The sequence below is a fragment of the Pinus tabuliformis genome, chromosome 7 (genome assembly GCF_031772625.1).
Source record: "Pinus tabuliformis cultivar Carrire ecotype Pingquan chromosome 7, CPIR1, whole genome shotgun sequence".
In the NCBI taxonomy this organism is placed as follows: Eukaryota; Viridiplantae; Streptophyta; class Pinopsida; order Pinales; family Pinaceae; genus Pinus; species Pinus tabuliformis.
The window spans coordinates 401,565,352-401,853,709 of NC_142293.1; the positions used below are offsets into that span (position 1 = coordinate 401,565,352).

General features: G+C 40.1%; 1 protein-coding gene across 2 annotated transcripts; it reads left to right on the top strand.

Annotated features, from left to right (window-relative positions):
* The first annotated feature begins 97,187 nt into the window (after window positions 1-97,187).
* LOC149247661 (RNA pseudouridine synthase 1-like) lies at window positions 97,188-222,167 on the top strand. Of its 2 annotated transcripts, XM_089458274.1 has the most exons (3): window positions 97,188-97,306; window positions 97,420-97,724; window positions 220,939-222,167. In XM_089458274.1, the coding sequence occupies exons 2-3, from the start codon at window positions 97,427-97,429 to the stop codon at window positions 221,712-221,714; spliced, it is 1,074 nt and encodes a 357-aa protein (XP_089314400.1). In that variant the 5' UTR covers window positions 97,188-97,306; window positions 97,420-97,426; the 3' UTR covers window positions 221,715-222,167. The 2 variants fall into 2 exon arrangements, with proteins under 2 accessions (XP_089314400.1, XP_089314399.1); XM_089458273.1 differs by lacking the exon at window positions 97,188-97,306 and having other exon boundaries at window positions 97,313-97,724.
* The last annotated feature ends 66,191 nt before the right edge of the window (window positions 222,168-288,358 follow it).

Genomic DNA, 288,358 nt, shown 5'->3' on the forward strand with positions numbered 1-288,358 from the left:
CCAGAGGCAGATAATCTAAGTCACGGTGGGGGGTAGTAATAGGTGCAATATTTAGGGCAACGGGGGTTTCCATTCTGGTTCTTGTGGATTCAGATAGGAAACTAGGGTTTTTATGGGAAATTGGTGAAAACAGAGGGTCTGGGGAACTTGAATTTCAAGTGTGGTAACTGAATTATGGTGAATTGGGGTTCTTTTCAATTAATTTGCAGAGAAAGCAAGTATTCAGAGGGTTTCTTGACAGGAATTTGGTAAATACCTGCTTTTAGGGACGGGCAACGGAATGCAGGTACACTGGGTGTGAATGGAGGACTCTGAGCGGCATCAACTGCAAATTTTGAAGTTGGTTGGTAGCTGGGAGCACGAGCTAGTTGACCTCGTCGTTAAGTTTGCATGGATGTATGTGTTCGTAGAATAGAACGACGAAATGATTTCTTTTGTTTTTTATACAAAGTCAAAAATTTGGTGGGTTTCGGGATTTGGACGGGTGGCGTTAGCGGGTGAATGATCTGATGTTTTGTCGCTTAGTGGAAGGCAGTAAGCGGTTTTCATCGCACCGCTAATGGAGGGGAGGCGGTATTTGGGGGGAGCCGCGCGATTCCATAGGATGAGCGACGTGTGGCGGGCTGTGCGATATGCACGACAGTCGTCGGATCTGGGAGGCTTGATCGGATGGCTATCAGGGAGGTGAGGTGGCAGGAGTTTAATGAGGGCGGGCCCAACATAATTAAGGGTTTTTTAATTATATCGGGAGCAGCGGGATTGGTCATTTAAGTTATTAATTAACCATGGGGGTTAATTAATCCTTTTTTAATGTGGTGGGGGTCAGGGTTCTTAATTAGTTACGGATTAACTAATTAATCCCAATTAAAAGTGTATTATGGTTATATTTTAACCGAGGGGTGGGATATATAAGTATTTTGGGGTTTTACATAGTTAAAATAATACGGGAGTGGGTAATTTGCATAGGGGAAATATATATTAACATAAATTAGTAGTTAATATGACCAAATGAATAGAACAAGTGCTAAGTCTAAAACATTTCGATGTGTATATTTAAAACTTAGGCTAAATGAAAAATGAAGGTTTTTAGGGAAAATATTTTAATTTCCCTAAGTAAAATAGAATTTTACTTAGGAAAAACTTTATAAAAGGGATGAATGACTTATGAAAGGGGATGAATGTTGATGAAGGGGTTTTAAGTACTTAGGTATTATAAATTATTGGGCCGAGGGTCTGGTCCCTCCAATAGTCAGAGAAATGCTCTGAGCCCCTCTAACTTGATAAGTACCTTGGCACCTAGGGGAAATTAGTAAAAATTTAGGGGAAATGAGCAAGGAAGTTAATTATTTTTTACTTTGCTTGCTTGATGTGTCTTCCATGTGATACATGCCTTTGCTTTGTGATGAAAGTAAAATATCTACACATTTAAACTCATCATTCACCACACATTTATTCTGCAACCATCATCTACCTACTCTACCTACTTAACCTGGCATTTTCACTTCTTTATTAGGGTGCACTTAGACTGGAAAACCCTTATCAAACATTTTTATTTTACATAGTGATGCCTATCTAAGTCTACACTTATTACATCCAAGGGCTCAAATTAAATTGTTGAGCTCCGTTTTTCACTCTACCTATCTACTTATCTACCAAGATTAAACTGTTTGGTCAAATCTTTTTTCTCTACTTCTAAAACATGAAATTGAAAATATGAACTGGCCAAGCTTAAACTATTTGACTATTCATGAATTGTGGCATATGTGACAAGCTGCACACGATTTTTTATTATACAAAAGTAAAAAGTAGTGGCATTTAGACTTGCACACATTCTTGGTCTTTTCTTTTGGTGGGGTTCTTTTTCTTTCATTTTTTGACCTTTTCTTATTCTTTTCACCCTTTGATTTTTCTTTTAGGATATACCCTCTTTACATTTTTTAAATTTTTTTTATCTTTTCACAAATATGGAAAACCTTTGCAACAAGAAAAGGTATGAACATATTACAAATTTCAACAAGTCAATCATGATATATGTCACCTATTGGTATAGGGGCATAACAGGTTCTATCAAATTTTGTCATGTAAGAGCTACAATATTTGGTTGTTGTATAAGAATTAAGCACAAACTAAGCATTTGTGTTTGCATTCCACATTTTTGGAATATGGCAACAAAAACTACCCGTTCGTATGTCAATTGGTCTTCCTTTTAGTAAAATCATTGTTTGTTTTAAAATGCATTTTATGGCATCAATGTATTCATTCTTGGACAAACCCAAATCTGTCAAGAAGTAGTCAAACATATATGTTTTATTATATGTGGCATGTTCTAGCATTTCGAAAATAAGTTTGGCCCTTTTCTTCGTTTTTTCATATGTGGACTTTTTTGGTTCAAGTATAGTTTTTTTCCCTCATTGTAGGTGGGAAAACTGAACCTACATTGAACATTTTTTGCTACAAGACTTTGTATTATCATGATGATGAATTGTTTTAAGATCATTTGTAAGAACCTGTGAATCACAAGAAAAATATATATCTACAATCTACTCTATCTCAACATTCATACTTCTTCCATAAACTAGTGAATTTTTTGTCCATAACAACGCATGGTCATGTTAACTTCCTCTATTTTGGAATTCTATTACAAAACAAATAGTCTTGCAATTCACCAATTTACTATTTATCATGGGAAACTAGTTGTCGTAGGGCACCTATCCTATTGTTTTAGTAACGTAGACATGTTATTAGATCATTTATTAATAAGCTATGAATTGTTTTTTCTATTATCTCATTGTCAGTAGAAAGGTTGCTTTTGTCCTTGATAACTTGTATTGCATTGACCAATGGTTTCTAACAATGGTCACCATAGCTAAAGGAAACAAAAAAAGTTAGTGGATCCAATTGTCATATCATTGCATAAACATTCCTACATAAACCAAGAAAGTAATATGGAATGTGTGGATTGTTCTTAGATCCATGTAACCAATTTCTTATTTAAGAAGACGATCTAAATTTGGCCTTGCCTTAACATCCTTTGTTAGTAGCTTTCTTCCCTATAGTTGTTTGTTTATTATTCTTACCCAAATATAGTTGAGAACTTGTCTAAGAATAATGTATACTACCTTGCAAAACAAATTTTTGATCACATATGCAAAGTAATGGTCCTTGTCCAATATTTCCCATTGGGAAATTTTTGATATGTAAACTTTTTTGCAATATCATTTGCATGTTTTTCTCCATATAAAAGTGAAGGGAAGCTCATTTCCTTGGAATATTTGTCCTGAAAAATTCACAAAGGCATATAGCCCTCGCTAGGGGCAATGTTCAACTGGTTATTTCGATCATAAATATTATGTAATTACGTGAAATCATGCAACATTGTTTTTGTCACTGGCTCTTCGTTGTTGTCATTGGTATCAGTGTGTACTCCAATATTTGTGTCAATTATACATGTGGCCTCGAGAAAATTTTCCTTCCAATTGTCATTTATGACAATCCTCTCCATCTGATAAAGCATGGTTTTTCATAAATGACACAATGCTTTCATGACAACATGTGGTCAAACACGACCATAAGCATAAGCACTTTTGTAGCAGAGTCTTCTTTTCATCACCACAACAATGGAATCAGTTTCTTTTATTTCACAGGGAAGCACACATCGAATCTGAGACGTGGTAACAAGAATATTGATTATACCTCCAGTTAGGCCCATTTTTTGACCTCTATATTTTTTACCCAGTTTTCGAATTTGCATGAATGGTGAACGCATTAGTACTAGTCGTTCTTCTAACTCAGTTGGTTTGCATACAATGCGGATATGTTTATTGCATTTAATTTCTTGAGGGAATGAAAATATGGGAATCTCATCATAATCCAAGGATTTTTGACAATCCCTGCAAATATATTCATGTTTCAACTACATGTACCTAGCTTCAATATCTTTTGTTTTTTTATTTGTTACAATATCCTTTCCAAAGAAAGTTCGACAACAACATGAGCAATCATGGATAGGCATGTCAAAAAAAAAAAATTCAAACGTTTGTTTAGCTAGGGTGACAATGTTCTGTGATCTATACTTTCTCTTCCTATCATGAACTATAACTATTTTTTATTTTTTATTCATGTTTTCTAAAAAACTTTTTTATTATTCAAATGGAATTGTCTTTTTTTTAAACAAAAATGAGTAGCTTTGGTATTAAGTTTTCACCCAGTCGCAACAAATATGCACGGGATTACATTGTCGATTTTCAATACTGCCCCATAATCAGATTGGCCATAAGCCCTCCACATAGAGAGACACCAGTACAAAAAACTTACAAAACAACAAAAATACCAAAAGAAACATATAGTGATCAATCTTCTTCATGAAAATTAGTCGTTTTCTATCACTGGCATGTTCAGATCAATGTCCCACTTTCCTTGATCCTCTTGGAGCTAGTCTTGATCTATATGGGTATCTCTACTAAGCTTGAGGTCCATTTTTATATCCCAGAGCGCATCCACTTCATCGAGCAGGAATGAGATTTGATGCTAGAAAGCCATAAACTTATTAGTGTGTTCCTCCTGTGAGTGATACAGTTGAGAAAATTTAAATTTCAAGTCATAATCAGCCCTTTGTAAGGCTTCATGAGTAGACAAACAGTGAGAGCATGGGCTTGCTACCGAATAGGTATCAGAATTAGAATTGAGTTGATGAGGATATGCAAACAGAGGCTATGGATGTTGCAAAAGTCATGAGAATACGAGCCATACCTCCCCAAGGTGGCTTTAGATAGGAGATAATCCACTCGAATTGAAAGAGAAAGAGGGTATGCAAATTCGAACTTATTGGGTCTCAAATTGATGATACCACGAGTATATATTGCAAATTGCTAGCCAAATAAGCTTTCAGTCAAACCACCAAAGCAAGAAAAAATCAGATGATAGCCTAAAGACCAAGAATTGACACACTGCCTCTAAACCGAAGGATTCCACAAAACAATGTTGTTGGTTTTATGTCCACCAAATCCTCAAACAAATTTAATAAAGCTGAATTGGAACCTAGAGCATTGAGAAAGGAGCCTACTTCATTGGAGTTTCCATTAAGGCCCTATCGATTTCAGTATACCAAATTAAAAATTGGAAACAAGGGGCTACCTTCATGCAGAAGAGCCCGATCAGTCTAAGAACAACCGAGGAAGGGAGCCCAAGCGTTGTTGGACTGGTTTCAAGACCAGAGAGCTTCGTTCACCAAATTTCCCATGAGCTCGAGTGTTGAACCTGCATGTTGGGTAGGGGTCCCCCAGGTCTAAGATTTGTCCAAGTCATCTAAAGACTCTGCATTTTAAGGAGCAGAGCGTGATTAGTGTATGGTTATAAGAGTCAAAGGGGCTTTAGGGCAAGTCAAAGCCCCTTATCTTGTAAAGGGATGGGATTATCTAGAGTATTTTGAGCTCTACCCATAGTTTGCATACCATGGTATTGTAAGGGTAAAAGAATATATAAAGGGATGTCTTAGAAAGTCTAGAAAAATAAGCTAAGTGGAATGTGATGTCTTTTGTCTGTAATTAGGATATCTTTATGTATTCGGGTGAAGGGGAAGGCTCCTGCAGTTGTGTGCGTGGATACCTTAGTAAGTCTGCAGTTGTGTGCATAGGGTCAGAAAGATTGTATTTGTGAAGACTTGAACTAATAAAGAAGAATTTGAGACAGATCTTTGTATTTCTTATGTTTGCATAGTTTCTGTGTTTTACCCTATTTATTATTTGCTTTTGTACATTTCTTCTACAATTGCATCATGAAGGTTCAAATACTATTGTATATGATGTATAAAATATGTTATATTAGTTACACGCAACTCACAAGTTTGTTAAGTAGGAAACACTTTACGACTGTAACAGTAGGGTTAACAGTTCATGAAGGTTAGATTAAGCCCTAAATTGATATAAACCTTACAACCACATTGCATATTCCCTCTGTATGCAGAAACCTAGTTCTAGCATCCCCCAATATTGCCTTAGGTGAGACTGTGATCTACGCTACGCAGATCATTTTCGAAAGGGCCAGAAGTACAAGGTTTTGTTGGTTAAGGCAGCTAACTATGAACCTGGGTCTAAGCCCCTGAATCCAACAATTGGTTTTGTTGTTGGGACCAGGATCTATCTGAGAGATGTGTGATGTGGCGATCGACTAGAAAATAGATCCAAAATTGGGTAGATCGGAAGTTGCACGAATATGCAGCATAGGAAAGAAGAAATCTGTGTCAGTCGACAGAAAGGTGGTTACAAAGTGTTACACAACATTTTTTCACTGTCCCTGTACTCCCCGTTCCTCGATCTCGAAGGACCTCTATAGTGAACCTTACATGCTTTCCCATCATGAAGAAGACTACCCTTATGTCCTTCTTCATGGGCAGAACATTTCCCTTTTGCATCATTTCCCAAGAATCTTCCTTTTATCCCAGTTTACAAGACCGATGCTAGTGCTCAATTCCTTCCTCGCACCGATTTGTAGAGTTTAAAATCAGGCCTAGCATCATAAGGTGCAAGTGAGCCCTTCATCACTGACACCTATCCTCTTTTGGAAATTTCTTCACTTTTTCATGTGGTTTGTTTTCCACGCGAAGGTAGAATAGTGACCATTGATCAATTATCGTTCATTGGTCACTAGGTGCCTCCTATGCAACCATCGTCCCCTATTGGTTCTTGTTTGCAAGAAGTACCCTCCCCACCACAGGTCAATTATGTAGCTACCCATTCCGTCTCCACATCTGCTGATGATCACATAGATGGTATCATACATTATGTATTAGGGGCATTGGAACCCAATCTGTCATTGGTACAAGTTGACATCTGTTCCTCCCAGAGCATGGTTCTCTCGCCTAGTGAGGACCTGTTGGGAGCCATGTTCTCGTATGGTCCATGAACAAGGGTTGGAGCATAGTTCCTTGTCTTATGTCAATCTCGTTAAAAAATGAAACAAGGGGTCGGAGCATAGTTCCTTGGCTTGTGTCAAGCTCATTAAAAAATGAAACAAGGGGTGAGAGCATAATTCCTTATCTCATGTCAAGCTCATTAAAAATGAAACAAGGAGTTTTGAGGATAGTTATTTTACTATGTTGACCTTGTTAAATATGGTTATCCATAATTCCTTATCTTATGTCAAGCTCATTAAAAAATGAAACAAGGAGTTTTTGAGGATAGTTATTTTACTGTGTTGACCTGTTGGGAGCCATGTTCTCGTATGGTCCATGAACAAGGGTTAGAGCATAGTTCCTTGTCTTATGTCAATCTCGTTAAAAAATGAAATAAGGGGTCGGAGCATAGTTCCTTGGCTTGTGTCAAGCTCATTAAAAAATGAAACAAGGGGTGAGAGCATAATTCCTTATCTTATGTCAAGCTCATTAAAAAATGAAACAAGGATTTTTGAGGATAGTTATTTCTCGTAAAATCCCAGTCGAGTCTTTCCTGGATCTCGAAAGTGAACCTTCATTCCATCCACCTAGCTACATGAAATGAATCTTGGGGGGCACATACCTCAGAAATTGGATAATATTTTTGCCTCTTGTGTAGCGATAGGTGACGGATTATTGATGATGGTACTGGAGTCGTCTTTAAGCTCTTTTCTCAACTCATAAAAACTCAATTGAAAAGATCTCCAAGTATTTTTCCCTTTTTGACTCGTTAAAGAGAATAAAATTTGGGGGTCCGCTTTCAAGATCTTTTTTGAATCTTTAAACATGAAAATATTCTCGAGCTCTTGTCATTTTGAACTCGTTGAAGGCTGTGAAACTTCGTTTACCCAATATATGTTTACCCCTTTTTCGGTCTGGGATAACCTATTTATGAAAAAGGTACTCCTTGACTGACATGGTCAAGTGGTTCTCTCAAGTATTGTTTTCTACCTTTTTAGAATCGAGAGACACAACTATACGAAAAGGGACCATTTGGAGTTTTATTTTCCATGTCTTTTTCAAACTCTCTAAACATGAAAAAGATTATGAGTTTCACCTTTGTCAGACTCGTTAAAAGATTAAACGACACAGGACTTGTCATTATGACGAGACCGAGTTACTCCTTCCTAGGGCTCGTAAAACATACTAGGATGGATCCATCCAAAGATGGAATTATATTACAAGCATATGATATCCCCATCAAGCTTGTGTAAAAATAGCTGGGGTACTTGCCAGAAATGGTGGGGGGAAATTGGAGGTATTTTATCAGTTGTATTCTTCACTTGAGGCAGCATGTCGCTCTTGAACATTGAAACTCATCTGTTGTTTGTGTCAGGTTTTGGGATGGCCTCACTCTATCACTTGCCTCCCTGGGTTTTGGGTTATCCATTTTAAACCTCTCATATGATCTTTGCCACGTCACCATGACCTCTTATCCTATGACGTCAAACGCTGCCAAAATCCGGAGTCATATCATCCACATGTTCAAGAGAAGTCTTCTTACTTATAAATTGTCTAATCATATTTCACCATCTTGGATTACTCTCATTCATTGTGTTTCCCTTTTCATGTCGATGATGAAGAATTCATTATGACATTCTTTCAACATATCACTTCCTGTCAACTTCAGCTCCTTATCCAGGAAGTTGATCTAGAAAATCCCTTCCAGTGTCTTAGAGCTTGCATGCCTCAATGGCAAGTTCTTCACACTCGACGACAGGTTTTCATCATTGGCCCGAGATCAAGTGATTTCACAGGTGTTCGACTTCAACACACTTATTCACATGTTAGAATTTGTACTTTGATCAGGTCGTGTTGGAGCGCAAGACCCTGGCCTCATATTACAAAAGCCCAGGTTGCAAGGCGATGTGACATGATCATGTTGATATACATGTCTCTTTCATATGGATGGATATGACAATACCATGAGTTGTTATATGCAATACTTATTATTGTTGGATGGTTGCGACCATACCTTGGTTTCAATATGATCCTCCTTACAGGATGGTTGCGCCAATGTCTTGGATCCATTTACATGATCATCCTCTAGGTGGTTGCATCCATACCACGATTCATGTATCATTTATCAAAGATTTCAGTGATGTATATGTATATATGCTTGCTTGCAAGTTCTCCGATGACTATCTTCGGTTCCATGCATCTATTTTTAAAGCATTTCACCCCTCACTCTAGTTCAGCCTTCACGATTTAGGGGGCATCTGTTACACAGCATTTTTTCACTGTCCCTGTACTCCCCGTTCCTCAATCTCAGAGGACCTCTACAGTGAACCTTACATGCTTTCCCATCATGAAGAGACTACCCTTATGTCCCTCTTCATGGGCAGAACATTTCCCTTTTGCATCATTTCCCAAGAATCTTCCTTTTATCCCAGTTTACAAGACTGGCGCTAGTGCTCAATTCCTTCCTCGCGCTGATTTGAAAAGTTTAAAACCAAGCCTAGCACTGTACGTCACAAGTGAGCCCTTCATCACTCGCGTCAATCCTCTTTTGGCAAGTTTTTTAAATATGGAGTTGAAGCTTCCAGGTCTAGAAGCTTCGTAACGGAAGTCTGGTAAATGGTTGGGTTGGATAGAGCTGAGGAATTCAGTTTGGGCTCCTTTCCCCTATTGAGATGGAACACACCCAAGAGATAAGACCTCTCCCATAATAAGAGGAACCATCTCCCCTCCATCAAATCTATATAAACTCCTCCTTTTCCAAGCTGAACTAGTCTTTTTTGGAGCTTGAATAACCAGCAAGATATCTATAGCTTTTTGCTTTCTAGTTCATGTGTGTAAAGGGAGAATAGTGTGTTTGGTTTGGTTTGGAACTAAAGGGAAGAAGCCTTAAACTCCCATTGTTGAGGCTAACCATGAGATGTTAGAAGTGGTGTTGGAACCCCAATACATCGGAGGAGACTTGCAACATCAAGGCTTTGGTTGTATCTCTTTCTCAGCTTTACATCAATACAACTAATGATTTATTTCCTTCATTGAGTGCCATATTACATTTAATGGCTTAAGATTCCTTGAATTTTTGAGTAAATTGAATGTGATTGTATGATATTACGTTTTTTGTTGTCTCTTGTGTATTTGTTTCATGTATTTGAAGGAGAAGAGTTCAAAGGAAGCTGGAAAAAATGAGCAAGGTCATCATCAAGTGGAGTAGTGTTCTAAGAGGTAGGCCCTCTTATTAAATTCTAGTTTAAGGAAGTTTTCATTAGGTTGTTTTGTTTGCGGCTAGACCCACTCTAGGCTAGAGGGATCACCTCTATCTGTAGAGGAGATTTACCTACTCCATACAAAGGTATATCTATACAAAACAGCACAAGATCTTTTTCGCATCGTTCGCTAACAAGTTGCACAAGTGGCTTTCAAAGCTAGCAGCAAACGAACCCTGTTGGAAACACGAAAATCCTATTGTGTGGACCCCAGAGCTAATTAAGCGACTTAAGGAGTCTGAAAATAAGGTCGTAAGATTTATTGATTACTAGATAAATAATATCCTTGGAGGCTTCATTACTAAATTCGCAATTGACACAACAGTATCCTACAATGAAGCTGAGCGCAAATTTTTCAAATGTCCACGAGGTAAGTATTTGAATTCCTTAAAGCTCTGGATTAAGATGTTGTTATGTGAAAAGGGTGTTATGCCTATAGATTGATGTTTAAAAGAAGATAGACTGGATCTACGCAAAGCGGAAAAATATGCAGAGTATATCGTCACAAATTTATTGAGGGTGAGTACAATCCATTATTGGGTGAATTAGAAAGCGAAGAAAAAAGGAGAAACCCTAGTACAACTAGAGGTGTGGAACAGTCAGAAACTCAAGGCATTTCTGGGATTCCTCACCCATCTACTCCACCTCCACCTTCGCCTCCACCTCATACACCTACACCTCCACCGCCACCTCCACCATCACCCTTCAACATGGCTAACAGAGTAAAGATGCATATCTTTAAGGGTCAAGGATCAAAGGATCCTGATCAATTTTGGTTTGTCACAAAAGTTGTGTGGAAAGCACAGAAGATCAAAGACGACGATATGAAGAAAGTGCAGCTTGTCACAGCGTTGCAAGATAGAGCGATGTCGTGGCATATCTAGTACAATATGATGAATCTAGCTACTTCATTAGCTGCAATAAAGAACGCACTGTACGCAGAGTTTAAGAAGCCCAAGTCGCAGTCACAGTGTATTACACAAATAAAAGAATTTAAGAAAGCAATTGATGAGACTGGTTGGGATGTAGATCATAGGTTAAAATTTTTGATGGGACAAGCCAACTTCTAGATCTCTGACCAACAGAACAAAGAGCGGTATATAGTTGTGTTATTTCCACACCTCAAATTACTACTATCGAAACAAAAGATTGGGACACAGGGAAAAGCATTAGAAATTGCGATGAAATTAGAAGCTTCGCCATACAAGATACTCACATAGGGGTTCAGTAGATACAATCCCAATTTGAAAGCTTGCATATGGAGATGCAAGACTTGAAGAAAGGAAAATAAGTTTGGTTTAAGATGCGCTCAGAAGTATGGTGTCTAAAGTGTAAAAAGGAAGGTCACTATAAGGACCAATGTCTTGTCTATCCTGATTATTTGGCTAGCGGAGGTCCCAATCCTTTGAAGTCAGAGCCTAGTGTTGGACCAAGTACTAGACCAAGCATATGGTGTAGTATTTGCCGAGTTGCAAGCCAACACTCAACTGATCACTACTATTTGCTATAGAAATATGTGCAAACACAGCAACAATTATTTTGTAAGTTTTTTCAATCAGTAGGACATGATGAGAGCCATTGTCGCAGGTATGACTTCATGGTAGATCGAACTTCGGCATATAGGATGAAAGTTGAAGGCCGGGTGCACGAAGATAATGGTTCACCTGTGGGCCATGGAGGATTTCAAGGTCAAGGACGTGGTCGAGGAAGAGGCGTTGGACGATGACAGGGTCAGATCATATGCTATAATTGTGGTGAAGTTGCACATTATGCATGAGATTGTCAGAATCCTACTCACCCTTCATGTTAGTATTGTAGACAATTTAACCACATGATAGAGGATTGCCCTGTTTAATGGCTAAGATGCAGGAAAAGAAGAAGCAACAGCCTACGCAGAATTTACAAATGATGAGATCTGAACCGCGTGAGGATGATCCAAGCATTAATATAGTGACACGAAGTGGTTCGGTTATAGGCAAAGATGAAGAAGAGGGCAAAAAGCCTGAGGCAAATACATGGGTTAGAAAGGCAGGAGAGACGAATATTGGGTTTGACATGCAGAAGGAAAAGGCAACTTTCATATAGGCAAAGAAGAGTTTCATGGATCCGGGAGCTTCGACATCAAGGATGCAGACGCAACTAGTACCAATGAAGAATGCTCCTAAAGTAGCTATTGCGACGAAGAACCCTGATTCGATCATTCTGAAGTCCTTTCTATAGACATGTATAAATTTGCTAAGGGACTAGAAAGCAATGGAAGGGTTGCAAGAATTGATCGACAATTGTGCCAATAAAGAGAAGTCGTAGCATAAACAACTTGCACTAAAGAATGTAAACAAAAATAAGAAAAGAACTAGCCGAGAAATACGATTAACTGTGTAGATCGGTGAATTTGAAATGGATCAAGTAATTATGGACTTGGGATCGGATGTGAATGTCTTATCGAAGCAGACTTGGGAACGAATGGGGCAACCAATGTTGCAACGGTCACCAATTCAGCTGCGCATGGCCAACCAACAGAAGGTTATCCCAATGGGTTGATTGTAGGGCGTTGTTGTAGACATTGAAGGAGCAAGTGTGATGGAGGATTTTGAAGTTATTGAGATTGTGGATGACAATAATATGTATCCATCTTTACTCAAAATCGATTGGGATTTTGATATGGATGCCATAATCAATCTAAAAAGGTGAAGTATGGTATTTGAAAATAATGTTTCCAGGGTCGTTGTTCCAATAGACCCCTTTGAAGGAGTGTGATATACAGAACCCGTCTGCAAAGAATACAATGATGAAGATATTGACCACATATATAAGTTAACTGTGCAAGACGAGGATTGGATCAATCCCACTGCAAATGGAAGGCTAAGCTTGGAGAAGGATAGCTCATGTCATTCAGACTCAAATGAAGAATTGGAGAATTGACAAAACCGGTTTCTCGGAGTTTCTACTCTGCGTTGTAATAGAATGGCAAAATCTCTTTGTCACATATCAATCGAGGTACGTAATTTACCATATTATGATGGAATAGGTGATATCAGTTTATTCTCGATAAATTTGAAAGGGATGTACCAAAAGAAAAATGATTCCAAACCTTGGATATATCTTTGAGGGCTACGCCTGTGCGCTAGTGGGGCACACATAAGGATAATATAGGAGATTGGAGGGAGTACTGAAGGTTGATGAGGCTCAAGTTTGGTCATGAAAACACAAGGATCATAGAGAAGTACAATGGCAAGGATGATCCTCAAGATCATTTATCTCGTTGGACTAAGGCATGGGGCGAAGAACCTTGACCAAAATGGGTACATGTATTTGTTCACACTTTGGATGTGATACCGATGAATTGGTATCTTGAAACAGAGTTGTGCCATGGCATCGCTGATTGGAATGATATGAAGGAAAGTTTTATATTGACCTTTAGCTTTGAGGATGGTTTTCAGTGTATAGATGATGCCCTTCAAGAAATTAGAGCTGCAATTTTTCAGACACCTAATGAGCCAACGACTTGGGTACAGCCCGATTGGAACGCGCAGTTGCAGCATGCACTGGAATGCTATAATATGACCATTGAGGAGGGCGAGGAAGATCCACGCAGCATTAATATTCCTGATTCAGAAGGACATCGAGAAGTGGCAGGACCTGATGTTGAAATATACGATGTAATATAGCCTGTTAAGACAAGGCAAGTCAACATAGGTTCAGAGACGGAACCCAAGTTTGCACGCATAGGAGATTACTGGGATAAAGATACAGTAGGAAAGGTCGCCGAGTTACTGCATGAGTACCAGAAGTTGTTCCCAATGAAGTTCACAGAGTTAAAAGGCATCATGGGAGACCTGGGCATCATGAAAATCACTTTGAAGCCAAATGTGAAGCCTGTAAAATAACAACATATAGGCTCAACCCAAAATACAAGGAGAAGGTGAAGGAGGAACTTGAGAAGATGGTTGTAGCTGGCATAATTGAACCTGTGGAAGAATCTGACTAGGTGAGTCCAATGGTAGTACAGGAGAAAAAGACCAAGGGAGAAATAAGGATCTGTGTCGATTTAAGGAAGCTGAATGATGCATGCGTACATGATCCATTCCCAACACCATTCACGGATGAAGTTTTGGAAAATGTAGGAGGACAAGAGGCCTACTCCTTTACAGATGGATTTTTTGGGTACCATCAAATTAAGATAGTGTCGGAAGATAGGAGTAAGACCACCTTCACTACTGAATGGGGATCCTTTCAATATACAATCATGTCATTTGGGTTGAAGAATGCACCGACGATATTTTCCAAAGTTGTCGTCATAGCGTTTAAAGAATTCATTCACAAGTTTTTAGAGGTTTACTTTGATGATTGGACAGTCTTTGGATTGTTAAAGAAGCATGTCTCGAGCCTGTGCTTGATGTTGGATATCTACAGGAAGTATCAAATCTCATTAAACCTGAAGAAGTGTATTTTTTGTGTACCTTATGGAATTTTACTAGGACATGTTATCTGTAAGCAAGGGTTGATGGTAGATCCTACAAAAATCGTTGTTATTATTAATTTGGATCCACCAAAGAATGTGAAGCAGCTACGCGCAACTCTTGGACACACTGGATATTATCGAAAATTCATTAAGGTGTACATGCAGATCACTACGCCGATGGAGAAATTACTAAAGAAAGATGCCACCTTATGTTGGGACGATGAGTGTCAGAAGAGCCTTGACATTTTAAAGGAGAAAATAGTCATTGCCACTCTTGGTGTTTCTAGATTAGAAGAAGGAGTTCCACATTCATTTGGATGCATCGTGTATAGCTTTGGGAGTTGTCTTAGCGTAGCCAGGAGAGGGGGATCTTGATCACCTAATTTCATTTGCGAGTCGAAAAATTTTTAAGGCGGAGAAGAATCATTCCATGATGGAACGGGAGGGCTTGGATATGGTGTAGGTGCTACAGAAGTTCAGGCAATACTTGTTGGGTGCACACTTCAAGATGTTCACAGACCATTCTATGTTGAAATACTTGGTGAACAAGCCTGTGTTGCGGGTGGGGGGAGATTTGCAGATGGCTATTGTTTTTCCAAGAATATGATTTTGAAGTAATAGTCAAGCCAGGATGACTGAACGTTGGGCCGGATCATTTGTCTAGAATTGAGACCGGCGAAGAACTGACCAACATTGAAGAAGGATTGCTTGATGTGCAACTCTTCGCAATAAGGGTTGCTGATGAACATTTTGTAGATATTATTTACTTTTTGACTACCAAAGTAGGCCCTGCGGACTATACAATACAAAAGAAGAAAGAACTAGTAGTCAGAGTGGCAGATGTTTCTCTGATTTCTGGGCATCTGTATAAAATGAGCCCTGATGCAATATTGCACAGATATTTCCTTGAGCATAAAAGACACAGTATTTTGGTAGAAGCGCATGGTGGTGTCGCGGAAGGGCACTACGCAGGGAAAGAAACCACGCAAAAAATTTTGAGGGCAGGACTATGGTGGTCCACAGTGCATAAGGATTCTAAGAACTATTATAGTGCTTGCGATGTTTGCCAGAGGACCGGAAGACCATCGTAGAGAGATGGATTTTAAATCCATAAGTTACTTTGCAAGCTTTTGATAAGTGGGTGATTGATTTTGTGGGGCCAATCAATCCGCATGGCAAGAAGACCGGTGCACAATATATTATTACTACAATGGATTATCTTACCAAGTTGGCTAAGGCACAACTGATAAAGTATTGTAGCGCAAACACTATAGCACACTTCATCTTTGAGTATATATTGTCGAGGTTTGGGTGCCCAAAGATCCTGATGAGCGATAGAGGAACACACTTCCTCAACATCACTATTGAAGTATTAACAGAAGAGTTTCAGGTACATCACTAAAAGATCACATCTTATCATCATGGGCGAATGGCACAGTTGAGGCTTTTAATAAAATTTTGGAGAACGCTCTAACGAAGGTGTGCAATGTCAACATGAATGATTGGGATGTGCACATACCAACAATTTTATGGGAATACAGAACTACTTGCAAGAAGTTGATTGGGCAGACTCTGTTTAGACTAGTGTATGGACAGGAAGTTTTAATTCCGATGGAATATATAGTACCAAGTGTTAGAATCACAGCAATAACGAATATCACAGACAATGATATTATGGAAGAAATATTGGAACAATTGCTCACGCTAGAAGAAGATCGTTTTCTTGCAGGATTTCACCAACAATTATAGAAAGTCTGGGAAAAGGCATGGCATGATCGACATATTAAGAAGTGAACTTTTAAGAGTGGAGATTTGGTTTTGTTGTACGATAGTAAGTTCACGCAGTTCCCTAGTAATTTCAAGATGCATTGGCTAGGCCTGTGCGTTATCAGGGATATCTCAGATGGTGGCATAGTTCAGCTCGCAAATTTGAATGGAGAATTATTTGATGGGCAAGTAAATGCTAGTAGGTTCAAACTCTACAAGGACGATTTTGTCCCTAGGGTTACATGATGACTATATGAATATAGGAAAGTCTTAGTGCTACAGGTAGTTGGAAAGAAGCGCGGGACCATAAAGTATTATGTCAAAGACGGACTTTGTCACAGAAGGAGGGTTGTGCAACATTCGAGAGTATAACGCAGATGAAGAAAGTAGTGATAAAGAAGGGGTAATTGCGCAACAGGGAGGGCTCTAATGTAGTTTGTCCAAAATATGACCATTGGGATTGCTATAGATGATTTGACAAGGAAATTACCGTTAAAAGGAGCGGAGGAAACGCATTTAAGGAGCATATCTGGGAAAATTTGCCGCCAAATTTGAATTTTTGAAGAGGATCTAGAGGGGATTGAGTGGTTTGAATTTCAAAAAGGTTATAAATGTGGCACCCTGCTCCACATTCAGACACTTTGTTTTTTGAAACTTCACTGTGTGATTTTGCACCTGAGTGTGAGCCGAGCATTTTTTTGCATGTCTGGTTGGAGTTGGAAGGAGCTTGAGCAAGAGTTTCTAAGTCAAGGGATAGAATTCATCATGATCGATTCACAGCCCGCGCATATTACTACACCAAGATCGCCAAGAAATAAGCCTATTACCACAGCAGCAACGGCCAAGAACTAGAAGAAGCCCGAAAGGACCCTTGTTGGACTCCATTTTTGTCTTTGCTCATACACTTTTCTTACTACTTTTTGCCCTGTTTTAACCTACAATTGAACTATTTTCATGTCATTTTCACCTCCTTGTGCCTGGACTATACCAAATTCCCATCCAGGGTAAAAGCATTACAAATGGTGTTGTTTTAGTTATTTTGATGATCAATATTAAGTAATTGAATGTGTGATTGTTTGTTTACTAATCATTATGGGTGATAAATGTGAAGATTTCTCTCACAGGGACCCAAGACTTTTGCATCAAAAGAGAATTTTGCACTCAAAGAAGGAACTATAATTAAGGAAGCAATCCAGAATTGCACTCTAGGAAATTACACTTGAAGATTTGCACTTGAGAATGAGCAAGATGATCAACATGACCTCATTGAATTAGACGAGGAAGATCGATGATTCTTATGCATAGCCAGCTTTCAGCTTCCAAAATAGAATTCGGTCTTATCATTTAGATCTTGTATAGAAAAATGTTGGTTGCTAAGCCTTGATTAGAATGGAAATCAGATAGGCATCTCCATGATTTGATTTTTATTAATTGTAATATGTAAGCTAGATTATAAATCCTGTAGAAAATAATGTGGAAAAGGGGAGATACATGCATACATACTTAGGAATCTAAACTCTTTTGTTTTACTATTGTTCTACTGAGATTTATCAATGGAAATGATCTTTGCCTTAGTTTTGTGTTGAAGAAGAAGTTGTGATTGCAAGAGTTTGTAAATGGTTGATATAGTTATTTGATCCTCTTCATCTTACTCTAATTTTAATACACAGTAGTGGCAAGGGCCCACCACCACTAGGCAATTTAATCCTGTGGCTAGTAGTTGAGTTGTTGCTTTAAGTTTTAATTCATTTCTCTGAATTGTTTTGAAAAGAATTTAAATCTAGTTTCCAGCATTTGACTGATTATGTTAATTTGTTTCTAGAGCATCTGAATACATTTTGTTTATAGAGTAACAATGTTCTAGCATTTTGGCATATCTTGCTTCAATCTCTGAATGAGCTAGTTTTCATAAGGTTGGATTTGGTTATATGACGAATGGGGAGATTAAATAGAATTTAAAGTTGATTGGATTGAGCATCCACTACAGGTTGATCTCAGTAAAAACACATTCCTTTGATTTCCCTTTTCACTTACCAAGAAATAGGCACTCTCTGCTTTCAAAACGAATTAATGGTGAATGTAATGACCTCTATTCACTTTGTCTTCAATCCAACATGTTGATAGCCTTGGTTCTTTGCTTCTGATATAAAACGCATTTCATAACCTCTACTTGGTTGTTTCATCCCTTGTTTTATTACTCTGTCGCGGCTCTATTGGAATAATCCACGTTGTGAGTGGGTCGATTCCGTGAGTGGATGGCATCTCCATGGAAGTTTTGTTACACAGTAGTGTTGCCCAATCGTGGGGATAACCCAAATCACAAGCCTGTACGCATGCCTTTCTGAGTGAATTACACAATGATCATATAAATTCCTCCATAAAAGCCTGATTACAAATACTTATCTGAGCTCGAAGAACACTGAATGAATGTTGTGTGTAAGGTTTATGCAGTAAGAGAATTAGAATTCACATTGTGGAGTATCGACTGATCAATCTCATAATATCATTGAAACTTAACATAAAAATCCCATAACTGTCAATTGAACTTGGTCTTATAATGATAATATAATAATCCTTAGGATAATTGAGTTGTTGAGATAGTTAATTCCACTCTCTATTTTCCATTCATAACTTGCAAACAAGCAGAGCATGTGTTAAGCATTAAAAATTGATTTCCAGAACAAAGTTGAAGAATAGTTAGTTACTGGAGGATTGTTTCTCTCTTTGATTGATTAGATCAGGCAGAAGATTACTCTTAGCTCAAATTTCTATTGTTTTGAAACAGAGTATAGGTTTGGAGTGACATAGGTTCACAAGTTTGAAGACAAGCTTTCATTGGTTTGATAAGAAGAGTTGGCATCTCATTTAGTTAGGTTTTCCTTTCATGATGGTTGAATGCAAGTTTATAGGTTGTATTTTGTTAAGCTAGGGTTTGATAGCAGATTGAAAGTTATTGTATCCTTTTAATTTCAGGCATAGGATTTAGATTTGTATGGTACTTAGTCAAACAAACAAGATGATTGAAATAGGTTTTTAGTTGGAAATTCTTTTGAGTTGCGCCCAAGAGTGAAGCTTATCATAGAGTCCTAAAGATTTAAATTTATCTTTGAAAAGTTTAGTTTCAAGTCTACTTGCCCTTAGAATATGCTTGAAGTAAAACAGAATTGCAACCTTTCATTCAAAAGTAGCATAGGTAACAAAATTAGGGTTTCTTAGGGTTTTTATGGGATTTGAGTTATTTGATAAAGTGTTTTAATAAGAAGTTCTTGCTTAGCATATATTTCGTGATTCGTAAATAATATTGGGATTTCATTTAAGTATAATAGTTTTAAAGTATAGATTCATTAAGAGTTCCAAAGTTAAAATTTGATTATTGATTATGCTTGCTAGAATTTGATGAATTGTGTGCTAGATTCAGCTAAATCATTTTATAAAGGAAACCATTAGAACTATGACCAAGAACTGAATTTAGAAAGAGCAGTATAACTCGTGTTTGTGAGCCCGGATTGACATATAGATGCAGGAGAATTAATACACCCATTAAATCTCCCAACATTTTTGGCGTCGTTGCTGGGGAAGTTGTAATTTCTTAGTCATGTAACTATTATTATCAGAGTTACAGGATCTTGCAGGACTATCAGAGGGCGGAGAGTGTACGGTAAGACGTGAGTGAAGAGCCATGCATCCACTTTGGTGGGGTTGCTCCAAAATCTGACTGATTACTGCTTGTTCTTGAGTTTCTAATTCCTTTATTTTTATGCCTAGGAGTAAAGGTAGACCTAGAGATAGTAAGGGTAGATTTATTTCTAGTTCTAAATTTCTTGCAACCTTTGGATCAGTTAATATACCTCTTATTAATGTTGTTAATCAATATGCAGGACTGAGACAAGAAGGAGAAAGTGTTGATACCAACCTGGTTTCGGATTGAGAATTCTTAGATCAAGGAGAAGAGACCATTCAACAGGTTGTCTTTGACAGCACTGAAGGGATTGAGGTAGAATAACCAGTAGAGTTGCAAGATAATGTGGACGTGAAATCAACCAACATCAATTGTGTTCCAGTACCTCCTATTCACACTATAATCAGCAAACCTCTTCGGGTGCCCATCACAGATATGGACCACCAAGAAAGGGAGAACAGAAACAATGAAGAACACCATGGAGAGGGAGAAGGCCCTCAACGGAATGTTAACTTCTTTGGAGGAAACAACCTAGAAGGACGAAGGGGAGGACCAGAGGAAGAGGACGAGGAAAATACCTTCGGATTCCCTGTTCTAGATGTGACTCATAACATCAAGATGAAAAAAATCCCAATGGCATCTCTTCCGCTATTCTACAGTAAATCATCTGAAGATCCTCATACATTTCTTTTTGAATTCGATATTTTATGTCACAGTTATAATTACTATGAGGATGCACATAAACTTAAATTGTTTCCCGCCACTTTGAAAGATGCAGCCCTTAGATGGTTCATGAGTCTAGGGGAACACACTATATACTCTTGGGATGACATGAAATCAGTCTTCCTTAAAAAGTATCAATATTTTTGTAAGAGTAGGGACATCAATGATATCCTTAGGATGCAACAAACAGAAGACAAAAACCTAGAGGAGTATCTTGAACAATCCCTATATAATTTTCACAATTCTCGTGGGTCAAATGTAGACGAAAAATCTATCAAAAATGTGTTCCTAAAAGGGTTGAGGGATGATTGCATTGAAAAATTAAACCTTCTTAGTGATGGGGACATCTATAAGAAGCCATTTGCTAAAGTAGTTGAGCTTTGTCGTACTTATTCTAGGAGCCAAGCTAAAGTAGGAAAAAAGCTTCGCAAACTTAAAGATAATTCCAGAGATTATGTGCTAAAGAAAACTATGGCTAATGTTGTTATGAGAGTCGAACTTGGAAACTTATTAGAAAACTTTAAAACTAATATACTCAACACAATCAATGACCAGCTAAACACTATGAAAATCAAACAAAAACAAGAGGCCAAAAAAGCAGCCATGGCAGTCTTTTGTCCTAAGTGTAGGCGCAAACATCTAGACAGGGAATGTCCTTTAAATGCCATTGAGATTTGTGGAATTTGTACTCTAGAACACCCAACTAAGAAGTTCCCATCACTTCCTGGCTTACAGGCTATCTACAAAGGGAACGTTGAAACCATTGACCAATCTCAAGCCACCAAAAGACCCATCTGGAGAGGCCAGAGTCAGAATGTGTTTCCAAATCCAAATTCCCAAGGTTATGGTCAGACTCAGCCTTGGACCTTCCAAACATCTTACCCTCCTTGGGTTACTCTACAACCACAAAACACTCCCTGGAACCATAATTGGAGGGCAAACCCCTATACCAATGCATATCAACCCCAAACCCAATTTTATGCACCTTACCCAAACATGCCAAGTACCTCGTATAATCTGACCATGCAACCTTATCAGCAAGGGCATAACCCTAACATGTATCAACAACCCATGCTGCCACCACCTCCTTTGCATCAGTTGTTACCTACACCTTCTAATCCATCATCCTCACAGGCACCTAATACCTTGAACCCATCCTGACCTACATTGTTGCTTGCGCAACCCGTACCTAACCCAAGTCATAATAAGCCACCTCAACCTGTGCAAAGCATTGATATCCGTCTTTTTCCTACATATATGATCATTGCCATTCCTATGAATGAAATCCAATTACGATCAGGAAAGACAGTTAACAAAGGAAAATCAGTTGTTGTTATCCACGAAGAGGTGCCCTCTACATCATCTGAAAACCATTTGAAAAACGAAAAACAACCACAACCATAGAAAGAAGAATCAAATGAACCACCATACCTGGAAAGACTAATTGTAAAGAAAGAAGAGACCCCGCTTGAATATGATTTGGAAAATGAACTAAGGAATGTTTGCATTAAAATTCCACTTTTAGAAGTAATTAGAGACATTTCTATCTACACCAAAATTTGCAAAGATCTTTGCATTAAGAAACCAGGGAGAAAGGGGCATAAGAACCAGAACGTCAAAATCATAAGCCAAATGTCCACTATGATTTCCGACTTGCCTGTGAAGTACAATGACCCTGGGAATCCCATTGTCAGCATAGAGATAAACGTAGTACTTCTACAAATACCCTCGTGGATTTAGGACCAGCAATAAATGCAATGACCTATGAAACAATGACATCTTTACATATACCTGGACTTAAACCCACCCCTATCATTCTAGAAATGGTAGACAAATCTGTCATCAAGCTAATGGGAACCCTAGAGGACATAGTGGTCATTATTGCTTCTTGGAAATATCCCATAGATTTCATTGTCATTTCTCTAAAAATCTCTAGGCCCGGATACCCTGTGATTCTGGGACAACCATGGCTAGCAACTGTTGATGCCGTCATAAGAAGTAGAAACGAAGAAATGATTATTTCTAATAGTCCCCACAACCAAACTCTGTCTATTTTCCCCCCTGCTCAGACAGTTGCTGAAGTATCATTATGGCTTGAGAACCCATATGGAAATGAAGATTGTATGTTCCTTTGTTGTCATTAGATTAGTCTAGAGGTCTCCGGGAGCATTCTGATGAACATGTTTTGCAACAATTTCTATCTGATAATTCTTGTATCGATTATCCTATTTCTTTTAATGGTTATCAGCATGTGTTTAGTGATGAGTTTTAGGAAACTTTCCATCTAGTTGTCTTCGCCTCTTTTGCAACAATGGAGGAAATCCATGAAACCACCACAGAACCTGTAGAAATTTTTGAAGGAAAGATCTTACATATCGGTATAGTATTGATTGCAGAACAAAGGCAACAGTTGATGAGTATCATTCACAAACAATCTGGAGCTTTTTATTGGGATTACTTGGGCATGAGGGGCATACATCCAAACACCTACATCCACCATATCTATACAAATGAAAAATATGGAACCTATTCGGCAACCACAAAGGCGTATGAACCCAACATTAAAAGACATTATCAAAGATGAGCTTCAGAAACTTTTGGCTGCAGATTTCATTTACCCCATTTATGAAAATAGGTAGGTGTCACCTCTGGTAGTGGTTCTGAAGAAGAAAGGCAAGTGGCATATCTGCGTTGACTACAAAGAATTAAACAAGACCACATTGCGTGACTATTTTCCATTGCCCTTCATTGATCAAGTCCTCGACACGCTTTTAGGTAAGAAGTATTTTTCTTTTCTAGATGGGTACAATGGTTATAATCAAATACAAATAGCTGAAGAAGACCAAGAGAAGACTACTTTTACATGCCCTTGGGGTACTTATGCATATAGAGTCCTCCCCTTTGGTCTTTGTAACACCCCTGCCACTTTTTAGAGAGTTGTACTTGCCATTTTCTCTGATTTGATCCATGACTGTGTGGAGGTCTATATGGACGACTTCACAGTTTATGGAGATGACTTTTCACAGGCTTTGGCAAATCTAGAAAAAGTATTGATTTGTTGTCAAGAAGCTAATCTAGCCCTTAGTAGTGATAAATATAATATGATGCAAACTAAGGGGATTGTTCTAGGCCCTCATGTGTCACTAGAAGGAATTCAAGTTGATATAGCAAAGATCGAGGTAAACTCGCATATCCCTATTCCTAGTTCACAAAAAGAGGTAAGAAGCTTTTAGGGCATGCAGGTTATTATCGACAATTTATTGAGAATTTCACTAGAATTGCGATACCATTATTTAAATTGTTAACTAAAGATGCTAACTTTGTATGGAATGTTGATTGTCAATATGATTTTCAGGTACTAAAGGAAAAGTTGTCCACTACTCTAGTATTGAGAGGGCCAAATTGGTCCTTACCTTTTCATATTTGTACAGATGCTTCATATACTGCACTAGGAGTGGTCTTGGGACAGAGGGAGGATAACTTTCCCTATGCTATTTATTTTGTTAGCAAAAATCTCTCTTGCTGAATTAAATTATATAGTTACTGAAAAAGAGTTGTGAGCAGTTGTGCATGCTATAGGAAAGTTTAGGGATTATATTACCAGTTATGAGACATTTGTCCATACCGATCATTCTGCTGTTAGATTTTTAATGAATAAACCTATTAGTAATGGTAGGATAACAAGATGGTTGTTGCTTTTACAAGAATTCAATATAATTGTAATTGATAGGCCTCGAAGTGATAACTTGGCAGCATACTTCTTATCTCGTTTGAACATTGCACAGGGAAGCATGCCAACACCAATGCCTGATGAATTTCCAGATGAAGCATTATTTGCCATTTCTACTATTACTCCTTGGTTTGTTGATGTCACCAATTATCTGGTATCAAGGAAATTACCTCAAAACATGTCAGCCTGAGAAAAACATAATATAGTGCAACGTAGTGCTAATTTCTCTTGGATCGAAGGGGGTCTATTTTATATCAGGCTAGACTTGATTATGAGGTGGTGTGTGCGGGGAGATGAAATGTATGATGTGTTGAGGGCCTGTCACAAAGAGCCTTGTGGTAGCCATTTTTCCGATAAAAGGATTTCATACAAAGTTCTTCGTACTGAATACTATTAGCCTACACTTTTTAAAGACACCAAGAAGTTTGTTTTGAGTTGTGATGTTTGCCAACGGATGGGGATACTAGTTGCCTCTGATGAAATGCCTCTCTAACCACAAATCGCCATTGAACCTGAAGTGAGCATTAGACTTCGTAGGGCCCATCTCCCCAATGTCAAAGAAGAAAAAGTACATCTTGGTATGCACTCACTACGTCACCAAGTGGATGGAGGCTAAAGCATTGTATGCTACCACTAAAAAGGAAATAGTAGAGTTATTGTTCAAGGACATCTTTACAAGATTCGGTGTGCCTCGTGAAATCATCACTAACCATGGTACACAATTTACATCAAAGTTGGTCAAGGCACTCATGGAGCAGTATCAAATTAAGCATCGCAAATCGACTCCTTATCACCCCCAAGCTAACGGGCAAGTGGATTCCACGAACAAAGTTTTGGAATCCATCCTCAAAAAAACTATTCAACTGCATCATATGGATTGGGCAGATAAGTTACTAGAGGCACTATGGGCTTACCGGATCACTTGGAGAAATGTGACAAGACACACACCTTATCAGTTAGTCTATGGTAAACAAGTGCTCTTGCCCATTGAGTTCCAAATAAAAACATTCAAGACTGCCACCCAGTTGGTCATGAATCTAAATGAAGCTTAAGAGCAGAGACTGATGCAATTGAATGAACTTGACGAAATCTGACAAGATGCCTACCATAGAACTGCATTGGTGTAGAGCCAAAGAGCTTGATGGCATGACAAATTTATCAAGAAGAAAGTATTTCATCCAGGTGACTGGGCCTTGTTATATGATAGTAAGTTTAAGCATTTTAAAGGTAAATTTTCTACCAGATGGTTAGGACCGTATGAAGTAAATGAAGTTTTTGATAACGGTTTAGTTCATATTTGTACTATCAATGATGATAAGACTTATTTTGTAGTAAATGGTCATCGGCTTAAAGTTGATCACAAACCACTTTCACGTGATCAGTTTTTGCAGGAAGTACAAAAGGATCTAGGGTTGGAGCTGATTCATGCAAATGACCAACCCCTTGCTAGTTCAGTTGATTAATTTCTTTATATATATATATATATATATATAAACCAGTGGGCTATTATTTTTCATATTTACAGGTGGTTCTCCCCACAGCCCATGTAGAATAAAGGAGGAATTCACCAGGAGCAAGTTTATTCCTTTATCCAGGCCTGGTGGATTACTTATGGAAAAGGAACCTGTGGAGTCTTCTTTGGAGGCCTTTAGACTCTCTAAACATGAAGCTCCCGAGCATTGACTGATCCAGGCTTGCAAAATGATATGGACCAGTATTAGTCTAGGGATTCCTTGAGTATAGAATTGTTCTTTTCCAGGCTCAAGGAAATGTTTACGGAAAGGAAACCCCCTGGAGTCTACTATGGGCAATTCAGACTCTCTAAACATGAATGCCTCGAGCACAAACTACTTTAGGCTCACTAAAACAATAAAGTAGTGGTAGTTTAGGGATCCTTTGGGCATTGAATTATTCTTTTCCGAGCCCAAGGGAATAATTACGGAAAAGAAGCCCCCTTGGAGCTCTCTTTTCGGACATTTCCAGCTCCCTAAATAAGAAATGCCCTAGGCAGTTGTCATCTTAGGCCTGGTAAAAAACCATGAGATGATAGACAGGGTTCTAGTGCTATCCCACAGCATATTTGATGCCAATTTGTCAAAAGAATTATATATCTATGTTCTATTTTCTATGTTTAGCTAGTTTTGTTCTCAAGTACTTAATTTTGGGCTAGAATTTTCCTAAGAATCAGTTGTTTCAAGATTCCAAAATATTTGTAATGATATGAATGTTCAAGTGCTAATCCTGACAGCAGCACCATCAGTCTCTCAAAAATACGTAAACTCTGCTGCTAAAGCACCAAGAAGTCTTCTCAGATGTTGGATCTCTCAGTTCACTGCAAAATCATTGTTCTCTACACAATGAGGAAACATGTTTCAACCGATGGACCTAGAAGGCATTCACACTATCTTCTATACCCAAGATCATTACAGTGACACAGGTATTGCACTTAACTTACCTAATTTGGTCTCGAATAGTTCTAATGCTCACCAAATGTAATTGTATTTTACCTAATTTCCTAAAAATATGGGCTCTATTCCTATTTCCACCCCCACTTCCTAATGTATTCCTGGATTTGATTGAACCACTTCCCATTTTGGCTTCCTCATTATTATGATCTGTATCCTTTGTTGAAAAATGTGCAACAAGAAATGCTAAATTTAGAATGTGCTAAAAGTAGACCTGCTAAAAATAGCAGTTTGGCTAGTGAGGTCATTGGCCACATTGGGTGAGAGGTGAAACTGCTAAAAATAAAAAGTTCTAAAAATAGCATTTCTGGGTCCCTTCCTATTTATAGCAGTCCCTAGTCTATCTATAGGAAGTAAAATTAATCTTGGTCTTAACAGCAGTTTAAAATATTAATTAATTAATCTCCATGAGTTAAGTAGTTAAGGAAAAACAAACTTGAAGTCTATGTGAGGACATGCAACAGTTTATCTATTAATTGATGAATTTATCCATCAGTTAAAGAGATAAGGATGAGTTGAAATTATGAGTTCTAATTAGTTGGCTCAGTTAATTGAGTCAAGTCCAGTTAGATTAATTTAACAAGTTGTTAAATTAATGAGATTCAGTTTGTTAATGCTTGCATGCATGTAACAACTGGTATTTTCAGATAACTGAATATTATAGCTTAAATAACTCATGCATGTCAGTTCAGACAGAGACCCAGTTGAGATCAGAGAAGGGACAGTGTACTATCAGTTGGATGAATATTTTTCCTATAAAGGAAGCTCATCCATGATGAGGATTTATCTCCTTCAGGTTTGTGCAGTTATTTCAGAGGTCAGTGTTGTGTGTGAGGTGAGAATCACATGGGTTGCAGCTGGAGGACCCAGGAAAAACTGTGCATAGAAATAGGAGGCTTGGAGGGCAGAGGATAAGGTTTTTGAGAAGCCTTTGACTGTCTATGAGCAGCAAAGGGATTGTATTGAGAGCTGGATAGCTTCCGAGCTAAGGCTTTGTGTAATTCGGACTATATTTCCACTTGTATGATAATACAGAGATGGGGTTTTAGGGTGGTGCTTTCTCCATGTTATATCTTCTCTGTTATGGTTGATTACTTCTCATTCTCAATTATATCTGTTCATGCTTGATTCTCATGTTCAATTAAGCTTCTGCAAAGTTTATGGTAGATGTAGATCTAGTATTATGCTTTAGTACATTGCATATATCAATTTGATCTACAGGTGAAATTTCTACATGATATCAGTGAGCTAGCTGATTTGTAGAGAAAATTCTACACGGTATCGGAGCACAGGTGATCAAGGAGAGAACAGTATACTGAGAGGAGATTTAAAAGTTTTGAGTTTTGGGTCGAGAGTTTGCAGAGAAGATCTGAAAATTTCTATACAAAATTTTCAGAAAGAAATAGAAGATTTGGATTCCTTGTGGAAAAATATCCAAAATCAAAAAAAAAATCGGCTGAATCGGAGTTCGGATGAGGGAGATATCGCTGATTTAAGATCAGCTCTTTTTCTAGAAAATTTCGTGACAGCTGGAAAGTGGAAACAGATTGATGTGCTAGCCAAGAACGTGTATGCACTTGAGGTACAAGATGCGTGCAAAGCCTTAAGGAGCAAGGCAAAGGTTAGAGACTTGGTGGTTGAGAGGGAGAGTATATTACCTCTCAACATGCAAAGCCAGAAGAAGCCTCAGACAATTATGGAGGAGCCACGATTGGTGCAGCAGCTTCAGGAGGTTGTGGAGCGGCCACAATAGGGGAAGCTGAGAGGAGATCAAGTAGAGACATCTACTCATGCAGAGACCTCCAGTAGGGGGAAACTTCAAGCCAGGTGGGCAGAGGGATCACATGTAGGCATACCTCCAGGTAGGAGATGGGGTGATGTGGATTGATCGTCCCAAGGAGGGGCAGGATCCTTGAGGTACCCAACCTCTTGGATGAGACCTTGCTACAGGAGTCCCAATGTGGAGTAGCAGGAACTGACTGATTGGAGAAAGCCTTTCTTGTTGAGAGGGAGTGTTGAAAAATGTGCAACAAGAAATGTTAAATTTAGAATGTGCTAAAAATAGCATGTCTAAAAATAGCAGTTTGGCCAATGAGCATTTTGGCCACCTTGGGTGAGAGGTGAAACTGCTAAAAAATAGAATCTTCTAAAGATAATATTTCTGGGTCCCTTCCTATTTTTAGTAGTCCCTGGTCTAACAATAGGATGTAAAAACGAATTTGGTCTTAACAAAAGTTTAAAATATTAATTAATTAATCTCCATGAGTTAATTAGTTAAGGAAAAACAAACTTGAAGTCTATGTGAGGACATGCAACAGTTTATCTATTAATTGATGAATTTATCCATCAGTTAAAGAGATAAGGATGAGTTGAAATTATTAGTTCTAATTAGTTGGCTCAGTTAACTAATTCAAGTCCAGTTAGATTAATTTAACAAGTTGTTAAATTAATGAGATTCAGTTTGTTAATGCTTGCATGCATGTAACAACTGGTATTTTCAGATAACTGAATATTATAGCTTAAATAACTCATGCGTGTCAGTTCAGACAGAGACCCAGTTGAGATCAGAGAAGGGACAGTGTACTATCATTTGGATGAATATTTTCCCTATAAAGGAAGCTCATCCATGATGAGGATTTATCTCCTTCAGGTTTGTGCTGCTATTTTAGAGGTCAGTGTTGTGTGTGAGGTGAGAATCACACGGGTTGCAGCTGGAGGACCCAGGAAAAACTGTGCATAGAAATAGGAGACTTGGAGGGCAGAGGATAAGGTTTGTGAGAAGCCTTTGACTGTCTATGAGCAGCAGAGGCATTGCACTGAGAGCTGGATAGCTTCCGAGCTAAGGCTTTGTGTAATCCGGACTATATTTCCACTTGTATGATAATACAAAGATGGGGTTTTACGCTGGTGCTTTCCCCAGGTTATATCTTCTCTGTTATGGTTGGTTACTTCTCATTCTTAGTTATATCTATTCATGCTTAATTCTCATGTTCAATTAAGCTTCTGCAAAGTTTATGGTAGATGTATATCTAGTATTATGCTTTAGTACATTGCATATATCAGTTTGATCTACAGGTGAAATTTCTACATGATATCAGTGAGCTAGCTGATTTGTAGAGAAAATTCTACATCCTTTCCTCACGTATGTTCATAATTCGGGCATGATTTCCTTTGATGGGCACGACATACACCAATCTAAGTACGCACAGGTGTTAGTATGATGTGACGTGAAGTCCTTGGTTGAGGTCGACACTGAGTCTATTACATATCAGCGGTCCTTTGCTGGCTTTTGTTCACATATGATGCCATAATTATGAATGATTGTCACCTCTCTCTCCAGAAGGTGGCCAAAGCATTATTTCTCTCGATGTCTATGACTCCAGCATGAAATACACATTCCTTTCTAAGTGCATTACCTTAAGTTCTATTCTCGAATTTTTAGTTGCTGCATCCTTCCTATTTATTCACAATCACTGCATGTGAATTGTTCTCACTGCAGAGGTGTCTCGTAATTTCGGTGCAACTGATCACTTGTCTGTGCCAGTGAATTTTACAGGTGCACTCAGAATTTGACCATGGGAGCAAATAAGCATGAGCCAACATTTAGACAGTTTTCACGGACCCTTGAGTATCAGTATTGTAAGGTTGTCATCGAAGAGAAAGGATGGATAGTTTTTCTCCAAAACTTTCAGGGGTACAACGATGTAGTTGCTTTGGCCTTTGCCCAAACATTTGACAGGAAGAGAGCCAAAGTTGGAAACTTGCAACTCAAGATCACAAAGCAGTCTCTCAGCGAAGAAATAGGGCTACCTTCAAGTGGGGAGCATTTCTTCAAGGGCGACCAATTACACATTCCCAATTGTGCAGTGTTTCTAAAACTAGCTTATCAGTCACTAAGTTGGGCCAAAGGAGTCTTGCGTACCTGCATTCAGGATCAATGGCATCCCTTGTTAACTATGATCCAGCATTTCTTAACCTGCAAAGGAAGGTACGGCATCATTTTTCTATATCATATCAGGCTCTTGATGCATTTTACAGAGGACTGCTCCATAAATATTCCCCATTTCTTGAAATTAAGCCTCCACAAGATGGCTAGGGGAGTGAAATCTAAGGGTAAGAAACCAGAGACTTCCCTCTACCATCATAACTTGATTAAAATTTTGATTATGGCTAGACTAAGTAAGAGAAAGAAGTCTTAGGAAGACTTTCTCATAGAGAACTTTCCAGGAGAAGAGACACAGGTCAAGCGGAGATAGAGGCCTATTGGTAGAACCTTGAAGTATAGCAGGAAAACCTCTGCACCTACCTCATAAAGTACCCCTACTTCCCCCACTTCTCTTGCCCATTCTATGTCACCTCCTCCCAAGAATTTTAAAATTCATGATCCCTCTTCTAGCCAAGCAGCTGAGCCTTCAAAAATACAGTTAGAAAATAATCAAAAGGAGAAAAGGGGAAGGGAGACCTTGACCTCCACAATGAGTCAGCTGAAATTCCCTCAACAGGTCAACAAAGTCATTAGCCCAAGAACAAGGTTAGGAGAACCTTGTTTCCTTCTTACAAAACTTCAGCTCCTACTATAGAAACTTCTATACAAGGTAGAAGAAGGACTCAAAGCATGAACAAACCTCCTCACACCTCATCTACATTTTGAGCTATCAATCCTCAACAAGCATTTGTAACCTCATCTCCAGAGTTCATTGCTCAATCTCCATTATCTCTCCCTCAGTCGCCTTCACCTCCATTACAGTCCCAAATTCCCGATGACATTGCCCAAGATTTACACACTTCCACTCAGCCTTCAGCCAATCAAAAACAACAATTCTCTTCACCTAAACATAGTGTAAGTCAGATGCCTGGAGGAAGTCCTTCCCAACAATCCACAACTCCAGCAGCTCCAGCAAGGACACCTATTTTTGAAGAAGAAGAGAACCTAAGAATTAAGTTGATCAGACTCCAGAAAAGGATTGGTAAACTCAAAGATCAGGCTCATAAATTTAAGGTATTGTTTCACTATGTTAGAGGAGTGAATAATCAACTGCATGATAGTAACTTGAGATTCTTCGCTCAAAATGATGCTTTGAAGAGAAAGAATAAATAGCTCTTAACATGGAAAGAAACTAGGAATCGTCCTGCAAAAAGAATCAATGCTCAAAAATTAGCAAGGCAATTCACCAAATGTTTAGTGCCAGTGAAAAGAGGACTTGAAGTCTTGGTCAAGGCAGCTGGCCTTTGACCAGACACTTAGGTGATTCAATCTCTTTTGGTTTGAGATGCATGAGGACATGCATCACCTCAAGCGTGGGGGAGATGTTGGACTCCATTTTTGTCTCTGCTCATACACTTTTCATACTACTTTTTGCCCTGTTTTAACCTACAGTTGAACTCTTTTCATGTCATTTTGACCTCCTTGTGCCTGGACTATACCAAATTCCCATCCAAGGTAAAAGCATTACAAATGGTGTTGTTTTAGCTATTTTGATGATAAATATTAAGTAGTTGAATGTGTGCTTGTTTGTTTATTAATCATTATGGGTGATATATGTGAAGATTTCTCTCACAGGGACCCAGGACTTCTGCATCAAAAGAGAATTTTTCACTCAAAGAAGGAATTGTACTTAAGGAAGCAATCCAGAATTGCACTCTAGGAAATTACACTTGAAGATTTGCACTTAAGGATGAGCAAGATGGTCAACATGAGCTCATTGAATTAAATGAGGAATATTGATGCTTCTTATGCATAGCCAACTTTCAGCTTCCGAAATAGAGTTATGTCTATCATTTAGATCTTGTATGGCAAATTGGTGGTTTCTAAGCCTTGATTAAAATGGAAATCAAATTGGCATCTCGATGATTTGATTTTTACTAATTGTAATATGTAAGTTGGATTATAAATCCTGTAGAAAACAATGTGGAAAAGGGGAGATACATGCATACATACTCAGGAATCTAAACTCTTTTGTTTTACTATTGTTCTACTGAGATTTATCAATGGAAATGATCTTTGCCTTGGTTCTGCGTTGAAGAAGAAGTTGTGATTGCAAGAGCTTGTAAATGGTTGATATAGTTATCTGATCCTCTTCATCTTACTGTAAGTTTCATACCCAGTAGTGGCAAGGGCCCACCACCACTGGGCAATTTAATCTTGTAGCTAGTAGTTGATTTGTTGCTTTAAGTTTTAATTCATTTCTCTGAATTGTTTTGAAAAGAATTTAAATCTAGTTTCCAACATTTGATTGATTGTGTTAATTTGTTTCCAGAGCATCTGAATCCATTTTGTTTATAGAGTAACAACATTCTGGCATTTTGGCATATCTTGCTTTGGTCTCTGAATGAGCTAGTTTTCATAAGGTTGGATTTGGTTATATGGCGAATGGGTAGATTAATTAGAATTTATAGTTGATTGGATTGAGCATTCACTACAGGTTGATCTCAGTAAAAACACATTCCTTTGATTTCCCTTTTCACTTACCAAGAAATAGGCACTCTTTGTTTTCAAAACGAATTAATGGTGAATGTAATGACCTCTGTTCACTTTGTCTTTGATCCATCATGTTGATAGCCTCGATTCTTTGCTTCTGATCTAAAATGCATTTCATAACCTCTATGTGATTGTTCCATCCCTTGTTTTATTACCCTATCGCAGCTTTGTTGGCATAATCCACCGTTGTGAGTGGGCCGAGTCTGTGAGTGGTTGACATCTCCATGGAAGTTCTTTTACACAGCAGCGTTTCCCAATCGTGGGGATAACCCAAATCACAAGACTTGCATGCCTTTCTGAGTGAATTACACAACAATCATATAAATTTCTCCATAAAAGCTTGATTACAAATACTTATCTGAGCTCAAAGAACACTGAATGAATGATGTGTGTAAGGTTTATGCAGCAAGAGAATTAGAATTCGCAGTGTGGAGTATCGATCTCATAAGATCATTGAAACTTAACATAAAAATCCCATAATTGTCAATTGAACTTGGTTTTATAATGATAATCTAATAATCCTTGGGATAATTGAGTTGCTGAGATAGTTAATTCCACTCTCTATTTTCCATTCATAACTTGCAAACAAGCAGAGCATGTGTTAAGCATTAAAAATTGATTTCCAGAACAGATTTGAAAAATAGTTAGTTACTCGAGGATTGTTTCTCTCTTTGATTGATTAGATCCGACAGAAGATCACTCTTAGCTCAAATTTCTATTGTTTTGAAACAGAGTATAGGTTTGGAGTGACATAAGTTCACCAGTTTGAAGACAAGCTTTCATTGGTTTGATAAGAAGAGTTGGCATCTCATTTAGTTAGGTTTTCCTTTCATGATGGTTGAATGCAAATTTAGAGGTTGTATTTTTGTTAAGCTAGGGTTTGATAGCAGATTGAAAGTTATTGTATCCTTTTAATTTCAGGCATAGGATTTAGATTTATATGGTACTTAGTCAAACAAACAAGATGATTGAAATAGGTTTTTAGTTGGAAATTCTTCTGAGTTGCGCCCAAGAGTGAAGCTTATTGTAGAGTCCTAAATATTTAAAGTTATATTTGAAAAGTTTAGTTTCAAGTCTACTTTCCCTTAGAATATGCTTGAAGTAAATTAGAATTTGCAACCTTTCATTCAAAAGTAGCATAGGTAACAAAATTAGGGTTTCTTAGGGCTTTTATGGTATTTGAGTTATTTGATCAAGAGTTTTAATAAGAAGTTCTTGCTTAACATATATCTCGTGATTCGTAAATAAGATTGGGATTTCATTTAAGTATAATAGTTTTAAAGTACATATTCATTAAGAGTTTCAAAGTTAAAATTTGATTATTGATTCTGCTTGCTAGAATTTGATGAATTGTGTGCTAGATTCAGCTAAATCATTTTATAAAGGAAACCATTAGAACTCTGACCAAGAAATGAATTTAGAAAGAGTAGTACAACTCGTGTTTATGAGCCCGGATTGACATATAGATGTAGGAGAATTAATACACCCATTAAATATCCCAACAACCCCGGTTAGGAAATCACCAAGGAAAATCCCCCCAAAGCAACGGAGTAAGGAGAGAATGGATACACATAAGCAACCAATGGAGCCCCAAGATCTGGATGAGGAATAAATAGTTGGCGGATTTGAGGATATCAGCGTAGACAAGGTGGAACCAATCTCCAGGTTACCACCCTATATGCCACCGAGGAAGCCAACTTCGAAGGTGACAAAGGACCCAAATTATATCAAATACAAGATATTTACACCCCTGTTACCAAAGGAAGTGCTGATTGAGGGAGATTTGTTGGCTAGGGTGCCACAATTACGCATGGAGGACTGGGATTTCAATGATCGCAGCAAGTATCCCCAATTCGAGCCTAGCAAGTACCTCTAGTTTGTTTATTAAGAAGAAGCTAGAGTGACAAGGTTTGAGTCGATGAAGTGGGTAACAGGGATTCAACACACTAGGTTGTTGAATATGCTTTATGTTCCACACTTTGGGCGCAACAACATAAACACAATTTGTGTGCACCAACTATTGGAATTGGTACATGATGGGTGTTTATGGCTCGGAACGCCAATCCCAATTGACGATATGTTAATCTGAAGGATTACTGCGCTATATTACCAAGGAGCAAACCTTGGCGACGCATTTGTCGGGAAGTCTCAGGAAAAAATCTGGTCGATCAGATGAAGAATGACTTCGGCTTAGTCAAGAAGTCCTCGGGCTATGCTATTATCTTTATTAATTATGAAGCTGTGTATTTTTCTGCATCCATTTTGGCCAGTAATATCATGAGGAAGTGTCAGACAGATGAATTGTTCACCACAATTGTATCCTTGGTTGCGCAATGCAGAAAGCGGGTCCAGTTTAACTGGGTCGGGTATCTATGTCAAGAGTTTTTGGATGACTATCGAGAAGCACATGAACAAGGGAAGCCATTCCACTACGCGTGGCTATTGCTCTTAATTGCATTGGTAGCATTGAGAACGCCAAAGGAGTCACAGTTCACCAATGTGAACCCTTATATGTGTGAGGCTGTGAAGTTTTCCTTGTTGTGGGCATCTAAAGAACTAACACAGGTTATAGAGAACAAAATGTTTTGGGTTCTATTTGAGATGGATCTGTGCACAATCATTAACGAAAGGCTACATATATCACCCACATTATTTCAAAAATATAGCGACATTGTCGCCTTTAAAGCGGATTTTCACGATGTCTTTATCTGTGCCAAGAAATATTTGGAGAAGGTATGGTATGAGCTACCATACTTAGTTTTTGAAGAGGAAATCTTGATGGTCATCGACAAGTGGTCGAGTAATTGGCTCACCCCAGCTGGAACAGAGACAGAGAAGGTGGGTACAACTAAGACCACTAAAGGAATGTAGGCCAAAAAATCAATGGCTAAGAAGGATACAAAGAAGGTGCCTCCAGCAGTCATAATTGACCTCGAGGAAAATACTGCGCAGGAAACCAAGCGCACAATTGAGTAAGAGACTGCCGAGGGGGATCAGGGTGGTGAAGACCCTATTGTGGACACGGAGGATGTTGATTCCCCGTTTATAATAAGGAAGCGGCAGAAGAAGAGCATTGGCAGTGCGCGGAAAAAGCAGAAGTCAGATAAATCCACCAACGTAGAACCATTGGTCCTCAGTGAGGGGGGACTTTGACGAAATTGGATACACCGTCTGAGCTAAGACAGAGGAGATGTGGGGATATATTGAAGATCAATACAGGGCAGTATTGACAAACATTTAGCATGGCCTTAAAGAATTGCAGGTTCAGACGAGCGTGATCCAAGCGAGCGCAACACCTTCGACAACAGAGCTTACCACTGACCTCTTATTAGTACTTTTGTTAGAAGGATCACTACAGAAGAAAGGGACAGCGCACAAAACTTAAAGAATCTGAGCCTCAATCTTGCGGCACCCCCCTTTCAGACATTGCAAAAGCTACATCAGGGCGTCACAGATGAGCTCAAGGTACAGGAGAAGCGAGCTTTGTTGGTCATCAATGAAGTCAAAATCAACAACCAACAGATGTTCAAAGAAAAGAATAAAGCAATGCAGGATTGCGAGGAGGTAGATGCACGCAGCCAGCAGCTGGAAGAGGCCATAACCAAAGTATGTAGTGAGCTTCCAAAGCTCTAGATCCTAGCCGAGGCAGCTTCAGTAGAAAAACTTCAAAAAATAGCAGTAATAGTCAAAGAATCAAAGGAAAAGGTGGGCAAGGTTAGATTTGAACTGCAGATGCAGATTACAAAACTTCAGATGAAGTTGCAGCCTACAACGCCACCGAAAGTTTGAGAGCAGCACGAAGCTGCCATAAAAGGTATTATGGCACAGATAGTGACTGTAGTCAACTTTTTGAAGATACAATGGAAGTGTGGGCCTCATTGCAGGAGGACCCACATGTGCATAATATTGAAGTGGAAACTAGAGACAAGAAACTGCAACTCTATGAGCTTAAAGTAATAGTGCGGGCCTTAGCACCTGTGCAACGGTTCGCCCATCTTCAGGAAGGAACACTTCTATAGGGACAGATTGATGAACTGCGAAGGACAACACAAATCATTTCCACGTAGACGCAACGTTGGGTAGATGAGGCCAGCCAGCTCTCATAGGAATTAGAGGGCAAATTGAAGAGCATGTAGCAAACAAGGAGGAAAATCAAACTCATAGTAGAAGGGCCAACAACAGAGAAGCTTGTGGATGAAGTTCGACAGGCCGTAGTGCAATGCACAACAACACCTCATCCATTGAAGTCTGCATACATAGGCCTGAAAGCAAAGATAGAGGGCGTACTAGTTAAGTGACTGGAGGACGAGTCACATATTTGTGTTGGGGGCCTATTGGGTATGAGTCCCCTAGGTCTAAGTTTTGTCCGAGTCGTGTAAAGACTCTACATTTTGAGGAGTGGAGCGCGATTAGTGCAGGGTTATAAGAGTCAAAGGGGAGTTAGGGCGGGTCAAAGCCCTTCTTTCTAAAGAGATTGGATTATCTAGAGTATTTTGAGCTCTGCCCATGGTTTGCGGACCATGGTATTGTAAGGGTAAAAGAATATATAAAGGGATGTCTTAGCAAGTCTATAAAAGTAAGTTATGTGGAATGTAATTTTTTCGGTCTGTAATTAGGACGTATTTCTGTATTTGGGCGAAGGGGAAGGCTCTTGCAATGGTGTGCATGGAGACCTTGGTAAGTCTGCAGCTACATGTGCAGGGCCCTGTAGCTTTGTGCGCAAGGTCAGAGAGATGGTATTTGTGAAGACTTTAACTAATAAAGAAGAATTTGAGACAGATCTGTGTATTTTCTTATGTTCGCATGGGTTATGTGTTTTGGCCTACTTATGATTCGCTTTTGTACATTTCTTCTACAATTGCATCACCAAGGTTCAAATACTCTTTTATATGATGAATAATACATGTTAGATTAGTTATTGGTAGCTCGCAAGTTTGTTAAGTAGGAAACGCTTTACAACTGTTACAATAGGGTTAACGGTTCACGAAGGTCAGATTAAGCCCTAAACTGATAGAAACCTTATAGCCACACTGCATAATCCCTTTAGATGCAGAAACCTGGTTCTAGCATCCCCCAATATTGCCTCAGGTGAGAATGTGGTATGCGCTACACATCATTTCCGAAAGGGTCGGTAGTATAGGGTTTTTTTGGTCATTGCAACTAACTCTGAACCTGGGTCTAAGCCCATGAAGCCAACACCATGATTGTAATACCTAAAGGAGAAGTATTTGAAATCTGAATCGAAGCTCTTCATAAAGTTGCCTAAAAGATGCATGCCTAGACACCATAGTGAATTTCATAGGCAAGGCATCTACCAAATTAACAAGCCACGAAGCTGGTGGATCAATTTGAGAAACAAACTCAGTCATCAATGGGGCAACAACTAGAAAGAGTCGAATTTATCGCCAATTCCCTTGTCCATCCACACAATCCTCGTCGATTGATCATTATCTTTTCTAGTACAACTTCTGAAGAGAGCCATCATGATTCTGAGTAGAGGGTGATTCCAAGGTCGTGGAAAACGTTTATAGTAATAGCAAGTGTGCGAGATGAAGAGTGCTACATATACATGGTGGAAGTTCTCATGTGATTCCATATCATGGGATATCCATCTCCAAACATATAACCAATACATTGAGCCTTTGTTGGGCAAGGAATCCCCCCAAGGCATATTTTGGGGCTCAAAGCCCAAGTTTCGACTAAATTGTGTTGTAAAGCTCCGCGAATTGCGGGCACGGAAGTATGTTAGAGTCACACGGTTGTTTGCCCTAGTTTTGTAATGTAATGTCGGCCTACGGGATTGTATAAATAGAGAAAGGCTCTAAGTGAAAAAGAGAGTGAGGTAATAAAGAGTAGAGAAGCAAGAGTCTAAGTGACTAAGTGTAACGTGTGTCTTTAGGTCATGAGTAGGAGAAGGCTCTGTAGCTGAGTGCACAGAGGCCTAGTAGTCCGCAGCTGAGTATGCAGACCCTTGCAGCTGAGTGCGTAGGGTGGAGTCGAGTTTGTAACCAAGGAAGGAATTAATAAACAGAAGTTTTATCATAATTCTGTGTATTTGTTCTTGGGTTATTGCATAGTTGATATAATTTGCGAATATACTGTTTAATTATTGCGCGCACCTGTAGGAATGGTTTATATTGTTAAGTATAACTTAAAGCATGCAAGGAGGCTAAGATAATCAACTAACATTGAAACATTAGTAAAGTCTCGGGTAATAACGCAGAAGCACAGCGGTCAGCCCTTGAGTAGGGCTGCGCGAAGGCGGTATCTCAGGCTACGAGGTACGAAAAAGTGCATGAAGCGACTTGTGTCCAGGGTCGAACCGCGGACCACTTAAACTCATCAGACATCTCCAGGGTGTGGAAACCTGGTTCTAGCACCCTCCCATACTACTTCGGGTGAGAACTCAGTCCGCGCTCCGCAGACTGTTGCCAAAAGGGCTAGTAGCACCGGGATTTGTTTGGCTAAATCACCTCTGAACCTGGGTCAGGCCCCAACAAGCCAACAAATGGTTCCGTTTCCGAGACCGGGATCTGCATAAGAGATGTCTGATGCCGTATCACTGGAATCCGACAAAGAAAGGAATTGAAGAGTGGGTGGATAGGGAGATTCATGACTTCGCGGCACAGGAAAACAGGAATCCGTGAGTATAGAAGGAAGAGTGGTTAGAGCGCCACTTATATACGGAAATCCACGAAATTTTCTTTGCATCCTTCCCCTCTGAGTTGTACGAGTGGATCGCAAAGTTAGTAGACAGTCAGGGAAGGTGTAGGCTCGACAAACCTATTATGTGGACTCCAGAGCTGGTGCGCAGACTAGAAGCATCGGAAGATAAAATCATGTGCATTCTGGACCAATGGCTCAATCGGATTATAGGAGGGATTATCACCAAGTTCGCAGTAGATACTTCATTCAACTACAACGAGGTTGAACGACACTTCCTCATAGTACATTAAATCTTTGAGCACTTGGATTAAGATGCTACTGTGTGAAAAGCAGGTTATGCAAATAAATTGATGTTTCGGTCTACACGAAGTGGGAGGGTCTACAAAAATGAAGGTAGCGCAGAATTAGAAACTAGCCCTTTGATTTCACCTCCGCGAGAAAGCGAGGAAGAGCTTGCAAAGGTTTCACCAAGAAGTGCGATCAATTTGATAAGCCAGCAAAGCCAGCAAATTTCGCGCATACCACTTCCACCTCCACCACCGCCAGTTTCACCATCTTCGCCAACACCACCTCTGCCACCACCAGAGTTCAATATGGCAAGCGCAATAAAATTGTCAGTGTTCAAAGGAGTAAGGAATGAAGATCCGAACCAATTTTGGTTCGTGGTAAAGGTTGTACGGGAAGAGCAGGGAGTCACGAATGACAACATAAAGAAAGCAACATTGGTTAGCACTCTGCAGGATTGCACACTGCCGTGGTACATTAAGCATTCTGATGACAATCCAAACGCAGGGATCGTGGATATCCAAGTTGGGCTAAACATGGAATTTAGCAGGCCAAAATCAGAGACAGTCGATTATCGGATTTAAGGAAATCGCGATGCTTCCAGGCGAGACCCCCTGGGAGTTGGATCAAAGACTGAAGGGTATGATTCATGAAGCCAACATGACCTTGATGGATGGGCAACGCCATGCATGGTTTGTAGCATCACTAACGTCGGATCTAAGGACCGCGCTGTCACAGCAGAAGCTATCCACTCAGGTCGAGGCCTTGGAGATCACAATGAGACTGCACAAGACCCTGATACAAGATCTTAACCTGGGAGTCCAACAAATCCACACGCAACTAAAAAACTTGTGTCTTGAGATGCAGAGTTTGAAACAAGACAGGAAAACTCACCCAGAAGCACGCGAGGAAGTATGGTGCATAAAGTGCAAAGGCTAGGGACATGACAAGGACCATTGTCTAGTTTTTGCGAACTACTGAGCGAGAGGAGGGCTAATACCATTGAGACCAGAGGCATAAGCAATACTGATAGCGGTGCCTGCATTATGGTGTGTGATTTGTTAGATAGGAGGGAAGCATGCTACAGATAACTATCATCTATTACAGAAGTATACGCAGACATCCCAGTAGCTGTTCTGTAATTTCTGCAGGTTAGTAGGCCATGATGAGTGTACCAGTAGAAGTTATGAACTGATGATGGATTGGACTCCTACCTACAGAGTTTAGACCGAAACACGAGCTCTCGATCAAAATGCAAGGATGAGGTGCACTAGATTTTAGGGGCGCGGATGAGGTCAAGGTGGAATGGGGCCAGGAAGGGGTCGTAGACAACTGATTTGTTACAATTGCGGAGGGCTAGGGCATTATGCCGGCGATTGTATAAATCCAACGAGAGCATCATGTTTATATTATACCCAGTTTGATCATGAGACAGAGGACTATCCCACGCTGATAACAAGGCTGCTCGATAAAGGAACACTCCAACCTCCCCTGACTTAGAACCTGCAAATGATGAGGTCTAAGCCGCACGAGGAAGACCTGAATGTAGATATCGTTCTTCGAAGTGGTATCATGACAAGAGATGAAAAACAAAAGCAACCCGAAGAGAGTGCCTGGGTTCGTAAGGCTCCAACAAAGGAACCAAAATTTGATTTGGAGCGCGCTAAGGAGACATTCAAAGAAGCTAAGAAGAGCTTCACAGAGGCCTCCACTTCAGGTAGTAAAAACAAAGTGGAATTGGAGATGGACCCATCAATGCTCACTACCTTTCTGGAGACATGCATGAAGCTGTTGTGTGACAGCAAAGCGGTGAAGGGGCTGCAAGAACTCATTACTAGATGTGCTGGATCAGGATAACCGTGCGTAGTTTGGATGCTCGGGAAGCACACAACGCGAATAGGAAGAGAGATGAGATTGACTGTGCAGATCAGGGAATATGAGATGGATCAAGTGATTTTTGATCTAGGATCGGATGTGAATTTCCTGCCAAAGTAGACATGGGAGTGCATGGGCAGGCCCGCATTGCAATGGTCTCCTATTCAATTGCGAATGGCGAACCAACAAAAGATCCTACCGATAGGAAGATTGCATGGAATAATGGTAGATATCGAAGGTGCGAGTGCGCTTGCAGATTTTGAAGTGATAGAGATTGTTGATGACAATAATACCTATTCCGCGCTATTGGGAATAGATTGGGCCACTGTTATAGACAATTTTGTGCCTTACAACAACAAGCATGAATTATCAATAATCCAAGGGATCCAAAGTTCCCTAAACATGATGTTCCTACCCCTAGAGGAACAAGGTCAGCAAACCAACAGCTCTCAGATCAGTTCTCCACCTGAAAACACTCAAAAACAAGCAATCCTGAAATCAAAGCAGGTGCTCCACTAGGTTTCTGCGCTGAAACTCAGTTGCTCCATGGTGTACCTGCGTTGCAAAGCAAGTGGGACAAAGGCCACCTGTGCTGAGCGAGATGGGACAAGTGGCACACTGAGTCATTGCTCTGGAATCTTCCAAAAATGACACTTGGATCAGGTATTTCGCCTTGTGATGAGTCAGAGGCTCTGTTTCTCCAAGTGGAAGCAAGGTTCTCCAAGTGGACTCAAGAACTGAAGATCAACTAAAGATTAACTGAAGAGAGAGAGGACACAAGGCAGCTACACATCAGTTGCAAGCTGACTCATCCTTTCTCAATTCATCTATATATTGAGCTCTCTCCTATGAGCTCAGGAGGCTGGAATTTTGTGCAAAGTAATGATATGTTGTTGGTTTCACTATAGAGCTATTGGGTGATTGTTTGAGAGAGGTGAAGAGGAGAAATTCTTTCTGCTGGGAGGTGTTGCTGGATTGGAGCCTTCAATGGTTGTAATACTCTCAGAACCTTTACTTCTTCATTAATAAAAGCTATTGAGGTTCTTCTATGTGCTCTTGTTTCAATAATATATTGTGATAATTGCATGTTTGGTTTACACTAATCCTTGAACCAGTTATGATTGCATGCCTCTTGTAGTTTCCTTCTTTGTCATTTTGCAGGATCTCATTGTAGCTGGGCCAGCAAAAGAGCAAGGAGCTAGGAGCAAGCGGCCAAAGAGAAGAGTTTGGATTCGACATTAAGCGCAAGGCAACGGTTAGTGCATTTCTCCACTCTCTTTTGCTTTCATAAAGAAGTAAACCTTCAGTAGTTTTCCTTACAGTTGTTGCTAAGGTACTATCACCCTTAGAGTGGGATAGGGTCATCCGAGTCGGATACTTTTCCCTACAACAAACTGGCGACTCCGCTGGGGATCGTATCCGTTTGATTGTGTTTGTAGTATTTTTCTATTCATTTCCTGAACAAGAGAGTACCAAATCGAAAAGCTTTTGACTATATCAAAAGCGAAGTAGAGGGCAGCTACTCTAGCTCATTTCTGAGCAAGTTCATGATTTGAAGAGCTGATCTACAAGGATCCTTGTAAGCTCTTAGTGATAGTTTTTCACCTTCCTTATCATCCCTTTGAGTGTGCTTGACTGATTGCTTCTGATTTGAGCAAAAACTGTGCATTTTTGAGAAAATTATGACCCGGAAACTGTGAAAACGCAACTCTCGTTTTCCAAAGCAGGTAGTACACAGGCTACCTGCTTTGCAACGCAGGTCCCGAAGGGGCTACCTGCGCTGAGAGCCAGATTGGCTGTGCAGCACCTGCGTTGGCCCAAATTTGCCTAGTGCATTTGGGGTTTCCTCACTTTCTCTTGCCTGTTTTCACTTAGATTTTGCTGCTAGGTGTCAGTCTTGTACCTGTTCTGAAACCAATATTACTTGCCATCATTCTGCCTCTGTTATATAACGAAATTGTACTTGTTCTTTGTATTTCTTACTCATTTACAATTTCCCATAACGAAGAGTAAACTAGTCTTGCTTTTGGCCTCTTAGATCTGAACCTGTGTTAGGCATTTTGCTGGTCTAAAGAGTTAGCTTGTTTGCTGTCCATAGCTGATTAGTCATTTTACTTTTGTCATTATGGTTTGATTTCATGTATTTCCAGTGATTAAGCAAGTAAATCTTAAGGTGTCTTTTGATTTTGGACAAGCTTGTTTGTTTTCACTTTAAATCGAAATCAAAGTTATATAACAACTTTCTTTTTGTAAACCATCTACATTAAGAAAGGGAAAAGAAAATACATGCATTGTGCATTTTGCATTTGACTGTTTGCTTGACGATTTAGGAAAAATTTGCATTTAGTGTGTGCTCTATGATCTGTGTGAAAAGATTTGCCTTTCTTTTCCCTCAGTAGTTAAGGTTTTCAAAGTTGAAAGATTGAAAAGTTTGCTTCTCATCTTAGACTGCATTCAGGAATTTGTTATATACATCTCGTGGTGATCCTTAAAGGCAAACTGCTAAGCAAGATCAACATTAAAATAAATCCAATTTACATAACAACGCTTTGTAACATAACGCAAACACATAGAGGTCTAGGTAGAGACGTGTTCCGGCGTCGTTAAACATAGTGACTGTCGATCTCTACGAAGGTGGGTGATTCCTCCTGAGAGTCGGTGGCACTAATACGAACTTGTGCTCCCACGTACCGTCGCGTATATATTGGGAGACCCCTATAGGCAATTATCCTTTATCCATAGGAAGCCGTGTCGGCCGCCCTACTGATCGCGATGCAGTGAACACAGCATTCACGAAGATCGACCACCCGTACCGTAAAACGTATTCTGTGGTTTCGCGAAAAGTTTGGCACACCCTCTGCCTAGAACTCCAGAGAAGTTTCTTTTGGCCTTTTTCAAACTCTATAACTGAAAAAGTCCATCCGAGCATTTGTCACTTCGGGCTCGTTAAAACATCGAAGGCGACTAGAGTCATCTTTAGCTTTTTCTCGACTCTTAAAACATGAAAAAGCAAGTTTGTGTCTAAAAGCGTTGTTAATAAAATTTATTTTAAACGGAACATAATCACCTGTTATTCCCACGTTGATCTTTCAGTTGAAAAGTATGGAGCCCACCAACCAAGGAAGTAACCTTGGTGGAAGTCCAAATCCCTTCTCCTCTTGGGGAGATATTGGTGCGCCTCATATGGCCACATTGTCACTTCCAGGATTGACAATTGGCCTACCTGTATGGCTCTTTTCAACTAATGTAGTCCAGATCGCCACTAATTCTGAGCAGTCGAATCAACAGTCAGAACAGTCTAGAGTTACCCACCAGCCTTCCACTTCTTATAATTCTTCCTCTGATCCTTCATCTTCGCAAGGTAGAGCCGGCAAAAGTCAGCCTCCCATGGAGAAGAAGGAAAAGAAGAAAAGAGAAAAGAAGCAGAAGGGGCCTATGGCAAAGGCGACTGGGGGCAAGCAAAAGACAGCTGACAAAAACCCACACACTGCACCGACCGGGCCTAAATCGCCATGTGTCATTTGCAAAGGGGCCCACTTCCATCGTGATTGTCCTTGTATTCCCTGGATACTAAGGGACTGGTCCCCAAGGTTGCACAATCCGGTAGCATCAACCTCTGGTAGGCATGTTGATTGCAGTCCGTCAACTAGCGAGAGTGAAGGACGAAGAGGGAGACCAAGATCACCCTGTATGTTGTGTGAAGGCGAGCATGCCATCCACCGATGTCCATTCTTAGATGAGGCAAAGAGAGTTTTAGAAGATCGTCCGGTATCACCGTTACGACTTCCTCTTGGATACCAAAAACTCGCGCCTAATCCCTCGGTAGTTGAAAATCCAGCTGACCCGCTGAAGTGTCGGTCATTGAGAATGAACCTACTGAATCCAGACCAGACGAAAGTCTAAAGGTCGAAACGGCAGTTGACCCGGTTCTTCCTTCAGAGGTTTCATCCTCCAATGACTCCGTCATTGAAGACCCATCTTCAAATGACACCCTCACTGAAGAGGATAAGGATGACACCGTCCATATTCTTTTCATCAACACAGACTCTGATGAGCATCAGGGCAATGCGCCCATTCCTTTATCGCAGGAAGGAACATCGTCAGAGTCGTATCCGGCCGTATATTCGGTCCCACCACCAAGCAACCTAGTTGTATCCTTTGATTGGAACCAACTAGGCAGACCCCGGTTACCAGCCAGTATCCCATTCAGAATCATAGTCCAAATCTACAGAATGGTGATGGCTGGAACTATAATTGATGAAGGGGCATCTGTGAGTATCCTTTCCTCTATTGCTTGGAAAGCACTGGGTTGCCCGGCGCTTTTACCTGAGATGAGAAATCTATCAGGTTTTGATAAAGGAACCAGTCACCCGTTAGGGATTCTCCCCAATGTTCCAATTACATTGAAAGGGAAGACAGTTCATATGAACATCATGGTCGTCCAGGGACCCTTGGTTTATAACTTACTCCTTGGACGAGACTATATATATTGCATGGAGGCAATAGTGTCCTCGCTCTTTAGAGTCATGTGTTTTCCGCACGAAGGAAGAATGGTCAAGCTCGTAGACCAACTTTCATTTCCAGGATCACGCATCGCAAATAGTCAAATACCATCCCTTAATGGTTTATTCACTCAAGGAATGCCACCACCCCCGGTTCTACTTCCCGATGAATGCGAGTAATTCGGAAAGAAAGAACTGGGACCCAGGGGGCATGCACCCTGGCCTGCCTTGGGCAGAGAAAACCTTGGGTATAAAGTTAATTTCCGCAGAAGAATGGACTAGTCCGTACCCCGTCCGAAAAAGGAAGAGAGGGTTGTTCTAGGATAAAATTCTTTTGTCAAAGTTATGTGAAGCGGAAGAATCGCTCCCTTTGTCTAAAAAAGTAGGCTCTCCTAAGGAGGAGATCCGCTTGTGGCAGCAAGTAGCCACCATCTTTGAATGTCAAGCCTCACCCATTAAAACAATATGTTTTGAAAGAGAGTAGGGGCAGTCTCCAAAGAAAGAGATGAAATTGCTGAAACAAGTAGTCACCATCCTTAGCAACCTAATGATAGACATCGCCGAAAAGAGAGTTTAGTTTGCGGCAGCGAGCAAAACCATTTTTCGGATAATAAGTAAGAGGACAGAATCTCGAAATTATACTTTATACCTGGGGGCATGCAAACCTTGTGGAGTGCAAGCACGGGACGACTATTTATTTTTTTAAATTTTTAGGTCCTCCCTTTAAACCTGTAGGTCTAACCCGTTAAACTCGTAGGATTAGCCGTTTCCATCTTGCATAAAGAAAGGATGAAAGGCAAAAGTTAAAACCTGCCAAATTGGAGTAATTAGTGAGGTATCGCTCCTTAAATAAGATTACCTCACCTAAGGCATTCCTTGTATTAAGACTGGTATAATCGAGCAGTTTTAGCAATGTTCATGCTCGTTAAAAAATAAACGCAAGAATCGAGCAGTTTTTGTATAGAGTTCATGCTCGTTAAAAAATAAACATAAGTTGTGAGCAATCTTTCCCTAGCAGTTCAAGCTCACCCAGAAAAAATGAACCGGTAAATAATCTTGAGAAATGTAACCTTTGACAGCCATATTAAAAGCCCTTGGTCGTGTTTATATGCCATCACCTCCATCCGTTCATTTGGCCAATCGTTCATCTCCATATGTTTGTTTACCCATTTTGAGGAACAGCTGCGAAGAGTGATTTCACTTAGCCATCCTTGTGACACTGCCGTGATTGGAAAATTCCAACCTGTACCTGGAATCTGCTGCTATCCCTATTTATCACTCGTTCCTCAAAAGACGAGTCTTCTTTGAGCTCTTTTCACTGACTCGTAAAATATGAAAAGTTTGCCGAGTTTTGGCATTCCAGCTCGTTAAAAGGACCGGAAGAGCTATCCCTCCTCTAGATTTTAATCTTTTTGGACCTGAGGGATTATTGCACAAAAATATCGAGCGCTTGTTTTGTTCGGCTCGTTAAAAAAAAAAATCGAAAATTCATCCCTTTTTGTATTGTTTTATACTTTTTCGGACTTAAGGGATTAGATGACGAAAAAGGAATTTTGGAGTTAACTTTCCGTACCTTTTCAGACTCTCTAAAAATGAAAAGGACCGAGTTTTCCTTGTCGTTAGACTCGTTAAAATGATTAAATAGCGACAAACTTGTCTTTAGACGAGAACAAGTTTCCCTATCGCTAGGCTCGTTAAAACATAGCGATGGGCTTGCCCGAAGGGCAGGTTATAGAACAAGCATATGTTATCCTCCTCAAGCTTGACAAAAATAAAGAGGTACTGGTCAGCAATGACTGGGGAAAAATTGGGAGAACCTCACAGCATTAATGGTAGCAAGTCGCTCTTGAACATGACACTTTGTCCTCCGTATCACATCGGGTTGGGTTGTTTCATTCACCGGTCTCATAACCATGGTCCTCGCCACACCATCCACAATTGGGGTAATGCTACCAATCCATCACATCAGTGTCGTTATATGTTCAAGAGATGTGGTTCTGCGAAGAGTCAACCGTGTCCCATCCACTGCCATACATTGTCCTTCATCCATTTCATGACCGCCACCCTGAATCATACATCACAGTTTGTTTTCACCTCATCACAATCACTAGCTCCATTCCGTGTCACTGATGTGGGATTCATTAAGGCCCTCCTTTGACGGATCGCTCGTTGTCGACATCAGCTCATTATCCAAGGAGTTGATCTAGGAACACCCCCTTCAGTACTTTGAAGCTTGCATGCCTCAATGGCAAGTTTCTCACTTTCGGCGACAGGTATACATCAATGACCTTCGACCAGAAGATTTTGCATGGTGGTCGACGCCAAGTCCTTTATTCCCACCATGTGAAGTGTACTGTCGTACCTTGAGGGTCATCATCCTTATCGGTGATTCCTCTCGCGCTTGTTAACGGTTTACATCATTGACCGGTAATCAAGCGATGTCTTTCCATGTTCGACTTCAAAAAATTCTCACATGGATCGACTTGTACATCGAGTGAAGATCGGAAGAGATTGAAGACCCCGGATCTAGTTTCATCCATCCGGGATGCGATATATATTTAGGACATAAAGACATTTGATATGTACATCATTACAGCAGATGATCATCCTTCTCAAAGGATGATAATTTCAGCAGAGAATTATCAGTCTACAATCAGACGATCGTCTGTTCTATGTACCAAAATGTATTTATAAAGCTGAGCATGGGAATGCCCGCCTTAGCTAGATCATGAAAATGTATGAAAAATAATGTATTGTATTGTATCTTATTACAGGACACTTCTCAGCAGATTGAATGAACTTCGGATCCTCTCAATAAAGCATTTCACCCGATAAACGACCTCATACTTTAGGGGGCATCTGTTATAGACAATTTTGTGCCTTACAGCAACAAGCATGAATTGTCAATAATCCAAGGTATCCAAAGTTCCCTAAACATGATGTTCCTACCCCTAGAGGAACAAGGTCAGCAAACCAACAGCTCTCAGATCAGTTCTCCACCTGAAAACACTCAAAAACAAGCAATCCTGAAATCAAAGCAGGTGCTCCACTAGGTTTCTGCGCTGAAACTCAGTTGCTCCATGGTGTACCTGCGTTGCAAAGCAAGTGGGACAAAGGCCACCTGCGCTGAGCGAGATGGGACAAGTGGCACACTGAGTCATTGCTCTGGAATCTTCCAAAAATGACACTTGGATCAGGTATTTCGCCTTGTGATGAGTCAGAGGCTCTGTTTCTCCAAGTGGAAGCAAGGTTCTCCAAGTGGACTCAAGAACTGAAGATCAACTAAAGATTAACTGAAGAGAGAGAGGACACAAGGCAGCTACACATCAGTTGCAAGCTGACTCATCCTTTCTCAATTCATCTATATATTGAGCTCTCTCCTATGAGCTCAGGAGGCTGGAATTTTGTGCAAAGTAATGATATGTTGTTGGTTTCACTATAGAGCTATTGGGTGATTGTTTGAGAGAGGTGAAGAGGAGAAATTCTTTCTGCTGGGAGGTGTTGTTGGATTGGAGCCTTCAATGGTTGTAATACTCTCAGAACCTTTACTTCTTCATTAATAAAAGCTATTGAGGTTCTTCTATGTGCTCTTGTTTCAATAATATATTGTGATAATTGCATGTTTGGTTTACACTAATCCTTGAACCAGTTATGATTGCATGCCTCTTGTAGTTTCCTTCTTTGTCATTTTGCAGGATCTCATTGTAGCTGGGCCAACAAAAGAGCAAGGAGCTAGGAGCAAGCGGCCAAAGAGAAAAGTTTGGATTCGACATTAAGCGCAAGGCAACGGTTAGTGCATTTCTCCACTCTCTTTTGCTTTCATAAAGAAGTAAACCTTCAGTAGTTTTCCTTACAGTTGTTGCTAAGGTACTATCACCCTTAGAGTGGGATAGGGTCATCCGAGTCGGATACTTTTCCCTACAACAGCCACTGACATGAATGGAGTGATAAATCTAAAGAAACGCAACATGATTTTCGAGAAAAAGTCGTTACGCATAGTAGTACCTTTAGACCATGCGGAAGGATCGTGCTACAAAGAGTTGGTGCGCGACTACAAGAGCAATGATGATCTAGACTATATCTACAAGTTAACCACGTGGGAGTAGGACTGGGTGAATCCAACATCAGATGGCGGGATTTCGTGGGAGCGTGAAAGTTCCTGCACCTTAGATTCGGACGAGGAGATAGAACGATGGCAGAACCAGTTACACGAGGTAACCACGCTCAATTGCAACATGATGACAAGATTGCTACACTGCGTGGCAACAGAGGTAAGAGATATGCCTATGTATGATAGGTTAACAACGATGGATGATTTCCTGAAAAAATTTGAAAGAGAAGTGCCAGAACAACAGCGTTTCGATGCTCTAAAATGGGCACTGCGCACAACACCCGCAAGATGGTGGGGTACACATCAAAGGAGTTTTGAGGACTCGCGCGAATGCAAAAGGATGATTCTCGTGCGGTTCAAAAAGCCTCAGATGTGGATGAAAGCTGGGTATGATGGATGAAACAGTCGGTGCACCCACCTCTCCAAATGGGTACAAGCGTATGGTACGCAACCTGCATGAACGCACATTGTCCTCATGATAGGAAACAAGAACAACAAGCAGGAGCAGGCAAGACAAGGACGCAAACAACGAAGTATGATAAGTCCTAGCGCACTGAATATTATCCTCATGGAAGCCTTTGACAAAGTATGCGAAGTGCTAAACACGGTCCACCATGTGAGACGCACTGACTAGGACCTGCATGTACCAGTGGTTCTATGGGCTTATAGAACCATGTGAAAAAACCTGACCGCGCAGGAACTTTCGACACTGACGTATGAAGTAGATGTTGTAATCCCTATGGAGCATGCAAAGCCTAGTCTGTGCGTAGCAGCACCCATAGATACGACGGTTCGCGAAGCCCAGAAAGAAGGAATCACCCAACCGCAAGAAACAGAACACATGGGACTTGAGGAAGAAATCCAATAGGGAAACCTTTGACTCCACAAACTTGAAAAAGGAAGGGTATGGTTAAGGAAGAAAAGCACTTTGATGGATGCATAGGTCAAGAAGCTGGAGGACGAGATAAAGGAAGAGTTTCTCACTGAAAAAGATAGGATGGTAAGGCAAGGTGCGTATGATCATGCTGACAAATTGGAAAACATTTGCCGTGAATTGGTTAATCTGATGCCTTGGCTTGGACCACATATTGTTAAGCGTAGTGACCAGGGTAGCGCGTTGCAAATAGTGAAGTGCGCGATGCCGACCACAACAATAGAAGATGGGGATTCTCCAAGAACCGTGACGGAGGACAGGATGGAGCTCTACACGAGTGGTGCGACCACTTGACTAGCCAAGGAAAGGATAGTCTTAGCACTCCAGGCAGTTGGAAGGGAGTGGGGGACTATAAACTATCTTGCCCAGGAGTTGTGCGATGTTGGAAATGCGCGCAGAAGCAGAGAGTCACAAGGTTTGCGACTGCGCACGGGGGGCTGCGATGCCGCGCTGGTTGACCAGAAAGTGACCGTTGAAACCAGTATTCATGATCGGATGCTCGATTTGAGGCCAAATGGAGCGAAGGAAAGGCATTTAAGACGCGATTTATGGGAAAGATTTGGGAAAATCTGCGACCAAGAAAGCATTAATGAACCGGAATGGGGGCGAACGCTCGAATTCGAATTCAAAAAGCGCTATAAAACACAAAGGGCTACCCAATAAACAACACTTGGTCATTTGTGAATTAAGCGATTGAGTAGAGCCCTGAGTATTGAGAGCCGAGCATTGATTGAGCCCTTGAATTCACGAGTGACATATTGTAGCATAGCTACAATGACAGAAACTAAGGATGGTCTCGGAATAGAAAAGGTAACCGTCGGTGAGGCCGTGCAAGCCCTAACTATGGAGTATGTTCGAGAAGGTGCCAGGATTGTGGCAGAGATCCCGAAATCATCGCGTACACCAAGACCTAAGAAGGATAAACAAGCAACGGCTCCCATACGCGTGTCCCCACAGAACCCACTGCATAGCAAATTGTCTATGGAAGAGAAGGGGAAAGCTGTCACGATAGAAACAAATAAGGAAGAAGAAGATTTGCAGGCCCTTATCATCACAGAGGAAGAAGACGAAGGCATGGAGGTGGATACTCAGCCTAGGCACTCTGCGACAAAACTACCTGCCTATGTCCCTCCGCAGAAAGGGAAGGCCAAAGTCCCCAAGGACCTAGACGAGACCAAGAGTTCGCTCTAGACCTCGCTCCTCCCAGACGGCATTACGTTTGAAGGCACGCACTTGGGCTGCATGCTGACAATGAAATTTGAAGATTGGGACCTCACTGATCGTGAGAAGTTCCCCCACTTGGAGACTGGAAACCTCATGAAGCAGCACACCGCGGGGGTGGTAACAACATTAGAGTCGCGGAAATGTTGCGCAGTGTGGAAAAGGCAGAGTTGTTGAACCTACTTTGGGTGTCGCTTTTCGACCGCCCCCCAATAACCATTTTCGTCATCAGGCAACTGCTTTGCCTGGTGCATTATGGGTATTTATGGCTGGAGGAGCCCATTCCCATCACGACAGACTTGATTCATCACGTTTCCCGGCTTCCGCACAAAGAAAAGAACCCCACAACCATATCGAAAGGAAAGGGCAGTGATTTGGCCCTCGCGGAGGCCATGAAGACGACGTACAAGTTGGAAAAGAAGAAGAGGGGTTACGCCATCTCTAGCATCAAGGACAAAGTGGTATGCATGGCAACCCAAATTCTAGCTAGCAAAGTTATGCGGAAGTGCCACACAGACGAGGTGCCTGCGCCAATGGTCGCATTGGCCGAGCAGTAAGCGGAGGGGGTCCAGTTTAATTGGTCAAAATTCCTCTGCATATAATTCTTAGAGAATTGTCGCGAAGCCCAGGAGCAGGGTAAAACCTTCCATTATGAATGGCTATTACTGTCCATAAAGCTCGTATCAGGGGAATTACCGGAGGACAGACAATTCCCCACAATTGACAGAGATTTACCGGAGGCCATGAAGTATGCTTCACTTTGGGCCACGAAGGACGCGACAAGGATACGGGACACCAAAATCTTTTGGGTGCTCATGGAGATGACCATCCAAATGTGGATCAACCATAAGTTGCTGTTGTCGCACATGATTTACAACAGTGTACAAAAATTCGCAGAATTCAAGGCAGACATACACAACATCTTTATCAGGGCGTGCAAGGATCCAACGAAGCAGTGGATGAAGCTACCTTTTGTAGCCATTTACGACACCATTTTTATTGTCTTAGAGGCATGCCCTCCAGAATGGAGCACCCCCGACATTGAAAAACTCGAGAGATCAGCAACACAGAAGAAGAAAGATGATGCCAAGCTGCGCATTGCACAGTTGGGTGAGAAAAGGCGGAAGGAAACAGCAGCAGCCGAGTTGCGAGCATCGCGAGAAGCGACACAGAAAGCCACCGAGCAAAAAAAGGCTGCAGAAGCAGTAGCAACAACATAGGAAGCAACTGCAAAGGCGGGCGAGGGCCAAGCAACGCCCTCGCAAGGGAAAGAGGTAGAGGAGGCAGAAACAGAAGAAGGAGGCGCGGACCCACAGACCACGTCCACCTAGCTGAAGTGACAACACTCAGTGGAGTGGGCAGGGCTGCAAAAGAAGGTCAAGGCCTCGAAGTTGTCCATTGAACCAATCACCCTAACTGAGGGTGATTTGCATGACATCGGCGAGACGGTGCGCGATGTCACCAATGAGGCTCTTCAGGATTTCATGCAGGAGCACCAGACTGTGTTGGGGGCCCTCAGAGCGCAGTTGCAGGACTTACAGGTGTGGCCCCCTCAGGTTGGTACCCTTTCAACCAACCTCACAGTTTGATCCATGGCAATAGAGCATACTTTGCGCGTGCAGATGACGAACCCAGTCGTTGTTGTCGGAAGGGGTTCTAGTGGCATCAAATGAGGACGACAAGTTATCGGTTAGCACGATGAAAGGTCTCGGGGTTAATCTCACTGCCCTTCCACGCGAGACATTATATCTATTACAGGATGGGATAACGGTAGAGCTGCGTGCTAGGGAGAGTCACACACTCCAAGTCCTTAGTGAGTAGAAGATAAACATGGAACAACTCAGCTTGCAGTGCGACGAATTGGTGTCACAAAATCAACAGTTGGTGCAGGTGATAGGCGACGCTTGCCGCAGCGTCTCGGAGCTGGCCATCCCAGCAAATGTACCAGCGGAGGTGCAGATCCACAGGTTAGTAGCAGGAGTCCGTGAGGCCAAGGAAGAAATGACAAAGGTTCAGCTAGAGCTGAATCTTCAGATCGTCGAGCTGCGATTACAGGCGCAACCATCCACTCCCCCAGAAGTCAGAGAACAACGCGCTAGCACTATCACAGCGGGATTAGAGGAAATCGGAGGTGCATTGCGAGACTGCACCAACGTGTTGGAAGAATCACTTGAGATCCTCACAACTCTGCAAGAGGACCCCAACATCCAGCGCTTAGAGACAGAGGCACGAGAACTCCAACAACAATATGACAGTGTCCAAGGAACTGCACAAACAATGGTCCTCACCCAGTGGCTTGCGAGGATGCAGCAAGCTAAAGCACTGAAGGAGCAAGTGGACGTAGCACGACATAAGGAGGCAGTTCTCAAAGCGCGCGTCCAGCCTTGGATCAATGAGGCCTTCACCATCACGGCAGACATCAAAGGAAAGCTCACGAACGTACAGGGGATGCACACATTGATGAAGCACTTCAGACACAGAGGTCTCATAATAGCACATGCAGTAGATTCAGCAAGCAGCAGCTCAGTGTTGTACTAACCTCCGCGCAGTTCGAGAACAGTTGGAGGGACTCCGCGCAAAGATTGCCGCACTGACAGAGTGATTCGAGGGCGAGTCACAATGTTTGCTTTGGGGTCCTGTTGGGCATGGAATCCCCCCAAGGCATGTTTTGGGGTTCAAAACCCAAGTTTTGACCGAATTGTGTTGTAAAGCTTCGTGAATTGTGGGCGCGAAAGTATGTTAGAGTCACAGGGTTGTCCACCCTAGTTTTGTAATGTAATGTCGGCCTACCCATGGTACGTGAACCACGGGATTGTATAAATAGAGTGAGGCTCTAAGTGAAAAAGAGAGCGAAGTAATAAAGAGTAGAGAAGCAAGAGTCTAAGTGACTAAGTGTAACATGTGTCTTTGGGTCGTAGAGTAGGAGAAGGCTTTGTAACTGAGTGCACAGAGGCCTAGTAATCCGCAGCTAAGTGCGCAGACCCCTACAGCTGAGTGCGCAGACCCCTACGGCTGAGTGCGCAGACCTTTGCAGCTAAGTGTGCAGGGCGGAGTCGAGTTTGTAACAAAGGAAGGAATTAATAAAGAGAAATTTTATCATAATTTTGTGTATATGTTCTTGGGTTATTGCATGGTTGATATAATTTGCAAATATACTATTTAATTACTGTGTGCACCTAGAGGAATGGTTAATATTGTTAAGTATAACTTAAAGCATGCAAGTAGGTTAAGATAATCAACTAACATTGGAACATCAGTAAAGTCTCAGGTAATGACGCAGAAGCACAGCGGTCAGCCCTTGAGTAGGGCTGCACGAGGGCAGTATCTCAGGCTGGGAGGTATGGGAAAGTGCGCGAAGGGACTTGCACGCAGGGTCGAACCGTGGACCACTTGAACTCATCAAACATCTCCAGGGTGCGGAAACCTGGTTCTAGCACCCTCCCATACTACTTCGGGTGAGACCTCAGTCCGCGCTCCACGGACTGTTGCCACTAAATCACCTCTGAACCTGGGTCAGGCCCCAACAAGCCAACAGCCTTCAAGGAGTCTGTGGACTATATAACGAGCATTACATAGAAAGGGAAGGGGAATAGGAAGGGAATAAGGAGGGGGAGGGAGACCTAAGATAAAATGTAGGGAACATATATTCGAATAAGGAAAGGACCAAGGGGAGAACCATATACTAAGGGTCATATATCCTTCGGGAATTGGGAAGAAATAATTGAAGTCATTGATTTCTAACTTAGTCTCTTCTAGAGAGAAGGCCTTATCTGCTTACAGATCAACATCCATGTTGTTGATTCTAATAATATGGTAGAACTATTTGGAATGAAAGAATGTAACCAATCCCTTAATTCTTTGAAGTACTAGGGCAAGGGAATTCTCCTTTGGACTACTGTACTTAATGAGATAATGGATTATAATCAACGAATCTCCGAGTATAATCATATCTTTGATGCCTTTGTCTTTAACAATGCATAAACCTTATAGGAGACAACACATTTCAGCTTGATTTTTGGTTTTCCTTCCTAGTACCCATGCAAATTTAGTCTCTATTATTCCATTGGGATTGAGTAATATCCCTACCCCCCTACCACCCCTAGATTTCCTTAGTGGTTCCGTCAAATTGAAGAACCTATTTTTGTTGTTGTTTCTTCCAATCAACCAATTCTTCAGGGGATAAGTGAAGCTTCGAGCTAGGAGGGACCATTTTAGAAGACAAGGTAGGAGGAGGTGGGGGAGAAAGGGATCATACCCATTGATCTTCAATCTCATCAAGGGAAGATTATCTAAGGAGAGGGTTGAGTTCAAGACAGATAGAGGGCCTTTAAAGTTGTAGATTTAGTAGAAAGAGGAGTAGATTTAAAGATTACATAATTATGGGAGAGCCACATTTTCCAACATATGAATTTAGGAAGGGCGAGCAAAACAACTTTAAAGGAAGATTTGGTCTAAATGGAGCCCAAATAATGTCTATGTCAGGTTGAAACGAAATCTCGAAGACTAGAAGGCCGACATAGTCTGTGATATAAAGGACTGAGGGTGATAGACCAAACCGCCTTAGCTTAAGGACACTCCAAAAAGAGATGGGAGATAGATTCCTCATGATTTTCACACAAGGGACATCTTGGGGGGCCTTGAATGCCTTTCTTCCTAAGGTTCTCTAAAGTCAAAATATTCATGTGGAAAAGTTGCTAACATAAGATATTAACTTTAGGAAGGGCATTTGGAGTCCAAAGTTTGTTCTAGAGCGAGGTGTTACGCACCACTTGTGAGTAGTATATATAGGAGAAACTTTTTCTCCTATATGGTCCTCAACCAGCAGCAAGTAGCCCCTTGCAGCCACCAGATAGCTCGATGTGCCATTATATCTACCACCTGAGCCAGTAATGTGGTCCCTTGCCCACTTGTTATGATGGTATGTTTGAAGGTGGGCCTCCCAACCCTAACGGGTATGACTTTTCAATGGTGTAGTTCAGTATTTTTCCTTGCTTGTCATGGGAATTTTTGGGCATGGATTGATGGGGGGATTTAGCAAAAAGAGTGGGATAGGTTTGTAATCTTATCTCTGCTGCCTGATTTCGTGGTTAGCCTTGTATCCTAGTCCCAATGGATCTCCTTTACTGGTCATTAGATTTAGGGTTGGCACTACATGGGAAATCCCAATTTTGGTTGTGTGGTCCCACTTCTCCACACCATATACATCACTCACTTCCACTCATTTTAGTCCCATTCATCTCTTTTCCCATCTGGGTCCATATGTGTCCATTGGGTCCACATAGTGTTAGCCTCCCCCTCCCCTTGTCCACACCTTGGGTTGGGCCTAGAATGATGCTCAGAGGTTGGTGCACCTAAAAAGAAAAGAAAAAACATAATTTGGCCACTCTCAATAGGAAATGAATCACAAAATGCAAAATATGGTCGGGACATACAAATTTAGCACATAGGAAAAACCCAAACATGAGCTCTAACCCTTACCCATGGCCATCACCTTGGTTCCTATGGCCCCTAGATGAGCCCCCTCCATCATTAAGGGATCCATGATTGTCACAAACCCTGGTGGGTGATGAACTACCCCACCTTAAGGAGGTGTCCACTGCTATATACCACACAACATGCTCTCATCCCCTGAAACCCCAAGCAATTATGAATAACAATGAATCAAAGGCAAAGGGCATATGAATAAGGGTGGAAAAATAAAGTTCGGGGTAACTCATGTACCATGCTTTTCTCCCTCCTACACTGATATACCCACGTGTGGGCTTCCCTTTTTCATAGCTACCCTTGTACCATAACATGTGGTCTGAATTATTCCCCCGATCTTAACTCCATTCCATCACTTTATCATTTTCCACTTACCACTTGAGGGATGTACCATGGACAAATCACCCCCCTTTAAAGGATGAAACCAACTAATAGGATCCTCAGTTAACCCCCTTATTGAGCTTGGAGGCACTTTTACATGACAAAGTTTTCTATGGAAGGACATGCCACTATGAAGTGCCCTATTGATTCTATGACTTGTAAGCTCTTTTACTTGATTATTCTAATGATTTTTTGTATTGGAGGGTGAGGGGACATGATCCATGTGGATCTTCAGATACAACAGCATGGAAATCAAAGTGATCGGAAGGAAGTCAACTTAGGATTAGAGCAGAGATCTCGTCTTCCTAATTCCAATGGCGCGAATGGTACTTCAATCCGAGTCCGGATGATGAAGTTATCGCACAAAGAAGGATTCTTTGATCCTTAAGAAAATGAGGATTTTCCTTTGAAAATGGGTCTTAAGCCTTTAACAAATCGTAATCGGAGGTCGCATAGAGGCGGACTTAAGCTTTGGGCAAGTGGAACCCCCGATCATCGATCTCCAATCAGATTGGATCGGCAAATCGGAGGTAACCGATCGGAGGACTTACATATATGTATATTGGTGAGCGGGTAGTGCGATCAGCGATAATCAGATTGGTGATCATTATCGGGGCGATATATGAGGGAACGTCGATGCGATCGGCTGAAGCTGATATCGGCTATTGACGATCAGCGGTCAGTTGTTCTCGATAACCAGGACAAGGACACCCATGATAAGCCGATTTGCGACCTCAGCGTGCACGCGATATGGAAAATGCGCCCGATTTTATGTTTTTTGAAGTTCGGTTAATGGTTTTTGACCAGATTTTCAATGTTTTTCAAGATTTTGAGGTCTTATCGCCTCAATGATAATAATAATAATAATAATAATAATAAGACCATTTAAAGAGGTGGTTGTGCCCACCGATCCATCCACGATACATGCCTCCATTATGAGCTAGACAAGCCCCGATTTGAAGGGGATTTTGTCCAAAGAATCCATTATAAAGCCACGATAATTGAAGAGCACGAAGAGGAGGCATTTATGGTTGCAGCATGCTATTTCGCAGGAGGGCGAGAGCACATATTGGTTTGTTTTAGACATTTTACATGACTCCAGCCCCTTTGATTGCTACAGGATGCTTTGGTGTTTTTTACCTCTCCATCTCATGCATCCATTTCACAGGCTATCTTGTATATTGGAGGTATAAGCCTCTTTGTGGACAGTTGATGATTATAATTCTCTTTTCTTTCATGCCATTTAATAAGAAAGGCCTCCCCATTGTTGAGTTGGGCCTGGAGACGTAGTCTAAATTGGACGAACTCCGTTATCAAGCCTTGGTGTCTTCTTTTGTGCCTTTTATGTGTTTACTTCTTCTTATGTGCACATTTTTGTGTTAAGTTGCAATTTTACATGTGATTCTTTTCTATACATCTATAAGCGAAAACATTCTGGATCAAGTGGTATCATAGTAGGGCTTTTCAGATGTGAATTGCATGTTTGTATGCTAACAAGAGGCAGGCTTCAAAGAGGCGAAGGGAATTTAGAACCTTTCAATCCAAAGGCAGGGCATGCACCTCGGAGAAGAAACATGGTTGAAGATGAAGCTCATATTGAAGAGGAGCGCAATTTCAAAAAGACTTTCTATTCAATGGCAGAGAATATCAGTCAGCTGGTTATAAGACTGGAAAAAGCAGAAGAGAGGAATCCAGAAGGACAAGGTTCAGCACATGGGAATGGTGGAGAAGAACCCCCTCCTTCTCCTTCTGGTGGTGAAGGTTCTTCTTTCCCTCACCACCATAATCAGAGAAATCCAAAGGATGCATCTAAGAAACCTTTTTTTTTAATTAGATGTTAAATTTGGTCTTCCTGTGTTTAATGGTGAAAGTAACGCAGAAAAGCTTAACAATTGGATCAAGCAGATTGAGGTTTACTACAGGATTCAGCAAATTGCAAAGGATGAGGGGAAAATCCCGCTGGCCTCTCTACGGCTGGGCAGCACAACTCTCGTTTGGTGGGAGAGCAAATTGCAGAGCAGTAAAAATGTGGGTAAGTTCTTTTCCTCATGGTCTGATTTCACTTCTGCATTAAAGGAACAGTTTTATCCCTTAGGATACAAACATAAAGCTTTGATGAATTGGCAATATTTAAGGCAAGGCAAAGGGCAAGATGTTTAGAGTTTTACAGAAGAATTTAGGAAGCAAACACTGAATTTGGGTATTGTACTTGATACACCTAAAGTTGTAACTAAGTATATTGGCTCACTGCATAGTTATATTAGGCATTCATTGTTGTTGTTTGAACCAACCCCTATTGATTCAGCTAGTGTAAAAGCAATTCATATTGAGAATAGGGGTAAGAATGAAAGATAAAATCAGTCCAGAAAGCCACCGTTCAAGCCTCCTAGTGGCAAATCCAAAGCGAAATGGAAAGGGAAGGAGAAGAAAACAGCAACAGCCAAAGAGGGAGAGCAGCCTTATTGCAATCACTGCAAGAAAGAAGGCCACGATGATGATCATTGTTGGAAGCAGCACCCAGAAAGGTGTCCAAAGAAGTATGGAGGAAAAGGGAAGTAGAAAATAGTGGCAGCGACACAGCAAGACCTTGGATCAGATTCGGGAGATGAAGCACTGGTCACAGCAGCGGGAACAAAAGGTACCCTTACACCTCTTGTTGATTCTAAATCGCATGAAAGCACCAGTTTTGTAGATGAGTCCCTTTCAAATGATAGAAAAAGAATTGAATTATTTCATATCAGAGTTGTAGTAAATCATACCAAGGTTGAAACTCTGTTTGACACTGGGTCCCAAGCAAACTTAATTGCAGAATCCCTGGTAAAGAAGCTTGGCTTAGAGACAAAACCACACCCAAAACCTTACCCGCTGGGATGGATACATGATAAAGCGAAATTGAATGTAACCGAGCAGTGCAAGGTAAAATTTGTGATTGCATCTAAGTTGGTAGATGAAGTAGAGATGGATGATATATCGCTAGATACCTGTGGCATGGTGTTAGGGAGCCCATACCTGTATGACAAAAAAGCAGTCTTTTTCCGCCATGAGAATAAATACCACATCACTAAGGATGGGGTAGAATACATAGTGCGGGCTCATCAAAATAAGATTAATGCCAGCCTCGTAAGCGTTGGGCAGATGAAATGACTGGTGAATTCTAGTAAAACATGCATGCTTATGGTCGTAAGGGAGAAAGAGGCAGAATTTGCTGATGCGTTCCAAGGCTGCGATGGGAAGCATAAACAGGAATTAATGGAATTTATTTTTGATTATAATGAATTGTTTCAAGAGCCAAAGGGACTACCTCCGAAGAGGGAAATCCAACACAAAATCCATCTATTGCATGACACCCCTTTGCCAAATATCGGTATGTACAGGATGTCAGCGATCGAGATGGAGGAGATCAAGTGGAAAGTTCAGGAATTGCTGGACCAAGGCATAATCAGGCCGAGCTCCTCTCCATACAGTTCACCGACTTTTCTAGTGCCAAAGAAAGATGGTAGCTGGAGGATGTGCATGGACTACCACACACTAAACAAGATATCAGTGAAAAATCCCTATCCCCTCCCACGCATAGATGACTTATTGGATCCATTAAAAAGTGTTGTTTATTTCAAAAAATTGGATTTGCGCAGTGGCTATCAGTGGGTCAAAATTGTGGAGCAGGATGTGTGGAAAACTGCTTTCAAAACCAAGCAGGGGTTGTTCGAATGGCTGGTGATACCATTCGGGCTTTGCAATGGTCCAGCCACCTTTATGCGGGTTATGAATAATATATTTCATCCTTTCATTGATGAGTTTGTTCTCGTATATTTAGATGATATACTAGTTTTTAGCAAAAGTTGGTTTGAACATGTGAGTCATGTAAAGAAAGTGCTTGATGTGCTGAAGAAAGAAAAATTCTTTGTAATATTGTCAAAGTGTGAGTTTGGGAAAACCTCTTTGGGTTACCTAGGTCGTATTGTTGGTCATGGTCAATTAAAAACTGATCCCGCTAAAGTTGAAGCAATTGTAAGTTGGCCTAAGCCTACTAGTGTAATTCAGGTCCGTAGCTTTCTTGGTGCAGTCCAGTATTGGAGGAGATTTATTGCTAATTTCTTTGTTATTGCAACACCTTTGCACACATTAACAAGTGTGAAATAGGTCTTCCAATGGGGAGGAAGACAACAGAAGTCCTTCAAAACATTGAACGAAAAAATTAGCACCACGCAAGTCTTAGCCTTACCCGATCTCCAACAACCATCTGAGATCGAAACCGATGCCAGTGGTTGTGCCATGGGAGTTGAACTGATGCAGCAAAAGAAGCCAATTTGTTACCATTTTAAGAAGTTTTGTCAAGTTGTGATAAACTATCCCATCTATGACAAGGAGCTTTATGCCTTGGTGCAGAGTGTGAAAAAGTGGAAACACTACCTGATCGGCAAGGAGACCATCATCCATACAGATCATCAACCCTTGCAGTATCTTCAGTCATAAACCAAGTTGCAGGAATCTCATCATTTCAAGTGGATGGGCTCTCTTCAACAATTTCATCTGGTAATAAAGTATAAGAAGGGCACAAACATTGAAGTGGCTGATATGCTATCTTTCCCTCCTATTTATGCTTCTATTATTTTGCATAATACTTTGTTATCTTTTGAAACTTATGCTAAACAATATGCTAACGATGATGACTTTAAGGAGGCTTATGCAAAACTAATCCATGGTTCACAGGTGTAAAACTATCATTTGTAGGGGAAATTGTTGTATCACCTTGGTAAATTGTGTATTCCCATAGGAGAAAGAGTACATGTAATTCGAGAGGCCCACACCTCTCTTGTGTTTGGAAACTTTGGTGTTGAAAAGACTTTATGTCATGTACAAAGATTTTGTTTTTGGTCTTATATGAAAAACATTGTGACTCGCTATGTAAAGGGTTGTGTGATGTGTTCTATTTCAAAGCCCTCTAATAGAAAACTTGGGCTCTACACACCACTCCCTATTCCGAGTCGTCCATGGGAAAGTGTGTCAATGGACTTTGTAGGAGGTTTACCTTTGTCTAGGAAGAGTCACGACTATTTGTATGTCGCCGTTGACCGTTTTAGCAAAATGTGTATTCTTATGCCTTGTAAAAAGCAGATTACTGCAAAGTAGACTGCTTCTTTTTTCTTCCAGCATTTGGGTCCACTTTGGATTACCCACGTCAATTGTGTCAAATCGGGACTCTTGCTTCCTTGGAGAGTTCTAGACCAGCTTATGGAGGATGATGGACACCAAACTGAAAAGAAGCATGGCATTTCACCCACAGACCGACGGGCAAACAGAGGTTCTTAACCATACCGTGGTACACTTATTACGAGGCTATTGTGGGAAACATCCCAAGTTGTGGGATGAACATCTCCCCTATGTACAACATTCCTACAACCGAGCAGTGCATTCATTGACACAACGTTCACCATTCGAGACATGTTTTGGTTACCTACCAAAGGACCCTTTTGATATGGTCTTTGGAAGGGAGGATGGCTCTAGTGGACGTAATGATAAGGACAAAGCTCAGCAGTTCATTTAGCGAATCCAATTGATTCACCAAGTAATGCAAGAGCAGTTGGAGAAAAGTCAAGCCTATTATAAGGCTCGACATGATAAACACCGAGTCGACCATCAATTCCAAGTGGACGACAAGGTGTGGTTCCACATCAACAAAGACAAGATGAAGGGAGAAGGAAAGAAGTTGCGCTAATCCAGTATGGAATATTCACCATATTGGAGAAGATTGGGAATAATGCCTTTTGTCTTGACTTGCCGATATATATGTATATGTACTCAGTAGTGAATGTAGAGAACCTAAAGTTGTATGAACCACCTTTGATCATGGACACTGATGAGGTGGGCACATTTCCTACCATCGATGATTTTGCACCAGAATATCTCAATCAGTTGCTCGAAGACATCATCCTCGGCAGAAGAACTAGGACTTCATGGCGAGGAGATGTAGAATACCTTTGAGTTGGGTTCAAGGGAATGCATCCCAGCAAGGCCAGATGGCTGGAGAAAGAGAAAGTGAGGGAACAGTTCCCTCACTTGCCAATTGACTAATGAAAAGCTTTTGGCAGTCCAAAAGCTTCTTAATGGGGATGATTGATCCAGGTGGATCTTCAGATACAATTGCATGGAAATCAAAGTGATCGGAAGGAAGTCAACTCAGGATCAAAGCAGAGATCTCGTCTTCTTGATTCCAACGATGCAAATGGTACTTCAATCCGAGTCTGGATGATGAAGTTATCGCACAAAGAAGGATTCTTTGATCCTTAAGAAAATGAGGATTTTCCTTTGAAAATGGGTCTTAAGCCTTTAAGGCCAAATCGCAATCGGAGGTCACATAGAGGCAGACTTAAGCTATGGGCAAGCGGAATCCCCAATCACCGATCTCTGATCAGATCGGATCGGTGAATCAGAGGTAACTGATCAAAGGACTTACATATATGTATATCGGCAAGCGGAGAGTGCGATCAGCGATAATCAGATCGACGATCATTATCGGGGTGATATACGAGGGACGCCGATACGATCGGCCGACGCCAATGCGATCGGCCGAAGCTGATGCGATCGACTGAAACCGATATCATTGATTGGCAATCGATGATCGGTTGTTCCTGATAACCAGGATAGGGACACCCCCAATAGGCCGATTTGCAACCTCAGCGCGGACTCGATATGGAAAATACGCCCGATTTTATGTTTTTTGAAGCCCGGTTCATGGTTTTTTACCGTATTTTCAGTGTTTTTCGAGATTTTGAGGTCTTATCTCCTGAACGATAAAAAGACCATTTAAACAGGTGGTTGTGCCCACCGATCCATCCATGATACAAGCCTCCATTATCCAAACAAGCCCCGATTTGAAGGGGATTATGTGCAAAGAATCCATTATAAAGCCACGATAATTGAAGGCATGAAGAGGAGGCATTTATGGTTCCAGCACGCTATTTCGCAGGAGGCAGAGAGTACATATTGGTCTATTTTAGACAGTTTACATGACTCCAACCCCTTTGATTGTTGCGGGATGCTTTGGTGTTGTTTACCTCTCCATCTCATGCATCCATTTCACAGGCCATCTTACAGATTGGAGGTATGAGTCTCTTTGTGGACAGTTGATGATTGTAATTCACTTTTATTTCATGCCATTTAATAAGAAAGGCCTCCCCATTGTTGAGCTGGGCCCAGAGATGTAGTCCAAATTGGACGAACTCCGTTATCAAGCCTTGGTGTCTTGTTTTGTGCCTTTTATGTGTTTACTTCTTCTTATGTGCACATTTTTGTGTTAAGCTGCAATTTTACATGTGATTATTTTCTATTCATCTATAAGCGAAAACATCCTGGATCATGACACATTTGGATCTTATGCATGATTGTAGGTGGGTCTCCATTTGGGGCTTGGTCTCTCTATATAGGGTCTTAGCCCTCTAGAGGTCCACATTGGCATTTGTAGGGTGAGAGTTGAGAGCCATGGGCCTCCACCATATTAGAGACTACTTCATGGATCCCTAACACTAATTATTGATTGCTCGTGTTCCACCTTTTGGATGAGGATGATGCATCTGGTTCACCATGCCCAGTTGGCTCCACACTTGCACCATACACTTGGCAGATGTTTTGGCGTCTAGAGGATGTCTCCTGCTACAAAAGGAGGGCTTACATCACCATCCTAGCCCTTACAAATGGTCTAGAGGAATTTTCGATCCACATGTAGACCCATGAGGATGTCATGGTGCCCCACACCTACATGGGAGCACCACAGGTTCTTGCTTGGAAAATAAGGGACCAACCTGTTGTCTACAATAATGGGAGTCCATTTTCACATCATGGCACCCCTTGGACTTCATTAGTCCTCTTGCAAGGCGCAATGACTCATTATGTTGATCATTCTGCCCTCTTGAGAGTCTTATCGTTATGTTATTGAGCTATTTGGTGGGCTTATCACCAAAAGTATTGTTATTATGCACATTATTTTATTTTAGGGGCATTATTAGTGCAAATTAGGCCATTCAAATTCATTAGAGATTGTATAAATACAAGTGATGTGATTCATTTTCATCATCATCACTTGGATTGGATCTCCCTCTCTTGTGAGATTTTCGTTATTCCTTTTGGAGAACGAATTTAGATGATATGAATGGATTTTGATGTTTGGACATTCTATTTCTTGTCTTGGAGCTTCACTATTGGCATACTATGATGGTTGGATCTTTTACACATGTAAATGATATTTTTATGTATATTCTTGTTATTTACTTTAATACATTAATGTTGTTGGGATTTTGGCTATACTAGGTTTGAAATTTTATGCTTTTCTTATGCGAAATTTTGGAAATATTGGTCTTCTATAGCTTTGCATCATTTCATGTATCATGTGTGAATAGGCGAATGTTCCTAGAGATTGTTTCTATTGAACACAGATTGATAAGTCATTAATTATTGCACATTGAAGTATAAACTCTTCTAGCAAATGCTCTCATGCCCTTATTACCATGTGAGGTTGTCTAGGAGGTTCCTTGATTGAGTATAGTTCCTCTAAATCACAAATTTGATCTTGAATCCATCTTACCCAAAAAATTAGGAATTGATCCTTCCATAGATGATCATTTTCAAAGAGAATTCCTCTCACCTTCCCCTCCTTTTCTATGTCTAGCCTCCATAGGTCACCTAGGGCATCAATTTTCTCACGATTTATCCATCAAAAGAATTCGATCTCTTGCCCACAACTTTGTTGGTGTGTCCTCAAGAAGCCCTCCAAATTTCATGAGATTTTGACAATTGGTTCTTGAGATATTTCAAGCCCTAGCTTGAAGATCAATTCTTGCCCTTGGTTTCCCATTGGCTAGTAAACTCATTGGGATCATAACAGAAATCATTAAATTACAATTATTTCTTTGATCCTTTTCCTTTCCTTAATTAGTTCAAGTGCATCCTTGATTGATCAACTTTGTATCCTTCACCTAATTTTGGGTCCACTTGGCCCTTTGTGGTCCCACAACTTGTTGACTCCAATTCCACAAAGATCACTTAGAAGCCAAGCATTCATAAGGACCTTTGAGTTTATGGGTTTCCTTGACAAGACATATACTCAAACCCTAACCTCAAAATCCCTCTTAACCCTTCCTAGAGAGCCCATGACCTTACTTCTAAAGCATGCAACCTATTTAGTTGAGTCTCTCTTGCGAATAGGCCTAGGAATCATTTATTTATTTTATCATTGACCATACATTCTCGTGATTCCTCATATACTAGGACTCCTCCCAACGGTGAAAGTCTGTAAAGAGCAGGGAGCCTTAGCTGATGTGACAGTGGGCTATCACTCCATTATTTCGCTCGACCTAGTGGTTGCTCTATAGGAACACCTCCTAGGACCCCTACTACTTGGGGGGTAACATTTTTGGCGCTACTGTTGGGGACATGAGACATGTGCCTTATTTCCCTTACGACATCATTGACAATTATTGTGGCGAATCCATTGGAAGAACAAAGCCCTAGTTCTTCATTGAACTTCAAAGTTAATGCTTGTAGGGTGAAGAAAGCATCTATCAAGGCATTTTAATTCACCTTGGCGACTCCACTTTGATCCTAACATGCAAAATCATGAAAAATGGATTATGTTCAAAGAGAAATTATCCTTGGCTCTCCATTTGCACAACTTCATGATCAATATGTTCAAGAACTACGAAATAATGTGGGCAAATATGCTGAGTTTTATGAAGATTTATTGGAGAACATGGATAAGGAATTCATGCTCGGATTTCATGGGTCAACACAAAAACAACGCTATGTAATGATGTGTGCCTATGAGAAGGATCTTAGTCGTCTCTTTGACTTTGCTAGCCTAATATGTGCTTTTAATATTCTGATTGACCTAATCATTGAAAAATATTATAATCAGTCGCAAAGCCCCACACAATGTAATCTATTAGATGATCGACATAACCTTGAAGAAAATCTGAATGTGGAAGGCAATCATCAAAATGAAGAATATATGGAAGAATGGAACCCATATAAAGAAAATCATAAGATTATAGAGGGGCTTCAAGATGCAATTTTAAGGATTGAGAATGTGCATGACATGAATGAGAGCCCCATCAAAGTCCATGAGGATCAACACAATGAACTAGGGACTTTCATTCAGGAAAAAGCATTTTAATGCATGAATATCGTATATCCCTGTGATGATGACATTTCCAATTTCTTATGCATTAATGAGGGAAAGTGGCATGTGGTAAACCATCATTTTGAATACGACCCTATTTATGATAGTGACACCGAAAATGAGGTTGGAATTGATTCTCCTTTTCCCCAGAGCATTACTCATGATGATATTCCTACTCACATAATCAAAAGGGGGGATCATGGTTTTCCCACGCATGAAGAAGGTTCATTGCAAATGATGGGTCCCGTTTATGACACCAATGATGACACTGAAAAAGGCCTTATTTTTCTTGACCTTCCCTGGGATCTCAATAACATAGCTACATTATCTAGAAACCCTCTCCTTGACCATTCTCACATTATCACAATTATGGATGATCCCTTTTCCTCTCATAGGTATGATGTTAAGGGAGAACTATGTGTCATATGTATCCCTCATTCCCCCTCATACCCTCACGATTGTAAATATTATTATCATGAGAAACCTGCTTGTTGTGTCCCCCCTTGTCATCGGCCTCCATTTCCTCCCAGTCATGACCCTATGGTGATCATAAAGCATGAAATTAATGATGGGGACCGTAATGGGGATGATATGCCCAAGGTTGTTATCCATCGGAGGTTCATGAGCTTAATTGTTGATATCTCTTTCTTTTGGTTAGAAGAAAGGATTGTGTGGAAAATATTGCATCCCTTAGCTCTTTATTTCCCTGTGATACTCCATGCATGGTCACGTCATTTTACTTCCTCCTGCCCTTGTGACCTTCCATATTGTCATTCCTACCCTTACCTTTGGATCCATTGCATGAGTGAGTATAAGGAAGTTTCTTTCATATTGGCTAGATGATATGTTGGTTACATTGGGTCTATAATTACACTTAGTATTTGGGTGATGTAACATGCATGTTAGAGTAGGTTGCATTGCATGCTCAATTTCTCATTAGAACTAAATTCATGTGATATTTTCATAATAGAATAGTTGAATTTAGATTAAAATTGCATTTTTACTTTCTTGTTAAATTATTTTATGGCATACTACTAGGCATGGGTGATCATAAGACGCCACAAAAACATGATGCCCCATGTGCTTGGTCTTTGATATGTGTAGGTAACAGGTCTACGGTACCAAGATATTGCTGGTTTTCTCATGACCTCCTGCCCCTGTAGCTTCATGCACCCCTCCAAGATCTCATGTCCCAGTTGGAGCTAGATGTTACCCACCACCTATGGCTAGTATATATAGGAGATTTTTTTTGTCATAGATGGTCCTCAGCCAGTATCTAGCAGCTCCTTACAGCCACCAGATAGCTCAATGTTCCATTATCTCTGCCACCTGAGCTAACCATGTGGTCCCTCACCCACTTGTTATGATGGTATGTTTGAAGGTGGGCTTCCTGACCCCAAAGGTATGGATTTTCACTGGTGTAGTTAAGTAATTTTCCTTGCTTTTCATGGGCCTTTTGGTCATGGATTGGTGGGGGGATTCGGTGGAAAGAGTGGGCTAGGTTTGTACTCTTGTCTTTGCTTCCCGATTTCCCTGTTAGCCTTATGTCCTAGTCCTGTGGGATCTCCTTTACTGGCCATTAGCTTTATGGTTGGAACTACATGGGAAATACCAATTTTGGTTGCATTTTCCTGCTTCCCAACACCATATACATCACTCCCTTCCACTCATTTTAGACCCATTCATCTCTTTTCCCATTTGGGTCCAAATGTGCCCACTGGGTCCACATAGAGTTAACCTCCCCCTCCCCTTGTTCACACCTTGGGTCAGGCCTGGAACAATGCTCGAAGGTTGATGCAACTAAAAAGAAAAGAAAAAGCATAATTTGGCCACTCTCAACAGGCAATGTACCACATAATGCAAAAAGATGGTCAAGACATACAATTTTAGCACGTGGGCAAAAATCAAAACATGAGCTCTACCCCTTACCCACCGCCATCACGTTGGTTCCTATAGGCCCTAGATGAGAACCCTCCATCATTAAGGAACACATTATTGTCCCAACCCCTAGTGGGCGATGAACTGCTCCACCTTAAGGGGGTATCCACTGGTCTATTCCACACAACATGCTCTCATTCCCTGGAGCCTTGAGTAGTTATGAAGAAAAATAAATTAAAGGCAAAAGGCATATGAATAAGGGCGGAAAAAAAAAATGTCGGGTTAACTCATGTACCATGATTTGTTCCCTCCTACACTCATATACCAAGGTGTGGGCTTCCCTTTATCATAGCTACCCTTATACCATAACATGTTGTCTGGATGATTCCCCTGGTCCTCACTCTATTCCATCACTTTATCATTTGCCAACTACCACTTGAGGGATGTACCATGGACATGTCACGCCATTTAAAGGATGAAACCAACTAATAGGATCCTCAATTAACCGTGTTGTCACTCACTGCTTTACGAGTTGTGATATGTCCATAATGCCTAACAATAATGAATTTGAAGACATTTACAATGCCACAAAATCTATTAGAGATAAATTAGACCCTCTCCATTTCCTAGTGCTCAGAAATAGCTTTCCAACGGTACATGGAAGTCCAAAAATGGACTCCTAGAGCAAAAGTTAGAGCATGTTGAAGTTACCATTGTAAAGCTCAAAAAACAAAGAGAAGTGACCCAAGGATGAAGGCAAATCGACCATCGGAGGGGTCCTAGGCACAGGCTTATGGTTTATCGGCGGGTTATGGTACCGACCACTGCTATCGCAGTCCCACATCTTCGGCACATCAGCATATCGACACATCGACAATCGGTAGGGTCCTAACTTGAAGGCCTCTCGATGTTGCAATTTGCGATATAGTATAACATCACCGGGGGAGGTTGAAAATAGTTTATAAAGGAAATGTGGGAAAAACTAAGGCAGGGCCACCCCATTCTCTCTCATCCATGTGGCGGTACGGCTTATCGACGATCGACGGTGGATAGTCCCGCATATCAGCCATGTCGCATCCCACAGGTCCTACATCCCGCATCCCGCAAGCCCCACGTCCCACATCTCGACGACCCCGCATCTCGCATATCGGCAACCCCGCAGTCCCACAATCTGGTAATCCCATGATCCCATAGTCCCGCGATGGGCCATTCTTAAGGAATTGTGGGGGGTGAAACACGTCGATAGTGCAAATCGCCAATAATTCGGGCCCTCAGTGTTAAAGTTACGAGGGAGGCCTAAATCAGTTTACAAAGGAAATGCCTGTGAAAACACGGTCAGGCAGGCTATTTTCTCTCTCCTCCAAGAGGGCACGTGGTGACATATGATTGGTCCTCAGAGCTGACATGGCAGCTGACGTCATTGCTGACGTGGCAGTACGGATGGACATGTATCACTCAATTCGGTGTTTTCAGGGGTCTTATGGGGCCATTTACGGGTGACACGTGTTACCACTCACAAGGTGACACGTGGCAGTGATGACATCACCCCGCAGATCAGTGATCAATGGTCACACAAAGTGTAAGTTTCTTTCCCCTGCTGATACTCCTCCCCGACTACGATTGCAATAAGGAAAAGGGTCCCCGGATGCGATGTTTCATAGGTTATATTTTATAAGGATTTCGCGTCCGGGATATCGGCCGATGTGGTATAAAGAGTTATCAAAGGCGTTCCATGTTACAAAGGAAAAAGGTCCCCTAGATAGCAGTTGAGAGCCTTGGCCCCCGAGGGCTAAGCACTCGGTCACAACCCACGATCAGGTGATATGAATAAGTAGAAACGAGCTGAAGCAAAGGGGGCCATAGGGGAAATCAAAATGTGCTTGTTTCATGATATTTCAGCGATAGAGGTCCACATCCAAAGGACTTCTTGTTACGTTGTAAACGCAACCCCAAGTGTATCAGAGCATCGAAAGGATTGTGCAGAGCTCTTAAGGCAGATGGGTCGGCAACTATGATATTAAATAGAGTATGGGCAACATTAAACTAGTATGGGAGGCTCATGAAAACTTAATGACTCGGCATGGAGCCTCACTCCTCTACACAGCAAAGGACCTTTGAGACAGGCACTTGGAGCGAACCACTTCCCATTCCAAAGAATTGGTTGTTCACATAGTAAAGGTAGAAAGGATAGAAACCGACCAAGAAACAGGGGATGCGCATCACGGCTGAGATGTGGTTTGACCAGAGACTTTCACAGGGACAACAGGGGGACACCTGCTCCTTCCTCTTTCCATTTTCGTTCTCTGTTTATCAATTTCCATTTATTTCCAAGAAGGGATCGAATCTCAATTGTAATTGTTTTGGGCAATAGCGCCTTACACAGGCCGAGACAACTAGTCTAGTAGACAGTTGGAGCTCTAGCTCAGATATTTTGTAAATTCTGATTCCAGTTCCCCCCCTTCTTAGAAAAAGGGGGAAGCAACACTTGAACAGGCGTCATATGGTTCTGGAATTTCTCACCCACAAGGCCTGAGTTCTGGGAAGCCATTTTGGTTCAATTTGTTTTTATGGGGACTTCATTGATGTTGTGATGAATGTATGGAATGGTTATTTGGACTCTTTAAGATAAATGGAATTTCCCTATTGATTCCAAGCATGATTAATGTGCAACATGTTCCTCTAGGTAATCTCATTTCATTTATATTTTTCCTTCTCTAAAATAATGTAATGAGATTGTTGGTTTCTCCTTTGTTCATGGATTTACCCTGGCTACTAAATAGAGAACAGTGCCTGTGTGTATTATAGATTTACTTGTGTTGTTCAATAGCCTACAATACCTATAGTAACTACAAATTTACTTGTGTTATTAGATTAGCCTGCAATTCATGTATGAGTACAACCTTTCTCACATTGTTTGGTGAGAGAGGTACCCACGTCATAGGCACGAAACCTCAATAAGTACTCCGCTATTTCTATCACTCCACCTCCTCCCTCTCCCATATTTCTATTGGAAAATATTTTCTTATGATTATGTGTTTTTTATAGCCTTATACATCGAATTCCATATTTTTGTTGGAACATTGATGCTTATGATTCGGTTTGTTACAACCTTATGCATCTACTTCCCTCCTTCCTTTTCTCTTCTCCACCATTTCTACAACTTTTAAGCTGTCTCATTGTTGTGTGTCGGCCACCAGAATAAGAGGCCATTTCTCTTTGAGATTGCCCCAAATATACCCCCAACATTTGGATCCATGTTTTGGCTTGAAACTACCTCACTGAAGGCTTATTGAACCAAGCCCATCATATTACCTTTTTACGTGACAATTGGAATGTTGAAAACCCCTCACAGATTATCTCTTAAGCACTTCTCTCTTTAATATGTCCTAGGCACTGGTCTACAATCAACCTGGACATTGTCTCTAGGAGGCTTTCTATCTCCCTTGCAGCCCTTGTGTTGTTGGTGCAATTTGAAGCGACAACATCTTTCTAGTGTCGTTGCAGGGGAATGGATTAGAATATTTTTCCCTAGGTACGACAAAATTTTACATTTCCTCTGTTAGGTGAGCAAGGGAAGTGTGGGTTGAAGATCTCTCACCTTAGCAACTCCACTGTCAATTTCATTATAAACACCCTGGCGACTCCACTATCTGAATATTAATTGTAAAAACTCGGGTGGCTACATTTGTCAAGAAATGGAAGAGATAATGGAACATATGGAAAGCTCAATAAATAAATCGTTATATAGATTGATAAAATTGGAGTTAGAAAATATAAACCTTCGACGACATTATTCCTCTTTCTCTGAAAAAGAATAAGAAGTCAAGACACATGAAGAAGAGGAGGATGAGCTTGATGTAATGCTAAATGATGATGACATAGATGATTGTTGCAAGCAGTTCTTCGATTTCATAATGGCTCAGTTGCACAAGAGAAATTCTCTTTAGTCATCTAAAAAGACATCAATGGGGCATGACCAAAACGAAGGCACTTCCTTTGAAGAGCCTCCTATGTCAGCTGACAAGGGGAAGGGACTTTTAGATCCAAATTGCTTTAAGCCCGAAATCCTCAAAGAAGAGAAGTCACCCTCCCCTTCCTAGCCCATCTGTGAAGAAGGAAAAGAGCCAAGCAGTGTTTGTGGATACCCTGGCCAAGAGGATACTAGTCAGTGGATTACTCATGAAAAAGAGGCAGCTGCAAGCTTTTCTTGTGAATTCCATGACCCTATGGTTGAGTACATGAGCCTATTATTAAGCCAACGATAAACGTTGTATCAACAACATGTATCAAGTTATTTATTTCAAGGCTTTTCATGGTGCATGCTTGTTTTAATTTTTATTTTTCAACGGCGTGAAGGCATAAGGCCCAATACTCTGATGTTGGCCTGGCTCCATTGGAGGGTTGAACTCACTTAAGTGAATTGAGCCATGTGCATAAGTAGGAATGTATATAAATAAGCTCACTAGCTCAACATTTACTTTCCAATTGGTAGGAATTTTTTGTGCATTGTAGATGGATGAGGAAAGCCCCGTGGAGATTTTTTGGTTGCAAAGTTCCATTATTTCTAACTCCATGCCCAATGGTGAAGGATGTTGGTCTGCATGTCCCCAACACCTTGCCAACAAGGCACTATCCCCAATTGGAGCCAATGTTGTCACTCACTACTTTACAAGTTATCAGTTGTCCAGAATGCCTAACAATAGTGAAGTTTAAGCCATTTCCAATGCCACAAAATCTCTCAAAGATAAATCAAACCCTCTCCATTTCCTAGTGCTCGGAAAGAGCTTTCCAACGGTATATGGAAGTCCAAAAATGGACTCCTAGAGCAGAAGTTAGAGCATGTTGAAGTTACCATTGTAAAGCCCAAAAAATAAAGAGAAGTGACCCAAGGATGAAGGAAAATTGACTATTGGAGGGGTCCCGGGCATAGGCTTATGGTTTATCGACGGGTTATGGTACCGATCATCGATATCGTAGTCCCACCCTTGCAGTCAGGCATCATCGGCACATCGACATATTGACGATTAGCAGGGTCCTAACTTGAAAGCCTTGCGGTGTTGCGATTTGCAATATAGTGTAACATTGTCGGGGGAGGCCGAAAAGAGTTTATAAAGGAAATGCAGGAAAAAAATAAGGCAGGGTCGCCCCCTTCTCTCTCCTCCACGTGGTGATACGACTTATCGACAATCGATGGTGGGCAGTTCTGCATATCGGCCATGTTGCATCATGTAGGTACCGCAGGTCCCGCATCCCGCATATCGGCGACCCCGCAGTCCCACAATACCGCGATCCCGCATCCGACAGGTCCCGCATTCCGCATATGGGTGACCCCGAAGAACTCGCAGTCCTGCGATCCCGTAGTCCCATGATGGGCCATTCTTAAGGAATTGCGGGGGGTGAAACACGCTGATAGCGCAAATCACCAATAATTCAGGCCCTCAGTGTTAAAGTGTCGAGGGAGGCCTAAATCAGTTTACAAAGGAAATGCCTACAAAAACAGGGTCAGGCAGGCCATTTTCTCTCTCCTCCAGGGGGCCACGTGGCGGCATATGATTGGTCCTCAAAGATGACATGGCAGCTGACGTCATTGCTAACATGGCAGTACGGGTGGACAGGTGTCACTTAGTTTCGGCATTTTCAGGGGTCTTATAGGGCCATTTATGGGTGACACGTGTCACCACTCACTAAGTGACACGTGGTAGTGATGACATCACCTTGCAGATCAGAAATCGATGGTTGCACAAATTGTAAGTTTCTTTCCCCCGCTGATACTCCTCCTCGGCTACAATTGCGATAAGGAAAAGGGTCCCCGGATGCAATGTTTCATAGGTTATATTTTATAAGGATTTCGCATCTAGGATATCAGCCGATGCAGTATAAAGAGTTATCAAAGGTGTTCCATGTTACAAAGGAAAAAGGTCCCCTGAACAACAGTTGAGAGCCTTAGCCCCTGAGGGCTAAGCGCTCGGTCACAACCCACAGTTAGGTGATATGAATAAGAAGAAAGGGGCTGAAGCAAAGGGGACCCAAGGGGAAATCAGAGCGCACTTGTTTCATGATATTTTAGTGATAGAGGCCCACATCCAAAGGACTGCTTGTTACATCATAAACGCAACCCCAAGTGTATCAGAGCGCTGAAAGGATTGTGCAGAGCTCTTAAGGTGGATGGGTCGACAATTGTGATATTAAATAGAGTATGGGCAACATTAAACCAGTATGGGAGGCTCATGAAAACTTAATGACTTGGCATGGAGCCTCACTCCTCTACACAACAAAGGACCATCAAGATAGGTACTTGTGGCGACCCCCTCCCCATTCCATAGAACTAGTTGTTCACACAGTAAAGGCAAACATGACAGAAACCGACCGAGCAACAGGGGATGTGCATCACAACTGAGATGTGGCTTGACCAGAGACCTTCACAGGGACAGCAGGGGGACACCTACTCCTTCCTCTTTCCATTTTCTTTCTTTGTTTATTAATTTCCATTTATTTCCAAGAAGGGATCGAATCCCAATTGTAATCATTTTGGGAAATAGCGCCTTACATAGGTCGAGACAACTAGTCTAGCAGACAGCTAGAGCTCTAGCTCAGATATTTTGTAAATTGTAATTCCAGCTCCCCCTCTTCTTATAAAAAGGGGGAAGCAACACTTTAATAGGTGTTGGCTGGTTCTGGAATTTCTCACCTGTAGGGCCTGAGTTCTGGGAAGCCATTTTGGTTCAATTTGTTTTTATGGGGGCTTCATTGATATCGTGTTGAATGTATGGACTGGTTATTTGGACTCTTTAAGATAAATGGAATTTCCCTATTGATTCCAAGCATGATTAATGTGCAGCATGTTCCTCTAGGTAATCTCATTTCATTTGTGTTTTTCCTTCTCTGAAATAGTGTAATGAGATTGTTGGTTTCTCCTTGGTTCATGGATTTACCCTGGCTACTAAATAGAGAACAATGCATGTGAGTATTGCATATTTATTTGTGTTGTTCAATAGCCTACAATACTTGTAATAACTATAGATTTACTTGTGTTATTAGATTAGCCTGCAATACCTATATGAGCACAACCTTTCTCACACTATTTGGTGACAAAGGTACCCACGTCATAGGCATGAAACCTCAATAAGTACTCTGTTGTTTCTATCACTCCACCTCCTCCCTCTTCCATATTTCTATTGGAAAATATTTGCTTAGGATTCTGTGTTGTTTACTACCCTATACATCGAATTCCATATTTCTACTGGAACATTGCTGCTTAGGATTCTGTTTGATACAACTCTATCCATCTACTTCCCTCCTTCCCTCCTCTCTACCATTTCTACAACTTCAGTTTTAAGTTTTCTCATTGTTGTGTGTCAGCCAACAAAAGAAGAGACCATTTCTCTTTGAGATTGCCCCAAATATACCCCCATCATTTGGATCCATGTGTTGGCTTGAAACTACCTCAGTGAAGGCTTATTGAACCAAGCCCATCATATTACCTTTTTACGTGACAATTGGAGTGTTGAACCCCTCACAGATTATCTCTTAAGCACTCCTCTCTTCAAAGATGTCCTAGGCACTGGTCTACAATCAACCCAGAGGCTATCTCTAGGAGGCTTGCTTTCTATCTCCCTTGTAGCCTTGTGTTTCTGGTGCGATTTGAAGCGACAACAAGCCCCTTTATTGAGCTTGGATACACTTGTACATGACAAAGCCCATTGTGTAAGGGCATGCCACCATGAAGTTCCCCATTAATTCCATGACTTGTAATATATTTTACTTGATTATTCAAAGGATTTGTTGTATTAGAAGGCGGGGGAATGCATTGGATCTTATGCAGGATTGCAGGTGGGTCTCCATTTGGGGCTTGGTCTCCCTATATAGGGTCCTAGCCCTCTAGAGGGCCACATTGGGACTTCTAGGGTGTGCGTTGTGAGCCATGCATCTCCACCATATAAGAGACTACTTCATGGATCCCCAACACTGATCATTGATTACTCGTGTTCCACCTTTTGGATGAGAATGATGCACCTGGTTCACCATGTCCAACCTGCTCCATACTTGCACCATACACTTGGCAGATGTTTCAGGGTTTACAAGATATCTCCCACTACAAAGGTATGGATTACATCGCCATCCTAGCCCTTACAGATGGTCTACAGGCATTTTTGATCCACTTGGAGACCCATGAGGATGTCTTTGTGTCGCACACTCACTTGGGAGCACCATAAGTTCTTGCTTAGAAAACAAGGGACCAACCGTTTATTTACTATGATGGGAGTCCACTTTCACATCATGGCTCCCCTTGGACTTCATTAGGCCTTTGCAAAGGCCCAACGACTCATTATGTTGATTATTCTGCCCTCTCGAGAGGCTTATCTTTATGTTATTGGGCTATTTGGTGGGCTTGTCACCAAAAGTATTGTTATTATGCACATTATTTTATTTTAGGGGCATTATTAGTCCAAATTAGGCCATTTGAATTCATTAGATATTGTACAAATACAGGTGAGGGGATTCATTTTCATCATCATCACTTGGATTGGGTCTATCTCTCTTGTAAGATTATCACTATTCCTTTTGGAGGACGAATTTGCATGATATGGATGAATTTTGATGTTTGGATCGTCTATCTCTTGTCTTGGAGCTTCACTATTGGCATAATATGATGGTTGGATATCCTCTTTTACACATGTAAGTGATACTTTCATGTATATTCTTGTTATTTACTTTAATACATGAATTTTACTAGGATTTTGGCTATACTAAGTGTTGGATAGCGAAAGCCCCACACAGTGGTCATGGGGCACGAAGCTCACAATTTTGGGTAAAGATTCTGCGAGAAGCACGGAGAGCGATGTGTAATAGGTCAAAGTCAAAGGGTTGTCCGCCCAAAAATAATGTGAAGAAATTTAAGTTGAGTTGGCCCACCCATGGATCATGGTCCATGGAAAGGTATAAATAGAGCGAGGCTCTATGGGTAGAGGTAGCTAAGTTCTGGTGATGATCTTGATGTAATGGGTTTTTGAGAAGAGCAATCGGTAAGCATCTGTAAGTCCGAGTCGAGAGTGTGGGTAGTGGGTAGAGGCTCTACAGTTGTGTGCGCAAAGGCCTGGAAGAGTCCGCAGCTATGTGCGCAGACCCCTGCAGCTGAGTGCACAGGGAAAATCTGGATGTATTGGTGAAGAAAGGAAATAAAGATAAGTTTCTTTGATATAATTTTGTGTTAATCTGAAGTATCACGGATCTAGCTTTTTGAATGATTGATATTATTGTTTGATCTATGCGCATCTGCTTACATTCTGAATACATGTGAATCTATGGTTAATCTAAGTATGCGAACTGAGTAAAGCTAATAAATGTTTGCTTAAAGACCTTTCTAAGTAATACTTCATCACATAAAGTAGATATGTAAACAACGCACTGATAACTAGCAAGGAAGTGTTCTGGGTTTAGATCTGCGCAAAACAGGCCAGCGTGACACTGCGAGAGGTTGCGTGAACCCTCCAGATCACATCTAGACACCCCAAGGGTGCAAAAACTTGGTTCCAGCACCCTCCCCTACTACCTCGGGTGAGACCTCAGTCCGCGCCCCATGGACTGTTGCCGAAAGGGCTGGTAGCTGCGGGATTGCTTGGCTAAATAATTCTTCTGAACCTGGGTTAGGCCCATATAAGCCAACAAATGGTTCTGTTGCCAGGACCGGGATCTGCCTAAAGGGTGTCTGGTGTGAAACGCAAGGACTCAAAGAAATCAGGGACAGTAGTAGTTCAAGGGTAACAATGACGAGCGCGATCTAGGGTATTCAAAGGAGCAGGAGGCGAAGACCCAGAACAATTCTGATTCATATTAACATCAGTATGGGACGCGCAATGAATTACGAATGATAATATCAGAAAGGCTACCTTAGTCAGCGCGCTACAGGACCGATCACTGACATGGTACATAAAATACTCAAGCAATCATCCAACGACGGGGACAGCAAACATCCAGACTGAGTTAAAGAAGGAATTTAGCCAGCCAAAGTCAGAAACACAGTCAATTATAGGGTTCAAAGAGATTGTGATGATGTCTGGTGAAACCCTGTGGGATTTAGACCAAAGACTGAAAAGCACTATTTGCGAGGCTAACATGACATTAATGGATGCGCAACACTGTGCTTAGTTTATGGCATCCTTAACACCACATCTGAGGACGACTTTATCACAATAGAAGATCTCAACCCAGGCCGAAGCACTAGAGACAATGATGAGGTTACATGAAACTCCGTTACAAGACCTGGGGTTGGGAGTTCAGCAAATCCAAGCGCAGATCCAAAACTTGTGTTTAGAATTGATGAAGTTAAAACAAGAACAGGTGCCGCGACTGGAAGTCTGGGAGGAAGTATGGTGTATAAAGTGCAGAAGCCAAAGACATGACAAAGATCACCGCCCAGTCTCAGTGGATTTTGTGACAACAAGAGGACCAACACTGCTGCGACCAGAGGCACAGGCGGGATCAGGCACCGTAGCCCTGCTTTGGTGCGCAATTTGTCAAGTAGGAGGAAAGCACAACACGGATAACTGCCATCTACTACCAAAATACAACCAGACCCCCAGCAGCTATTTTGCAACTTTTGCAGGTCGGTAGGCCACGAGGAAAGAGACTGTCGTAGCTACCAGTTGTTAATGGACCAGTCACCTGCGTACAGAATGCAGACTAAGGCGCGAGGTCAGGATCCAGCCGCAGCGATTGCGCATGGTGGGTTCCAAGGCCGTGGATGAGGACGGGGCGGAATGGGGCCGAGAAGGGGTCGTGGGCAGCTAATCTGCTACAATTGTGGGGGACTAGGACATTATGCACGGGATTGTACCAACCCCACTAGAATTTCATGCAGTTATTGTGAGAAATTCGATCATGAGCTAATAGATTGTCCGACGCTGATAGCACAGATTCGTGAAAAAAAGGCAGCGCAACCACCAACAACCCAAAACATACAAATGATGAGGTTCGAACCCTGTGAGGAAGATCCCAACATCAACATGGTACTGAGAAGTGGCACGACCACAGGAACGGATAGAAGGAACTTAAGTAAGGAAGATGTAGGGGTGGGTAAGGAGGCATATCTGGAAGCTTGGGAAAGCTTCGAGGAAGTCTCTACCCTAAGTAGTAGGGATCAGCCTGAACTTGTCAGGGATCCCTTGATGATAACTACCTTTTTAGAGACGTGTATAAAATTACTTTGTGACAATAGGGTAGTTAAAGGCTTACAGGAACAAAATAAATAGATGTGCAGGATGGAATGAACCTCTCATAGTTCGAAAGATAGGAAGACATGCGTCACGGACCGGGAGGGAACTGTGACTCACAGCGCAGATCGACAAATATAATATGGATCAGTTGCCAACGTACTGCCTAAACAGACTTAGAAACACATGGGTAAGCCTAAGCTACAATGGTCCCCTATCCAAATACGGATGGCAAATCAGCAGAAGGTGCTGCCCATAAGAAGGCTGCAAGGAGTAACGGTCGACCTTGATGGCACAAGTACTCGAACGGACTTTGAAGTTATTGAACTCATGGAGGAAAGAACACCCTATTCTGCATTGTTAGGAATAGATTGGGCCATCGACATGAACGGAGTTATCAATTTAAAGGAGCGAATAATGGTGTTTGAAACAAAGTCACTCTGTGTAGTTATTCCGCTAGATTTGGCTGAAAGACCGCGCTACGTTGAACCTGTAAGAGACAAAGAAAGCGATGACGATGTAAGTTGTAGCTACAGAGTGTCTGCACAAAGGCGAGAAAGGGGCAGGACAACAGAGAATAGACGAATCTTACGAGGCTATGAAGAATCTTGCCCTTCCGAGTCAGAAGATGAGTGGTGGCGCAACAGGTGGAATGGAGTAACTACGCTACGTTGCAACATGGTGACTAAATCTCTGTACTGCGTGAGGATCCAAGATCGCGAAATGCCGACGTATGATGGGCTGACGATAATAGATGACTTCTTGACTAAATTTGAAGTCGCAATACCAGAGCACCAACGGTTTGATGCGTTGAGGTGGGCGTTGCACGCGACGCCTACGCAATGGTGGGGAACACATGAAGGAACTTTCGACGATTGGCACGCCTATAGGTGTATGATGAAGATACGACTTGCACCAATGGTTTGATGCGTTGAGGTGGGCGTTGCACGCGACGCCTACGCGATGGTGGGGAACACATGAAGAAACTTTCGACGATTGGCATGCCTGTAGGCGTATGGTGAAGATACGATTTGGAAAACCAGAAGTACGCGTAACAGAGAAATACGATGGACGTGATGATCCGCGCATGCATCTGACCAGATGGATTAAAGCCTACGGAGAAGAACCTCAGCCAGAATGGGTACACTTATTTTATCACACCCTGGACGTCATTCCCAGAAACTGGTATATGGAAGTGGAGCTCTGACATGACACAAGCGAGTGGGATATCTTGTGCGAAGGGTTTTTGTCAACCTTCCTCTTTGAAGATCAATGGATGGATCCCGTGGATGACGCATTATAGCTGGTAAAGGCTGCCATTTTCAAGATGCCACTAGAACCAAAAGAAACTGTGCAGCCTGATTGGTCGCGACAATTGAGTTAAGCTCTCGAATGCTATAATGTCCAGGTAGAATATGATGAATACGATCCATGAAACATTAATATTATGGAATCAGAAGGGAGCCCTGAGGTGCGCTGACTCGCAATCGAAGATCCAGATATCATGGCGCCGTTGAAAACGAGGCAAGTCAATATTGGAACAGAAGACGAGCCGAAGTATGCAACGCTTGGGGACTATTGGGACGACGCCATAGTGGAGAAGGTTGTTGAATTACTTCGCGAATATCAAGATTTATTCCCAACAAAGATTACGGAGCTAAAAGGGATCCTAGGAGACCTGGGAGTGATGAAGATAACATTGAAGCCTGACGTGAAACCATTAAGCAGCGACCCTACCGATTGAACCCAAAATATAAAGCAAAAGTCTACGAAGAACTGGACAAGATGCTGGCAGCCAGAATCATTGAACCAGTCGAGGAGTCCAATTGGGTAAGTCCAATGGTTGTGTAGGAGAAGAAACAGAAGGGTGAGATTCGTATCTGCGTGGATCTCCGGAAGCTCAATGATGCTTGCGTCAATGATCCATTCCCAACTCCGTTTACAGATGAGGTACTGGAAAATGTGGGGGGGCAGGAAGCCTACTCCTTCACGGATGGGTTCTCAGGATACCACCAGATCAAAATCGCGCCAGAAGACAGGAGCAAAACGACGTTCGCCACTGAATGGGGTTGCTTTCAGTACACAATGATGCCTTTTGGACTGAATAATGCACCGACGATATTTTCACGAATAATGGTCACGACATTCAAAGAATTTATCCACAAGTTCTTAGAAGTCTATCTTAATGATTGGACCGTGTTTGGAATGGTTAAAAAACACGTAGCGAGCTTATGGTTGATGTTGGATACTTGCCGTCAGCACCAGATTGCACTTAACTTAAAGAAGTCTACTTTCCTTAACCCATTTGGGAACCTGCTGGGCCATGTGGTTTGTAAGTAAGGCCTGGTGGTGGATTTAGCAAATATCGCCATCATCCTCAATCTGCAAGTGTTGCAAAGTATAAAGAAACTGCATGCCACACTAGGACACACGGGCTACTATCGCAAGTTCATCAAAAGCTACACCCAGATTACAGCGCCGATGGAACAATTGCTGAAGAAGGATGCTACATATTGTTGGAATGAGGAATGCAACAAAAGTCTGGAGACGCTCAAGGAAAAGATGGCATCAGCTCCTATATTGGTCTTTCCGAAATGGGACGTTGAGTTTCACGTGCATGTCGACGCGTCATGTATCACACTAGGGGCGGTACTTACGCAACCAGGAGCGGAGGGGATTGATCACCTGATTGCGTTCGCAAGTCATCGGTTGTCAAAAGCCGAGAAGAATTACTCCACTACCGAGCGCGAGGGATTAGCAATGGTATATGCGCTTCAAAAATTCCGCCACTATCTACTTGGAGGCCACTTCAAGATGTATACCGATCACTCGGCGTTAAAATACCTAGTGAACAAGCCTATGTTGGGGGGGCGCATTTGTAGATGGTTACTGTTATTCCAGGAATATGACTTTGAGGTCATCGTAAAGCCGGGACGTCTAAACGCAGGACCAGATCACATGTCCTAAATTGAGACTGGCGAAGAACCCACAAATCTAGAGGACGGACTCCCGGATGCACAACTATATGCGGTACGTGTAGCGGATGGTCACTTTGAGGATATAATCCATTTCTTAACTATAGGAACTGCACTACTAGGATATTTCATTCAACAAAAGAAGGAATTGGTAATACGCGCAACAGACTTCACTGTGATTGCAGGCCACCTCTACAAAATGGACAACGATGAAATATTGTGTAGGTATGTCCCGAAATTCGAGCGAGGTCAGATCTTGGCCGAAGCACATGGGGGGGTTGCTGGCGGACATTATGTAGGTCGCGCCACAACCCAGAAGATTCTTCACGTAGGATTATGGTGGCCCACTCTGCACCAAGATTCGAAAGCATACTGTCGAGCCTGTGACGTATGCCAGCGGACGGGGAAACCATTGCGGAGAGATGAAATGCCGCTCCAGCCACAAATGACACTACAACCATTCGAAAAGTGGGCAATTGACTTTGTAGGACCTATCGAGCCACGAGGAAAGACAGGCGCTCGCTATATCATCACCGCGACAGAATATTTGACCCGATGGGCAGAGGCACAACCGGTCAAGGATTGTACGGCTGCAACAACTGCGAAATTTTTGTTCGAAAACATACTGACAAGGTTTGGATGTCCCAAAATTCTCATGAGCGATCGGGGTATGCATTTCCTGAATGAAACAATCAGCGCACTCACTAAGGAATTCCGAATATATCACCAGCAAAGTACACCATATCACCCACAAGCGAATGGGATAGTTGAGGCATTCAACAAAATCTTGGAGACCGCATTGACCAAGGTCTGTAATGACTGGGACTTGCGCATCCCGACTGTGCGATGGGCATACCGCACCACGTGCAATAAGTTGATGGGCCAGACACCGTTTCAGTTAGTCTATGGCAAGGAGGCTGTCATGCCTATGGAATACATTGTGCCTAGTCTACGGATCGCGGCAGTCACAGGTATGGTAGACCGTGCGGCTTTGGAGGAAAGGCTCGCATAGCTAGCCAAACTGGAAGAAGAACAGTTTTTGGCTGGATTCCATCAGCAAGTACAAAAGCAATGCGAGAAAGCGTGGCATGATCACCATATTAAGGTACGCACCTTCAAGGAGAATGATCTAGTGTTGCTATACGACAGTAAGTTCGAGAAATTCCTTGGAAAACTCCGAATGCATTGGTTAGGGCCCTATATCGTCAAAGAAGTTACCGATGGGGGCGCGGTTCAGCTTGCCAAACTCAATGGAGACCTCTTTCAGGGCCGAGTGAATGGCAGTCGCCTGAAGCTCTACACGGGCGACTAGGCCGCCTGACTAACCATTCGAGGGACAATCTCACCGCTCCAACCAGTTGAAAGAGAACGTGGGACGATAAAGCAGTCTGGGGGAAAAAGGCATGAGGAATGGACTACACCCCATTTTGGCTCGTGGTTGCGCAATAAAAAGTGCACTGCTGCATTGATACGAAGCAAGATGACATTTCCTGTCACTGTTCATGACAAGATGTTTGCATTATGGCAAAAAGGAGCGGGCGACAGGCAATTAAGAGAGGAAGTACGAGTCAGATATGAAACACACTGCCATAGATTTTGCACAAGGTCGCTAGAACGAGCGGGAACCAATGAATTTGAAATTCGAATTACTTATAAATCCCCAAGGGGCATCCACCGGGTGACTTACACTTCAGGGGACGACATGAGAAGTATCGACATGGAGCTGTTTATTCTCTTTGCACAAGGAGTAAGCCCGAAGGTAGTGATATGGCCAATGAAGCAGCAGGGCTCTCTGATGCGTATGGTGTTGACAGCTGCGGGTGTTCCACAGAAGACAACACCCACAGTAGGGGATGTACTGGAAAAAGGGAGACACGAAGCAGAATTAGTTCGGAGGTCGTCACCCCACTCAGGGACGGGTCGACCAAACACAATAGAGAGGCGAAAGGATGGACGAACAAAGACCATGGATAGACACAAAGTTCCTAAGTCGCCTTTGAAAGACATTGAGGATTGGGATCTCGCGGACAACAACACAGGTCTTGCAAAATTGCAACACAAGCTGCAACAGATAGTACGACGAGCAGATATGAAGGTTGAAATTGGCTGCAGTGATACAAGGAGGTCCTGGATGGGGCTCGCCCGCTAGAGCTAAAATCCTAGCACAAGGTGTTCTGTGTTGACCGAGTAGAGCAGAATGAGCATTATCGGTCGCAAGGATGGGTCGCAACAACGCAGCAGGAGACGGACGAAGCATCATAGGAGACAATGAAGAAGTAGTAAAGTAACGAGTGTCACTCTGAGGTAGGTGAACCACGAAGCCATGGCAGTGCATCTCGCCGCACCAACGAGTGACTCGGGACGAGTCACGATGATTGTGTTGGGGGACTGTTGGGTAGCGAAAGCCCCGCACAATGGTCATGGGGCACAAAGCCCGCAATTTTGGGTAAAGATTCCGCGAGAAGCGCGGAGCGCGATGTGTAATAGGTCAAAGTCAAAGGGTAGTCCGCCCGAAAATAATGTAAAGAAATGTAAGTTGAGTCTGCTCGCCCATGGATCACAGTCCATGGAAAGGTATAAATAGAGCGAGGCTCTATGGGTATAGGTAGCTAATATTTGGTGATGATCTTGATGTAATGGGTTTTTGAGAAGAGCAATCAATAAGCGTCTGTAAGTCCGAGTCGAGAGTGTGGGTAGTGGGTAGAGGCTCTCCAACTGTGTGCGCAGAGGCCTAGAAGAGTCTGCAGCTGTGTGCTCGGACCCCTGCAGTTGAGTGCACAGGGCAAATCTGGATGTATTAGTGAAGAAAGGAAATAAAGATAAGTTGCTTTGATATAATTATGTGTTAATCTGAAGTATCGCAAATCTAGCTTTTTGAATGATTGATATTACTGTTTGATCTATGCACATCTGCTTATATTCTGAATACATGTGAACCGATGGTTAATCTGAGTATGCGAACTGAGTAAAGCTAATAAATGTTTGCTTAAAGACCTTTCTAAGTAATACTTCATCACATAAAGTAGATCTATCAACAACGCACTGATAACTAGCAAGGAAGTGCTCCGTGCTTAGATTTGCGCGAAACAGGCCAACGCAACGCTGCGAGAGGTTCCATGAACCCTCCAAATCACATCTACACACCCCAAGGGTGCGGAAACCTAGATCCAGCACCCTCCCCTGCTACCTCAAGTGAGACCTCGGTCTGCGCCCCACAAGCTGTTGCTGAAAGGGTCGGTAGCTGTAGGATTTGCTTGGCTAAATAATTCTTCCGAACCTGGGTCAGGCCCATATAAGCCAACACTAAGTCTGGAATTTACTGCTTTTCTTATGCAAAATTATGGAAATATTTGTCTTTTATAGCTTTGTATCATTTCATGTATCATGTGAGAATGTTCTTAGAGATTGTTTCTATTGAACACATCTTGATAAGTCATCTATTATTTCACATTGAAATATAAACTCTTCTAGCAGCTACTCCCATGCGAAGTTGTCTAGGAGGCCCCTTGATTGGGTATAGTTCCTCTAAATCACAAATTTTATTTTGACTCCATCTTCCCTAAAGGATTAGGCACTGATCCTTCTATAGGTGATCATTTTAAAAGATAATTCCTCTCACCTTCCCCTCCTTTTCTAGGTCTAGTCTCCATAGGTCACCTAGGGCATCACTTTTATCATGATTTATCCATCAAAAGAATTCAATCTCTTGTCCACAACTACACTAGTGTGTCCTCAAGAATCCTGCCAATTTTCATGAGATTTCGATGGTGGGATCTTGAGATATTTCAAGCCCTAACTCAAAGATCAATTCTTGCCCTTGGTTTCCCATTGGCTAGTAACCTCATTAAGATCATATCACAAATCATCAAAGAAAAATTCTTTCTTTGATCCTTGTCCTTTCCCCAATTAGTTCAAGTACATCCTTGATTTATCAACTCTGTATTCTTGGCCTACTTTTGGTTCCACTTGGCCCTTTATTGTCCCACGACTCGTTAACTAATTCCACAAAGATCACTTCGAAGCCAAGCATTCATAAGGCCCTTTGAGTTTAGGTGTTTCCTTGACAAGACATATTCTCAAACCCTAACCTCAAAAGCCCTCTTAGCCCTTCCTAGAGAGCCCATCACCTTGCTTCTAAAGTAAGCAACCTATTTAGTTGAGTCTCTCTTGTGAATAGGCCTAGGAATCACTTCTTTATCTTATCATTTACTAGACATTCTTGTGATTCCTCATATACCGGGATTCCTCCCATCAGTGAAAGTTCGTAAAGATTAGGGAGCCTTATCTGAGGTGACAGTGGGTTATCACTCCATTGTTGCCCTCGACCTAGTAGTTTCTCTATAGGAACCCCTCCTAGGACCACTACTAGCTTGAGCGATAATAGGAGGATTTGGGAGGAATTTAGGATTGGAAGAGAAGATCCATGTAGCCCTCCTTGACTAAATATGACGAAGCTTTCCAACCCAATTTGTCTTGCAGACGTTGATTAAGGGAGCCCTTCTGTATTATCTCCTTTTTAAGTCTTCACTAAGGGGCCTGATATGATCAGGGAGATCCCCTGAATTCCAAGCCATCCAAAGACCATCATTATTTCATTAAAAGATTTGAGCCAAAGTATTTATTCCAAAAAGACCGAGATGGACCATTAGGGGTTGTAATTATTCCATATTTTCCAGTAGGTTATCTTGGAGAATATAATCTTCCCATAGTCTGATAATTTCTCAGTTCTTAGGGATATAGTTAAGTTGGGAATTGATAAGAAAGGAAGAAGATTAGAGGAGCTTCCAGATACGAGAACACTATTTGGATTAGTGATCTGCCTCGAGGGATCGATGATATTTTGCCTTTAGGATTTGTACCCACAAAGATTTTTTTTGAATCCTCATTTTCTAATCTAATTTCCCCCCAAATGCAATATTCATCAATTCGGGATCTCTAATGCCTAAACCCCCATGAAGCTTTGGGGCTCAAATTGTGGCCCATTTTGGAAGGTGAATAAACCCCCTTCCCACAACAATTTTCACAGATGAACCCCCAATTGGTGCAGGATATTCTTGGGTGCCAATAGAGCAAAAAATTGGAACAAGGGAATGTCAGACAATATTGTTTTAGTTAGGATTGCTCTGCCGACCTGATTAAGAAAATGAGCTCATGAACAAACATTTGATGTTGTAGTATTATTATTTTTTACTCACAATGTTTAAGATTGCTTTTACAGAGTTTGGAGTAGCACAAGGTTTTTGAGGTTTGTTATTCACCATAACAACAATTTAATGTAAGTAATTTTATGCATTTCAAATTTATTACTTTTCTTCACTTGTGTGCATTCTATTAGATTTGGGACATAAGTCAGTAAATTGGTGCTTCATATTTATTAAGGCAAAAACAAAACACACATTACATAAAAATAGCACGTAGTTACCACTTTGACAACTCTATATTTTTTGTGTGTGTTACTGATGACTTCATAAACTTCAATCTTTGTATATATCTATAATATATATATATATATATAATTCCAGTCACTACAACTTACTTCATATAACAAGCTCCATAACTCTTCGTATAATGTTAATTGATGCATCTAAATTATGTGTGAAAGAAAGCATATAAAATTGTAAGTTCAACTGCTCCACACAAAGTGGCCCAAAAAACAAATATTTATGTTATAATCGTCTTGAAAACTGAGACAAACATTTACATTTGCATATGTGAACCATGGAAAAATATATACAAGGACTTAGATCTTTGATACTGTGTTTGTACAACTTAAACATGCCACTAGGCATGTTTTAAAAGGTGTACTTGAAGAGTCACCAATAGACTATGTTTGAATGGTAGTTAAATAGTACAGTGATTAATTGTCACTTGAAAAGTGCATGTGCACTATTTTTGAAAGCTAAACGTGCTTATATCTTTTGATTTAATAATAACGAAGATATTTTTTTGTTTTGAAAAAAAACTTAGGCATGTCACTAATGTACTTGAGTCATGCATATCTAGTGTTAAAAGGATGTAGTGTTTCCAATTATATGGGTATCAAAGACGAATTATTGTTCAAAATCACTTATTTGCATCATTTAACAAAAAGATTCACATCCCGACGTGCGACTACATATAAGCACTTATGCCTTTATAGTAAGCATCAGGTCACAATCAATGGGAAGTGAGAGACGATAATGGGAAAGCCTTATGATACATAATGGAAAAATTGACACCTTGACACAAAAGTTTAATAAACTATGTTCCTTGGACTCGTGAACTAAGTCTCCCGCTTTGAAAAATCAATGAAGTATAACACAATTACCTAAGAATACGTTTCTCTGTTATACTAGCTAACTTTTGTTAGCAAAGTCTATATGGAAGAAAGATATGCGGAATTGAAATTTGTGCACAACAAAGACGTGCAGAACTAAAGTATATGTGGAAGTGCGACATAAAAGCATAATTTCCACTACTCTACACAAGCTGAACTCAAAGCAAATATTGAATATATAATTGTATTGTAAAAGGCAACCAAATAACTACACTGGGAAAACATACAGAAATGATGCAATCATGAAAAAATACTTGAATAATTCCATATATTAGTTTCAAGTTATTGTCATTCATGCATTCGCACAAGATGAACTAAAACATGTGCAGAAGTATGGACATAAAATGATAAGTTCCACTGCTTCGCACAAGGTGAACCCAAAAGAAAATATTGAATCTACCTACACTTGGAAAACATACAATTATAAGGTTACTTATTTGTAATATATGTATCAGTGTAACTATTATTTATTAGATTGTGATCCACATATTTGTCATGACTTGTCCTTCTTATAATTATATGCATACTACATGATGTTTTTACCCTTATATATATATATATATATATATATAAGTTCCATTGCTTCGCACAAAGTGAACCGAAAAGAAAATATTGAATCTACCTACACTTGGAAAACATACAATTATAAAGTTCTTATTTTGTGATATATGTATCAGTGTAACTATTATTTATTAGATTGTGATCCACATATTTGTCATGACTTGTCCTTCTTATAATTATATACATACTACATGATGTTTTTACCCTTATATATATACATATACATATGTGTGTATATACATATATATGTATATATATACATATATATGTACATACATGTATGTATGTATATATATATATATATATATATATATATATATATATATATATATATATATATATACATATGTATATATGTGTATATATATACATATGTATATATGTGTATATATATACATATCTATGTATATGTATAATTCAATGTTATGAACTTCATTTTTTCTAAATTGATTTAGAACATATCATTTCAAAATTATTCATTAGAAACTAAGCTAAATGCAACACTCGTTTTTGCATACAAAAACAACATTTGAATGTGCGGAAGCAAAAGGTGCAAAGAGAAATGTCTACGAAGGAAAATATGTAGAATAGACACTGAAGCTTCCCTCTGCACATAGTTGCCGCTTCACATGCTTGTCCCACACCACAAATTATAATTATAGTAAGAACAAAGTTGTTTCATAGTTATGACGGTGTTTAATGCCATTCTAATTCTCTTATTCATTTTGAATACGAATCTCAACTAGTGATAATGTTCACCAAAATATCTTGTCATTCATTCACATTAGATAAAATAAGATAATTTTGCCTTGTGTCAATGCCAAGATGCCTTGAATTATAGATTATATAATGTGGTTTGAATACATATATAACCTTGGTTTTTTAACATATGTTTTTTTGAAAAGTTTGCAGACATAAAAATATTGACGGAGCTGCCAAAGTTGGGATGTGTGACACTGTGCTGAAGAAGTTTTATAAACTATGTTCCTTGGACTTGTGAACTAAGTCTCCCACTTCAAAAAATCTTACCAATTCTAATGCAATTACCTAAGAATACATAGATATCTAACATATAATATTATACTAGTTAAATTTTGTTCATAGACAAAGTTTATATGGAAGAAAGACATGTTGAACTGAAATATATGCGCAACAAAGATGTGCAGAACTAAAGTATAAGTGGAAGTGCAACATAAAAGTATAAGTTCCACTGCTCCACACCAGGTGAACTCAAAGAAAATATTGAATCTATAATTATATTGTAAAAGGCAACCCATATACGTACACTTCGAAAAAAATACAATGATAATGCACTCATGAAAACAAACTTGAATAATTTCAGATATTAGTTTATAGTTACTTTAATTCATGTGTAGGCAAACATAAAAGGAAGTTCTACTGCTCCGCATGACGTGTACCCAAAAGCAAATATTGAATCTACCTACACTTGGAAAACATTTCTAAGTGTCGCGAACTTACAATAACCAACAAACAAGAATTTGTCATTTAAGATTTTAATAGAGACTCAAGTCCCATCGTGAGAATGGAAGGACTTAGCCCTTAAACAATAACAAATTTATATACAATGATTTGACTGAAAATAGGTGGCATGTGGCAAAGTTATGAGGTGCCATGTGATACCAGCATGGAATTTGAGTCCACATAACGAGACTAATTCCCTGACACGAATTCATTGTTTAAAATTGTTGGGTGCCACGAACTAACAATATTCAACAAACAAGAATTTGTCATTTAACAGGCACTCAAGTCCTACTTGCAAAAGTGGAAGGACTTAGGCCTTAAACAATAACAAAGTTATATATGTTGATTTGACGGAAAATTGGTGGCATGTGGTAGAGTTATGTGTTGCCACGTGATAACAACACAAAGTTTCAAACCACATCACTCTAGAACTAATTCCCCGACACTAATTCATGGCACATCGTTTAAAATTATTGGATGTTGTGAATTGAAATTCATACACAACAAATATGTGCATGCAGAAGTGCAGACATAAAAGGTAAAATTTTACAACTTCGCACAAGGTGAGTCCAAAAACAAATTTTGAATCTATTATCCATTCTTGTCCTTAAGATTACAATCATGATTATATTACGTATATGAAATGGATAATATATGTGGAACTAAATGTGGTTCATGACTATATGTGGAACTAAAACATGTGCGCAAGTGCGGACATACAATGATAAATTCCACTATTGCGCATAAGGTGAACCCAAAAGAAAATATTGAATCTAAAATCGTATTGTAAAAGTTGAACCAAATACCTAGGCTTGGAAGACATACAACAACAATGTAAACATCAAACAAAGATTAATAATTTCATATATTACTTTTAAGTTATTGTTATTCATGCATTTCAAATTCATAACAAAACTTTTGTGCACAGTTAAAGTCTATACAAAACAAAGAAATGTCGAACCGAAATGCAACAATGACATGTGCCGAAGTGCAGAAATAAAAGCTTAAGTTTCATTACTTTGCACAGGGTAAGTCCAAAAGAAAAAAATAGAATCTGTATTATCCATTTTTGTCCTTAACTTTGTAATCATGACTATATTACTAAATGTGACTCATATACATCAAATGGATAAAACGTGTGCAACTAAATGTGGTTCATGACTATTTGTGGAACTAAAATATGTGAGGAATCGCTGAAATAAAAGGACAAGTTCCATTGCTCTACACAGGGTGAACTAAAAATAAAATATTGAACGTACAAACGCATTGTGAAAGTCAGCGTAGGTACCTAGACTTGGAAAACATACAACAATAATTTCATATATTAGTTTGAAGTTATTGTCATCCATGCATTTCAAATTGATTTCTTGTTAACTTGCCTCAAACAATTTTATGATTGATATCATTCTATAAGTTGAATAGACTCGACTTAGTCCATTTCGGTAGCCTCAACTACCTTACTTCAAGCTGACCAGGTCATTGTCACCTGCTCAGTGACCATGTCCATAGCCACAAATATAAACATAAAACATAAATTTGAAACCAATGAAAGCAATTGTATAAAGTGCCTCCCGTTTCAAAAAATCTTACCAACCCTAACACAATTACCTAAGGAAACATGAATTTCTAACATACAAAAATCGCAAAACACACATATCAAAACGAAGAATAAGACCTACTCCTAAGGTCACTTACACTAGACTATATTGTATTAATGTTAATTGAAGCATTGGTTCATATTTTACACTACTATACTACTGCTAACTAAATTGTTGTTTCATACTCCACCGAAGTAGACTAACAAGCCCACCAAATACATGTAATTTCAAACACATAAACAAATGCACATTATGTAACTTGAAACAAACTAACAAATGCATACAAACAATACATAAACTGTGTCATGCTTCAGAAAATCTTACAAACCCTAACAAAATTATCTAAGAAAACATAAACTTCTAACATACAACAATCAAAAGACATATCAAAAGAACCAAAAACACAACCTATTAGTATGGTCACTTAGACTGTGATTATATTCTATAAATGTCAACTGAATTCCATATAACTTGAAACAAAAACAAACAAATACAGTTATTGATAGAAAAATAAATCATGCTATACACTTCCGTGTACTAGTTAAAGATCCGGCAACAACATAACCAATAATAGAAAAGCCAACTTCTTAATATCGAGTAGATGAATCAAGAAAACATGAATTTGAGAACTATACTTCTATATAAGTAAATGAGAATCAACATATTTCCCCTCAAAGGACCTATCACCAAATAAATGCTATCCAATTCATGTACAATGCAAATTTCTAATCAAGCAACACTAGGTTCCCAACTAACAAACACATGTAAGCAAACGAAAAACAAAGCACAAAAAGACCATCAAAATATGATTCAATTTCAAACACATTCAAAATAAACACTTTGCAAACAAAAAAACATGTACTTACCACTTTCACTCTTCTATATTTTTCTTTTTGCGCTGACGACTTCACAAACTTTAATCTTTGTATTTTTCTTTTACATGTTTTTCTACAACTCTACCCCTGAACAAGTTTCACAACTCTTTGCAAAATGCTACATGACCATGCATGTTGCAAATGCAACTCCACTTCTTAACACTACATTTATATGTTGAATCCCAAAATGTCCACTCTGCAATCAAAGAGATATATTGAATGTTCAAGCTGTGTTAATACCACTGATTTCATCATCATTATTCTTAAATGCATAAAATATAATTTTTCTTAATTAAATTTTGATGTTCACTCCCACACCTCAAGTGAAATGCCACTTAACTTTACTTTAACTAAATACTTTTCACTTAAATTTCTTTAACTAAATGCTGCTTTTAATTAACTCGAGAGAGATTTGATCATGAATGTTCTTCTTGAAACAATAATCTTTATTAGTGTGCCACTTAACTTTACTTTAACTAAACACTACTTTTAATTAATTATGAGAGAGAGATTTGATCATGAATGTTCTTCTTGAAACAATAATCGTTATTAGAATAAACACATATAGTGTGGAAGAAACATGCCAGTGTACTACGATTTCATTTCAAAGTCCTGTAAAACACAAGACCCCTGTTATGCTCTTTATTATTAGTTTCAAATACATTTTAGCACATAAATACTCACCCACTTGTCATATACCACTTAACTTTTTTGTTGTTATATTTTTAAAATAATATATTTTTATCTATATTTTTTTACCAATCACATTTGGCCACATGAAATTAGTCTTTTCAAGTCTTCCCCAGTATAAAAATTGGAATTTCATTTTGCAAAATAAACCAACCATTTTTTTGGATTTTCATTTATGCAAAATAAATAAACCAATTACTTTATTTACAATATTATCATAAATATTACAGGTTAAATAACATTATTTGTAAAAAAAAAACACTAATTACTTTATTTACAATATTTTCCTAAATATTACATTTTACAAAAACAACAATATTACATTTTACAAAAACATAGTATCATAAATATTACGTTTTACAAAAACAAAAACAACAATATTACTGAATTGTTATGTCATATTGTCCACAATGAATTAAGATTTTTTTGTCCGTAAAATTACTTTTTACAGAAACATAGCAAATTTTCCAAATTCAACCAAAGTCAACTAATAAAAAACTAAATTCAACTAATTTATTAGAATGGTTAGCTAAAAAACTAATTTCTATGTTCCCTCGTATGGCAACGACAACAGGGCAACCAGGGTTTAAATGGTAAAGGAGAACTTGCACTCATATATTCAACCCTTCCACGCAATGGTCAGGCTCGTAAATCCCAATAATACCGCTAGTCACACTGTCTTTTTACTTTCGTTGGCTCGTAATCGTTTTGCAATTGCTTCAAAACATATTCCGCATTCCGTTTTCCGCAGGAAATTCATGGAAGAAACTGGGGACGGACAAACTTCAAATAGCCAAATGAAGTCTGAGACAGTCCCGGAGAATGAAGATTTTCCCAAGCCATTGTCACAGGCTCCTCCCGAACTTTCGAGGCAGGTTGAATACGACAGGGCAATGCGCGCAGAAGCGGCTGTTAAAGCAGGTCCTGCTCTATCGAGAAAGGAATTCATATATGAAGATGAATGGATGATCGCGGTCAACAAACCCTCAGGTGTTTACTGTGAGCATGTATTATCGTCAATTCCGGGGCTGCTGGCTTCTTCCCCAAGCTCTGCAGGTTGGTTTTCGTGCTTTTGTGAAGTCATTTTGCTTGGTTTTTCTGTTGTATCTTCGCCAAGTTTAGAGGTTTACTTTTAAACAAGTTGGTCGTATTCAAAAGCCTGGATACATGGCACCAAGTTTCCTTTATAGACAACTTGGGACTAAACGAAAACGAGAGTTTAATAATTCGCCAAGGTATAGACCAACCTGTGTTTGCTTGATGGTAGCTTCGCAGATCTCGGGTTCAATTATAACGCGCCAGACACCAAATATCCCCATGAATTTGAACCATTTGGAAAATGGGGTCTGGAGCGAACACGAGCTGGGAGAGATGGCGGAAGTTTAGGTTTTCTCAATCCTGCTTCAACTCAGAGCTGATTCTAACGTTAAACTTGGATGAAGTACTAAGAAAAGAAATGTACAGCCTTTATAAGCAGCAACACAACCCTGCTCTGATTCTACGTACTAGAGCTTGATGAACTACTTAAAAAGGAGATTGAACATTAATACGATTGGAATTAGCTCACCTAACGTAAGAGTCAAAGTGGGTGGTGAAACGCCCCAAAAACTCCTGTGAAAAAATATGGCAAGAACATTGTTGAAAACAAGCATTGCACTATTGGAATTATTCAATGATGGGCATAAGACAATGAGGCGATGCTTCTACAAGTAGTGTATGCCTTCTCTTAAGGGCATGCAGAGACATACTAATGAACTTTTACCATTTCCCTACTCCCTTCTTTGTTAAGTGGTCTTCTTGGATCATTTTGTGGAGAGGTGAGTTGGATAAGATAATATAAGATAATTTTATTATTGTTCAATAGAATATCACAGAAGTAGGTCAAATGGACTAAAAAAAGTACATTTAATGTTTTTAGTGTTGGTACAAGGTGGAAGTACCAAGGCATCTCTTAGAACATTGCTAAAAATAGAAAGATAATAAGATCCAAAATCTAAGAGTTCACTAGAGACTAGCTGCTAGATGTCTAGCTAAAGAATGATTAAGAAAAAGAGCTAAGAAAGAGTACAAGATGATGCGTTGGGGTAATAGAAGTGCTAGACACTGCGAGGCTTCAAAAATCTTGGTATTGAGCAAAAGAGAGGATCTCAAGCCCTATTGACTTTGGCAGCCAAGGACGAGGAAGGAGATTGAGTGGTAGGCTTGTTGTTGGAGCCGTCAAGCATTGTGGAAGGGCCAATGTAATGGCAATTTATATCCTATAGGGAGTACCCGAGATTGAGTGTGTGATGGCTACCTGATCCATGATGGGCACCATAATGGGTGAGATCAACTCTCCTAATATTTGAGACCGATGGGAAGAATCTATTGATAGACTAAACTTGATGAGTAGTAATAGAGGTATGCTAATGGGGGTGGGGGAGCTTGACACTAGGGCTGTTTGGATTTGATTTATTTTCTAGTATGGTGGTGTATGGGCTAAGATTTGAAGAAGTTGATCAATTCCTTGGGGGGGGGGGATGGGGGCAAGAGGAGATAGAAGATGTCACTAATTTGAGCTTTGAGGTATCTTGTGTCTCTAACTATCCTTTGTTGCTTCTCTTAGAGAGGGCAACCAAAAAGTATGAGGTGATCCTCATAAGAGTCTTTAGGCAAGGTGTGACTTATGAACACTGAGATCTATACTTGAAAACCTTTGTCACAATGAAAGCAAGGAATTGTTGATCAAGGTAATAGAAGAAGGTGGAAACACATCCTCTTGAATCTTGGAATAAGCACTTATATTTATCGATGATCTTGTAATAAAGGGGACGCTAGAAAATAAGATGTATATTTGTCTTAAGTTCATGTAGGTGTCAAAGTTAGTATATCCTTTTAGACCTCTTAGATTGTGATTGCTCTTAACCAAATCTCTTAGAGGTCCCACTTGAAATTGACCTAGAGGAATTTTGAGGGTGTGCATTCACTAGGCATACAATGATGTAGAGAGGTTATCCCTCATGCCCAACACATGCTCCAAATAAAAGGCCATCTTTGAGTTTAAAGGTGCAATCAATGTAGTTTGGTTGTATAGTCTTTATATGTCCTTTCTAATAACTTGATTCAAGTCTTGCTTATATGAGAAGAGTTGTCTTGGTGCCTCTAATGAGTACCTAAAAGGGAGTAGAGGCTTTGCAGAGATGGCCATAGGCTAAAGAAGTTGAGAGACCTCCGAGAACACTTTAGTCTTGCCATGGGGTTTGGCTAGTAGGTTGAGCTCGTGCTTGATTATGATGCGGGATGCTTTCCACATGGTTTTGGTGTTGAACATGTGGTGGATGGATTCATTCAACCTTTTCTTGGAATAGAGAATTTTTTTCAACAAGAGAGCATTTGTTGAAGTCACTATGAATACCTAGCTTCGGTTGTTCTTCATAATTCGTATTATCCTTCCAAAATTGACAAATATAAATTGGCTTCAAGTTCCCTTTAGAATAAGTGGAATTTGAATTTTCAAAAATATGAATTTATGCCTCCAAAATTGTAAATTCAGCTCCAAGTCAGCCCAGCCCAAGGGATGTGTCCGTTTGGGCTCCCTTGATCACTATATATCAAGGCACTTTGACCTCTCTTTTGGACATCCACTTCAGATCATATGAAGCTTATTTCGGATCATCAAGCTTATTTCAGATCATCATAAGGACGAGTTTGAGGCATAATTTAAGGAAAGAAGAGGATGAAATTTGAGGCAGAGAGAAGAGGTTGAAATTTGATGCAGGAGACTGAAACTTCAGGAGGCCGAAATTTCAAGTGGATGAATTTTATCTTTGTTTGATCATTGGTCAATTTGATTTGTTTCACTGTGAAATTCAGATTGTATCTCTTTCTGAATGGACAAATTTCTCTAAGAAAAGGTTGTTGGGTTTTCCCAGGGTAAATTCTGTGTTTCTTGTGTTTGGCTGTCTCTTCATGTTTTTACTGTCATTATTGTTTTAATGTTGAAGAATTCCTATGTATAATTTCTTAATGATGAAGTAACACAAGATAAACAATGAAGAAAATCATTGGAAGTAATTGTTTGTTAAGGAAATCCAAAATTTTCAACAAATCCCACATGGTATAGGCAATTGATGGGGTCGTTGATGTATTTGGTCAACACGAGGCTGAATATTTGTTTTGTTGTGAACACCCTAAGCTAGTTTATGGTGGAGCTTAGGAGGGTACATTAGGTGGCAATGAAATATGTACTCTGGTACTTAAGAGGTACAATGGAGTATGGGCTCAGGTACGTCAGGATTGGTGGAGTGTAGTTGTAAGGCTACACAAATTTAGATTGGGTTGGGAGTGTAGTGGACAGGGAGAATACTTGGGTTACTATTTTAGTTTGGAGTCAACTATGATCTCATGGTTTAGTAGGAAGCAAAATTCCATAACATTTAGCTCAACAGAGGTTGAGTACATGGCTGTGAGTTTGGCGAGTTATGAGGCCATATAGCTTTGCAAAATGCTCATAGGCTTATTTGATCTTGAGATGGGGCCGACCGTGATTTGCTGTGATAATCAAAGTTGCATTAATTTCTTGGAGAATCTAGTGTTTCATGATAGTTCCAAACACATATAGATTAGGTACCATTTCATCAGAGACAGGGTCGAAAGGGGTGTTGTGAGGTTGCATTTCCACAGATAAGCAAGTGGCAGACTTTTGCACCAAGCTCCTAGTGAAGGGGATGTTTGTGTTCTACATGGACAAGTTGGGAGTGGTGGAGAATCCTTTCCTTGCTAGGAGCGAGTGTTGATGTTTGTAGCATCAGAAGGTCTTCGTAGGTTAAGTGTCTAACTTGTAGGCGGGAGTCCTCTTTAGGTGCTTTATCGAGAGGAACAAGTATATGATTTCTTTCCAAAGCCTTAACTTAGGAAAAACACATTAATTAATCTATGGATTAATATTGGTTATTGGGCTAAAGTTTCTATGGATAAATAATGTAATTATTTAAGTGACTTAAATCTAATCTCCACTGTTGATCTAAGTGGGTTAGGATTTAATCCTAGCCCTCTATCACTTTGGAGATTAGGGATTTGGCTCAATGAGAAATTATAAAGGGAGCCTAAGGGAGAGGATGAAGACACAACATTGTAATTGACGGAGAGATTTTCTCAAGGAGTGAGAGGCTCAAGTGACTAAAGAGAAAGAGAAAAGTGTGCATCTGGAGAGGAAAGTTGTGAAGGTTGAGAATTTGAGTGAGAAGGCTGAGATTTAGAGAAAGGGGGGCCAAAAATCTGAGCTAGCAAAAATTGTGAGAGGGGAGGCTGAATTTACTAGGTAGGTCGAGAATTATAAGGTGCAACCAACAGTTAGAAGGAGCCTGAAATTTGTAGGTATAGGCCAAGAATTTACTAGGGCCAAGTTATTCTCCAGAGGTTGATTTTTCTCTAGGCTTAAAAATTGGTGGGCCATTTCTAGGTTCAACAATTGTTGTAATTTCTGTGTATTTTCTTTGTGGGTATAAGCTCTAAATTTTCTAGATAAATTAATGTGAAGGAAGATTTGATTGGGCAAATTTATGTGTTGTTTGTGATTGATTTTTCTGAGTAATTTCCACTACAAATTTATTTCGAAAAGTTAAAATACTAGTGTGTTTATTATCAACAGTTCAACAAATTAATTTACTGGTTAAATTAATTTTTAGATATAAAATAATTGCTATGTGAAATAGATCAGGCCTCATATTTAGAAGCTTTATCGAGAGGAACAAGTATATGATTTCTTTCCAAAGCCTTAACTTAGGAAAAACACATTAATTAATCTATTGATTAATATTGGTTATTGGGCTAAAGTTTCTAAGGATAAATAATGTAATTATTTAAGTGACTTAAATCTAATCTCCACTGTTGATCTAAGTGGGTTAGGATTTAATCCTAGCCCTCTATCACTTTGGAGAGTAGGGATTTGGCTCAATGAGAATTTATAAAGGGAGTCTAAGGGAGAGGATGAAGACAAAATATTGTAATTGACGGAGAGATTTTCTCAAGGAGTGAGAGGCTCAAGTGACTAAAGAGAAAGAGAAAAGTGTGCATCTGGAGAGGAAAGTTGTGAAGGTTGAGAATTTGAGTGAGAAGGCTGAGATTTAGAGAAAGGGGGGCCAAAAATCTGAGCTAGCAAAAATTGTGAGAGGGGAGGCTGAATTTACTAGGTAGGTCGAGAATTATAAGGTGCAACCAACAGTTAGAAGGAGCCTGAAATTTGTAGGTATAGGCCAAGAATTTACTAGGGCCAAGTTGTTCTCCAGAGGTTGATTTTTCTCTAGGCTTAAAAATTAGTGGGCCATTTCTAGGTTCAACAATTGTTGTAATTTCTGTGTATTTTCTTTGTGGGTATAAGCTCTAAATTTTCTGGATAAATTAATGTGAAGGAAGATTTGATTGGGCAAATTTATGTGTTGTTTGTGATTGATTTTTCTGAGTAATTTCCACTACAAATTTATTGTGAAAAGTTAAAATACTAGTGTGTTTATTATCAACAGTTCAACAAATTAATTTACTGGTTAAATCAATTTTTAGATATAAAATAATTGCTATGTGAAATAGATCAGGCCTCATATTTAGAAGTTAACATTCCATACAAGGGTGCCCTTTCTCTAGCAAGAGCAAACCACACATCTTGAATGTTCAACAAATTAAAGAAGAATGAAGAGCTCCCACACCAAGTGCTTATCCAACTAAAGATTAAGGTAGAACAAATTTGGAGCAACAAGGCAAAATTAACACTCTTTGTTAGGAACATGTGCTCCATCAAACCAGGTATCCTTCTTGAACTTCTCCTCTGCTAAGGGCTTTGTTATAATGTTGATCACTTGGGAATCCAAAGGAATGTAAATCAAGATCACTGATTCCTTCTATACTTCAAAATCTTTTCAAAATATTCAAGGTGTACTTCCTTTATTCAAGGACGATTTCATCAACAAACTGCCAAACACCAATGTCCTTCATGTCAAACTCATGGACCAATCTTGTTGTAGGAGCATCCTTGATTTTGAGCAAAATCTCATGCACCAAATACATCTCTCTCTCTCTTACATACATACATACATATGTTTATGTATAAATTTGAGTCTTATGAATGTTGTCAACATAGGACATGTAGCGGCATCCTATTCATTCAAAAGATTAGAGCAACACGCATTTGTTGGGACTGCCTTGGTTTGTATATGCGGTAATCTTGCCTAAGGCTCAATGACACTAGAGGCCTTGCCTTGGTAAATTTGATTTCTTGGAGTTGCTCGAAACTCCATTTTGGTGTATTCTCATGCAAGTCTTAGCATAAGATTGCCTTTATCCTGGGAATATTTTGGAGTTGCCACAACTCCACTAGGGTAACCCTATTGGAAGCTTGACTGCAATAGAGGTTTTTCGTAATAGTTGGAGACTCCTAGGAGTTGTCCACCTCTTCATTTGGGTAATCCCACTCAAGACTGAATTGTACTAGAGGGGTAAACCCATCCTAGGTCGATTTCCTACATTAAGCCAAGGTATTGGACAAATTGAAGGATGACATGTGTTATTTGTCCATGTCATCAAATGGGCTCAAGCTTCACTTGGGAAACAACTTGAAATGCAATGACCAATAAATAATGAGTGTGTGGCATGCATGAAAGGCATGTCATTATGAAGGCTGTTGATTCTTGACCTTTGGCCATGTCAATGAAGGACTTGATCTAGAATTCGAAGGAAAGGAATTTATTGAAGAATATAAAAGGTTGCCAATCAAACTTTCAAGTCAGTTGCACATGATCAAGAGTCTTTATTTATTTATTTATTGCTGCCAATTAGGAGTCTTGTTGTTTAGGGCACGGTGAGGAGATCTATTTTGGACATAGACAACTGTGTTCACAGCTTCTCCTGTTAATTTTAGATAACAATGGTATATACTATGTTCTATGCTTTAGCACAATTTACTTCAATGTTCCTTATCAACCCAATGACAATTTCCAATTATTTCCAGTAGCAATCACATTAACTTAAACACATTGACAGTAAATTCAGATAGAACATAAAAACATGTGCAGAAGACAAGCCAAGACAAGAGGACACAAGATATGACGGATGCCAGGGACAAACCCCAATGTGGGGAAACCTTTTGATCAAATCTTCTTATTATTCTTCAATAGTTTAGCAGAGAGAGAGAGTACAAATATCAGAATTACATGCCAAAAACAGTGTTGTCAAATCAGCAGTCAACTGCAGCCCTAACCAAAAAGTCAACGGTGGTAAAAGTAGCTCCAAAATGTCCTCCAAGTAGCTCAGTCAACAATAGAAAAATGCAGCCTCCAAAGAGGGTCAAATTCAACCCAAAACAAGCTCGGTCAACCCATTCAAACTCTATTGTAATTATGCGATCAAATCAGAAAGTGAATGCAACAGTCAACGCGGTCAAATAGTCCCCAATCACCTCAAATTTCATGCCAAAGAATGTGGCCTGCAAAGATTGAAATTCTGCCCCCAAAACAGAAGTCAACGCAAGGTCAAAGTGCCCAAGTCAATGCTGCCCTAATCTCTGAAATTTTCGGCCTCTAGAAATCTGCCTTCCTTCCACATGTGTGAAGAAGAGAGCCTCCAAGTTGTACGAACTAATCAAGAGAGGAGAGAGAAGATGATTTGAAGAGATGAGTGATGTCCAAATGAGAGAAGGGTCACTCCTATTTATACAATTCGTTGAGGGTGAGGAGACACATGCATTGGGCTTCATGAGCCTGCATTTCGTTGAGGCCGACCTTGATAATTTGACCATGAGAAAGAATAAATTCAAAAATCCCATTTCTACTTGTCAGAATGAGATGATCTTTATATCAAAATTGTACCTCGAAAAGAGGAATCCAATGCAATAATCATCTCCATCATATGAGCTGTCCTAAGGTGGAAGTTGGCTTTAGTTGCCAATTTTAACACTCCCTCTCAACTAGGGAGAATTCCACTTTCCAATCCATCTGACATCATCATGCCAACCTGTCATCCTGTACTGCCTTGCTCTGCTCTGTTGAACCATGAAGTAATAATGAAGAAGTGATTGAGAGTGAGTCATAATATGACATCACTCTCCATTGATAGAAGTCAGTCCTTGATCCCAGATCAAGTTGTTGAACACGATGCATCCTAGTCATAGGGAGTACGACAATACATGGTGCGTCCATCGGTAGTGCTATGGTCCCTAACCATCTTTTCCCAGCTCATTGGCCAGATGAGAGGTACTTCCCATGAGTCCCGGACTCTATGGGTAGGATGTGTGCTGGGCATCAACAGGAGAAGGTGAACCACTCATCCTGCTCATATGCCATAGGAGAAGGTGAACCACTCATCCTATGCATATGTCAAATGTAGGGGAAGGTGAACCACTCACCCTACACAACTGTCAACCATAATGGGGGTATCACAGGGGAAGGTGAACCACTCACCCTATGGTCGCTCATAGCTAGCTCCAAGAAGTACTCCAAGCCCCCAGGAGTTCCCAGAGCTCTGTGTCCAACTCATATGGGATCCTCATAGGAGGGTCGTTCCACGACTCCAAGTCTTTCTCAGAAGGTTAAGAATTTGATCTTCCCCAAAGGCTTCGTGAGAATGTCTGCGACTTGCTCATCTGTTCTAATGTGTTGGAGCCTTATTGCTCCCCGTTGTACCATATCCCGGATAAAGTGGTACCTGATATCAATGTGCTTGGAGCGGTCGTGGAACACAAGATTCTCTGATAGGCGAATCCCACTCTAGTTGTCGCAGAAGATCATGGTGGTATCCAACACGTGCTCAAATAGCTCACTGAAGAGCTTCCTCAACCAAACAACTTCCCAACTGGCCATACTTGCAGCAATGTAATCAGCCTTGGCGGTGCTTAGTGTAACCGATTTCTGCTTCCTGCTCATCCAAGATATAGAAGGAGACCCCAAAGAGAAGCAACAACCAGATGTGCTCTTACGATCCACCACATTGCCTGCCTAGTCAACATCTGAATATCCATGTAGCTTCAAGTTCCTAACAGTGTATCTCAGACCATAGTGGACTGTGCCCTGAGATATCTCAAGAGATTCTTAGCAGCAATCCAATGAATGTGATGAGGCTCAACCATAAATCGACTCAACGTGTTCATGACGAAGCATATGTCAGGACGAGAGTTGACCAAGAACATCAAGGTCCCCACAAGTTGACGATACTCGGTAGGGTTTGCTAATCCAGGCCCAACAGCACTTCCACATAGCTTCTTAAAGTTGAGTTCCATCGGAGTAGTCATGGACTTGCAGTCCACCATCCCATATCTCTCAAGTAGCTTCACAATGTCTTTTCCTTGAGAAAGGGAAATCTCACCTGGCTTTTGCCAGACTTCCAACCCTAGGAAATAATGCATCAGTCCTAGGTCATTCATCTTTAATTTGGAAGGCAACTCCCTCTTGCATTGATGAATGAGAGGGTCATCACCTGTCAGAAAGAGATCATCCACATAAAGGACTAGAATGAAAGGTCTGTCCTTTTCAACCTTGAAGTATCGGGTTAGCATTGCTTCTTGTAAATCCCAACTTCATAAGATAGCTATCGATCCTCTCATACCAAGCCCTAGGGGCTTGCTTCAACCCATAGAGGGCTTTCTTCAACCTGCATACATGTGTCTCACGATCTTGAACCTCAAAGCCCTCGTGTTGTTCCAGACATACTTCCTCCTTAAGCGAACCATGCAAGAAGACATTTTTGACATCCATCTGATGTAGGTTCTATCCTTGCTAGGCAGCAAGGGCTATGATCGAACAGATGGTGGTATATCAAGCAATCAGTGTAAATATCTCATCATAGTCTACTCCTTCCTTTTGAGGGAAGCCTCGAGCTACAAATTTGGCTTTGAATTTCTCAACACTCCCATCAACTCCATGTTTGATATTGTAGAGCCATTTCGAAGTGACCACTGACTTGTTGTTGGGTCTAGGAACCACATCTTAGACATCATTCTTCATGATCGACTCATATTCCTCATTCATCGCATCCTTCCAAAACTGTAGCTTCACGACTTCTTCGAATGTACAAGGCTCAAATTGTACAATGGTACTCATGGTAGCTAAGTACCCTTGGTACCTATTCGACTACTTGCTTTCACGAAATGTCCCCTTGGTGCAATATGTTTCTCAGCATCTTCAAGAGTATCTTTGAGCCACAAAGGTCTTTTTCTTGAAGTAGAGGGCTCACTAGGAGGTGGATCAATGGGATCCATTGAACCTTCAACATCGGGCATCGGTTCATCGGACGAAGGTTCATCCTTCTTTTCTGCATCAACATCATCATTGTCCTTCCTTGGAATAGGAAGATATCAGATCTTTCTAAGAGCAGAATCTTCTTTGAAAGTGACATCATGACTTAATTCCACTTCCCTTTGACCAGGCACATAGATTCTATATGCTTTTGAAGTTTCGCTGTATCCCACAAACATTCCTTTCTTCCCAGATGCATCTAGTTTGTTTCTTTTCTCTTTTGACACATGAAAATATACAGGACAACCAAAAATTCTAAAATGAGAAACATCAGGTTTCTTACTGATGAAAACTTCTTTGGGTGTCTTGAAGTCCAAAGCTTGATGTGGGCATCTGTTTTGGACATACACAACGATGTTGGCAACTTCTCCCCATAAGAACTTTAGAAGACCTTGATCATGTAGCATAGCATGGGTGGCTTCTATGATAGTACGATTCTTCCTTTCGGCAACACCATTTTGTTCAGGAGTATATGTAGTAGTGGTCTCCCTCTTAATGCCAACTTCTCTACAATAGTCTTTGAATTCATTTGACTCGTATTCGGTCCCATTATCGGTCCTCAATATTTTGATCTTCTTATTTGATTATCAACCAAGGCTTTGAAGGAGTGGAACCATTTGAATGCTTCATCCTTCTTCTTTAAGAAATAGATCCATGTTTTGTGAGAGAAGTCATCCACAAAAATAACATAGTACAAATATCCACCCAAAGATGTCATGGGCAACATACCTGATAGATCATAATGGACCAATTGAAGAATATCAGTGGTTTGAGTCACACTTGAGGGGAATGGACCCCTTGTATGTTTTCCAGGTTCACATCCCTGATAAACACCTTCATGATTTAAGTTGAATTCGGGCATCCCTGGGACCATCTTCCTTACATCGGGTAAGGCTTTGAAATGAAGGTGAGCAAATCTTTGGTGCCATAATTCGGATTGAAGAGAAGTATCACAAGGCATTACTCCCAATGGAATTCCTCCAACCTGATAGAGACCTTCAACCTTGAATACAAGAGTGAATGCATCTCTTGGGTTCCTTTGCCAAACACGAACCTTCCCATCAATGAATGTCACCTTAAAACCTTTGTCTTCCATACCAGAAATAAAAACCAAGTTCTTTTTCAGATTTGGTACATATAGCACTTCTTGCAAATGAAGAGTTTGACCTTGATTTAAGTGAATAGTAACAGTCCCAATTCCTTTCACGGGATAAGTGGCATTATCCCCAAGTATAATATCCATATTCGTCTTCTTTTCAACCAAGTTAGAGAGGGCTTCCTTGTACCCAGTGAAGTGCCTTGAGGCACCACTATCAATCAACCAATGGTCCAATGTATCCGAAGGAGAGGCGGTGGAGAGGGCAGAAATAAGATAAAATTCTTTTTTCTTTACAACATTAACTTCATCATACCTGGAGTTTCTCGACTTCTTGGGAGGACGACCACTTCCATTTCGAGCAGCGGGAGCATTCCTCTTTCCTTTGTTATTGAACCTGTTGTTCCTTTGATTGCCATTGCCTTTGAAGTTGTTGTTATTGTTATCATCATCTCTTGGAGTATCCTTCTTGTGAGGACACTCTCTAGCGAAGTGGCCAAACTTGTTACAGTTAAAGCATCTTCCATTTTTTCCTTTTTTGAATCTTGGTTTGAACCCTTGTCCTTGATTCCTTGGACTAGCATTGTTCGCTCTCTTATAATGAGCGGAGAAGGCAATAGGATTGTTTCCATTTGAGTGCTTGTCTCTTTCCATCATCCTTATTTCTTCTTGAGTGCATTTGGCCAATAGTTCATCAAATCTCGGAATCCTGTCATTATTGAGAATGACAGTGTTGAACACATCCCAATCTCTTGTAAGGCCCCCAAGTGCAATAAGAGAGAGCTTCCGGTCACTAGTGACTTAGCCAATAGATAGGAGATCATTCTTGATCTCGGTAATCCTCATGAAGTAGGATTGGATGGATTCTCCTCTATCCATCTTGATATCTTTTAGCTTGTTCTTGAGAAAGAGAATTTGATTTGCATTGTTTACTTTGAACATCCCAACCAACTTTCATACATCTCCTTAGATGTTTCCAAATCAGAAATATAGGCAACCAAAGGCTTATGAATGGAATCAACAATAATCTTCTTAGCTTTTACCTCACCTTTCTTGTACTTGGTTTGTGTAGTAGCGGATGCATTTGAAGGAGGCTCTACTATTCTTCCTTTGCCATAGTCCATGGCATCATTCTCTTCCAAAGTCAAATCCAAAGTCATCTTCCATGCATGATAGTCGGATTTGTCCTTAAGCTTGTCCTCGGATTTGAAGAAGGATGTAGTCGTCATTGGGACTAGTTCCAAGTCCTTGTTCAATAACTTCTCGTAGTGGTTGCTTTGCTTCACTTTTGCTTGGGCTTTGTCTTCACCTGAGCTCTAATACCATGTTAATTTGAGATAATAATGGTAAGTTCTATGCTTTAGCACAATTTGCTTCAATGTTCCTTATTAGTCCAATGACAATTTCCAATTATTTCTAGTAGCAATCACATTAACTTAAACACATTGACAGTACGTGTGGATTGAACATAAAAACATGTGCAGAAGACAAGCCAAGACAAGATGACACAAGATATGGCGGATGCCAGGGACAAACCCCAATGTGGGGAAACCCTTTGATCAAATCTTCTTATTATTCTTCAATATTTCAGCAGAGAGAGGGAGAGTACAAATATTAGAATTACATGCCCAAAACAGTCCTGTCAAATCAACAGTCAACAACAGTCAACTGCAACCCTAACCAGAAAATAAATGGTGTTCAAAGCATCTCCAAAGAGGGTCAAAGTCAACCCAAAACAAGCTCGGTCAACCCAGTCAAGGTTTGCTATAATTCTGCGGTCAAATCAGAAAGTCAACGCAACAATCAACATGGTCAAATAGTCCCCAATCACCTCAAATTTCGTGCCAAAGAGTGTGGCCTACAAAGATCGAAATTCTGCCCCCAAAACAGAAGTCAATGCAAGGTCAAAGTGCCAAGCCAATGCTACCCTAATCTCTGAAATTTTCGGCCTCCAGAAGTTTGCCTTCCTTCCACACATGCGAAGAAGAGAGCCTCCAAGTTGTACGAACTAATCAAGAGAGGAGAGAGAAGATGATGTGAAGAGATGAGTGATGTCCAAATGAGAGAAGGGTCACTCTTATTTATACAATTCGTTGAGGGAGGAGACACGTCCATTGGGCTTCATGAGCCTACATTTGACTGAGGCCGACCTTGATAATTTGATCATGAGAAAAAATAAATTCAAAATCCCATTTCTACTTGTCAGAATGAGATGATCTTTATATCAAAATTGCACCTGTTGGAAAGAGGAATCCAATGCAATAATCATCCCCATCATGTGAGCTGTCATAAGGTGGAAGTTGGCCCTAGTTGCCAATTTTAACATCTCCCCATAGAAACTTTGGCAATTTCTAATCGTGCAACATAACTTTGACCGATTCCATGATAGTTCTATTCTTTCTCTTGGCCACACCATTCTATTATGGGTTATATGTACAATGGTCTCTTTTCTAATTCCAGCTTCTTTGCAGAAGTCAATGAAATCACTGGAAGTGAACTCTCCATTGTTAGATTTGAAAATTTTGATCTACTTTATAGTTTGATTTTCTACTAGAGCTTTGTAATCTTTGAACATGTTAAAAGCTTGATTTTTATTTTTCAGAAATGAAATCCATGTTTTGCGAGAAAAATCATCCACAAAGATAAGATAATACAAGTAACCACCAAGAGAAGTTATAGGCATTGGTCCACATAAATCAAAATGTACAAGATGCAATACCTGACTGGTTTTGCTTTTCCCTGAAGGGAATGGTTCCTTCACATGCTTTTTGCTTGCGCATCCTTGACAAATACCATCATGATTAGATCTGATTTCCGACATTTCAGAAACCATCTTTTTCACGAGGTAATGCTTTGTAATGCGAGTGAGTGAACCTTCGGTGCCAAAGTTCACTTTGATCATTGATGTCATGGATTAGTGCATGAATAGATCTTCCATTGATTTTGTATAGCCTTCAAATCTAGATCCCAGAGTGAGGGCATCTGTCATGTTGGATCTCAATGGCCAAGTGAGAACTTTATCATTTATGAAAGCAACTTTCATTCCTTTATCTTCTAAAGCTGATATGGACACAAGATTCTTCTTTAAACCAGGTACATATAAAACTTCTTAAAGAGTCAAAGTTTTACCTTGATCCAGATGGAAAGAAACGAAACCAAATCCCTTTATGGGATATGTAGAGTTATCTCCAAGAATGATCTTCAAATCTGTCTCTCTCGACCAGATTAGAGAATACTTCTTTGTAACTAGTAAAGTGCCTTGAAGCACCACTATCCAACAACCAACTATCACAAGAATCTGCAAGAGATGAACTAGAAAGAGCAGAAACAAGAAAGTACTTTGATTGAGTCTCAACCACATTATTATCATACCTTTGATTCCTTGAGGAATGATAGTATCCTCTATGAGCAGAAGGAGCATATCTTCTTCTTTTGTAATCAAATTTGTTGGAATTATTGTTGAAGTTGGATTTTGATGCTCTTTTGTCTTCTGAATAGTCACGAGTATAGTGGCCATGCTTGCGACAGTTGTAGCATTGAACGTTTGATAAATCTTTGGTCCATTGAGAGGAGCTGTTGGGAGTAGACTTTCTTGAATAGTGCATTCCTCTTCTTCCTATATTCTTTTTGCCTTGTACAACAAAGGTGGTACGTTCTACCTCCTCATGCTTGGGAATTCTCCCTCTGGCAATCATTTTGGCTTCTTCTTGATTGCACTTTCCCAGGAGCTCGTTAAATGTAGGAAACTTGTCATTATTACTGATGGTAGTAATAAAAGTTTCCCAAGAAGAATGAAGACCTCCAAGCGTAATCAATACTAGTTCTTAATCGAAAACAATTTCACCAGAAGTTGACAACTGATCTTTGATTTTTGATATCCTCATGAATTATGCTTGAATGGCTTCTCCTCTGTTCATCTTAACATCCTTGAGCTAATTCTTTAGAGCAAGAATTTGACTCAAGTCGTTCACTTGATACATTCCAATCAACTTGTCATACATTTCTTTGACTTTCTTCAAATTGGAGACATAAGTGATGAGGTGGTCTCTGTTACCACTCAAACTAGCAGGGGTCCTAGGAGGGAATCCTAAAGGGACAATTGCTAGGTCAAGGGCAACAATGGAGCAATAACCCACTGTCACCTCAGCTAAAGCTCCCTACTCTTTATGGACTTTCACCGATGGGAGGAGACCCAATATGATAAGGATCACAAAGATGAATAGATCAAAGATAGGATGAAGGGTGATCCTAGAAGCCTATTCACAAGAGAGGCTCAAGATTGTGGCTTGCTTGTCTTGGAAGACAAGATGGAAGGCTCTCTAGGAAGGGCTTGGGGAGAATTTCAAGGGTTAGGTTTTGAGTATGTGTCTTATAAAGGAGATCCCTAAGCCCTAGAATTCTTGTGGAAACTTGGGTTCTAGGTGATCTTTGAAGAATTAACCTTGATAATGCATGGGACCACACGGGACCAAGTGGACCCGAGGTTAGGTTAAGAGGATAGGATATACTTGACCTAATTAGGGAAGGGAAAGGGATCAAAGAATGATTTTTCAATGAAAGGAAATGCAAGGATCCCAATGAGGTTTCTAGCCTAAGGGAAACCAAGGGCAAGAATTGGTCTTCGAACTAGGGTTTGCGATATCTCAAGGTTCTACCTTCGGAATCTCATGAAATTTGGAGGGCTTCTTGAGGACACACCAGCGCAGTTGTGGACCAAAAATTGAATTATTTGGATGGCTAGATTGTGAGATAATTGATGCCCTAGGTGACCTATGCAGGCTAGGCCTAGAAAAAGAGGGGAAGGTGAAATAAATAAGCTTTAAAGTGATCACCAGAGGAGGACCAGTGCTTTTTCCTTTGGGAGAGATGGAGTCATGGAAGATTTAGAGTTTGGATTGATTTCCACTTGTTAAGGAGGCCTAAAAGACAACTTTGTTGGGCATTAGGGCTTAATGGAAGTAGCGGGTTTAATGGAAGTAGCTTCAAGGTCATTTATACTTCGTTCAACAATATTTGGTGACTTGTCAAGACAAGGATGTCTCTAGGAACATTCATTCATTCAAACATGGCCCAATCATGATACAACACTATTTAGAGATTTAATTTCCACAATTTCGTTCCAAGAAAAACAACAAATCAAATCTAGAATAACAAAAATCCCAATATCATGAATGCAACAAAATAAAAAATCAAAATAGCATTAACATAGTACTTACATGTAAGAATAATATATCCAATCACCAAGATATGCCAATCATAGAAGCTCCAAGACAAAGAAGAATAACCAAACATCGAAATTCATCCATTCACCCAAAAAGTCTCATCCTCAAAAGATAGCGAAAATCTCACAAGAAGATATGATCCAATCCAGGTGATGATGCTAAAATGAATTCGCATCACTTATATTTATACACTTCTAATGAGTTTGATTTAGCTAATTAGGCCTACATTAGCCCCTATAATAAAATAATGTGCAAAATATTTAACTTTTGGCGACAAGCCCACCAAACTAGCTCATAAACAAAAGAATAAGCCTTTAAAGAGGTCGAATAATGACTAGTGCATGTCGTTTAACCTTGGAGGAGGCCTAATGGAGTCCATATGTGCCATAATGTGTAGTTGAACTCCCAAAAGCAGTGGACAGGGGGTTGACCCCGTGTAATAACCTGTGGTGCTCCACATGTGGGGGCACACAAGTGTCCTCATGGGTCTCCAAACAAATCGAAGATGCCTGTAGATTGCCTGCAAGGGCTAGAACGACGGTTTAGGTGATGCCACATCACTGTGCAAGTCTTGGATCATCTGCCAAGTGTATGGTGCAACTGTAGGGCCAATTGAGCATGATGGATCAGGTGCATCTTCCTCGTCCAATAAGTGAACCACGAGCAATCTTTGAATGGTTGTGGGGATCCATGGAGTGTTGTCTGCTGTTGTGGAGGCCCATGGCTCTCTACACACACCCTACATGTGCCAATGTAGCCCTCTGGGGTTAGGACCCTGTATAGGGAGACCAAACCCAAATGGAAACCACCTGCAATCCTGCATAAGATCTAATGCGTCCTCGTGCCTTCTAGCACACCAAGTCATTAAAAAAATCAAGTAAAAGAGTTTATAAACCATGGATAACAAGTGAGGAGTTCATAATGGCATGCCCTTCCATAGTGGGCTTTGGCAAGTGCTAATGTCTCCGAACTCCAAATAGGGTTAACCAAGCATCCTATTAGGTGGTTTCTACCTCTAAAGGGGGTGGTATGTTCGTGGTACATCCTTCAAATGATGTTGGCATGTGGCATAATGATGGAATGGAGTAGGAAATGAAAGGGGTAAACTTGGATCACATGCCATGGTACAAGGGTAGCTAATAAAAGGGAAGTCCACACTTGGGTTAATAATGTGTAGGAGGGAGAAATCGTGGTGTATGAGTTACCCAGGCCTTGATTTTTCCACCTTTCTTCATATGCGTTTTGCCTTTTATGATTTTCTTTGGTTAACTGCTTGGGGCTCTAGGTAATGAGAGCATGATGCGTAAAGTATAGCAGTGGATGCCCTCTTATAAGCTGCCACAGTTCATCACTCACCGGGGTTGGGACAATCATGGGTTCCTGAATGATAAAGGAGGCTCATCAAGGGCCATGTAGGAACTAGGGTGATGGCCATGGAATGGGGTAGAGCTCATGTCATGGCTTTTTCCCACGTGCTAAATGCTTTTGTCCTGGCCATATTTTGCATTTTGTGGTACAATTTTCTGTTGAATGTGGCCAATTATGCTTTTTCTTTTTCTTTTAACTGCATCAACCTCCAGGGATCGTTCTAGGCCCGACCCAAGATGTGGGGCAAGGGGAGGGGGTGGTTGACCCTATGTGGACCCAATGGAGGAATGTGGACCCAGGTGGGAGGAGAGATGATTAGGGGTGTAATGAGCGGAAGGGGAGTAATATATGCAAATCGGGGAGTGGGACCACGCAACCAAAATTAGGGTTTCCCATGTAGTACCATCCTTAAAACCAATATGTCAGTTAAAGAGATCCCATGGGACCAGGGTGCAAGATTAACATCCCAAAAGAGACCTAGGGGATCAGAGCACAGACCTAGACCACTCTTTCCGCCGAATCTCCCCATTAATCCATGCCCAAAGTTTCCATGATAAATAAACTAGAATACTCAATTACCAAAGAACAAGGCATACCTTTAGTTTTGGGAGGCCCACCTTCAATCATACGATCATAACATATGGGTGAGGGAACACATGGCTGACTCAAGTGGTAGAGAAATGGCACATCGAGCTAGTTGGTGGTTGTGAGGGGCTGCTGGCTGAGGACTATCATGGAGAATTTTTTTCTCCTAGGGATATCATCCACAAAATGGTGGGTAACATCTAGCTCCAACTGGGACATGATCTCTCGAAAAAGTGGGCAAAGCTACTCGAATGGGAGGTCATGAGAACACCAACAATCTCTTGGTTATCGTAGACCTGTTACTTGCACATATCAAAGACTAAACCCATGGGGCAACATGTTTTTATGGTGTCTTATGATCACCCATGCTTAGTGTTAGGCCATAAAATCAACAGAAAAATAAAAATATGCAAATTTTAATCTAAATGCAACTAATCTACCATGAGAAATATCATATGTCATTAGTTCTAATGTGAAAATCAGCATGCAATGCATCCTACCCTAACATGCATATGGTACAAAACTAATACTAAGTGTAATCATAAAGCCAGTGCAACCAACATATCATCAAATCAATATAAATATGTCGACCTATATGATTACTCATGTAGCAAATGCCAAAGCGAATGTGGACATAATCAAATGGATGATAAAGCCGATGGGAGGTAGGAAAATAGAATGACCATACATGGATGATCACGTGAGATGTCAATGATACACTTCTAATGAGTTTGATTTAGCTAATTAGGCCTACATTAGCCCCTCATAAACCCTCTCAAGAGGTCGAATAATGACTAGTGCATGTCAATGGGCCTTTAAGGAGCCCTAATGGAGTCCATGTGTGCCATAATGTGTAGTTGGACTCCCAAAAGCAGTGGACAAGGGGTTGGCCTCTTATAATAACCTGTGGTACTCCAAATGACATGTGGGGGCACACAAGTTTCCTCATGGGTCTCAAAACAAATCAAAGATACCTATAGATCGTTTGCAAGGGCTAGGATGATGGTGTAGGTGATTCCACATCATCATGCAAGTCCTCGATCATCTACTAAGTGTATGGTGCAAATCTGGGGCTAGTTGGGCATAAGGGATTAGGTGCATCTTCCTAGTCCAATAAGTGAACCATGAGCAATCTTTGAATGGCTGTGGGGATCCATGGAGTGTTGTATGTTATTGTGGAGGCGCATGGCTCTCTACACACACCCTACATGTGCTAGTGTAGCACTCTGGGGTTAGGACCCCGTATAGGGAGACCAAACCCAAATGGAAACCACCTGCAATCCTGCGTAAGATCCAGTGCGTCCTCATGCGTTCCAACACACCAAGTCATTAAAGAAATCAAGTAAAAGAGTTTATAAACCATGGATAACAAGTGAACACTTCATAATGGCATGCCCTTCCATAGTGGGCTTTGGCATGTGCTAATGTCTCTGAACTCTAAATAGGGTTAACCAAGCATCCTATTAGGTGGTTTCTACCTTTAAAGGGGGTGGTATGTTTGTGGTACATCCTTCAAATGATGATGGCATGTGGCATAATGATGGAGTGGAGAAGGAAATGAAAGGGGGCAACCTGGATCACATGCCATGGTACAAGGGTAGCTAATAAAAGGGAAGCCCACACTTGGGTAAACAATGTGTAGGAGGGAGCAATCGTGGTGCATGAGTTACCCAGGCCTTGATTATTTTCACCATTCTTCATATGCCTTTTGCCTTTTATGATTTTCTTTGCTTAACTGCTTGGGGCTCTAGTTAATGAGAGCGTGATGCATAAAGTATAGCAGTGGATACCCCCTTATAAGGTGGGGCAGTTCATCGCCCACCGGGGGTTGGGACAATCATGGGTTCCTGAATGATAAAGGAGGCTCATCAAGGGCCATGTAGGAACTAGGGTGATGGCCATGGAATGGAGTAGAGCTCATGTCATGGCTTTTGCCCACATGCTAAATGCTTTTGTCCCGACCATCTTTTGCATTTTGTGGTACAATTTCTTGTTGAATGTGACCAATTATGCCTTTTCTTTTTCTTTTAGTTGCGTCAACCTCCGAGCATCATTCTATGCCCAACCCAAGGTGTGGGGCAAGGGGAGGGGGTGGCTGACCCTATGTGGACGAATGGAGGAATGTGGACCTAGGTGGGAGGAGAGATGATTGGGTGTGTAATGAGCTGAAGGGGAGTAATATATGCGAATCAGGGAGTGGGACCACACAACCAAAATTAGGTTTTCCCATATAGTACCATCCTTGAAACCAACAGGTCAGTTAAAGAGATCCCACGAGACTATGGTGCAAGGTTAACATCCCAAAAGAGACCTAGGGGGGACAAAAGCATAGACCTAGACCACTCTTTCCGCTGAATCCCCCCATTAATCCATGCCTAAATTTTCCATGATAAATAAACTAGAATACTCAATTACCAAATAAGAAGACATACCTTTAGGTTTGGGAGACCCACCTTCAAACATACGATCATGACAAATGGGTGAGGGACCACATGGATGGCTCAGGTAGCAGAGAAATGGCACATCGAGCTAGTTGGTGGTTGCGAGGGGCTATTGGCTGCCAGCTAAGGACCATCATGGGGAAATTTTTTCTTCTAGGGATATCACCCACAAAATGGTGGGTAACAGTCTCCAAGAAATTCAAGGATACTTTTTTTCGCCTTGACTTGTCCTTTCTTGTATCTCGCCTTGATAGCAACATTGGAGTTTTCAGCTGGTTCTGCTAACTCTCCTTCAACGTTTTCTGGAACATCATGTTCCTCAAGAGTAATATCCAATCTGGTCTTCCAAGGGAAGAAGTTTGAAGCATCAATGAACTTTTCTTTATTTTTAAAGTAGGATGAAGACTTCTTGATCAACTCAAAATTTTAGCAGCAAATAGAAAGAGACAACGAGAGATATTTCAGCTGTAAATGAGATATTTCAGCAGCAAAAGGGAAGAGAAATTTCAGTAGAAAATGAACAGCAAGTACAAGGAAAAACAAGAGATATTTAGGTAGAAAGAGAGCTGCAAATGGAGCGGACAACAAGCTATATTTCAGAAGAAAGAGAGCTGAAATTGGAGTGTATAACAAACTATATTTCAGCAGAAAGAGAGTTGCAAATGTAGTGGACAACGACCTATATTTTGGCAGAAAGAGAGCTGCAAATGGAGCTTGTCTTCACCAAAGCTCTGATACCAGGTTGAAATTATGATGTTCTATGCTGTTACAATCACGTAAATCCGGAATTTCTTTATGCTGCAAAATAAGTAAAACAATTGTAGATAGAACATAAACCATATAAACCATATGTACAATGAAAGATAGTTAATAACTCAATGAGACACAAAGATGTTAGGTCAATGACTAGAGAAAAACCCACAAGGGAAAAACCCAACCAAATTCTTTTATTAGAAATCAATTGTTCAACAGAGAAACAAAGTACAATGAGAGAATGAAGAAGTTCACCCAAATTTGAAGAAGATCTCTGATGGCAGTAGTTGATGCAAACATTGAATCACTTTGGCTCTCCAAGATCTGCTTTTGCTCGTCAAGACTCTCTCTTTCTTTAGACTCTCCAACTCTCTCTTTCTCAAGTTTGAATTCTCCTTTGACAAGCACAAGTGTGTCAAGTGAGGATGAGTGACAAATATATAGGAAGAGCAAGGAGGTCGAATTCATGAGGGAGTAACTCCTATGCCTCGAGGAGGAGTTGCATATGCCTAAATAGGAGTGTAATTTATGCCATAAAGGAGAGGAGTGTAACTTAGCATTAAAGAGGCGTAAGAGCAATCTTTTTATGACGAGTCATTAAAGTGTGTAAGAGAGTGTAATAGGTACTTAAAAGCATTAAAGAGGGAGATGAATGAATCCATTAAGAGAGAGAGAGTAACATATGCATTAATTAAAGGTAGTTACATATGACATAATTGAGTCTCATGATTGAGAGACTTGAATTTCTTTTTAATAATAATATAATAATATCATAAAGAGGATAGTAGTAATAATAATATTGATGATTAAGTTAAAATTAAACAATTGAGATTGATTAAGGACAAGTTAAGTGATTTTCCATCATATATATATGATTACAAATTGATGGAAGGTGATTTACTATTTTTGGAAAGTCAAGGTTGCAAAGATAGACATGCCTTTCTATTTTTAGAAAGTCACTTTTAAAAGGTCAGAAATGAAATTTTATTCAATGAAATCCATCCCATAGCTGCCAATTTTCAACACTCCCTCATAGCTAGGGAGGAATTTCTTTCTGATACAAGGATCTTTGCTATCTCTTCTTTGGAACAATGTTGTTACAATCTAATGAAGAAGAATAATCATAGGGGAGATACATCCATCACCCTATACACACTTGGGGGGGGGTCCACTTGTCAACACATGACAAGGATCTCACACATCCAAGGTTCATCACTGCTTGGGGGGATTCACTTGTCAACACATGACAAGGATCTCGCTCATCCAAGGCTCATCATTGCTTGGGGGGATCCATTTGTCAACACATGAGTAGGATCTCGCACATCCAAGGCTCATCACTGCTTGGGGGGATCCACTTGTTAACACATGACAAGGATTTCGCTCATCCAAGGCTCATCATCCAGGAAGGGTCACATCTATCAATCCAAGCCGCTCTGTAAAAACAAAGAACTTTCCTTTCGGCAAAGGCTTGGTAAGAATGTTAGCAATCTGGTCATCAGTTGCTATATGATGAAGTCTTACTGCTCCTCTTTGCACCATATCCTGTATATAGTGATATTTGATGTCAATGTGTTTGGACTTGTCATGAAACACATGATTTCAACAAGTCAAATCCCACTTCTATTGTCACAGTAAATTACTGTAGTATCCAATACTTGCTCAAACAACTCCCAAAAAAGCTTCCTTAGCCATATTGCCTCACAGCTAAGGGCAACATAATTTTTCTTTCTGCTCGTCCAAGATATCATGGCAGATCCTAATTTGAAACAACACTCTGATGTGCTCTTTCTGTCAGAAGAGTTACCAGCCCAATCAACATTAGAGTATCCATGTAGCCTTACATCTTCGACAGTATATCTCAATCCAAGATTGATGGTATCATGCAGGTACCTCAACACATGCTTTGTAGCAACCCAGTGTGCATGAGCAGGGTTAATCATGTATTAACTGCAGAGCATATATCTGGTCTAGTGTTCACTAAGAACATCAGTGTCCCAATCAGTTGACGGTACTCAGAAGGATTAACCAAATCAGGTCCTGCAGCTTTACCACAAAGCTTCTTGAAATTCATTTCCATTGGAGTATTCATGGTCTTACACTCAGTCATGCCAAACCTTTCTAGTAGTTTGACAACATATTTTCCTTGAGAAAGGAAAATCTCACCAGATTTTTGCATACTTCAAGGCCCAGAAAGTAGTGCATCAAACCAAGATCTTTCATTTCAAATTCAGAAACTAACTCCCTCTTACATTGGAGATTAAGAAGTTCACTACTGGTCAAAAATAAATCATCAACATACAATACCAAAATGAAAGGCATACCTTGGAGTAAAGATTTGGATCTACATTGCTTCTGGTAAAACCAAGCTTCAAGAAGAAGCTATATATGCGAGCATACCAAGTTCTTGGATGTTGCTTCTGTTGAAAAATCTAAAGGGCAATGATTAGAGTGATTTCTCTTTCTTTGATAACTGCTTGTGATGTCTTTTTACTTATCTTACTTATTAGCTTCACTTATTATTATTATGTTTGTGTATCATCAAACAACTACCAAAAACAAGAAGAACAAGAACACATAATATAGGCTGCAAGCCAGGGCCAAAACCTCTCCACTTGAGAGGAAAACCCGCAAATCTCTTCTCTTCCTTATAGATTCTTCAATTGACGAATTCCAAGACCTTTAGACCAAGACCAATACCCTCCAAGACTAAGTCCAACTTTTCCGAATGATGTGCTTTCCTTGTCCAAGTCAAACCCAGTCAAATCTCTTCCAGTAGCACAACTTCGACCTCCAACTGTAGAATTTCAGCCTCCACTACAGACTTGAAATTTTCGGCCCTCCTGCAGTTGTTGCTTCCACATGTGTGAGCTTCTTTTAGCCTCCCAAGACTTCCTTAGACCTTCGCATGGATTTTTCTGACTTCTGGAGCTTGAGGATGGCTTCTTGTTACCTTCACTTGACCTTCTTGCCTTCGCTTCTTCAAGATTGAACTTTTAGAGGAAAACCCTAGATATGCGGCAGAAACCCTAACCTTTCTTCGCACGTGTGAGAGAGAAATAGCCCAAAACCAAGTCTTCTTCGTCCTCTTCCCTTCTTCCACTTCTTCCTTTGCTTGAATGTGTGAGAGATGAATGTGCTTCAAGGAGGTTGACTTTCCTCCTTTATATAGTCTTCTCAAAGGTGGATGTGGCTCCTCAAATTACGCTGACTTGCGAGTTGCCAGGTCGACTTGATCTTGGAGGGTATTTTGACACTTTTAAGGACAAAAATAATTTTCTTTTACAAGTTACAATGTGCCGAAAGGGGTCTTCATTGTTCAACTTATGACAATGGCTCTTTTGACTTCTTGACCTAGGACAAACCCTAGAAGCACTCAATAGGTGCTTGACCTATGAAATAAAAGACCTTGAGCATGAAACCCATGCTCCAAATAATAATAATAATTTTATTTTATTTTACAATTTACAAGAATCGGAAGTACATTTCATATTTATGAAGACCGAACCTAATTACACATTTTTCAACACTCCCTCTTAACTAGTGAGGTATTCATAAATGGTACATGGACATTCTCAATCTGAAGAGATCTCATAAGAAGAGTCGGATTGGTAACCCATCCGTTTAGCATCACAACAACCAACATTGTCATAGAGCAAGGCCTTGACTAACAACTCTATCTCTCCATAAGATTAGAGCACAATGCTGGCGAGACCAATGCTTTATAGACACCATCATCATTGTCTCTCAAGGTACATACCCCACTTGGGTGTTCACAGAGTATGACCTTCCTTTGGACTATTCTTATCTTGGATAGCTAGTCCTCAAAGAATATCGGTCCATGACTACTCTTATCTTGGATTCCCTACCTCATCCTCAAAGAGTATTAGATGCCAGATGCTTACCCAATCCTCCATTATGTCTTCCCAAGTGAAGACAAAAATGATGTGCCTATCTCTCCCTCTCAACTAGGGAGGATACATCAACCAAACCAAGCTTGTTTCTCAAATACAAAAGCTTCTTATTAGGAAGAGATTTTGTCAATATGTTAGCTACCTACTCATCAGTGGAGATATATTGTAGCTACAACACACCATCTTGTACTAGCTTCCGAATGTAGTGATACTTGTTGTTGATATGCTTCATCTTTCCATGAAACACTGGGTCTTCATATAATCAAATACAACTAGTGTTATCACAATGTAACGCTGTAGGGTCCATAGGTCCTTCAAATAGGTCAGATAGAAACTTCCTCAACCATACCGCTTCTCTGCTTACTTCACAGGCCTCAACACTACTCAAAGCAACTGTATCTTGTTTTATGCTCATCCATGAGATCATGGAGGATCCCAAACTGAAACATCCTCTTGTAGTGCTCCTTCCATCTTGCTCACTGCCTCCCCAGTCAGAATTTGTATATCTAATCAAGTGGACATCATTCCTCCTATCGTATTTCAGGCAGTAGTGGATGGTTCCTTGCAGATATCTCAGAATATGTTTTGTTTCTATCCAATGATCATGCTTTGGCTCCTCTTGGAATTGACTAAGAACATTTACTACAAAGCATATATTTGGTCGAGTATTCACCAAATACATTAGGGAGCCAATCATTTGTCTATACTTGGAAGGATCCATAGGAATTGATTCAGAACTCCTTAGTCTTTTCAAATTTGTGATCATTGGGGTTGTCATTGGTTTGCAATCCATCATGTCAAACTTCTTCAACATCTTGATCACATACTTTCCTTGACCTAGATAGATCTCATCAGGTCCTTGCCAGACTTCTAGTCCCAAATAGTAGTGCATCAACCCTAGATCCTTCATGTCAAATTCTACTGCTAGTTGCTTCTTACATTCTTCAATTCGACCTTCCACACCTGTCAAGAGAAGGTCATCCACATATAGAAGAATGATTACCGACTCTCCCTTCACCACCTTAATATAAATGTTTGGATCAGCAGAAGTGTTTGTGAAGCCTAATCTCTGAAGTTACGCATCCATCTGTTATAGACATTTTTGTGCCTCGCAGCATGGAGCATGAAATGTCAATAATTACAGGGATCCTCAGTCCCTAAACATGTTGTTCTTACCCCTAGAAGAACAAGGTCAGCAAACCACAACACTTCCCATCAGTTCTCCATCTGAAAACACTTAAAAACAGGCTATTTTTGGATCATGTCAGCTGCTCCACTGAGCAACTGCGCTGAATGTCAACTGCTCCTCCTTGTACCTGCGCTGAAAGTCAACTCCAATGAAGGCTACCTGCGCTGGGCGAGATTGGCCAAGTGGCACAGTCATTCTGCAAGGTGTCAATTGCCCATGAAGCTTCCAAACTGACACTTGGTTCAAGGGATTCGCCCTGTGATGAGTAAGAGGTACTTGATCTCCATGTGTAAGCAAGGATCTCCAAGTGGACTCAAGAACTGAAGTTTAACTGAAGAAGGAGAGGACACAAGGCAGCTTTATGTCAGTCTCAAGCTGACTCATCCTCTCTTCTTCTCTCCTATATATAGAGCTCTTCTATGAGGTCTAAGGGGGCTGGAATTTTGTGCAAAGCAAGGAAGTGCTGTTGGTTTACAGTTAGAGCTATTGGGTGATTGCTTTTTAGAGGTGAAGAGGAGATTTCTTGCTGCTGGGGAGGTGCTGCTGGATTGGAGCCATTGATGGTTGTAACCTTCTCAGAACCTTTTACTTCTATCAATAAAGCTTTGAATGTTCTCCTATATACTTGTATTGCATTGATGTATTGTATTTACTTGTATATCTGATTCACTCTAATCCATGCATCAGTTATGAGTACATGTTTCTTGTAGTTTCCCTCTCTTGTTTGTGCAGGATCTTTGTGTAGCTGGGCCGGCAAGGGAACAAGGAGCTGGGAGCAAGGGACGAAGAGAGAAGACAAGATCGACAAAAGCGAAGGATATCGGTTGGTCAATCTTTTCTTCCTTCTCTGTACTTTCATAAAGGAAAATATCAAAGCTTTACTTTCAGTTGTTGCTAAGGAACTATCGCCCTTAGAGTAGGGATAGGGTCATTCCGAGTCGGATACTTTTCCCCACAACAAACTGGCGACTCCGCTGGGGAGCGTATCCGTTTGATTTGTGTTTGTAGTATCTTTGCTATTCATTTCCTGAAGAAAAGAGTACCAAATCGAAAAGCTTTTGACTATATCAAAAGCGAAGTAGAGGGGCTGCTACTCTTGCTCATTTTCTGAGCAGATTCATGATTTGAAGAGCTGATCTACAAAAGACTCTTGTGCTCTTTGTGATAGCTTTTTATCCTCTTGATCATCCCTTAGCTTGTACTTGACCTATAGCTTTTTATTTCAGCAAAAACAGTGAATTTTTGAGCTTTTTATGACTCGGAAATCCTTGTAAACGCAACTCTCGTGTCTCAGTGCAGGCTGTCCACAGGCAGTCTGCATTTCAGCTCAGGTACTCCCTTCGGGAACTGTGCTGAGAGTCAATTTGACAGACCAGAGCCTGCGCTGATCCAGTTAGGCTATGTCCTCCTGAGGTTTCCCACTGTGTCTTAGCCCTGTTTTCACTGTTGTTTTGCTGCTGATTGCTTGTCATTGTACTTGCTGTAAACAAACTTTCCTTTACATTATTCCGCCTCAGTTGTGTGATGAAACTGTGATTGTTCTTTCAGTATTTCTTACTTCAGTTACAGTTTCCCATTGTGAAAAGTAAACCAGTATAGCTGTGGCCTCTTAGATCCTGAACTGTATAAGTGTCGTTGTGATCTTAAGAGCTAGTTTTATTACTGTTCATGGCTGTTTGAGTTTGTTTGTTTTTCATTTTATGGTTTGAATCTATACATTTCCAGTGTCTAAACAAGTCGATCTTAAGGTGTCTTTTGATTTTGGACAAGCTTGTTTATTCTCGCTTGAAATTAGATTCAAAGTTATACAACAGTTTCCTTTTTGTCTTACATCAACATTAAGGATAAAGAAAAGAAATATCTGCATTGTGCATGTGCATTATTGACAGTTTGTTGATTTAGGAAAAAAGTGCATTTAGTGTGTGTTCTATGATCTGTGAGAAAAGTTGATCTCTTTCTTTTCCCTCAGTAGATTAAGGTTTTCAAAGTTGAAAGATTGAAAAGTTTTGCTTCTCATCTTAGATTGCATTTAGGAAGTTGTATATATACATCTCGTGGTGATCCTTAAAGGCAAACTGCTAAGCAAGATCAACATTAAAATAAATCCAATTTACATAGCAACGCTTTGTAACATAACGCAAACATCTAGAGGTCTAGGTAGAGACGTGTTCCGGCATCGTTAAACATAGTGACTGTCGATCTCTACGAAGGTGGGTGATTCCTCCTGAGAGTCGGTGGCACTAATACGGACTTGTGCTCCCACGTACCGTCGAGTATATATTGGGAGACCCCTATAGGCAATTATCCTTTATCCATAGGAAGCCGTGTCGACCGCCCTACTGATCGCGATGCAGTGAACACAGCATTCACGAAGATCGACCACCCGTACCGTAAAACGTATTCTGTGGTTTCGCGAAAGGTTTGGCACACCCTCTGCCTAGATCTCCAGAGCAGTTTCTTTTGGCCTTTTTCAAACTCTATAACTGAAAAAGTCCAACCGAGCATTTGTCACTTCGGGCTCGTTAATACATCGAAAGCGACTAGAGTCATCTTTAGCTTTTTCTCGACTCTTAAAACATGAAAAAGCAAGTTTGTGTCTAAAAGCGTCGTTAATAAAATTTATTTTAAGCGGAACAAAATCATCTATTATTCCCACGTTGATCTTTCAGTTGAAAAGTATGGAGCCCACCAACCAAGGAGGCAACCTTGGCGGAAGTCCAAATCCCTTCTCCTCTTGGGGAGATGTTGGTGCGCCTCATATGGCGACATTGTCACTTCCAGGATTGACAATTGGCCTACCTGTATGGCTCTTTTCAACTAATGTAGTCCAGATCGCCACTAATCCTGAGCAGTCGAATCAACAGTCAGAACAGTCTAGAACTACCCACCAGCCTTCCACTTCTTACAATACTTCCTCTGATCCTTCATCTTCGCAAGGTAGAGCTGGCAAAAGTCAACCTCCCAAGGAGAAGAAGGAAAAGAAGAAGAAAGAAAAGAAGCAGAAGGAGCCTATGGCGAAGGCAGCTGGGGGCAAGCAAAAGACAGCTGACAAAAACCCACACACTGCACCGACCGGGCCTAAATCGCCATGTGTCATTTGCAAAGGGACCCACTTCCATCGTGATTGTCCTTGTATTCCCCGGATACTAAGGGACTGGTCCCCGAGGTTGCACAATCCGGTAGCATCAACCTCTGATAGTCATGTTGATTGCAGTCCGTCAACTAGCGAGAGTGAAGGACGAAGAGGGAGACCAAGATCACCCTGTGTATTGTGTGAAGGCAAGCATGCCATCCACAAATGTCCATTCTTAGATGAGGCCAAGAGAGTTTTGGAAGATCGTCCGGTTTCACCGTTACGACTTCCTCCTGGATACCAAAAACTCGCGCCTAATCCCTTGATAGTTGAAAATCCAGTTGACCTGCCCAAGTGGTCAGCTGAAGTGTCGGTCATTGAGAATGAACCTGCTGAATCCAGACCAGACGAGAGTCTAAAGGTCGAAACGGCAGTTGACCCGGTTCTTCCTTCAGAGGTTTCATCGTCCAATGACTCTGTCATTGAAGACCCATCTTCAAATGACACCGTCGCCGAAGAGTCATCTTCATGCGACACCCTCACTGAAGAGAATAAGGATGACACCATCCAGGTTCTTTTCATTAGCACCGACTCTGATGAGCGTCAGGGCAATGCGCCCATTCCTTTATCGCAGGAAGGAACATCATCAGGGTCATACCCGGCCGTATATTCGGTCCCACCACCAAGCAACCTGGTTGTATCCTTTGATTGGAATCAACTAGGCAGACCCCGGTTACCAGCCAGTATACCATTCAGAATCATTGTCCAGATCTATAGAATGGTTATGGCTGGTACTATCATTGATGAGGGGGCGTCTGTGAGTATCCTTTCCTCTGTTGCTTGGAAAGCACTGGGTTCTCCGGCGCTTTTACCTGAGTTAAGAAATCTCTCAGGTTTTGATAAAGGAACCAGTCGACCATTAGGAATCCTCCCCAATGTGCCTGTTACATTGAAAGGGAAGACCGTCAATTTGAACGTGATGGTCGTCCAGGGACCCTTGGATTATAACCTACTCCTTGGACGTGACTATATTTATTGCATGGGAGCGATAGTCTCCTCACTCTTTAGAGTAATGTGTTTTCCACACGAAGGAAGGGTGGTCAAGCTCGTAGACCAACTTTCGTTTCCGGGATCTCGCATCGCAAATAGTCAAATACCATTCCTAAATGGTCTGTTCACTCAAGATTCGCCTCCACCCCCAGTCCTCCTTCCCGATGAGTGCGAGTGATTCGGAAAGAAAGACTGGAACCCAGGGGGCATGCACCCTGGTCTGCTTCGGGCAGAAGAAACCCTGGGTATAAGGTAGAATCTCCGCAGAAGAATATGACTAGTCCGTACCCCGTCCGGCGGTGGAAGAGGGGTTGTTCTGGAATAATATTCTTTTGTTAAAGTTATGTGTTTGGCAAAAGAGTCATTCACCTTTGTCTAAATAGGTGGGCACTGCCCAAGTAGGAATTCCCTTATTGCAACAAGTAGTAACCATCTTTGGGGAAAAGCAAGCCTCACCCATTAAAACAAATGTTTTGAAGGATAAGTAGGGGCAGCCTCCAAAGAAGGAGATTATATTGTTGTGACAGAGGGTAACCATCTTTGAGTAAGTCCCAATGATAGACATCGCCGAAGAAAGAGATTGATTTGCGGCAGCAAATAGAACCCTCTTCGGATAATAAGTAAGAGATGGCGGTATCTCGAAATTATACTTTATACCTGGGGGCATGCAAACTTTTGGAATGTGAGCGAGGGACGACTATTTATTTTTTAAATTTTTAGGTCCTCCCTTTAAACCTGTAGGTCTAACCCTTTAAACTCGTAGGATTAGCCGTTTCCGACCTTGCATGAAGAAAGTCTGTGGGGCAAAGGTAAAAACTTGCCAAAATTGGAGCATAGCTTCGTGAGGTAAAGCTCCTTAAAAAATAGCTATCTCACAGGAGGCGTTCTTATTCGATGACTGGTATATCGAGCAGTTTTAGCACATAGTTCATGCTCGTTAAAAAATAAACGCAAGATCCGAGCAGTTTTAGCGCATAGTTCATGCTCGTTAAAAAATAAACATAAGTTTATGAGCAGGCTTCCCTTCAGAGTTCAAGCTCATTCAGAAAAAATGAACTGGTAAATAACCTTTTGAGATCGTAAATTCATCAGCCATAAAAGCCTTGGTCGTGTTTGTGCACCGTCACCTCCACTTTTCATTTGGCCGATCATTCACCTCCATTTGTGTGTTTACCTCTTTTGAGAAACAGCTGCGAAGAGTGATTTCACCTAGCCATCCTTGTGACACTGCCGTGATTGGAAAATTGCAACCTGTACCTGGAATCAGTTGCTATCCCTGTTTATCACTCGTTCCTCAAAAGACGAGTCTTCTTTGAGCTCTTTTCACTGACTCGTAAAATATGAAAAGTTTGCCGAGTTTTGGCCTTCCAGCTCGTTAAACGACCGGAAGAGCTATCCCTCCTCTAAATTTTAATCTTTTTGGACCTGAGGGATTATTGCACAAAAAGATCGAGCGCTTGTCTTGTTCGGCTCGTTAAAAGTACCGAACACCCATCCCTTCTGTATTGTTTTATACTTTTTCGGACTTAAGGGATTAGATGACGAAAAAGGAATTCTGGAGTTGACTTTATGTACCTTTTCAGACTCTCTAAAAATGAAAAGGACCGAGTTATCCTTGTCGTTAGACTCGTTAAATTCATTAAATAGCGACAAACTTGTCTTTAGACGAGAACGAGTTTCCCTATCGCTAAGCTCGTTAAATCATAGCGATGGGCTTGCCCGAAGGGCAGGTTATAGAACAAGCATATGTTATCCTCCTCAAGCTTGACAAAAATAAAGAGGTACTGGTCAGAAATGACTGGGGAAAAATTGGGAGAACATCAAAGTTTAATGGTAGCAAGTCGCTCTTGAACATGACACTTTTCCTCCGTACCACATCGGGTTGGGTTGTTTCATTCACCGGTCTCATCACCATGGTCCTCGCCAAACCATCCACATTTGGGGTAATGCTACCGATCCATCGCATCAGTGTCGTTATATGTTCAAGAGAGGTCATTCTGAAAGTGTCAACCGTGTCTCATCCACTACCATATATTATCCTTCATCCATTCATGATCGCCACCCTGAATCATATGTCACAGTTTGTTTTCACCTCCACTAAAATCATTAGCTCCGTTCCGTGTCATTGATGTGGGATTCATTAAGGCCCTCCTTTGACGGATCGCTTCTTGTCGACTTCAGCTCATTATCCAAGAAGTTGATCTAGGAACACCCCCATCAGTACTTTGAAGCTTGCATGCCTCAATGGCAAGTTTCTCACTTCCGGCGACAGGTATACATCAATGACCTTCGACCAGAAGATTTTGCGTGGCGTTCGACGCCAAGTCCTTTATTCACGCCACGTGAATTGTACTGCAGTACCTTGAGGGTCATTATCATTATCGGTGATTCCTCTCGCGCTTGTTAACGGTTTCCATCATTGACCGGTAATCAAGCGATGTCTTTCCATGTTCGACTTCAGCGCAATTCTCACATGGATCGACTTGTACTTAGAGTGAAGATCGAACGAGTTTGAAGACCCCGGATCTAGTTTCATCCATCCGGGCTGCGATATATATTCAGGAAATATAAAAGCATTTGTCATGTACATCATTGCAGCAGATGATCATCCTATTCAAAGGATGATAATTTCAGCAGAGAATTATCAGTCTACTATCAGACGATCGTCTGTTCTATGTACCAAAATGTATTTATAAAGCTGAGCATGGGAATGCCCGCCTCAGCTAGATCATGAAAACAGAATGAAAAATAATGTATTGTATTGTATTGTATTACAGGGCGCCTCCTCAGCACTGGAATGAACTTCGGACCCTCTAGATAAAGCATTTCACCCGATAAACGGCCTCATACTTTAGGGGGCAACTGTTATAGACATTTTTGTGCCTCGCAGCATGGAGCATGAAATGTCAATAATTACAGGGATCCTCAGTCCCTAAACATGTTTTTCTTACCCCTAGAAGAACAAGGTCAGCAAACCACAGCACTTCCCATCAGTTCTCCACCTGAAAACACTTAAAAACAGGCTATTTTTGGATCATGTCAGCTGCTCCACTGAGCAACTGCGCTGAATGTCAACTGCTCCTCCTTGTACCTGCGCTGAAAGTCAACTCCAATGAAGGCTACCTGCGCTGGGCGAGATTGGCCAAGTGGCACAGTCATTCTGCAAGGTGTCAACTGCCCAGGAAGCTTCCAAACTGACACTTGGTTCAAGGGATTCGCCCTGTGATGAGTAAGAGGTACTTGATCTCCATGTGTAAGCAAGGATCTCCAAGTGGACTCAAGAACTGAAGTTTAACTGAAGAAGGAGAGGACACAAGGCAGCTTTATGTCAGTCTCAAGCTGACTCATCCTCTCTTCTTCTCTCCTATATATAGAGCTCTTCTATGAGGTCTAAGGGGGCTGGAATTTTGTGCAAAGCAAGGAAGTGCTGTTGGTTTACAGTTAGAGCTATTGGGTGATTGCTTTTTAGAGGTGAAGAGGAGATTTCTTGCTGCTGGGGAGGTGCTGCTGGATTGGAGCCATTGATGGTTGTAACCTTCTCAGAACCTTTTACTTCTATCAATAAAGCTTTGAATGTTCTCCTATATACTTGTATTGCATTGATGTATTGTATTTACTTGTATATCTGATTCACTCTAATCCATGCATCAGTTATGAGTACATGTTTCTTGTAGTTTCCCTCTCTTGTTTGTGCAGGATCTTTGTGTAGCTGGGCCGGCAAGGGAACAAGGAGCTGGGAGCAAGGGACGAAGAGAGAAGACAAGATCGACAAAAGCGAAGGATATCGGTTGGTCAATCTTTTCTTCCTTCTCTGTACTTTCATAAAGGAAAATATCAAAGCTTTACTTTCAGTTGTTGCTAAGGAACTATCGCCCTTAGAGTAGGGATAGGGTCATTCCGAGTCGGATACTTTTCCCCACAACACCATCCTAGCATACCATGCCCTTGGTGCTTGCTTGAGGTCATATAATGCCTTCTTCAATCTGCACACATATGCCTTTCTATCTTTAACTTAAATCCCAAGGGTTGTTCTATATAGGATTCCTCATCAATTGTGTCATTCAGGAATGCAGTCTTGACATCCATTTGGTAGATGCTCCATCCCATCGATGTTGCCAAAGAGACAACGAATGTATAGTTGTATACCTTGCTGTTGGAGCAAATGTCTCTTCATAGTAGATGACTTCTTGTTGAGAGAAGCCCCTAGCCACAAATCTTGCCTTATATTTATCAATGCTTCCATCTGCGGCATGTTTGATAGATCCATTTGGAAATTACCACAAGTTTGTCTTTAGGCCTAGTTACGATCTCCCAAACTCCATTCTTCATTATAGATTGATATTCTTCATTCATGGCATCCTTCCATTCTTGGTGATTGACAACTTCTTTGAAATTGGATGGCTCTGCTTCTGTTAGTTTTGTCATGTAAGCTACATACCCAGATTATTGTTTGGGTTTCTTTCTCTTTCTGAATGCGCCTTGCGCTGCTCCATGACCTTCTGCATCAAGTAGTGTAGACTTCAACCAGTTAGGTCTCTTTCTAGTTTTAGGGATAACTGTTGAGAAATCAATGCAAGTAGATTAGGGTTTGATTCCTCTTTCTTGATAATTACTTGTGAGTTATGTTGGCTTCTTTTACTTCTTTATTATCTTATCTTTCATCAAGCAATTACCATATTATGTGTGTATGAAGATCACAAAACAAAAGACACAAGATGTAGGCACTATGCTAGGGCAAAACCCCCCTCGAGGGGAAAACCCAGTCAAAAATTCTCTTCCTTCAATAGTATTCTTTGAGACTCTTCAACCTAGACAAAGACCAAACCTTCCCTCCACACCAAGTCAGCCTTCCAGATCTTCGACCCCTTTGCAACAACACTTCCATCCCAACAACTTTGACTATGCAACAACTTACAACATCAGGCAGCAATAACACTTGGAAGACTTCGATCTCCCAAACTAGGGCACGAAACAGAGAGAGTAGCTCCAAAACTTCGTTTTCTTCCTTCTCCTTAGACTTGACCTAACTCACACTTTAGGCTTCTTTGATGTACTTCACAATTCTCCAGCTTCCTTAGAGATAACGAACTTGCTTGAGATGAGATACTCCATATGAATTCGACTTCCTTCTATTTATAGGCTCCAAGTGAGGTCGAATTGGTGTCCTTAGGCTGACTTGATCTCCTTTAGGCCGACTTGGTGTGGAGGTTACATAAATTACATTTGACTTGATAATAAACCTTTTTACATGATTCAAAAGCCCAAGAAGGGTCTCTTTAAATGTACAATGACTCGATTGACTCAATATTAATCCTAGGAGTCCACAATGGGGACTTTGACTAATATAATGATGAGCCAAAGAGTCATCTTCATGCGACACCCTCACTGAAGAGAATAAGGATGACACCATCCAGGTTCTTTTCATTAGCACCGACTCTGATGAGCGTCAGGGCAATGCGCCCATTCCTTTATCGCAGGAAGGAACATCATCAGGGTCATACCCGGCCGTATATTCGGTCCCACCACCAAGCAACCTGGTTGTATCCTTTGATTGGAATCAACTAGGCAGACCCCGGTTACCAGCCAGTATACCATTCAGAATCATTGTCCAGATCTATAGAATGGTTATGGCTGGTACTATCATTGATGAGGGGGCGTCTGTGAGTATCCTTTCCTCTGTTGCTTGGAAAGCACTGGGTTCTCCGGCGCTTTTACCTGAGTTAAGAAATCTCTCAGGTTTTGATAAAGGAACCAGTCGACCATTAGGAATCCTCCCCAATGTGCCTGTTACATTGAAAGGGAAGACCGTCAATTTGAACGTGATGGTCGTCCAGGGACCCTTGGATTATAACCTACTCCTTGGACGTGACTATATTTATTGCATGGGAGCGATAGTCTCCTCACTCTTTAGAGTAATGTGTTTTCCACACGAAGGAAGGGTGGTCAAGCTCGTAGACCAACTTTCGTTTCCGGGATCTCGCATCGCAAATAGTCAAATACCATTCCTAAATGGTCTGTTCACTCAAGATTCGCCTCCACCCCCAGTCCTCCTTCCCGATGAGTGCGAGTGATTCGGAAAGAAAGACTGGAACCCAGGGGGCATGCACCCTGGTCTGCTTCGGGCAGAAGAAACCCTGGGTATAAGGTAGAATCTCCGCAGAAGAATATGACTAGTCCGTACCCCGTCCGGCGGTGGAAGAGGGGTTGTTCTGGAATAATATTCTTTTGTTAAAGTTATGTGTTTGGCAAAAGAGTCATTCACCTTTGTCTAAATAGGTGGGCACTGCCCAAGTAGGAATTCCCTTATTGCAACAAGTAGTAACCATCTTTGGGGAAAAGCAAGCCTCACCCATTAAAACAAATGTTTTGAAGGATAAGTAGGGGCAGCCTCCAAAGAAGGAGATTATATTGTTGTGACAGAGGGTAACCATCTTTGAGTAAGTCCCAATGATAGACATCGCCGAAGAAAGAGATTGATTTGCGGCAGCAAATAGAACCCTCTTCGGATAATAAGTAAGAGATGGCGGTATCTCGAAATTATACTTTATACCTGGGGGCATGCAAACTTTTGGAATGTGAGCGAGGGACGACTATTTATTTTTTAAATTTTTAGGTCCTCCCTTTAAACCTGTAGGTCTAACCCTTTAAACTCGTAGGATTAGCCGTTTCCGACCTTGCATGAAGAAAGTCTGTGGGGCAAAGGTAAAAACTTGCCAAAATTGGAGCATAGCTTCGTGAGGTAAAGCTCCTTAAAAAATAGCTATCTCACAGGAGGCGTTCTTATTCGATGACTGGTATATCGAGCAGTTTTAGCACATAGTTCATGCTCGTTAAAAAATAAACGCAAGATCCGAGCAGTTTTAGCGCATAGTTCATGCTCGTTAAAAAATAAACATAAGTTTATGAGCAGGCTTCCCTTCAGAGTTCAAGCTCATTCAGAAAAAATGAACTGGTAAATAACCTTTTGAGATCGTAAATTCATCAGCCATAAAAGCCTTGGTCGTGTTTGTGCACCGTCACCTCCACTTTTCATTTGGCCGATCATTCACCTCCATTTGTGTGTTTACCTCTTTTGAGAAACAGCTGCGAAGAGTGATTTCACCTAGCCATCCTTGTGACACTGCCGTGATTGGAAAATTGCAACCTGTACCTGGAATCAGTTGCTATCCCTGTTTATCACTCGTTCCTCAAAAGACGAGTCTTCTTTGAGCTCTTTTCACTGACTCGTAAAATATGAAAAGTTTGCCGAGTTTTGGCCTTCCAGCTCGTTAAACGACCGGAAGAGCTATCCCTCCTCTAAATTTTAATCTTTTTGGACCTGAGGGATTATTGCACAAAAAGATCGAGCGCTTGTCTTGTTCGGCTCGTTAAAAGTACCGAACACCCATCCCTTCTGTATTGTTTTATACTTTTTCGGACTTAAGGGATTAGATGACGAAAAAGGAATTCTGGAGTTGACTTTATGTACCTTTTCAGACTCTCTAAAAATGAAAAGGACCGAGTTATCCTTGTCGTTAGACTCGTTAAATTCATTAAATAGCGACAAACTTGTCTTTAGACGAGAACGAGTTTCCCTATCGCTAAGCTCGTTAAATCATAGCGATGGGCTTGCCCGAAGGGCAGGTTATAGAACAAGCATATGTTATCCTCCTCAAGCTTGACAAAAATAAAGAGGTACTGGTCAGAAATGACTGGGGAAAAATTGGGAGAACATCAAAGTTTAATGGTAGCAAGTCGCTCTTGAACATGACACTTTTCCTCCGTACCACATCGGGTTGGGTTGTTTCATTCACCGGTCTCATCACCATGGTCCTCGCCAAACCATCCACATTTGGGGTAATGCTACCGATCCATCGCATCAGTGTCGTTATATGTTCAAGAGAGGTCATTCTGAAAGTGTCAACCGTGTCTCATCCACTACCATATATTATCCTTCATCCATTCATGATCGCCACCCTGAATCATATGTCACAGTTTGTTTTCACCTCCACTAAAATCATTAGCTCCGTTCCGTGTCATTGATGTGGGATTCATTAAGGCCCTCCTTTGACGGATCGCTTCTTGTCGACTTCAGCTCATTATCCAAGAAGTTGATCTAGGAACACCCCCATCAGTACTTTGAAGCTTGCATGCCTCAATGGCAAGTTTCTCACTTCCGGCGACAGGTATACATCAATGACCTTCGACCAGAAGATTTTGCGTGGCGTTCGACGCCAAGTCCTTTATTCACGCCACGTGAATTGTACTGCAGTACCTTGAGGGTCATTATCATTATCGGTGATTCCTCTCGCGCTTGTTAACGGTTTCCATCATTGACCGGTAATCAAGCGATGTCTTTCCATGTTCGACTTCAGCGCAATTCTCACATGGATCGACTTGTACTTAGAGTGAAGATCGAACGAGTTTGAAGACCCCGGATCTAGTTTCATCCATCCGGGCTGCGATATATATTCAGGAAATATAAAAGCATTTGTCATGTACATCATTGCAGCAGATGATCATCCTATTCAAAGGATGATAATTTCAGCAGAGAATTATCAGTCTACTATCAGACGATCGTCTGTTCTATGTACCAAAATGTATTTATAAAGCTGAGCATGGGAATGCCCGCCTCAGCTAGATCATGAAAACAGAATGAAAAATAATGTATTGTATTGTATTGTATTACAGGGCGCCTCCTCAGCACTGGAATGAACTTCGGACCCTCTAGATAAAGCATTTCACCCGATAAACGGCCTCATACTTTAGGGGGCAACTGTTATAGACATTTTTGTGCCTCGCAGCATGGAGCATGAAATGTCAATAATTACAGGGATCCTCAGTCCCTAAACATGTTTTTCTTACCCCTAGAAGAACAAGGTCAGCAAACCACAGCACTTCCCATCAGTTCTCCACCTGAAAACACTTAAAAACAGGCTATTTTTGGATCATGTCAGCTGCTCCACTGAGCAACTGCGCTGAATGTCAACTGCTCCTCCTTGTACCTGCGCTGAAAGTCAACTCCAATGAAGGCTACCTGCGCTGGGCGAGATTGGCCAAGTGGCACAGTCATTCTGCAAGGTGTCAACTGCCCAGGAAGCTTCCAAACTGACACTTGGTTCAAGGGATTCGCCCTGTGATGAGTAAGAGGTACTTGATCTCCATGTGTAAGCAAGGATCTCCAAGTGGACTCAAGAACTGAAGTTTAACTGAAGAAGGAGAGGACACAAGGCAGCTTTATGTCAGTCTCAAGCTGACTCATCCTCTCTTCTTCTCTCCTATATATAGAGCTCTTCTATGAGGTCTAAGGGGGCTGGAATTTTGTGCAAAGCAAGGAAGTGCTGTTGGTTTACAGTTAGAGCTATTGGGTGATTGCTTTTTAGAGGTGAAGAGGAGATTTCTTGCTGCTGGGGAGGTGCTGCTGGATTGGAGCCATTGATGGTTGTAACCTTCTCAGAACCTTTTACTTCTATCAATAAAGCTTTGAATGTTCTCCTATATACTTGTATTGCATTGATGTATTGTATTTACTTGTATATCTGATTCACTCTAATCCATGCATCAGTTATGAGTACATGTTTCTTGTAGTTTCCCTCTCTTGTTTGTGCAGGATCTTTGTGTAGCTGGGCCGGCAAGGGAACAAGGAGCTGGGAGCAAGGGACGAAGAGAGAAGACAAGATCGACAAAAGCGAAGGATATCGGTTGGTCAATCTTTTCTTCCTTCTCTGTACTTTCATAAAGGAAAATATCAAAGCTTTACTTTCAGTTGTTGCTAAGGAACTATCGCCCTTAGAGTAGGGATAGGGTCATTCCGAGTCGGATACTTTTCCCCACAACACCATCCTAGCATACCATGCCCTTGGTGCTTGCTTGAGGTCATATAATGCCTTCTTCAATCTGCACACATATGCCTTTCTATCTTTAACTTAAATCCCAAGGGTTGTTCTATATAGGATTCCTCATCAATTGTGTCATTCAGGAATGCAGTCTTGACATCCATTTGGTAGATGCTCCATCCCATCGATGTTGCCAAAGAGACAACGAATGTATAGTTGTATACCTTGCTGTTGGAGCAAATGTCTCTTCATAGTAGATGACTTCTTGTTGAGAGAAGCCCCTAGCCACAAATCTTGCCTTATATTTATCAATGCTTCCATCTGCGGCATGTTTGATAGATCCATTTGGAAATTACCACAAGTTTGTCTTTAGGCCTAGTTACGATCTCCCAAACTCCATTCTTCATTATAGATTGATATTCTTCATTCATGGCATCCTTCCATTCTTGGTGATTGACAACTTCTTTGAAATTGGATGGCTCTGCTTCTGTTAGTTTTGTCATGTAAGCTACATACCCAGATTATTGTTTGGGTTTCTTTCTCTTTCTGAATGCGCCTTGCGCTGCTCCATGACCTTCTGCATCAAGTAGTGTAGACTTCAACCAGTTAGGTCTCTTTCTAGTTTTAGGGATAACTGTTGAGAAATCAATGCAAGTAGATTAGGGTTTGATTCCTCTTTCTTGATAATTACTTGTGAGTTATGTTGGCTTCTTTTACTTCTTTATTATCTTATCTTTCATCAAGCAATTACCATATTATGTGTGTATGAAGATCACAAAACAAAAGACACAAGATGTAGGCACTATGCTAGGGCAAAACCCCCCTCGAGGGGAAAACCCAGTCAAAAATTCTCTTCCTTCAATAGTATTCTTTGAGACTCTTCAACCTAGACAAAGACCAAACCTTCCCTCCACACCAAGTCAGCCTTCCAGATCTTCGACCCCTTTGCAACAACACTTCCATCCCAACAACTTTGACTATGCAACAACTTACAACATCAGGCAGCAATAACACTTGGAAGACTTCGATCTCCCAAACTAGGGCACGAAACAGAGAGAGTAGCTCCAAAACTTCGTTTTCTTCCTTCTCCTTAGACTTGACCTAACTCACACTTTAGGCTTCTTTGATGTACTTCACAATTCTCCAGCTTCCTTAGAGATAACGAACTTGCTTGAGATGAGATACTCCATATGAATTCGACTTCCTTCTATTTATAGGCTCCAAGTGAGGTCGAATTGGTGTCCTTAGGCTGACTTGATCTCCTTTAGGCCGACTTGGTGTGGAGGTTACATAAATTACATTTGACTTGATAATAAACCTTTTTACATGATTCAAAAGCCCAAGAAGGGTCTCTTTAAATGTACAATGACTCGATTGACTCAATATTAATCCTAGGAGTCCACAATGGGGACTTTGACTAATATAATGATGAGCCAAGCATGAAACCCATGCTTTAATAAGTCATTGATACAATAATAAAAATTCTTTTCTTTATTCTTTTGACAAGTACATTTTACTCAAATACATTAATGAAAACCGAACCTAATTACATTTTCCAACACTCCCTCTTAACTAAGGAGGTATTCATAATATACAAATACAATGTAAGATCTAAAACTATATGAATAATGAAGAGTTTAGGCACTGCAATGCCATGGACTAGATTCCTGACTAGGACAATCTATCCATTAGTCTCTCAACAGTTTAGGCACCGCAATGCCACGGACTAAATTCCTGACCAAGGCAATCTATCCAAGTGGGAATAAGGTGAACTCAAGCTTTTAGCCTCTCTAGGTACCATCAGGCTTATTTGCTAACCACCAACCTAGGGACCTAGGTGCGTATCCATGGTTAGAGCTCTACGACCCATGCCACCCACCCTGCTTTGGGACCTGGACATCAACACAAAGTGCCGGCTAGATGTCCTCCCAGGCAATGATTCACTCGCAAAGCCTCAACAAATCTCTTCCAATCTCTTATCATCAATACAATCAACAATATTTTCTAAACCAAGCATGCTTCTCAAATATTCAAACTTCTTATTAGGAAGAGACTTTGTTAGTATGTCTGCTACCTGTTCATCTGTTGAGACATACTCCAACTTCACGATCCCATCCTGCACCAAGTTCCTAATAAAATGGAACTTATTGTTGATATGCTTCGTTCTAGCATGAAACACGGGATCTCCAGACATCTTGATAGAACTTTGATTGTCACAATTAATCACAGTAGGGCCTAGAGACTTCTCGAACAAATCTGTCAGAAGCTTCCTTAACCAAACAACCTCCTTTCCTACTTCACATGCAGCCACATATTCTGCCTCAACACTACTTAAAGCAACGAGATCTTGTTTCCTACTCATCCATGAGATCATTGTAGCTCTTAGACTAAAACATCCTTCGGTAGTGATCCTTCCATCGGTCTCACTGCCACCCTAATTAGAATCTATATAACCAATTAGCTTGACCTCCTTACCGTCATACTTTAGACAGTGATGTATAGTGTCACGAAGATACCTCAATATGGAAACTATCTAGTGATCATGACGAGGCTCCAACTGAAACTGACTAAGAATCTTTACTACAAAGCATATATCTGGCCTAGTATTTACTAGATACATTAGGGAGCCCACCCACTCACGATAGGAGGTAGGATCCACGAGACTAGAGTCAGAGCCCCTCAACTTCTTGAGATTGGTGATCATAGGAGTAGTCATCGTCTTGGAATCCATCATTCCAAATTTTTTCAACAACTTGATAATGTACTTTCCTTGCCCCAAATATATCTCCTCACATCTTTGCCATACTTTTAGACCCAGGTAATAGTGCATCAATCCTAGATCCTTCATTTCAAATTCAGCTGCCAACATCTTCTTGCATTCTTAAATTCTCTGCTCCATACCTGTAATGAATAGATCATCCACATATAGTAGAATAATGACAAGCTCATTATTCACGACCTTGATGTAGAGATTTGGATCAACAAAACTCTTTACGAACCCAATTCTAAGTAGATATGCATCCATCCTTGCATACCATGCCCTAGGTGCTTGCTTCAAACCATTTAGGGCCTTCTTAAGTTTGCAAACATGAGAGTCCCTGCTATTAACTTCAAAGCCTTCGGGTTGTTCGATATACACTTCCTCATCGATGGTCCCATTCAGAAATGCAATCTTCACATCCATTTGATGGATATTCCAACCCATTATAGCAACCATTGAAACCAAAGATCTAATGGTAGTGTACATTGCTGTGGATGCAAAGGTTCCTTCATAATCAATGCCTTCCTTTTGAGAGAAACCCCTTGCAACGAATCTACCTTTATACTTGTCTATACTTCAATCAACAACATGTTTGATCTTATAGATCCATTTGGAGGTGACAATTGATTTGTCACTAGGTCTAGGAACGATTTCCTAAACCCCATTCTTCATAATGGATTGATATTCTTCCTGCATCGCCTTCTTCCAAACCTCTTGATGAGAAGCTTCCTTGAATGTAGATGGTTCGGCTTCAATTAACTTCGTCATATATGCAGCATAACCAGAATATCTTTTCGGTCTCTTACTTTCCCTGAAGGTTCCTTTCGCAGCTTCATGTCCTTCAACATCTTCTAATGTAGCTTTTAACCAATTTGGCCTTTTCCTTGTGGTTGGGATGACCACAGATTGAATAGGCTCACTTGGTCCTTCTTCTTCTTGATTTGTAGTAGGGTTTTCATGATGATCTTCTTCTTCTTCAAATATTGGAACTTCTTCATCATCAGAATCAATAGGAATATCCTTTGATTTCTTGTAGGCTTGATTTTCATCGAATATGACATCCCTGCTTACTTCGATATGTCTTCCTTCCTTAATGTAGATTCTATATGCTTTTGAGGAGAGACTATATCCAATGAATATTCCCTTGATACTTGTAGAATCCAACTTCTTTTGCTTTGTCCTTTGGAATATGGATGTATGCTGGACTTCCAAAAATTCAGAGGTAATCCACACTCGGCTTCTTTCCTGTGAATACTTCTTTGGGTGTTATATTATTAAGACTTTTATGAGGACTTCTATTTTGAATGTACACAACTGCCATTGCTGCTTCTCCCCATAAGAATTTTTGTAGGTCTTGATCAAGGAGCATTGTTCGAATGCCTTCTTCAATTGACCTATTCCTCCTTTTGGCCACTCCATTTTGTTCGGGATAATAGGGAACAATGAGCTCCCTCTTAATTCCTACATCCTTACAATATGCAATCAATTCCTTAGAAGTGTATTCCCCACCATTATCAGACCTTAGAGTTTTTATCTTTCTTTCGGTTAGGGTTTTTACTTTAGATCTAAGCTCCTTGAACTTTTCAAATACTTCATCTTTTGTTTTGAGAGGGTAGAGCCATGTCTTTATAGAATGGTCATCAATGAATGTTACATAGTAGAGATGACTTCCAAGTGATTTGTCAGACATGGGCCCACATACATCAGAGTGAATGAGTTCTAATATCTCTTTAGATCTAGTTTCACTAGTCAGAAATGTCTTTCTAGTATGCTTTCCCAAAGAGTATCCCTTGCACACACCTTCATGATCTAACTTCATGTTGGGGATGCCATGAACCAATTGACTAAGAGTAGGGATGACCTTATAATGTTGATGGCCATACCGCCTATGCCATAGCTCAATGGGAATGATTTACATGTGAACCAAAGCTTGAGGAGGTGGTGTAATAACTCTATAAAGGCTTCCTTCACGAACTCCAATAACCCAAGCTTTATCAATGCTAGAATCTTTCCCCCAAACCAATACTTTTCCATCAACAAAAGCAACTCTATCCCCTTTATCTTCTAAACAAGAAATAGAAAGAATTTTTTTTTTCAAACCTGGAACATATAGAATGTTGTTGAGGTGCAACTTCGATCTATTTCTAGCTTCAACGATGTTGATCCCAGGCCTCTAACAACATAGATTTTGTTGTCACCCAATTCCACTGCATGAGAAGATGGATCCTTTGATAATGTATGAAGTTGTTTACTTTCTCTTGTCATGTGTCTTGATGCTCCTTTATCAATGATCCATGCATTGTCATCACTAAGAGAACTTGTAAGAGTAGCGGAGAATCCTTGACTTTTGACCTTGTTGAATAAGTAGTAGATGACCTTTTTGATCCAACTTCTAGTAGTGTTGATACCCATTCTCATGTAGTTTATCAAAGAGGGAGAGTCCATGCCAACAAAGTTATCTTCACCTTTTCCTGACCTTAGCTCTGATACCATGTTGAGAAATCAACACAAGTAGATTAGGGTTTGATTATTCTTTCTTGATAATTACTTGTGAGTTATCTTGGCTTCTTTTACTTCTTTATTATCTTATCTTTCATCAAGAAATTACCATATTATGTGTGTATGAAGATCACAAAACAAAAGACACAAGATGTAGGCACTATGCCAGGGAAAAACCCCCCTCGAGGGGAAAACCCAGTAAAAAATTATCTTCAATAGTATTCTTTGAGACTCTTCAAGCTAGACAAAGACCAAACCTTCTCTCCACACCAAGTTAGCCTTCCAGATCTTCGATCCCGTTGCAACAACACTTCCACCCCAACAACTTCGACTATGTAACAACTTACGGTATCAGGCAACAACTGGCAGCGACAACACTTGGAAGACTTTGATCTCTTGAACTAGGGCATGAAATAGAGAGAGAGTAGCTCCAAAACTTCTATTTCTTCCTTCTCCTTAGACTTGACCTAACTCGCACTTCCTTTAGGCTTCTTTGACCTACTTCGCACTTCTCCAGCTTCCTTAGAGATATTGAACTTGCTTGAGATAAGATACTCCAAATGAATTCAACTTCCTTTTATTTATAGGCTCCAAGTGAGGTCGAATTGGTGTCCTTATGCCGACTTGATCTCCTTTAGGCCGACTTGGTGTGGAGGTTACATAAATTACATTTGACTCAATAATAAACCTTTTGACATGATTCAAAAGCCTAAGAAGGTTCTCTTTAAATGTACAATGACTCTATTGACTCAATTTTAATCTTAGGAGTCCACAGTGGAGACTTTGACTAATATAATGATGACCCAAGCATGAAACCTATGCTTTAATAAGTCATTGATACAATAATAAAAATTATTTCTTTATTCTTTTGAGAAGTACATTTTATGATGACTCAAATACATTAATGAAGACCGAACCAAGTTACATATTCCAACAATAACCACTGGTTGTATAGGTTCATTGGGACCTTCATCTTCATGATTTTATTGTTCTTCTTCCCTAATAATTTCTTCAAATATTGGAAGTTCTTCATCATCAGAGTCCATAGGGAGATCCTTTGATTTCTTGAATGCAATACTTTCATCAAATATCACATCTCGACTGACTTCTATTTGATGTCCTTCCTTTATGTAGATCCTATAGGCCTTAGAGGAGTTACTATAGCCAACAAATGTTTCCTTCATGCCTGATGGATCTAGCTTCTTTCTTTTGTCCTTAGGTATATAAATATAGATAGGACAACCAAAAATTCGGAGATGATCTACGATAGGTTTCTTCCTAGTGAATACTTCTTTAGGAGTTTTGTTATCTAGTGACCTATGGGTACTTCGATTTTGTATGTATACAACTACCTTTGTAGCTTCACCTCACAAAAATTTCGGTAAGTCTTGATCATGTAACATTGCTTTTACACTTTCTTCATGTTGAAGAATCTAGGGCAATTCATGGCTTAGTGATTCTTCTCAGACTTATTGATAACAATTTGTGTTGTCTTCTTCAATTAACTTTGTTATGTTAGTGTGTTCTTCAATCATCAAACAATTATCAAACTAGAAGATCAACAATAGAACAAGTACACAAGGTGTTGGCTCCAAGCCAGGGCAAAACCTCTCCTCTTGAGAGTAAAACCATTGAATCTCTTCTTATAGATATTTAGATGATGAATACCAAGACCCTTGACAAAATAGACACAAGGTTACTTCCAAGATGTTTGTCACTATCCTCTGATCTATTTGGTCTACAATTGACTGTCTTGATATCATTGTACTCCTTTTTCTTATGTCTTCACTTGTCCAGTCACTATCTTCGACACCTTCTTCGCTCAGCTACCACAGTTCTTCGATTATGTCATTCCCTACAACAGTGATAAGATAGGCCACCACCAAGAGTGCAATTACTGTGTATATATATTTGCACAGTTGTTCAATGAGTTTCAATATATGTCATAGTTGATGGCTTTACGGACTTCCGAGATCTATCATAGTGGATAACTTACAGACATCCGAGATATATCACCATAGATGGCTTACAGAATTCCGGGATATATGAACGAGGATGGCTTACGAACTTCCAGGATATATCACCGAGGATGGCTTACGGACTTTCGAGAACTTGACACGCTGTCTATGTATCCCGAGAATAGACTTCTGAGAACTTGACACTTCCGAGATATTACCTTGCTCACTGTGTCTTCGTTTCCTTCTCTGTTGACGTAATATATGAACTGATCCAAAGACTTCTCTCAGTTGACTCCACATTACTCCTTATATATGTGGGTTAACGATGGTGTATTGAGCCGACAGGAGTGCCTTAAATCTAGGCCGACATATCAACAAGGAGATTACTTCATTTTCGTAGAGCAGATTTGCATGAGGATAGTGACACTTGTCTTGGAGTGTTAGCCTTTGACCTTATGACTTTCATAATACTTATGATGTAACATAAAATCCTAAAGACATCAAGAAGAAGTCTTTGACCTATGGTAAACACATCTTGCTCATGAAACCCATGATGCAAGGAATAACAATTTTTCTTCATAATATTATAATTACAAGTCATAATGAAAACCGAACGTTGTTACATTCCCTCAACACTCCCTCTTAACTAGGGAGTTATTACTATTCATTAAATGGTACAAGGCTATTCAACACTAAAGAGATCTCATAAAAAGAGTCGGACTAGTAATCCATTTGTATAGCATCATTATAACCAACATTGTCACATATCAAGGCCTTGACTAACAACTCTATCTCCTAATAGATCGGAGCACAATGTTTGCGACACCAATGATGATAGACACCTACATCATTGTCTCTCAAGGTACATACCCACCCGGGAGTTCACTGAGTACGACCTTCTAAGACTATCCTTATCTTGGGTCTCCGTGTTGGGAAAAATACTTGGGGGGGAGGGTGAATTAGTATTTTAAAAACTCACAATAATAATTTTCTTTTCTGAAATATGTACGCGAATTTATTGAACCCAACTCATGTATGTACGCCACTGTTCTAAAAGAAACTAGCGTATGCTTAGTAAACTTGTCAAACAACTAATTCTTTATCTGTTAAACTTAAACCAGAATATAAGATATTTATCAAGCATTAGGTGCAATAAGAGCAGGATAAAGTATCACACATAGGCAACACACATGAACACCAGGATTTAAGGCGGAAACCTAATGTGGGAGAAAACCATCGCTGTTGTCGTCTCAGTCTTCAAATTTTCTAATATCAAAAACTTCTTACATTTTTGTACTGGTGCAGACTCATGCCAGTACACAGGCACCCACCTGCTAAAGGCTACAACCTTCACTCGTTCTCTAGCTCCTACTGGAAGGGAGCTCCAACCCCCCGATCTGATTACCAACTACTACTAGAAGGAAGTTTCGACTTCTTCACTGAAGGCTCCAACCCTCAGCAACATCCATGGACCACGTTTCATAAATTTTCACGCTAGATCCACCTACTTTAATACATCACAACTTGTAGATCAATTGAAGCAAACACCAACTTAATTCAAACAAAACAGTGAGATCACTATAACCAGAACACAGAACTGAACTTAGAATACTGCATCAACACACATAATCAACTGCAAACCTGATCATTCATATGCCAACATGTATATGCTACTTCACTTAAGACAATCCACGTGTATACGTGCTTTTCTGTACAACAATCTCCGTATAAATCTCAATATACTAAAAAACTTGCAATTCTGAATCAAACACAGATTTGATTAGAGTTATTTTGAAATATTCTGTTAGGTTACAGAACCCTCATACAGTTAACAACATCATTAATCTTTTCAACCAGTCAACATGTAACCAAATTCAATTTCATCATTCAATTAGTTCTACTTCAAACATAATCACTCAACCCAGATCAACATGAGGACATCATTGACAGACAACAAAGATACAACACTGATTAGGTTGATCAATGATTTATGAACAAAAACCCTTCCTTTATGTACGTGACTTTGAAGAAATGAACTCGCGTGTATACGCGACTTAACCGAGACCAACTTGCGTACAAATATGTGAATGTTGACCTAAAATTGCGCAACTCTTTAGAACATCAGAAAGACCCAGATCATAATATTCAGAGAAAAAAACATGCGTCAATACTTAGATCTAGTCAATCCATGAGAAGATCATACAATGGAAAGTCATTTCAGGTATCATGATCTTGATCTATCATTGTATTCATCGATGCATAATTATTTCAGATCCATGTGTCAACTATGGTCCTTACAATGCAAATATATTTCAGATTGAAGTATTCATCAAAAACCCTTTCACATGCACACTTAGCACTTTGATCTTCACCTCCTTATATAGATAGAGCCTTAGCCAATACCACGAGTCAAAACTACACTAGTGCCGGTGGTAATCTTGGATGGATCAAGTAACCATTACTGCGCTTAATATTGTGGGCTAATACCATGGTAAGGACCTTTGGTATTTTTAAATTAGTGTGTCAGCATGTATGTGACTTTGCTTCTTTGTACCTGCATGTATACGCGACTTGGCCTTGACGAACCCACATATTGATCTTCAAATATTCACTTTTATCAAACTTCTGAATCTGATCTGTAAACCTTTGTCTCATCACTCTGTCACCTCTGAATTGACCTGTGGATTCATCTAGTTACCATATATTTGTTCTGTTACAAGTGAGTTGCCATCAAAGACAACACATGCATCATAATGTCAACAATCTCTCCCTTTGGACTTGATGGCAACCATGTTGGTGTTGATCACCTCAACCTGTAGAAACCTGTTAGATAGATCAAATAACCGTTATTCAAACACCAAGATACTCTCCCCCTTTGACATCGAGGGCAAAGGGCGGACCAAAGCTCCCCTTAGATCTGATTTGCACTATACTATCCATGCTCCCCTTAAGCACATGGTGAATCTTCAGAAATATTTTCAAATGAAGAACATGACTCTATAACTCAACTGAGTATGACCTTCTTATCACTAAGGACTCATACTTACATCAATCACCCAACCAAGTGGGGATACATATTTGACTCAACCACCCAACCAAGTGGGATTACATTTTTGACACTACCACCCAACCAAGTGGGATTACATATTTGACATGACCTCAAAAGTCCATACATGACTGAATATGACAATTATTACATCATAGGTCGCCACATGACCTTCACATCAAATGACAGGTATGACATTAATAACTGAGACCAAAAGATCTTAATAGTAGCATAATTCACCAACCATAATGCCAGCAATGCGTTATATTCTGCAAGGCTAATGCTCCCCTTGAACCTGTGCTACCTGTTCATTGTCAACAACTCATTCATCAAAGCATCTTCATCAATCAAATAAATATCAATTAGAAAAACATAACTCAATACCAGATCAACATACTATACCCATCAACACCAGACCAAGAAAAATCAAATCATAGTTGTCAGTAGCATGTCATAGGTTGATCTTGAGTTTGTCCCACTGTTTTTCTATCAGAGAAAAACATACGCGACTGTCTGCAAAGAAACTCATGTATATACGCGATTATACTTCATGAAACCTGCGTACATAAAGCAACCTTCTGAATTTTCACTTGTAAATTAAGCAGACTAGATTAACAACAAAATGAGGCAGAGACAACTCTCAATTTCTGTCTGAGATATTCAAATGCTTCTCTGGGAAGAGGTTTAGTAAATATATCAACAACTTGTTCTTTGGAGGGAACATACTCCAATTTAACCTTTTGCTCAAGCACTTGTTCTCATAGAAAGTGATACTTAATTGGAATATGCTTGGTCTTGGAGTGCATAACAATATTTTTCGAAATACTAATAGCACTTGTATTATCACATAGGATGGAGATGGGTGGAGAACATTTGATTTGTATATCTTGTAATGTTTGCATCATCCAGAGAAGTTGTGTGCAATAAGATGCAACAACCACATATTCTGCTTCCACTATAGATAAGGCAATGGAACTTTGTTTCTTTCTGAACCAAGATACCAATCGGGGTCCCATGTAAAATGCACCTCCATTAGTGTTTTTTCAGTCATCAACATTTTCAGCCCAATCCAAATTTGTGTATGCATGAAGGGTAAGATCTGCATCTTTAGGATACCATAGACCAAAGTCTTGGGTTCCTTGGAGATATTTGAATATTCTCTTTACTGCCTGAAGATGTGATTCCTTTGGATTGGCTTGGAAACATCCAACAATCCCAACTGCATGCATGATATTTGGTCTGGTACCTGTTAGATAAAGCAGACTTCCAATCATAGACCTGTACTCTGGTTGGTTTACTGCAGGAGAATCATCATTAGAATTGAGGCTACATCCTGTCATCATGGGACTACATACAGGTTTTCAATCTTCCATCCCATACTTCTTCAGAATCTGCTTGAGATATTTTGTTTGTGAGAGAAAGATGCCATCTTTTGATTGTTGCACTTGTAGACCAAGAAAATAGGTTAGTTCCCCAAGTAAAGACATTTCAAATTCTTGCTGCATAACAGAAGCAAAGTTTTGACTCATAGATTCTTCATTACTGTCAAAGATGATATCATCAACATAAACAACAATATTAGCAGTTTGTCATTCTCAATTTTTGTGTACAAGTTGCTGTGTGCGGATCCTTTTGTGAAACCTTGTTGTTGAGGATATTTGTCAAGACGATAATACCATTCCCGCGGAGCTTGTTTTGGCCCATATAAAGCCTTTTTGAGTTTGCATACAAGGTTTTCGTCATTCCCAAAATGAATCCTTCTGGTTGTTCAATATATACTTCTTCTTCTAGATCTCCATTAAGGAAAGCAGATTTTACATCCATTTGATAAACTTTGAAATGTCGAAAACTTGAAAATGCAAGAAACATTCTTATGGCTTCAAGTCTAGCTACTGGTGCAAATGTTTCTTCAAAGTCTATACCTTCTTGTTGAGCATAACCTTTACAAACAAGTCTAGCTTTGTTCCTAATGACCTCTCCATTTTCATTCAACTTATTTTTGAATATCCATTTTGTCCCAATAACATTTTTATCATGAGGCCTTGGAACCAATTCCCAAGTATCATTCTTTTCAATTTGATCAAGTTCTTCATCCATGGTCTTAACCCAACATTCATCTTTACTAGCTTGATTTACATTTTGTGGTTCAATGGTGGATAATAAAGCTAGATAACTAGGAGATCCTACAAGGGTTCTTCTTGTTTGTACCCCAGATTCCTTTTCTCCTAGAATTTGAGTTTTTGGATGATTCTTTTGAACATACCTGGATGGAGCCTTTTCTTTGTCTGATGTGTCTTCTTCTGCTGCTTCATTAGTTTCTTCTTCTATATCATTGCGATTTGATGTGGGAAAGCATTCATCATCATCATCCTCTTTTGCTGATGTTACCTTTTTGGGATCTGTGCATGCTTCATCAATCACAACATCAATGCATTCAACAATTTTCCAAAGTCTCTTATTGTAACATTTGTATCCTTTGCTTCTAGATGAGTAACCAAGAAGTATTCCTTCATCTGCTCTAGCTTCAAACTTACCAAGTTTTTCATCATTATTTTTGATGAAACATTTGCTTCCAAAAACTCTAAAATGCTTTATAGTGGGAGGCTTACCATACCAAAGTTCATACAAAGTTTTATCACTATTCACACAAACATGAGCCTTGTTGAGAATATTTACTGTGGTATGTGTAGCTTCACCCCAGAAGGTGTTAGGAGTTCCAGACTCATCAAGCATAGCACAAGCCATTTGTTGAACAATTCTATTCATTCTTTCTGCCACGTCATTTTGTTGAGGAGTTCTAGCTACAGAAAATTGTCTTTTTATGCCATGTTGTTCACAAAAATCAAAGAATTCATCTGATATGTATTCTCCTCCTTGGTCAGATCTGAGACATTTGATTTTTAGATCTAATTCATTTTCAACTAATGCTTTGAAGACTTTAAATTTATCAAATGCTTCATCTTTGTGTTTCAATAAACCGATCCAGCACATTCTAGAAAAGTCATCAATGAATAAGATATAGTATTGTTCTCCATGAGGTGACTTTTTCCTTACTGGTCCACACAAATCAATATGTATAAGTTCAAGAGGCTTACTTGCTGATCCTTCTTTGGCATTGAATTGAACTCTGGTTTGCTTACCAAATTGACATGACTTACATATGGTACTTTCTGGTAGGGTGATGTTGGGTAGATCACGAACAACTTTGAGCCTGCTTGATTTGCTTATTTGAGAGAAGCTTAGATGTCCCAACCTTCTGTGCCATAACCAATTTTCCTCTGCCTTGCCTAGGTAACATTGTTCTTGGCCACCTTTCAATATATACAGATTGCTCAGGGTTCTTGTTCCTTTTATTATGGTCTTTCCTGTGTCAAGTTCACAAACCACACATTCTTTTGATCAGAATACCACCTCATTTCCTTGGTCACACATTTGGCTAACACTCAACAAGTTATGCTTTAATCCATCAACATACATAACATTACCAGCTTTAACTTTTTCTTTTAGAAAAATAGAACCTTTACCCTTAATGACAGCAGGTGAGTCATTTCCAAAAGTGACATTCTTTTATTTCTCTAAAGCATTGTATGAAATAAGTTTATCTTTATCACCTGTCATGTGTTTTGAGCATCTGCTATCAATGTACCATTGATTTTCTTGTCCTTTCGCAAATGATGCTATGCCACAACTTTCAGACTGTAACTCCTTTTTCCATACCTTAGAATTTGTTGATATTTGCTTGTTTTTGAGATGTTGGCTATAATTTGCTCCTGCATTCAAATTCTTCATGTCCAAAGTTATTGCAAAATGAGCATTCAATTTCATCTTTAAGAGGTGAGAAGTTATTATAAGTGTTTTTCTTAAGTCCTGTTTCATTCCTTTGTTTTCTTGCTTCTCTAGTCATGATGGTTTTCTATGCAACACATTGAGCAGTCTTATGACCAAAATTATGACATGAGAAACATTGTCCATTAAAGAAATTTTTTTTGTGATCATAGAATCTTTTGGTGCTTATGTTGTTGTTCATCCCTGGATTAGGGTGAACATGATTTACCCGTGGAATGCCTTTATTCTTTTGCTGAGGACTGAAGCTTTGCTGATTGGTTTTTGCTGCATTTAGATAACTTTCGGTGGTGGTTGAAGACTTTTCTGTTTGAGATGTTTCTCCATTGTATCCAAGACTTGTCTTCATAAGAGGAGAGCATTGTACCTTGATAATTTCATCTAAGGTTTCAGATCCTTTAGCAAATCTAAGATTCAGAGTTTTTATTTTCTCAAGTTCCTTTCTTAGACTTACTACTTCACATTCTAACTTCTCATTATGCTTTTCCTTTTCTATGAGTTGATGCTTCAATGTATCTATGTTTATTTTGTTTTCTCCCAATCAAATTTTGAGTTGAGTAATTTCTTCAAAGAAATCTTTTTCTTCTAAAGCATCCACAAATTTATCCTCATTCGTATTTTTCTCAAAATCCGTGAGTAATTTTAGATTCTCCTTCACTATTTGACAACCCATCACTATCTTCATGAGTATAATAACTTCTTCTATTGTCAAATCGTCTCCTATTACCTTTTGCAGTGTCCTTCCCTTTGTTATGGTTGTCTTTATGAGGACATTTAGCAGCATAATGACCAACTCTACCACAAGCAAAACATTTGAAGGGAAGCTTACCTTTGAACCTTCTGGTGCCCAGTTGAAGTTTCTTTACAAAGTTCACCTCATCTTCTTCTGATATATATCCTGATTCCTTGTGTTCTTCCTTTTCTTTTCCTTTTGCAGATGCTTTAAATGCAGCTTCTCTGACTTCTGAGGGACCTCCTTTCCTCATTTCAAAAGCAGTCAGGATCCCGTGAAGTTGAACAACAGTAAGAGTCTGCAGATCCTGCTTCTCTTCAATGGCAAACACTTTTGACTCGAATTTAGGAGTTAGAGATCTTAAGATTTTCTCTACTAAAATGGTGTCCTTTATTTCTTCACCTAGATTTTTCATGCAATTTACAATCTCATCTATACGTAGAAAGAAACTAGCAATACTTTCATCATTATGCATTCTGAGAGTTTCATATTGAATTATGAGAGTTTGGAGTTTAACACTTTTTACCTTGGTATTGCCTTCATAGCTTTGAATGATTTTGTCCCATATTTCTTTTGCTATGTTTAACTGCATAACTTTGACAAATTCTGATTCTGTCAGACTTCCCAATAATGCATTGACAGCTTTGGCATTGGTTTCATACGTCTTCTTTTCTGCTGCATCTGTGGGAACTGCGGCTGGATATTGGTAACCTCCTTCCACAATTGCCCAAACATTTGCTCCAAGGGACTGAAGATAGGATCTAGTTCTTGTCTTCCAATATATTAAATTATTTCCGTTGAAGAGTGGTGGTCTGATAGATTCCGTTCCGTCTTGATTGCTCATCTTGGGAGATCTTCCTTCAAGCGATCAAGCTTCTTTTGAAGGACCTGCTCTGATACCAATTGTTGGGAAAAATACTGAGAGGGGGGGTGAATCAGTATTTTAAAAACTCACAATAATAATTTTCTTTTCTGAAATATGTACGCGACTTTACTGAAACCAACTTGCATATGTACGCGATTGTTGTAAAAGAAACTAGCGTATGCTTAGTATTTTAAAAACTCACAATAATAATTTTCTTTTTTGAAATATGTATGCAACTTTACTGAACCCAACTCGCGTATGTACGTGGCTGTTGTAAAAGAAACTAGCGTATTGCTTAGTATCACACATAAGCAACACACATGAACATCAATATTTAAGTTGGAAACCCAGTGTGGGAGAAAACCACCGCTGCTGTTGTCTCAGTCATCAAACTTATTAATATAAAAACTTCTTACATTCTTGTACTGGTGCAGACTCATGCCAGTACATAGGCACCCACTTGCTGAAGGCTACAACCTTCACTCGTTCTCCAACTCCTACTAGAAGGGAGCTCCAACCCCCTGATCTGATTACCAACTACTACTAGTAGGAAGCTTCGACTTCCTCACTGAAGGCTCCAACCCTCAACAACATTTGTGGACCACGTTTCATAAATTTTCACACTGGATCCACCTGCTTTAATACATCACAACTTGTAGATCAACTGAAGCAAAAACCAACTTAATTCAAACAGAACAGTGAGATCACTGTAACCAGAACACAGAACTGAACTCAGAATACTGCATCAACACACAAAATCAATTGCAACCCTGATCATTCATATGCCAACATGTATATGCTACTTCACTTAAGACAACCTGCGTGTATACACACTTTTTTGTGGAGCAACCTGCGTACAGATCTCAATATACTAAAAAACTTGTAATTTTGAATCAAACAAAGAGTTGACCAAAGTTATTCTGAAATATTATGTTAGCTTACAGAACCCTCATACAGTGAGTAGCATCAATAATCTTTTCAACCAATCAACATGTAACCAAATTCAACTTCATCATTCAATCAGTTCTACTTCAAACATAATCACTCAACTCAGATCAACATGAGGACATCATCGACAAACAACAAAGATACAACAACATTGATCAGGTTGATCGGGGATTTATGAACATAAACCCTTCCTTTATGTACGCGACTTTGAAGAAACAAACCTGCGTGTATATGCAACTTAACTGAGACCAACCTGCAAATTTTGACCTAAAATTGGCAGCTCTTCAGAACTTCAAAAAGACACAGATTATAATATTCAGAGATAAAAATTGTCAATACTTAGATCTAGTCAATCCATGAGCAGATCATACAATGGAAAGTCATTTCAGGTCTCATGATCCTGATCCATCATTGTATTCATTGGTGCATAATTATTTTAGATCTATGTGTCAACTATGGCCCTTACAATGCAAATATACTTCAGATTGAAATATTCATCAAAAACCCTTTCACATGCACACTTAGCACTTTGATCTTCACCTCCTTATATAGTTAGAGCCTTAGCCAATACCATGAGTCAAAACTACACTAGTGTCGGTGGTAATCTTGGACGTGATCAAGTAATCGTTACTACGCTCAATATTGTGGGCTAATACCATGGTAAGGACCCTTGTTATTCTTAAATTAGTGTGCCAGCATGTATGCGACTTTGCTTCTTTGTACTTACGTGTATACGCAACTTGGCCTTGACGAACCTGCGTATAGATCTTCAAATATTCACCTTTATCAAACTTCTGATTCTGATCTGTAAACCTTTGTCCCATCATTCTGTTATTCTGTTCCATCACTTTGTCACCTCTGAACTGACTTGTGGATTCATCTAGTTACCATATACTTGCTCTGTTACAAGTGAGTTGCCATCAAGGATAACACGTGCATCATAATGCCAACACCCCATCCCTCAAAGAATATCGGTCCTCTTGCCTACTCTTATATTGGATGCCTACACATCCTCGAAGAGTATCAGATGCGAGATGATTATTCAATCCTTCGTTCTTTCTTCCCAGGTGAAAACAAGAATGTTGTGTCGATCATGTGTCTACATTTCCATTCATGGCCTTCACTAAGACTTACGGCTGTTAGTCCTGGTCTAGTGCATGACACATGAAATGGAAAAACACATCTATCACTCCCTTTTAATCAGGGGTGACTCAATTCAGGCTCCCTCTTAATTAGGGATTCTTCTTTAATCAACAACTTCTTCTTGTGGGTCCTTCAGCTACTTGATCAACTTCTTTCCTTCATGCCATGAAATTCAGTCAAGCTTCTTCCTAGTATGGCAATGACAATCGATCACTTTCCTTCTTATTCCGTCATTTTATTCCTTTCTTCATGGAAAGTGGCCTTCTTAGTATATATCTGGAACCTTCTTCATATAGCTACTTCTTTCTCTTCATGTTTCTTTCAGGAGTTTTCATCCATCGCATGAATGTTGGATGTACTTGTACTTAAATCTTGTTCTAGTAGCCCTGCATGAACTTTATCCAGACATTATTCAAGAAATCAAGACATAGCATTAAATCAAATCGTACCTTTCGAGATGGCTCTTTATCATGACCTCTTTTTAGTAGGTATCAACATCCTGCATACTTGTTGACACATTTCCCAAAGATATACATTGTTAAGGGTTTCCATCTTTTTTAGGCTTTCATCTGAATCTTCATATCTTTTTGGGAGATTTCCTAGTCAACTCTTCTTGGTTCTTTTGGATGTTGATTGCCTTCATCATGGTTGCATAGCTCACGACTCTTCCTTCCTCACTCATTCCATTCTCATGGGTTTCTAATCAGAGTTCTTGTAATCGTAGTCAACCACCTCATACTTTACATGAGAACATATTATGTTGATTTCATCTAGTGCGACTTATGCTTTTCTGCATCTTTTCAGAGGAGGAGACCCTTTTTCTTTTTATCATGCTTCTTAAGATAGAAGTAGTGATCCATGTTACCTGCAATCATACGACTTGACATTATAAAATTAAATACAAGCATACATACCTCATTTTACCTTTAGGTCATATAGGCTTCTTCCAACAACTTGATCTCATGCTGGTCATGTCAACTTCTTTTACTAGCTTCTTTACCAATATGATGTACCTGCACCACTTAGACAACAAGTACAAATGAATTCTGTAGAAGCACAAATTGGTCATAACAAAAACTTTATAGTAGCGGAAGCATTTATAATTTTCATAATCAGCAAAGAGATTACACTCTTAATTACTTAAATCATCTAGACCAGGTTTGATACAAACCCTAAGTCATGTCAACAATTCAATCATGATTAGATAACTTGAGAAACCATATGATAGACTATCTACTAGAGTTTTCGGTAAACCCTAGATTTTCAATCAATTATCAACATATATAAAGAGTTTCTTACTAGGGTTTGAGGTAAACCCTAGATTTTCCATCTATAAATTCTCAACACATAATTTATAGATTCAAATGAATACACATACTAGAGAATTTAATCATTACTAGGATTTAGTTACAAACCCTAGATTTCAATCATCATCCTAGAACTTTCAAACTTTGACTAGGGCTTGACTATCAAACCCTAGATCCCATAATCTTTAGAAAATTTGATCAACACATATTTCTAGGAGATAGCCATCATGTATAGACACATTATATAGTTAGACAATACATTGACCAAGACTAAGCTAGGAAAAGAAACATGTACCTAGGGTTTCATTCCTAGGACTTTTCATGGCACGGATCTTGCTTGTAGACCTAACCAAAACTTAGGGTTTTGATTCATTGTCAAAGCAAATCCTTATTCTATCAAAACTTCAAGGGTTCAAGATTTCAACCTTAATAGGTTAGAGCTTCCATGATCATATCAAAAACTTGAATATGACATTACCAATAAATCAACCAGTATAGGAATTTCTTCATTGATAGCCCTAATTAGGTTTAGGGTTTCACACATCATCAATTTATGTCAATTAGTGTAGCAATTTTTATCATTAATATCCTTAAGAAGGTTTAGGGATTGACATCCTATCAATATGCCCTTAGGTTAGGGTTTCCAAAGAACCTTTCAAGGTTCTTTTCATTCAAACAATTTAGAGATGAATAGGGTGGTAGATTCATCGGATGATGAATTACCTCAAACAAGAATCTTTTACGATTCAAGAGAGCTAAACAAGATGAGCGTTAGTAGTGTAGATAGGATTTGACAAAGAGAATAACAAAACTTTATAATAGAGACATGTGATTTTTGACAAACCTTTGTGATGCCTTCCTTCATACTCCTTGATCTTTTAGCAAGTCCTTCCTTAGAATAGTTAATAGTGGCCTGCAATACATGCTTTCAAGCAAAACGGTGGTACCAAGAATATGCCTTTATTTTTCAAGTTAGATTTCTTCTAGAATATATAGGATCAATTTAATTTATTTCATATCTAAGAATCACATGGACTATCTAAAGGTTACAAATTAAACTAGCTAATCTTAGAGATTCATACATACCTTTGACTTGGTTACTTTAATACTTACTTGGTTACTTTAGATCTTTAGAGGATCATTTCATCTAACTGTGATGACATTGAATCAGTGAGACCTTTCTTACTATGGTAGCTCCAGGTTAGGCAGAGATTGTAGCATCACCATAGGCTAAGACTGGAGCATCATCATGGGCTAAGACTGAAGTATTATCAAAACTATGGTATATTAGAGAAGGAGAGTTCTAAGATATCTGTCATGTTATGACTTAAGTCAAGGTGATGTTTTTGAAGTGGCATTTGTTTGAATTTGCAGTGGCATTCTTTTTATTGACACCACATCCTCGTGACTGCCTCGAGAGTGGACGAGCATTGTGTTTTCATCATACTCAGGATTGTGACATAATGTGATTATTCTGAGACTGTGATATGCCCGAGACCGAGGTTGTGATATAGACATCTCTGTATTGTATATATTTCCTCTGTGATTGTGATATAGACACTTCTTCCGAGACTGTGATATGCCCGAGACCGAGGTTGTGATGTAGACATCTCTGTATTGTAGATATTTTCTCTGTGATTGTGATATAGACACTTCTTCCGAGACAATGTTGATATGATAGTACTAAGACCCTTCTAACTGAGACTGTGATATATAGGCATCATGACCCTTCACTGGGATGAACAATTCTTCACAAGATTTTTCGTGATATAGTTGATCTCCTTCATGCCCTTCATGAACCGTAGCTCCGATTCCATGTTGAAGATTCTAGGGCAATTCATGGCTTAGTGATTCTTCTTAGACTTATTGATAACAATTTGTGTTGTCTTCTTCAATTAACTTTGTTATGTTAGTGTGTTCTTCAATCATCAAACAATTATCAAACTAGAAGATCAACAATAGAACAAGTACACAAGGTGTTGGCTCCAAGCCAGGGCAAAACCTCTCCTCTTGAGAGTAAATCCCTTGAATCTCTTCTTATAGATATTTAGATGATGAATACCAAGACCCTTGACAAAATAGACACATGGTTACTTCCAATATGTTTGTCACTATCCTCTACTCTGTTTGGTCTACAATTCACTATCTTGATATCACTGTACTCCTTCTCCTTATGTCTTCACTTGTCCAATCACTGTCTTCGACACCTTCTTCGCTCAACTGCCACAGTTCTTCGATTATGTCATTCCATACAACAGTGATAAGATAGGCCACCACCGAGAGCGCAGTCACTGTGTATATATATTTTCACAGTTGTTTAATAAATTCTGATATAAGTCACAGTTGATGGCTTTACGGACTTCCAAGAGACTTTTGAGATCTATTATAGTGGATAGCTTACAGACTTCCGAGATATATCACTGTAGATGGCTTACAGACTTTCAGGATATATCACTGAGGATGGCTTACGGACTTCCGGGATGTATCACCGAGGATGGCTTACTGACTTCCGAGAACTTGACACGCTGTCTATGTATCCTGAGAATAGACTTCCGAGAACTTGACACTTCCGAGATATTACATTGCTCACTGTGTCTTCTTTTCCTTCTTCGTTGACTGTAATAAATGAACTGATCCAAAGACTTCTCTCAATTGACTCCATGTTACTCCTTATATATATGGGTCAACGATGGTGTATTGAGCTGACAGGAGTGCCTTAAATCTAGGCCGATATATTAACAAGGAGATTACTTCATTTTCGTAGAGCAGATTTGCATGAGGATAGTGACACTTGTCTTGGAGTGTTAGCCTTTGACCTATGGTAAACATTGGTTGCTCATGAGACCCATGATGCAAGGAATAAGAATTTTTCTTCATATTATTATAATTACAAGTCATAATGAAAACCAAACCTAGTTACATTTCCTTCAACACTTCAATGGATTGGTTCTTTCGTTCTACAACTCCATTTTGTTCGGGATTATATGGGACTATCATCTCCTTCTTAATCCCAGACTCCTTACAGAAAGCTATGATTTCTTTGGATGTATATTCTCCTCCATTATCGGATCTTAATATCTTGATTCTTTTTGTTGTTGTTGTTGTTAATTTTTCTATCTGTAAGTTTCTCTACATCAACTTTGAATTCTTGAAATTTTTTAAATACTTCATCCTTGTAAGTAAACCCAAGTTTTCCTTGAATGATTATCTATAAATGTGACGTAATATAGATGACCTCCAAGTGATTGAGGAGTCATAAGACCACAAACATCGGAATGAATAAGATCCAAGATTTCTTTTGACCATGAAGCACTGCTTCCAAATGGGCTCTTGGTGTTGTTACCCAATGCACATCCTTTGCATACTCCTTTGTGATCTTCTTTTAGTTTGGGGATTCCATCTACTATTGAACTTAGAGTTGGAAGGATTTTGAAATGGAGATGACCAAATCTTCTATGCCAAAGCTCACATGGGCTGATTTCAATGTGAACCAAGCCTTGAGCAAGAGGAGATATCAACTTGTAAAATCTTTCTTCATGAATGACAATCACTCTAGCATTTTCTATGCTTGAGTTTTTACTCCATACTACAACTTTTCCATCAATGAAAGCCACTCTATCACCTTTATCTTCTAGACTTGAAATGGAGAGTAAATTCTTATGCAAACCTGGAACAAATAGGATGTTGTTGAGATGAATATTGCCTCCATTCTCCAGTTCTATCGAGGTTGATCCAATTCCTCTTATGGGGTAGCTCTTATTATCTCCAAGTTCTATGGAGTAAGAAGATTTTCCTTTTGACAATGTCTTTAGTTGCTTGTGATGACCAATCATGTGTCTTGATGCATCACTATCGATCACCCAAATGTTCTCATCTTGAAATGTGCCAGTGAGTGCCGAAAAGAGTCCATCCTTTGTCTTGGTCACTTTCTTCTTTGGAGTAAATAGAAGATTCCATGCTTCCTTGATACCTTTCTTGAGATGGCTTGCTACCTTTGAACACTTCTTGAGAAACTTCTTCAATGTAGTAGAGATCTTCATAATGCCCTTAGCCAACCTTAGCTCTGATACCATGTTGAGAAATCTAAAGGGAAATGATTAGAGTGATTTCTCTTTCTTTGATAATTGCTTGTGATTTCTTTTTACTTATCTTACTTATTAGCTTCACTTATTATTATGTTTGTGTATCATCAAACAACTACCAAAAACAAGAACAAGAACACAGAATATAGGTTGCAAGCCAGGGCCAAAACCTCTCCACTTAAGAGGAAAACCCGCAAATCTCCTCTTCCTTATAGATTCTTCAATTGACGAATTCCAAGACCTTTAGAACAAGACCAATACCCTCCAAGACCAAGTCGAACCTTTCCGGATGACGTGCTTTCCTTGTCCAAGTCAAAACCAGTCAACTCTATTCCAGGAGCACAACTTCGACCTCCAACTACAGAATTTCGGCCTCCACTGCAGACCTGAAATTTTGAGCCCTCTTGCAGTGGTTGTTGCCACACGTGTGAGCTTCTTTTAGCCTCCTAGGATAATTACTTGTGATTCTTTTATCTTTATGTTCTTCTTCTATCTTTTAGTTCATCAAGCAATTACCAAAATGATAACACAAGGACAACAAATATAGGCGGATAGCCAGGGCAAAACCCATATCTAGGGAAAAACCGAGTCAACAATTCTTCCTTCAATAGTTCCTCGAGATAATCCAAGACTCTAGAGCCAGACAAACGCTTCCTTCACACCAAGTCAACCCTCAATCCTACTTGCAAATGATAACCCTTTCAAAGTAATTTTGACCTAGCAGCATCAGTAGCAGCTTCGACCAAACTAGAAAACTTCGATCTCCCTTGGATACACCTCAGAACTGAGTGAGAGTTGTCCCAAAAATTTCAATCTTGAGGTCTTCTATCTCCTTCCAGAAACTCACACTTCTTTCCATTTCCTTTTCTAGCCCTTTACCAACTTCGCATTTTCCAACTTCCAACTTCAAAGATCGAACTATGAGAGAGAGAATGAGATACTCCAAATGAATTCGAATTGCCTTGTATATATAGCCTTCCAGGGAGGTTGAATTACTTGTCTTGAGGCCAACTTGATCTTCTTGAGGTCAACTTGGTGTGGAGGAGACTAAATTCATTTTTGACTCAAAAATAATTCTTTTTACATGATCCGAAAGCCCAAGAAGGGTCTCTTTAAATGTACAATGACTCTAATGACTTAGAATAAATCCTATAAGTCCTCAATGGGGACTTTGACCTAAAACATGATGACCCAAGCATGAAACCATGCTTTAATAGGTCATAGTAATAATAATAAAAATATTTTCTTCAGTCTTTTGATAAGTATATCTCAAATACATTTATGAAGACCAAACCTAGTTACAAATTTCAACACGCTTGGCTTTCTTTGAATTTTGGAGCTTGAGGATGGATTCTTGTGACCTTCGCTTGACCTTCTTGCCTTCTCTTCGTCAAGATCGAACTTATAGAGGAAAACCCTAGATCTACTGCAGAAACCCTAGCCTTTCTTCGCACGTGTGAGAGAGAAATAGCCCAAAACCAAGTCTTCTTCATCCTCTTCCTTCTTCGTTGCCTTCTTCCTCTTCTTTGCTTGAATGAGTGAGAGATGAATGTGCTCCAAGGAGGTCGAGTTTCCTCCTTTATATAGGCTTCTCAAAGGTGGACGTGGCTCCTCGAATTAAACCGACTTGCCAGCTATGAGGCTGACTTGATCTTGGAGGGTGTTTTGGCACTTTTAGGGACAAAAATATTTTTCTTTTACAAGTTACAATGTGCCTGAAGGGATCTTCAACTTATGACAATGACTCTTTTGACTTCTTGATCTAGGACAAACCCTAGAAGCATTCAATGGGTGCTTGACCTATAAAATAAAAGACCTTGAGCATGAAACCCATGCTCCAAATAATAATAATAATTTTATTTTATTTTACAGTTTACAAGAATCAAAAGTACATTTCATATTTATGAAGACCAAACCTAGTTACACATTTCTCAATAGCTTCAAACCATAGAGGGCTTTCTTTAGCCTACACACGAGTTTTTGGATCATGTATTTCAAAGCCTTGTGGTTGCTCCACAAATACTTCTTCTTGAAGGAAGCGATGTAGAAAAACAATCTTCACATCCATTTGGTGAAGAGACCATCCTTGGTTAGCAGCTAGAGCTACAATAGATCGGATGGTGATGTATGTGAAAAATTGGTGACCCGATTCCTACTACAACAAACTGATGATATTTCTCCTCTTTGTCAAATTACTTTGAACAAATTACTTGCAGTTTTCTATTGAAAATATCAAATTACATACATTGTAACCTACACAAAATAAAATACGGTGGAAATGAAATACTGCACTGGAGAGAAAAAAACATAAACACAATTACACTGTTGTTTCTGGACAAACTGTGAAAATTCCTCAACAGGTATCCCTACTGCAGCAACTGATGATATTACTCCTATTTTATAAATTCCTTTAAACGAATTAGTTGCAGTTTCCTATGAAAAATATCGTAATACATACATTGCATCCTTCACTTAATTAAATATTATGCGGAAACAAGAGACCGAGCAAGAAAGAAAATACAACACAAATGACATCATTGTTTTTGGACAAATGTCCTCGGAAAAACCCAATGCGGGAAAACCGGTGCAACAACTCTGAGGGTTTTATATTATTAAGTAGTAGTTTCTGAATACAACTTTGGATGCCCTCACAATAATCCAATTACAGAGAAATATAACTGGTAGAGAAGAATTGTGAGATTACCTCACTCTACTCGACAAATCTCGACTGTTCCGACAACTAAATCAACTGTTCTCGGCTACAACTACGCTGCCCTTGCGTAGTAACTGCGTGGAGCTCTCTGAGGCTTTGCGTTAGCTCAACTGGGAAACGTCTTGCCTTTTGGAGCAGTTTCCAGCCTTGCCGACTCAGAAATGTCAGCGCCTCTGCAAAACTCGGACTTCTGCGAGGGTGACTGAGTTGCCTCTATGTCAGCCCTTCTGGCTTAGCGTCAAGCTCTGCGTGGGCCCTTCTGGCTCAACGTCAACCCCTTTGGTGTCTCTCTGCCTCTCTCTGTTGTGTATCTTGGCTCTGGAGAAGATACTCCAACCCAACTATCCCTGTCCCTCAATTGCAAGAAATCTACTCGATTAGAATTTCATCCTGAGAACTTCTCACTTTAGAAATTCAATCTCTTGATCTCTTGGTGTACTTTCGAAATGACCCTCAAACCCCTTCTTATATCTTCCTGTTGGACAACCAACGACCTAGATTAACTCCTAATCAAAGGCTCAGATCATTTTGACTTTATCTCCGTCTTTTTCTAGAAGTTACACCGACAATTAGATTAATACCCATTAATATTTTGATTTTCCTAACTTTAGACTTAGGAACTCCATTAAAAATATTAATTATTTTAATAAAATCATCTCTGGGTGGAATTTCCCAAAACTGTTTCTGGGTTCTTTGGAATGCATGTGCCCAAACCTCCCTGCAAAATTTGAAGCCTAGATCACATCCGATGCTACCCCAAATCAACACTCCCTTTGAGCGAGGAATGTGCTCTAACAATATACTGCTGCTGCATATTGCGTTGACCCTGAATCATCGTCCTCTGTGTTGTTGATGTCTGATATGCTATCCACCAACCACTGCACTGCGGCTGCAACTGTACTGCTGCCTTTGACACTGCCACTGCCAATGATACATCTGTACTACAACTCCCTCTCAAACGTTGCTTCTGCTATGCTGCTAGCACTGCCACTGCTAACACTGCATATGTACTGCAACTCAGTTGTTGAGAGAAGCAACTGAAAACATCCAAAATTAACGAACTAGCTGTGTTTAGTATGATACCACGTGAATGCTGGAGCCTGATTGCTGCTAGTCTCTACACTGACCCTTTGAATAAATTGCGTCGCTGCTGGCCTCTGCTTTGTGCCATCTGCACTACTGCCAACTCTGCTCTACGTTGCTACTGGCCTTTGCTCTATGCCATTTGCACTATTGCCAACTCTGCTCTACATTGCTCAGACTTTGACTCTCCTAGTCACTGCAACTGTCTCCCCAACACTCCTCGGTACCCTCTGACACTAGTCCATCCTGCTACTGCAAAACTGGGCTCCCGTAGCAAGGTATTGATCCAAGGGGTGGACTCCTCAAGCATCTTGCCCATCTGTAGCTCTTTTGAACTATAGTTCCAAATCAGCCCACCTCCCTCTTGGAGGTATCTCGGCTATCATGGGAAACTCGTCCTATTCGATCTTTGCGGCTGCAACCTTAGGATCATGCTTATCATCCCTATCCTTTTTCTTCAAAGGACACTGGGATGCATAGTGGCCCATTTCGCCACATCTGAAACACTTCACTTTGGAGACATCCTTCTTTTGTCATTGCCCCTGCTGACCCTTCAATGCAAGTGTTGCATTCTCCTCCTCCTGCTTGGGCTTCGACCCACTGTTGCTGCTGCTGCTTCCGTCAAGTTTGACGTCTCTCCTCAGCTCCTCTTGTTTTAGAGCTGCCCACATCTCATCCCAATTAGGCAATGTTGCTCTGCGCTGGGTGATTGAGTTGCCTCTACGTCAACCCTTCTGGCTTAGCGTTAAGCTTTGCGTGGGCCCTTTTGGCTCAGCGTCAACCCCTCTGGTGTCTCTCTACCTCTCTCTGTTATGTATCCTGGGCTCTGGAGAAGATACTCCAACTCAACTATCCTTGCCCCTCAACTGCAAGAAATCTACTCGATCAGAATTTCCTCTTGGGAATTTCTCACTTCAGAAATTCGATCTCTTGATCTCTCGGTGTATTTTCCAAATGACCCTCAAGCCCCTTCTTATATCTTTCTATTGGACAACCAACGGCCTAGATTAACTCCTAATCAAAGGCTCAGATCGTTTTGACTTGATCTCCATCTTTTTCTAGAAGTTACACCCACAATTAGATTAATACCCATTAATATTTTAATTTTCCTAAGTTTAGACTTAGGAACTCCATTAAAAATATTAATTATTTTAGTAAAATAGTCACTGGGTGGAATTTCCCAAAACTGTTTCTGAGTTCTTTGGAATGCATCTGCCCAAGCCTCCTTGCAAAATTTGAGGCCTAGAGCACATCCGATGCTACCCCAAATCAACACAAACATCCCCGGAAAAACCTAATGTAGGAAAATTGGTGCAACAGCTGAGGTTTTTATTATTATGCAATACTAATCTAAGTACAAATCATTAGATGCCCAAACTGGAAATCTGATACAGAGAATAAACTGGCAAAGAGGTAGTGAGAAAAATATGACACTGTCACTAGTGATCCGAATTTGATCCAGGCTCCGGATGGCTAGCCGCACGCCACCTCTGCGTCAGCCTACGGAAATTTGCGTCACAACCTCTAGGGACTGTGTCACCTCCTCCTCTGATCTTTTGCTGGCTGGAAACTTGACCCTTTGGTCCTACGGCCTCACACCCCGGCTTCCGGCACTAGATCTCGATTGCTCCTCAGCAGAATTTCAGACTCCCTCTGAAGCACTGCGTTGCCTTTGCGTGGCACTGCGCTGCCTCTCTGAATGTCATCTAGTGCTGCAACCCACTGAAGCATCACTCTGTCTCTGCACCATCTCCTGCTGCGCTGCTGATGTCTGGCTCTACTGCCCACCAACTACTGTGCAACTCTGACTACTGCATCTGGGCTGCTGTTGGCCCTGCTGAACTGTTGCCAACACTGCATCTGCACTGCAACCCTCTCCAACCGCTGCTGCTGCAACAACTGCAATGGAAAGCATCCAACATACTGAATCAACTGTGTTCAATATGATGCATCTGTCGTTCGAGTTCTGACTGCTGCTAGCCTCTGCGTTGTCACTGAAGCCTCTGCGCTGCTGCTGACTCTGCTTTGTGCCAACTGCACCACTGCCAACTCTGCTCTGCGCTGCTTAGAATCCGACCGCTACTAGCTACTACATCTGTCCATCTGGCACTTGACTGCACCAACTGTCACTGGTTTATCCTGCTACTGCTAACTATGGGCTCCCGTAGCAAGGTCTTGATCCAAGAGGTGGACTCCTCAAGGATCCTGCCCATCTTGTAGCTCTCTGGGGCTACAACTCCATATCACCCCACCTCACCCCTGGAGGCATCTCGACAATCATGGCAAACTCTTCCTCCAATCTGGAGGACAACCTATCGATCTCAACGGATGCAGCCTGCTGATCCTGCTTCTCCTCTTTGTCCTTCTTTCTGAGAGGACATTGAGTGCTGTAGTGGCCCAACTCACCACACTTGAAGCACTTGATCTTCGAAATGTCCTTCTTTCTTCTGTGCTACTCTTGTTGCCCCTTTGATGCAAGGGCCACGTCCTCCTCTTCCTTCACTTGCTTCGTCCCACTGCTGCTGCTGCCATTGATGGTGGCCTTCACCAGATCACGCCTCATCTCCTCCTGCTGCAGATCAATCCACACACATTCCCAATCTGATAATTTTTCTCTGCCGAGGATACTCTGGACGAAAACTTGCCAGTCATCATAAACATTGTTCAGCTAATCGTACAAACTCTGTAGGCTAGGGCGTTGATCCTACTTAAGCTAACTAGTCCCAAACATCTTGAAGCCTAGCAAGGAAGGGGTCTACACACTCCCCTTTTTGCATCTTCGTGCATCTTCCGATGTTCGGAAGATCCTTCGTACAATGTAGCTAGTGCTTCCCACATCTGCTGGGCAGTATCTTTGCCAACTATGTGAGATACCACATGATCTCAAACCCCATTGAGAATAAACCTCTTAGCTCTCGCCATCTTTTTCTTATACTTCTTAAGCGGATCTGCATCTGCGGGTACAACTACCACACTATCGACATAAGTTTTGAGATCATGCTCATCTAGAAGGCAGGAAATTCTAGCCTTCCAGATCACATAGTTGGAGGCTCCATCTAACCGATCTTGATCTCTCAACTCAACTGATGCCATCTCTCTGAAAAATGTCGAACTTCCTCTTCTCCTTTGCGCAGATGCTTCCCAACAATTCACACTCCCTTCTAGAGTGAGAAACCTCGCACACAACTACTGCTGCTCTGCTAGGAAAATTCGAACTTCTTGGCTAGAAGTCCTTTGAGAAAGGAATTCCCTTAGTGTGTGCTCTTCTCTCCTTCTGACGCTATTATGCTAGCAACTGCTGCAAAATAACTGCGTCCCAGCTGAAGATTTGCTCTGCAAGGAAAAATACGTTGCTCCCTTCTGCCTCTGGAAAGCTTTGATCTGGAAAATTGAATTTCTCTATCGACTCACTCAGAGAAATCGATTTTTCCTCAAAACTCGACCTCCTTGGCCCAAGGACTGCGCTACCTCTAGGGTTTTGAACTGTTGCCAAGGCATAAATTTGAACCTCCTTCTTTCTTTCTGCTTTGAGCTCTTCGACTTATGATCTGTCCTCTGATACCATGTGAAAAATCAGTGACCCGATTCCTACTACAACAAACTGATGATATTTCTCCTATTTGTTAAATTACTTTGAACAAATTACTTGCAGTTTTCTATGGAAAATATCGAAATACATACACTGCAACCTACACAGAATAAAATCCTGCGGAAACTAAATATTACAATGGAGAGAAATAAACATACACACAATTACACTGTTATTTTTGGACAAACGTCCCTGAAAAAACCCATTGTGGGAAAACCGGTGCAACAACATAGTTTTTTATTATTATGCAGTAGTAATTTGAGTACAAATCATTAAATGTCCAAACTGGCAATCTGATACAGAGAATAAACTGCGAAATAGGTAGTGAGAAAAATATGACACTGTCACAGGCGATCCGAATCTGATTTGGGCTCTGGATGGCTAGCCCCACGCTGCCTCTACGTCAGCCTACGCAGATCTGCGTCATAGCCTCTAGGGACTGTGTCACCTCCGCTGATCTTTTGCTGGCTGGAAACTTGACCCTCTGGTCCACCGGTCTCACACCCCAGCTTCCTACACTAGATCTCGATTGCTCTTAGCAAAATTTTAGACTCCCTCTGAAGCATTGCGCTGCCTCTGCATGGCACTGCGCTGCCTCTTTGAACCTCTCTCTGCCTTCTCTGCCTTGCACTCCCTAGAACTGGAAAATCTCCTCCGGTCTACTATCCCTGCCCCTCTCTCACTGCTTCAACTTTATTGAGTCACTTCCGACAACTCACAGTTGCTACTTAGGAAATCAACTTCTTAGCGAAATCGAACTGTGCAAGTGTGTTTTCCAAGTGCCCATCGAAGTCTTTCTTATAATTTCTCTTTGGACCACCAACGACCAAGATTAAAACATAATCAACGACTAAGATTAACTAGGAGTTGATCCTTGTCTTTTTCTAGAAGATTCATTCCTGATTTAATTAATACCCTTTAATTAACCAAATTTCTTAAGTTTAGACTTAGGGGACCATTTAAAAAAGTTAATTATTTTAGTTAAACCATCTCTAGGTGGAATTTTCCCAAACGATTTCTGGGTATTGGAGAAAGCATGTGTCTAAGCCTCTCTGCAAAATCTCAAGGCAAGAGCACATCCTATGCTACAAAAATCAACATTGTGATGAGCAACAAGTGCAAAAATTTCGTCATAGTCTATTCCCTCTTTTTGAAAGAAACCTGTAGCCACAAATTTGGCTTTATATTTTTCAATACTGCCATCAACACCATGTTTTATTTTATACAACCATTTAGAAGATACAATAGATTACCTTTGTTAATTTTAGGTATGTTCTATGCTGATAGCAAATTTACTTCAATTTTACATATTAGCTCAGTATCAATTCTAGATTAGCAATCACAATTAGCATGATAGTAAAATGTAGATAGAACATAAACATAAATCGCAGAAGACAAGCCAAGACAAGAGGACACAAGATGTGGCGCCAACCAGGGACAAACCCCAAGGTGGGGAAACCCTTGATCAATTCTTCTTATGTTCTTCAATAGTGCAGCAAAGAGAGAAAGATAGTACATATACATCAGAAGTCAACACTTTGACTTGTCAAAATAAGAGCAAAGATCTTTTCTAAGAAGATGTCACATGAGATAGCTGATCTGAACGTAGGTGATTCCGTCACCTTGCTGTATCTATCACTGTGCTGCACCATGCTGCACATTCATACCATGTCCATCATTAGTGTGCTGCACCATGTTGCACCATCACCATGTCCATCATCACTGTGCTGCACCATGTTGTACCATCACTGAGTTGTACCTCATCATGCTGTACCCAACATGCTGCTCTTCATCATCATGCTGTACTGTTCATCATGCTGCACTATGCATCACTGTGCTGCACCATTGTCACTGTGCACTATGCTGCACCATTCACTGCTGTACCCGACTATACTGCACTATGACTGCTGTACCCTATTACTATGCTGTCCCAACATATCATATTGCTGCACCCTATCACTATGCTATCCCATCATATCATATTGTTGCACCCTATCACTATGCTGTCCCATTGTATCATATTGCTGCACCCTATCACTATGCTGTCAATGCTACAGGATCAGGCCTGTAGTTAGTGCAGCCAGGGCTGCGTATCTTCAGCTGATTAGGCTCATTTCATGACATCATATAGGATTTAGGTTCCATAACAGCGTATAGGAATTAGGCTCATTTCATGACAACATATAGGATTTAGGTTCCATAACAACATATAGGAATTAGGCTCATTTCATGACAGCATATAGGATTTTCTATTAGGACAGTGTAGATGCTTCTCCATGATCTTCCATATACTGCGTTAGGACTTTCATGTTAGGACAACGTAGATGCTTAGGGCACTCATTCTATGGCAGCGTATACTCTTAGTGACTTTTCCTTCCACTAAGACCCAAACGAGTGGAGAGGAAGAGATCACAAGAGAAAATGTATGTTGCTCAAATGACTAACAAGCCACCTCCTTTTATACTAAAACATTGAGCATAAGTGGGGGCAATTTGGTTGCTGGCCGACCTTGATGAATTGTCCCATAACACAAATAAATTCATATCTCCATGAAAACTTATCGGAATCGAATGATCTTTAGATCAATCCTACACCTCTCAATGAGAGGAATCCAAGAAAAATGTCAGCGGTCATGAATAAGATGACCCACATGGAGTTTGGCCCTAGTTGCCAATTCTAACAACCTTGGGGTTTTGGAACCACTTCCCATACATCACTATGACTGATGGATTCATATTCTTCAACCATTACATCTTTCCACAGTCGGGCCTTTACAACTTTTTCAGAAGTGCACAATTTAGCTTGAATAACATAGCTACAACATATCCTTGGAACCGACAAAGATTCTTGCTTTTTCTGAAAGTTCCTCTGGGCGCAGCACGTTTGCCAACATCTTGAAGAGTGTCACGAAGCCATAAAGGTCTCATTTTAGAAGGAGGATCACATGGAGGAGGATCCATGGGCTCCATGGGTTCATCAACAAAATCGATTTTAGCTTCAGGGTCTTCTTGTATTTCAAATACATCATCTTGACTATCAACATTAATTAGGAGGAAGAGGAGTGTCTCTTGCATTTCCAAGAGTTACATCTTCATCAAATGTTACATCCTTGCTAAATTCTGTATTTCTTTGACCATGTATGTATATTCTGTAAGCTTTATAATTCTCACAATAACCAACAAACTTACCTTTCTTACCTGAAGCTTCCAATTTGTTCCTTTTCTCTTTTGGGACATGGAAGAAGACAGGACAACCAAAGATCTTCAGATGCCAAACTTCGGGCTTCTTGCCAGTGAAGACTTCTTCAAGAGTCTTGTTGTTTAGGGCACGGTGAGGAGATCTATTTTGGACATAGACAGTGTGTTCGCAGCTTCTCCCCATAGAAACTCTGACAATTTCTGGTAATAAGTGATGAGGTGGTCTCCAAGAGAGTCCAATATAATTTTTTTAGCCTCGACTTCTCCTTTCTTATATCTGGCCTTGATAACAACATTGGGGTTTTCAGCTGGTTTTGCTACCTCTTCTTCAACATAATCTAGAACATCATATTCCTCAAGAGTAATATCCAATCCGGCTTTCCAAGTGAAGAAGTTTGAACTTTGAAGCATCAACCAACTTCTCTTCATTCTTAAAGTAGGAGGAAGACATCTTGATTTGCTCAGAATTTCAACAACAAATAGAAAAAGACAATAAGAGATATTTCAGCTGTAAATGAGATATTTTAGCAGCAAAAGGGAAGAGAAATTTCCGCAGAAAATGAACAGCAAGTAGAAGAAACAACAAAATATATTTCAATAGAAAGAGAGCTGCAAATGGAGCAAACAACAAGCTATATTTTAGCAGAAAGAATGCTGCAAATGGAGCAGACAACAAACTATATTTCAGTAGAAAGAGAAATGCAAATAGAGTGGACAACAAGCTATATTTCAGTAGAGATACAAAGTACAATGGGAGAATGGAGAAATTCACCCAAATCTGAAGAAGATCTTTGATAGAAGTAACTAATGCAAACACTGAATCACTTTGGCTCTCCAAAATCTGCTCTTGCTCTTCAAGACTTTCTCTCTCTCTCTCAATCTTTCTCTAGACTCTAAGTTCGAATTCTCCTTTCACAAGCAGAAGTAAGTGGGTCAAGTGAGGATGAAAGGCACAAATATATTGGAGAGCAAGGAGGTCGAATTCACGAGGGAGTAACTCCAATGCGTTGAGGAGTTACGTATGCCAAAATAGGAGTGTAACTTATGCCATAAGGAGAAGAGTGTGACTTATGCATTAAAGGGGTGTAAGAGGAGTCTTTTTATGACGAGTCATTAAAGTTTGTAAGAGTGTAAGAGGTGCATAAGAGCATTAAAGAGATAGAAGAATGAATCCCTTAAGAGACAGAGAGAGAGAGTAACATATGCATTAATTGAAGGGAGTTACATATGACATGATTGAGAGACTTGAATTTCTTCTTAATAATAATATAATAATATCATAAAGAGGATAATAGTAATCATAATAATAATATTGATGATTAAGTTAAAAATTAAACAATTGAGATTGATTAAGGACAAGTTAAGTCATTTTCCATCATATATATATGATTAAGAATTGATGGAAGGCGTTTTACTATTTTTGGAAAGTCAAGGTTGCAAAGATAGATACGACTTTCGATTTTTAGAAAGTCACTTTACAAAGGCCAAAAATGAAATTTTATTCAAGGGAATTCATCCCATAGTTGCCAATTTTCAATAAGGGAGGGTATCGGATGGAGCTCCGGTTTAGTGTTGATACCTGGATCCCTGTAAGGGTTGGTGTCATGGCACGAAGGCCTCGATGGTATCTATGTGGGATGGATACCAGGGTTGTACCTTGATGGTACCCATAGAGGCAATTTGCTTAGATGACACCTTAGTCCTTGTTGGGATGCTACCTTGGCAGTGAGGGTATACCAAGCATTGCGTATGCTGTTCTACTCTTCTTAAGAACATTTCAAATTGAGGTCATTTGTACTAGTTGAACAATTATGAATACCTCCCTAGTTAAGAGGGAGTGTTGAGAAATGTAACTAGTGTCAGTCTTCACAACTGTATTTGAGTCATGATGTAGTATATATTGGTCAAAAGAAATAAAAGAAAAGTTTATTTTTCAAGGGTTTCATGCTCTATGTATTTTTGTTTCTAGGTCAAGCCTCCATTGAAGGCTTCTAGGATTGTGTCATTAGTCACTGTCAATGTCTAGACCTTTATTGGGTTCTCTATGTCAAAGAAAGAAAAATATATTTGTATCAAAATGTATCTAATTCATCCTTCACCAAGTCGGCTTGCTCATCAAGCAAGTCGACCCCATTAAAGATGATTCGACCCTACTAAAAGGCTATATGTAAGGGAGATTTAAACCTAGTTTGAAGTCTATCCAAGAAGCTATTCGATCTGCAATTTTAAGGAAGAAAGAAGTGCGGAGGACGTGAAAGAAGAAGGCTTCACTATTGCAAGAAAAGAGAATTATAAGAAAGGAAGAAAAGGAACCAATTTCTGCTCACCTACTACTACACGTGCGAAGAGAGCTGCAATAGAAATGTGAAGGTGCTGGACTTAGAGTGAAGACCAAAATTTCAGAGCTATAGAGAAGGGCTGTGATCCTTGAAAGAATTGTCTTGTGGTTACATTTGAATAAGTTTAACCTAAGTTGACTTTTGAAGTTTGGCTAACCTTCTTAAAGGGCTGACTTGGTGGATGGAGGAAGTTTATGTCTTGGTCAAAGGGTCAAGGTTGTCTCATTTGATTTAATTCTAAAGAAGAGAAGAAGAACTTTTGGGTTTTCCCCTGAGATAGGGGTTTTGCCCTAGATGAGTGCCTACATCTTGTGTCCTCTTTGGTGTTTGTGATATTCATTTTTTGGCTTTTGTCTTGATGATAAGAATATAATAATTGAAATAAGAACTAATAAGAATCATCGCAAGTGTCAAAGAAAAGAGAAATTAAATTAATCAAAAACCCTAACTATGTTGCCCTATGGATTTCTCAACAATACCCAGGCCTCTAGAGAAGCATATTGACACCCATAGGTGAAGTGTTGAGAGCCATGGGATTCTAAGCAGTAGTAGAGTTTCACACACACCCTTGGGCACCTCCAACACCTAGAGTGTTTTGGCACTTTGCTCTACATCTGATGACATGATGCACCTGGACCCATCATGCCCCTAGCTGACCTTAGCACTTTGTGAGCGATGACAGTTGATCCAGGGCCTAGATGAGCCTTTGCCCTACATCTGATGGCTTTTTGGGATGATGCACCTAGACCCAACATGGCCCTAGCCGGCCTTTGCACTTTATGAGGGATGATAGCTGATCCAGGGCCCAAATGAGTATGGTATCACCCCTGGAGACGTGGGAGAGCTAACACCTTGGAAGCCCTGATTTTTAGAGGCTTCTACACCTTGTTTGGCACTTAAACTCCTCAACGCATGCAACATCGAGCTATATTGATGAATGACATACGCTATTTCAACCCTGTTGACCACTCCGTGTCAACTACCCTATAGAAGTGCACATTTTTGCAAAGGAATTCCATCATGTTTGAGCAGTCAAATATCCAGGATTCATCATTCATCAGTTTATCAAAGTTATAAACCCATTTTGCAATGTTTGTAATGTAAATGATTCTAGTAAGACCATATACATATGTAACAACCTAGGTAAGCCTATTATTTTAGCGATAATTTTCATCCTAGGAGGTTTTTCGTCTCACTGATTCATTTGTGTTTCTAAACACAGATGGTCGGCAGAGTTTTTCCCTCTAGCCTCACCCCAAATCTAGGGTGGAATTTATCATCAAGGCCTTAGGTGAGTTTTAGTGTTTTAGTAGAGCTTTTTGTAAAAGTGATTTGGGAATAATTTATGCTAATTGGCTAAATTATTTTGTTACAAGTCACTTGGTCTACTAGATCATATTGGTCGCAGAATTGGATAAATTATTAAGGGTCTATGTCTAAAGGTGTTTTCCCCTTTCAAGGGTTGAATTAATTATAATATCTTGATGTAAAAATATTTTGGTGCATGGTCCCTCATATTTAGACACCATGGCCTAAATATTTAAGGGTGATTTTTTTTTTTTTTTTTTTTTTTTTATTAATACCCTTTAGTATCAATTAATTAATTTTTTTGGCCAAAATAAATTAAAATCTTAAGCCAGAAAATTAATTATTTTTTATTTTGGGTTTTCCGGCGAAAAAGTGGTTAAATAATTAGCCAGAATTTGATCGGAAAATAAAAATGAGAGAAAAATAAATTCTCTCCAAGTGAAAAATTTTAAAAAAGTGAATGTGCACTTTCCAAAAAAGGAATCTCCACAAATCAAGCAAGAAAAAATTCAAGAAAATATTTTTGGCCTGGAAAAAAAGGAATTAATTCCCCAAAAAATCGTTTTTTAATGAAAATCGAATTTATGGTCCAAGTTGGTTAAGAAATGGGGGGTGTCCGAGGAGAAAAAGTCAGAAAAAATAATTTTTGGACCAAGGAAAAAGGTATCACCAAGGAATTCGAATTTATTCTCAAGCAATCAATGGTGGAGACCATTTTGACATGGATCAAGCATTTAATTGTGCACCTTCGTGGAACTAGCGGTTATTCACTTGGAAGAGTCTCTAGAGCTCTCGTTTTTTTCTATATAAGGAAGCATATGCTCCTCATTGTAACATCTCTTGATGTTGTGCTCTGGCTTTTTGGTCTTGAAGCTCTCTCTATTTTGAAATAATAATACACAAGTCTTTGGGGTGAAACATTGTGGCTCTTCTCTTATGGATATGGTAATGAATTCTTGAGCTTAATTTTCTACTGGTGATTTTATTTGTTACTTCATTTGCTTACATAGAATTACTAGTGTATAGCTATCTTACACTGGTAGTTAGATCTGGAAAATATTTTAGGATTGGAAGTGGCTAGTGTGCTTTTGTTTAAGTTGCTAGAATTTTCTTCCATTATATTTTTCATGTCTCATCTGAAGCTAACAAAATATTTCTGAGGTGTGTAGAAAATATTCAGTTGAAACAGATCTCAAGTGTAAGGGGATGCTTTTGCTTAAGTTAACCAACTCTTGAGTGATTAAGTAGGAGAGTCCATTCTATTTTACCTAAAGGATTTATCTATCAAATTTATTGCAGGGTTTCTGGGCTTAGGCTTTGAGAAAATCTTTCATTTATTTACTTATTTGAATCAAAGAGCTATTAATGAAAATATGTTTTTTTTAGAGCTTGTATTTATATATATATGTAAATAAACTTTCCTTTTGTAAATGAATTTAAATTTAAAATTTATATTCTTTATTAAATAATTATTTTTAATTTTTTTAGGCTTTTTCTTATCTAAAAAAACAAAAACCAAAAAAGGAAAAAAATGAAAATGATTAAATTTCATTTTTATTTCACTGTTAATTGAAAACTTGCTATTTAAGAAGTTAATGTTACAACAACCTTGTAATTTTTGTGAATATATTTTTCTGTAATCATTTCTACACATAACCCTTTTACATTTTTAATATCGTACATACACGCCGTCTATTTTGTTTTCTCGGTAGGTTTAGAGAGAGCTTGGAAACTTTATTTTGTTTTGCAGGGTTTGAAGACGAACAAATTAAATTTGTGAGGGGCTGCAATCAAATGCAAGCCCTTCTCTTAAGCCGCAAACCAAACTTTTTAGGGATTTTGATTTTGATTTTGGAATTGAGAACGCTGCAGCCTTGGATGCTTTACATTTCACTCCAAAATTGAATATCTGAGAGGGTCGCAAGGGTTTTTTTTTTACAAATTTGTGGCTTGAGTTTATTTTGACGTCATTTTTCTGGCAGTTGCAGGGTTTTGAGGCACTTTCTTGGTCTCAAGTGAATTTTTATTCTAGTTTTTAGTTTTGTTAATTTCCTATTTTTTTGTGACCCTTAACAATTGTTTGGTTTTGCAGTGGTCTATTTTTTCGTGCAAAGGTTATCATTTAAATTTGGGCAATAAATTTTTGTTTTTCACTGGTTTCATCGAAATTCTTTTAGAGAAGCTGCATTTCTACCTATGAATTGTGATATTATATGCTAACCCTTGATTGTTTTTTAAGCATTAAGGGACTCATCGTCAAAATTTCTGAAAATCAATTTCTGAGTTTAAATATGTGCTGACAGTAGGCATTAGAGAGTTTCTTTCTAGATTTTAAAAGCGGAATTTCTCAAAGGTTTATCACTTGTTTGGGCATTAGAGGCATCATATATTTACTGAAATTAATTTTTTCAAAGCTAATATTCTTACTGCATGCCTGAATTCATTGATTTTATGGGTTTTTCATCAGTTTGTTTGGCATATGTCTCATTGATCTAACTAAGTTTTCTTTGCAGAGGCCGAGAGCCCCAAGAGCTATGTTGCCAGATCCGACAGAGGCAGGAGGAGTATTGCCGGATCCACGGATCTTAAACGGATCCGGATCAGCCAAAAATACCTCTAAAGTACATATTTTTTAAATTTGCACTTTTTGGAAACGACCAACTTTCCCAGGATACGGAGCCCGTTGGTGGCTGCCGGAAATGGTGAAATGCTAGCCGAAAAAGTCAGAAAAAGCAGAATTTGATGTTCACTGTAGGTTTAGATTTTATTTTTGCATATATATTATAATGTGGTCCCCTTTGTCAGTGCTCAACAATTAACATTGGACCTGCTCCCTTTGTCGACACTCAGCTTTTCCTTTGTTCACATTCACTCGTTGGCCCCTCCTGCACACATTTATTTGTTCCGGGCTCATCGCTGGCTGCTCCTGCACACACTAATTTGTTCCGAGCTCACCGCCGGCCCCCTTGCACGCAATACACAACACATCTCTATTCACGCGGCCGGCCCCCCTGCACGCAGCACATCTCTGTTCACATTGGCACAGTGACACTCTCACAGTCCCGCAACACTGACTCTCACTGTTCACGCCCGCACACAGTCAGGCAGCACACAGGAACATGAACAAAACTTAGAAAGCAATGCCTGGTTGTCTTCCGCCACCAGAGGAATCGGGGGTTTAACAAGGTATTTAATATTCACTTCTTGTTATATAGTGTAGTGTTATAAACTTGTAAGTTATAATATTCTTTAATTTAATTTTATGGATCCGATAATATATATTCTGTACAAACACAAATTTAATTCATTATAATTTATAATATTTACAATATATAGTAATTTACTGTAGTGTTACTGTTTAGGTAATACATTAATAATATTACTGTATTATTAACTTGTCTAAAAATTTAGTAATTTACTGCAGTGTTTATGCACTTGTCTAAAAATTGCCTATTATTAATATATGATATTATCATATTAGTGTTTAATATTAATAATAGATGTAGTGTTTAATAATAATAATATATATATATTGTTACTATATTTAGTATTTAGTTTTACAGTTTACTAGTGGTAATAGAGTCATAGGCTATAGTAAAATTTGAATACTAATTTAAAATTTTTAATTGTCTAGTGGTAATTTTAAATTACTAATTTAACTCTACGGAGTGGAATGGTGTTAATACTTGGGCTTTAGCCTTTTGTGGACAATGCTTGAGCTCTATTTAAATTTTAATGTATTTAATAATTATTATTATTATTTTTTATATGTATTTACAATTTAATTTTTAATTGTTTATTGATAATATATTATAATTTGATTTTTATATGCAGTTGCAAGTAACCAATAGTTGAATAGAGTCTATACCATTATAATTATGGAACCATCACAAGATTCACAGCATGAGCATAGTGAAGGGGAAATCATCAAAACAGACCCAAAATCTCCTCTATGGCAGTATGTGGAGATTATTGGAAAAAATCCTGGAGGTGGTTCATTTAAATGAAGTGCAATGAATGCCAAGATATAAAAAATGGCTCATATCCTAGAGTGAAGACCCATCTCACTGGTTAAATTAACACAGGGGTGCAAGTATGCACCAGGCCAAAAGATACAAATGGCAAACCTGGCCAAGCTTTGAGTCTTGGAAAAATGAAATTGTATGCATCTTTGCAAGAAGCTGCTGATAGGAAGCTTGCTAAGGGAAAACACCCTGTGCAAAGCTCTACAACTAGGCTTCCATTGCCATCTAGGCATGCTGCCACATCTAATAAAATGGCCACTCTAGGCGTGTTCCAATAATCAAGGTAGAGACATAGCTGATGAACATGTAGCTCGTTGCATCTATGTAAATGGGCTAGCATTCAATTTGGTGCGTTCTCCTTACTGGCAACAAATGATTAAGGCAATTAATGAAGCACCAAAAGGGTACAAAAGCCCTGGATATGAAATGGTCCGCACTACTTTGTTGGCATCAGAGAGACAATCCGTGGATAGACAACTACAGGCAATTCGGGATACATGGGCAGAAACAGGGGTGTCCATCATTTCTGATGGATGGAGAGACCAAAGAAACCGCCCATTAATCAATGTTGTAGCTGTATGCCCCCAAGGGGCAATGTTTTTGAACGTTGTTGATTGCAGTGGAATAGAGAAAGATGCATCTTTCATATCCACAATTCTTATTGATGTAATAGAAAGTATGGGGCCACATAATGTTGTCCAAGTCATTATGGACAACACACAGGTTTGTAAAGCTGCAGGTTTGATTGTGGAGGGTCGATATGATCACATCTTTTGGACTCCACGTGCAGTACATTCATTGAACCTTATGCTTGCCAAGATTGGTGAGATTGAATGGATTAATGAAATATATGTAGCATCAAAAGAAATCCAAATGTTCATAACAAATCATTCAATGTCTCAAGCCATTTATCGGGGTTTTGTAAAGTTGGAGCTACTGAAGGTACTTTTTTAAATTAATACTATTTGTATTAGAAATTCTTATTTTTAATTGCAAATTTATATATGGTTTCTCATTTGAGATTTGAATTTTTGAAACTTGTAGGTTGCTGAAACTTGTTTTGCCTCCCACACTCTTTGTCATAAAGAGATTTGTGGAGGTGAGACAAACACTACAAGCAATGGTCATTGACTCTCTTTGGGAATCATGGAGGACTTCCACTTCTGATAGAGGGCAAAAAATCAAGTCCATCATTCTTGATGATGCATGGTGGGACAAGGTCCAATATTTTCTACGGTTCACTGAACCAATCTTGACCTTGATCAGGGCATTTGATACAGATACACCTTGCTTGGGGGAAGTTTATGAAAACATTGATAGTATGTTGGAGAGGATAAGGGAAATTATCAGGGTAAGTGAAAATGACCCTTATGAAACATTCTATTATTTAGTGAAGGACATAGTTACAGAAAGGTGGAACAAAATGACCACGCCTTTACACCTTCTGGCATATGCATTGCACCCTAAATACTATCATTCTAAAATTTTGTCTTTACTTGGTAGAACAACACCAAACAAAGATTCTGAAGTGGTACAAGGATACAAGACAGCCTTGAGTAAAATTTATAGAGATATGGGAGTTGCAATGGAAGTCCGCCAAGAATTTGGAGGGTTTGTACAGTCTACTTGTAGCTTTTCAGATCCAGTAGCTATGGATGGTCGAGGGCATCTTGATCCTATTACTTGGTGGGGCTTCCATGGTGGGTATATCATTTATCTCTCTACTCTAGCCACCAGGTTGTTATCATAGGTTGCTAGTTCCTCATCAGCTAAGAGGAATTGGAGTACATATGGCTTCATCCATTCAGTGAAGCGAAACAGGTTGGGAGCAACAAAGGCTGAGGACCTTGTTTATGTTCATTCCAACCTCCGTCTTCTATCACATGTTGAACCAAAGTATAAAAAAGGTCCGAGTAGGATGTGCGCTGTGGAGCCTGAGATCTCTGACTTGAACCTGACACTGAATGCCATGACTCACCTCAACCTACTTGAGGATATTGTTCCACCACCAATCCAGCCTACTGATGCAACTTCCTACATTCCAGGACCCCCATCATCTATTCATGATGTGTAGAAATTTCTGTTTTCCCACCCCGGTTTTCAGTTTCTCCTTATTTTTCCCATGTAGTTAAATGCCCATTCCCATAACCATACATTTAACAGACTGAAAAAAATAAATATTGCTGAAAACACAAATTCTGGAAATTTTTCAGAATGCTGGAAATTGCAGAATTAAAAATCAGCAATAAAAAACAGCCATTAAAACACATTAAAACACTGATATTTTTGGTCAACTTGACCCTGGAAAAACCCCCTACAACTCTTGGGGAAAACCAGTTTGAGAGCTCTTCTTTATTTCTGAAAATTGCCTTTTTACAGTGAGAATTATTCAACAAAAAATCAGCAAGCAAATTTACAACTTATCTCCTTTCCCGTGCCTCACAGCAATCTGGAAATTACAGCAAATAGGACAGCAATAAATGCTGTACGACCTCTGTTTTGTGTGCAGAAAAATCAACAAACTGCTCCTCGATTTTTGTGCAAAAATCTGCCTTTCACTATGTGCTGAATCAGCTGTACAAATCTCCTCAACTGTTGCCTTGGAATGTGTGCCAAGTTGTTGTCTCTTTCTCCTCCCTGCTCATAAATCTCTCTTGCTCTCTTGCTCTCCTTCTCCCAATCTGCTCATGAAAGAATGAATGACCTTTTCCTCATTTTCCTCCTTTAATATAATTCCAAGTGACTTTTGGGTGATCCAAGTGACTTTTGGGTGATCTCTAAATCCAATGGCTGAAATAGATTTAGATCAATGGTTGAGATTAAATGCTCATTTAAATCTCACTTTCTATTTTTTAATTCACCCCACTTTAATAAAGACTCACTTAGTCATTTATTTCCAAAGTCACTTTTCCTTTCTAATTTTTCATTTACTTTAAAATTAGACTTAGTAACTTTATCACTTAAAGTCACTTTTAAATTAAATTTAACTTTATAAAATTATAAAGTCATTTTAGGAGAAAAATTAAATTCTTTTGGACACTTTTCCCTAGGCCAAAGATCAAAGCCTAAGGGAACCACCTGTCCTCCGGTACCAAATTTCAACACTCCTTCTTACTGAGGAAGGTGTTCCTCATCACACCCATCTTGTCCCTGAAGTAGACATGCTTGCCCCGTGGTAAGGCTTTGGTAAGAATATCTGCAACCTGCTCATCAGTGGAAATATACTCAAGCTTCACAGCTCCCTTCTGAACATAGTCTCTGATGAAATGATATCTGATCCCGATATGCTTTGACCTGTCATGAAATACTGGATTCTCCGTGAGTTTAATGCAACTCTGATTATCACAGTGAATCACTGAAGGTCTCAACGGCTGACCAAATAAGCCAAACAACATCTTGCGAAGCCAAATAGCCTCACAACTAGCTAGACTGGCTGCCATATACTCTGCTTCCGCTGAACTCAGTGCTACTGACTGCTGCTTCCGGCTGAACCATGACACTACTGCTGAACCCAACCCAAAACAGCACCCTGAAGTGCTCTTCCTATCAGAAGCACAACCTGCCCAATCAGAATCAGTGTATCCTGCCAATCTCACTCCATCTCCCTGCCTGTAGTCCAGACCATAATCCACTGTCCCCTGCAAGTACCGCAAAATGTGTTTTGCAGCCACCCAGTGAACCTTCCTAGGCTCACACATAAACTGACTCATCGTGTTGACTGCAAAACAGATATCTGGTCTAGTGTTGACCAAATACATCAAGGAACCAATCAGCTGCCTGTACAATGTGGGATCCACCAACTCGGAATCCGAAGCATGAAGCTTCTTCCAGTTGGTGATCATCGGTGTCGACATGGGTCTACAATCCTCCATGTGGAATCTGCTAAGGATGTCCACAATATACTTCCCCTGCCCCAGGAAGAAATGCCCCTCCTCCTGCCACACCTCCAAACCCAAAAAATAATGCATCAAGCCGATGTCCTTCATCTCAAACTCCGCCGCAAGATCTCTCTTGCAGTGCTCTATGAGTCTCTCTGCACCTGTAATGATCAAGTCATCCACATATAGCACCAGAATGAGAGGCTCCTCACCAATCACAATAAAGTAAAGGTTCGGATCTGCCTCACTCTTTGTGAAACCCATCCCCTGCAAGTATGCATCTATCCTGGAGTACCAAGCTCTGGGAGCTTGCTTCAGGCCATAAAGGGCCTTCTTCAATCTGCACACATGGGACTCCTTCCCATGCACCTCAAAGCCCTGTGGCTGTTCAATGTACACCTCCTCCTGTATGAAGCCATTGAGAAATGCGGTCTTCACATCCATCTGGTGGATCTTCCAACCCATCTCTGCTGCTATCGATATAATGGAGCGGATCGAAGTATATCGAGCCACGGGAGCGAAGGTCTCCTCATAATCAACTCCCTCTACTTGGGAGAACCCTCTAGCCACAAACCTCGCTTTGAATTTCTCAATGCTGCCATCTGCAGCATGCTTTACCTTGTAAAGCCATCTGGAAGTAACCACGGATTTGCCCTCAGGCCTCGGCACCACCTCCCAAACATCATTCTTCATGATAGAAGAATACTCCTCCTGCATGGCCTCTCTCCAGACCTGCTGGCTAGCTGCCTCCTCATAGCTAGAAGGCTCAGAGTCAAGGATGCTGGTAACCATCGCCATATAGCTACAAAACCTCTCAGGTGGTCTACTCTCTCTGACCGGCCTCTTCGGCTCAGCAACAGATGTGGCATCTCTCAAGGTGTCCTGAAGCCACTTGGGCTTCCTCTTCCCTGAGCGCACTTCTCCCACCGGAGAATGAAACTCCTCCTCCTCATCATCATCAATAGCCTGAACTCCTGACTGTCTGTCTGCTGTCCTCCTGCCTGCACCTGAACCTGTAGAAGCTGAGGTACCGTGTGAACTGTCCATCAGTGGACTCCCTAGTGAACTGCTCTGCATGCTGCCCGGAGCACCACCCCTCTGGCTCGGCGAGCCACTGCTCACTGACGGACCTGACATCCTCATAGATGTACCTCCGGATCCTCCTGATCCCTGCCCACTGGATCCCTGCGACTGACTCAACTGCTGCTGAGGGTCTGGCTGATCCAGATACTCTAACTCCCGTGACCTCCTAAAGACCCTGTCCTCCTCGAACTTCACATACCGTCTGACAACAACTCTCCTCTGTGCAGGAATGTAAATCCGAAAGGCCTTTGAGGTCTCACTGTAGCCCACAAAGATACCCTTCTCTGCGGTGGGCTCTAGTTTGGTCCTCTTCTCCTTGGGTATATAGGAGTATGTTATGCATCCAAAGATATGAAGATGACCAATATCAGGCTTCTTCCCAGAGAAAGCCTCCTCTGGAGTCATGTGCCCCAAGGCATGATGCAGACTCCTGTTCTGCAAGTAAACAACTGTGTTGCAGGCTTCTGCCCACAAGAACAATGGCAACCCCTGATCATGTAACATGGCTTTGGCAGCCCCTATGATGGATCTGTTCTTCCTCTCTGCAACTCTGTTCTGCTGGGGGTTGTAAGGAACAGTGAACTCCCTCCTAATGCCTGCCTCCGCACAATAGTCAACAAACTCTCCAAGGGTGTACTCTCCTCCATTGTCCGACCTCAAGGACTTGATCTTTCGACCTGTCTGAGTCTCCACAAGAGCTCTGAACTCCTGAAACCGCTTGAAGAACTCACTCTTGGTCTTCAAAAAATAAATCCAGGTCCTCCTGGAGTGATCATCAATGAATAAGACATAGTACTCATATCCACTCAAGGAAACATGAGACATCCGACCGCTCACATCGGAATGAATCAAATCAAGTATCCCAGTCGCTCTGCTGTCACTGTTGGGAAAAGGGGATTTGGCAAACTTGCCCATCGCACAACCTCTGCAAGTATCAAAGTGATCAGTACTGAAATCTGGCACACCTGTAGTGATCTCCCGCAATGTCCTCAAGGCTCCATGATACATATGTCCCATCCTACGGTGCCAAATCTCACACAGCTCAGAACTGCTAGCTCTGCTGTCGGTACTACTGCTCAATGCCAAAAGGGGCTGAAATGCAAACTTGTACACCTTTGCATGGCGTACATCTATCACTCTAGCTGAATCAGCTGGAGTGCCCCTGGGATACATCAACACATGTCCTCCCCTGAACAGTACCTCATATCCTCTGTCCTCCAAAGCTGAGACGGATATGAGGTTCTTCCTCATCCCTGGCACATAAAGAACCTCTGACACCTTCAAGGGAGGTTTGGACTCCCTCTGAAATGTCACTGTCCCCACCCCGACTGCTCTAACAACTCTGTCATCACCGAGTACTACCTCAATATCAGTGCCACTCTCTGAAAGCTCTGAGAAGTACTCACAGACTCCTGTCATGTGACGTGAAGCCCCACTGTCCACATACCAGATACCTGTAGATGCTCCGCTACTCGAGGGAAAAGCATGCTCCCTCTGAACCTGTGTGGCAGGTGATCCTGCACTAGAGGACTCACACGTAGTGAACGCAAACTCCCGGTCAAAACGACCTGCAAAGTCCTCAATCTCTGCTGAAGCTGCCACGTCCTGGTTCTTCCCCTTCTTCTTCTTCTTCTCCGGACACACAACTGCATAGTGTCCCATCTTTTGACAATTCCAACACTTCACCTTGGAATAGTCCTTCTGTGTGTTCCCCTGTTTACCTTTACCTTTGCCTTTGCCCCCACCACCGCTTGTGGAAGCCTGCTTCTTCCCTTTGCCTTTCTTGCCTCCTGCCACCAGTGATATGTTCTCATCTTGCTCAACTGGCTTGGCTGCCCCAAGCTGTCCTTTCCTGATCTCTGTCTGAATGCAATCATCCCAAAACCTCTCCCATGTGGGAAGGGTCTCACGTGCACAAACCCCATCAGCAAAGTTCAACCATGAACGGGGGAGGCCATTCACTGCAATACGCACCAACTCAGTGGATGGAATGGCCTCTCCAATCGCTGCCAACTCATCTCTCACATTAGTAATCTTTGTGAGATATCCAGCTGCACTATCATTACCCATCTTAATGTTCTTCAGCTTCTCCTTCAGGACCATCTTCCGGTTCTCATTGGTACTCTGGTAGAGATTGGACAATGCTGTCCACATCTCATGGGCATTGCTCTTTTCTCTCACATGAGGAATGCAATGGTCTTTGATTCCGTCTAGAATCAGCCTCTTACCCTTATTGTTCTTCTTTTTATACTCAGCCAACTGAGTAACATCAGTGGGCACAACAACAGAGTTCTGTGCGTTATGCACCATGATATCCCAGACTTCTGCCTCCTCAAAGATACTCTGCATTCTCTCCTTCCAAACACTGTAATTTGTATGCCCATCCAACCTATCCTCCACCCTCAATCCCAATGACATCTTGCTGTCCTAAAACTGAAAGAATAGCACTGCTGTAGTAAAGATAAAACTGTTGTTTATGAAAAAATCAGCTTGCTGGAATTTTCTGAGTGAAAAATCAGCAACTGTAATTTTTCATTTTGCTGTCCCAAACTGCCCTTCAGCACTCAAGCTCTGATACCATCTAGAAATTTCTGTTTTCCCACCCCGGTTTTCAGTTTCTCCTTATTTCTCCCATGTAGTTAAATGCCCATTCCCATAACCATACATTTAACAGACTGAAAAAAATAAATATTGTTGAAAACACAAATTCTGGAAAATTTTCAGAATGCTAGAAATTGCAGAATTAAAAATCAGCAATCAAAAACAGCCATTAAAACACATTAAAACACTGATATTTTTGGTCAACTTGACCCTGGAAAAACCCCCTACAACTCTTGGGGAAAACCAGTTTGAGAGCTCTTCTTTATTTCTGAAAATTGCCTTTTTACAGTGAGAATTATTCAGCAAAAAATCAGCAAGCAAATTTACAACTTATCTCCTTTCCCGTGCCTCACAGCAATCTGGAAATTACAGCAAATAGGACAGCAATAAACGCTGTACGGCCTCCGTTTTGTGTGCAGAAAAATCAACAAACTGCTCCTCGATTTTTGTGCAAAAATCTGCCTTTCACTATGTGCTGAATCAGCTGTACAAATCTGCTCAACTGCTGCCTTGGAATGTGTGCCAAGCTGCTGTCTCCTTCTCCTCCCTGCTTAGAAATCTCTCTTGCTCTCTTGCTCTCCTTCTCCCAATCTGCTCATGAAAGAATGAATGACCTTTTCCTCCTTTTCCTCTTTTAATATAACTCCAAGTGACTTTTAGGTGATCCAAGTGACTTTTGGGTGATCTCTAAATCCAATGGCTGAAATAGATTTAGATCAATGGTTGAGATTAAATGCTCATTTAAATCTCACTTTCTATTTTTTAATTCACCCCACTTTAATAAAGACCCACTTAGTCATTTATTTCCAAAGTCACTTTTCCTTTTTAATTTTTCATTTACTTTAAAATTAGACTTAGTAACTTTATCACTTAAAGTCACTTTTAAATTAAATTTAACTTTATAAAATTATAAAGTCACTTTAGGAGAAAAATTAAATTCTTTTGGACACTTTTCCCTAGGCCAAAGATCAAAGCCTAAGGGAACCACCTGTCCTCCGGTACCAAATTTCAACATGATGTAGAGTTGCAATATGCAGAAGATATAGATCCGTTTGAGGATATGTCAATGTATTTACTATTATCATTTATGATATTATGAATCATGATCCTTTTTGTTACTTTGTAAGAGGGATGATGCACCATTTCAGTGTTTCAATCTTCATATTTATGATTCAATGTTCTAAAAGTGTTTGATGGTTTCATGGAGTATTTGATTTTTTAGCTCTAAAGTGTTTTTTAAAATTTTAAATATAAATATATATATATATATATATATATATATATATATATATATATTGTACGTGACGTATCCTTGCCGTATCCGGATCTTGGATTTTCAGAAAACTAGCGGATCCGGATCCAAATTTGTATCCGTATTCGTATCCGAATCCTGGTAACATAGCCCAAGAGATAGCTTTCTCTTTGACTTCTGAAAATTTTTGTTAATTTTCGAGGACTCTTCCATAATAATTTCAACCTTACCCTTGTAAAAATTCCTCACGTTATTTCTTGTTTGAAATTGTGTTTTTTGCTGCCCAGGCCAAGGGCTGCTGTTCTTGAAGGCCAAAAGCCTTGAAAGCCTTATCGAAATCCCTTTGATTTTTTTATTTTTATTTTTTGGAATTTTGGGATCTGACCGTGAGGGTTTAGGGTTGTTTCCTCTCTGTCCTTAATTGGTTTCCAGAGATGTAATCTCATTATCTTGCAAGGATAACTACTAATACTTGTGTGTAGGACCTTCTATCACTGGTTTTAAATCTGCTCTTATAGCAAAGCCCTGGTATACTTGTCACCTATTTCATTTGAAGGGAGTTGGAATTTTAGTCCTCCTATTTGGAAAAGGTCTCCTCCCAACTCTGCCAAAGTCTGACAAAAGGAAGATTTACAGTGATTGTTTTGAAAGAGTCCTTAGATCAAATCTTAATAAATTCACCTTCAAACTTCAATAATTTCAAGAATAAAGCTTAATTAATTTCTGAGCAATTTTCTTGACAGGCTGTGAGCATTTGAGCCTTTTTGTTCTCTGCTTTGGGCTGAAAGCATTTTCAACACTGGTGCAGGGAGACTACATAGAAGTTTCAAGCTTTGGGAGCATTGAAATTTTCTTTTGAAGAGGCTAAAGCCTTGAATGGTTTGAGAAATTCATCATAATCTTTTATTTTTTATTTTATTTTATAGGCTGTAGGTTTCTGAGGATTGTGTTTATTGAGACCATGGGTTTCAAAAGTTTGGGAGCAAGTCATTTGTTGTTAGAGTCTATCACTTATTGACTTGTGATCTTCTTTTTGGTATATTGAGGTTTGAGTGGTTGGTCATTGTAAAAAAACTATCATTTGTAATTCTCCTCAAGGCATCAAAAGGCCTTTGTCTCTGTCAAAAGGCTTTTGCATCTTTGTAACTCTCATTAATAAAAGATAAGTTTTTCTCTTGGGGAGCTTGGGTCTTTCATCCCTTGGCATCCTGTTTCTCCTTATTTAGAAGGGGAGATCTTGTGTTTGGTTTTGTAACTCACTAAGTTGCTCCTGCACTCATCTCTTTAGCATGCTAGATCTAACTTCAATATTTGCATCTAAGTGCTCAAAATATTTCTTGTCTCTATTTCAGTTGCAATTGTAGATCTAGGTGGTAATTTCTTTAATTTCCTATTAGCAATCTCATCTGTCATTGCTTACATCATATAAGGTTTCACTTGCTCCATTATCTAAGCTAAGTGAAGAACAACTTTAACTAGCACTTCTTAAAAGCATTTTGAGTTTTGCTTTAAGTCAACATTGTTGTTTCATTGATCATTGTCATCAACAAGTAACCTTGTGCTTTGAAGCATTTAGCTACTTTGTGATTACAAGTTTATTGACATTTTACCTTCCAGTGAAGCAACATTGTTATCATCGTAGTCCATTCAAATCTTGCATCAATATTTGCATTCTAGAGTTAGATTTTGCATTCCACCTAGCTTAGTTTGCATTCACCTATCTGGCTTTGCCTAATTTGGCATATTGTTATTTTGTGAGCACTCTATCTTTACTTGCAATTCTATATTACTGCTCTTGTATCCATTGATATTATTACATTTAATTGAGCATCTCTTTAAAAAACAAAGTACAAGTTTCCTTTATTCTTGCAAGGTAGATTTTATGCTCATCTTTTAATATCATGCCATTTCCTATAGTAATACTTGTCTTGCACCATTATTTATCTTGTGACTTGAAATATCTTGCAAGTGTTGAATCTCTTCTAAGCATTGCTATAAGGCATCGGGTTATTATTGTTAATCTAGTCATTGTCTTATTTATTTTATTGGGATTGTCGTGTTAAATATTTACATTGCTCTTTTAGTAATCAAGCTTGCTAAATAATTTTAATCAAGTTGCTTAGATAAAGAATTGCCTTGCCCTTAGTCTCCTAGACTACTTGTTGCAACAAGTTTTCCCTTTCTAACTATCCTTAGGGACTACCCCCCTTTGCTTATCTAGGAGAGAGCTTAAACGGAGTGAGTAGGGATTGGGTGACAACCCCTACTTTGAGGGTTGTGCCTTAAAGATTATACCTTGCGGGGTTAGAAACTTTTCCCGCACTTAGGTGTACATCTTAGGCGACAACAAACCCTACAACTCACATGTGTGGGCTATTTCTTATGTTTTATGTCTTAGCTAGTGGGTTGGCTTGTAACCTAATTCATCATTGTGATTCTACTTGAGATTTAGGGGCTTTTAGGCTAATTAGACATCATGCCTCATATAAATAGAGGAGAAGATCATTTGTAAATTCATCATCACTTGGACTTGTGAATTTGGCCTCTTTTGGAGATTTTAGCCTCTTGTTCTAATGGGAAAGATGTGATCTATGGAGTGAAATTTGTCTTGAGCATTTGTTCTTGTGTTTGGAGAAGTCACTTTGGATCAATAATTGGATTGTGTCATGCATATTGTCTTGTAAGTGCCATGTTTATTGCACATTTCTGATATCATGTCTAATGTATGGAATCAATTAATGATCTATGTTAAATTTTGTGCCATAATTTTGTTGAATGTCAATTGAATGAAGACTAAGTCATATTATTGCATGCATTACTCATAGTATGATATGTGAATGACAATCCTCTTCGTGATCTCATATTAGTTCTCCCAAGTGACATTAATCCCTCACAAAGGTGATAATTAGGGTTTTGATGCTAGGGCATCAAAATATCCTTTACTCGTTTGCAAGATTAAATTAATTTTAAGAACCCATAGACTCCATTGACCCTAGCACTAGGCACAAGCCTTCCTTGTTGGTGATCAATTCAACTTTTTATCCACAAATTGTTTTCTCTTTCTCTCTGTTGACCTAATTTGGCCGCTTTAAGGCTAAGCAACTAAGCTAGGCTTGGTGTGAATTCCTAGGGAAGATTTTTTTTTGGAATTGGAGAGTCTAAACATCAAGAGGATAGTGGTTGCCACAAATTCCTTTGCTTTGGTGGGCATTCACTTCAATTTCATCCATAAATCTCTTTGCCCTAGGGTAAACCTAGTTTGGTTTTAGCTTCAACTTAGGTGCTTTTTGAGGGTTTCATGCGCCTTGTCCTTGTTGAAAACATTCTAGGAAACCCTTTCTCCTTACCTTGATCTTTGGTCATCCCAACTATCAAACTATAAATGAAGCCCTATGTCTTTAGTTGCATAAATTTGGCCTCTCTAAGGAAAGAAAATTGTTTTATCTCATTGATTAGAACCTTTTACTTAAGTTGTGCCTTTCCCTAGAAGCCTTGTAGTCACCTTGTATCCTTACACTTAGAATATCCATGATAGGTGACCTTACATCAGGTCTCCTTTGATTTGTGGAAGTCCATAAAGAGCAGGGGGTTTTGCTTGTGGTGATAGTGGGCCATTACCCCATTGTTGTCACTTGGTCTAGTTCTAACCTTGTAGGGCACTCCTCTTCAAGGTTTGCTAGATTTTGCAGCAACATTTTTGGCACCGTTGCTGGGGATGAAATGAGTCTGTCTCCCTATAATTAGATTAAAATGACGATAGATCTCCTTTTGGTAACTCCTGACTCGATTCATACTGCATCCCCTAGTAGCTCTTTAGAGGATACTCTTGATAGAACCATACATCCCCAAGCGAGAGGCATTGCTAGGAGGGCTGTGGAGGTAGGTACTTCACCTATCAACCAAACTACACCCGTGGTTAGGCAACTTTTTACCAATCCTCCCCCTACGACAACAATCAATAGGCCTCAAAATCTCACTATCTTCATACCATTGGATTTTAGTAACCTTCTTGATGCACCTCATTCCTTGCTTGACAAATATCATGATCAACTCGAAGAGTCAACTCTGTGACATCATGATGTCCAAGTCAGAATCTATCACAACCTACTTCATGCGAATCACTCAAATAAGAGATCAACTTCTTTCCATTGGAGAAATCATACCTGATAAAGAGTTGGTGTAGATGACCCTTGGTGGAATTCCCATGCCTTGGGAGACATTCATTACAAGCATTAGTAGCAGAATGGATATCCCTTCATTTGATGAACTCTTGGGCACTTGCACTCAAGAAAAATCCGGGTTCATTTCAAGTGGAAGAATTAGAGACAAGAAGAAGGAGAAGGAGAACCTACAACATTTGTAGCCAATGCCAAGAAAAGGGAAAGGAAGACCTTCCAAATGGAAGTCAAAGAAGCCAACTCGAACATTCAACAATAATAGAAGTGACTTGTCCAAAGTCCAATGCTATATATGCGACAAATTTGGCCACATAGCCCAATAGTGTCTTGAAAGAAGAAGTGCTCAAAAGCCCAATGGCAACAACAACAACTTCAACAATAAAGGAGAGGAAGAGGCCCTACTACCCATCCAAGTGTTGAAGAGACTCAACGCCCTCAAAAGAAGTACAAAAACACAAGGTATGCTGATAATGTTGCTAATACTCAATCTAAATATTTTCTTGTTTCTGCTCTTTCTAGCTCATCTTCAGATAGCATTGATAGTTTGCTGGTGGATAGTGTGGCATCTAAACACTTGACTCGGTATCATGAAATCCTCTCAAAATTGGTTGAGAGGGAGACTAATTTGAACATTATACTTGGTGATAATTCTGTTAATTTTGTCAAAGGAATTGGCTTTGTTTCTTTTCGTTTGGATTCTGGTCAAACCATTCATTTGCAGGATGTATTATATGTGTTGGGTTTGAAGAAGAATCTTGTCCATTTGCGATGGAAGACAAAGGGTTTAGAGTTGCATTCATTAATGGAAAAGTCCTTGCATGGCCAAGGAAATCTAGCTTAAAGGCAACCTTCACACTTGGTGTTAGAAATGAAGGCCTATACAGAATGTGTGGTCAACCAATTCAAGCATTGGTCCATGATAGCACAAAGCAGTGTGAGCTTTGGCACCAAAGATTTGCTCACCTTCATTACAGGGCTTTGCCTGGTTTGAGCAAAATGGTTTTAGGCATTCTAGAGATTCAAGTAGATCATGAAGGTGTATGTTAGGGATATGCTAGTGGAAAGAATGTCAAGGGACCATTCCCTTCTAGTAGCAACAAATCCAATGTGATTCTTCAACTTATTCATTCAGACAATTGTGGGCCCATGCCGGTGACATCTCTTGGAGGATATTTATACTATGTGATCTTTGTTGATGACTTCTCCCGTAAAACTTGGATCTTCTTCTCGAAGACCAAGAATCAAGTTTTCAACATGTTTAGGGACTTCAAAGCTTTAGTGGAAAATCTAATTGGAAATGTTACCCACCATTTTGTGGGTGATATCTCTAGGAGTTTTTGTTTTTTGTTTTTTTTGTTTTGTTTTTTTTTTCTCTCTCCAAGATGGTCCTCAACCGATAGCCATCAACCCCTTGCAGCCACCAACTAGCTCATTGTGCCATTTCTCTACCACTTGAGCTAGCCATGTGGTCCCTTACCCATCTACCATGATCGTATGCTTGAAGGCGGGCCTCCCGAACCTAAAGGTATGCTTTGTCGTTTGGTAGTTGAGTATTGTAGTTTGCTTATCATGGACACTTTTGGGCATGGATTAATGGGGGGATTCAACGAAAAGAGTGGGCTAGGTCTGTGCTCTTGTCCCTTAGACCCCTTTTGGATGTTAACCTTGGATTCTAGTCCTGTGGGATCTCTTTTACTAACCATTTGGCTTTAGGGATGGTATTTCACGAGAAACCCTAATTTTGGTTGCGTGTTCCCGCTCACTCATCCGCATATATTATCCCCTTTCCTCTCATTATTACCCCATTCATCATTTCTCCCACCTGGGTCCACATTCCTCGACTAGGTCCACATGTGCTTAGCTCTTCCCTTCCCCTTGCCCACACCTTGGGTCAGGCTTGGAATGATGCCCTGGAGGCATAGTTTTTAAAACCGGAACCGGCGATCGGACCGGTGCACCTAATGAACCTGTTTACCGATCGGAACCGGTCTAACCGGGACTGGTTTGGTCTAAACGAACCGGTTTTAAAAAAATACATTAAATAATTAATTTTTAATGAAACAAAACTATTTTTAAGATGTAAAACCATGATTCCAAGCCAATAGAGACAAAATATGCAAATTTTGCTCATTTATATACCATGTAAAGGTGAATATATCAAAATGGCACCGAGTGCAATACATATCAGCGACAAAATAGCAAAATACATAAGAAATGAGGCTCTAAATGGCCTATAAAGTCCAAAAACGATGCTGCAAGCTATGAGGCCATTGGCCTACTACAAGTCTACAGTGTACACATGATCAATCATCAAGTTCATCACCACTACTAGACATAGGATCATCATCAGGAGCTACATAGACATCATCTGGTTCAGAGTCTGAGGATGCCTCAGCCTGATCTACAACCTCAGTATCAATGCCACCAATGACAATAGAAGTGGACCTAACGGAAGCACGAGTTTGTCGACCTGCATGACTGGTGCTTTCCATTGGTTCTTTGCCTTTCTTTTGATGCCGCTACTGATCCTAGTTCTGATGCCACCACATAATCTGCGTCATCCCCCGCTAAAGCCATGTCGATATCAAAATTAGCCTCAAACACAGGTTCTTCAGTCTCCTCCACCCACTCTGATGTTGGATCAATATCGTCCAACACAATGGGATCTAGATCAGGAGTTTTGCTCATCATTTGGAGCTCCGATTGCATTTATTGTTTACCCCCAAACCATGAAATCCTGAAAACCATTAAGTCTGCTGAATTTTGAGTGAAATCTAAAATTCTAGTTTCTCCATATGAAATCCAATGAGGTCGAAACCACTCTCAAACATCCTGAGTCATTTCATGGTAATGTTAAAAATTTAAGTAAAAGGATGAAAATGAAAATGAAAGGAAATGTCACTTTTACTTTAAGAATTTAACATTACCATTAATTGCCAACATTGTTAGGGTTGAAACACCCTTAGTTTCCCCCCAAAACCCCTAAAACACAGTAAAAAATATGCTTTTTTAACTTTACGGTGGGTGTGCCTAAAACCGGCCGGTTCCGTCCTAAACCGGCCGGTTTTCACCAGTTAGGGCAAAAAATTGGTGAAATGGCCTTCCCAACCGGGTTTTTTGGCCGGTTTAGACCGGTGGCTTTGCCAACCGACCGGTTAGACCGGTAACCGGTTTTGAAAACTATGTCTGGAGGTTGATGCAACTAAAAAGAAAATAAAAGCATAATTGGCCACATTCAACAAGAAATGCACCACAAAATGCAAAAAGATGGCCGGGACAAACACATTTAGCATGTGGGAAAAAGCCAATACATGAGCTCTACCCCATCATCATGGCCATCACCCTGGTTCCTACAGGTTCTATGAGCCTCCTTCATCATATAGGAACCCATGATTGTCCCAACCCCTGGTGGGCAATGAACCGCCCTACCTTAAAAGGGGGTATCCACTGCTACATCTCACACATCATGCTCTTACCCCTTGAGCCTCGAGCAGTTAATTAAAGAAAAATCATAAAAAGGCAAAAGGCATATAAAGAAGGGTGGAAAAATCAAGGCCGGGGCACCTCATGTACCATGATTGCTCCCTCCTATACATTATATACCCAAGTGTACGCTTTCCTTTTATCAATTACCCTTGTACCCCAACATGTGGTCCATGGATGCCTCTTCTCATCCCCGACTCCTCTCACCTCTTTATCACCTACCATGACCTTTTGAAGGATGTACCTTGAACATATTATCCCCTTTAGAAGTAGAAACCACCTAATAGGATACTTGGTTAACCCCATTTGGAGTTTGGAGACATTAGCACATGCCAAAGCCCATTATGGAAGGGCAGGCCATTATGAAGTCCCAACTTGTGGTCCATGGTTTGTAAGCTCTTTTACTCTATTTCCTTGATGACTTGTTGTACTAGAAGGCTAGGGGACGCATTGGATCTTATGCAGGATTGCAGGTAGTCTCCATCTTGGGTTTGGTCTCTCTATACGGGGTCCTAACCCTTTAGAGGGCTACATTGGCACATGTAGGGTGTGTGTTGAGAGCCACGGGTCTCCACAACAGTAGACAACACTCCATGGATCCTCGGGGATGTTAGGAGATTGCTCAAGATTCACCTATTGGACGAGGAAGATGCACTTGGTTCACCTTTGCCCAACCAGCCCCATAGATGTACCATGCACTTGGCAGCTGACCCAAGACTTGTAGGATGATGTGGGATCACCTACACCATCATCAGAGCCCTTACAAATGATCTACAAACATCTTCGACTCATTTGGAGACCCATGAGGTTATTATTGTGCCCCCACACCCACTGGGAGCACCACAGGTTTATTGTTTGGAGAACAAGGGGCCAACCCCTTGTCCATCACTTTTGAGGGTCCTATTCTTCATTATGGCACCTATGGACCTCATCAGGCCTCTTGGAGGGCCCTACAACATGTATTATTTATTATTTGACCTTTTAAGAGGCTTATTATTTCATTTATGAGTTAGTTTGGTGGGCTTGTCACCAAAAGTTAGGTTATTAGCACATTATTTTATTTTTGGGGCTTATTTAGGCCTAAGAGATCAATTCGAACCCTAATTAGTGTATAAATACAAGTGAGATGAGTTTTTCTCATCATCACTTTGGATTGGATCTCTTCTCTCTCTTGAGAATTTTGCACTTTTTCTTGGAGAATGAATTGAAGCTTTATGGATGAATTTTGATGTTTGGATTTGGTTTATCTTATTTTGGAGCTTCTCTATTGTCAAATTGTGGATGGTTGAATATGTTCTATTACATGTAAGTACATCCTTTTAATGCTATTCTTGTTTTACTTTGTCATATACATTGGATTGCGATATTCGCTATTTTTAGGGCTAATCGCTGCATGCATTTACTGCTTAAATTGTGGAATTTTGTCTCTATATAACATCTCTCAATGTATGGGCCATGTAATTTAAATGAAATATCCTAAGGATAATTCTATCAATGAATTAATCTTGATAAGCCATCACCTTTGCAAGTCGAAGTATAAGAGCTATAAGGTTGCTTCCCTTTGCCCTGAAACGCTAGCGAGGTAGTCTTAAGGCCTCCTTGACTAAGAAACAAGGCCCTCATTCATATTTATCATAGACTCCATTCTCCTAAGACTAAGGCATTGATCTACCAAGAGGTGATCACCCAAAAATCAACTCATTTTCACCTTTTCCTAGGTCTAGCCAAGTTGGGTCACCTAGGGCATCATTTTCCCGACAAAGTAGCCCCCCAAAAACTTCAATCTCCTAGCCTCTCCTAATCTAGTGTGTCCTCAAGGCCTCCTCCAATTTTGAAGCCATTCCAACAGTGGAGTTGTGAGAAAAGCCAAGCCCTGGCTCCGAGATCAACTTTGCCCTAGTATCCCCAAGGCTAGTGTCTCATAGGATCAATTCAACACCTTTAAGTGAAAATTCTTTCTTTGATCCTTTCCCCCTCCTTGTCTGGGTTAAGAACATCATTGGTTGCTAAATCCTTGCCTCTTGACCTAGGCTGGGCCCACTTGGTCCCGTGTGGTCCCACTCCTTTGAAAAGACAATTCTTCAAGAACCATTTGGGATACCAATTTCAATAAGGATTTTAGGGATTGGGAAACTCTTTCACAAGTCATATCCCATAAACCTAGCCCTCAAATCCCCACATCCTTCTCCTAGAAGATATTGTACCTTGCTTAGAAAGCAAGCAAGCTCCATTCTTGAACCTCTTCTGGAAAGGGATTATTTGGGTCACTTTATATCCACTTGTTGATTTATCCTTCATTTGTGACTCCATATATATTGGGTCTCCTCCCATCAGTGAAAGTCCATAAATAGTAGGGAGCCTTAGCTAAGGTGACAATGGGCTAAGTCTCCATTTGTTGCCCTTGGTCTAGCATTTGACCCTTTAGGAATCCCCTTTAGGTCAGCTAAGGTGACAATGTGCTAAGTCTCCATTTGTTGCCCTTGGTCTAGCATTTGACCCTTTAGGAATCCCCTTTAGGTCACTTGCTAGTTTGAGCGGTAACATGAAAGAAGATCAATATCCTGAGGACAAATAATGGCGGAGAATACACTTCAAATTACTTCAAGGAATTTTGTAAGGAAGCTAGGATTAAGAGGGAGGTGATTGTTCCATACAACCCTCAACAAAATGGAGTTGCTGAGAGGAAGAATAGGACCATCTTGGAAGTAGCCAAAGCCATGATTCATGATAAAAAACTTCCTATGTTTTTGTGGGGAGAAGCAACAAATACTGTCATATATGTTCAAAATAGAAGCCCTCATCCTGTCTTGGGAGACAAGGCTCTTGAAGAAGTTTTTACAAGTGTGAAACCGAAAGTTGGACACTTGAGAATATTTGGCTGCCCTGTCTACATTCATGTACTGAAAGAGAAGAGGTCAAAGCTAGAGGCTTTAGGAAAGAAAGGTACGTTTGTTGGTTATTGTGAAAATTCTAAAGCTTATAGGATATATGTGTCAAGACATAGGAACATTGAGTTTAGCCAGGATGTGACCTTTGATGAAGATGCGACCCTTGGAAAAGCAAGGGAGTCTCTTGTCTTTGCCAGCATTGAGAGAAGAGTGGATACTATGGATGTAGATGCAGAGCCATCCATGCCAGAGCTTGACCTTCCAAATGAGCCTATGAAACCTTTGGATCTTTTAGATCCTCCTCCTTGTTTTCCTTCCTCTTCTAGGAAGAGACCTTTATGGCTTCATGATATATTACAGGATGCAAATAAACATTTAGCCCCCAGAGGAACCTTCAGAGAAAGCAAGCAACCTTGCAGATATCAAGGATATGCTGCATTGATGAGCAACATCATACAATTTGAACCTGCCAGTTATGAAGAAGCAGTGAAGGAACAAGTTTGGAGAGATGCCATGATAAAGGAATATCAATCCATCATGACAAATGAGGTATGGGCTGTTGTTCCGAGACCTAAGGAGAAGTCTTTAGTAACTTCCAAGTGGATATACAAAATCAAACCTACAGCTAATCGTAGCATTAAAAGGTTCAAAGCGAGGTTCGTGGCTAGAGGATTTTCCCAGAAAGAGGGAGAAGATTATGATGAGATATTTGCACCTGTTGCTAGATACACTACCATATGGTCTATCATTGTTCTAGTTGCTAATCAGGGTTGGAGTCTTCATCATATGGATGTGAAAACAACTTTTCTTCATGGTATACTTAAGGAAGTGGTGTACTTGGAACAACCTCAGGGCTTTGTGGAACATGACAGGGAAACCCATGTTTGCAAATTGAAGAAAGCCCTCTATGGATTGAAGCAAGTCCCTAGGGCTTGGTATACTTATATTGATGGATACTTGATGAGATTGGATTCAACAAAGTAGTGCCGACCCTAACCTCTACTTTAAGGTTGTCTAAGGTATTCCTTTGATTTTGGTTTTATATGTTGATGAATTGTTCATGAGAGGAGCAGATCCTCTTATCATCTAGTGTAAGAGGGAGCTTGCCTCCGAATTTGAGATGAAATATCTTGGGAATGCACTATTTCTTGGGCTTAGAGATGTGGCAAAAACTTGGAAAGACTTTCCTCAGCTAAGGAAAATATGTCGTCAAACTCTTGGAGAGATTTGGGATGGTGGATTGCAAATCCATGGCCACACCGATGGAGACAAACTTCAAGGAGTTATGTGGTAAATATGCAAGACCAAATATAGCGGATCCTTCTATGTACTGACCACTGATTGGGGCTTTGATGTTTATGGTCAACACTAGACTAGATATATGTTTTTCTATTAACACCTCGAGCTAGCTCATGGTGGAATCTTTGCATGCTCACTAGGTGGCCGCAAAACATGTGTTCAAATATCTACATGGGACAATCAGTCATGGACTGAGATATGCCTCCTGTGATGATTTGATACTACATGTATATACAAATGCAAATTGTGCTAGGAGTGTTACTGACAGGAAGAGCACATTAGGGTGTTGCTTTAGCTTGGGATTTGCCATGATTTCCTAGATGAGTAGGAAGTAGAAATCTGTCGCTCTCAATACAGCTGAGGCGGAGTATATTGCAGCTAGTATGGCTAACTGTGAGGCAATGTGGCTACGGAAGCTCTTTGCAAAGCTATTTGATCATGTGCTAGATACAACCGTGATATACCATGACAATCAAAGCGGGATTAGACTTTCAGAGAATCTAGTGTTTCATGATAGGTCGAAGCACATCGAGATCAAGTACCACTATATCAGAGATATGGTACTGAGGAACAATGAGGCTCCAACACATCTCGATAGATGAGCAGGTTGCAGACATTCTCACCAAACCTTTGTCGAAAGCAAAGTTCTTATTCTTTAGAGAGCAACTTGGAGTGTATGAGAATGTATCCCTCCTTGGAGGGAACACTGTTGATTGAGAACACTGAGCATATGCCCTTCCCCCAATCTTTCGACTAGCCATGGACTTGGTTTGGGGGGGGGGGATGAGCAGTGAGCTCCTGAGTGTTAGGGTACTCCTTGGAGCCATGGACTTGGCTGAGTACATACCCTAGTATGAATCTTATCCGCAAGTCAACTTCATGTCATTATTGACCAAGGGCCATATTGAGATGGTTAAGCTTGTCGGGATTGCCACCCATCTGGCCACTGGGTGAGGAGACTTAGGTGTGTGTGATCTTTAGCAAGGTCAGATGCGATTGCCATGGACTTCGCTATGGTAAATTGCAGTGTTGTGAGAAGCGCGATTAAATCGCGCTTTTTTCCCTAAGACGATTTAATCGCGCGTTTTATGGGAAAAAAGCGGCTAAATTTTTTTTTGCTGATTTTTTCGAAAAAGCGCGCTTTTTTGAAAAAAGTGCGTTTTTTTCGAAAAAATCGCGCTTTTTTCGGAAAAAAGCTCGGGGTGTCGGGGCAGCGCGATTTTATAATTTTTTTTTTTGGTTTTTCATTTGGTCATTTGGGTTTTTTCATGCAATTTTTTTTGAAAGAAACAAATAATTTTTGAGTGGGGCAGCGTAATGATCAAGTCTAGGCCCTAGTATGGATATGCTATTCATGGTAATGTTAAATTCTTAAAGTAAAAGTGACATTCTCCTTAATCTTCATTTTCATCCTTTTACTTAAATTTTTAACATTACCATGAAATGTTTGAGAGTGGTTCCAGACTCATTGGATTTCATATGGAGAAAGTAGAATTTTAGATTTCATTTAAAATCCAGCAGACTTATCAGTTTTTCAGGATTTCAGGATTGGGAGATTGTAATGTTTCCAGGTGACACCACCTGCTCGGGCTACCCCTGCCACCAGTAGAGGACGTGGTCTGCCTCCTATAGCTCCTACTTCTAGTTCTTCAGCTTCTAGAGCACATTAGACTCCACTGCCATCTCCGCCAGCACAGGCACCAGCATCTACATCTAGAGGGAAAGGGAAAGCTGTGGCATTTTCTCGCAAGAGGGGCAGAGGAAATCAATAGGATTAGACCTCATTTTATTGTATATGACATTATGACATGATGAGATACATTATCATATTTTTTGTTGATATTTTGAGGCTGAGCTGGGACTCAGGAGTCAGGACTTACTATTCAGGACATGATTCAATGTTATGTGTGATTTTAGCGCTAGAAATGATATTAAACATCTTATATATTAGTTTTTTTATCATATTTATGTGTCAATGTATTTATTTTATGTTGTAGATGGTTTAGATATTAAAAAAATTGAAAAAAAATGAAAAAAAAAATGAATATTTTTGTACCAAACGCTTTTTTCCTGCTTTTTCCGCCTTTTTCCCGCTTTTTCCGATTTTTTCCGCTTCATTCCCGGCGCCGATTTAATCCCGCTCGCGCTTTTCACAACATTGGTAAATTGATCTCCCCTAAGTGTTGGATGTAGGTGTTCTACCACTTGATTGCTAAGGATCAGGTTGGGTGAGGATTAGTCAGTGGACATAGGGTGTGTGATCTTTTCCAAGGTCATATATGATTGCCATGGACTTGGTTGTGGTAAATCAATCTCCCCTGTTGTCACTGTGGATCATTATTCTTCTATGGATCGCATCATTATTGTTCAACTAAGATGAGATGAGATGAGATGGGATGATGGTGCAACTATCAACTTTCCTTATGTTGAGATATGTTCAGCTGAAATGAGATCTATGGTGCAACCGAAAATTCCTCCCTAGTTGAGAGGGAGTGTTGAAATTGGCACCGTTGATTAGAATATCATTAGCAAAATGATGAAGACAATTCATATTATAGACTTTGACCAAGTCAGCCTCATGAAAGTCAAGTCGACCCTCATGTGTGAAATGGCACCTTCAAGTCATGTATTAATATGACTTTGTTGAGCCTCATTTGGAGCATCTCATCACACACAAGTTAGATCTGAAATTACAGAGAGACATCACATGTGTGAAGGAGTAGAGGAGGCATTTTTGACCAACGTTGACTATCATCTTCAGATCTGTTTTGACTTGCGTTGATTTCTATTGCCCTGGGTTAGTTTGGTTTTGTTTTAACTGAGTTCCTGACTGTTGAAGGAGGCCGAAAATTGTAGATGCTCGTCGACTTGGTTTGATTGAAGTTCTCTCTTGTTCACTGGCTCGTTGCCCTGAGTTGACTGTAAGGTTTGACTGGAATTTGATTGAAAGTTGTAGGGATTGTTTACTGAGGTTCATTGACTTTTGACCTTCCTATTTCAAAGCTTCCACAAACTGAAATTTGGTCCTATTGTGGTAGGCATATGTGTTGACCATATTTGACTTTCTCTTTCTCATTTGACTTGGTTTGACTCCGATTCTCTTGGAAGTCAAGGGGTGGACTTTGGCTGGTTATTGATGTACAAATTGGATTATGTATCTCAGCTGAACATTGAATGAATATCTCCTAGAAGAAGAATTCATTTGGGTTTTGTTTTGGTATTTGACCAAAAAATCTGTCTCATTGTGCTTGGCTATCTTCTATTGTGCATTACTGTTTACTGTTCTATCTATAACTACTTAACTGTCACTGGGGTGAATGAAATTGAATGCTACATTGTTTTAAGTAATTATAACAAAATAGAACTTGAGAAAATTAACAACTCTCTTGCTTGTTCTCTAATATTGTGTCTAATGTTGGATGGTATGTGGACACGGAGCTTTGAGAATCCAACCTCATGAGTAATGATCTTTAGCTCTCCTTTATAAAACACAAGAGAAGATGGAGAGCAAAGGTGCTCCCTAGGAGAGAGGAGAAAATGATCGAACTACATGTTGAGGTCTCTGCATGGCATGCTAAATCACTCTGCATGTGCTACTTTTCTCCTCCAAGAACTCACCCTATATCAAGAATAACTGTCCTCTCTTAGTATCCACAAAAAACAAGTTGCAAATAATCCTCATTTAGGTGCATTTTCTCCTAGAGTATTGTTGTTTCTTCTTGCAGAGATTAGCACACGTTATCAAAGTACTAATTCTGCCCAATACATCATCATGTGGAGTTCATGTTGTCTTCTTCTTTTGCTGCTTTTTCCAATAATTAATCAACTGGCTGCAAATAATCCTAAGTAAGTGCGCTTCCTCCTAAGATATTTGTTGTTTTACCCTTAAGTAATTGTCATGGATGGGCTAGTAAGAGTAGAGAGAACCTTCTAGGAGGATACTCAATGAGTATCTACATGCAAAGTGTGGAAATGACTGTTTTATGGCACACGTGCTAGCTCGAAATAGGAGAGTGAGTTGAGGAGTAAACACAGCTAGAGGTGAAGTGTGATAATAAGAGCAAGCAACCTATTCAAGCAAGGCATGCCTTCTAGGCCAGGAGAGGCAATATTTAGACTAAAACACATATGCATGCAATCTTCTTTAAGGCAGTGCTCCACTATTCTTAGGATATTTACTCCTAAGTTGACAAAATCTAGAAATACCAACCCATCCCCAAACTTTAGCAAGGAGTCTATGTAAAATTAGTAAGAACTTAAGGACGATAAGTAGCTTTTGGGACAAAATCGCAAGGAAGATAACTTCAAGAAGAGGGGAGGAAACTTCCTTGATGCACTCCATCAAACCATGTATCCACACACCTCATGAGTGCTTGGATGGGCCTATGAATAACTGCCGTGAGTCTACATGTGATGCATTTGGCATGAACAAAAAAAATAAAGGTGAAACTTAGCCAACTAGTTGTGCATGCAACCTATGGGTTAACAATTCTCTATCTGAAAACTATGGTGTAAGTGCAATATTGCCAATCAGGTTAGTTCGGTGTCTGAATCTGTAAGGTTTAGTGGAAAGAGTATTTAATCAACTCCATGCTAAGGGCTCGCTCCTCATCTGCAATATCAACAATATATTCTGATTTGATCTCTGTTTTGTTTGCAAAGGAAAAAGCTCATATTTATTCAAATTTTGAAAAAGGAACAAAATTACATTTTATAGATGCTATTTGCATTCAATAAGAGCAACCTCCTGGCTGTTGAGCATATGTAAAATTGAAAACTAAAAACTAACAATATTTTTACAAGAGACGAAGAGAGGTTAAGTATTATATTAGTCGCTTAAATTTTCTTTCTTCCCCTTCTTTCTCTGCACCTTCTGCTATCTGCCTGGGTGGGGGTCAACTGGTACCATTGCCAGATCACTCACTGTTGTCTCTTAAGGGGGTCCTTTATTTGAATTAGAGCTTACCGACACATGCACTCTCCTTGAGCCTGCCATCCTTCATCTTTGTGTGCCACAATTTCCCGTTGTGCTGGTTCATAGATCACTGTTGATTCTATGCCTGACTGTGGATGAGTTGCATTTCCAACCTGCGTTCTCCCTTCTTCTTCGTTAGGTGGGTTCTCGACTGTTTCCCCTTCATCCTCCGTGTGATAGGGATCAAAAGGCTGCCATCCTTTTGTTTTGCGAGTCTGCCTTTTTTTCCTTTTTGGGTGTTATTGTGCCTAGGGGCATGTGTCCTATTTGGTAACATGAGCGACATCTGAATGTTGTATTTTCGTAGTCCAACATTTGGGTCCATTGAAAGGTTTTGTGTTTCAACTCTATATGATCTGGAAGACCTTTGCTTAAGTATATTTCCACATAGGGCACAGGTAAAAAACTCCTTTTCTATTCTTTTGGAGTTTGTCTTTTTAAAAGGCCCCAAAGTATTTCCAATATCCTCAAGAACCTTATGGTGCCAAAAGGGAAGGGGGAGATTTGGCATCCTTACACATATTGGTATTGTTGTTACCACCATTGGTGTGGAGTCAAAATCAGGGAACCAAGGGTTGATGAAGAGCCCAACTCTTCCCCAAAACCAGGGCCCATCTTTCAATACTCACTCCTGATCTTTCTGAGTATTGAACTGAACAATAAAGAATCATTTGGAGAACAACCAGATATCACAGTTGTTGGTCTAGGTTGTGAAAACCCACTGATGTAAAGCATAATATCCAGGCCAAAACCCATTGAATTTGCATATCACAGCCCGATATTGGAGAATAAAAAAAAGTTGGTTAACCTCTTTTAAATCTACCTCCATGGCAGGCGCTTGTTGGAGTTGTTCCATGTTGTAAGGTCCTAGGTTGTATTGTGGCGCATTCGTTGAGTTTGAGCCCTTGCCTTGCACTGCATCTTTATATGATACAAAACTTCCAGGGTTACTTGATCTCTAGGCTCTCTCCATGCAGCCTCAGATTCAAGATTATAGAGGAGTTTCTTGAAATATAGTAGTTCTACTGTTGAGATAAGTCCTAAAGTTGCTTACCTTCATAGAGAACACGTTGCGTATTTGTAGGAAAACCCAACTTGTTCTCTACCCTCTGCTTCAGTTTTGCCACTGAGTGTACACCCATCTAATGTTTTTTAAAAAGGAGAGACTTCCCATCTAATGTTTTTGTAAAGATCTAAAAATCCTCTTGATCCGGGTCGTGCTTTCCTCTGTCTGGGAAAAAGCAGTGTGCACAGGTGGGTTTTTTTGGTAGATCTATGCCATACAAAAAACTGCTTAGGTTATATGAGCATAGATCTAGGCTAACGACCCAGAAGGGCCTTAGACATGGGGTTGTCTCTGCCTGCTATTGCTTCAATAGCGTACTGTGTTTATCAGAGCGTATGGAGTACCCAGCCAGCCTGAGTACTCAGCTGTCCAACGCTTGCCAAAACTAAAATGGCCCTTTGCATTTATGTCTGAGTGAAAGAGGAGAGAACCGTATGATGCATTGGTGGCTGTTTTCTCCTACCCTGCCACCTTGCCTATTGAGAATGCAGAGAGATTGCGAGGGTTGTTGAAATTCGACTGCAAGGTGGAATTTCTAACCTTAATAATTACGTGTGAAGATATTTATTGTTCCTTCAAAGCTTTTCTTTATTATTCATCAAGCAATTATCAATTTATCCATTCAGATACAAGAAAAATAAAGATCACAGTGCACAAGAGACAAGTGACACCAGAAATTAGGCTAGCGGCCAGCTAAGTCACCAGGTTCGAGTTCGAGTTCGAGTTGGAGGACCATGAAATTCGAAGAAAGTTCGGCAACTCAAATTTTGTCGATAAAATTCGACATAAAATTCGACATATAGAAATTCGAAAAAAAAAATGTATATTATAGATAGATATATCATATGCATATGAGAAATGGTATGGCAACTTCAAATGCATTTAGTATAGCTGTTTCTGTTCTGCACCTATGATTAAAATACTTAATATTTATAAATCCATATACCTAAAAACAAAAATTATTTCAAATTATAACTATAAAAATAAAATAAAAATTATAATTTCAATATTAAATATTAAATATTAAATATAATATATATATAATATATAATATATTATACATAATATATATAATATATTATATAATATATATAATATATTATATATATTATACAATATATTATATATAATATATAATAGTTCTACATGCGAAAGGGCATTGTGTCATTTTATTCCAAAGAAAAGCAGATCACGAGAGTTATTCGAAAGACAAGCCAATATCACATAGAATATTACAGATGGAGGGAGTTTACATAACAGAACAGAAACAGCTATACTAAATGCAGATGCACACGCGGGCCGCGGCAGTTTTCTGAGTTTCGTTGTTTTCTTTTGGCCTGTAGGCTGTAGGCCGAGTTGGTTTTAAGGGAGCGTCCATATAACCCTTGATCAGTCACGAATTTTAACGCATCTCAACGAATTTCATCGATTTTAATGTCGAATTTAATCGACAGAAATTCGAATTCGCCATGCAATTCGAATACGTCATTAAATACGGCGAATTTTATCGAACAAATTCGAATGAGGATTAAATACGGCGAATTTCGAATTTTAAGGATTAAATACGGCGAATCCGGTGACTTAGGCGGCCAGGGCAAAACCCACAAGGGGAAAACCCAACAATCCTTTCCTTATAGAATCTTTTGTCAACAAGAGAAATCCAAGTCATAGACAAACCGACCAGTAACCCAAGTGCCAAATCAGCTCTCCCTAATAGCTCAAATTCTGCCACAATTCTGTCCAAAAGTTCTTCAATGAGTTGTATCACATGATACCACATTCCTGTCCTTAGATATGATGTTCCAAAAATATAGAGTGCCTTCATAAACTAGCATAGCCACAGAATAGATAATGCCTCAGGTAGGTCGCATTCCACAAAAATATAGTTCTTCAGATGGCTCACATTCCACAGAGATATATTCCTTCAGATAGCTTGCATTTCACAAAAACATAGTCTCATAGATGGCTCGCATAACACAGGACTTTAGTGCCACAGATAGCTCACATACTTAAGAGATGTAGTGCCAAAAATAGCTCACATTTATTCCACAAACCTTCTCATATATTAGCCTCAGAAACCTCACACTTTATCCTTGGAGCAAATTGGTCTATTTATAGTTGATTATTCATGCGAAGGGGCACGTCTCTTGGGCAAGTTGACTTGTCTTCTGGAGGGCCGACCTGGTCAACTTGGAGACATAAAAGCATACCTTTTAAGATTCAATTTTCTTTCTTTTAAATGTCCAAATGGGTCATGATAAAATAAATTTTCTTTTGACTCGAATAAATTCTTTTTGACTTATTACAAAATCATAATTATGAAGGCTGAACCTAGTTACAATTTCAACACTCCTTCTTAGGTAGGGAGGTATTCATAATGACTCATCGAGATATTCTCATGTTGAATACTTCTATAAGAAAGGATCCAGATTGATAAGCGTCATTGATGATAACATCATCATAACCAACATTGTCAAATTACCAAGGCCTTGACAAGTAAACTCTATCTCTCCAATAGATCAGAGCACAATGCTAGGAGGGATTCAATAGGACACCACACAATTGCCTCTCTGAGGCACATACTCCACCTGGTTCACCAAAGTATGTCCTCCACAAGACCATTTCCTAATTTGATGTCATAGTAATTGACACAAGGTAATGTCGGTCCACTAGACCATTCTTAAACCGAGTCAGTGTACTTGACTTAGGCTATTAGTCCCAATCGGTCACAATACATGACACAAGAATGCCAATCCATGATGCTTATCCTATTTACCATTCTCCCTATCCTGGTCCATGTACTTGACTTAGGGTGTTAGTCCTAGTCACAGTGCATAAAACATGGAGAACTTGGTGTCCATCCTTACTCCCTCTGAATATGGGAGGAGTTATCCACAAGCCCAAGCTTGTCTCAGAAGTACTCAAATTTCCCTTAAATCAGCTATCTGTTCATCCGTGGAGAGCTATTGTAGCTTCTCAGTTCCCATATGCATCATATCTCATATCATAATGTGCTTCGACCTTCCATGAAAAGCTAGGTTCTATGTCAATCTTCATACAACTTATTACAAAGTATCAATTTCGAATCCAACACGTCATCAAACCATCCATCAAACATTTACGGAGCCAAACTGCTTCATAGCTATCTGCACAAACTATCATCTCTTCCTCTTCTGCAATGCTTAGTGCAATAAAATCCTACTTCATGTTCTTCCAAGAAACCATACCAGATCCCAAGCAGAAACAACCATCAATAATACCTTTTCTCATCATTAACACTGCCAACTTAGTAATTGAATCAAAGACATCAGAGAACCAATCAACTTCCATCATCCAGATTCCAGGAGGATCACGATCAAATGTTTCCTTCTTCAGCCAAACCCCAAGTCCCAAGTAGTGTATCAATCCAAGATCCTTCATGTCAAATTCTGTTGTGAGTTCCCTCTGAACGCAATATGAGTCGTTTTTCAAAGTATGAGGTATTTTTCAATCATGAGACTCTTTTCTTCAATCATGTGACTCCTTTTTCATTTCCTTCAAAAATTTGGGGTGACTCTTTTCAACTGAGGCAGATGCCTTATTATGAATCTCTTCCTTTTATTGGGAGAACCTTCTTGCTTTTGTACTTTCATTAGTTGCATACTAGATCTTGACTTCTCTTAGGCACAAATACTCTAAATTGCTTGCTCCCTTTGAACTCGTTTCTACACATCAAGAAAGTCCTCATGCTTTGCGTCATTCTGTTAGTTCTTCCATCTGCTGCCAATACCAGGGCAGCTCTAGCCATTGTCCTGCAATCCTCTTTGAGAGGATATGAAAGAATGATTTCGACCAAGCAAAGGACACATAAACAAGAAGCTAAATAAAAATTAATAAGAATAGCCTTAATCAAAGAGGAAAGTAATAGAATACCTAAGTTGCACGAAACGGGGAAACGGAAACGAGTTTCCGAAACGGGAAGCGATATGAAACGCGACCTCCCCAAATTTTGGAAACGGGGAAACGCGAATATATATATATATATATATATATCTATATATATATATATATATATCTATATATATTAAAAATATTTAAAAATTATTAATATATATATATGTGCAATCATAAAGCATTAATGATACATTTACATTATATGATTATAATTTATTACATTTAAACATTAAGATTAAATTTACATCACATTTACTCATGAGTCATGAATAATCACATAATGAAAATAAAAATATAGGAACTGGAAAATCCAAAATCAGCCTTTATTTATATTAGTATATGAGGCTGCAAGAGCTATAGAGACAAGTCACAAAAGACTAATCCTCATCATAACAATCCTCATAAAAAATAGAAGCAGCGGAATGCTCAACAGTGGATGGTGGTGCTGAAGAAGATGATGCACCAATTCCACTTCCAGAATCGTCCTCAATATTCAGGGCAGCAAGAGAGAGATCCAAATCAGGATTTTCTGCATCCACATCCCATTCTTTAGAAGGACCACTGTTGTATTCTGGACCCCTACGAGATGCAAGGCGAAGGTTGGAGTGCACATAAACAAGATCCTTTGCTTTCTGTGAGCCCAACCTATTGCGCTCCACAGAATGAATAAAACCATAAGTGCTCCAATTCCTTTCTTCTGATGAAGAGCTTGCCACTTGTGAAAGAATATGAATGGCAAGGCTTTGCAAATGTACACCATTTGCTCCATGACAAATCCACCACCTAACTGGAATCATGGTGCTTCTCTCCTCCAAAGCTGATATATCTGCATAATCATCTATTCCTGCAGCAAAACTGGCAAATTCCTCCTTTACCTCCCTATGTAGATGAGAAGGAAACATTCTCATAAGTGCTTTTTCACCCCAGTAGCCACCTCTCTATCCTTATGGGGTGCCTTCCTCTTCCCATTGCTTTTAGCAATAAGCTCCTCATCATAAAATTTGGGGTTCAAAGCATGTGCTAAAGTGTGCAATGGTGTATTGAAATTGTTCCACCTGTCAACAATGATTTTCTTGATCAAACCAGCAAAATGATCATCAACAAACAAAAGTTGTGGAGACTCCTGCGAAATGATTTCCATAGTTTTCTCAACCATGGAATCCATGCCATCATATACCTCTCCCAAGAAAGGTTGGTCAGTGTCAGCACTTCGGAGAAGCTCAAATGCAGGGGTTGTGAACTTTAGCAAGAAATCTACCTTGCTCCATCAATCCTCATCAAGGCACAATCTACGCACCATAGATTCCCGCTCTGAATCTGCTTGTCTCCACTCAATCCAAAGTTGACTCACAACCATAGAAACTAATGCATGCTTAACCTCAACAAGGCGGCGCAACATCACGAAGTTTGAGGCATATCTTGTCTCAGCAACTTTTAACAACTCCAATTTGGAGTACTCTCGAAATATGGCCTGAGACTGGTGGTGGTTGGTGATGAATTTGATAATCTCCCTTGCTTCCCCTGTGACTTCCTTTATCCAGGAAACTTTGTTGTCGATCTCCTCTAAGATCAGATTCAGATTATGGACAATGCATGGTGTCCAAAAGATGTGGTCATACCTCCCCTCAATAATTAAACCTGCAGCTTTGCAAATTGGTGCATTATCCGTGATAACTTGCACCACCTTGTTAGGCCCTATTTGTTCAATAGCTTTTATAATAACATCAGCAATGAACTGTGCATCTTTCACCTTTCCTGAGCAGTCTTCTGCCTTGATAAACATTGCTCCTTTGGGGGAAGTGGCAATGATATTTATCAATGGTCTGCGCCTCATATCTGTCCAACCATCTGAGACTATGGTAACCCCAGAGCTACTCCAGGAAGAACGAATTGGAGCTAAAATGTCCTCCACAAGTTCCTTCTCATTTTTGAGAAGCTGGGTTCTGACTTTCTCATAGTTGGGCCCCTTGTACTCTTGAGGAGCTTCGTTAACTACCCTTATCATATCTTGCCAGTAAGGAGAGCGAACAACATTGAATGGGATACCACATGCATAAATGCACCTAGCCACTCTGGAATCAACTTCTTCTCTTGCTTGCACATTCACCAATCTAGCAATTCTGCTATCCTGAACTGAATGGGATGCCCCTGGGCCTCTGGTATTTTTGGGTGCTGGTTGTTCATGTTCTTGAGTGTGACCAACTCTCCTCTTTCTTGCTTCAGCTACAATCCTTGGCTCAATGTTAGATGGAGCTTGAGTAAGGTCATCATGCCTTCTCTTAGTACCATCCGCCTCATCTTGCTCTCTTTGATATGCCCTCCTTACCAACGGATTTGATGTTTTTGTGCAACCTGAAATCCCCTGTCCTCCTCCATGCAATAGATGCGCCTTCACTCTTGGGTAGGAGCCCTTGTACGTATTATTGCAAAGATTGCATCGCCATTCCCATGAGCCACCACCTCCACATCTTTGAAGCTTCGTCACATGCCTCCAAAGAGGATAATATTCAGCCCTTGGGTTGGCCCTAGGGTTTGAAGTTGCAGCTGCACTTTGGCTGGAAGCCATTGCTGCAAAAATAAATTAAAAAATAAATCTGTAAATAATAAAAACGTTTTTCATATTTTTGGCTGTATAAACCCTAGAAAAATTAAAGAAATAGTAAGAAAAAAACTAAGAAATGAATGTGGCTTACCCAAATTAATTTTCTGTGGCTGAATCTACCCTAAAATGCCAGAAAAGAGGAGAAATATGGCTGTAGCTGAGCCAAATCTGCTGCAAAAATAAATTTAAAAAACAAATCTATCAATAAAAAACGTTTTTCATATTTTTAGCTGCCTAAACCCTAGAAGAATTGAAGAAATAGTAAGAAAATACTAAAAAAATGAATGTGGCTTACCCAAATTAATTATCTGTGGCTGAGACTACCCCGAAATGCCAGAAAAGAGAAGAGAAATATGGTTGTAGCTGAGCCAAATCTGCTGCTACTGAAATCTCTTGCTGAAATCTCTTTCTCTTGCTGCTGAAATCTCTTTCTCCTGCTGCTGAAATCTACTTTGCTCACTGCTCAAAACACCCTAGCTGAAACAACTGCCAGTCTCCAAGAGAAACGACTTGCTGAATAGTGTGATGAGAGAATGAGACAAACTGCTCTTTTATAACTTTAGAATAGGTTTCCAGAACATCCTGGAAACCCTAAAAAAATTTAAAAACAAATTAAAAAAAATTAAAAAACAACTGTTTTTTTGGGGAAACGTGGCCCGTACGGCCTGGAAACGCGTTTCCGGCCGTACGACCACATTTCCGTTTCGGGAAACGTGGCCATACGGCCGGAAACGCGTTTCCAGGCCGTACGGTACGGGGAAACGCGTTTCGTTTCGTTTCCCCTGGGGAAACGACCCCTAGGGCCACGTTTCCTGCAACTTAGTAGAATACTTATCTTTAGAGAAAAGTCAACTCCCTCTTAATCTTGGACCTTTTGTAATTTTCACCATCCTAGTCTTCACATCAGCATGATGTCATTTAAGTCATTCCCAAGAGGTAGGGTTTCTTCTTTTAGTGGAAACGATCAGTCCTAGGGTTAGGGTTTTCTTAGTTCAATTTTTTTGCTAGGGTTTATAAACCCTAGATGCTTCAATGTCCAAAGTCTTCAAGACCTGCCATCCTTCAGATTTACAAATTCTGCAAGTATACTAATGCGTTAGCTGCAAACACTAGAAATGCCATCTACATGCCTTCTCTACTTGAGATGGAGTTATTGATGTTTCTAACTTTGATCATAAAACCTTCATCTTTGCATGCAAGGATCTGAACACTTATGATGGCAGCAATTATTAATGTATCCTCATATACTACATCAGATGTCAACAATCTAAGTGTGATTCCTTCATAGTAGATCTAGCAATGTGATTGACGAGGTCTTCTAAGGGCATACATCTTAGTTTTGATGAACTTAGGAGACATTGGATGCATGAGAACTTCGTAATGCACTTACAACGTAGATCTATGCTTTGTTTCAGTTATCCTAGTTCTTGAGATGAAAACGAAAATTATACATACCTTTTGAGAAGTAGTATTTCGACCTTACCCATCCAACTTTATATCACGGAGATGAGCTACAAAAGCTCGTCCCTTTTCACAAAGTTCTGGTTCTTTGCAACAGAGATAATTCAACTTTCTTCAACTGATATGTATCTTTTTCTTCCAACAGAAGTACCTCAGGTCTTCAGCCTTTAAATTAGGATACGAATCACAATGATCAGCATGGTTTCTACATCTATCAAATTAAGATACGAATCAGGTCAATGGCCTTCAAATTAGGATACGAATCAGGTCTGTAATGTCTCGAATAGTTTAGACTCCTTCCATATACATGCTCAGATTTGTCTTAATTCAGGTTTCTTGTTTAGTCTTCAGATTATTCAAAGATGAATTTCGCAAGTTCTATGACTTGGTAGATTATTCTTCAGACTTGGATCATAAGAAACTCGAACTCAAACTTGTCCTCTTTCCACAAGAATAAAGAAGCTTGGTCTTGACTTCTCAGGTCCGAACTTTGTCTTGCCCAGGAGTATAAACTAGAGATTGTTTATGACACAGACCATCCTTCATTTGGGGCTCGTTTACAATGCACAGGAGTTCAGAACTTGTAGTACGCATCAAACCTTGGACTGAGGAAATTTGGGCTTGAACAGAGACAGAACTTGGATCAATTGCAGACCTGATTGAGCTCAGACTTCTGGTTATACCTCGTAGAATTTCGGACAGAATTGGGTCATTATTTTTGGATGCCATATAGGTTACTGAGATATCATTCCTTCTTTTGTCATCAAACTAGCCTCTTCTAATTGCAACTTCTGAAGAAAACTTGGACCTTGGCAACACAGAGATGATAAGGTAACTTGAATATCACAGAGATAGGTCATAGTGTAATTCTGATTTCATAAAGAACTCAGACCAATACTTCAGATACCACTGCTCTTCAACTTCCTAGCTCTGATACCATGTTGAAATTCAACTGCAAGGTGGAATTTCTGACCTTGATAATTACTTGTGAAGATATTTATTGCTCCTTCTTAGATTTTCTTTATTATTCATCAAGCAATTATCAATTTATAATTTTATACATTCAGATACAGGAAAAATAAAGATCACAGTGCACAAGAGACAAGTGACACCAGAAATTAGGCCAGTGGACAGGGCAAAACCCAGCAATCCTTTCCTTATAGAATCTTTTGTCAACAAGAGAAATCCAAGTCATAGACAAACTGACCACTAACCCAATTGCCAAGTCAGCCCTCCTTAATAGCTCAAATTCTGCCACAATTCTGTCCACAAGATCTTCAACAAGTCGTATCACATGATGCCACTTTCCTGTCCTTAGAAATCATGTTCCAAAAAGATCGAGTGCCTTCAGAAAGTAGCATAGCCACAGAATAGATAGTGCCTCAGGTAGGTCGCATTCCACAGAAATACAGTCCTTCAGATGCTCGCATTCCACAGAGATTAGTCCTTAAGATAGCTCGCATTTCACAGAAATACAGTCTCACATAACACAGGATTGTAGTGCCACAGATAGCTCGCATACTTCAGAGATGTAGTGCCACAAATAGCTCGCATTTATTCCACAGACTTTCGCATATATTAGCCTCAGGAACCTCACACTTTATCCTTGTACTTCTGCCTCAGATCAGTCGTCCGAATTCTGTGTTTGATGGAGACAAATTGGGTCTATTTATAGATGATTGTTCATGCGAAGGGGCACGTCTTTTGGGAAGGCCGACTTCTCTTCTGGAGGGCTGACTTGGTCAACTTGGAAACATAAAAACATACTTTTTAAAATTCAATTTTCTTTCTTTTATATGTCCAAATGGGATATGATAAAATAACGTTTCTTTTGACTCAAATAAATTCTTTTTGACTCGTTACAAAATCATAATTATGAAGACTGAACCTAGTTACAATTTCAACAACGGAAAAAGGAGATTTGCTTCCAAGCAGCTCCCTAGGACAACGCGATCAGCTGCCACTGGCCAGCCTTTGCTGAGAGTAAATAGCGCAACATCAAAGTATCTATTGCTTATCATGGAGGAGTAGCCCAGATCCGCCCTTATCTGAAACCTGCAGTCTCGGCCTGTCTCTGAAACCCTAATTCGCAGAAGGAGCTCCATCTCTGCTCGTCTTCGTAATCCAAGGAACTTTCAACAAGTGCTTCTAGTATTACCAATACAATTTGATCTCTGGTTTAATACAGTTGAGTGAAGCGAACAAAGTTCCTTCTACAAATTAATTACTCCAAAAGACTTGGAATATAAAGATATCCATGAGGATACAAATATTATATATTAAATGTGTGAATAAGAATAAGAATGATTTACAATGAGAACGAGAGGCTTGCTTATATATCAAGCAAGTGTCTCTTCATGGAGAGTCATGTCCTATTTAGACATGCTTTTTTAACCTAACTACTAATTATTATTAACTAATCATTATTACAATTATCCTCATTACTTATATTTATATTATTTATATATATTTTATTCGTAACATTGCCTTCTTCCTCAAAAAGCTTTGTCCTCAAAGCTTGTTAATGAAAAAGGCTTGATCTCTTTTTCGGCTTCAAATGACTTTCTCTCTCGGAACAATCATCTTCGTCGATACAAGTTGATATGATCTTCTAAGTGACAAACAAAATTGTCGCATTGAGAAGGGATCAGACCATCCTAGATTAATTTTCTGTGGAATATTTTGATCACTGGAATTTTGTAACGACTTGTGAGCATAAGGCAAGATTGATTTTACGTCTGTATTCTCTAAAACATCAATTTGTTGTTTCTGGTTTGAATGGTCCCGATACGTAGCTTGGTTGAGTTGTCTACTCTCATGATTCAGAGGTTGATATGGGACTTTACTTCCCCTTATTAGGTATGTGAATTTTTTTTGATTTACTTTAGGGGATGATGTTGTTGAGTTCATTACCAAACCTTCACTTGGGGTGTTTATCATCTGAACTGCAACATCTAAGCGTATCTTTTCTTCAACTTGCTTGTCTTCTTCTTGAGTTGTGACATTCACTGGATCGTATTTGTTGTTTTGTCATCAACTTGAATTCCTACATTTGATGCTTCCTTCTTGATAAGTTGTTGTACCTTGTTTTCTAATTACTTCTTATCCTTCTTAAGTTTCTTAATTTGCATCAGTAATTTTTCACTATGGTTTTTAAGTCGAGAAACTTCTTCATTTTTGTCAACAATGATTTTGTCAATTTCATTTTGCATATTTTGTAATACTTTTTACCTTCTTGAGAAATTACTTTTGAAATATCTGATATATCTTCTGGCGTTACTGAATTTGGTTTCAGTGTAACATCTTGGAGTGTTATTTTCTTCTTCTTGTAAGAAAATGTTAGAAACTTTTTCTTCGTATTTAAGATGAAAGATCCTACCGTTTCCATCCATGGTGATCCCAAAATAATGTCACCTTGATTGTTCCATAGGGTGTGAACTAAGAATTGCGATACAAAAGTATAATCTTCAATGTTTAACTGTAAATTAGCTATGTCATATTTTTTATTGCGAAAAAAGTCTAATTTTTCAGTCATATTTGACTCTGGGATCACTAGTTGTTTTGCGATTTTAGGTGTTATATAATTTGCATCTTCTGCCGGAGAAATAGAAATAATAACATCTTTTCCTGTGAGATTTCCTTTAATGTTAAATAGTGCTTTACCGTCTCTGGGTAAGGTTTCTGGGAATCTTTTGGCCTTCATTTTTGTATTAGACTCCATTTTGCTTCTTGAATATTAAATACTTTTTAAATCATTTTTTTTAATAAATCTCTTTTTTTCTTTTCTCTTTTTTTTTTTTTCTAATCTCTTCTTTTTTATAAATACCCTTCTTTTATTTTTATTTTTATTTTTTTTATAAATACCTCCTTATATATCCTTAAGATATATATATATATATATATATATATATATATATTTGAATAGCTAAGGTCAACCTTTTAAAAAAAAATTATTTTAATTATTCCTTTACCTTTTTCCCAGTTGACTTGAAATGTAATATATATATATATATATATATGTTTGTTAACTAAAAGGATTAATTTGTGGATTAATATCAACTGTTGTACCGGCGCGATGGTATGAAGGAAAGCGATGGTCCGGGTAACTAGATGTTGTAGACTTTGGCACTGTTGTATGTCCCTTTTTTTTGATTGAAATTAATCAATGGTTCGAACTATTGCTTTGTATGCTGGATGGAGTAGGGAACGATGGTTGGTGAGTAGGTGTGAAGTTTCGTGGGTCAGCGTGGTCGGAAGCTGTGCGGCGGGCTGTGGATGGTAAGTTTGGTGGGGGAATTCGATTATGAGCGGTGGTCCGTGGGATGACGACTGTGGGGGTTCTGTTCTACAGTGGTTAGTTGCAGGCAGGGACAAGGATTTTTTTTTTTAAATTTCAACAACGACAACGAGAGTTTCAAATGGACGTCAGACGAGGGTTTGATGGAAGCTATTATTGAGGTGGTCGGGCGTTTTTTTGGACGACGGTGATGGTAGTCAGGTGGTTGATAGGGATCGATTAGCACTGCGGTGTTGTGATGGCTGTTGGATTGTCGTCGGAAAAAAGGGAAGAGGTAGCAGTGGCACGAGGGTTCAGCAAGGAACAAGGAATGGTGATGGGTGTTATCCGTGGTGCGTGTGCGTCACTGGAAACAGGAATGTCAATGGTTTGGCGGCCTTGTAGGCAATGGAGCAAGGTGGCAAAATGACTTCCATGAAAATCGGGATGACGATAAACTACTGACAGATGATGGTCTACAGTGGCAGTGGAATAGTATAAGCAACTATGGTAGTGTCTGAAGTTGTGGGAGTTTGGATTGTTGCGGTGGCCGGTTAGGGTCGTAGGTGGTGCTGAGCAAATGGAGTGGACGGTTGCAGCAATGTCGACTTGGTGGTTATTGCTGCAGCAGTCTGTCAACTTTTGTTGTCAAGGCTATATGTGGTTATTGTGTTGCGGCGCTGTAGCTTACGAAACTATCGGCCACCTGCAAAATCTAGCTACATTGTGTTCAACCTACGTAGGCTGATAATTTCCTCCCTTCCTCTTTTTTATATAATTTCTATAATCTCTTTTTTTTATGTGTACTTTTTTTTATTAATTTTTTATTTATTAAGAAAATGGCCAAAGACCTGAAAATGGAGAATCTCCCAATGTGTAGCGAAACACTTCAATTATGACAACAACAAGGTTGATGACGATTGATGGCCAAGGGCCGGTGACCGGAGAACGAGCTCTGTGTAGCAGTGAAGCGGCCAAGGATCGACTGCTCCGATACCAAATGAAGCGAACAACGTTCCTTCTACAAATTAATTACTCCAGAAGACTTGGAATATAAAGATATCTATGAGGATACAAATATTATATATTAAATGTGTGAATAAGAATAAGAATGATTTACAATGAGAACGAGAGGCTTGCTTATATATCAAGCGTCTCTTCATGGAGAGTCATGTCCTATTTAGACATGCCTTTTCAACCTAACTACTAATTATTATTAACTTATCATTATTATAATTATCCTCGTTACTTATATTTATATTATTTATATATATTTTATTTGTAACATTGAGGGGGAATTTTGGATTTATTTTTCTCTTCTGCCAAGTGGATATACTCTTTCTTGCTTCTGCCCTTTGTAAATACTAGCAATATAATATAATAAGTATTTTTTGATTAACAAGTATCCGCAGGCCCTGATGGTTATAGTTCAATTGGTCAAGTTCTTGTCGCTAAAGCATCTTGCTAATGGGAGGTAACGGGGTCAATTCTCCTCGACAGCCTTGGGGTTAAGCTCTGCTAATAAGTCAGCAGGATGTGATCCCTTTGGGTGGATCTGCCTGGATATTTCCAAGGAAAAAAACAAGTATCCGCACCATCCACAAAGTGAAGGTTCATGTATATTTTACAGCCAAGTCCAATCCAGTCCTTGGCCCAGCAAAGTTCCATTACAACTCAGAAACTATCTTCCAAGCTGCCAAATCCTTGTAAGAATTACCAAACTTGACAATTTGAAGGATCTTCCTCCCTGACCATGTTGCAAATACAAAAATGTCCTCCGACAGCTGTTAAATGTGTGACTGTCTCTAGTGGGTGTCTAATTAATATTGACCTCCAGTTGACATTTTGTTTTACTGTTCTCTAACTTCTTGCTTATCTGTTTTGCTTAGAAGTTAGAACCTAATCTTCTCTGTAAAGGTCCCTTCAATAATTTTCCATAGAAAGTTCAATACCATTTTATATCATTATCTGTTTGTTTAGGAATAATTCTTTTGGAGGTCTTATTTACAGCTAGTACTTTGTTGTGACAGTCTTCTAAGTAATATTTCCCCACTTTTCTTTGAAACAAATCCGATTTGATCTTTCCATGATGATTCAGGTGCTGTAAATGATGTTCACCCACTGGAATTGCATCTTGCCAACCGGCTTGACCGAGACACTAGTGGAGTAATGGTCATTACCAAGTTGCATAAAATAGCAGGCCAGCTTGTGAAGGCATTTACAGATCGGAAGGTGAGAAAAACTTATCTTGCCCTGTGTATTGGACCTGCTCCAAAGTGGAACAATATCTATATCGAATCTGGGCATGGGAGATCGAAGTTTGGTGCATGGCGTGTGTATTCTAGGACAGATGTTGGAAGGATTCTTCCAGGTGGCACTGTTGTTAGGGAGATGGCAACTCATTTTAAGGTCTTAGCTGTAAATGCGAACCATAGAATGCACCATGACAGTGTTGATGAGGCACAAATTTCTTCTCAAGGCATTGCTTTTGACCTTGAAGAAGACAGATTTGTTACAGTTGGAGATAATGGCTCTATGGATAGTATAGAGAAATTGGTGGTCACAGAACAAAATTTCAAGGTGGCTGGACTAGACTGTGACATTGTTAGCTCACCAAAAATCAGAAAGAATGATGAAGTGCTAATAAGAGCTTCTCCTCTAAGTGGAAGAACACATCAAATTCGTTTGCATTGCCAATACATGGGATTGCCTATTAGAGGGGATGTGAAATATGAAGGGCCACATACCTGGAAAGGTATAACCTATGCCAATCATGCTCTGCATGCAGAGAGTCTCTGCTTTGAGCATCCTGTCACAGGTAATATGGTTAAATTGCATGCTCCTCTTCCCCAATGGGTAATGGAAGCTTACTGATACTGTCCTAGGTTGTTCAATGTTGCTTCCCCTTAATTCCTGATCGTTCAATTTATTTATTTTCCTTTATTCTTATGGTTGAAACTTGAAAAAAAGGAGAACACGTTAGACAATTATCATCATTTCCTCAGTTTCTCTTTTTGTGAAGATTATGCTATTTTTTCTTTCCATTTTGCTTCAAATTTGAATATAAGATGGCAATAATGAATAGGATATACTTAGTGGTTATGGATATGTTCTCAAGGTCTTTATGGAGTAGGTCCCAATTTGCTTCTTATCGCATTTCACATCTTAATTCCTAATGTAGGGATACTAAAGAAATGTGATTTAGAAGTAAAGGAAAATTGAATAAGCAGAAAATGGCCAGTGAGACTGTTGCCCCTTTATTTATCAGTTTAAGGGCAATTTTGCATAGCCCTTGTAAAGCTGTGATAATGATGTGTTTCAAATGGATGATTTGCATTGCACAACGGATTCTCTTAAGCAACTCTGTTAAAAGTAAAGGCTGGAATTTGTGTCCCTACTGGTGTACTTTAATATATTTTATTTGCAGTTGGAGGAAGTTATGTTGTTACAGCTTTACATCTCTTTTGTTTTGCTTCATTCAAACATATCAGCCAATGTAAGAGGGTGCCTCCATCTGGATCTCTGCTATTCAGCTAATAGTGAAGTGCGATATAAGGACAAGCTGTTTTGCTCATCAGGATTGCTACAGTATTAAAGTGCCCATTCTGCTATACAATAATTATGAGAAGTAGCTCCAAGAGTTAGCTCAATTGGTCAAGTCGGGGCCTTGCCAGATGGGAGGTCATAGGGTCGATTCCCATAAGCTCTTGGCATCAGGTCTGTTGATGGCCGAAAGGTTTGATCCCCTGCGGATCAGCCTAGTCTCTAAGCCGTGGACGTATCGGCCACCCAGTGACCAAGGGTGAGAAGTGGTCACTGGAGTCTGGTACAAAGAACAGTTAGTTACAAAGATAACCATGGAAATTTGTCTATTGTTTTGAACCTTTTTTTGAGTGAGCCATCAATGTAGCTAGCATCACACCCTCATTGAGAAAGCAGGTCTCAATTGCAGATAATCACCCACGACAACCTGCCCAGGATTTCTACCAGAGTCCTTTTCTCATAATATTTCACATGAACTGCTAGATTAACCCCTTCATTCCCTCACCTAAATATACTAATCCCAATCCCTTGCTCCCTTTAAAAAACTCTGTTTTCCCGTCTCTGTGGTTGGGGTTTTTTCTTTGCAATTGTGAACAATGGAGGGAGGAAAGAAGCCATACAACAAAGGAGGTCAGGTGTCAAGGTTTGAGCCACTTGACACCAAAGAATTGAGGTCTTCAGCATTTGCCAGACAATGTTTCCAAAAGGTGGGCTGTTTAGGGTTTTGTGAGCAAATTCAACAAGTAGGATATCATGCCAAGTTAACCAGTCTTTTTGCCACAAACCTTAGGAGTGATAAGGTCAACATTGCAGGGTTCAACTTCATCATTTCAACTGAGGCCATAGCTACAGCTACAGGGATACCAAATAGTGGAGAAAAATGGTTCAAACACTCAGATTTGGACATTCTAAACTATAGAGCTTTCATAAAAATTCAGTATAAAGAGGTTCCCAAGAGTGTTTTTCCTTTTGGACTGTTGCTTGAAAAGTTTGCTCCATTAATGAAGTTCATTATGAAATATTTTACATGTGAGGGCAGGTTTTCAACAGTGTATAAGTATCATATCAGATTATTGATGCACTTCACCGGTGTAAAGCCTCTCAACCTACCTCACTACCTCTACAGAAATTTAGTTAAGATGGCAAAGAAAGTGCAAAACAGAAAGGGTGATCACCAAGCTAGTCTCTACCACCATGCTTTAATTAAAATCATTGTCCTACACCAGCTTGAACAGATGAACATCTCTTGGGAAACCTTCATGCAATCCACAGTTTTTCTGCCTTCTACTAGTTAGCCTACTAGCCACAGTACACCACCAGCATCATCCAAACCAAGGGAGGTTGGCTCATCTAGCAGAGTTTCAGTGAAGAGGACACCTAGGGCAGAAATCACTCAGACCTACATCAGAGGGAAGAGGCTTGTGTTTGCTCCTAGAGAAGAGGAAAGGGCCAAGCCTACTTCAGTTGACAGGGAAGCATTTCCACATCACCATGAGACATCATTCCATGAGCATATTCATGAAAAATAGGGCAAATCATTGAAGCAACTTGTCATGGAGAAGGAGGCTGAGATTAGAGGTTTGAAAGATGATTTGGCTAAAGCCAACTTCATGATTGCATTTATGCAGCAGGAAAATAGGCAACTCAAAGTGAATCAAATGCTAATGTCAAAACCTAGAATGGGTGTAGAGGATGAGCCAGGCAAAGGTAAGAAAGTCATTGGTTTAGAGAAAATGGAGGACACTGAAGTTCAAGTCAAGCCAAGGAGGCCTAGAACCAAGGGCATGAAGAGGAAAGGAGACCAAATGAGTGAGCCATCTACACCTTTGGAGCAACAAGACATTAACAAATCCATTGAACAAGATTTTGAGAAAAATAGGGAGTATTGGCTGGATAAAGTTAATTGCCACTTGGAGAAGCTCCTTAAAAGGGCCAACAGGGCCACCAACTTGCAAAGGCACATGCTAGACATTATTACACCAGAAACAGGGTTTCCCAAATTAGAATTCAAAACTTGAAGAGAAAACTAAGGGAAACCCTAATTCAACAAAACAAGGGGGAAAAGCTTGAGTTGTTGGTTGAGGCTTCACTCATAGCTTGAAGAATCATTACCTAGCTCCAAGGAACAAATTTCAAACACTTTGAACAAATTTTGGAATTTTTTGAAGATTTTGGGCATTTTGGAAATTTTACATAGTTTTTGGGCAGAAAAGGTAGCGTGTCCCATGCTACATTTTTGTTGGAGGCCTCCAAATCACGAAATTTTTGCATTTTTGGATTCCTTATGACCTGCACATTAAAGTTATGTAACCGGAGATCCATGTCAACAAATTTTTCTAGGTCAAAAAGTAAAAAAAGTACAAAAAAAAACACCTTTCTGCCATGTTTTTCAGAGGCACGCTACATTTTTGGAGTAGCTGTGGGAGAAATGGTTTTTGGAGGTCTAGAAGCAGTCTTTTCAGTGCTTGAAGATTCTATGGTGTAGTAGACAGGCAGAGCTTTCTCCAACATTTTTCAGATCTTGATTTGGAGCTCAGGAACCCCTCCAAAAGTCACTTACAAGTAGCATGCTACATTTTCTCCAGGCACGCTACGTTTTCAAGCAATTCGCTACGTTTTTGCCTAGAACTCATTTTTCTCAGTTTGCTTAGTCCAGTTTGACTTTTGCTGATGTAATTTGTCATTTTAGGGGTTGTGATGATGCATTGAGGTGTAAATATGTTTGTGAAAGTAAAAATTAAGTAGATTCATGTTTGTATAGGTTCTTATGGTCAAGTGAGTCAATTTTGCACCAAATTGGGAATTGGTTTCTAACCTCCCTAGTCTTAGGTATGGTTGGAGATATTCTTGTAAGCAGTGCCTTGAATGTTGGATTTGACCCCTGAGAGGGGGAAATTGATATTTTGATCTATATGTAACCCAATCTAAGTTAGAGAAAGGGTTGGACACCAGAGAGTGAAAGGCTTGGAGCTTGTATTCAATTATCTTTCACTGGAAATCAAAAGCTAGTTGCAACTATTATTTAGGAATTCTTGTGGTATGAGTTTGTGATCATGTTTCTCTTTTGTTAATAGCTTATATGAATGATAATTTCATCTCCTTTCCATATCTATGCTTTTCAGTGATTTTCCTAAAGAGGTTTAAAACATAATTCTTAAGTTTAAGCTTTGTTTTATTAGGAATTTCATGTTTATGTTATTTATCTTCTGATAAATGAATTCATGCTTGCCATGCTCATTTTGAACCTTTGCTTTTCCACCCTACACTACATCGACAAAACCCCAAAGTATCACAAAGGCATACCTACCCTGCTCCTTTATATCTCTTGCAATTGAACCCTTGAGACCTGACCTAGTTCCTTAATTTTGACTCCTGATCCAGCAAAATCCTAAATTTCAAAACCCTAGAGCTGAACATACCTTTGAAGCTGCAATTCGGTGCTGAACATGATTGGATGACCTTTGTTGATGTGTTAGTGCTCAATGCCAATGGAATGAGCAATAGAAATGCTTGTATGGTCTTTATAAGAGTAAATTTCACCTTTTGTATATGTCATGGCATGACATCATCCTCCATTTTGAAACCAAAGTGATGTGTTTTGCAGTAATAATTTTATAAGTTGAAGTAGTACCTTTATCTTTATTTCATATGCCTCCTAAGATGCTAACTCCCTTATGTGTGGACTCAAGACCATAAACACGACCTTTTTTAAGCTTAAAACTGTAGGAATTTACAGGGTAAGTTCCTCAGATAGAACACCAAAGGACACCGCTCACAAACAAATCACAGATCAATATACCAATATTCTTGACGTGGTTAAAACCCTCAAAGAGGGAAACAGTCCACGACCTGAGCCAACGCGGCTACTTCAGGCAATTTATTAATAAAAGAATGAAAATTTACATAAGCTTCTTTCATGAACGGTTACCTTGCAAATGACCCTCCATGCTCTTTAAATAGAGATCATGGACCAATCGGGTGTTAAGCCACGGATCAAGTGTCGGTAATACCGAGGAGAGAATGAACCACTGGATCACTTCATGTCTAGAACATATCATGACCGTCGGATTGTAAGTTACAAAAGTACATAGTAAAGAAACACACTTTACCCAATTCTACACTAGACCAAATTATACTTAACTATTTCCTATGTGTCGGAATATCCTAACATCCCCCCTTAAGAACAACTTGGGATAGGATTGAAGGATGTACAAATATGACACAATAGGAGAAGGAAGGAGGCATTGGAGCCTATCCCCTCTTAGTGACAACTTCCTGAACTCCAACCATAAATCAAAGTTTAGTAAACATTGCCTCTGTGAAAGCCTTTGTAAAGATGTCTGTAACTTGATCATCTGTTGAACAATATTGCACTTCAAGAACATGGCCATGAATGAGCTTTCTGATGAAGTACATGTGCAGTTCAATGTGTTTTCTGCGCTGATGTTGGACTGGATCTTTGCATAGTTGAATGGCACTTTGATTATCACACCAAAGTGTAGTCGGATGCTGTTGCTGAAAGCCAAACTCTGAGAAGATTTGACAAAGCCATAGGGCTTCCTTACTAGCTTCTACGACATCACGATACTTTGCTTCTGCTGAAGAAAGAGAAATGGCACTTTGTTTCTTGCAAGTCCATGTAATACGTCCTGAACCAAGAGTGAACACATAACTTGCAGTAGACTTTCGATCATCAGGGTCACCAGCGCAATCGGAATCAATGAAACCAACCAATAGAGGAGATGATTTTGCACCGCAATGAATCCCAAACTGAACTGTACCTCGAACATAACGAAGTATCCTTTTAGCTGCTTTCCAATGACTTTCATGTGGGTTTTGCATAAACCGAGCAATAAGGCCAACAACAAAGGAAAGGTCAGGACGAGTATGGGTTAGAAAAATTTTCCTACAAGTTGACGATATAAGTTAGCATCAACTTCAGGGGAAGTACAAGTGACTGAAAGTTTAGTTCCAGACTGAAAGGGAGAAGGGGCTCGCTTACAGTCTTCCATGTGAAAATGGCATAGAAGATCACAGGCATACTTGGACTGGGAAAGGGAAATACCTTCCTTGGATTGAAAGACTTGAAGACCAAGAAAATAATGCAAGTGTCCTAAGTCTGTCATTTCAAACTTCTTTTTAAGGCTAGACTTCACATGGTTTATAAGGTTGGGATCACTACCAGTAAGGATAAGATCATCAACATAAAGAACAAGAATATAAGAGACTTGCCCACTTTCTTGGTGTAGACAGTATTGTTAGAATGACACCCAGAAAAGCCAGTTTCTAAAATAAAGCTATACATTTTGGCATACCAAGCCCGAGGGGCTTGCTTGAGACCATAAAGGGATTTCTTAAGCCGACATACAAGGTTGGAGTCTGTTTGTATAAAGCCAGTAGGTTGTTCCATGTAGATTTATTCATGCAAGTCCCCATGCAAGAAAGTAGATTTAACATCCATCTGATGGACTTCCCATTTGAAAAAGGTAGCAAGGGAAAGAACAAGGCGGATAGAGTTCATTTTGGCAACAGGGGAGAAGGTTTCAGTATAGTCAATGCCTTCAACTTGTGAAAAACCCTTAGCAACAAGATGAACTTTATGTTTATCAACTTTTCCATCTGGTCCATACTTGGTTCTGTAAACCCATTTGCATCTAACAAGTTTTCATCCCTTTGGAAGAGGAACAAGATCCCATGTATCATTTGCCAATAATGAATGATATTCTTCATTCATAGCTGTGTCCCAATCTGGATGGCCTGAAGCTTCTGCAAAGGTGTCAGGATCATAATTCGCTGAAGCTTGAGCCAGTAAAGAAGAGGCTCTATCAAACTGAGAACGTGTACGTCGCTGATCTGTAGGATCACCGACAAGAGCACCTACTGCATCTCGAGTAGCACAGACCCATTTTGGAAGCTGAGGAGCTGAAGGAGGATCTTGAGAAGGTGGGGGAGGATTGTCATCCTCGCTGTCATCATCTGAAGAAGAAATATATTCAAAAGTAGAAGGTATAGAGAGAGGTGGCACATCTGTCGAATTAGGCTCGTAGGCCGATATATTTTCAGCAAACTTTATATCTCTTCTAATGATAACATTTTTGGACTTAAGTGGAATAAGTCTATATCCTTTGACATCTCCAGAATATCCAACAAAAATACATTTTTCACTCTTAGGTTCTAAAGCTTTATGTTTCTCATCTGGAATATGGGCCCATGCTTCACTTCCAAAAACACGCATCTGGTTTAATTGAGCTCCATGCTTCTTCTGGAGTGATATTCTTTAAAAACTTAGTAGGAGTGTGATTTACTATGTAATTTGCACAGTTAATTGCTTCTGCCCAAAAATTGAGGCTAAGTCCTTTAGACTGAAGCATACAATTAGCCATTTCCTTTAAGGTGTGATTCTTCCTTTCAGCTACACCATTTTGTTGTGGAGTATATGGAACAACATGTTGCATTTGAATTCCATTCTCAGTGCAAAAGTTAATGAATATGTTGTTAACATATTCTCCGCCATTATCAGATCTTAGCTTAAGAATTTGATGTCCAAATTGTTTTTGAACAAAGGCCTTAAAGGCTAAGAACATGTTAAATACTTCACTCTGAGTTTTAAGAAGTATACCCAAGTGCGTCTGGAGAAATCATCAATGAAAGTTAATAAATACTTGTAGCCAGAGAATGAAACAACTGGAAGTGGACCACATAAATCACTATGCACAAGCTGTAAAGGGGCTAAGGCGTGCCAAGAGGCACGTTTTTCAAAACTATCCTGATGATGTTTTCCGAGTACACATCTGGAACAAACACCATCTCTGTAAGATACCATTGGAAGACCTGTCACCATATTTTCTTTACATAGATTTTGAAGGGAGCGATAGTTTAAGTGACCAAATTGCTCATGCCAAATTTTGCTCACTTCATCATTATAAGCGACAAATACAGAGGGAAGATTTGATGACCAGAAACAAACCTTACGGCTTGAAGTTAGCTTTAGCCGGAAACTAAATATTTTCCTCAATGTTTCTGATTTTCTGAAATCACACTTAAATATTTTCCTCAATGTTTCTGATTTTCTGAAATCACATTAAGGCATGGCGGAAAAGAGCATACACATGAGAAAAATCCTTCCTTTCTGTTTCTGATTTGCCTGGATCGCACAGAGTTGTGGGGCAAAGAGCATACACAAAATGAAATGTATAGAACCGGTAATAAAAAGAGAGCTAAATAAATTGAAATAAACAGAGAGATGAATAACTAGAACTGCAAATAAAGACTATATACCTCCAAATCTTTAAAATGACGTAGCTAGGGCTACCAGAAACCTTTTCGCGTGAAACAAAAGGGGTTCCTCACTAGAACAGATGCTCCTAACACAATAGAGTAGTCCTCTCAGCTCGAAATCAGTCAGAAATAGTAGATCTAGGAAACACAGTCGGATGTAGTTTTACCGGCTTCAGATTTGGATCACCAATGGATGCAGCCCTCAAATAACTCCGATACCATGTAGGAATTTACAGGGTAAGTTCCTCAGACAAAACACCAAAGGACACTGCTCACAAATAGATTACAGATCAATACACCAGTATTCTTGACGTGGTTAAAACCCTCAAAGAGGGAAACAGTCCACGACCTGAGCCAACGCGGCCACTTCAGGCAATTTATTAATAAAAGAATGAAAATTTACATAAGCTTCTCTCATGAATGGTTACCCTACAAATGACCCTCCATGCTCTTTAAATAGAGATCATGGACCAATCAGGTGTTAAGCCACGGATCAAGTGTCGGTAATACTGAGGAGAGAATGAACCGTCGGATCACTTCATGTCTAGAACATATCGTGATCGTCGGATTGTAAATTACAAAAGTACACTGTAAAGAAACACACTTTACCCAACTCTAGACTAGACCAAGTTATACTTAACTATTTCCTGTGTCATAATATCCTAACAAAAATTGACATAATGATGACAATTACAAGTGATGACCTAGGCCAAGACCTATACGATTATTTGACTAATCCATGACCTGTAACACTTGAAAAATGACATGACCATGATGAATAATGATAACCATGAATGCTAAAGGGAGTAGCACTGACCTAGACACACCAACCAATGATCAAAGTTTTTTATTTGAAGACCTACTGAAACCATAAAAAACTTGACCTAGGACCCTAACAAAAATTTTGAAAGAGCACATTTGATCATTGGTGACTGACAGGACTGACAAACACTAACAAGTTTTGTGCTAGTGTCCCCGAGATTTAAGCCACTTTTTCAGGCCCAGAGCCCAGGTCGCAGCCCAGAATTGAATGACACCTTCAAAACAAAAAGATAACAAGGAAACAATGATGCAAATGCAAATGTTTGAACAAGCCCTTAACCAAACCCCAACTAGCCATGACAGACATTTCGTCAAACATATCATGAATATGTAATCTGCAGGTGTAAACTACAAATTTAAGCATAGGGATCTCATACTTATCTTAGAATCACTATGAAACATTGTTCCCTAATACCATTTGCTACATTATCATCTATTGGGTCATAGATGCATTGTTCATTCATTTACAAGTAAAAACATGATGAGAGCCATACATAGCCACTGTCATAAAACATATACATAACTAGCATAATAGCAACAGAAATACCAAGCAAATCACAGCCATATGATCCACATATAAACCAATATAACACTCATAGAAATACAAGGCGAAATAACCTCACATTGATGATGCAAAATCCAACCCTGGGATGGGACCATGTTCCACCCGACCATAGAATAGCTGAGCCAAATATCTCTTCAGCCATTCACCCCCATGTCATATTCCAAGCATGAATGTGGGACTCAAACCAAAAGAACCAACTAGGGCATCCCGAGGCTAGACCACCTCACCCTCATCAATAGAAACTAGACTTTATCGATATCCATCTCAAATCAGTAGGCCAACACAATAAACATGTAATAATAGGCTTTACCATGATCTCCACCAGATCACTAGGCCAAACAAGCATGGATGCCACCAAATTTCTCCACCTACACCGTAAGGAATTTTCCTGTCTCCTAGTTTCTTAGGCTTTACCGCAATCCATAGTCCGATTTAGGGATCACTAGGCCCTAAACCGAGACACCACCCTCTAGGCTTTACTGTATATCCCTCCATTCATTGGCAAGGATTCCTAGGCCTAATCAAGGGCAAACACCTCTAGTCTTTTACCGTATATCTGGCGATTCATCGATAAGGATTCTTAGGCCCACCGAGGCAAAACAAGATCCGGCTTTACCACAACCCACAGTCCGGTTCAGGGGTTACTAGGCCAGGTGTTCTATCATTTAGAGATCCACCTCACTCAATTTCAAATCCATTTGGCAATCCAGCTCAACCAAAACACGAGAACCCCATCACACCATGACTATCTAGAAATGGCAAGGCTAGGCTGAAAACACTGTCACACTTGGCAAAACCCATGCCATAAAAAGAAAAGAACCACATGCAATACCATGGATTATTGCAAATCTAACAAGGAAAACACACATGCAAATCAATACCTGCAAAGAATACTGTTGTAGCTGCTTGATCCTATGCTTCCTTGCTTGTTCTCTCCTTCCTCTTGCCTTCTTTGCCTTTCTTGATCCAATGCCAAAGTGCTCAAAGGAAACCCCAAGTGTCCAAGAGTAAGGGAGAGAGAGAATAATGAGAGAGCTCCAAAACTGAATTGAAAAAAGGTTCATGAACTGAGCCTCAGAAGCTTTTTATCAACAAGGCCTCTATTTTCTTTATTTTCCATTATTTTCCTTCAATTTCCTCCTCACATGGAACCTGGGACCTTTGATGTTCCTTTTCTCCTAATTTCCATTATTTTCATAAATAAATGTGCCAAAAATTCCATTTTGCCTTTCCAAAGCCTTTGCCAATTTCCTTAGCCATAATAACCGAAATGAACACCAACTAGGATGTCTTGCCCATCATTTAGCTTGGAATACGTGTCCCATCAACCATGGTCTTATATATTTTTATATTTACATGGATTTTAACCAGGGCTGTTACAATTTTTATAAAGTTTTTCTTGAGGTGACTTAAGTTTAGCTCCCTCTCATTCAACCTCCAAAGAAGTTAAAAGGACGCTAGGGTTGAAGAGTTGAGAAACATAGGTTTATCTTCCTGAATTTTTTTGAATCCACATTGTTATCAGGAAAACTAGTGTCCATTCAGAGCTTTATCCCACTAAGACGGGTAGCTATCTTAGAAACAAACAATTTAAAGTCACTTGTGTTTTCCTTTATGAGAGATAGATGAGAGAGAAGCAGAGAGTACCAACTTCAGTCTTTCGCTTGGCTCCTTGCTTGTTTCCTCTCTCCCTTGATAGAGCTTTTGCCACTCCTTCCTCACTTGTCCCGCTTCAAAGAACACCTGTAGAGTCAAAGCAGCAAAATACCATCAAAGCATAGAGATCTATAACCATAAACAATATAGGATCAGATGTATATTAACCATACAAATGCATACACAAATACAAGATTCAGAGATATACAAGTATATGGAGGAAAACTCAAATAGCTTTATTAATAGTAGTAGAAGAGAGGATTACAACCAAGCTGTCTGATCCAGTGCCATCCTCCTAGCATGAAAGCCCTCTTCACCTCATGAAAAGCTAGATCACCCAACAATACAATGTTTCACAGAGAAACCAACATCACTTCCTTACAAAATACAAAATTCCAACCCCTCTGGATCTCTAGGATGAGGGATCCATATATAGATATTTGCAGGTGGGTGAGTCAGCTTGTGGGATTTTGATTAGTGTCATTTCACTGATAGTTCTTGGTTCCACTTGGAGATTTCATGATCTCTTACTCATCCCTGGGTGAATTCAGAGAGGCAAGTGTCACAGGGGAAGTTTCTAGAAGATTCCCTGGGTTTCGACTTAGCAAACTGCCTCTGCCATTTGTCTACTCTCGCCCATCGCACCCTACAGAAAGGCTTTTCAGTATGCAACGCACCCCTCGTGTGTAATAGGTGAGATGCATCGCACCCTGACCATGGAGCAGGTGAGATGGTCCAGTTTTGACCAGTTCTGAGTAGTTTTTCAGGGAGAATTTCTGGGAAATGATGTAATCAGTTGACCTTGATCCTTTAGGGTATGAAACAACACTTCTAGGGGTTTAGAAGCCCTTGGTTTATGGACATATGTGTTTGGGGTTGCAGTGCCCAAATATGTCTATAACAATTTCCCCCTAAAGCATGAGGTCGTAAATTTTCGGATGTTGGGTGAAATGCTTTATCATGAGGATCCGAGGTTTTTCAAACTCGAAGGTGACTTGTAATAAGATACAATACAATACAATACATTATCTTCATAATATTTTCATGATCTAGTTGAGGCGGGCATTCCCATGCTCAGCGTTATAAATTCATTTTCATGTACATAGGATAGACAACCGTCTGTGTGGCACACTGATGATTCTGGTAGAGCCATCATCCTTTGGCTTGGATGATTATCTGTGCAGCGATGATGTACATTTGATGTCTTTATTTTCCTGAATATATCGTAGCCCAGATGGATGAAACTAGATCCGGGGTCTTCAAATTCGTTCAATCTTCGCCCAAAGTACAAGTCGATCCATGTGAAAAGATGTTCTGGTGTCGAACATGGAAAAACATCGCCTGATTACCAGCCAATGATGTAAGTTGTTAACAGGCGCGAGAGGAATCACCGATAATGATAATGATCCTCAAGGTACTGCAGTACAATTCACGTGGTGTGAATACATGAGTCGATGTTGAACACCACGCAAAATCTTTCGGTCAAAGGTCATTGATGTAAACCTTTCGCCGGAAGTGAGAAACTTGCCATTGAGGCATGCAAGCTTCAAAGTACTAAAATGGCTATTTCTAAGTCAACTTCTTGGATAATGCGCTGATGTCGACAAGAAGTGACCTGTCGTAAGAGGGCCTTAATGAATCCCACTTCTATGACACGAAACGGAGCAAATGATTTTGTGGAGGTGAAAACGATCTGATGATACAAGGTTTAGGGATCCATATATAGATATTTGTAGGTGGGTGAGTCAGCTTTTGGGATTTTGATTAGTGTCATTTCACTGATAGTTCTTGGTTCCACTTGGAGATTTCATGATCTCTTACTCATCCCTGGGCAAATTCAGAGAGGCAAGTGTCACAGGGGAAGTTTCTAGAAGATTCCCTGGGTTTCCACTTAGTAAACTGCCTCTGCCATTTGTCTACTCTCGCCCATCGCACCCTACAGAAGGGCTTTTCAGTATGCATCGCACCCCCCGTGTGTAATAGGTGAGATGCATTGCACCCTGACCATGGAGCAAGTGAGATGGTCCAGTTTTGACCAGTTTTGAGTAGTTTTTCAGGGAGAACTTTTGGGAAATGATGTAATCAGTTGACCTTGATCCTTTAGGGTATGAAACAACACTTTTAGGGGTTTAGAAGCCCTTGGTTTATGGACATATGTGTTTGGGGTTGCAGTGCTCAAATATGTCTATAACAAACATCCATGTATTTTCTTTGATAGATTTTTACTCCTAGACTACGTGTTAAGTTATGGTATGTTCTATGCTTAGTGCAATTTACTTCAATTTCTTCTCATTAGCCCAATGTTAATTTCACTGTTTAGCAATCACATTAACATAAAGTAAAACGCTGATAGAACATAAATAAATCGACAGAAGACAAGCCAAGACAAGAGATACCAAATGTGGCGGCTAGCCAGGGACAAACCCCAATGTGGGGAAACCCTTTATCAATTCTTCTATAATCTTCAACAATTCAGCAGAGAGAGAGAGATAGTACAATATCACAAGTCTAATATTTTATATCAACAACCAGCAAAGTCAAAGCTAGTCAAACAGCCTCGGATTGACCTCTAGTCAACCTTGAAGAATTTGGTCTTCAACAATAAACTTCGGCAGCCCAAAACAACCCTCAGTCAACAATCAATAATCAACAGCCTACGGTCAACCCTAACCAGTCAACACTGGTCAACAATTTGGTCAACGTAGCACTCAAACAACATGCGCAGGTCAACGCATCATTTAACATCCCTACTCCTTGGTCAACGCATCACTTAACATCCCTGCTCCTTGGTCAACGCAACCTAGAAAAGTCAACACCGCCTCAGAAAGTTAACGTTTCCCTAGAAATAGTCAACGCTGCCCTAAACAGAAAATTCGTCCTTCCTCTTGCACGTGTGAGAGAAACTGCTCCTATGCTGGCCAATGAGATGAGGAGAGAGAAGATGAGCGTTGAGATGATGTGAAATAATGCCACAAGATATCTTCTTTTTATATGAATCGTTGAGGTTAAGCTGGGGGTGTGCCACAGTTTATCTTGCTGGCCGACCTTGACAAATTGTCAAGTATATACAAATAAATTCATATCTTCATAAATACATGTCGGAATCGGATGATCGTTAGATCAATCTTACACCTCTTGACAAGCGGAATCCAAGAAAAATATCAGCTGCCATAAATAAGATGACCCACATGGAGTTTGGCCCTAGTTGCCAATTTTAACACTCCCTCTCAACTAGGGAGAACTCCATCTGCTAATCCATCTGTCCATCGGTACTATCTCTGCCATCAAATGCACTGCCCTGCACGGCTCTGCTCTGCTCTGCTGAACTATGAAGAAGAAGAAATGATCGAGGATGTATCATACCATCCTCTACTGACCCAATGTCAGTCCCAGATAAAGAGAGTGCTCAATAGCGCTCTTATCTTACTGATCCAAAGTCAGTCCTAGAGAGTGTGTCATACCACTCTTATTGATCCCAGATCAGTTCCAAGAGAGAGTGAGCTATATCACTCTTACTGACCCGAAGTCAGTTCTAATTGATCCTAGATCAATGTCGGTCATCCTAGCATAGGGAGTACGGTAGATACATGATGCGTCCATCGGTACTACTATGGTCCCTATCCTCATTTCCTTATTCATTGGCCAAATGAGAGGTACTTCCCATGAGTCCCCGACTGCATGGGTAGGATGCCTCGGAAGGAGAACCACTCATCCTGCCCATAAGTCGCCACGGGGTATCACAGGGGAAGGCTGAACCATTCACCTTGTACACAGTGCACCGCTAGAGGAGGGTGAGTCGCCCCATGGTCGCTTGTCGCTCCAAGAAGTACCCCAAGCCCCTCGAAGCTCCTAGAGTTCAATGCATGCATCATACAGGACCCTCATACGAGGGTCTCTCAACGAATCTAAGTCGTTCTCGGAAAGTCAAGAATTTGATCTTTCCTAGGGGCTTCATCAGAATGTCGGCGACTTGCTCATCTGTATCGGTATGATGGAGCCTTATTGCTCCTCGTTGTACCATATCTCGGATAAAGTGGCACTTGATATCAATATGCTTGGAGCGATCATGAAATACGGGATTCTCGGATAATCGAATCCCACTCTGGTTGTCACAAAGGATCACGGTAGTATCCAATGTATATCCAAACAGAGCTTCCGTAACTAGACAACCTAACAAGAGGCCATACTTGCAGCAATGTACTCTGCCTCAGTGGTGCTCAAAGCCACCAACTTCTGCTTCCTGCTCATCAAGGATATCGAGGCAAAACCTAGAGAGAAACAACACCCGGAGGTGCTCTTTTGGTCCACCACACTGCCTGCCCAATCAACATCGATATATCCATGTAGCCTCACATCTCTGGCAGTGTATCTCAACCCATGAGTGATTGTGCCTCAAAGATATCTCAAAAGATTCTTGGCACCAATCCAATGTGAGTGGTGAGGCTCAACCATATGTTGGCTCAATGTGTTGACTGCAAAACATATATCTGCACGGGAGTTCACGAAGAACATCAATGCTCCTATGAGTTGACGATACTCGGTAGCATTTCCCAAAGCAGGTCCGGCAGCACCATAACTTCTTGAAGTCAAGCTCCATCGGGGTAATCACGGGCTTGCAGTCCACCATATCGAATCTCTCCAATATCTTCACTACATATTTTCCTTGAGATAGGAGAATCTCCCCTGGCTTCTGCCAGACTTCCAGCCCTAGGAAATAGTGCATCAGTCCTAGATCCTTCATCTCAAATTCGGAAGCCAACTCCCTCTTACATTTGTGAATGAGAGGGTTTGCACCTATCAAAAGGAGGTCGTCAACATACAACACTAGTATGAGAGGCTTATCATCATCAGCCTTAAATTAAAGGTTTGGATCGGCTTCACTCCTAGTGAATCCTAGCTTCATCAAGTAGCTATCGATCCTTCCATACCAAGCTCGGGGTGCTTGCTTTAGCCCATAGAGGGGTTTCTTCAACCTGCATACGTGAGATTCCCGATTATGAATCTCAAACCCCTCGGGTTGTTCCACATAGACTTCCTCTTTAATCGAACCATACAAGAACGCAGTCTTGACATCCATCTGATGTAGGTTACATCCTTGCGAAGTAGCAAGTGCTATGATCGAACGGATGGTGGTGTATCGGGCAACAGGTGCAAATATCTCATCATAATCTATACCTTCCTTTTCAGAGACGCCACGAGCGACAAAACGGGCCTTATACTTTTCAACACTTCCATCAGCTCCATGCTTTATTTTGTAAAGCCACTTTGAGGTGACAACTGTTTTATCCTGGGGTCTAGGGACCACATCCTAGACATCGCTCTTCATGATGGACTCATATTCCTCATTCATAGCATCCTTCCACACTTGATGCTTCACAACTTCTTCGAACGATGAAGGCTCATTTTGAATAATGGTGCTCATAATGGTCAAGTATCCCTAATACCTGGTCGGCTTCTTACTTTCGTGGAAAGTCCCTCTGGGTGCAACGTGTCCTTCGGCATCATCAAGTGTCCCCCTAAGCCATGAGGGCCTCTTCCCAGAAGAGGAAGGCTCTTGCAGAGGGGGATCAATAGGATCCATAGGTTCTTCCACTTCGGGCATCGTTTCATCTTCCTTTTCATCCGATTTCCTGGTGTCAGCTTCTTTAGGTTTCCTTAGTATAGGAAGATTGTCAACTTTGCTAAGAGCCATATCTTCGTCAAAGGTGACATCATGGCTAATCTCGACTTCCCTTTGATCAGCCACATAGATTCTATAGCCCTTAGAATTTTCGCTATAGCCCACAAAGATTCCCTTCTTTCCAAATGCACCCAATTTTTTTTTTTTTTTTCTTTCGGCACATGAAAATATATGGGACTTCCAAAAATTCTATAATGAGAGACATCAGGTTTCTTACCAGTGAACATCTCTGTGGGAGTCTTGGAACCCAATGCTTGATGAGGGCATTGGTTTTGAACATATATGATGGTATTCACAGCTTCGGCCCATAGAAACTTTGGAAGCCTTTGATCATGGAGCATAGCACGAACAACTTCCATAATTGTACGATTCTTCCTTTCTGCCACACCATTCTGCTTAGGAGTGTATGGTGTTGTGGTCTCCCTCTTAATGCTAGCCTCTTTGCAAAAGTCATGGAACTCATTGGATTCATACTCAGTCCCATTATCAGTCCTTAAGATTTTGATCTTATTCTCGGTTTGATTCTCGATCAAGGCTTTGAAGTGACGGAACCAGGAGAACACTTCATCCTTCTTTTTCAAGAAGTATATCCACGTCTTGCGAGAATAGTCATCTGTAAAAGTGAGATAATATAAATAACCTTCTAAAGAGTTCACAGGCATCATACCAGATATGTCGGAGTGAACCAACTGCAAAATGTCGGAGGAATTGCTATGGCTTGAGGGGAATGGTCCTCTTTTGAGCTTTCCTTCGGCGCATCCCGGACATACACCTTCTTGCTCTACTTTAAACTTGGGCATCTCGATCACCATCCGTCTCACGTCGGGTAGAGCCTTATAATGAAGGTGGGCAAACCTTCGGTGCCATAGTTCGAACTGAAGAGATGTGTCGCAAGACATGTCTCCCAACAGACTTCCTCCAACTTGATATAGAGATTCCACTCGAAAGCCAAGAGTGAAAGCAACTTTAAAATTCTTTTTCCATACACGTACCTTGCCATCGATGAAGGCCACCTTGTAGTCTTTGTCTTCCATTGCCGAAATGGACATTAGGTTCTTCTTGAGATCAGGTACATATAGGACTTCTTGCAAATGAATTGTGTTACCTTGATTTAATTGAGGAGTAACATTCCCTACACCCTTTACGGGATAGGTGGAGTTATCTCCAAGAATAATCTCCAGGTTGGTCTCCTTCTCTATCAGATTAGAGAGAGCTTCCTTGTAACCAATGATGTGCCTTGAGGCACCACTATCAATAAGCCAATTGCCCAACGAGTCTGGAGGAGAAGTAGTAGAGAGAGCTGATATCAGATAATATTCGTCTTTCTTATTGTTAACACCATTAGATTCATACCTGGAGTTTCTTGCCTTCTTGGAGGGTTGACCACTTCCTTGATTTCTGACATTCCTCTTTCCGTTGCCATTGAACCTGCCATTCCTTTGATTGTGGTTGGAATCGCCCCTGGAGTGATTTTGATCATCGTCATGAGATGTGTCTTTTCTATTTTGACACTCCCTCGCATAGTGGCCGAATATATTGCAAACAAAACATCTTCCCTTCCTTCCACCTTTCGTTCCGGCCTTTTCTTTGGAATTATTTCTCCTTTTAGCATGAGAGGAGAAAGCAGTGGGGTTGCCTTTAAATGAAGGCATTTCCCGCTCTTCCATCCTAGTTTGGGGTTGCCTTTAAATGAAGGCATTTCCTGCTCTTCCATCCTAGTCTCTTCTTGAATGCATCTCGCCATCAGTTCCTCAAATCCTGGAATTACATTATTGTTGAGAAGAGTGGTTCTAAATACATTCCATTCGGATGGGAGTCCTCCAAGAGTTGTGATAGTTAGTTCCCTGTCAGGAATGACTTCCCCAATCGATAGGAGATCATTCTTGATCTCGGTGATCCTTAAGAAGTAGGATTGCATATCCTCATCTTTGCCCTTCTTAATTTCCTTCAGCTTATTTTTGAGGAACAAAACTTGATTTGCATCACTAACTTTAAACAAGCTTACCAGTCTATCGTAGATCTCCTTGGAGGTGTTCAGCTCGGAAACGTAGGCCACCAGGCGCTTGTCAATAGAGTCTCGGATGATCTTCTTTGCTTTGACTTCACCCTTAGTCCACTTGTTCCTTGTAGCAACCGGTGCATTTGATGGAGGCTCTGTAATTCTGCCTCTCACATAGTCCAACACTTCCTGCTCTTCCAATGTCAGATCGAGAGACATCTTCCATCCGTGATAGTCAGACTTCTCACGGAGCTTGTCTTCGCTGGGGAAGTGTGCTGAGGAACCCATGAAGTCTTAAGACTTTTTCCAACAGTGTTCGGTGGTTGCTCTTGCTTGGGCTTTGTCTTCACTTCAGCTCTGATACCATGTTAAATTATGGTATGTTCTATGCTTAGTGCAATTTACTTCAATTTCTTCTTGTTAGCCCAATTTTAATTTCAATGTTTAGCAGTCACATTAACATAAAGTAAAATGCTGATAGAACATAAATAAATCGACAGAAGACAAGCCAAGACAAGAGACACCAGATGTGGCCGCTAGCCAGGGACAAACCCCAATGTGGGGAAACCCTTTGATCAATTCTTCTATAATCTTCAATAATGCAGCAGAGAGAGAGAGATAGCACATTATCACGAGTCTGATATTTTATATCAGCAATAATAAATCAGAAACCAGCAAAGTCAAAGCTAGTTAAACAGCCCTGGATTGACCTCTAGTCAACCTTGAAGAACTCGTTCTTCAACAGCAAATTTCGGTAGCCCAAAACAACCCTCAGTCAACGGTCAAAACAGCAGTCAATAATCAGCAGCCTGCGGTCAGCCCTAACCAGTCAACGCTGGTCAACAATTTGGTCAATGTTGGTCAACACAGCACCCAAACAGCATGCACAGGTCAACGTTTGGTCAACGCATCATTTAACAGCACTGTTCCTTGGTCAATGCAGCCCAGAAAGTCAACGCTGCCCTAGAAACAGTCAACGCTTCCCTAACAGAAAATTCGCCTGTCTTGCACGTGTGAGAGAAACTACTCCTACGCTGGCCTAATGAGACGAGGAGAGAGAAGATGAGTGTTGAGATGATGTGAAATAATGCCACAAGGTATCTTCCTTTTATATGAATCATTGAGGTTAAGTTGGGGGTGTGCCACACACTTTATCTTGCTGGCCGACCTTGACAAATTGTCAAGTATATACAAATAAATTCATATCTCCATAAATACATGTCGGAATCGGATGATTGTTAGATCAATCCTACACCTCTCGACGAGAGGAATCCAAGAAAAATATCATCTGCCATAAATAAAATGACCCACATGGAGTTTGGCCCTAGTTTCCAATTTTAACACTATGTCAACCCTAGATTCAGAAAGACACTAGTCTTATCTCTTTTGCCAATCTTTTAAAATCTTAAATGTTTTCCTTTTATTTGTTTTATGATAAATTAAGGCTAGGTTACAGCAAAATCATTTATTTTCAACATTATTTGCCTTGGATATTATTGTCCTAGGGTTAGGACTTGTATGCATTTATTTGGAAAAGTAAAAATATCATTTTACATGCATTTCAGCCACAAATTAAGATTGACATCTAAGGTTTATTTTGCTGTTATATGTGTTTTCCACCACAGAAAAATTTTGTGATTTATTCTTTTGTTGACTCATTAACTAGCCCTAATTTTACACTTCTTTATTATAGATTTTGGGATTTTTTTTCTTATTGTTGTTATAAAATATTTGCATGCTGTAAATTGTGGTTAAAACTCCAGTTCCTAACAACAAAGTGTAATTTTTTGATTGCGTGTGTTTGGGAACCTATTTGAGCCTCTATTGAAATTTAAGCCTTTTAGAGTGGGCCATAGGAACCTTTGAACTTGTTCCCTTGAAGTTATACCATAAATCACTAAACCCTAATTATTGCATGCTTATCCTTGGGTGAATCTTGTTGTAGAACCCTTATGGGGCATGTTTCCCAAGTCTAATTGGGTTATTTGATCCTTAAGATCTACTAGGGAAGCCTCCATTGTGGTGGATTGTGTCCAACCACAAAAACAAGAGGAGTCGTTGCTGAATTGAAAGTGGTAACTTTCTCATTTTTGCGCTCAATCTAGGTTGCTTAGTGAGGGCTTTGCACTAGGGTGCTAGATTTTGGAGTAATAGGTGCCAAGACTAGTGTAACATGGAAGTGTTACCACTATCACCTAGGCAACAAATTCCCTCTTTTTAGTGAAGGATGGATCTTACACAAGTGAGGCTTCCTGAGTAGCCTTTAGGGTTCAAAAGGCAAGAGAAAAATCAAGTCTAAGGACACCTATCTAGCTACTCAAATCACCACCAACAAGGTATGATATTCAAGGCAAGGACAGGTTGTTTAATTGATGCAATTTTCCAAATTTGAATGGATTAGGATCTAGGTCAATTTAGAGGTCTTACTAGGTCAATATTTATCAAAGAAATATTCCCAAACACTACCAGAGAATAAAATGCTATTGGCTGTTGTAAAACTTGCATAAAAGATGATGTATTATGGCAATAGAATGACTAATGACAACAGTGATAAAATCAGCCCTTAGACAACTGATTAGCAAATGAAACTAGAGCTTAAATAATGAATTAAACTAAGGTTTAATTAACTAGCTAAAACTGAAAATTAAAATGCATATAACAGCCCTAGGAAACAAGATGTCTAGCCCTAGAAAGGCTGTAAAATAAATCAGCAATGTAAAATATGATGATAAGATCAATTTTAAGCTAATTAAATGCATGATTACCCTGATCTATAGCCTAAACATGGCTGAAGATTCATGTAAAGCTGCCACAAACTAACTAGTTAAAACTGAATTAAAATGCATATAACAGCTCTAGGAAACAATATGTCTAGCCCTAGAAAGGCTGTAAAATAAATCAGCAATGTAAAATATGATGATAAGATCAATTTTAAGCTAATTAAATGCATGATTACCCTGATCTATAGCCTAAACATGGCTGAAGATTCATGTAAAGCTGCCACAAACCTTAATTTAAATCTTAAAACAATAAAAGATAAGTTTTGGATTTTATGATTGACTATTGGAAAAAGATTAGTGCCTACTTATTTTTTTGGGGCACACGGGGTCTTCTAAGGAACCCCTTGGGAGAAAGTAAGTGGATCTAGGGTGATATCTAGGGCTGTCCACTACAAACCCTACAAGATCTACCTAGTATCTTACAAAAGCCAAGAAATTCAAGGGAAGACTCTCCACTAGAAATCTTCTTAGGGTTTTAAAGAATGGATTTATCTCAGAAGAAACCAAGAGAATGTACTCTCTCCGTTGTAAAAGCATTGGAAAAGTACAATTACACTTAATAATCATTCATAAACAAATTTGAAAAGATTTAGAGAGACCACTTCCTCAAGAAATCATTTGCATCTATAAACCCTAGTCATGAAAATCCAAATTGCAAGATCATCTATTATACCATCTCCACAAGAAGTCGCTCTAGTCATCCCTACATTGCTTTTTAGAATAAAGAGAAGAAAAATAGACAAATAGTGATATATCTCCACAAGTAGCAATGATTTCCGAGTGAGTTGTGCTGCTTTTTGTTTTCTCTCAGATTCTACCTAGAGGAGAAATCCCAACCTCTCTCAAAGGAAAAACTAAGGATACTATTAAGTGGTCACAATCGATCATCTTGTGGCCACTCCACTTTTTAGGCTTAGAAAGATCTAAACCAAGGGAAGATTCCCTTAACTAATCCCAGGTTATTATTGGTATAGAAGGGAAATACTTAGGACTAGTGTTCAGATATTTTCAAGTGGTCAGAATCTATCACCTAGTGACCATTCCACTCTTTACTCTTAGAAAGATCTAAACCAAGGGGGAATTCCCTTAACTAATCCTAGGTTATTGTTGGTATAGAAGGGAAATACCTAGGACTAGGTTATTGTTCAACTCAACTAACTCACTCAGAACCTTGATGCAAGAAGACTTCCAGGGGTGAAACCCAAAACTCGGTGGTGACCTATATTAGGTTTGATGATTTAAGAAGAGTGAAGCTTGTGATAGTTTTGAATGCAGTGATAACCTGAGCAGTGAAGAAATGATTTCAACAAACCAAACTGCTATATTAGTATCTTCAAATCATACCACAGTGAACATTGAATGAGGTGTTATGAATCTGTCTTTAAATGTTTAAACCGTGATACCCCCAAAGAAGGAGTTTAATTCATTCGTCATTCAATATTGCAATGCTCAGTAATTTCAGAAAAACATGTGTGATGATGGTGCTGCTGGGGTGTTGCACTGAATGTGTGTGAACAGAACACTTGAAAAAAAATTATTCAATTGCAAACTTTTGAAATTAAATGTCATATTATGTAAAATTCATATCTAAATTTAATGTACTATGCAAATTGGTAACACAGATGTACCCTTCCAAAAAATATGTACTGAGAATAAAATAGATTGAATACTCGTGTTATATACTGAAATGTGTTTATTTTTAGTGCAATACTGAGACAAATGCGTTTAAATAAACTAGCACATATTCTGGTTTCCGTAGAATGAACATTTTTCAAATAACCTGAAAGTGTAATGCTAAAAATTGTCCTGTATAACTTATACAGGACTCCAGCACTCACCACGATTTATGTTGCTATACTAACCATTGAGTATGAATGTGAATGCTATGTCTTATGTGAGCATCAACACCACCATGGGTACATTAAATCATTCAATTTTAAGCTACAACTTGGAATAAATGCCCAATAAACAAAACTACTTGTGAAGGAATAGAAGATGAGCTGAATGATTATAATGTGCGAACATAAGCAAATCCATCATATTCCGTCAAACCGATATCTTTGGGTTACGTGAACAGTTCGCTGACCGTTTCTTAATCAAAGGGATGCGAGCTGGAAAACAAAACATGAGAACGAGATGGTACTTATACCATCTACTACCACCCAGAAATTTTCCAGATTTATACCTTCCTGCATTTGTTTGAAACTGGTCACTTAACCAAATAGCAGCACCGTTCAAGAAAGTATATCATTAAAGGGCATTAATATTTTGATTTGTGTCAGATGTTTGACCTATAGCGGTGGAATGATCATTTAAAAAAAATTACCAGTTCGTTTAAATACTAGATTTAGCTCCAATATGCATCGAATTTCATGTACGGACTGAAAATAATGGCTTGATGAACCGCTAGATCAATTTCCTTGCAGATTTAAGGGGCACAAACCAGGATCGATTTCGCAAAAAAACAGTCATAAAATTTGCACAAATGTGATTAAATGCAGCGTGGGGTGAAGCTTTTTCAGTCATATTGTGTTTAGAACATCAATCTAAATTAAAATGCCAATCCAAAACAGTTGTATTTGAGAATGCTTATAAAAAAAAATGCATATTAAGGGTGGAAATGAAAATGGATTTCGAAAAATAACCAGTTTTTTTATTATGAAAGATTTAGAGCGTCAATTTTTGTGATATGAGTTAGTTGAAACGTGGGTGTGTATAGTTAAAAGATATTAACCGAAAAATAAAACAAAAACAAGTTCCAAAGTATAATACTTTAATTTCTGTAATGGACTTTTCTTAAATTTTTTTAAGATGCAACCCTAGATTCCATTCTAGGTAGCCTAAATTAATGTGTGAGATAATGCGTTGAAAACTTACTTTGAGGTTGGGAGCTAAACCAAAATAATTTGAAGTTGCTTAAAAATTTTTGGAAGAAAATGAACAAATTCTATTTGATTGGAAAATAAATTTGGCATATCATTGGGTAATGTTAAAAAAATGTAAAAAATGTAACTAGGTTCGGTCTTCATAAAATGTATTTGTAAAAATAATTTTTATTATTGTTACAATGACTTACTAAAGCATGTGTTTTATGTTTGGGTCATCAATTTATTAGTCTAAGTCCTCATTGAGGACTTCTAGGATTAATAAAGAGTTAATAGAGATATATTTTATGAGATCCTTCTTGTTGTAGCAATTGGAAATAATTCCCTTAATTGTTAATTAAATTTAACAATTTATTTACTGAGCTACAACAAACACTGAATCAATCACGCTGCAACCTACACAAATAAACTGCAGAAGAAATAAAAACTAGAAGAGATACTATCACACACACATAAAATAACACCGTTATTTTTGGATCAATGTCTCTGGAAAAACCCAACTCGGAAAATTTGGTGCAACAATTGAGGGTTTTATTATTATGCAACAGTGAAATAATTTGAGTATAACTGGATGCCAAAACTGGCAATCCTACAAAGAAATAATGGCAAGAAAATCTAGTGAGGAGAAATTCGTCACTCCACAAGAAAACCTCGACACTAACCTTAGCTCAAATTGAGCCGTCCAAACTGCCTCTGTGCAGTCATTGCGTCGCCCTAGCACAGTTGCTGTTGCTCTTAGCTTGGAACAACTTCTCCTCAAGCTGTCTGACCAACTGCTGTTTGGGAAAACGTCTCTCCTGACCTATGGAACCTCTGCCCAACTTCTGACACTGAAATTCTACTTCTCTCCAACAATTCGACTTTGCCTCTAGAGGTCATTGCGTTGCTTTGCGTCAGCATCTTTGTGGCTTCTCCGCCTCTCTGTAAATGCACTAACTAGAACTGAAAATCTTCCTTCGGCTTCACTGTCCCTGCCCTTCTCCCACTGCTTCAATTTTTCTGGCTCTCTCCGACAACTGAACGCTGCTACTCAGGAAATCGATCTGCTCATGACATCAAACTCTGCAAGTGTTTTCTCCTAGCCCCATCGACTTCTTATAATCCTCTTTTGAGACTTCAACGACCAACATTAGATCTTAATCTATGGCTAGGATTAACTTGAAGTCGATAGGTGTGAGTTTCTAGAAGATTTACACCATAACTTAATTAATTTTGATTAATTAGTCATATTCCCTAAGTTTAGACTTAGGAAATATTTAAAAAACGACTAATAATCTAATTAAGTCATCTCTAGGTGGAATTTCCAGAAATGATTTCTGGGTTTTGGAGATCAAATATATTCTAGCATCTACACAAACTTTCGTGGCTAGAACACATCTGATGCTACAAAAACTAACATCTTGGGTTTGCAAACGATGTAGAAAGAATTATTTTGCAGTCAAAAATAAATTATGTAACCTCCACACCAAGTCGGCCTCAAGGAAGGTAATTCAACCTCATTGGAAGGCTATATATACAAGGCAGTTCGACTTCATTTGAGCATCTCACTCTCTCAAGCATAGTTCGATCGTTAGAAGCTGAAATTGGGAAGAAGTACGAAGTTGAAGGAAGGGTCCAAAAGGAGTGCGAGTTTGGTCAAGGTCAAAGAGAAGAAGAAAATCGAAATTTTGGTGCCTCTCTCTTTATCTCTCTCTCTCTCTTGTGTGGGTTGGTTTAGGAGATCGATGTCTCATAGTCAAGGTCGAAGTCGTTGCTAATGCCGGAAGTTGCCAGGTTGAAGTGCTGTTGTTGTTAGGTCGAAGGTTGGGTCGATGAAAGAGAGGCTGACTTGGTGTGGAGGAGGTCTTTGTCTAGGTGTAAGAGTCTTAAGGAAAAATATTGAAGGAAAAGATTTTGACTAGGTTTTCCCTTGGATAGGGTTTTGCCCTAGTAGAGTGCCTACATCTTGTGTCTTGTGTTTTTGTGATCTTCATGCACACATAACTTGGTAATTGCTTGATGAAAGATAATATAACAAATAAGTAAAAGAAGCCAACATAATTCACAAGTAATTATCAAGGAAGAGAAATCTAAGCCTAATCCTCCTAGCATTGATTTCTCAACATGGTTTCAGAGCTAAGGTCGAAGAAGATTGAAGATCACTTCGTTGGCTTAAAGGAAATGATTTCTCTCTTTATGATAAGAATGGGATTCAATTCTACAAGAAGATGGATCAAGAATATTGTCTACTACTTAATCAACAAGGTCATAAGTCAAGGGTTCTTAGCTTCACTTACATGATCCCTCAATGATGATATTGCATGGATCATTGATAGTGGAGCATCAAGGCATATGACAGGAGAAAGTAAGCAACTAAAAACTCTATCAAAGGAACCATCCTCTCATGCAATGGAATTGGGATACAACAAAAGCTATGCTGTTAGAGGCTTGGGATCAACATCTTTGAAGCTGGAGAATGGAGCAAAACTACATCTCAACAACATACTATATGTTCTAGGTTTGAAAAATAATTTTCTTACAATTTCTTGCTTAGAAAATAAAGGGGATAAAGTTTCTTTTGTTGATGGAAAAATCTTGGTTTGGGGAAACGATTCTAGTATTGATAAAGCTAGGGTCAATGGAGTTTGTGAAGAGAGTTTTTATAGAGTCATTACACCACCTCCACAAGCCCTAGTTCATATGGAAATATCTCCTATTGAGCTATGGCATAGAAGATATGGTCATCTTCACTACAAGTTCTTTTGTAGCCTTAAACATCTAGTTCATGGCATCCTCGATATCAAAGAAGATCGTGAAGGAGTTTGCAAGGGATGCTTTTTGGGAAAACATATAAGAAAACCATTTTCAAATAGTGAAACAAGATCTAAAGAAATAGTAGACCTCATACATTATGATGTGTGTGGATCCATGTTTGACAAATCACTTGGAGGTCATCTTTACTATGTAACATTTATTGATGATCACTCTAGAAAGACATGGCTTTATCTTCTCAAGAAAAATGATGAAGTATTTGAGAAATTCAAGGAGTTTAGATGCGAAGTGGAAACCCTAACTGAAAGAAAGATACAAACTTTTGAGATTCGACAGTGGTGGGGAATGCACTTCTAAAGAATTAATTGCATATTATAAAGAGACCGGAATTAAGAGGGAGCTTATTGTTCCCTACTATCCCAAACGAAATGGAGTGGCCGAAAGAAAGAATAGAACAATTGAAGAAGGTGTATGAATAATGCTACTTGATCAAGATTTTCCAAAGTTTCTATGGGGAGACATAACAATGACATCTGTATATATTAAAAATAGAAGTCCTCATAAAATTATCAATAATATGACACCCGAGGAAGCATTCACAGGAAAGAAGCCAAGTGTGGACCATCTCTTGTTGAAAAGTGTAACTAGGTTCGGTCTAAATTAATGACATGTAATTGTGACTTTTGTAAATGACAAAAAGAAGAGAATACAATTATTTTTGTAAAGCTTGCTTCATGGGTTTCATGAGCAAGAGATTTTATTTTATTAGTGGCTCCCATTGAGAGCCTTAGGATTTATCATTAGAGTAAAAAAGAATTAATGTCATGTATGAAGAGCTCTTCTCGAGCATGTGTCAAATCTATATGTCTATTAAAGTGTCTAGCAACCCTCCACGAGACAAGTACAATCCTCCTCTCTTAAAGTCTGTCTCCAAATGAAGTAAATATCACGTCGGTTTGCATTATAAAGACACATCGGTTCACTGGTTCATGTCGGCTTAATAAGACGGATAAACCACTATAAATAGGTGGGCATGATCTTCTTATAAGCATAATCAAGAATTCATATATCTCTCTGAAGTTTCAGTGAATAGTGGCAGTTGACAAGTTTGAATCTCCATAGGAAGATAAGTTCGGATGTCTCTGAAATTCAGGTTTATAGATACAGTGAAGAATTCATATGTCACTAAAGTCAAGATCCCTTTGAAATTCGGGTAACCAAAAGCACAGTGACAAGTTCAAATATCAAATGGTTGACTATAGTGATGCATTCAGATCTTAGTACAGTTCAGTGTCATGTCAGCTAGACAACCGTTTGATGTCATGTCAGCTAGGCAACAGTTCGGATAAGGATATATATAAGCACAATATGTTGCCATAGCAAAGACCACTGCTCAGTGCTATGAAGGAGTTGCATATCACAGTGATTATGGGGGCTCTAAGTATAAGTTTCGGTGTTATCTTAAGAAGAAGGATATCAATGCTATGTTAAGAGAAATGGCTCGGTGCCATCATAGAAGTAAGGTCCAGATAATATGATAGCAAGAAGGATGACAATAAGAATATCTTGATGATGCCATGAAGGTCAAAACCGAAGAAGAATGAAGGAGGAGGTTGACTTTCCAGAGGATATGTGTCTTGGTCTTGGAGTGACAAATAGGTCAGGGGCCTTGGTCTTGGTATTTGTCAATTGGAATCTCTATAAGAAGAATTTGTGCGGGTTTTCCTCTCAAAGAGTGAAAGGTTTTGGCCCTGGCTCATAGCCTACATGCTGTGTCTCTTGTCTATTTATGTTCACACATTGGTTACTGTTTGATGAAGAAGAACTCTAATAATCTAACGAGAAGAAGATCCTAATCTTAAGAAGTATAAAGCATTCACAAGCACTCACTAATGAAAGAGAAATCCCCTAATGCTAATGCCCTAGATTTCTCAACATGGTTTCAAAGCTAAGGTGTTAAAGTCAAAGGAAGGGCATCTAATCAAAGAGACATTCAAGGATCGAGTTTCAAGAAGGGTATAAAAACAAGTTGAAGGTTATCAAAGCAAAAGATCAAGATCTACATTGAAGAATCAAACCTTAGATCGAAGAAGCAATCTACAACAACAAGAGCTTTTGTTTCTATAGTCATCATCAAAAGGCCTCAAAGACCCTCATCAAGTTGTCTACAAGGCAAGATAGCTCGAAAGACTTTAAAGATGAAGATCACATCATCTTGAAGAAAGTCAAAACCCTAGAAGCAAATCTGATTTGGACTCATCCACTACCGAAGAAATCAAAATATCTTGAAGGCTAGAAGGCATTGCCGTCATCTTCAAGGTTATAAAGAAAGCAAGTATCCTCTCCTTGTCCTTGAAGAAGTTCATCCAAGGAAGCATCAAATCATCCTCATTAAAAGGAGCAACCTTATCTATTGAAGAAAAGCTTTTTCATCTAGAAGATCATCCAAGAGGGAGCACTAATACATCTTCTTCAACCATCATCAAAGTAATCAAGATGAAGATTTCATCTTCACTTGTCAAGTAAATATCTTTCATTCTTTAATCAATTTGGTAAAATGACTTCATGTTTGCAAGGAGATTTGTAAGTTGGATGGGTCATCAAAATTCCTTGCATGAGAAAGGAGGATAAATATAGTCCTTGAAGAAAGTGAATTCATTAAACATATCAATGGAAAGGTCTCCTATGAATTCATGGAAAGAGATTCTTATGAAAGGTCCCCTAATATAGCAATATTGGAGACATCAAAGAAATGTATATAAAAAATCTTGAGAATATTCTCTGAAGATGCGGTAAAGAAGGTCACATGACTTATATCTGATCTACACAAAATTGAAGGTATCAAAGAATGAAGGGATATCTTCATAATATCTCAACTACGAGATTTGGGAGAGATGATAAGAAGATAATCATCATTGATCTATAATGCACTAGTTGAAGAACAAGGTAACAAATATCCATGAGGATAAGAAAGTTATCTTCTTCAACAACTTGTGATTTCTATGCAAGATAGAAGAAGATAAGTTGAGGGAAAAAGTGTTGAAGGTTAACGACTCAAACATTTGATGAAAGGAAAGGAAATTCTGGTCCTCAGAAAAGAAAGAAGAGAATAGTTGAGATTCAATGCTATTGATGTAAAGACTATGGACTTTACAGAAAAGCTTGTCTTAAAGAGACAATATTAGAAGAAGAGAAGTCCATATCACCGAAGAAGTGGAGGAAGCTGAAAAGACGAAGTCCAAGGAAAGAGGAAGTAAGAGATCTCTACTAGGTCTAAGATAGTTTCCCTCTCAAAGGGCCTTGACATAGCTTCTAAATATTATGTTATGGGATATGGCTATAATAAAAATAATAAGATGCATTATGACATCATCATAAGAAGCATGAAGATGTTTGATAGTCAACTTTGAAGGATATAGCTCTTGGTGACCTCATTGAAAGATCAAAGGAAGAAGTCATCCAGGACAAGTCTCATCATACATCAGTTTAAAAGGGAAAGATTTGCTGAATAAGGATATGTGAGTTGGAATCCTTATTGGAGGATTCACCAATCTAGAGAGGAAGCAAGTGTTGCATAAGGAACTTCAACTTGTGGAGCTCATGGGATGATGGTATGGTGACATGAGAAATGAAGCAGATCAAGGGGTTGAAGATCTTTTCAATCAAGGAAGCTACTGAAAGAAGCCTAGATGACTTGAAGGTAAAATGAGGTATGCATGCTTGTCTTTAATTTTATAAAGTCATGTCATATGGTTGCATGGAACAAGGATCACTACTATTTTGAGAAGCATGATAAAAAGGAAAGGAATCCCCTCCTATGAAAGAATTTTGAAAGGCATGAGTCACACTAGGTGAAATCAACATAATATGTTCTCATATGAAGTATGAGATGGTTGACTAGTATTGAGGAACTCTGATTGGAAGCCCTTTGGAATGAAGTACGTGAAATGGTAGGAAGATATCGTGATAATATGCAACGAAGATAGAAGGCATTCAACATCCAAAGTCCAAGAAGATTTGACTAGAAGATCTCTCGGAAGGATGTGAAGACTCTGATGGAAGTCGAAAAAAGATAGACACCCTTGACACTGAATATCTGTGGGAGATGTGTCAATTTGCATGCAGGATGTTGATACTTACAGGAAGATGTCATGTTGAAAAATCATCACAAAGGTAACTTTGATTTGAAGTGTTCATTGATTATTTTTGAACTAATATTTGGTTGGGCTTATGTAGGACTATCAAAGGGAAGAGTTGTGAATGACTTCCAAGATGCTAAAGGGCATGGAGCTGTGAAAGGAACCTTCAGGGAAAGGAAAAGTCCGAAGAGATATTCTGGATATGCTGCATGTATGACAAGACTAATTGAAGCAGAACCATCTACATTTGAAGAAGATGCTCATCAAGAAGTATGGAAGAAATCTATGAAGGAAGAATATAAATCCATCATGAAGAATGGGGTTTGGGAAATCGTTCCTAGACCTAGTGACAAATCGGTTGTCACCTCAAAATGGATCTACAAGATAAAACATGCTATTGATGGAAGCATAGATAAATACAAGACCATATTTGTTGCAAGGGGTTTTTCTCAAAAGGAAGGCATAAATTATGAAGAAACCTTTGCAGCCATTGCAATGAATACTACCATTAGATCTTTGGTTTCATTCGCTGCGACAATGAGATGGAACATCCATCAAATGGACGTAAATACAACATTTCTGGATGGAACCATCGATGGAGAAGTATACATTGAGCAACCCGAAGGCTTTGAAGAAAATAGCAGGGACAATCATGTCTGTAGACTCGAGAAGGCTCTATATGGTTTGAAGCAATCTCCTAGGGCATGTTATGCAAGGATGGATGCATACCTTCTAAGAATCGGGTTAGTGAAGAGTTCCACTGATCCTAATCTCTACATCAAGGTTGTGAATAATGAGCCAATAATTAGTCTATTGTATGTGGATGATCTATTCATCACAGCCATGGAAAGAAGAATACAAGAATGTAAGAAGATTCTGGCAGCCGGATTTGCGATGAAGGATCTAGGACTGATGCATTATTACCTAGGTTTGGAAGTATGGAAAAATCTTTGGGAGATATATTTGGGGCAAGGGAATTACATCATCAAGTTGTTGCAAAAAATTGGGATGATGGATTCCAAGCCCATGATTACTCCTATGATCACCAATCTCAAGAACTTGAGGAGCTCCGACTCAAGTCTCGTGGATCCTAACACTCGTCGTCAGTTGGTAGGTTCTCTGATGTATCTGGTAAATACTAGGCCGGATATATGTTTTGTTGTGAACATCCTCAACCAGTTTTAGTTGGAGCATCGTCATGATCACTGGGTATCTGCCAAGCATATATTGAGATATCTTGGTACGATTCATCACTGCCTAAAGTACAATAGCAAGGAAGTCAAGTTGACTGGCTTCATAGATTCAGATTGGGGTGGCAGTGAGACCGATGGAAGAAGCACTATCGAAAGATGATTTAGCTTGAGATTTTCCATGATCTCATGGATGAGTAGAAAGCAAGATCCTGTTGCTTTGAGTAGTGCTCAAGTTGAGTACGTGGCTGCATGTGAAGTAGGAAAGGAGGCTGTATGGTTGAGGAAGCTTTTGACAAATTTGTTCGAAAAGCCTCTAGATGCTACTATGATTAATTGTGATAATCAAAGTTGTATCAAGATGTCTGGAGATCCCATGTTTCATGCTTAGATGAAGCATATCGACAATAAGTTCCACTATATTAGGAACTTGGTGCATGATGGGATCATAAAGCTACAATATGTCCCGATAGATGATCAGGTAGCCAATATACTAACAAAGTCTCTTCCTAATAAGAAGTTTGAGTATCTTAGAAGCATGCTTGGTTTAGTTGATATTGATGATTTTGCTGATGATGATAAAAGTTTGAAAGAGATTTGTTGAGGCCTTGTGTGTGAGACACATTGCCTGGGAGGACATCTCGCCGACACTATGTGTTGATTTCTATTTCTCGAAGTCAGGGAGGGTAGCATTGGTCATGGAGCTCTGACCTCAGATACGCACCTAGATCCCTGGGTTGATGGTTAGCAAATAAGCCTAATGGTACCTAGAAAGGCCGAAAGCCTTAGTCCATCTTAATCCCACTTGGATAGATTTACTTGGTCAAGAATCTAGTCCGTGGCATTCCGGTGCCTAAACTATTGAGAGACCTTGGATAGATTCCCTTGGTCAAGAATCTAGTCCATGGCATTTCGGTACCCAAACTCTTCATAGTTCATAGAGTTTGAGATCTTCCATATGAATACCTCCTTAGTTAAGAGGGAGTGTTAAAAAATGTAACTAGGTTCGGTCTTCATAAAATGTATATGTCAAAATACTTTTTATTATTGTTACAATGGCTTATTAAAGCATGGGTTTCACGCTTGGGTCATCATTTTATTAGTCAAAGTCCCCATTCAGGACTCCTAGGATTAATAAAGAGTCAATAGAGTCATTGTATATTTTATGAGATCCTTCTTGAGATTTTAATGATGTAGAAATAATTATTTTTGAGTCAAAAATAAATTATGTAACCTCTTGTTGTAGCAGCTACAACCATCCTCCAAAATTTTGCCTTAGCTTTGTTTTGGAGCCTCCCTACCAACCATCCTTAGCAGCATGTCTTGCATTGCCTAGGTACACATGCTTTTAGTTGAGTTTCTTGGCTTATCAGCTTAAGTTTGTTAACTTGCTTGCTTTTCACCCGCAATCTGACATATCGTAGCTTGGTTTTCAACTGGGTCTTGTGCTCACTTGGAGAATTGCGTAGAACTGGAGGGCAATCGACCTTTCTCTGCAGAATTGCACAGAGCATTAAGGCAGCCTGCTGCTCTCAAGAATTGCGCAGAGCATGTAGGCTGCCTTCCCCTTGAAAATTATGCAGAGCAGCCCATCACTAGGCTTGCTCTCAGAATTTACGCAGTTTTGGTTGGCAGCCATGGCTTCAGTCCAAAAATTACGTAGAGCTTGAGGGGCAGTCAGATCCACTCAACCCATAAACTGTGCAAAAGTCATCGAGAGGCTTGCTCTTTGTTGCATGTGCTCCTAAGTTGACCGGTTCTCTCCAGGACTGAGCAATATTGCTTTGCATGCATGGGCAACTTGTACTCAAAAAAGCAAAAAGTAAAAAGTAAAAAGTATCCCTAGATTTTAGGGATTTATTTTTAGCAGCTGGGGTTACATGCAAAAGGCGTTTTAGAAACCTTTCGCCAAGTGTCGTTTTTTTCCTAGAATTGTGGCATGCGCATCATAAGTCTCGATCTTGTCAAAACTATTTATTCGACACTTCAGAGCTCATTTTTCACTTCGATCTTGGAGCTCTGGCATCCCTAAAGCATCTAGGAACATTCAACACACTCAACACAACTTTTTCCGATAAGCCCGCTTTTCATGTCTTTTGTTGCTTTTCTGTCGCTTTTTGTATTTCGGTTTATGTGAGTGATGTTTGCTTAGTTTTATTGAACGCTTGCTATCGTTTTCATGCATGCTATCTTGTAGAAGCATTGTTTCAAGTTTCCATTGAATTTCCTCGCTGTTGCATGCATGACATTATTTTTTCACTAACAGTGGCTGTTGCCGCAACTCGCTTCACACACCTCGTTGTTTTCCCATCTCACTGAATCCTACACTTACTAATTTCATGCATGTTCATCCACTCATGTCTGCACCCAGCTTCGCACATGCATTCGGTTTTTACTATTTTCAGTCGCCTGTTGGTGGGTCCAAGCTGCCTTGGCCCGAACCTTGCCTTGCCCAACTTGCACTGTGCATTTTTGGGATGGAAGGTGTTGATCTAAAGATGATCTGAGGTTGTCATTGATGTCAACCCAAGCAGCACCAAGGATGACCCTGAACTTCCATGGCACATTGGGCATCATCATTGATGGTTTCTCGTCTCAACCATTATAGGAATACTCTACTCAAAAAATATTTCTATCGGTATATAGCTCTCCTTGTAATTCCTCACGATTTGTAAGTTATTCAATATTGAAGTTAGTAACCCCAATTAGTGGGCTAAAACCCCATGGGGTTGTGGCATGGCATTTATCATTTATTTTGGTCATTGAATAATCAATAATTAATAATTTTTTAAGCTCCTAAAATTCCTCCAACATTCTCTATAGAAGCCCCTCTCAACTTTATAAAAAAAATCTCATATATCCTCCAAAAGTAGTGATCGTGGGATTTTCGCTATTACTTTATTTCTGCGAAGTCTGAGATGCTGAAATTAAAAACCATTCGATTCGCAATCCTGATGAGTGTCGTGACCGAATTTCAGATCTTGGTTCGCTATATTTTCGGAGATATGATCTGTAGAAGTTAGGGTTTTTACAGGCTTCCAAATTTCATCTCAAGAAGTGACCATGGGAAAATGGTCATAACTCTCTTTGAGAAGAGGATTGGAATTCTGTAAAAAGTGGCGGATGGTGCACGGACTGTAGTTTTATGTGTATCAATTTCAGAGCTGAAGGAGGAAACAATGACACATGGCATGTCTACAAGTTCGCTCTCTTGAACTAGTCCATAATTAGGTCATTGTGAAAGATTAGGCATAACTTTGCCTTGAAGGGTCCAAATCAGGTCAGACCTGTGGCATTAGAAATAAGACTTAGAGGGCTTCTACAGGACCGAAGATCGCATGTTGGGGATTTGAAATTGCAGAGATACATCAGGTTAAATATCGTGCTCCTGGAAGGCAAGAAAAACTAGATCAAGTGTTGTCAAGGGGTGCAAAGGACCAGACTTTCTAGGGAAACAAAGAGCAAGATGCATTAAAATGATGCATAAGAGGTAAGCTACAGGTAAGTCTCTTCTATATATGCATGTTCATCTCTTAATTGCATTAGGTTCTTTGTATTTTAATTTGTTGTTTTTGTTTAGCACTAACATATTCTCTTTAGGATGAGGTAAGTTTTGCTATTATCATGTCATGGGTATTTCCTTGAAGACTTTTTGCAGGTATTATATATTCATCAAGAGAAAAATCAATTCATAATCTAATGTTTTGAAGAATGAGAAAGGGTAGCATGACAAGAGAAACAATCAAGGTGCAAAACAACAACAAGAAGTTCACCACATGAAGTCTTCAAGTGGGCAACATTGCATACAAACATTGTAAAAGTATCATTGTACAGAGTCATTGTAAAAGCATCTTTGTAAAAGTTGTACAAGTGCCTATTTGCCAAGAGTTGAAGAGGCAGTGTCATGAGGTCTAGGATCATCATTAGGTTGTTGTGTCATAGTTGGGGTTATGGTCTAGTGTTTCTTCTTCTTCTACATCATTCTATATCATTGTAAAGTGGACCATTTTCCTTGGTACGAGAGTCCATTCTTCTTTTATTCTTCTATAGGGTGGTAGGGTGGTGCTAGGTTGGTGCATGAAGTCACCAATAGGTTTAAGCCTGTGAAAAATTCAGGGTGGTAGGGTGGTGCTAGGTTGGTGCATGAAGTCACCAACAGGTTCAAGCCTGTGAAAAATTCAGGTTGGTAGGGTGGTGCTAGGGTGGATTGTAACTCATTGGGTGTTGGGGCATCCATTCAGTTGACTACTGAAGAATCTCGAGCATTGGAGCGTCCATCCAGTGGGAGCTGGAGAAGAATGATTTTCTGGATTCACGGAAGTTGGAGCTTTCTTGTCAATTGGAGTTGAAGATTAAAAAATTATTAGAAAAGAGTTCATGTGGTTTTTGTCCCGGAGGGGGTTTCCACCTTAAAAACTGTGTGCATTTGTGTTCCTTTTGTTTACTACTATCATTGTAGAAACACTGATAATAATTGAAGATTAACTAATGCTCTAAAAGATTAATAATAATATTAATTGAAAGGAATACTTATTCACTCCTCCCCCCCCCAGTGTTTCCAACAATTGGTATCAGGGCTTGGTTCCTTCAATGACAGTTTAACAACTGGAAGGAGATCATGGAGCATACCAAGAATGGTGTATCTCTGTTCAATGAAAATAATTATGCACTATGGAAAGGAAGAATGGAGGTCTATCTCTTGGCGCAAGGTTATGAAGTATGGGACACTGTTCAAAATGGCTTTACACCAATCACAAATGGACAAGGTAAGAAGAATTTGGTAAATGATGCAAAAGAAAAGAATATTATTATCAGTGGACTTATTGAATCTACTTATCATAAGGTGTTGTGTTGTAAAACCGCCAAAAATGTATGGGACAAGCTTGAGAATATATATGCAGGTCACTTAAATGTCAAAGAAGCAAAGCTTCAAATCTACAGAGCAAAATTTGAGCAACTCAGAATGAAAGAAGATGACAACATTGCTACATACTTCTAACACGTTGATGAAATAACTAACATTCTGGAAGGAAGTGAAGAAGGGAAACACTGTCCAAAACTATGCCAACAACTCAAGGGCGTTGGAAGAACTCATCAACAATCAACGATCTTACAACGACAGAACTGGCCTCGATTACAAAGAAGAAGAAGCAGGACCTTCTACAACAAAATACAATGAAACTATGAGATCTGACAGGCATGTAGACTTCATTGGACAATATTCACAAGAATAGCCTTGGAAGACAATTCCCCAATGAAGATTTCCATCCAGGTACTAACATATTTTTCATGGCTATTGTTATTCATGTGGAAAATTTGGTCATAAATCTGTAGAATGTCGCACGTACCCTAGAAACCAATACAATTCCAGGAGATCTGTCAAATATAAACCTCCCAGGGCTCAACGAAACATCAATATATTTGAACATTTAAGGAATAATATTGAATGTTACAAATGTCGAAACTTTGGGCACATACCCAGAGACTGCAGAGTTGAAAATCCTCCACAAGAATTTTCGAAGTCACAAAATGAACAAACATGGAAGAAGAAGAAGATTGATAATTGTGCTCTCGCTCTCAAGGCTAAAAAAAACAAAGATGTGTGGTATGTTGATAGCGGTTTCTCAATGCATATGACTGGAGATAGAAAGAAATTTGTATGTCTGAAAGAGAAGAAGGATGGAACCATGTCCTTTGGAAATGATGGATCTTCAAATGTTATAAGATCAGGTACCGTCAGTCTCAAAAGCAAATATGCGCTAGCCAAGAATGTTCTATTGGTTGAAAACATGAATCACAATTTGCTCAGTCTTGGACAAATGTGTGATCAAGGACACACAATGCTATTCAACTCCACAAAATGTGAAATCAGGAAAGGTAGGTATGGTAAAATTGTGGCTACAACAAGTCGAGCTCCAAACGACATATATGTTTTGGATGAAGCAACTAAAGCATGTCTACTTGCTAAAGAAGATGAAATCTCGTTATGGCACAAACGAATGGGTCACATAAACTTTGACAATCTTGTCAGGATAAGCAAAAAGGAAGTAGTACGATAAGTGCCGAAAATCTCAAAACCTTCCAACACACTATGTGAGGCCTGTCGGCACGACAAACAGACAAAATTTGGATTTAAAACAAAAGAACACTTTGCATCACATCCATTGGAATTGATACATACTGATCTATGTGGTCATATGAGAAAAAAAGGCTTAGATGGAGAATTATATTTCATGTTAATGATAGATGATTATACCAGGATGATAGCCGTCAGTGTCCTAAAGAAAAAATTTGAAGCATTTGAGTGCTTTAAGATCTACAAGGAGTTGGTCAAAAATGAAACTGATTTGAAAATAAAGTGTCTAAGATCAGAGAATGGCGGAGAATTCACTTCCAAATTATTTTAGCAATACTGTGACAAAAATGGAATAAAAAGACAATTTTCAACAACACGAACACCTCAGCAAAATGGAGTTACTGAAAGAAAGAACATAACCATATAGGAAATGGGTAGAACAATGCTGAAGGAATCAAATTTGGATGAAAAATTCTGGGTTCAAGCAATTTATGCAACCGTTTTCATTATCAACGGAAGTCTTCTCAGAAATAATTGCAACAAGACCCCATATGAATTATGGAAAGGAAAACCGGCTAATGTAAAATATTTCAGAATCTTCGGAAGCAAATGTTATATCAAAAGAGAAGATCAAAATTTGGGTAAGTTTGAATCACGTGTTGACGAAGGTATCTTTGTTGGTTACTCACAAAAAAGAAAGGCCTATAAATGCTATAATCTAAGACGAAAACAGATAGTGAAGAGCATAAATGTTACATTTGACAAAGATGGTGTTATAACAAATAATGATGAGGATCTACAATCTTTGAAACTTGAGACAAAGAATGAAAAAGGTACGAAGAAAATTCTAGAACAAAAAGCAACTGTCAACCAAGAAGAAGTAAATAATGATCAACAAGATATACAGGAAGAACAACAAGAAGCTCCTCCAAAGAGAACAAAAAGAATGGATTCAAAAGAACCATCCATCAAATCAAATCATTGGTGACATAAATGAAGGAATTGAAACAAGAAAAGGTTGATAGCTTCGTTCACCACAACAAGCTCACATTGCTTTTCTAGCAACCTTTGAGCCTAGTAGTTTTGAGGAAGCCACCCAAAATGAACATTGGGTAGCAACTATGAATGAATAATTGGATCAAATCAATAAGAATAACACCCGGGAATTAGTTCCACGACCAAAAGATAAAAATGTCATTGGGACTAAATGGGTGTTCAGGAACAAATTGAATGAAGATGGACAGGTTACCAGAAACAAAGCAAGATTGGTTTGTAAAGGCTATGCACAAGTGGAAGGAATTGATTTCGACGAAACATTTACACCATTTGCTAGAATGAAAGCCATCCAAATGTTTCTCAAATATGCATGTTCAAGAAAAATAAAAGTTTACCAAATGGATGTTAAGTCAGCATTTCTGAATGGCGAATTAGAAGAATAAGTTTACATCGAACAACCTGAAGGTTTTCTACTATCAGAAAAAGAAGACTATGTTTGTAGGTTAAAGAAGGCTCTGTATGGTATCAAGCAGGCTCCCAGAGCATGGTATGCTCGTCTTGATGGATATCTACGTCAACAAGGGTTCAAGAAAGGCACTGCTGGTAGCAATATTTAGGTACGAATCAATAAAGATAATTTAACAATCGTTGAGGTATATGTGGATGATATAATATTTGGTAGCAATGATGATCGACTAAGTAAGAACTTTGATACAAAGATGCAAAGTGAGTTTGAGATGTCTTTACTTGGTGAGTTGACATACTTCTTAGGGCTTCAAATATCGCAACGAGAGAAAGGAATATTTATATGTCAAGCCAAGTACATCAAGGAAATGCTCAAGAAATTCAAAATGGAAGATTGCAAACTCGTCCTTACTCCGATGGTAATAGGTTGCAAATTGAGCATAGATAACTCATCTAAAGATGTGGATCAAAGGTTGTACAGATCTATGATTGGTAGTCTTCTATATGTAACAGCCTCCCAACCAGATGTTATGCAAGCAGTTGGACAAGTAGCAAGATTCCGAGCAGCACCAAAAGAATCACATATTATTGCCGACAAAAGAATTCTTCGACATCTATAGGGCACAACAGAATATGGCTTGTGGTATCCCAAGGGCAACAATCTCATTATTCAAGTCTTTATAGATGCAGATTGGGCAAGAAGCGTTGATGATCGTAGGAGTACTAGTGGAGCAAATTCTATCTAGGTGGTTGTCTCATATCATGGTTGAGCCGAATACATTGCAGCGGCAACTTGTTGTACTCAAGTCCTTTGGATGAAACAAAATTTGCAAGATATTCAAGTACAATTTAGTGAGCCTATTCCCATCTTTTGTGATAACACCAGTGCCATCAGCATCTCCAAGAATCCTGTCATGCATTAAAAAACAAAACACATTTCGATCAAATATCTTTTTTCTAGAGAACAAGTCGCTAAAAATAAGATCAAACTTGAGTATGTTGGTACAAAAGAACAAATCACTGATATCTTCACTAAACCTTTACCTCGTGAAGCATTTGAATATCTTCGTCAGAAGCTTGGGATTCTCCCAAGTTCTAATTAGATTTTCCTTATTCAGAAAATAAAGGGGAAGTGGAAGTGTGTACAGGTTCGCAGGATGGTTGTGTGTCAGGGGGAGTTACCCTTTTCCATTGATGTCAAAGGGGGAGATTGTTGATCTAAAGATGATTTGAGGTTGTCATTGGTGTCAACCCAAGCAGCACCAAGGATGACCCTGAACTTCCTTGGCACATTGGGCATCACCATTGATGGTTTCTCGTCTCATAACCATTATAGAAATACTCTACTCAAAAATATCTTTCTATCGGTATATAGCTCTCCTCATAATTCCTCATGGTTTGTAAGTTATTCAAGATTGAAGTTAGTAACCCCAATTAGTGGGCTAAAACCTTATGGGGTTGTGGCATGGAATTTATCATTTATTTTGGTCATTGAATAATCGATAAGTAATAATATTTTAAGCTCCTAAAATCCCTCCAACATTCTCTATAGAAGCCCCTCTCAACTCTATATAAAGAAATCTCATATATCCTCCAAAAGTAGCGATTGTGGGATTTTCGCTATAAATTTATTTATGTGAAGTCTCAAATGTTGAAATTAAAACCCATTTGATTCGCAAGAACGTCGTGATAGAATTTCAGATCTTGGTTCACTATATTTTCAAAGATATGACCTATGGAAGTTAGGGTTTTGCAGGCTGTCGAATTTCATCTCAAGAAGTGACCTTGGGAAAATCGTCATAACTTTCTCTCTGAGAAGAGGATTGGAATTCTGTAAAAAGTGGTGGATAGTGCACGGATTGTAGTTTTCTGTATATCAATTTCAGAGCTGAAGGAGGAAACAATGACACGTGGCACGTCGTACAAGTTTGCTCTACTGAACTAATCCATAATTAGGTCATTGTGAGAGATTGGGCATAACTTTGCCTTGAAGAGTCCAAATCGGGTCAGACTTGTGGCATTGGAAAGAAGACTCAGAGGGCTTCTATAGGACCGAAGATCACATGTTGGGGATCTGAAATTGCATAGATACATCAGATTAAATATCATGCTCCTAGAAGGAAAGAAAAACTAGATCAAGTGTTGTCAAGGGGTGCAAAGGACCAGACTTTCTAGGGCAGCAAAGAGCAAGGTGCAACAAAATGATGCAGCAGAGGTAAGCTATAGGTAAGTATCTTCTGTATATGCATGTTCATCTCTTAATTGCATTAGGTTCTTTGTATTCTAATTTGTTGTTTTTGTTTAGCACTGACATATGCTCTACAAGATGAGGTAAGTTTTGCTATTATCATGTCATGGGTATTTCCTTGAAGACTTTTTGCAGGTATTATATATTCATCAAGAGAAGACTCAATGCATAATCTAATGTTCTGAAGAATGAGAAAGGGTAGCATGACAAGAGCAACAATCAAGGTGCAAAACAACAACAAGAAGTTCACCACATGAAGTTTTCAAGTGGGTAGCACTGCATATAGACATTGTAAAAGTATCATTGTACAGAGTCATTGTAAAAGCATCTTTGTAAAAGTTGTACAAGTGTCTATCTGCCAAGAGTTGAAGAGGTAGTGTCGGGAGGTCTAGGATCATCATTAGGTAGTTGTGTCATAGTTGGGGTTATGATCTAGTGTGCCTTCTTCTTCTGCATCATTCTATATCATTGTAAAGTGGACCATTTTCCTTGGTACGGGAGTCCATTCTTCTTTTATTCTTCTATAGGGTGGTAGGGTGATGCTAGGTTGGTGCATGAAGTCACCAACAGGTTCAAGCCTGTGAAAAATTCAGGGTGCTAGGGTGGTGTTAGGGTGAGTTGTAGCTCATTGGGTGTTGGGGCATCCGTTCAGTTGACTACTGAAGAATCTTGGGCGTTGGAGCATCCATCCAGTGGGAGTTGGAGAATAATGCTTTTCTAGATTCACGGAAGGTGGAGCTTTCTTTTCAATTGGAGTTGAATATTAAAGAATTATTAGAAAAGAGTTTAGTTGGTTTTTGTCCTGGAGGGGGTTTCCACCTTAAAAACTGTGTGCATTTGTGTTCCTTTTGTTTACTGTTGTCATTATAGAAACACTGATAATAATTGAAGATTAACTAATGCCCTGAAAGATTAATAATAATACTAATTGAAAGGAATACTGATTCACCCCCCCAGTGTTTCCAACAGAAGGCCTTGCGTTGCTCCCAGAAATTACATAGAGCTTGCTTCACACTGGCCTTCCGGAGTATGCTCTGCACAATTCTGAGAGGCAGTGCCTCAGTTGGCCCCCAGAATTGCGCAATGCAATTTTCCCGGGTTGCAGTCACGCTGATTGAAATTGCGCATTGCACACTTTCAGTTCTCAGCGGGCCAAACTGGACTATGTTATGTGCAGTTTCAGCAGTTAGTCAGTTGATTGGCAATCCGGACTGTGCTCTGCGCAGTTCTGGCAGTCAGTCTCCCAGCGTCCTAGTGAAAATTGCACAAATCTTCCAGTCAGTCACTTGGGTGTGTTAGTGTTGCTCTGTCTCCAGGTATCACAAGTGTTCATTAGTCTCTTAGAAGTACAGGTACAATGGCTTCCAAGAGTGCAGGGTCAAAGGACACCATTGAGAGCGCAACTAGAGATATGGTTGAGCAAATGTGTATGAGCTTGCCCATCTATGAAGACACTAAGCTTTTCGTAGACAAGGATATCAAGATCAAATGGCAGGACATCAATGCCATATTCTTAGGCACCTTTGAGGAGAATTTGGGAGACCGCAGAGTCTATGTCAACATACACAAGTCTGGCTTGTACCGAATTGCATGCAGGTATCCCGCATTTCCATGCGCGGACATGATCCACTAGATTGTCTCGCATACTAATCAAGAGACAATGGTGTTGAGTGGTGTCAGTGGAACGAAACTTGCTACCTTCATGGAAGAGGGCTTTAAGGTGATGTATCACTTGCCACAACCGATGATCACAATGGATGCTTTTAAGGTGATGTATCACTTGCCACTACCGGTGATCACAATGGATGCACCCTTCACCAGGCCCAGAAACAGTGCAAACTCAAGAGACATCTTGAAGAGATGGATGAAAGAGCCATCTAAGTTAGGGACAACACCCAATCAGGTATACAAGACGAATATACTGCGAAATATTTATCAGTTCTTGGTCATCTTCGCATGCTTCTTATACGGCTAGGAGAGTACAAAGACCTTCCCGCAGAGTTGGGTGATTGTGTTGGATCAGCTGGGGAACAAAGGAAGACCTTTCAATTGATCTGACATGTTGGCTCTCCAGCTGAAGGGACAAGTAATAGATGCCCGACATTTGCCCAAAGGTCAGCAAGCAAAGTTATTCATGTCTGCTTACATACTTGATGCAATCCGTGCCCGTTAGTAGTTCCCTGGCTTGGGTTCGGCATGGAAACCTTCAGAAACCTCTGTGCACACCTATTGCAGGTTGTTCTTCGAATGTAGCTTCCATGGAGTTATAATACAATTATCAGACCACTTCATCACCCCGGTGTACAAGATGATCTTTGAGCAGGATCCGTCTTACATGTCACAGGTAGCGATGGAGGCATTGGTAAACATAGCAGATTGGTATGCTTCATGATGCAGGGTTACCCCCACTTATACCTACAGTATGCATGTAAAATGCATCCTCACATTTGTCCCAGGTATTTAAATCTCAAAGGAGTTAAATCTTCAACCATCAATGGTAAAGGCCCTATTCATTAGTTCCTTTATATCGAAACTCAATCACCCTGCTTAAACCTCCTATTGGGACTATTTACCTCCTCATAACCTTCATTATCCCTTTTATTAAAGCCTTCCTCAAATCTCTCTTAGCGGGACTGTTAAAACCCTTCGTAACCTTTATACAACCCTTTAAGCCTGCATATATATAACCTTTTCCTTTGTTAACCTTGGTAAATATATATTTATCATCTAAAAGCTTCTATCAACACTCTTTTCCTTTACAAACCATTTACAAAGGAAAAACCCCGCAAACATACCTTTTTCCTTTGTACGACCTTTGCACATTTTCCGAGATTAACTTTATCGTAATCAGGGTATCGCTTTTCCTCGGCACACAACATACTCCTTTTGCTTCCCTGATATGTGATTATATCATTTTCCGGAATACAGTGGAAAACAAAGGAAAACCTGCTTCGAACCCTTGAGCCGGACTTCAAAAGTTATAAGCCCGTGTTCACAAATATCGTCGGGTCTGCCCCTTCCAAGCCTTCTGTTACGCTACTCCGATCTCTGCCTTCTCTGATCGCCTATACCTTTTACCTCTGATTGCCGACACCACCGATTTCCGTTTCTCCTCTATCGACACATTTATTCATCGCAATATAGCAAGTCGGTGCTTCAACATTCCACCGTCCCTTGACCTCTGTCCAAGGCAATTTGCGATTAAATCTTGGCTGTTGATTTGGTGCTTGATCCAATGGTCGTGATCCTTCCTCGTTCCAAGAGTCGCTTGACGATACTCCGCCATAGATCTACACTTAGTAGATCCAACGAGCGACGATGACTTCGGATAAACAACAGGTATGGGGTTTAACTGCCTGATAATGCTGTTTCCCCTCACTCCTCCGCTGCTACATGGCGTGATATGTATGGAATCGGGCGATCAACACTCAATACCACTTATGGTTTCTTCGCCACCTGAAATACCATTTCGCTTATAAACTAGCCTTTTAACTAGTTATCTCCCACGCTCTCCTCTTATGCGATGACCGTTGATATTTGAGATGTAACGGTTCATATGCACCGATACTTCACTTCTCCACTCATCTGTTTACTTATGTTTTACGCTATTTTTTCAATTTCCCTTTGTGGTTTGGGTTTCTTCAAAGGTTCTGGGTCTTCTGCTATTTCACTGCGTACTCTTCCTGAGCTTGTCTTCTGCAAATACTTACATTGCCTACTCTTCAGAGCTTCACTTTGATCATCCAAGTGGATTCAGTGATTCCTTACGATTCCTTAGAATCGTTCTTCTCCTCTGCGTATTTCTTCAGAACTTTGCCTGCAACCTATGTTACAGAACCTACGAATTTAAGCATAATCAATCATTACACACTTATTTCCCACATTTACACAGTACCAAAATGGACCTCTGTATATAAATATGAACAATTGATTACATTCGAGACTCTATGTCTCTCACAAGCCTGATCTTCGATATCAATGGCCTCCCCTCTCTACTCTGCCCGTAGGCTTACATTTATATCAGAAAGGTTCTTTGAACTAATTCTGGGTCGACTCCTAAATCTACTGAACTGACTCCTAGATGTCCTCTATCCTCTATGTCCACTTATAATCTCCATTTAATTCCTAAGACCTCTCTCTCTCATTTCCCGAATCATGGAACTGTTTTAAGAGTCCTAATTGAATTTTTACTCTTTTGTCTTTATTAACCACTCATGGTCTCATTTATTCGATAGCATTTACAAACATCTCACAATATCTAATTAAATCACTTAAAAGCCTAAATATTACATTAATTCATCACTTAGGAATCCAACTTCCTTAAAATACATGACCCCCTATGTCTACTTAATTACAATGATTTTCTCTTGGGTTGAATGCTCCTGCATCAGACTCCCAAAGTAGAAAATATTCATGATCTCCTGATCATGTGTCTTCTGATCTTTGTCTTCCTGGATCCAATACTTTGTTTTGTAACTTCTCAAATGCTTTGCTCCATTGTTGATGTTGCATGTCTGTTGTCTTCTGTTTCATCTTCCTTTCCTTGTCAATCAGGTTCAAGTTTTGATTGATCATCCTTCCTGCTGCTATCATTTTCCTCCCTATGGCTTGTTTCATCATCAGCTGCCACAATTCTTCAATTTATTTTTCCAGCACATATTTGGGCTAGTCCGTACTTTGCCACTTACTTCTTCCTCTTTCTCTTTGCTTCAGGTTGTTGCTGCCGTCCACTAATTCTTCAAACTGCTGCTGGTTACTTCCACTTTGTAGCTATTGGTTTACTTTTTCTTTGCTTACTATGATGATTGCCTCCCTTTCATCCTTACCCTCTTTCATGATTGTTCCTGTCTGTACTGAATCATGACTTTTCAACATTCTCTCTAGCAATTGAGCATCTCTGTTCCATGGATTAAATTCTTCCACATAATCCTTTTCTTCATCTTTATTTGGCTACTCATCTGCGCCAAATTTCCTCCAACATCTGCAACTAAACCTGCACTCACAAGACACTTTTTAAAATAAAAAACATAAGGCTTCTGTGCCTTATCTTCCATTGGCAACAATTCAGTTTGCTGCTTTCTTGCTTTCTCCTTTGTCAGCTCATTAGTATGCTGTGTTGAATTCTCAAAAGAATTCATGAGACTGTCAAGTAGTCTTTCCCCCACAACATCTCCTCTAATGATGTCTTCCTGCTCTTGTCCACTGTAGTGAACTCCTTCTGCAATCACACTATCATACTCTGAATTTTCCAGCAAATATTCCAGCAATGCAATTTCTCTCTGACACTTTGCAAGTACTTCATCATCACTTATGATTCTTGCATTTATATACACATTATTAATTTGAAAATCACAAGGTTCAATAGTCTCAACTGTTGCTTCACATATCAGCTCTTCAGAGTGAATTTCATCTCCTTCTTTCACAAGAGATTGTTCCTGTGTTGTCACAATTTCAAGTATCAATGCATTATCAAATTCTTTCTGTTGCAATAAATCACTGCTTCTCTCATTTAAGAGATATTCTCCATCCTCCTTTACTCCAGAGTTTTTATCTTCTGAAAGATACTTCTCCATACTTTTGACAGTTTCAAAAGATTGCTCATCCTCTGCAAAACACTCTTTTGTTTGTGTTCTTCCTCTCAAGGTTAAATCCTTTGCATGGGTTTCTTCATTCTTAATGTCTTTCAGTAGATGTCATTCATTTTTACTGATTGTATCAACAACTTCCACGACTATTTCCATTGTGCCTATCATCATGGTGAATTGATGATCCTTTACTATGTTTTCAGCTAACATAGTCTCTTCTTCAAGTTTGCCTTTAATCTCTTGCTGTTTACCTTCTCCAAGAGCTATCCTTGTCTCACCATTTACATTAATATTCTCCTGCATTTGTTTTTCATCAATAACATTAATCAAACTCATTTGATTACCTTTCTGAGACAATATTCCTTCATTCTTCATCAGAATAAGATCCTGATTCCTCATCTCTATGACAGCTTCTATAGACTCATCCATAGACTTTTTCTTCTGTATGCAGTCAAATTCTTCTTCTTTTGAGAAGTTTTCTTTGTCACCTTTTACTTCTAGATCTTCATCTACTCTGAAGATATCTTCAAAAGGTTTCTTTTCTTCTGCAATACCTGCCATCATACACAAACTATCAGTTTTAAAAACATAAGACCTTGTGGTCTCACTTGATGCTTCAACCATCATATCTCCTTGCTGTTCCAAGTTCTCTTTATGACTCAGAAATTATTTGATGGTCTCCTCTTCAATCTCCTCAAGCCCTTCACTTGGTTTCTTGATATCTTTCCCCAACTGTATATGAGACCTATCTATCTCATCTTCTTCCAGAACAGAATTTAGATTCTGCTTGTCTTCTTCCTCCTTTATGACAATATTAGCAAATTGTCCTTCACATGTTTCACCTACAAACATACACAAATTGTCAGATTTAAAATCATCAGAGCTTTTGGTCTCACTTGAAGTTTGAGTCTTCAAGTCTTCATCTTTAGTTTCTCCCGGAATTTCTCCCTATTTTGGTTCACAAATGGACTCTTCAATTTCTAACTCAACTTCCTTGACTTTTTCCCTCAGCCACTTTACTTGCTTTTGCTGTAGCCTTCTCTGCATCTCATGCCACTCCTTTGGCTTATTCCTTAATACCCAACCTTGTCCCTGGTTTTCCTATAGTACTCTCCTTAATGCATCGAGTTGTTCTTTTAACTCTGTAATCTCTTTGTCAATCTCCTCTTGACTCATCCTCTTGCCATTTGCCTTAGCATCCTTTTTGTTCATCTTTCTTCTGCTCTGGTCTTCCTCAGAACCTCTGCTATGAGTATCAATAGCCATCTTCTTCTCCTCTATCTTCTTGAGCTCCTCACTCACTCACTATGAGCTGCATTAAAGCCTCTGTAACAACAAGTCCTCCTTGTTGTAACTTACTTCACCAAACTTTCCTCTGTACTTGGTCTTTTGGCAAGCCCTTAGTTTTCTGTCTCTGGAACCTTCTTTGAGCACTTCTCTCTGCTCCTTCTAGGCTTTAACTCATCTGCATCTCAAGAACACAACTGTCTTCTTGTATTTCAATCACAATGAAATACTTGGTTCTGACCACCTCTTCTTTCACTTAGAAAGTATTATCAGGTTCTTTCATTACCTTGGTAATTCTACCCACATCATTTGTGGAATTACCTTTGTGAGCTGCAATAATACATTTGTGTTATAGCTCCAAATCTCACTCTTATGGTTTGTGATGCTGCACTTATGGCCTAGGGCAACCCCTCCTTCCAGACCTGGTCCAAAAATTTAAAAAACAGTGTTTTATTCCCTATACGCGACTTTGCCCTGTGTTAAACGCGTGTACACGCGGGTCTGTCATACCCAACCCGCGTGTATCTATTAAAACACTTAAAAAAAATATAATTTCCTCTTTTTCGGGCGGCGATCGCGGGTTTACCTGCTGGATCACCTGTTAGTGCCCGTGGCCCAACTGTTCCCAACCAACTCCTAACTAAAAAACTACTTTGGAGAGGGTATAAAAAGACATCAAAGGGAAGGCCAAGGAGAGAGAGAAAGGAGAGCAAGATTATTATGCTGAGATTTTTCCCTTAGACCAGGTCTGAAGTCCTTGGTGCATTCTGCACTTCCCCCATCTTGCATAGGAAACCCTTGTTTCCATGTGTATTGGTGATCATTCATCCTTGACATCATCATTGAGTAAGACTTGGAAGGAGCTCTTGTTGGAGGCTGGAGGCTGGAACGAATCCGGGAGGAAGCTTGCTTGGAGCCTGCTGAAGGTGTTCAGGTGATATCTTTCCGATATATGTACTTTATTTGCCTTTATATATAAAGAAACACGTCTTTGTTCCCGAATAATCTTTCTTTATGCTTATGAGATTCTTGTGTTGAATTCTTATGAAAGTGGTTACTTAAAGATTTTTTTATAACTAACTTTATAGCATGAAGATGATTTATACATAAACTTCTATACATGTACTGTTGTGTTCTTTGATTTGTTTGTCTTGCAGGTCAAAGAAAGAAGAAGGGAACTCCAAGAAGGGTTTGCACCCTAACGGTCTTCTCGAACGTAGGACCATAGGTATGTGCCCTAAACCTTAGAATTTGCTTAAAAGTAAAGATGATGGCTGTGTGTGTGTGTTTCTTTAAATAAGCAATTTTCAGTCTGGTAGAGTCTTAGCCCAAAGGACCCTAGGGGTACTTTCCCTTCAACCAGAATTGGCGACTCCGCTGGGGACAACACTCTTGTTGTTCCTAGTTTGGGTAGTCCTCAAGCCAATCAAGGCTCAGTCCCTCTGTTTGTTGGTTCTGACTGTCTGATATTTTCTTGAACTCCAAGCTTTTCCAGTTTTTCAGTTTGTGTTTTTTTATTTTTCTTGAAAGACTTCAGATACGCACTTTTTCTGGATTACAGAAGCGTATATACGCAAGTTGCACTAAGTAAACCCGCGTATACGCAGGTTTCCTTAGTTACAGTCGCGTATACACACATTCTGCAAATAATTGCAGGCGCGTATATCACATAATTTTCAAGATTTATAATTTTTCTTTTGCTGAATGTCTGTCTGGTGGTTTGGGTCAGTTTAAAACAGTCAATTCCCAGTGACAGTTCTCTGTTTAACAGGGGGCATCTTGTTTCGAACTCTCTCTAGTTATAAGGAGTGCTAGTCTTGTTTTTCGTTGATTGCAAGCGTCATTGATTTTTGACACACAAGATTTCTGTTTAAGAATCTTGATTGCTCTGTTTCGGCAGAGTGGGAAGATTGTCTTCAAATCTTTGTGTCCATTTTGTTTTCATGACATTTGTGTTTGCTTAACGAAATCATTTTTATGACTATTTACTCCTTTGTTTCGGGAAATTTGTTTGTTACCAGTTTCTTGAAACTTGTCTTTTGATATTTTGGACTTTCATTGCTGCTTTTGATTGTCAAAAGCGTTTTCAAACACATTTTATTTTTGTTGAGTTTTCATCATTTGAAAGGTGTCAATTCACAAAAGTGTTTGGTGGCGTGTTTATCAATCATTAGTGTCAGTATTTTTGAGAGTTTTCCTTTGAAAAAGACTTTTTTGTTTGATTGAAAGAAAATCTTTTGAAAGTTTTTGAGTTTCGCTTTCTTAAACTTGCTTCTCATTTGATTTCCTTTTTTGCGAAGTGAAAGTGCTTTGTCTTTTATCTTAAAACTTGTTTTTATTGTTTGGACGAAATGATTAATAACAAATCATCTTCTATCTAAGCATTTCAGTGGCAAGACAAAATTTGGTAAAGCAACAACTTTCCTTCTTTGTTTTTAGAGTAGTCTTTGAATCGTGCATCCACATTTAGTTCTTGCATTAGGGAAAGATTTGCATCTCTTTTTAGGCATATTTAGTTTTGTTAGTTTTTGTGAGTGTGGAGTCTGAAAAGAAAAAGGAAAAATTTTGTTTATATTACAAGTGTCTTCTGAACCTCGTAGAAATTGCTATTCATCGAAAACAAAAGTGCATATACATGTAGCTAAGTTTTATTAATTTCTTTTGCGTCCATAAAACACCACAAGTTTCACCTCCATCACCTTTGACTTAAAGAACATCCTAATAAAATCAAGCGCTTAATTAAAATCCACTAGAACTTTTTGTTTTAGTTATTACACCAACAAGTTTAGGATTTTAGGGCCTTGGATTAGGCGAGTGGAGAGTTAACTCTCCAAGGCCACACAAAACGTCAAACATAAGAGTCTGATTAAAGAGAGTAAATCCAATAGCGTTAGGAAGACCAGGAAAGCTCCGGATCTGGGAGTTAAGCACGAGGGTCTATGAAGACAGGAAAGAGAGATACCCCCTCTCCTACTTGTCCGAACTTACCTCACGACTGTTCCGCCTGGCTTCTGCGACGAGTTGGTACCCATAGTTGCCTCTCCTAGGGATCTGCATAGGTGGCTGCGGAGGGGAATCCCGTGGCACCTGAGGTCGACGTTGTATCACTCTCGACAGTACTTCCGGAGGGCACCCTTGCGAAGCTTGGGGGCTTGCACCGGCGCAGGCTGTTGTTAGGAGGTCAGCGTAACTTCCTCTGATACCTTCGCTGATAGGACTGGGCCCTCATCATCCCAGACTATCCTCGGAAGGCCCTTTGATTCACTTTCTCGTATTTTGGTGTCCGGTCTCAATCACCCGGAGCGGAAATACTTGAAAGTTGTTTGACTGGCTGTATCTTTAGGAACTTTATACTGTGTGCTCTGTGCTCCTAGTCGGCTTAGCTTTTAATTTTTTGAGTCTTTAGTTAGATCTTAACAAAAAATTCAAAGTGGCTGACCGGTCTCCAAGACGGTCTCGAAGACTTCGTGGTCTCTCGCCACCTAGTTTAGAGCCTTCTCCTAGAAGGCGCAGAGGGAATACTACCGGTGGGGTCCGTCCCACGCCGGTTGACGCATCGGGGATTGATCCTCCTCTCGGGGATATTAGCGGCCAAGCAAGGCCTGGTACTTTTGAACAAGAGAGGGACGCTCCAGTCTTTTCTCAAGTTCGCTTTCAAGCGGAGGATAACGTAGAGGTAGAAGAACTGTCAGAATCATTAGTGATTCCAAATTCTCCACTACCATCTAGTTACCCAGACGTATTGCAATACGTAGGGTCTCCATTATATAGACCAGCAAGTCCAGGTTACGCTACGCGCTTACCATTTATAATCACTACTGGAAGCATGGCTTCCACGAGCGCTGCAACTATGCAGACCCCAACATCGGTGCAAGGGGGAGGAACCATTTCCATCCCCTCCGCTTCCTTGTTCGGATCGTTTGCTAGCACATCTTTGGTTGGGTCTACCTCCATTCCGTCCACAAGTGGAAATGCCCAAACCAATACTTTTAGTACTGGTTCCTTCCTTTTTGGCACCCAATCACAGGGTATTCCGTCAGTTCCGTTCAGTGCCGCTACGTCCATGATGGGCGGATCGGCTTCATTTCAGGGTTTTCCTTTTGGAAGTGGTCATATTCCACATTCCAACCCAACGGTAGGATCCATGCCTTTTTCTTCAATAGGACAAAGCAGCAATCCTTTCCAAGGTTGGAATAACCCTGGGGTTAGTAACGCAGGAACTGCGAATCCATTCATTGGCCAACAAGGAAGTAGGCCGTATTCCACGGTTAGCATGTTTCAAAGTATTCCTCCCCTCGCTTCGGCGTGGAACCCATATCAGGGATTATCGACTCCTTACAATTCTTTAGGAGGAAACTTTGCAAGCTATGGAGCTTATACGGCAGGAGTTGGTCAAACTCCGAATTTTGCTGGACCACAAGGCTTGCCTTTTGGTTCAGCCGGTTCTATTGGTCACTTGGGGCAGCCTGGTGCCTCTCAAATCCCAGGACAATCTTTTCAGAACTTTGGGAGTTCTGCCCAGTCTGGGTGGAATCCCCTAGGTCCTCCTAGGCTTCCATTTCTGGCAACTTTAAACTTGCCAGATCTCACTAAGCTAACGAACGACCCTATCAGATACAATCCGGCCTGGCCTCCGGTCCCAACCAAACTCCCTTCGGACATCCCAAAATTCGAAGGGAAGAGTGGTGAAGATCCGGGCGATCATGTAACCACATTCCATTTGTGGTGCTCATCTAACTCCCTCATCGAAGATTCGGTTAGGTTGAGACTTTTTCAGCGCACCTTGACTGGTAATGCGGCTAAATGGTACATAGAGTTGCCAGGGGGCAGCTTTACATCGTTCGCAGACTTAGCTAATATCTTCTTGAATCACTTTCAGTTGCCTGTCCGCTATGATGCCGGAACTGAACTTCTGGCTACCTTTCGTCAGGATAAGGCAATCCACATTTCTGATCACATACAGGAATGGAGACGGAGAAAAAGGCTCATTAAAGCCGAAATCCCTCCGGAGTACCGTCTAGAGTGGTTTTTGAAGTCTTTGCAACCTGAGATCTCCAAGGATGTCTCCATGTCTGGGGTCTATTCTGAGGAGCAAGCCATTTTCAGGGCCCAACAATTACAACTGATCTACTCTCAGTCTGGGATCCTCCAAAAGTACTTGCCAGATGCTCCTGGATCTAAGGTTGATTTAGCTAAGCCAAAGCCAGGTCCTCACGCGGATGGTATCGTGGGGTCAGTAGACTCGACCACAGTGAACTTGTTGAATCAATTGCAGCAGTTGTCGTTACAGACTGCTCCTAACAACCAAGTCACAATGTCTAATCCTCCCGCTTCCCAAAATTCTTCCATTAACGCCGTCCAATCCGATAACCCCAAAGGAAATCAAAATTCCAATGGGAAAAAGAAAGGACGTGGTAAAAAGAAGAACTCGGATGGGAAGCCCGATGCAAATAAATCCGGCAACAACGCTGGTGGTGGTAAGGGTGAGTCGAGAAAGAAAGTTAAGTTTCCTTGCAAGTTATGCAGTGGGGACCATCTAACTCATCTTTGCCCTAGAATCGAAGACGCTCAGCGCTTGTTAGGACAGCAAGGGACTTCTAGTTCGCAAGCTGTGTTGACTAACCCGTTTCCCCAAGGGCAGCAACTTCTTGCTGGCGCAAATTCGAATCCTGGGACCTCCTCAGGGGGCAACCAAGAAGGGGAAAAAGCATCAAATGTTTTTATGATGGGTTCAAACGTTAACGTGACTACTCGGTCACGTGATTATGGTGAAGCCGAAACATCTAAGGATAAAACGGTTCCCGGAAGTAATGACCTTCATATTGAGCGACCTCCTGTTGAGACTGTACCTAGGATACCGAAAGGTTCCGCCAAACGCGCGACAATTAACCCCAATGCTAGAGCTGCTCAAAATTACTCCATTGTGGAGGATTTGGCTCAAAGCCCATGTGCTATGTCCGCTTTGGAAGTTCTCCAGTCGTGTCCGTCTCAGAGAAGTGCTTTACTCTCCGCCATTGGAGCAGTCGATCCAGCTAACTCTCTGGTGCTCTCTTTTGACATGTCAAATGTCAAGAAGAGACTCCCTCATCATATGGCTTTTCAGGTAAAGTCAACATACCGGAAAATCAATATTTTTCGCACCGTTATAGATGAAGGAGCTTCCACATGCGTCATGTCCATGTCATGTTGGAAGGCTATTGGTTCACCTTCGGCTGTTCCTTCACCAACCGTCTTAACTGCATTTGATGGCCATTCTCACAAGCCACATGGGATTATCCCGACCTTTCCTATATGTGTTGGAGGGAAGGTCGTTAATATCGAAGTTGAAGTCGTAGATGCTAACCTAGACTATAATCTCCTATTAGGAAGGAACTGGGTGTACGAGATGGAAGCCGTTGTTTCGACTCTGTTTCGTGTCATTTGCTTTCCTCATGAGGGGAAAATCGTTAAGGTTGATCAATTGGACTATGCTCCAATCGATCCTCAAGCAACCTCCGACTCTACTGTTCCTTTGGTGGATAACCCTCGCCCGCCGATTGAGAATTTAGGAGTAGGGATGTATTCCTCATTGATGGGTACGTTTGATCTTCCCTCTCCTTTTGCAAGAATCAATGCTATTTCATCATCCAAGGAATCTTCTCGAGAGGAGTTCTTCCGAACTCATCATTTTTCCGACCCTTGGACCTTGCCTTCACCTACGACCACATTAGTTGAAGGACAAGTTAATGGAATGGCGTTTCCTATATCTGCAGCTGAGCTTAGATATCAGGCTATCGTAGACTCTGCAGATAACCATTCTACTCCTTTTTCCGAAGAGGAGTTAGATGGTCATGTGGCCCCCGCTTGGAGCTTTGATTCTAACTCTGCCTTGGACTGCTTAGATTCGGTTCTACCTTCTGAAGAAGCAATCCTCGAAATTATGATGGGTATAGATCAACCTTGGGAAGACTTACACCATCGCTCATATTTTCTTCCTCCATTGCAGGAAGTAGAATCTAGATTCTCCGAGCTCGTTGGTAGTGATGTTTGTACGGTATCGAACCCTTTGGCTCCAACACACACACGTGCTGAAGGTAATATGTCGATAATCTCAAAAACGATACCTATAAACATCTCTAAGGATCCTAACATCATCGAGAATATCTTCATCGGAAGTGAGTGTTCCCCTGAAGAAATTCAAATTTACACCGACCTATTCAAGGAATATCGTGATGTATTTGCTTGGTCTTATGAGGAAATGCCCGACATTGATCCTTCTATAGTCCAACATGAGATCAAGACGTACGAAAACGCAAAACCGATTCGTCAAAGGCTTCGGCCGGTTAACCCTAGGAAAGCAGCGGCTATCAAAGCTGAGGTTGAGAAGCTGCTAAGGGCGGGTTTTATATACCCTGTTCCTCTTACGGATTGGGTTTCGAATCCAGTCCCTGTGGACAAAAAGCAAGGAACAATCCGCGTATGCATCGATTTTAGGGACTTAAACAAGGCTTGTCCAAAAGACAATTACCCCACGCCATTTATTGATCAAATTATTGACGAGTGTGCGGGTAATGAGATTTTCTCCTTTATGGATGGTTTCTCAGGTTATAATCAAATCTCTATTCGTCTTGAGGATCAGCATAAGACTGCCTTCATATGCCCCTGGGGTACCTTTGCATATCGAAAGATGCCCTTCGGTCTTAAAAATGCTGGAGCCACCTTTCAGCGGGCCATGTCTTACGCTTTCCACGACATCAAACATATCATCGAGGCATACTTAGATGATCTCGCTGCTCGTTCTCGAAAGAGAACTGATCATCCTAGTCATCTTCGATTAGTCTTTGAGCGATGTCGTTTTTACAAAATCCGGTTGAATCCTAATAAGTGCGTTTTCGCGGTTACATCAGGTCGGTTGTTAGGGTTTATAGTTTCCAATGAAGGGATTCGGGTTGATCCCTTCAAGGTTGAGGCAATAGTTCAGTTGCCTCCCCCGTCTTCAATTCGTCAACTTCAAAGTCTTCAAGGGAAGGCCAATTTCTTAAGGAGGTTTATAGCAAACTATGCCGAGATCACTAAAGGGTTCATGCGTTTGCTACGGAAAGGAGTTCCATTCCTGTGGGACGACTTTGCGCAGCGGTCGTTTGATGCTTTGAAAAAGGCATTAGTCTCTGCCCCGCTTTTGAGTCCACCAGATTATGGTAGAGACTTCCTTTTATATCTCGCTGCAGCAGAATCTACCATTGGTATGGTTCTAGTTCAGGAAGACGATGCTCTTGTCGAGCACGTGATTTATTATTTGAGCCGAGGCTTGATAGGCCCTGAACTCCGCTATTCTCCAGTTGAGAAGTTGGCCTTGGCAGCAGTCCATGCTGTCCAGAGGCTCCGTCATTACATTTTGCTACGCAAAACTTTTGTCTTAGCGGCGGTCAATCCATTCCAATTTGTCCTCAGTAGGCGAGTGATTGGGGGCAAATATAATAGATGGATAGTCATTTTACAAGAATTCGACCTCGAATTCTTGTCCGCCAAGTCTAAGAAATCTATGGTCTTCGCGGAGCTAATTTCTGAGCTTCCTTGTGGAGAGGATACAGTTTATGAGGAAAGTTTACCCGACGAACATATATTCCTCATCTCTTCACAAGACCCTTGGTACGGAGATATCATTGTTTATCTCCAGACTTCGAAGTTTCCCTCTACTTTCTCCAAGGATGAACGTCGCAAGTTACGTCACCTGGCTAAAAACTATGTTATTATTGGTGACACTTTATACCGTCGAGGGGTTGATTCAATTCTTCGACGTTGTTTAACCTTAGAGGAAGCAGAGTCTGTTCTTAATGATTGCCACAGTGGAGCTTGTGGTGGTCATCTATCCGGGCTTGCTACAGCCCAGCGCATCTTACGTGCCGGCTACTTTTGGCCTTCACTCTTTAAGGACTGTGTGGAAGCGGTAAAACGCTGTCACCCGTGTCAAATTTTTACTCGCAAGATGCGCGCGCATCCAGCTCCCCTTTTTCCCGTTGTCACCGTCGGTCCCTTCACTAAGTGGGGTATTGATTTTATGACTTGTAATCCGCCTTCAGCGGCAAATCACAAGTACATTATCGTGGCTGTGGACTACTTCACGAAGTGGGCTGAAGCCATGCCTACTTATAAGAACGACAGTGACACGGCAGCTTTGTTTCTTTTCAATCAAGTTATCTCAAGATTCGGTATCCCAAGAGAGATTGTCACTGACCATGGCAGTCATTTCCAAAATCAGCTAATGTCCGAATTGGCTTTTAAATTAGGTTTCCGTCAAGAGCATTCGTCTCCTTACTATCCTCAGGCCAATGGACAGGTCGAGGCGGTCAATAAAACTCTTAAGACGATACTCCAACGGACAATCGATAAAAATCGGTCCAATTGGCACATTATGTTGTATCCGGCTCTTTGGGCATACCGAACCTCCGTTAAAACGGCTACTGGTTTTACTCCTTTTCAGTTAGTTTACGGGATGGAATCTATCTTTCCGGTCGAATGTGAAATTCCATCTCTGAAATTGGCTGTCGAGCTCCTTCCTGAGACTTCGAGTCTCGAGGAGCGCCTAGTTCATCTGGAACATCTCGATGAGCAGCGTCGAGATGCCGCCACGACGAATGAGGCCCATAAGAAAAGGGTCAAAACTCAGTATGATAAGTCTGTCCGACCTCGTGTCTTTTCTGAAGGTGACCTTGTCTTGGTCTATGACCAAGATAAGGACGCCTTGGGGGCAGGCAAATTCAAGCCTATGTGGTACGGTCCTTTCATTATCAAACGAGTCTTAGAAAAAGGATCGTATGAGTTAATTGATTTCGAAGGAAACAAGTTGGCGGAGCCCCGAAATGGGCTCTATTTAAAGAAGTATTTTGCTTAGTTTTACCAGGCAATGGCTTCTTTGTATTTTATGTATATTTGTACATATCTTATCGAGCGTTTCCTGATATCAGCACTTTTTGGTCTGCTTTGGCAGGTGTTGATGGATGATTTGGTTTATTTTGGATTCGCCGATGGTGCTAGTCGGCACACTCGGAATCTTGCTTCCGCAGCTTGGGTACTTTATTACCCAACTGGTCAGTTGATGACATCGAGAGGTGTGTGTATCGGTCCTGCTTCAAACAATATGGCCGAGTATACAGCTGTTATTAATTTATTATCCGAGGCAATCTCTCATGGGATCGACTCGTTGGTAGTATATCTTGATTCTCAATTGATAGTGTCTCAGTTAAATAACATTTATCGGGTTAGAGATCCATCATTATATCGCCAATATTTAAGGGTGAGGTTGTTGCAAAGATCATTTATTTACATTAATTATTTGCACATTCCAAGATCTCAAAATTGGTTAGCTGATTCTATCGCTAATCAAGCATTAGACTGGCATATCAATCATTCATCATCATAAAATCATGCATCAAAAAGTCAAACTGTATATATATATATATCGCAAAGCGTCTCGAGTGTACATATGTGTGTCCAAAATATACAAAATTGGGACTCAAATGCCCATAATCATGTCAGGCATATCTAACGCCTCGGCTCTGGATGAGTAGCTAAGTAAGTAACTATAGCATTGGCCACGCGCCGGAAGATGCGAACCCAGTCACGTGGCATTCCAACCACATGACGCTGCATATCTGGAGGAAGGTCCTCCACCTCGGCCATTGGTACTTGGCAGCTCAATCTCACCAAGTGTCGCTGGACGTTGTTGAGGGTCCTTTCCGCATTCGCAGCAGTCTCTTCGGCTCCTCGGCCACGCCGCCCATGCCGCGGGAATCCATCTGGTCGCACAGGCCCAATGTCTGGAACATGATCATCATATCAGTCATTTGAATCTCATAAAAAAAAATATATATATTTTTCAAAGTTCATCATTATACTTGAAAAATCCTAAAAATCCTAAAATCATAAAAATCAAAAAAATCTTACCGATCTCGCCCCATGCTGCATCTGGTGGCAACACTAGGTCAGGATCTCCTCGGAAATCCAGTCCAGCATAGGGGTAGTCGTCTATGGCGATGATCTGTTGCTCCCACCAAGCAAAAAAGTCGTCGTCAAATGCATTCCTGGGCACTTCCCCACCCCCCAGACGTTTCATCAAGTCAGCCCACCGGCCCATGCGTGGATCACGTGGACTACTGATGGGAACTGCTACCCTGGGGCGGAGTGCGGGAACCTTCTCGAAGAAAAAAGTGCATAAAATGGTTCCGTACCCAAAGTTCTTGGTCTGTCCCCTCCTGATAGAAGCAAGCTGCTCCTTCATGTTGGCAAGTAGAGGAGTACACCAGTCAAACACCGTGGTGAGATAGTCCACTGCTACGCTCATGTTTACCCGTGATGCCTGATGTAGCGAAGATGATCCGTTCACTCGAGCTATGGTGAACAAGATTATCCGCAGTGACAAACTCGCCACGTGTGGGATCGAGATCTGACTCCCGACCTTCCGATGTCCTGGGCAGTAAAGTTGTACATAGTCATCCACGCTGAGACTATTCCGGGTCCTGCCCCGGGAGTGTACTACCTCTCCCCTTCGGGAAAGGCCCGTGATGAAATATATATCTTCCACTTCTATCCTGAGTGGCATCTGATCAATCATAAAAGCTTCTTCCTCGACATCCCAATAGTCAATAAGTCTCTCGAGCAGACGCACATTTGCTTTCATATTCGGCAACTTGAAGAATTTTAACAATCCGCATCCCCGTAAGGCATCTAATGCCTCATCATTGTCCATAACTTCATTATCTACAGCTGAGTGCTCTCTTTCACGCCATGTGATAGTCATCCTGGAAGGAAAAATCATTTTCATCCATTAGTTTTTTGTATAAAAATGTTTCGCTGCGCACACGCGGGTTACCCTATACACAGTCGCGTGTAGGGCCATCGTATACGCGATTTATATACATTCAACCCGCGTGTACGCCGCAGAGAATTTTTTTGCAAAAATCGAACGGTGAAACACCAATAAAACTTCCTAAAAACTATCACAATTGATTGCAAGCCAAGTTTAGTGCTTACCTGGAAGTTTTCGGCAAGTTTGAACGGTTGAATAAGTCACGGGGAAGTTTGCTCCTTTTGCTCCACAATTTGCTCTCCAAGTCAAACGGTGAAAATGGTAAGTCCAAAATTTCTTTTTATAAGTTTTGAAAATGCAAAATTTTTTCAAAATTTTATTTTGTTTGGTTTCATGTCACTTTTAACTTGGGAGCTTGGAATGTCGAGATTGAGTTGTTTTTCAGGACATTTTGGACATTTTTCGACGGTTCGAGACGGTTCCATGACTGCTGACCCGTCATGGCAGGTATCGTGTTCTCACTGGCATATAGGTTAGGGACACCCTTTTTCCGTTGCATTATGCATACTAGCCTCCATTTGACCGATACATCTGCCATAGGGTCGACCCCATCATGTTATGGTTCGCAAGCCATTTTCACTCGCCGATTCTTTAAGTCATGACATGATGGTAGAGCCATCCTTTTACATGGGCATCCTAGTTAGCACCTCACTGACATTTGTTGCCCATGCTGCTTCGTTTTGAGTAGGCTCGGGAGTCCTCTGTAGTCCCGCCATGACTTATGCGTTGAAGACTCATTCTTCTTTACTTCTTCATTTCGTTCTGGCCTTATACCCTAGAGGCTCCTATGTGTGTTAAGTTGTACTTCTGCATTGCATGTTGACCATTTGCACCTTTTGGCCTATAGCCGGCTTCACTTGGACTCGTGTTTAAGCCCACTTTTGACCATGACGTCTGCAAAAATCAACCTTGCATACCCTTGACCTCTGCAGCTTGACATACCCAGACCCGTGGAAGGGACATACCTTTGAGTGTCACTGACCAGTTTTTCACCTCCCTGCATTGAGCATAGGAACGTTCCTTTCCCAGGAACTAGATCATCTGTTTCACCGACACTCGTTCTTTCCACTGTACCATAGCATTCTTTTATTCTTTTTCGGGCTTATCAGAAAAAGACAAAAAAATTAAATATTCCAAAAAGAGCGGGAACAGGGACATTATTTCCATTTATTGTTGGCAGCTAGAGTCAGTCGTGTAGCCCTTGAACAAAGCACTCAAAACAAAGTCTCCTCCGCATGGGTGGGATTTAGTTTGACTTAGGTAAGCCATAACCTTGTTATCGAGTCAATTCTCCCCCGATTGGTTATCTCTTCCAATCATATGGAGGGTTCGTTCGTGCCTCCTGCATGACGAACTTATACAGATTCATTATATGCTGCCACATAGTCACATTGAGTCGTGCTTTTGTTCAAGGGAAGTTAGCCTGAGTCGGCCTTTCTGCGGTGTCTCTTGACTCATTTTTCAGTCAGCCATCCCTGGTTGTCAGTGTCATGTCTATCATCACATCAGTTATATTGGTCCTTCACTCGTGCCGGTTTGAGAAGGTCCCCATTGACTTCTTGCTGGCGGGTCTTGTCCTTATCGACGACGACACATTGCTCTGAGGGCAGACCTAGAGACCGCACCCTGGCCCTATTTTCATTATTGATAGGTCACCTTGTGCTCAGCATCGATCAGTATCATGGGTCTTTGACTGAGTGGTTTCCCTTGTGTTCGACATCAGCATACATTATCACACATTGGGATTCGTGCAGTACCTTGGTTTCCATTTGACCCTATTGGTGGATACCTCGCCTCTGTGTCAGCTTTCATTATTGGTTGGTTCAGAGGGTTTTTGCCGTGCGCTAGCCACATCTTGTGTACGCCGGAAACGTACTTCGGTTGGGTTACTACATCTTTTTCGTCCGATTCCTTCCACATTATTGGCCTACGGGTTACATTCGCGCTAGATTGATGGAGGATGCCTTAATGCCTTCCTTCTAGCAGATCTTTCCCTATCGACTCCGACTCATTGCTCTGGGGCAAAGATCTAGAGTCCATTTGGCAGTACCTTGGGGTTTGCAGTCATTAGTGGCAGATTCCTCGCTATCGACAGTGGGAAACCATCATTGTCTCCTGATTGATAGATTTTTACAGGTGTTCGACTTCAGCTCATCTATTCACACTTGTTAGATTGTACTGGGTACCTTGACGCTCATTATCATTATCGGTGAGTAGTCTCGCGTTTGTTAACGGTATACATCAATGACCGGTAATCAAACGATTTCTCACATGGTCGACTTCAGATCATTTATTCCCATGGTGTAGAAATGTACCACGGCGGTCGGTGAAGACCTCAGGTTGTATCAGCATTCATTGGTTCACTTGACAGTTGCTCTTGTCGCTGCTAGTTGATACCACTCCACCTTATATGTTGCAGTCAGTTACGGCGACATTCTATATGCTGGCACCTGGGTTTACAGTGTAGTACCATCCTATTCCATCATGTTCAGTTGGTACCTTACGGGATCAGTCTTTGATTTCAGTGATCCGTTGCATCTTTCAGCATCATTGACAGTTTTATATGTGATATTCAGACATGTACTTACTCATTATGATCAGATGATCCATTATGTATTTTACAGTCATTTATACTTGTATACTTAGTGGATCCGCTTGTACTTGATATGCGGACATGCTTTACTTTTCCTGAGCATGGGTATGCCCGCCTCAGACAGTGTTTCTTTCTGATCTCCTTTCGGTGGCTTGGCAGGCTGAATTCTGGTGAAGTCCTCCTCGGTTTTTCGGCAGAGTTCCTTTCCTTGTACTTACTTAATATATTTCGGCCATCATGTTCCCCTTCTGACCTCATACATTAGGGGGCATCTGTTATAGCTCCAAATCTCACTCTTATGGTTTGTGATGCTGCACTTATGGCCTAGGGCAACCCCTCCTTCCAGACCTGGTCCAAAAATTTAAAAAACAGTGTTTTATTCCCTATACGCGACTTTGCCCTGTGTTAAACGCGTGTACACGCGGGTCTGTCATACCCAACCCGCGTGTATCTATTAAAACACTTAAAAAAAATATAATTTCCTCTTTTTCGGGCGGTGATCGCGGGTTTACCTGCTGGATCACCTGTTAGTGCCCGTGGCCCAACTGTTCCCAACCAACTCCTAACTAAAAAACTACTTTGGAGAGGGTATAAAAAGACATCAAAGGGAAGGCCAAGGAGAGAGAGAAAGGAGAGCAAGATTATTATGCTGAGATTTTTCCCTTAGACCAGGTCTGAAGTCCTTGGTGCATTCTGCACTTCCCCCATCTTGCATAGGAAACCCTTGTTTCCATGTGTATTGGTGATCATTCATCCTTGACATCATCATTGAGTAAGACTTGGAAGGAGCTCTTGTTGGAGGCTGGAGGCTGGAACGAATCCGGGAGGAAGCTTGCTTGGAGCCTGCTGAAGGTGTTCAGGTGATATCTTTCCGATATATGTACTTTATTTGCCTTTATATATAAAGAAACACGTCTTTGTTCCCGAATAATCTTTCTTTATGCTTATGAGATTCTTGTGTTGAATTCTTATGAAAGTGGTTACTTAAAGATTTTTTTATAACTAACTTTATAGCATGAAGATGATTTATACATAAACTTCTATACATGTACTGTTGTGTTCTTTGATTTGTTTGTCTTGCAGGTCAAAGAAAGAAGAAGGGAACTCCAAGAAGGGTTTGCACCCTAACGGTCTTCTCGAACGTAGGACCATAGGTATGTGCCCTAAACCTTAGAATTTGCTTAAAAGTAAAGATAATGGCTGTGTGTGTGTGTTTCTTTAAATAAGCAATTTTCAGTCTGGTAGAGTCTTAGCCCAAAGGACCCTAGGGGTACTTTCCCTTCAACCAATTTGTAGTAACAAATCTCCTTCTTGCTACATATGCCTCACTAAGCTTCTCTCCTTTGAGCTCAGTCTTTTAGCATCTCTCTGGTTCTTTCCTTTGGAACCAATTGAGCACTCCTTGCTCTAGATTGCTGCAACCCTCACACCTTCTTATGCTGTCACCGACATATCAATGTTACTCAAACCAAAGATCATTCCCAAGCTTTCAAAAGCTTGCTTCTCAGTTTCCTTTTGAGAATACTCTTATCCTCTTTGTCCAACCTTCAATTGGATTCTTAAGGTTCACATTTGAGGGAATCTCCACTTTCCTCAAGGAACAACATCACGATGTTTTCCTTATGTTGCTACCTGTTCATTACTGTAAAAACACACATTCTCCAATCAAATCAAAACATAACATATCATCTCACCTTCAAGATCTCAGCATGATCTTGTTTCACCTTTCCACCTGTACCTTGAATGGATTGTCCTCTGTTTTTTACATCTGCAAGTTCTACTACACATAACCTTTGCGTGCTTACTGTTTTTCAGATTAGAATCTGATCCTTCCTCTTGCCTTCATAAACACCTTAACACATAACTATGTTCTCAATTCTTTTAAGAAATGCTTCACACAGAGCTCCTTTAATTTGCTCTGATACCAAATGATGCAGGGTTACCCCTGCTTATACCCACAATATGCATGTAATTTGCATTCACACATTTGTCCCAGGTATTTAACTCTCAAAGGAGTTAAATCTTCAACCATCAATGATTAAGGCCCTATTCATTAGTTCCTTTATATTGGAACTCAATCACCCCGCTTAAACCTCCTATCGAGACTATTTACCTCCTCATAACCTTAATTATCCCTTTTATTAAAGCCTTCCTCAAATCTCTCTTATCGGGACTGTTAAAACCCTTCGTAACCTTTACACAACCCTTTAAGCCCGCATATATATATATATATAAACTTTTTCTTTGTTAACCTTGGTTAATATATATTTATTGTATAAAAGCTTCTATCGGTGCTCTTTTCCTTTACAAACAATTAACAAAGGAAAACCCATTTATGAAGGAAAAACCCTGCAAACATACCTTTTGCCTTTGTACGGCCTCTGCACACTTTCCGAGATTAACTTTATCGTAATCGGGGTATCGCTTCTCCTCGACACACATCATACTCCTTATGCTTCCCCGATATGTGATTATATCATTTTTCGGAATACACCGGAAAACAAACGAAAACCCGCTTCAAACCCTTGAGCCAGACTTCAAAAGTTATAAGCCCACGTTTACAAATATCATCAGGTTCGCTCCTTCGAAGCCTTTTGTTGCACTACTCGGATCTCTGCCTTCTCCGATCGCCGACACCCCTGATATCCGTTTATCGGCTATCAACACTTTTCTTCATTGTCATATCGCAAGTCAGTGCTTCAACAGTCCACCGTCCCTTGACCTCTGTCCAAGGAAATTTGTGATTAAATCATGGCCGTTGATGTGGTGCTTGATCCAACGGTCGAGATCCTTCCCCGTTCCAAGAGTCGCTTGACGATACTTCGCCGTTGATCTACACTTAGTAGATCCAACGATCGACGATGACTTCGGATTGACAACAAGTATGGGGTTTAACTGCCTGATAAAGCTGTTTCCCCTCACTCCTCCGCTGCTACGTGGCATGATATGTATGGAATCGGGCGCTCAACACTCAATACCACTTATGGTTTCTTCGCCGCGAAATACCATTTCGCTTATAAATCAACCTTTTAGTTAGTTATATCCCGCGCTCTCCTCTTATGTGATGACCGTTGATCTTTGAGATCTAACGATTCATGTGCACCGATACTTCACTTCTTTGCTCCTATGTTTACT

Coding starts and splice junctions, on each gene's coding strand:
- LOC149247661 (XM_089458274.1), top strand. CDS start 97,427: ATGGAAGAAACTGGGGACGGACAAACTTCAAATAGCCAAATGAAGTCT. Junction 97,725..220,938: donor TTCTTCCCCAAGCTCTGCAG/GTTGGTTTTCGT, acceptor ATGATGATTCAG/GTGCTGTAAATGATGTTCAC.